The following is a 286,603-nucleotide window of genomic DNA, read 5'->3' as shown; positions in this document are numbered from 1 at the left end:
TCCAAAAGTATGCTCGTCAAACACCTCATTCCAAAATCATGGGCATTAATATGGAGTTGGTCCCCCAACTTCTATAACAGCCTCCACTCTTCTGGGAAGGCTTTCCACTAGATGTTGGAACATTGCTGCTGGGACTTGCTTCCATTCAGCTCCAAGAGCATTAGTGTTGACGGGCATTGATGTTGGGCGATTAGGCCTGGCTCGCAGTCAGCATTCCAATTCATCCCAAAGGTGTTCGATTGGCTTAAGGTCAGGACTCTGGGCAGGCCAGTTAAGTTCTTCCACACCAATCTCGACAAACCATTTCTGTATGGATCCCGCTTGTGCACGGGGGCATTGTCATGCTGTGTACAGGAAAGGACCTTCCTCAAACTGTTGCCAGAAAGTTGGAAGCACATAATCTTCTAGAATGTCATTGTATGCTGTAGCATTAAGATTTCCATCACTGGAACTAAGGGGTCTAGCCCAAACCATGAAAAACAGCCCCAGACCATTATTCCTCCTCCACCAAACTTTACAGTTCACACTATGCATTCGGGCAGATAGCGTTCTCCAGGCATCCGTTTCCACTGCTCCAGAGTCTAATGGCGGCGTAAATTACATCACTCCAGCCGAAGCTTGGCATTACGCATGGTGACCTTAGGCTTGTGTGCTTCTGCTCGGCCATGGAAACCCATTTCATGAAGCTCCCTATGAACAGTTCTTGTGCTGACTTTGTTTCCAGAGGCAGTTTGGAACTCGGTAGTGAGTGTTGCAACCAAGGGCAGACGATTTTTATGCTCTATGCACTTCAGCACTCGGCGGTCCCGTTCTGTGAGCTTGTGTGGCCTTTCACTTCACAGCTGGACTGTTGTTGCTCCTAGACATTTCCACTTAACTATAACCGTACTTACAGTTAACCGTGGCAGATGTAGCAGGGCACAAATTTGACGAACCGACTTGTTGGAGAGGTGGCATCCTATGACGTTGCCACGTTGAAAGTCACTCAGCTCTTCCATAAGGCCATTCTACTGCCAATGTTTGTCTATGGAGATTGCATGGTCGTGTGCTCGATTTTACACACCTGTCAACAACGGGTGTGGCTGAAATAGCTGAATCCACTAATTTGAAGAGGTGTCCACATACATTTGTATATATGGTGTATAAACATCTGACTTGAAGTAAAGATGAAATTCTATATTCATCAATTCCACAAACCTGGGACATTGAATTACACCATATGAACTATTATTATTATTATTATCCAAGCGCGCACAGATTCTTCTACCTTTTCATTTTAGGAATTAGACCAGCAAAAATAACCTAAAATGTAAAACAGCATATTGTGATTTTTGGTGGGTGAGTTACAAACGGAGAAACAACTGGATGCGTACAGTAGTTTTAATATAAAATACTAGGTCAACTCCGGCAGAATGAGAAACAGAAATGCACTCTCAACAAAATTAAAACAAGGAAGCCATGCCTAAACCACGCTTTTTATGTGTATGTACTGGCATGTGCAGTATGTGTAACTGATAGATTCACAAACACACACACACTAACTACATGTTAATGTTTTAAATGTATGTAAATTGTAAAGTATTTTTTCTGTAATATACTTTTCATTAATTGTGAGCAGCACATTTACTACAGCACTCAATCTGAACCCCAGAATAAGGACAGCATTACACAGGTGCGCCCATCATCTCACACCTGTCTGAGTTATTTTTACAGTAACCCTCCTTTTTAATTGCCACATGTAGCAAGTGAAGTGTGTGTGTTGTCCAATCTACATGGTAGTAGGTGAGTCAGACAGACAATATAATTGTCATCAGTGGTGTCGCCTCATTCAGGACAGGTGGGGCAGAGTTACCCGTTTTTTTGTTGTTGTTTTTTTGCATGTTATTTTGGCATTAATTCGTGCCAAATGCAGGTGTTTCAGCCGAGTTCAGTGCTTTCTGTGATGGTGGAGCAGCCAGCAGAAAATACGGAGCGCAGGGGCTGGTAATTTTCTCTAGTTGCGCCGTGATTGGCTCAGTGTTCTGTCACTCATGGGGACACTACGTCACTGCAAAATCTACGGGTAGAGCTCGAAAATTCAAACCCCTTGGGTGCTGCCACAGACTTACATAAAGGAGTGCCCATCCAAGAAGGCTCAAGGTTATTGACCACAAATAAAATGCCAAATAAACGTTATATCTACCGTAGCTTTGATTGGACTGATCATGTCAACATCATACTTTCGAAATATTAGCTAGCAAGCTAGACAAGCAGTCATCCTCATGCATCAAATGAATGAATATGAAGAGAAATTATCGGTGCTCATCGGCCATTGGATATGTTGGAAATCGCAAATTCAACAATGAGTGCTAAGGCGCAACTGTCTTACCCAACCCCTCTACCATTCCCTGTAAGAAGTGAAATTTAATTTTAAACAAAACTAAATTCTCCAACACTATTTAGTGATCCAGTTTTTGCTCAGCTGTTCCTTTACTGCAAACTATCTCCCATCTAAGAAGGTAGAACTACTTCCTTATTGTCACACCCTGATGGGTTTCAACTGTCTTTGTGCTTGTTTCCACCCCCCTCCAGATGTCACCCATCTTCCCCATTATCCCCTGAGCATTTAAACCTGTGTTCTCTGTTTGTCTGTTGCCAGTTCGTCTTGTCTTGTAAGGTCTTACCAGCATGTGGTCCCATTTTCCTGTTTCTCAAGTGTTTGTTGCCTAGTTTTCCTGGTTTTGACCATTCTGCCTGCCCTGACCCGGAGCCTGCCTGCCGTCTTGTACCTGCCTGACTCTGACCTGATTTCGAACCTCTGCCTGTCCTCGACCTGTCCTTTGTTATAGTAAATTATTGAGAATTGTACAATCTGCCTCTGGGTCATATACTGAGTCGTGATACCTACATAACCCCTTGAAGTTTCACTCTGACTTACATAGTTATGTGCTTACCTTACCTCCCTGCGTCTATCAATACTAGTCATGCAGTCTCCTCTCTCTTTAGAAAACATTTAGTTCTGAAGATTTGTATCCACATCCTGGCCAGAACCGCTGCATTCATGCAAGGTTCAGTGTTAGGGAAATACACTATATATACAAAAGTATGTGGACACCCCTTCAAATTAGTGGATTCGGCTATTTCAGCCAAAACCGTTGCTGACAGGTGTATAAAATCTAGCACACAGTCATGCAATCTCTATAGACAAACATTGGCAGTAGAATGACCTTACTGAAGAGCTCAGTGACTTTCAACATGGCACCGTCATAGGATGCCACCTTTACAACAAGTCAGTTCGTCAAATTTGTGCCCTGCTAGAGCTGCCCCGGTCAACTGTAAGTGCGGTTATTGTGTGGAAACATCTAGGAGCAATAGCAGTTCAGCCGCGAAGTGGTAGGCCACACAAGCTCAAAGAATTGGACCACTGAGTGCTGAAACACTTAGAGAGTAAAAATCGTCTGTCCTCGGTTGCAACACTCATTACCGAGTTCCAAACTGCCTCTGGAAGCAACATCAGCACAATAACTGTTTGTCAGGAAGTTCATTAAATGGGTTTCCATGGCAGAGCAGCCGCACACAAGCCTAAGATCACCAAGCGCAATGCCAAGTGTCGGCTGGAGTGGTGTAAACTCGCCGCCATTAGACTCTGGAACAGTGGAAACACGTTCTCTGGAGTGATGAATCACGCTTCACCATCTAGCAGTCCGATGGATTAATCTGGATTTGGCAGATGCCTGGAGAACGCTACCTGCCCGAATGCATAGTGTACTGTAAAGTTTGGTAGAGGAGGAATAATGGTCTGGGGCTGTTTTTCCTGGTTTGGACTAGGCCCCTTAGTTCCAGTGAAGGGAAATCTTAATGCTACAGCATAAAATGGCATTCTAGAAAATTCTGTGCTTCCAACTTTGTGGCAACAGTTTGGGGAAGGCCCTTTCCTGTTTCAGCATGACAATGTCCCTGTGCACAAAGTGAGGTTCATACAGAAATGGTTTGTCAAGATCAGTATGGAAGAACTTGACTGGCTTGCCCAGAGCCCTGACCTCAAACCCATCGAACACCTTTGGGATGAATTGGAACTGCGAGCCAGGCCTAATCACCCAACATCAGTGCCCGACCTTACTAATGTTCTTGTGGTTGAATGTAAGCAAGTTCCTGCAGCAAATGTTCCAAGATCTAGTGGAAAGCCTTCCCAGAGGAGTGGAGGCTGTTATAGCAGCAAAGGGGGGGAACAACTCCATATTTCTGCCCATGATTTTGGAATTAGATTTTCGACGAGCAGGTGTCCACTTACTTTTGGTCATGTAGTGTATGCCTGGGCGTCTTACATCACTCTGTCTGCTGCACTTCCTTCCTATTCATCTCTCTCAGCCAATAGGCTACCAGGTTAGATTTCGTTTTTCATATTCAATTTGTGTAAAACATTGACAACAATTCACTCCTGTCAGCCTAACAAAATGATAATGTGCATAATGATGCCATAAAGCAGGAGCCATAAAAGGGATGATGAGCATATGGAAATGAAAAAAAAACAAACAAAGCCTATATAATGTCCGCATGCTCACCCCTACTGTTAAACATGTCACACCATGGCCACAAGGCTAAGCTGAATGGTGAGCTTTGAAAAACAGCAGGGAGTCTCAGGCTGCAGTTGTAAAGCGACACAAATGCCGTGATTTAGGGCAGCCGTCACGGACACACCCTCTCAATTTCAATTTCTATACAATTTAAGGGCTTTATTGGCATGGGAAAAATATGTTTGCATTGCCAAAGCAAGTGAAATAGATAAACACTTAGTGAAATAAAGAAAAATAAATGTACAGTCAACATTACACTTACAAAAGTTCCAAAATAATAAAGACATTTCAAATGTCATATTATGTTTATATACAGTGTTGTAATGATGTGCAAATAGTTCAAGTACAAAAGGGAAAATAAATCAACATAAATACAGGTTGTATTTACAATGGTGTTTGTTATTCACTGGTTGCCATTTTCTCGTGGCAACAGGTCACACATCTTGCTGCTGTGATGGCACACTGTGGTATTTCACCCATTAGATATGGGAGTTTATATAAATTTGGTCATAATATGGTCATACATTTGGCAGAAGGTTAGGAAGTGCAGCTCAGTTTCCACCTCATTTTTGTGGGCAGTGTGCACATAGCCTGTCTTCTCTTGAGAGCCAGGTCTGCTGTCGGCAGCCTTTCTCAATAGCAAGGCTATGCTCACTGAGTCTGTACATAGTCAAAGATTTCCTTCATTTTTGGTCAGTCACAGTGGTCAGATATTCTGCCACTGTGTACTCTTTGTTTAGGGCCAAATAGCATTCTAGTTTGCTCAGTTTTTTTGTAAATTCTTTCCAATGTGTCAAGTAATTCTCTCTTTTTTCTCACGATTTGGTTGGGTCTAATTGTGTTGCTGTCCTGGAGCTCTGTTTGTGAACAGAGCCCCAGGACCAGCTTACTTAGGGGACTCTTCTCCAGGTGTATTTCTCTGTAGGTGATGGCTTTGTCATGGAAGGTTTGGGAATTGCTTTTAGGTGGTTGTAGAATATAATCTTTCTCTCTCTCTCTCTTTGAGTGTGTGTGTTTCAGCTCTCACCCGAAAACCCAAGATAGGTAATATGGTAGTTGCCTACTGGAGAGTTGCTTTCACTCCTACACTTCCTTCATAGGAGTGCAGGTGAAGGAAAGGAGATAAGGAGAGGAAGCCTCCTTAGAGTCTTGAGATGCACCCTCACTCTCTGAGTAGGTCATGTGACTATGTGCTATGAGAGGTCAGTCCCTCTGCTTAAAGCAGACATTTTTATGGGATTAGCCGGTTTCTACACACACTGACAGCACTACACCCAACGATGGCCACACTGTGACAGACTTGGGACACAATCAGGTAAGGGGAATCTATACTGTATTGTGGACCTTTGAACAATTTGAAAAAACACACAAGAAAGACATATCAGAATGTATATAGGACAGTTGTAAACAAGATTGGAAGAGCACATGTACACAGGCAGGCGGGGAGGATGATGTCTTGATCCCGCCATAGCAACAGGCAGGGATTGGGATGCGCTATAGGTACAAGGTTCAGGTCAAGCAGTGTTGTAACTCCTCCGTAGCATGAGAATAAACTCAGTGATGCAGGTTATACCAGTTAACTAGAGAAGAAGTAGTCATGTCTGACACTTAAGACAATGGGAAGATCTTGAGGTGTTCTAATAATATTGAACAATGGCCAAAAACCTTATAAACAGGCTTAATGGTTGATAAGTAGGAAGATAAATAGAGGAGTTGGTGCCGGTGAAGTGGACTGACCTAGCCCTGTTCCTAAAACCTAATTCCTAGTATTAGTTTTTACACAAGTGACTTTGGCGTGAACTATGAGTAAACAGTGTCACTATCCAGTGTTGGGGAGTAGTGAACTACATGTAGTTCAACTAATAATTGAACTACATTTTGCAGTAGCTTGGTGGTAGTTGAACTAAATTCAGATTCAGTGTTTTCATTAGTTATTTACCTTCTTTTGCCATCTAGTGATGTATCTAGCTACTGGGACAACACGCTATGTTGGCAAAAATAAAATATGCTTAACTAGGCAATAATTACACATTAAGTGGCTAGAAAATAAGACGTTGGGCATTAAGACTGGGAATTAAGATGATTTCAACTGCTCATTATTTGGACAAATTGACAATGATTTTGACATTATTTGGATTTTTTTTTGTGCAAAGGTGCCTTTTCCCTTTTTGTGTTCGAGGTGACAAAATCGGTTGCCATGGCGACCCTGGAGGAAGAGTTGACCTGTTCGTTGTGCCGTGACGTCTTCAGCCAGGCCCAGTCCCTGCTGTGTGGCCACAGCTTCTGCCCGGCCTGCGTACGGGACACCTGGGGGCACAGGAAGGCTGGGGTCAGGGGTCGCTTCACCTGCGCACAGTGCCAGGAGGAACAAGGGGTAGTGGCGTGTGACTGCTGCCCACCTGTGGGGGACAAGGACGAGGCGGGGACCACCGTGGCGGTGAAGACCTGCCTGCGCTGTGAGGTGTCTCTGTGTGCAGAGCACCTGCGGCCCCACCTGGAGCGGCCCGCCTTTAAGACACACCTGCTGGTGGAACCCCTGGGAGATCTGTCTCACCGCAGGTGTCCCGCCCACAAGGAGATGTTCCTCTACTACTGTGCAGACGAGCGGGTGTACGTGTGTTCAGAGTGCCTATTGGAAGGTGGCCATGCACAGCACCGCATTAAAGGACTGAGGAAGGTGGAGGAGGACTTCAAGGTCAGTAAACAACCTGCCGTTCCCTACAGCTGGTGTTATAGTGTGACTATAACAGTTCTAAATCCGTGTTTCCACAGGTCCTCCTCAAGGGCCTTCTCCAGAAAGCAGATGAAAAGCTGAATGAAGGTGAACGGATCCTCCAAGAGTACCAGAACACTGACCTCACTATAACAGTGAGTGACCACACACACATTCTTATAGCAGGTCCATCAATTTCCTGTTCATGCTTATATTAATCGGTCCAAGCTTCTATTCTGCCTGAAAGCTGAGTCCTGTCCTGACCTTAAAAATCTACAGTGATGGTTGTTGCCCCCCTGCAGGACATGTCTGTGGCAAATGACTCCCAAGTGGAACGTATGGGTGTAGATCTGCAGCTGCAGGTGGAGAGGCTAGTGCTGGCCCTGAGGGAGAGCACCTTGAGGGAGAGGCAGAAGGTCATGGAGCGCCTGCAGAACGACTGCAGCAGGGTGAGGGTGGACCTGAGTAAGACCCAGGACATTCACCACTACCTGGCATCCTTGCTGGAGGAGACAGACCCCTTCCTGCTAATCTGGGTGAGATGTTTATTAAGAACCCTTTTACCGGGTACCAAGATGACTAGAGAGAGAAGAGGGTTTGAAGGAGCCAATTGGAATCTGGGGATGATTTGCATACCATGGAAGTAAGAGCAAACAGGTTGGATATTCCGCCAGGGTAGTGGAGTTTACAGCCTACTTTTGGGACAAGTGCCATTGTGTCATTAGTGACCACGCAAGAGTTATGACCATAGTTTTGCAATAAAACAATAGATATCCAACTTCACAGTAACCATTTCAGGCAGTTAATGTCTGTGCGTTAGACACAACCTTTGAGTATCCTCAAACAAACAGAATTGATCAAAGCCATCCTCTCAAATCATTTGATGGCATAGGTCACAATTCTGGTAATCATTCTGAATCTGAACATTCACTTCTGTACTGTACTGCAACGTTTTAACCACCTATTTACTTACAAGACAGCATATGTTGTACACTGCATAGCGGAGGATTTCAACTAATCTGTTTACCTCCCTGTCCATCTGGGGGTGATTCACGGTGTCATTCATGCAGGATTTGTACTGTGGCAATGAATGCTTTCTGCTTTTATTGATTAGCCGTCAATCAATGCCTCTTTTTTTTAAAGATAGTACATTTGAATAACTTTATTAACAGTTTTGTGTTATTGTCTTACAACCATGAATAACGGTGAATTACTGTGCATCTAACGGTGAATTACTGTGCATAACGGTGAATTACTGGACCTCTATACCAGGTGGTGTCAGAGGAAAGCCCTAAAAATTGTTAAAGAGTCCAAACAACCAAGTCATAGACGGTTCTCTCTGCTACTGCACGGTAAGCGATGCCAGAGCACCAAGTCTGGGACCAAAAGGCTTCTTAACAGCTTCCACGTCCAAGTAATAAGACTGCTGAAAAGTTAATCAAATGGCTACCAGGACTATTTGTATTGACCCCCTTCTTTTTTTTCACTGACTCTCTTGCACAAGCTCGATGTACACTTACTGGACTCTAACCACACACACTCACACATACTACACTGACACTCGAAACACACAGACAGACGGACACACACACACGCATATTGGTGACACACACACACACACAGTACATTCGGAAAGTATTCAGAACCCTTGACTTTTTCCACATTTTGTTAGGTTACAGCCTTATTCTAAAATGGATTAAATAGTTTTTCCCCTTCATCAATCTACACATAATACCCCATAATGACAAGCAAAAACAGGTTTTTAGAATTTTTAGCAAATATACATTTGGGTAGAAATCAGGGAACATTTTTAAACAGAAATATAACATTTACTATTCAGACCGTTTCCTCAGAACTATGTTGAAGCACCTTTAGCAGCGATTACAGCCTTGAGTATTCTTGGGTATGACGCTACAAGTTTGGCACAACAGTATTTGGGGAGTTTCTCCCATTCTTCTCTACAGATCCTCTCAAGTTCTGTCAGGTTGGATGGGGAACATCGATGCACAGCTCTTTTCAGGTCTCTCCTGAGATGTTCGATCAGGTTCAAGTCCGGGCTCTGTCTGGGCCACTCAAGGACCTTCTGAGACTTGACCCAAAGCCACTCCTGCGTTGTCTTGGCTGTGTGCTTAGGGTCGTTGTCCTGTTGGAAGGTAAACCTTCACCCCAGTCAAAAGTCCTGAGTGCTCTGGAGCAGGTTTTCATTGTGGATCTCTCTGTACTTTTCTCCATTCATATTTCCCTCAATCCTAACTAGTCTCCCAGTACCTGCCACTGAAAAACATCCCCACAGCATGATGCTGCCACCACCATGCTTCACCGTAGGGATGGTGCCAGGTTTCCTCCAGACGTGACGCTTGGTATTCAGTCCAAAGAGTTCAATCTTGGTTTCATCAGACCAGAGTATCTTGTTTCTCATGGTCTGAGAGTCCTTTAGGTGCCTTTTGACAAACTCCAAGCGGGCTGTCATGTGCCTTTCACTGAGAAGTGGCTTCCGTCTGGCCACTACCATAAGGCCTGATTGGTGGAGTGCTAAAGAGATGGTTGTCCTTCTGGAAGGTTCTCCAGAGAGGAACCATCGTGACCATTGGGTTCTTGGTTGGGTGACCAGCTCTAGGAAGAGTCTTGGTGGTTCCAAACTTCTTCCATTTAAGAATGATGGAGGCCACTGTATTCTTGGGGACCTTCAATGCTGCAGAAATGTTTTGGTATCCTTCCCCAGTTCTGTGCCCTGACACAATCCTGTCTCGGAGCTCTACGGACAATTCCTTCGACCTCATGTCTTGGTTTTTGCTCTGACATGCTCTGTCAACTGTGGACAGGTGTGTGCCTTTCCAAATCATGTCCAATCAACTGAATTTACCACAGATGGACTCCAATCAAGTTGTAGAAACATCTCAAGGATGATCAATGGAAACAGGATGCACCTGAGCTGAATTTCAAGTCTCATAGCAAAGGGTCTGAATACTTATGTAAATATGGTATTTCAGTTTTTTCTTTTTTAAAACAACCTGTTTTTTTTGTCATTATGGGGTATTGTCTGTAGATTAGATTTTTTTTATTTTTTAAATCAATTTTAGAATAAGGCTGTAACATAACAAAATGTGGAAAAAGTCAAGGGGTCTGAATACTTTCCGAATGCACTGTATAATTATTATTACAGTCTTATAACAGTCCTTGGCTCCTTTTCTTTGTTCTGTCCACAGGCATTTCATTCTGATGACTCAAGGTAAATAAGGAATAAGTATTCATTAGTATGATATTGTTTGTTTCTGTTTGTGTATGTACGTATGTTTGAGTATAACATGATTTGTGTCTAACCTGCTGTGCTCTATAACAGGCTGCTTGTGGACCTGAACTGCCCCTTGTTCACCCCTGACCCTGTCAACCTAGACAGGAAGTACATTGTGGAGGACATTGAGAGCAAGCACCGACAGTTTATCACCGAGACGATGCACTGCCTCACCGAACTCAAGAGAGAGCTCTGTGAGTGCACAAGCTGAATCTTCAACCCTGAAATCTGAGATGGGATGAATTCAGGTTTATTCATTCATATTCTCTTTCTCTCTGTGCTTTCTGTCTCTTTCTCTATTTCTATAGTGACAAGTCCGTTGACTCTGGACACTAACTCCGCCCATCCTCTCCTGAGCATTTCTGATGGCCTGCGGTCAGCTATGCGGGTCAAACACCGCCTTCCGTGTGCCACTCACCCCGACCGCTTCGATCACTGGGCTCAAGTCCTGACTGTCCAGACATTCTCCTCTGGAACCCATTACTGGGAGCTGGAGGCAGAAGGCTTCTGGGACATTGCGGTGTCCTACCGGAGCATCGGGCGGAAGGGGAAGGTGGGCAATGCCTTTGGAAATAACAAGGTACATTGTCATCACTCTTCTTCCCCTTGCTCTTCTTCATGTGGTATTTAATAATAGCAAGAACTGTGGTAATAAGACTAACATGACATGTTAGTTGTCATCTATGTAATCTGATCTGGAAGTTGATCAATAACTAGCTTTCCATCCAATTGGCAACCGATTTTCATGCAAATTGTCACATGCTGATCTGTTTCACTTGTCTTTGTGCTTGTCTTAAACTCCTCCAGGTGTCGCTCATCTTCCCCATAATCCTGTGTTCTCTGTTTGTCTGTTGCCAGTTCTTCTTGTCAAGCTTACCAGTGTGTTTTTCCGTGCTCCTGTTTTCTTAGTCCCTGTTTTCTAGCCCTCCCGGTTCCGACCTGTTCTACCTTCCCTGACACTGAGCCCGCCTGCCTGCCCATTCAGCCTGCCCTGACCTCGAGCCTGCCTGCCCCCCTGTACCCTTCGGACTCTGTCCTGGTTAATGAACGTCTGCCTGTCCTCGACCAGCCTATTTCCTGCCCCTTGTATTTTAATAAATATCAGAGACTCGAACCATCTGCCTCCTGTGTCTGCATCTGGGTCTCGCCCTGTGTCGTTATAGTAGGAACTGGCCATGACTAACCCAGCAGACTCGGACCGGCTCTGTAACGCTGTCTCCCTGCAGGGAGGCACCATTGAAAAACATGAGGAGCTACTTCAGAGCCTTATGGAAGGTCTCCATACTCTGTCGGGACGCCATGACCAGGGTTTCAAAATGTTACTAGAGCAATTCCGTGGACCATCTATCAGGCAGCATTCCACAACGGAGACCTCCCAGACGCTCAGTAATTCCCCTGCCAGTGATGATTTTGTACAGCCTACCCGCCTTCCCGAGAACTCAGATTACGTCAAGAACCCCGTAGTGTGGCAGACTACACAGTAGACTTTCACACGTTAGCCGCCGAGAGTGCCTGCAACCCGGAGTCTCTGTTTGATACCTTTCTTCATGGACTATCCAAGGACATTAAAGACAACCTCGCAGCTTGGGAGTTACTCCTGGCCCTCGACTCCCTCGTAGCCTTAACAATAAGGATTGATGGACGTCTATGGGAGCGCAGGAAGGAGAGGTCTGTTTTCAGCCCCACTCGTTCATCCACGGCTGCCTGCTCGCCCCAGAAGAACCCAGGGAGTCCGCGACACCTGCATTTTCGAGAGGATCTGAAGTCACCCGAGTCCCCCTGAGATCATCGAGAACGAGCGACTCGTTTTCTACAGTGCTTACGCAACGAGGCAGATCTAGATTGTCACCTCAGAAATGACTACAGAGGCTTAACTCCAACAGTTGCCTGTATTATGGTGCTACAGGGCATTACAGTACCAATAAAAGACCAGACTCATCAGCTAGGTAAGAGTACCATGGTAGGCCATACGGGGAGGTTTCTAACTCACAATACTCGTACTCTCTTCTGTGAGAGTACTCTCTTCTGTCCTGCTGTGGGGTGACTGGTCTAAATCTCTCCGGGTGCTCATTGACTCTGGAGCTGATGAGTTTTATGAACGCTACTCTGGTATCGGAGCTGGGTATCTCCACACAACCCCTCTCCGTTCCCATGGACGCCAGAGCACTGGACGGAAACACCATAGGCAGGGTCACTCATAGTTCGGTGCCTGTTAACCTGCGTGTGTCCATACAACTTCTTCTCATTGAATCTCTCAATGTTCCTGTTGTTTCAGGATTTTCATGGCTCCAGAGGCAGACTCTCTGGCTGCTGGGAGCAGTTCTTCATCGCCTCTTAGAGAACCAGTTGTTCGTGAAAGCTGAGAAGTACGAATTCAACCGCTCAACTATCTCCTTTCTGGGATACATCATCGCTGAAGGGAGTGTTCAGATGGATCCTGAAAAGGTGAGAGCGGTGGTGGATTGGCCCCAACCCACATCCAGAGTGCAGCTGCAATGTTTCCTGGGATTTGCTCATTTCTACCCTCCCCCTCATTCGGGGCTACAGCAGCCTGGCGGCTCCCCTCTCAGCACTTGCTTCTCCCAAGGTGCTGTTCACATGGTCTCCAGCTATTGACATGGAGTTTCTGGACCTCAAGAGTCGTTTTACTAAAGCACCCTTCTTCATCCATCCAGATCCGTCCCGTCAGTTTGTGCTTGAGGTCGACGCTTCTGACATTGGAGTGGGGGCCGTCCTGTCCCAGCGGTCTGCCCAGGACCAAAAGCTGCATCCCTGTGCCTTCCTGTCCCATCGTCTCAACCCCGCTGAGAGAAACCACGACGTAGAAAATTGAGAACTTCTAGCAGTCAAGATGACGTTAGAGGAGTGGAGGCACTGGCTGGAAGGGGCAAAACACCCATTTTTGGTGTTCACCGATCATAAGAATTTAGAACATCTCCGCACCGCCAAGCGCCTTAATTCTAGGCAGGCCCCTTGGGCCCTGTTATTCACCAAGTTCAACTTCTCCATTGCCCACCGCACAGGGTCCAAGAATGTGAAGCCGGATGCTCTCTCTCGCCTGTATAGTTCCACTGCCACACCATCCGGGGGGGGGGGGGGGGGGGGGGGTTGTCCCTGATTCAGCCCAAGCTCAGGTCCTGGAATGGGCCCACCTGCCATCCCGGCTCCCATCGAACCCTGGCCTTCCTCCACGTCTCAACCTTCGTCGCCGCATGCAAGGTGTGTGCTCAGAATAAGACTGCGTGGGTAGCTCTTGCTGGCCTCCTTCAGCCACTCCCTGTTCCTCATCGCCCCTGGTCCCATATATCCTTGGATTTTGTCACTGGGATTCCGCTGTCTGATGGCAACACCACTATCCTGATAGTAGCGGATAGGTTCTCTAAAGCCGCAAATTTCATCCCTCTCCCCAAGTTATCTCCTGCCAAGTAAACGGCCCAGCTCATGGTGCAGCACGTCTTCCGAATCCATGGACTCCCTGCTGACATTGTCTCTGATCGTGATCCTCAATTCTCATCCCGATTCTGGAAGGTGTTCTGCACCCTTATTGGGTCGTCGGCCCGCCTGTCCTGCGGGTTTCATCAACTTTTATGGGTGGAGTATGCCCGGAACACTCTTCCCTGCTCAGCCACTGGTCTTTCGCCCTTTGGGATATCAGGCCCCGCTCTCCCCAGAGCAAGAAGAAGAGGTCAACATACCCTCAGCCCAGATGTTCGTCCGCCGCTGTTGGAATACCTGGAAGAGAGCTCGGTCTGCTCTTCACAAGGCCACCTCCAGGTATCATCGACATGCCGACCACCACTGGACTCCGGCTCCCCGCTAACGTCTTGGGCAGAAGGGTATGGTTGTCTATGCGGGACCTGCCCCTCCAGGTGGAGTCGCGTAAACTTTCCCGACGTTTTATTGGTCCTTTTCCCATCTCTAAAGTTCTTAGTCCCACTGCTGTTCGTCTTTGGTTGCCCCATACCCTCCGTATACATCCCACTTTCATGTGTCCAGGATTAAGCTCTTGTTTCTCTGTCCTCTGTCTACTGTTTCCAGGTCCACCCCTCCTCCCTGTCTCATCGACGGCCATCCGGCCTCCTGTGTCTGCATGTGGGTCTCGCCATGTGTTGTTATAGCAAATATATAAAGATATGCATAAATAAAATATGCATTTTCCCACCAGTGGTGTGTTTCCACCAAACAGACTTGTTGGGGATAAAAATCAGTGCGTGATGATGTAGTGCACATAAAATGTACTTTTACGTTTATGGTTTCATGAACAGATTAAAAATCTTAAATCAATCGTATTTTAAACTTGTCACAAAAACTGTTGCTTTAAATGTGCCTACTCTGGCACGTCGGCTCCCGAGTGGCGCAAGGCATTGCATCTCAGTGCTAGAGATGTCACTACAGACACCATGGCTCGAATCCAGGCTGCATCACAACCGGACGTGATTGGGAGTCCCATAGGGCGGCGCACAATTGGCCCAGCGTAGTCCGTGTTTGGCCGGTGTAGGCTGTCATTGGAAAATAAGAATTTGTTCTTGACCGACTTGCCTAGTTAAAAAACAAAACAAAAAAAACAGCTTGCAGTGGTGTGCGAGTAGGCTAGTTTACATCATGAGATCATTATGGATAAGAGTGAGAATATTTTTTTGGTCAAACGGCAGTCATGTATCGATCATCATGTTGCCAGAATAAGACCCTCAATATTTATTGGAAAGGAGCATCAACCTCATCCCCATGCACTTTCACCACCCTGTGAAGTTCATCATAATGTATTTAATGTGTAGCCTAATAAACTGCATGGTTTCCCGAGTCGTAGTGGGAGGACCACCACATGATCATAGTGTGACTCTATGTTTACTTCCATATATGATGGTTAGGGGAGAACTGGGATGAACTTTTTTTCTCACAATTTCAAATGATAATTCCTACTTAGCCCTACCAATCAGATGTCCTTGTCATGCACGTTCCTCGTGTCTTGATAGAATAACTGTTTTTATTCTCTTCACAAATAGCAAACTCATCATGCTTATCACCTTTCCATGGCTTGACACCTGTCTCTCCTCTAACTTTCTCCCAGGATAACACCCACAGCTAGCCAGCATGAAACTTGAAACCTATGCTGTCATTTATTGATGCTTGAATTTGATGCTTCATTAAATAGTACTCGCAAAACACCAGTCTCAACGTCAACAGTGAAGAGGCGACTCCGAGATGCTGGCCTTTTGGGCAGAGTTGCAAAGAAAAAGCCATACAGTGCCTTGCGAAAGTATTCGGCCCCCTTGAACTTTGCAACCTTTTGCCACATTTCAGGCTTCAAACATAAAGATATAAAACTGTATTTTTTTGTGAAGAATCAACAACAAGTGGGACACAATCATGAAGTGGAACGACATTTATTGGATATTTCAAACTTTTTTAACAAATCAAAAACTGAAAAATTGGGCGTGCAAAATTATTCAGCCCCCTTAAGTTAATACTTTGTAGCGCCACCTTTTTCTGCGATTACAGCTGTAAGTCGCTTGGGGTTGTAAGTCGCTGTCGCTTGCTCAGTTGTGCACCGGTGCCTCCCACTCCTCTTTCTATTCTGGTTAGAGCCAGTTTGCACTGTTCTGTGAAAGGAGTAGTACACAGCGTTGTACGAGCTCTTCAGTTTCTTGCCAATTTCCCGCATGGAATAGCCTTCATTTCTCAGAACAAGAATAGACTGATGAATTTCAGAAGAAAGTCCTTTGTTTCTGGTCATTTTGAGCCTGTAATCGAATCCACAAATGCTGATGCTCCAGATACTCAAACTGGTCTAAAGGCGGACAGATTTATTTCTTCTTTAATCAGAACAACAGTTTTCATCTGTGCTAACATAATTGCAAAAGGGTTTTCTAATGATCAATTAGACTTTTAAAATTATAAACTTGGATTAGCTAACACAACGTGCCATTGGAACACAGGAGTGATGATTGCTGATAATAATGGGCCTCTGTACGCCTGTGTAGATATTCCATAAAAAAAATAAAACGTTTCCAGCTACAATGGTCATTTACAACATTAACAATGTCTACACTGTATTTCTGATCAATTTGATGTTATTTGAATGGACAACATTTTTTGCTTTTCTTTCAAAAACAAGGACATTTCTAAGTGACCCCAAACTTTTGAACGGTAGTGTATATATATATATATATATATTTTTTATATGGTATAACTTTACTCCAGGGGCGTAGGCACCCCCTGGGGAGCCAGGTCCACCCAATCAGATTTTACTTGTGTTCCAAATGGGACATTATTTGTTGTTTACCTAAACACCGTCAGATAGATTTCATAGGAAGCAGTGCACTGGTTTAGCCAGATTTGATTAAATATAAGAGAACAGATTACCTGGAATGACATTCACTCTCACGGGATGGGTTGCCAAAAATATCTAACTGAAAGCCACACCCCCCAATAAGTCAGGAATATAACTGCATTGAGGCATATGTCACTGTGCTTCTATGGCTATATGCACCATGCAAATTCCTATTTCATTTGTTCATTTAGCAAACAACACAGCTCATAATCCCCCAAAAATGTCTCTCTACCCCATGGTAAAATGTGTAGAATAGCATGAGATTAGCTATAAAACTTCACATTTTTCTACTTGCCCCATGGCAAAACAATTCACCCACATTTCTGCAGGTCCTCCCACCAACAAATTTCAGGCCACTTCTTTAGTCGCATAAAAACTGTGGATAGAGACATCGTTAATTACTTTAATTAGTTTCTTTGAACTTTTATCACGAGAAACAAATCGTGATAAAAAAAAATGAAATGGTTGGTTTTCTATATTCACTGTTAGATGATGTTTTGACTTGCAGATGTCTTGGAGCTTGACACAGCAGCATGATAGAAAGCTAGCCGCCTGGCACAACCGCAGGAAGACACGCATCTCCAGTCGAATGTCGGGCAACCGTGTTGGCGTGGCCCTGGACTATGGCGCAGGCACCATCACCTTCTCCGAGGTGGGGCCATCCAACACCCTGACCCACCTGCACAACTTCACCACCTCCTTCAGCCAGCCCGTGTGCCTGGGCTTTGGCCTCTACAAAGCTGAACTCCATAGCAGAATCTCCATAGTGAGGGTGTGAGAGATCATCAGGAACCAGAGAATTAGAATAGGGTGGGAGCTCAAGGATAGAGACTTTGCGGGAGGTTTCCTTCTGGAACATCTCCCGGGACCTCATGGGGGATTGGACGATGAACAATAGAGCTTGCGTGAGCATGACAAATGGTAAGACTACATTCTTACAGAGCTCAGGACTCAAAGTACTATGAACTATGACTTTGAATCAGTAAGGAATGGATGAGTATGTCCTACTTTTGTCACAGTTTGGGGGAATTTGAAAGACCCAAGCAACTTGGACCCAAGAGAGAGTTTTAATCAAATACATCCAAACTACAGGACAATATTCTAAAGAAAATGTAACATTCAGTGGATAGTTCTAGATTCTTGTGATGTAACATAGCTATGGGGTCCCTTTTCCTTTTCTGAGTTTGTTTAGACTATTTTTTATGCATAAAATAATCAAAATGGGTTCTTTGGGGCACTCATGTACCAAGCTAAATAACCCAAATAGTGTTGAGAAAAAAGAGATGGAAGGTGTGTGGACTGAACCATATTGTAGTATAGATAACAGAATCATCAGACATTAGAATCTTTCTCAAAAGTGAAATTATGTAGGCCATTATATTGAAAGGGATTCGCTGGAAGATGCTCAAGGTAGATTCACATGCTTTAAATCAATGCCATAGTTCGTGTCAGACTAAACAATGTCACAAAATTACCTTCAACATTAAAACATCTCAGATGCAATACTTGCACTGCCACTTTTCATTGTTAGAGAGAAAATGAGTAGGTGGGTGAGTGACAGAGAATTAAAGAGTGTGAGAGAGAGAGAGGGAGAGAGAGAGATTATAACACAGTGGGTCCTCTGGCATGGTCATTTAGATGCCTGTTTCAAAGGGAGGTCTCTGTGATCCTGTAGAATGTGAGAGAACAGAGTAGAAAGTGGTTATGAGGAATATGTGACTATCACTCCATCTCCAAGGAGCAAAATTGTACTTCACCCGATATGGAAAATAAGGACGACACCTTTCAAACTGAAACAGGTGATACCCTCAACTATTTCTTTACGAACTTAAACTTAGACTCTAGGATTGCCTGACAGTACTCAGTGAATAAATGCATAGTCCTGCAAGTTCCTTGTGTTAACATCTTGAATTGTTCAGGAAAACTGCTAATCTTCTGACTGTTGAATATTGGGGACAAACTCTCTAAAAAAAAACAATTTTGGGTTGGTGTGAGAGAGTGCGTCTGTGTGTGTTCGAAGAAAGAGTGTGTGGTGGTTTTATAAGGTGGTTGATAAAACAGTCTTAATCACTAGTGTCATAGAGAATGTGATCATCAGAGAATGGGGTCAGAGTGTCTTTTTTGCACTTGAATTGACGACATGTCGATATTATTGTAGAAGGAAAGTGAGAAAATCCCATAATAAAGAGGGGGTACAGTCTAAAATGTTGTTCTATCTATAATATCAATTGAGGACGAAGTGCTTTCTTCTCCGTGTGATATACAGTAACCATTTATGTAATTGTGAAACGATAAACACCTAAGGAATTTGTATGAAAATACAAGAGGATGATGGAGAAACTACGTGTGAACATGGTGGGTACGAGGAGGGGGGGGGCATGTTATGGAACGTCAGGAGGTAGAGAGTGCGTGTGAAAGACAGATGGTCTCTCAGCAGAGTTGTTCCCCCACTCCCTCTTTCTTTCTCACTCCCTCCTGGATTCTACATCCTCCCCTGACACCGGTCCAGAACGTTACCTCATTCCCCCTCCCCCCCTAACAATATCCTCTTCATCATCCTCTTCATCCTCTTCTATGGTAGCCGAGATTCCTCACTCTACCTTTCTTCATCTATCCCTCCCACTATTTCTCCTTCCTTCTCTCAGGTCCTGTGTGATGATGCAGTAGATTGGAACGCACACAAACGTCTATTTGCCAATGCTATCCTGCCACCTACTGCCACTGTTGCAAACCAGCATAGAATCACAGGAGAGATATCCATGAGAACAGAGTGAGAGAGATAGAGGGAGGGAAGGACAGACAGATAGTGTGGGGTAAATAGGGGGAGAGACTGTATGTTGACTTTGTCGACTTCGTCGACTTCTGCTGAACACTGATAACTCCAAACCCTCCTGGTTGTCAGTCTGTGAGTCCTACCTGTTGACAAACCTCTATATTTATTACTGGGAGACTTCCTACATATCGTCTAGGTGGGATAGGAGACCGCTGTCATAGAACAGGGTGGTGGACCAAGTCCAACCAATTGAGGACACTAATGATCCTGCTGAATATCAGCTACAACATCAATTGTGAGACATTTTAGGACCTGAGTGACCCGAGAGAATATTTAGCGTTTTAAATCTATTTAGTCTGGGCATATTTATCTATGTCTGTAATCTTTCCATACTAGAATTAATAACAGATATACAATCAAAACAAAGACAGTTAAAAGCATGTATCCCAAGGTGGTTCGTTCATCCACCTTAGAGCCCACAGTGTTGCTGGGGCTGCTGCTCTTATGGGGGCCTCTAGGGGCCCAGGCCCAGAATGACACTGAGCCTATAGTCCTGGAAGGAAAGTGTTTGGTGATCTGTGACTCCACTCCCAACTCTGAGCCAGCGGGAAATGCCCTGGGCATGTCAGTACGCTCAGGCACCGGCCGGGTGGCCTTCTCTGCCACCCGCCAGACAAACCACGAGCCCACAGACATGAGCAACCGCACCATGATCATCTATTTCGACCAGGTGAGCAAATTCGAAATGAATATTGACCATATAAAGTAGTACATCAACAGGTGAAGTTGACCAATGATTTCTTATTCATTGATTATCTTTGACTGATTTGTTTCTCTTTGATTGATCATTGATGAATGATTGATTTCTATACCCCATACCTCCCTATCTCTCTTATCCTCCTGTGTTCATTCTCTCCCTTTCTCTTCTTACCTCAGATCCTGGTGAATGTGGGCAATCACTTTGACCAGGAGAGCAGTGTCTTCCTAGCCCCCAGGAGGGGAGTCTACAGCTTCAACTTCCACGTAGTGAAGGCCTACAACAGACAAACTATCCAGGTGAGAGAGACATACTGTACATGCCGTAAACATAGAGCATGTAGCGTAGCACCATGCATGTCCCACAAATAGTTAGTTGTTTGACATTGAGACTAACCGTGTGGTTGTTTCTAGGTTAGTCTGATGTTGAATGGGTGGCCAATGATCTCAGCCTTCGCTGGGGACATGGATGTGACACGGGAGGCAGCCACCAACGCAGGCCTAGTGATCATGGAGAGGGGAGACAAGGCCTACCTCAAACTAGAGAGGGGAAACCTGATGGGTGGCTGGAAGTATTCCACCTTCTCCGGGTTCTTGGTTTTCCCCCTATAGGGAGACAGCCTGCATGATGGAGAGAGGAGGACAGAGGGAAAAGATGGAGAGAAAGAGGAATGGGGAGGGAAAAGGGTGAGACTGAAAAATGTATATAATTTAATGTCTGAGAGAAACAATAAAAGATGAGGGGTGGAGGGAAACACAAAGACAGAATTTGCATGGTAGATATGTGAATTGTCTCATGTGTTCAGCTTGTGTGTAACTTGTCCTTCAGGGTAGAGGAGAGATTATTTTTGTCCAGACACCAGAGTTGATGCGCACTATGGCACAAAAATGGCAATGTGCAATCAATTTGTAGTATCTTTTTCATTTACACTTTTAAACATAACAAGAAAAGTAAATCCTGTAGCCCCTTAAAATATGGCAAGACCTGATTACAACATTTCATTGACTTTTGAATCTCTGGCATTTTTGCCTACCATTCTGGCTAGCCACCCTGGCTTACTGCATTGTTCAACCTGCTTGTCCCATAACTAATTATATTCCCTATTTGCCAGTATGTGTTTTGCAGTGTGCACACCTCTTAGGAAGATTTATATAAACATGTCATATTAAAATTAATATATACATTAACCCTTTGTCTCTTTTTGGTGAGTATTTTCGAAGTCTATAGTGGTACAATGTAAAATTAGATTTGTTTTCTCATTGTTGGTAGTTTCATATTTCGACAATTACCTTAGGCTACAAGGTATCAATATTTTACTCTTGCTTTTCATTGAACCAGTATCATGACAACTGATTGTAAATATAGCTCTCACCACCATAGTTGGCATGGTGGCAGGGCATTGGCAAGGGGGGAGAGCATAAGGATAGTGAATAACGGACACTCCTCACCAGTCGCGCACAAACAGATGGAAGCTTTGGCGAGCACACAGGCACGTCTCTGCCGGACTCCTGTGGATCAAGTGTGGTGTGCTGTCACAACCAGTCAGTCACGCTTCCTTAATTCATGACAGACAGTAAGACACAGAGTTAGAAAAGCTAGAGGGCGCACTTGAAAAAAAAAATAGCTGATTAGCGTGCATATAAAGTCAATTGGGTGGGACTGACCTTTTTCAAGACAATGTGGAAGAGTCTTGCGAAGTAGGCCTATCACCTCCCCTGTAGGTAGTGACACATTGTCATTATATCACCGCCTCTATAGGTAGCAAAAATTTGCATTACAGCTTATGCTTTGCCATTCCCGACGAGAAATTGTTTGTAGAGCAGTGGCGCTTTCGGGATGAAAATGATCAATGACATTGTACTGATACTAGGTCTACATTATATTTCCCTAAAATCAAATATCATCTTTAAATGGTGACATTTGGCTACAGAGGGTAGTGCGTACGGCCCAGTACATCCTTCGGGCTGAGCGTCCTGCCATCCAGGACCTCTATACCAGGCGGTGTCAGAGGAAAGCCCTACAAATTGTTTAAGAGTCCAAACAACCAAGTCATAGACGGTTCTCTCTGCTACTGCACGGTAACATAAAATGTGGAAAAGGTGAAGGGGCCTGCATACTTTCTGAATGCACTGTACATTCACATTCCTTCACACTAGACATATGCTGCTTTTTTGTTGTTGCTATTTGACTATTTTTCCTTTACTTTATTTAGCACATTTTTATTACTGGTTATAAACTCTGCATTGTTGGTTAAGGGCTCATAAGTAAGCAGTTCACGGTAAGGTGTACAGTTGTGGCCAAAAGTTTTGAGAATGACACAAATATTAATTTCCACAAATGTTGCTGCTTCAGTGTGTTTAGATATTTTTGTCAGATGTTACTATGGAATACTGGAGTATAATTACAAGCATTTCATACGTGTCAAAGTCTTTTAATGACAACTACATGAAGTTGATGCAAAGAGTCAATACTTGCAGTGTTGACCCTTCTTTTTCAAGACCTCTGCAATCCGCCCTGGCATGCTGTCAATTAACTTCTGAGCCACACCCTGACTGATGGCAGCCCATTCTTGCATAATCAATGCTTGGATTTGGTCAGAATTTGAGGGTTTTTGTTTGTCCACCCGCCTCTTGATGATTGACCACAAGTTCTCAATGGGATTAAGGTCTGGGGAGTTTCCTGGCCATGGACCCAAAATATTGATGTTTTGTTCCCTGAGCCACTTAGTTATCACTTTTGCCTTATATCAAGGTGCTCCATCATGCTGGAAAAGGCATTGTTCGTCACCAAACTGCTTCTGGATGGTTGGGAGAATTTGTTTGCTGGTTGGGAGGATGTGTTGGTACCATTGTTTATTCATGACTGTGTTCTTAGGCAAAATTGTGAGTGAGCCCACTCCCTTGGCTGAGAAGCAACCGCACACATGAATGGTCTCAGGATGCTATATTGTTGGCATGACACAGGACTGATGGTAGTGCTCACCTTGTCTTCTCCGGACAAGCTTTTTTCCGGATGCCCCAAACAATCGGAAAGGGGATTGATCAGAGAAAATGTCTTTACCCAAGTCCTCAGCAATCCAAATCCTGTACCTTTTGCAGAATATCAGTCTGTCCCTGATGTTTTTCCTGGAGAGAAGTGGCTTCTTTGCTGCCCTTCTTGGCACCAGGCCATCCTCCAAAAGTCTTCGCCTCACTGTGCGTGCAATGCACTCACACTTGCCTGCTGCCATTCCTGAGCAAGCTCTGTACTAGTGGTGCCCCGATCCTGCAGCTGAATCAACTTTAGGAGACGGTCCTGGCGCTTTCTGGACTTTTTTGGGTGCCCTGAAGCCTTCTTCACAACAATTGAACCGCTCTCCTTGAAGTTCTTGATGATCCGATAAATGGTTGATTTAGGTGCAATCTTACTGGCAACAATATCCTTGCCAGTGAAGCCCTTTTTGCGCAAAGCAATGATGACGGCACATGCTTCCTTGCAGGTAACCATGGTTGACAGAGGAAGAACAATAATTCCAAGCACCACCCTCCTTTTGAAGGTTCCAGTCTGTTATTCGAACTCAATCAGCATGACAGAATGATCTCCAGCCTTGTCCTCATCAACACACACACCTCTGTTAACTAGAGAATCACTGACATGGTGTCAGCTGGTCCTTTTGTGGCAGGTTCAGTGGAAATGTTTTTGGGGATTCAGTTCATTTGCATGGCAAAGAGGGACTTTGCAATTAATTGCAATTCATCTGACCACTCTTCATAACATTCTGAAGTATATGCAAATTGCCATCATACAAACTGTGGCAGCAGACTTTGTGAAAATGTATATTTGTGTCATTCTCAAAACTTTTGGCCACAACTGTACACAAGTTGTATTTGGCGCATGTGACAAATAAAAAAAATAATGCTCTTCAGTTACTTAAAAAAAAGTTTCAATGAAACTAAACCAAATCTCTATGATATATGCCTCAAGATCAAAATATCATCTTTATATGGTGACATTTGGTCAAATGATTGCCATTCAGTTCCTTTTAAAATATAATTAGGGACACACTCTATTGGGGGAATAATAAAGGAGCCACATCAATATCTCCTGAGATGTGATCATACCGACTGCAATAAAGACAACCTGGAACATGTCCACAAACACACAGGGGGCTGGGTTACTTGGTTAAAAAGCAACCAATCGTAGTAACGCATTACAAGTAATCCAGATTACGTCGTTACGTAATCAGGCCATTGCAGTGCGTTTTGACCGGGGTGTATTCATTACGTCTTGTAACGGAAACTGTTTACAGTTTAAAATAATTTAACAGCACCAGACTAGACTACATCAGGTGCAAACAGAGCAAGCGGAACAAACGGGGAAGGGCCTACCTGAATCTGTCCAATAGAAAGTCTCGTTTTCGTAAAAAAAAAAAAATCAGTTTGGAGTAAACTGTTTCTGTTGTAACAGACGAAAAGTTTTGCAGCAGAATTGCCGAAATGAATACACCCCTGTTTAAACGCTTGCAGTCTCGTACTAAATACGACACATTGCGCGGATAATTTCTTAAAAATGGATACCGGTGCTCATGCCACATCTTTCCATGTCTGGCAATATAGACAACATTTCATTTTCAAGGAATTAAGAGAAAAAAATATGACCGTCCAGTGTGTTCTATGCAAACCCAAAATCCGCATATTGTCTACCTCCAAGAACTCGACATCAAATCTGAAGAAACATTTAGAGGTGAGTTGAATGCTTTCAATGAACATGTTCTATGGTGGGTTAAAAAAGCAGGTCGGATGTAAAACATGTACCAACTTTATAAACCACCTCCGGCCTAGCTACTAACGTTCTTTCACAATAAAATAATGACGGTCTTACTGTGTTTTGATTGGGTGCCGGTACATTTCATCGAGCCTATACGGACAATTCATTGGTTCCCTCATGCGTCACCATATTCTTACCACACTAGACCTTGCCATAACCATTTTACAGTTCAACGTCAATGGAGTCCCAAGGATAATGTATAGCATGGACCAATCACACAATCAGGCAAAAAAAGTCACTTGGAAATGAAATTCTAACATTTTAATATACATTATATTCAAACATTGCAATGCATGGTAATTTTCACCTACTCGAAAAGGGGGGGTGCACCCTTAATGAAATGTATATCATGGACATATGGGGTACAACTACTGGTGGTCAGTGTAATTGCCCTCTCAGCCTTGTAGTTTTTTGAATGGGCTTCATGTGCCAACAAATTACGAAAATTTTCTTCATAAAAATGATCTCCATAAAAGGTACAATCAGGGCAAGGTGACCGGAAACATGACCGAATACAAACAGTGTAGCTATTCCCTCCGCAAGGCAATCAAATCAAATCAAATCAAATTTTATTTGTCACATACACATGGTTAGCAGATGTTAATGCGAGTGTAGCGAAATGCTTGTGCTTCTAGTTCCGACAATGCAGTAATAACCAACAAGTAATCTAACTAACAATTCCAAAACTACTGTCTTGTACACAGTGTAAGGGGATAAAGAATATGTACATAAGGATATATGAATGAGTGATGGTACAGAGCAGCATAGGCAAGATACAGTAGATGGTATCGAGTACAGTATATACATATGAGATGAGTATGTAAACAAAGTGGCATAGTTAAAGTGGCTAGTGATACATGTATTACATAAGGATACAGTCGATGATATAGAGTACAGTATATACGTATGCATATGAGATGAATAATGTAGGGTAAGTAACATTATATAAGGTAGCATTGTTTAAAGTGGCTAGTGATATATTTACATAATTTCCCATCAATTCCCATTATTAAAGTGGCTGGAGTTGAGTCAGTGTCAGTGTGTTGGCAGCAGCCACTCAATGTTAGTGGTGGCTGTTTAACAGTCTGATGGCCTTGAGATAGAAGCTGTTTTTCAGTCTCTCGGTCCCAGCTTTGATGCACCTGTACTGACCTCGCCTTCTGGATGATAGCGGGGTGAACAGGCAGTGGCTTGGGTGGTTGTTGTCCTTGATGATCTTTATGGCCTTCCTGTGACATCGGGTGGTGTAGGTGTCCTGGAGGGCAGGTAGTTTGCCCCTGGTGATGTGTTGTGCAGACCTCACTACCCTCTGGAGAGCCTTACGGTTGTGGGCGGAGCAGTTGCCGTACCAGGCGGTGATACAGCCCGACAGGATGCTCTCGATTGTGCATCTGTAGAAGTTTGTGAGTGCTTTTGGTGACAAGCCGAATTTCTTCAGCCTCCTGAGGTTGAAGAGGCGCTGCTGCGCCTTCTCCACGATGCTGTCTGTGTCCTGACACCACACTCCGAGGGCCCTCACCTCCTCCCTGTAGGCCGTCTCGTCGTTGTTGGTAATCAAGCCTACCACTGTTGTGTCGTCCGCAAACTTGATGATTGAGTTGGAGGCGTGCGTGGCCACGCAGTCGTGGGTGAATAGGGAGTACAGGAGAGGGCTCAGAACGCACCCTTGTGGGGCCCCAGTGTTGAGGATCAGCGGGGTGGAGATGTTGTTACCTACCCTCACCACCTGGGGGCGGCCCGTCAGGAAGTCCAGTACCCAGTTGCACAGATCAGGGTCGAGACCCAGGGTAGGGTGGAGGTGATATGGTCCTTGACTAGTCTCTCAAAGCACTTCATGATAACGGAAGTCGTTTAGCTCAATTACCTTAGCTTTCTTGGGAACAGGAACAATGGTGGCCCTCTTGAAGCATGTGGGAACAGCAGACTGGGATAGGGATTGATTGAATATGTCCGTAAACACACCAGCCAGCTGGTCTGCGCATGCTCTGAGGGCGCGGCTGGGGATGCCGTCTGGGCCTGCCGTCTGGGCCTGCAGCCTTGCGAGGGTTAACACGTTTAAATGTTTTACTCACCTCGGCTGCAGTGAAGGAGAGTCCGCATGTTTTGGTTGCGGGCCGTGTCAGTGGCACTGTATTGTCCTCAAAGCGGGCAAAAAAATCCTGGTCCGTGACTGGGCTGGTTTTCTTTTTGTAATCTGTGATTGACTGTAGACCCTGCCACATACCTCTTGTGTCTGAGCCGTTGAATTGCGATTCTACTTTGTCTCTATATTGACGCTTAGCTTGTTCATTAGAACGTGCGTTGAAGATGTCGTTCCCATAGCAACGATTAAAACATTCCCTAACCAGAAACCGTGGATTGATGGCAGCATTCGCGTGAAACTGAAAGCGCGAACCACTGCTTTTAATCTTTATGGCCTTCCTGTGACATCGGGTGGTGTAGGTGTCCTGGAGGGCAGGTAGTTTGCCCCCGGTGATGCGTTGTGCAGACCTCACTACCCTCTGGAGAGCCTTACGGTTGAGGGCGGAGCAGTTGCCGTACCAGGCGGTGATACAGCCCGCCAGGATGCTCTCGATTGTGCATCTGTAGAAGTTTGTGAGTGCTTTTGGTGACAAGCCGAATTTCTTCAGCCTCCTGAGGTTGAAGAGGCGCTGCTGCGCCTTCTTCACAATGCTGTCTGTGTGAGTGGACCAATTCAGTTTGTCTGTGATGTGTATGCCGAGGAACTTAAAACTTGCTACCCTCTCCACTACTGTTCCATCGATGTGGAGGGGGTGTTCCCTCTGCTGTTTCCTGAAGTCCACAATCATCTCCTTAGTTTTGTTGACGTTGAGTGTGAGGTTATTTTCCTGACACCACACTCCGAGGGCCCTCACCTCCTCCCTGTAGGCCGTCTCGTCGTTGTTGGTAATCAAGCCTACCACTGTTGTGTCGTCCGCAAACTTGATGATTGAGTTGGAGGCGTGCCACGAGGACAATACAGTGCCACTGACACGGCCCGCAACCAAAACATGCGGACTCTCCTTCACTGCAGCCGAGGTGAGTAAAACATTTAAACGTGTTAACCCTCGCAAGGCTGCAGGCCCAGACGGCAGGCCCAGACGGCATCCCCAGCCGCGCCCTCAGAGCATGCGCAGACCAGCTGGCTGGTGTGTTTACGGACATATTCAATCAATCCCTATCCCAGTCTGCTGTTCCCACATGCTTCAAGAGGGCCACCATTGTTCCTGTTCCCAAGAAAGCTAAGGTAATTGAGCTAAACGACTTCCGTTATCATGAAGTGCTTTGAGAGACTAGTCAAGGACCATATCACCTCCACCCTACCCTGGGTCTCGACCCTGATCTGTGCAACTGGGTACTGGACTTCCTGACGGGCCGCCCCCAGGTGGTGAGGGTAGGTAACAACATCTCCACCCCGCTGATCCTCAACACTGGGGCCCCACAAGGGTGCGTTCTGAGCCCTCTCCTGTACTCCCTATTCACCCACGACTGCGTGGCCACGCACGCCTCCAACTCAATCATCAAGTTTGCGGACGACACAACAGTGGTAGGCTTGATTACCAACAACGACGAGACGGCCTACAGGGAGGAGGTGAGGGCCCTCGGAGTGTGGTGTCACGACACAGACAGCATCGTGGAGAAGGCGCAGCAGCGCCTCTTCAACCTCAGGAGGCTGAAGAAATTCGGCTTGTCACCAAAAGCACTCACAAACTTCTACAGATGCACAATCGAGAGCATCCTGTCGGGCTGTATCACCGCCTGGTACGGCAACTGCTCCGCCCACAACCGTAAGGCTCTCCAGAGGGTAGTGAGGTCTGCACAACGCATCACCAGGGGCAAACTACCTGCCCTCCAGGACACCTACACCACCCGATGTCACAGGAAGGCCATAAAGATCATCAAGGACAACAACCACCCAAGCCACTGCCTGTTCACCCCGCTATCATCCAGAAGGCGAGGTCAGTACAGGTGCATCAAAGCTGGGACCGAGAGACTGAAAAACAGCTTCTATCTCAAGGCCATCAGACTGTTAAACAGCCACCACTAACATTGAGTGGCTGCTGCCAACACACTCAACTCCAGCCACTTTAATAATGGGAATTATATCACTAGTATATCACTAGCCACTTTAAACAATGCTACTTAATATAATGTTTACATACCCTACATTATTCATCTCATATGTCTACGTATATACTGTACTTTATATCATCTACTGCATCTTTATGTAATACATGTATCACTAGCCACTTTAAACTATGCCACTTTGTTTACATACTCATCTCATATGTATATACTGTACTTGATACCATCTACTGCATCTTGCCTATGCCGTTCTGTACCTTCACTCATTCATTTATCTTTATGTACATATTCTTTATCCCTTTACACTTGTGTGTATAAGGTAGTAGTTTTGGAATTGTTAGTTAGATTACTCGTTGGTTATTACTGCATTGTTGGAACTAGAAGCACAAGCATTTCGCTACACTCGCATTAACATCTGCTAACCATGTGTATGTGACAAATAAAATTTGATTTGATTTGAAGTAAATTAATCCACAAATATATCTTAAACGAGCAGTTGCCACATCATTTTTTAGATTTGTGAAATTAATGATATAGATTCTTGGTTCTTGAAGAATATAACTTATAAATGCCTCATGAGCTTAGTTCAAATGTCATACTCCTTCAGAAGCTGAAATATAAGCTTGTTTTACACCAATGTTTGTAATCAAATTAAATGTAAACAAACACTACATAGCCTTAACTACAATGGATGACCAGTCCTCACATTCATAGCTCTGTCTATGAATTTGAGAGTGGTTACATTTCTCCAGCCCTGTCTCTCAGCTTTTTACCGAAACGGGTGGGGAGTTTGCTTTGTTGTAGTTTCAACTGCTGATTGCCGCTTTAAATTCAATTTGATGATATAATCTTGAAGCACATTCAAAAGATTATGCGACAGTATCTGGCTCTGCTACATATGATAATAAATAGGTTGGGTAAATGCTTTGGGGATTTACCTGTCTGTTAAAAAATACAACAGGGATGTTCTGATATACTGTAAATGAAGGTGTATTAATACATTTTCTTTTTGATTTTATTTCAGAGAAAGCATGCAATGATGTATCTGAAGTCGCCTAAAGGTGAGATGGATGGACCTAAGTCTCCTAAGGAGCCACGCTACAAGAAATCCAAGCTGGAAAACCTTGTCAATCAAATGACGTCACAGCCAAAAGTGAACACCCTGGTCTTCAACTTTATGGTGGAAAATGTCCAGTCGCTGTCTGTCTTGGAACAGCCTGCTTTCAGGAAGTTGATTGAGGGCTTAAGTGGAGGGAAGATGTCCATGACCCGAAATACTTTTATCAATGGAATAATGATGGCATACTCCAAAATGAAGGAGGAACTAAAGGAAAAGCTGGACAGTGTACAATCTGTGTGCACTACAGCTGATATCTGGTCAGCTCACAACAGAAGCTACATTGGGATGACATGTCATTGGATTGAGAAGAATGAGCTGGAGAGGAAGTCTGCTGCACTTGCCTGTGCCAGAATACGGGGCGCACACACATTTGAAACAGTTGCAGCCAAAATACACGAGATTCATTTGGCTTACAATATTGAAAACAAACTTCAGGCTACAGTCACTGATAATGGCAGCAACTTTGTCAAAGTCTTCAAAGAGTTTTCAAAGGGGGACAATGAAAACTATGAAGATGACATTGTTGAATTTCAGGACGTGGGCACCATACTTGATGGAGCAGATGAGGCCATGCACCTCTTTCTGCTGCCGCACCAGAGATGTGCATCGCACGCATTGAATCTGATTGCCTCCCACGATCTAGTGCAAGTTCTATCACGGGGAGAAACTGCCCAAGTGTACTGCAGCGCAATGGCCAAATGTTTTGGCATATGGAACAGCGTCCACCAATCCCCATTGGCTATAGCAGCAGTGGAGGACATAGAGAAAATGAAGTTGACTGCTCCTTGTGTGAGTCGCTGGATTTCTGAATACTCTGCAGTGGAAAAGATGGTCTCTCTCCCTGAAACAAAACTAATGGATGTTTGCGACAGCTTTGGGGTCCCAAGACTGCTATCTTATGAGATAGCATTTTTAAAAGAATACATAAATGTCTTCAAGCCACTTGCTTTTGCACTGGAACTCTTCCAAGGAGAGCAAAAATGTTTTCTTGGACTGGTCATACCTACGGTACTCACATTGAAGAAAAAGCTATGTGAGAAGAAAACTCTTGCGCTCTATCTCTTGGAGGCCATCAACCCTGTTCTAGACGCAATAGATTCCCGTTTCAAACAGCTCTTTGCCAGTCTGGATGCAAAAATGGCGACAGCAACCACACCACAATTCCGTTTGTGGTGGCTACCAGAAGCTGAGAGAGAAGACATGCATTTGATGCTGGTGGCTGAGGCAACCCGATTGGAGCCGACTGGTGGTGCGCCAATCAGCAGCGACAACGTGCAGTCAGAAGACGAATTCTTTAGTTTCGGGCCTGGGACTGGCAACAGTGACACAGAAGAGGAAGTCCGGAGGTACCTCGAGGGAACCAGCAAAAGTCTCAGTTGCCTGAAATACTTCCAGAGAGTGAGAAAGCTGTTCCTCAAATTCAATGCCATCCTACCCTCAAGTGTTCTTGTGGAGCGCCTCTTCAGTCATAACGGGAACATTCTCACCCCTAAAAGGAATGGTTTGACTGATGATCAGTTTGAGCAAGTTCTCCTTTTGCGGTACAACAGCAAAATATGCACTCTGGACAAAATATTCCCTGAGTAAAAATGTAAAGGGATTTTTTTCACAGATCATGTATCAGGCAAAGGAGGATGGGGGGGGGGGGGGGGGGGGCTATAGGAGGACGGGCTCATTGTAATGGCTTGAATGGAACCATATCAAACGCATCAAACATGCGCAAACAACGTTTGACTCCGGCTCCATCTATTTAATTCCAGCCATTACAATGAGCCCGGCCCGTCCTCCTATAGCTCCTCCCACCAGCCTCCACTGGTATCAGGGGTGTATTCTTTGTTGTGTTTGTTAAGCTCACATTGAACATGTTGTTTAAAAGTCATCAAAGTCTGTGTGTGCAGAAGTTAAAACATATATTTATGTTAGTCGGCATGACTAAATTTAAGCAATAAGGCCTGGGGGGGTGCGGTTTATGGCCAATATACCACAGCTAAGGGCTGTTCTTAGGGCACGACGCAACACAGAGTGCCTGCGTACAACCCTTAGCCGTGGTATATTGACCATATACCACAAACCCCCGAGTGGAGCCTTATTGCTATTATAAGCTGGTTACCAAATAAATGGTATTTGTCACATGCGCCGAATACAACAGGTCGACCTTACATTGAAATGCTTACTTACAAGCCCTTAACCAACAATGCCATTTGATTAGATGTTCAGGAGTCTTATGGCTTGGGGGTAGAAGCTGTTGAGAAGCCTTTTGGACCTAGACTTGGCGCTCCAGTACCGCTTGCCGTGCGGTAGCAGAGAGAACAGTCTATTACTCGGGTGGCTAGAGTCTTTTTTTAGGGCTTTCCTATGACACCGCCTGGTATAGAGGTCCTGGATGGCAGGAAGCTTGGCCCGGTGATGTAATGGTCAGAGGCCATATACCACAAACCCTGAGGTGCCTTATTGCTATTTTAGACTGGTTACCAATGTAGTAAGAACAGTAAAAATACCTGTGTTATACATTCTGATATACCATGTCTTTTAAAGCTTTATTTATGACGGCCTAGGAACAGTGGGTTAACTGCCTGTTCAGGGGCAGAACGACAGATTCTGGGTAGCTACCCTGGGGTGGCTACCCTGCCACCCCAGGGTAGCCTAGCATTCAAGGCTCTAACCACACAGTTTATAATCAGGACTCAAATCACCCAGTTTATAAATATATTATACCACGGGTATGACAAAAGATTACTTTTTACTCTTCTAGTTACGTTGGTAACCAGTTTATAATAGCAATAAGGCGCCTCGGCGTTTGTCGTATATGTCTGTATTCAGGCACTCTGCGTTGCATCTTGCATAAAAACAGCCCTTAGCTGTGGTATATTGGCCAAATACTACACCCCCTCGGGCATTGCTTAAATATATACTTATTCAAAATATTGAGTTATGTACTAGTTAAATGCAAATGTCTACTTTTTTTTTTTACATAATGCTGCTAGCCTACCTTTTACACGTGATTACATAGAAAATGAGTCTAACGTAAATAAAAATGGAACAGGTTAAAATAATTCTAAATATGCTTCTTTGTGCTTTTATTAAACATGAGGTTCAAGTTTTTATTTTAAAAGAAGTCAAGTAATGTGTATCCAGTAACGGATTTTGTGTGTTCCTACTGTACAGTACATGACATTGGAGACCTCCAAAACAGAGGGACAGGCTCACACTCACAGTTCACCCACACAATCACCTCTAGGCGGCAATGTTGAGTTGTTAAATCTAGTTTGTGTGTGTGTGTGTGTGTGTGTGTGATTATATTTACTTTGTTGTCCAACTATCTTTAAAGTAGGAGGCCTCTTTTAGTAGGTAGTGTGCCAGTTCAGTTTGTGTGTACCCTAAAAATAAACACACACGGCAATACCCAGTGTAAAGTTAAAAAGAGAGCGCCATACACAAACTCTTCTAATTGGGCTAAAGTGAGACGAAGGCCTGAGTCTTTCTGGTATCGACATCATCTCCTCAGGAGGCAGTTACTGGACAACATGGCATTTGAAAGGTAATTGTGAGGTGTCATTTACTCCTATGCTGCCAGTGATTTTGTTAGTGAATCCAGTGCTAATCAAAGATATGATAGGATGAAGGTACCTTATAGAGATGAAGATGATACAATGTTATTAAAACACACTGTATCCATGATAAACATATATATTTTATCTTTATTTAACTAGGCAAGTTAAGAACAAATTCTTATTTTACAATGACGGCCTACCTCGACCAAATCCTAGCCTGGACGACGCTGGGCCAATTACGCACCGCCCTATGGGACTCCCAATCACGGCCGGTTGTGATACAGCCCGGGATCAAACCAGGGTCTGTAGTGTCACCTCTAGCACCGAGATGCAGTACCTTAGACTGCTGCGCCACTCGGGAGCCCCATAAGCCATGGTGCATTTCAGTTTTGAATTAGCCTGTAAAAATGCCTATGAAAATAAAATGAAACGTTTTTTAAAATAAGTATAGCATCTCTGGTCTGGGCATAGCTACACTTTTAAATATGGGTTCAACAATGTGTGAGTGAAATGTCTGAGTCTGAAAATGTAAGACTATGAGGGCACATTGTTTGATGGTTTGCAAAAAAATACCATAGATAGAGAAATTATTTATGGAATATACGACATATCTTAAAATCGTACTCAAGTTTAACATGCAGTAAACTCAGCTGCTGGTTTGACAGCAAAATCCAACGTGTAGGACTGCTGAGCCAAATTGTCCCAACTAGGCCGCATTTATTGTTTTCTCAACCTAACTACGTCCATTACTGTCTTCCGCCCAGGATTTTGTTCATTGGATGATGGACAATCCATTTTAGCCAATGCCTTGTAGGAAGGCTGCCGACTAGTGTACATTCAGACCAATGATAGTCAAGCGGATGGTATTCGAGGGGTACACTTTCACCATTTTCGCTGGCAAGAACGTTAGTTCCTGCTCTTTCCTGGCCGTTTCCTGTAATCGTACAGTGTTGTGAGACGGAGAAAGCCATGTGTGTCGATGCAAAGGTAAATGTAGCACCCCGAAATGATAACTGAGAGAGTCGAGGCAGTGGATTGTTATTAGGCGGTATTTTTTTTAAATGAATAACACGAAGTCCATCCCAAATGCCATTGCGGCCTTACCCGTGTCTGATCGTAGACAGGCTTGTATGGTTATTGTGGCACGTTGCTTTGGTTTGGTCCGGTTTGTTGATGAGATTGAAATAGTGGATGGTATGCAGTAAATTATGAAGATGTTAGTTATTGACTGACATATTGCAGTAGTTATTTATATACCTTTTGAAATAGATTTTAATCCCAAAACCGCCTTATGTGGGTTATGCAATGCCAATAGCCATTCAATGCTAACGTTATCTCTGTAACCGTTTTGCCGAGAACAACACTGTCAGAAACGCCTGATCATGTATAGACAGATGGGTTTCTCCCACTTGCCATTTAAACTATTAATTTCCATACAAATACTGCTTTTAAAATGGTCTATGATAATAATGAAGGCATGTTTGATTCAAGAAAAAACAGAAGCCACAAGTGTTTGTTGTTATAGGTAGCTAGATGGCTAACTAGTTAACCAACTAACTAGCTAGCTAACGTTACTAGCTAGCTACCACATGACAATTCAGACCATTTCACCTCACCAAGAGAGCAGTTTTAGCTTAACCACTTTTTCCTGGTTAAGCTAAGTCTTTATCTTCTCCTTTTCTGCTTCAGCAAAGAGACATCAGCAAATGATCTCGCAGATGGGCATCCATCCCATCATTACACACAGCGCAGAGGAGAGAAATAGGCACTGAAAACAAGGAAGAGGAAAGGGGTGAGGAAGAAGTGGAGAAACAGGGGGACTCTCCTCTTCCCTGAGTGTCTTTCTCTTGTATCTAGCTCATTTTCCCCACCATCTACACCACCACTCCAATATTTGTCATTGGAGGATACACAGACGAAGGCCAAGTCAATTCTCTGCACTGGACTGAAAACAATTTTAGTAAGTGAATTATATGTTATTGATATGTGTACTCAGAATAATATTGATGATCTTGGATTAATTTTAAAATATTTTTTGTTTTTCCAATAGTTTTTTAAGTGCACATTCTGGGCAGTTTTCTGGATTCCCTGTCTTTTCTGACTGAGAGCAAGGCTGTTTTGTTCTCTATATCTTCTGTGGACTGGGCAACATGGCAGACCCCATCATGGACCTCTTTGATGATACGCCGCTGTTCAACATGGATGCTCTGCCAGGCGATGCCTTCACCCAGGGTTCCTCAGACCCTGTGGAGGAGGCTCTGAAGCTGGCTCTGGGGCAGATTGACCCCCCCTATGAACCCACCCCAGCTCTCTGCACACCAGTCGCAGCTCCAATAATCCCAGACCCAGTCCCTGTGCAGCAGCAGGCCTCCGTCCCATTTGCCCTCCCTCAGACTGTTTCAATCGCTTCAACAGTACCTCAGACAACACTCTCTGTAGCCAGTAACACTAGTCGGGCTGCCACAGTCCTGCTGGGCTCACCTCTGACTGTCAATAGCTCTGCTGGCACCACACAACAGATCACAACACAACAATTCACCACACAGCAGCTCACACAGATCGCACAGCAGCTTACTCCTCAGCAGCTAGCTGCCATCACCCAGCAGGCCGGGGGGCAGGGAGGCTCCAAGATCGTCATCCTGAAAGGACCTGGGGGGCATGCACAGGTGCTGCAGACTGTTCCTGGGACAGGCTCTCAAGCGGGGAAGGTCACCTTTGCCAGGGTACTGTCTGGAACCCAACTTAGGCCTGGCATGCAGATACTGTCTGGGGGAACGGTCCTGAACCAAGCGTCTCCTGGGCAGGGACCGGTGAAGGTGGGGACTGGGATACAGAGGCTAGTTCAGTCGCCCAACGGACCCCTGAAACAGGTGCAGTTGATCTCCATGCCCCAGGGCCAGACGCAAACTGTCCAGATGCAAATACCGCAGGCCCAGCTTGCCCAATCGCAGCAAATCCAGCTACAACCCCAGACACAGGTGCAGCTGCAGTCTACCATGCAAACACAGGTTACCGCCACTGCTACAGGCACCACTTCAGTACGACCACAAGGGGTTACCCTCACTACAGTACCACAGCAGGTAAGACTGCCCTTTGACTTTACCATCAGAATGATCAAATGCTATGTTTTGAGTAGTCAGGAATAGAGGTCGGCCGATTATGATTTTTCAACGCCGATACCGATTATCGGAGGACCAAAAAAAGCCGATACTGATTAATCGGTTGATTTTTGTTTACATTTTTTATTTGTAATAATGACAATTACGACAATACTGAATGAACACTTATTTTAACTTAATATAATACATCAATAAAATCAATTTAGCCTCAAGTAAATAATGAAACATGTTCAATTTGGTTTAAATAATGCAAAAACAAAGTGTGGGAGAAGAAAGTAAAAGTGCAATATGTGCCATGTAAGAAAGCTAACATTTAAGTTCCTTGCTCAGAACATGAGAACATATGAAAGCTGGTGGTTCCTTTTAACATGAGTCTTCAATATTCCCAGGTAAGAAGTTTTAGGTTGTAGTTATTATAGGAATTATAGGACTATTTCTCTCTACCATTTGCATTTCATTAACCTTTGACTATTGGGTGTTCTTACAGGCACTTTAGTATTGCCAGTGTAACAGTATAGCTCCCGTCCCTCTCCTCGCTCCTACCTGGGCTCGAACCAGGAACACAACGACAACAGCCACCCTCGAAGCAGCGTTACCCATGCAGAGCAAGGGAAACAACTACTCCAAGTCTCAGAGCGACTGACGATTGAAACGCTATTAGCGTGCACCCTGCTAACTAGCTAGCCATTTCACATCGGTTACACCAGCCTAATATCGGGAGTTGATAGGCATGAAGTCATAAACAGCTGCTGGCAGAACCACAAAAGTGCTGTTTGAATGAGCAGTCAGTCTGCTCTATCAAATCATAGACTTAGTTATAACATGATAACACACAGAAATACGAGCCTTAGGTCATTAATATGGCCGAATCTGGAAACTATCATCTCGAAAACAAGACGTTTATTCTTTCAGTGAAATGCGGAACCGTTCTGTATTTTATCTAACAGGTGGCATCCATAAGTCTAAATATTCCTGTTACATTGCACAACCTTCAATGTTATGTCATAATTACGTACAATTCTGGCAAATTAGGCGGCCCAAACTGTTGCATATACACTGACTCTGCGTGCAATGAATGCAAGAGAAGTGACAATTTCACCTGGTTAATATTGCCTGCTAACCTGGATTTCTTTTAGCTAAATAAGCAGGTTTAAAAATATATACTTCTGTGTATTGATTTTAAGAAAGGCATTGATGTTTATGGTTAGGTACACATTGGAGCAACGATATGCACCGCATTGATTATATGCAACGCAGGACACGCTAGATAAACTAGTAATATCATCAACCATGTGTAGTTAACTAGTGATTATGATTGATTGTTTTTTTATAAGATAAGTTTAATGCTAGCCAGCAACTTACCTTGGCTTCTACTGCATTTGTGTAACAGGCAGGCTCCTCGTGGAGTGCAATGAGAGGCAGGTGGTTAGAGCGTTGGACTAGTTAACTGTAAGGTTGCAAGATTGAATCCCCTGAGCTGTATATATTTTTATATATTTTGTATATATATATATTTTTTCATGGGCCAAATCTGTGTCCAAAAATACCGATATCCGATTCTTATGAAAACTTGAAATCGGCCCTAATTAATCGGCCATTCCAATTAATCGGTCGACCTCTCGTCAGGAATACAGTGACCTGGTCTCCACCTCAGGTCTCAAGATTGTAAATTTGTAATTTAATCAACATCTTCTCATTTCTAATTGATAATTGCTCTCACCTCAGGGTGAAGCTAAGAGGATTACCCTGGTGCTGCAGCAGCCCCATGGTGGCACGACCCAGGGGGGTGCTGTGACGGTGGGTGGGTCGGGTCAGCTGCAGCAGGGCCAGCAGCAGAGGCTGGTGTTGGGTAACCTCCCAGGGAAGCTGGTCCTCCAAGGGGGTCAGCTGGCTGCTCTCACCCAGGCCAGGGCAGGGCAGACGGGGGCGCAGCCTAAAGTACTTACCATCCAGCTGCAAGTGCAGCAGCAACCCAACCAACAGGGGGGACCCAAGGTAAGGAGGAGTGGCCTGAATTAGTCATTACAAAATTATCCTCATTTAACTAATCAGAACTACTGACCTGTTCTATGAAGACTTTGATCTGTAACTTGAACTGTCTCTGTCCTGCAGTTTCAGCTGGTGTCTGGAGGGCAAGGTAGCAGCCCACAGGTGGTTCAGATCTCCCAGGGGCAAGGTGGACAGAGACTGGCCATGCCCCTCAAACTGCTGCTGCAACCACAGGTACACACACACATGCCTCATGTCTCAATATATGTAGTCCTGAATTGCACATCTCACTAGTCAGTGTTTTTTTTATTCTTTTTTTTTCTCACTCTTAACTCGTCCATCTCTTTCCCCAGATGAGCTCCACCTCCACAGCAGGCGGTACCGTCTCCGTAGTGAAGGTCATCAACACCTCGGCTGCTGGCTCTGCCCCTTCCACCACCACCACCATGGCATCAACAGGGATACGGCTAGCCAAGGCCCAGGAGCCTGTACGGCGTGTGGAGACCCTGGGCAAGCAGGAGAAGGCCAACCGCATTGTGGCCGAGGCCATTGCCAGAGCAAAGGCCCGGGGAGAGAGGAACATTCCACGAGTCCTCAACCAGGACGAACTGCCTCCGGGACAGAAGGCTGCTGACAAAGGGGCTGCTGCAACGACCACTGGCACACCTGGAGCCAAGAAGAAGGGGGGAGGAGGCGGGAGTAAGAAGAAAAGCCCACCAGGGGCGGGGGGGAAGGGCATGGCTTGTGCTGAGAAGAAAGGCAAGGCCAAGGCAGCAGGTGGAGCTGCTGTAGGGACACCTGTAGGGGTGGCTGGAACCAGCGGCAGCAAAAACAAAAGCAAGGCAAAGATCAAGTGAGTTTGTTAGGAGCAGTTTTGTCATCTAACTTTGAGCGTTCTATCTATTTTTCGAAACTGATCATCTTTCTCATCCTCTCTCTCTCTCGCCCCAGTACGATCACTCTAGTGGGGGGTAAGAAGAGGAAGAGGAATGCATCCTCAGACCACTCTGATGGGGACTTGAGCCCTGCCTCTCCCTCTAAGGCCCTGGAGGAGGACATGTTAGCAGTGAGACACATCCCTCCTACTGACACACACCTACACACAACACAACCACTTTTCCCCCCCCACACATGCATGACGCTACACTAAACTACAGTATAGTATGATCTCTAAATCTATCACCACTTCGTAAATGCCACTTCAATAAACGCACATCCCTGATTTGACATTTTATGAACATAATACGTTCAGTGTTGTACTGGCTGTTTGTCCTAGACTTCCTGACTGATGTCTTACTTGTTTGCATGTCATCCCCCCCCCCCCCCCCCCCCACCAGAAGAGGCGCTCTAACCGTCAGGTGAAGAGGAAGAAGTACACGGAGGACTTGGACATCAAAATCACTGACGACGAGGATGAGCCGGAGGAGGATGTGGACGTAACCACGACGGCAGCGGTGGCGTCCATTACCGGAGGGGCCGCGGGGCAGCTGATGGGAGAGCAGCTCAAACAGGAGCTGCAGTTGGACGGGGATGGCCTTTCCAGCATGCAGTTCTTTGTGGTGAGTGGGAGATCTAATCAAGTTTGGGCTGTTCTGTTTTGTTTTCTTTATCACATGCAAATGACAGCTGTATAACACACATGTATATGTGTCACAGGAAAACCCCAACGAGGAAGATGCAGCAATTGTCGACAAAGTCTTGTCCATGAGGCTAACTAAGAAGGAGGTGAGTGTGCTTGCTGTGCTATTTATTTATTCTTTTAATTGTTAGTATTTATCGACTTTGCTGATTTTAAGAAGTTGCAAATCATTATGTATCTTTGTTCCTCTCTCCCTATTTTAAAGGTGTCTCCAGGACATTATATAAATGCTGAGGAATTCTTTGTCAAATATAAGAACTAGTAAGTGTCACTCTCTTTCCTTATGTTCATTACACTTTGGTGTGCTAATCCCTTATTACGGTCTATTGACCAAAATACTGGTGTGGGATCCATTAAATTGTTTGGAGTATCCATAGCTTACCCCTCAACCCTCCTGTTCCCGCACTCAGCTCCTATATGCACTGTGAGTGGGCCACTCTGGAGCAGCTGGAGAGAGACAAGAGGATCCACCAGAAGCTGAAGAGATTCAAGATCAAACACGCACAGATGAGACTCCTCTTACAGGAGGTAAGGGAATGCTATGGCCTCTTTCACAGAAAAGTGGTAGCCCTCCGATTTGACAAGTAGATGGGAATGTGTATAGAGATGAACTACAGGGATCATAGTCGGTGTCTCTTTTGTTTCTTCTCCTTTCTGTGCCCCTGTCCCCAGGAGGAGGAGCCCTTCAACCCAGACTATGTGGAGGTGGACCGGATCCTGGATGAATCCAACAGTGTGGACAAGGACAATGGAGAGGTGAGAGAAGTCCCACACCATGCCTCTGAAATCTGTGAGGATGCAGCACTCCTGCCGGACTAAATTCTGATTTCTCAAGGACAAATCTTGAAATCTGTCACCATGAATTTAAACCACGAATTGATCTCGGGATTATTTCTGGGTTGGGGTGGCAGGGTAGCCTAGTGGTTAGAGCGTTGGACTAGTAACCGGAAGGTTGCAAGTTCAAACCCCCCAAGCTGACAAGGTACAAATCTGTCGTTCTGCCCCTGAACAGGCAGTTAACCCACTGTTCCTAGGCCGTCATTGAAAATAAGAATTTGTTCTTAACTGACTTGCCTGGTTAAATAAAGGTAAAATAAAATAAATGTATCTAAAAGTGTATTGTGTCTCCTCAGCCGGTGGTGTATTACTTGGTGAAGTGGTGCTCTCTGCCCTATGAAGACGCCACCTGGGAGCTGAGGGAGGACGTGGATGAGGACAAGGTGGTGGAGTTTAGGAAGATCCAGGACCGCCAACCTCAGCTCAAGAGAACGGTGAGTGTCAGATGCTGTGTGTGGGTATTCACTGGTTGTGTGTGTTTGCCACGTTCCATGTGAGTGCCACTGCTCTAGTCTCCTATGTCATCATTCCTAAACCATTCACTCATCTCATTAGCCCCGACCCCAAGCGGCTGCATGGAAGAAGCTGGAGGAATTCAGAGAGTACAAGAGTGGGAACGTACTTCGAGAATACCAGCTAGAGGGAGTCAACTGGCTGCTCTTCAACTGGTACAACAGGTACTGACTGACATTTCTTTATGTGCTTTTGAATGCATTTCATATCCCATTATTTACATGCATGCATGCATGCATGCATACACACATGCATTCAGTACCAGTCAAAAGTTTGGACACACCTACTTATTCCAGAGTTTTTCTTTATTTTTACTATTTTCTACATTGTAGAATAATAGTAAAGACATCAACTATAAAATAACACGTGGAATCATGTAGTAACCAAAAAAGTGTCAGGCAAATCAAAATATATTTGAGATTCTTCAAAATAGCCACCCTTTGCCTCGATGACCGCTTTGCACACTCTTGGCATTCTCTCAACCAGCTTCATGAGGTAGTCACCTGGAATGCATTTCAATTAACAGGTGTGCCTTGTTAAGTTCATTTGTGGAATTTCTTTCTTTAATGTGTTAGAGACAATCAGTTGTGTTGTGACAAGGTAGGGGTGGTATGCAGAAGATAGCCCTATTTGTTATAAGACCAAGTCCATATTATGGCAAGAACAGCTCAAATAACAAAGAGAAATGACAGTCCGTCATTACGTTAAGACACGAAGGTCAGTCAATGCAGAAAATTTCAAGAACTTTGAACATTTCTTCAAGTGCAGTTGCAAAAACCATCGGGCGCTATGATGAAACTGGCTCTCATGAGGACTGCCACAGGAATGGAAGAGGATATGTTCATTAGTTACAAGCCTCAGAAATTGCAGCCCAAATAAGTGCAAGTAACAGACACATCATCATCAACTGTTCAGAGAAGACTGCGTGAATCAGGCCTTCATGGTCGAATTGCTGCAAAGAAGAAGAGACTTGCTTGTGCCAAGAAACACGAGCAATGGACATTAGACCAGTGGAAATGTGTCCTTTTTGTGGTTCCAACTCATGCTACTCATGAGATGCAGAGTAGGTGAACGGATGATCCCTGCATGGGTAGTTTCTACCGTATTTAAAATTCAAGGCACATTTAACCAGCATGGCTACCACAGCATTCTGCAGCTATACGCCATCCCATCTGGTTTGCGCTATCATTTGTTTTTCAACAGGACAATGACCCAACACACTTCCTGGCTGTGTAAGGGCTATTTGACCAAGAAGGAGAGTGATGGAGTGCTGCATCAGATGACCTGGCCTCCACAATCGCCCAACCTCAACCCAATTTGGGATGAGTTGGACCGCAGTGAAGGAAAAGCAGCCAACAAGCGCTCAGCATATGTGGGAACTCCTTCAGGACTGTTGAGAGAATGCCAAGAGTGTGTAAAGCTGTCATCAAGGCAAAGGGTTACTACTTTGAAAATCATCAAATCTCAAATATATTTTGATGTAACACTTGGTTATTACATGATTCCATATGTGTTATTTCATAGTTTTCATGTCTTCACTAATATTCTACAATGTAAAAATTAAGAAAAACCCTTGAATGAGTAGGTGTCCAAACTTTTGACTGGTCTGCCTACTCAGCAAAAAAAGAAATGTCCCTTTCTCAGGACCCTGTCTTTCAAAGATTTCCCATGCTTGTTAAATGAACCATAAACAATTAATGAACATGCACCTGTGGAACAGTCGTTTTAATAAATAGGGCTAGGCCCCTTTTTTTCCCTAATTTTCTGCCTGAATGATGAGCCCAAAGTAAACTGCCTGTTGCTCAGGCCCTGAAGCCAGGATATGCAAGTAATTGGTACCATTGGAAAGAGAACACTTTTTGAAGTTTGTAGAAATGTTAAAATAATGTAGGAGAATATAACAATACATATGGTAGGAGAAAATCCAAAGAAAAACCAACCAGATTTATTTTATTTTATGGACCATCCTCTTAAAATGGCAAGTATAAGGTCATACTTCAATACTTCAATTGGGTGTCAGCGGTCTATGTTCAAGGTTTCAGGCTTGTAACGTAAAAAAACGAAAAATAAATAACAGTTTAAGTAGAATTACAGTCTTGGATATTCGTGTTTGCGTGCACCATGAAGACAGGACGCACCTGCCCAAAATCGATTTCCTATGTAACATACTACTTTCCATAAGAAATATTATTGTTTGATTACATTTAGGGTATCTGAGGAGTGAATAGAAATGTATTTTGGCTTGTTGAAACAGTTTAGGGGTAGATTTTCAGAATCGATTCTCTGCATGTTGAACGAGTGAATTACTCATGGCATCAACTAAACTGACTTTTGGGATATAAAGAAGGATTTTATCTAACAAAACGACACTACATGTTATAGCTGGGACCCTTTAGATGACAAATCAGAGGAAGATTTAAAAAAAGTGAATATTTAGTCGCTATTTATGAAACCTGTGTCAGTGGAAAAATATTTTGTGGGGCACGTCCTCAAACAATCGCATGGCATGTTTTCGCTGTATTAGCTACTGTAAATCGGACAGTGCGGTTAGATTAACAAGAATTTAAGCTTTCAACCGATATGACACTTGTATGTACCTAAATGTTTCATATCCATAATTTTTATGATTATTTATTTGAATTGTTCGCCCTCCAGTATCACCGGAAGTTGTCCCGCTTGCGGGACGCCTAGCCCTAAAAGGTTTTAAGACACTAACAGCTTATAGATGGTAGGCAATTAAGATCACAGTTATGAAAACGTAGGACACTAAAGAGGCCTTTCTACTGACTCTAAAAAAACACCAAAAGAAAGATGCCCAGGGTCCCTGCTGATCTGTGTGAACTTGCCTTAGGCATGCTGCAAGGAGGCATGAGGACTGCAGATGTGGCCAGGGCAATAAATTGCAATGTCTGTACTGTGAGACGCCTAAGACAGTGCTACAGGGAGACAGGATGGATAGCTGATCGTCCTCGCAGTGGCAGACCACGTGTAACAACACCTGCACAGGATCGGTAGATCTGAACATCACACCTGTGGGACAGCTACAGGCTGGCAACATTAACTGCCCGAGTTACACCAGGAACGCACAATCCCTTTATCAGTGCTCAGACTGTCCGCAATAGGCTGAGAGAGGCTGGACTGAGGGCTTGTAAGCCTGTTGTAAGGCAGGTCCTCACCAGACATCACCGGCAACAACGTCGCCTATGGGCACAAACCGAACGTCGCTGGAACAGACGGGACTGGCAAAAAGTGCTCTTTAGCTGCGAGTCGCGGTTTTGTCTCACCGGGGGTGATGGTCGGATTCGCGATTATCGTCAAAGGAATGAGCATTACACCGAGTCCTGTATTCTGGAGTGGGATCAATTTGGAGGTGGAGGGTCTGTCATGGTCTGAGGCGGTGTTTCACAGCATCATCGGACCGCGCTTGTTGCCAATGCAGTCAATCTCAATGCTGTGCATTACACAGAGTCCTGCGTTTACAGGGAAGACATCCTCCTCCCTCATGTGGTACCCTTCCTGCAGGCTCATCTTGACATGACACTCCAGCATGACAATGCCACCAGCCATACTGCTCGTTCTGTGTGTGATTTCCTGCAAGACAGAAATGTCAGTGTTCTGCCATGGCCAGCGAAGAGCCCGGATCTCAATCCCATTGAGCACGTCTGGGACCTGTTGGATCGGCGGGTGAGGGCTAGGGCCATTTCCCTCCCCAGAAATGTCCGGGAACTTGCAGGTGCCTTGGTGGAAGAGTGAGAACATCTCACAGCAAGAACTGGTGCAGTCCATGAGGAGGAGATGCACTGCAGTACTTAATGCAGCTGGTGGCCACACCAGATACTGACTGTTAATTTAGGTTTTTGACCCCCCCTTTGTTTAGGGACACATTATTCCATTACTGCTCGTCACATGTCTGTGTTACCTGTTCAGTTTGTCTCAGTTGTTGAATCTTATGTTCATACAAATATTTACACATGTTAAGTTTGCTGAAAATGAATGCAGTTGACAGAGGATGTGTCTGTTTTTGCTGTGTGTGCGTGCGTGCACACTTGTATTGCCAATGTATTGACACATCTTCTCGCCCTACAGGCAGAACTGTATCCTGGCTGATGAGATGGGTCTAGGGAAGACCATCCAGTCCATATCTCTGCTGTCTGAGGTGCTTGGTGCCGGGGTCCAAGGCCCCTTCCTGGTCATCGCCCCCCTCTCCACCATCACCAACTGGGAGAGGGAGTTTGCCACCTGGACTGACATGAATGCCATCGTCTACCACGGCAGCCTGGCCAGCAGGCAGATGATCCAGCAGTACGAGATGTACTGCAAGGACGACAAGGTGTGTGTCTGTCTTGCATTCTGTTTGTGGAACAGAAGAATGGATTACAGTGGTTGAGTACTAGTGTTATTCTGCAGTAGGACCTGTTGGAAGACATTGATTCTCTCGTGTTCAGATTATACGATTCTTGGTACATCGTCATCTAGCTCCTCTAACTAGTGTTGTATTACATTTTCTCTGTAGGACCATCTGATCCCAGGGGCATATAAATTTGAAGCCCTGATCACGACTTTTGAGATGATTCTGTCCGACTGCCCTGAGCTGAGGGAGATCTCCTGGCGCTGTGTGATCATTGACGAAGCCCACCGCCTCAAGAACCGCAACTGCAAGCTGCTGGACAGCCTCAAGATGCTGGACCTGGTGAGTGTTCATGAGATAGACTAAGGGCTAGATTCTGTCAGATTCATGCTAGCCGACATCTCCGTAGCGGTTGTTTTGGCGTGTCGGAGGTGGAACTGCAATAGATCTGTCAAATCCACAAGCAGCTCCTTGCGTTACCTTATTGCGAACACTGCTATTGGATGCAACCAAACCACCCCCGACTTAATATCTGACAAATCCCGTGCAGAAGTTAATACAACCGTGTTACAAGTTCAAACACCCAAATGTGTGATGATTTATTGCCTACTACACCTCGATTAGACTGATAGGCTTTAACCCCCCCATCATCCAAATTAACATGACAACATGCGTGAACTTGTGGTTATTTCCGCCAACGATAGAAAGTGTCAACTATCGGCATATTCAACTTTTAGCGCAGTAGGGATAATAAGGAAGGGAGGGGTTGGTGACACAGGAGCAGCCGATTACCGATTTGTCAGCTCTTACCGCAGTTGCACCACCAAAACGGCCGCTATGCAGATTTCCTCCAATGCGGGTTAGCGCTCGATCTGATTTTAAATTGAGGCCTAAGGGACAGGGGGACAAATGTATTACTTGTGATGTGACAACGTTGGTCTTTTGTGGAAGCGACAGAATGACTCCCTCTCCTGTTTTGCCACTCACCCCTTCTTCATTTCTCTCTCCTCCATTCCACTCTGTTCCTGTCCTCCCTGGTTCTCAGGAGCATAAGGTGCTTCTGACAGGCACTCCCCTCCAGAACACAGTGGAGGAGCTCTTCAGTCTGCTGCACTTTCTTGAGCCAGCTCAGTTCTCCTCGGAGTCCGAGTTCTTACGTGACTTTGGAGACCTCAAAACCGAGGAGCAGGTCCAGAAGCTCCAAGCTATTCTGAAGCCTATGATGCTGCGCAGACTCAAAGAGGATGTGGAGAAGAACTTGGCGCCAAAACAGGAGACCATCATTGAGGTAAGAGTTTATGCATAATGTTGCACCATTTAACCAAGGTGACCTTGTATATGAGCATTATATTCTTTTTTCGGAATGGACCATAACCATCAAGCTCAATACAACCGATCTACACAGGTGGAGCTGACAGATGTGCAGAAGAAATACTACCGGGCCATCCTAGAGAGGAACTTTAGTTTCCTCAGCATGGGGGCAACCAGCAACAGCAACGTCCCCAATCTGCTCAACACCATGATGGAGCTGCGCAAGTGCTGCAACCACCCCTACCTCATCACAGGTACCTCACACCCAACACTACACTACACGTCAATACCCTTCCTCCTTCAAAAACACAACCCCAATAGCATATCCTCTTAATGCAGCTAGCCTGCTATCACCTGCGACTTACCACAGGTTCTGTTGAACTAACATCAGTACAACCCATCATGGAAAACTCCTGTCTTCATAGCATTCCCAGGATGTTAATATAATAACCCCCGTCCTCTCTTCTGTCCAGGGGCGGAGGAGTCTATTGTGGCTGAGCTGAGGGAGGTGTACGACCCCATGGTGCCAGACTTCCACCTGCAGGCCCTGGTGAGATCTGCAGGCAAGCTGGTCCTGCTGGACAAACTGCTGCCTCGCCTGAAGGCCGGGGGACACAAGGTGCTCATCTTCTCCCAGATGGTGCGCTGCCTGGACATCCTGGAGGACTACCTCATCAACAAGAGGTATAGTCGGGTTAGCTGACAACGTCAAGAAAACGATGCCCGCAATTCAATGGGGCAGATACAGTGGGGAGAACAAGTATTTGATACACTGCCAATTTTGCAGGTTTTCCTACTTACAAAGCATGTAGAGGTCTGCAATTATTATCATAGTTACACTTCAACTATGAGAGACGGAATCTAAAACAAAAATCCAGAAAATCACATTGTATGATTTTTAAGTAATTAATTTGCATTTTATTGCATGACATAAGTATTTGATACATCAGAAAAGCAGAACTTAATATTTGGTACAGAAACCTTTGTTTAAAATTACAGAGATCATACGTTTACTGTAGTTCCTGACCAGGTTTGCACACACTGCAGCAGGGATTTTGGCCCACTCCTCCATACAGACCTTCTCCAGATCCTTCAGGTTTCAGGGCTGTCACTGGGCAATACGGACTTTCAGCTCCCTCCAAAGATTTTCTATTGGGTTCAGGTCTGGAGACTGGCTAGGCCACTCCAGGACCTTGAGATGCTTCTTACAGAGCCACTCCTTAGTTTCCCTGGCTGTGTGTTTCGGTTCGTTATCATGCTGGAAGACCCAGCCACGACCCATCTTCAATGCTGTTACTGAGGGAAGGAGGTTGTTGGCCAAGATCTCGTGATACATGGCCCATCCATCCTCCCCTCAATACGGTGCAGTCGTCCTGTCCCCTTTGCAGAAAAGCATCCCCAAATAATAATGTTTCCACCTCCATGCTTCAGGGTTGGGATGGTGTTATTGGGGTTGCACTCATACTTCTTCTTCTTCCAAACATGGCGAGTGCAGTTTAGACCAGATAGCTCTATTTTTGTCTCATGAGACCACATGACCTTCTCCCATTCCTCCTCTGGATCATCCAGATTGTCATTGGCAAACTTCAGACGGGCCTGGACATGCGCTGGCTTGAGTAGGGGGGATCTTGCGAGATCTGCAAGATTTTAATCCATGACTACGTAGTGTTTTACTAATGGTTTGCTTTGAGACTGTGGTCCCAGCTCTCTTCAGGTCATTGACCAGGTCCTGCCGTGTAGTTCTGGGCTGATCCCTCACCTTCCTCATGATCATTGATGCCCCACGAAGTGAGATCTTGCATGGAGCCGCAAATCGAGGGTGATTGACCTTCATCTTGAACTTCTTCCATTTTCTAATAATTGCGCCAAAAGTTGTTGCCTTCTCACCAAGCTGCTTGCCTATTGTCCTGTAGCCCATCCCAGCCTTGTGCAGTTCTACAATTTTATCCCTGGTGTCCTTACACCCTCTCTGGTCTCGGCCATTGTGGAGAGGTTGGAGTCTGTTTGATTGAGTGTGTGGACAGGTGTCTTTTATACAGGTAACAAGTTCAAGCAGGTGCAGTTAATACAGGTAATGAGTGGAGAACAGGAGGGCTTCTTAAAGAAAAACTAACAGGTCTGTGAGAGCCAGAATTCTTACTGGTTGGTAGGTGATCAAATACTTGTGTCATGCAATAAAATGCAAATTAATTACTTAAAAATCATACAATGTGATTTTCTGGATTTTTGTTTTAGATTCCGTCTCTCACAGTTGAAGTTGTACCTATGATAAAAAGTACAGACCTCTACATGCTTTGTAAGTAGGAAAACCTGCAAAATCGGCAGTGTATCAAATACTTGTTCTCCCCACTGTATGTTTGTGTTGTGATTCTGGCTAGCCAGATAGCTAGCAACAATGATGAGGAGCTGCCATGTTGTGAATCATAAGTGGCTCGTTTCAGCTAGTTTTTTAGGTTGTTCTTGATACCTTGTCTTGTTTTGACTGATGTTTATGCTAATAGGGCTAGAATTCACTAGCTAGCTAACCAACTGTAATGATGTGTTTGAGACAAATATGCAAATGTATTTCATATCAAATTGTATTCATCACATGCGTTGAATACAACAGGTGTAGACATTTACATTTTAGTAATTTAGCAGACGCTCTTATCCAGAGCGACTTAGTTAGTGCATTCATCTTAAGATGGTTAGGTGGGACAACTGGGAAATGCTTACTTATGAGGCCTTAAACAACAATGCAGTTTAAAAAATATATATAATTAAGTAAAATGTGCTAAATAAACGAAAGGAAAAATGGTAACACAAATAACGAGGCTATATACAAGGGGTACTGGTACAGAGTCAATATGCAGTGAACGGGATATACGATGTAATATGTACACGTAGGTAGGGGTAAAGTGATAATAAACAGAGTAACAGCAGTGTGTGTGAAGGATTGTGTGTGTGGTGTCAATGTAGTGTGTGTGAGTGTACATCGAGTCAGTGCAAAAAAATATATAAATAGAATACAAGTAGTGTGGGTAGTCATTTGGTTAACTGTTCAGCAGTCATGGCTTGGGGGTGGAAGCTGTTTAGGATCCTTTTGCTCTCAGACTTGGCGCTCCGGTACTACTTGCCATGCGGTAGCAGAGAACAGTATGACTTGGGTGGCTGGAGTCTTTGACCATTTTTATGGCCTTCCTCTGACACCGCCTGGTATAGAGGTCCTGGATGGAAGGAAGCTTGGCCCCAGTGATGTACTGGGCCGTACGCACTACCCTCTAGCGCCTTGCAGGTCAGATGCCGAGCAGTTGCCATACCAGGCTGTGACACAACCAGGATGCTCTCGATTATGCAGCTGTTGAACTTTTTGAGGAAATTAGGTCCCATGCTTTTCAGCCGTCTGAGGAGGAAGAAGCATTGTCGTGCCCTCTTCACAACTGTGTTGGTGTGTTTGGACCCTGAAAGGTTATTAGTGATGTGGATTCCAACGAACTTGACGCTCTCGACCCGCTCCACTACAGCCCTATTGATGTGAATGGGGTGTGTGCTCAGCCCTCATTTTCCTCTAGTCTACGATCCGTTCTTCCGTCTTGTTGAGGGAGAGGTTATTGTCCTGGCACCACACGGCCAGGTCTCTGACCTCTTCCCTATAGGCTGTCTCATCATCGTTGGTGATCAGGCCTACTACGGTCTTGTCGTCAACAAACTTAATGAGGGTGTTGGAGTCGTGCATGGCCACGCAGTCGTGGGTGTACAGGGAGTACAGGAGGGGACTAAGCACACACCCCTGAGGGGACCCCGTGTTGAGGGTCAGCGTGACTGATATCTATACCCTCCACCTGGGGGCTGCCTGTCAGGAAGTCCAGGATCCAGTTGCAGAGGGAGGTGTTCAGTCCCAGGGTCCTTTAGCATAGTGATGACCTTGGAGGGCCGCTATGGTGTTGAACGCTGAGCTGTCGTCAATGAACAGCATTCTCACGTAGGTGTTCCTTTTCTCTAGGTGGGAAAGGGCAGTGTGGAGTGCAATAGAGTGTGTCATCTGTAGATTTGGAGTGGGTCCAGGGTATCTGGGATGATGTTGATGTGAGCCATGACTAGCCTTTTCAAGGCATTTCATGGCAGCAGATGTGCGTACTACGTCAATTAGCCAGGTTACCTTGACGTTCTTGGGAACAGGGACTATGGTTGTCTGTAGGGTTGAGCGATGTCTGGAATGACACATCGTCCCATCGACCTGTCCAAACATTGTTGGTATACTATTGTATCGTCTTTATTTATCCGGGGCTGGGGGAAGCGCTCGTTCCGTTGCCTAGCAACACATTAAGCAAGCTGTAATGCAGCCTGTCATACAAACCACCCAAAAAAATGTAGATTAAAAATAAATAAAAAAGTCTAATCATTAGACTACGACGTGGAAATCATCATACCAATAGTGTATTTTCTTGTATGCAAATAAATAAATATACTGAACAAAAATATAAATTCAACATGTAAAGTATTTCCTGAGCTGAAATAAAGGACCTAAAATGTTTTCCATATGCACAAAAAGCTTATTTCTCCTATGCCAAGATAATCCATCCACCTGCCAGGTGTGACATATCAAGAATCTGATTAAATGACATAATCATTACACAGATGCACCTTGTGCTGGGGACAATGAAAGGTCACACAACACAATGCCACAGATGCCTCAAGTTTTGAGAGAGCATGCAATTGGCCTGCTAATTGCAGGTATGTCCACCAGAGCCGTTTCCAGATAATTTAATGTTAATTTCTATACCATCTGCCGCCTCCAATTTGGCAGCACCTCCAACCAGCCTCACAACCGCAGACCACGTGCAACCACGCCAGCACCGGACCTCCCCATCCAGCTTCTAAACCTGAGAGATCATCTGAGACGAGCTACCCGGACAGCTGATGAAACTGAAGAGTATTTCTGTCTGTAATTAAGCCCTTTTGTGGGGAAAAAAATGTATTCTGATAGGCCCAGCCAAACTCCCCAGGGGGTGGGACTAGCTCCCAAGTGGGTGGGCTTATGGCTACACCCCTGCCTAGTCATGTGAAATCCATAGATTAGGGCCTAATTAATTTTTTGTTCAGTATAAATAAATATAAGCCAATTTATATGGTGATATGTGGCACCGATAACTTTGAATGGTGATTTGGAACCAAACGTTGTAGGCCTACAGTGTGATACGAGACCCTTTTCAAAGGTGATTTTCAGACCATTTCACTGGGCAGTCTTCTTGGGAGAGTTAAGCAAACGGTCATTCTCAGTGCACAACACTAGGCCAGCGCAGAGCTCACGTCCAACCTACCTTAAGATGTTATCAGAGGAGATGATGACCCACTGGCATGGTGGAGAGGGAATGAGGGTCGCTTTCCGCTCTTGGCCAACGTCGCCCTCAGATGCAGCTGTGCAAAAGGCGTTCCGTCTGTACGTGTTTTCAGTAGGCCTATAGCAGGCAATATTGTTACCTTAGGGAGGTTCATATAATGAAAAATAAAAATAGTCCAAATTTGTTTTTTCATCGCTCTTTTTAGTTGTTTAATTTTCAAAGCCTGTATTCACAGATGCGTCTTAATTTGATATAAATGTAGGCTAGAATATTCAGTGGTGTTCCTTACATTTATTTGCACTGTAATTTATTTGGTTAATTTCTTGTTTATTTTATTTTATTTTTCTCCCGCTTATCGAAAGTGCTGCTGTGGGAGCTTATGTTATGCCCGTTGTGCAATTCAAGGATATGAATATACACTTCCACGATAATATAAATGTCTGTTTAAAAGTTAAACTTGTACAAGTAACCTTTTACTGCAAATTTTATTGACTGTAGCCTAGTGTAGTAGCCTATATTATGGTCTCTGGTTTACAGGGATTTTCTGACAGCACACTTTATTTATCCTAAAACTTTGGTTAGGTGGAGGCCAGAAACTTAAGGTTTGTTTAAACTTCCCATTAAATTATTCTATCTTGCATTTGTTGGTTCTCTTTATTATTATAATATCATTTTTTGGGGGCTATTCACAAACAAGTTTCTGAGAGAGAACTCTGTTACTGGCCTGGATTCATTTGAAAGTTGATCATGAAAGATCTGCTTAGGCAAATAAGAATAGGTCGGACATTTGGTGTGACACCTGGCTGTGAGCTGCACTGTTGTGAGCTTCCCGACTCCGGCGGTGCAAGTCATGTTCAAATAGGTTATATCGTCTATAAAAAAAATAAATGTATACCAACTATCGTTTGTCACGTCACCACATTGTTGCCATCAACGATGTCTGTCAAACATAGTTGATTTACTACTATATCGTCCAACCCTTGTGGTCTGCTTGAAACATGTAGGTATCACAGAATGGGTCAGGGAGAGGTTGAAAATGTCAGTGAAGACACTTGCCAGCTGGTCAGCGCATGCTCTGAGTAGACATCCTGTTTATCCATCTGGCCCTGCAGACTTGAATGTTAACCGGTTTTAAAGGTCTTACTCATATCGGCTACGGAGAGCGGGATCACAGTTGTCCGCAACAGCTGGTGCTCTTATGCATGGTTCAGTCTTGCTTCCCTTGAAGTGAACATAGAAGGCATTTAGCTCATCTGGTAGGCTCACATCACTGTGCAGCTTGTGGCTGGGCTTCACTTTGTAATCCGTGATAGTTTGCCAGCCCTGGCACATCCGGCGAGCCTACGAGTCGGTGTAGTAGGATTCGATCTTAGTCCTGTATTTATGTTTTTAATAAATATTGGAGATGTAAACTATTTTTCATGTTGTCAACAATCTAAGCCAACCCTGTCTGTTTTTCCCCATAGTTGTGCATGTCAGTTTTGTTGCTTAACAACCAACCCCTCTATGGAGCTGTAGATAGACTACCTCATCAACAAGAGAGATGGGCATGTTGATTTTAAAAACTAGATTTTGTTATGAAGAGTAATCTAGATGAGTAAGAGGTTGCCTTTATCATTGTTCTGCCCAGATACCTGTACGAGCGTATTGATGGCAGAGTGAGAGGGAACCTGCGTCAGGCAGCCATTGATCGCTTCAGCAAACCAGACTCGGACCGTTTCGTCTTCCTGTTGTGTACCCGGGCTGGAGGCCTGGGCATCAACCTGACTGCTGCTGACACCTGCGTCATCTTTGACTCAGACTGGAACCCTCAGAATGATCTGCAGGTGATGTCTGACCTTTTGATCTCAGGCTCCCTCTTTTGTCTGGGTTCTTCTTCTAATGTTTCATCCTAATTCCCTTACCACGCTGTACAAATAGCATCTGATTGTACTAACCCTGCCTTCTCTCAACAGGCTCAGGCGCGGTGTCACCGTATCGGCCAGTCCAAGGCGGTGAAGGTGTACCGTCTGATCACCAGGAACTCCTATGAGAGGGAGATGTTGGACAAGGCTAGCCTCAAACTGGGTCTGGACCGGGCTGTACTGCAGAGCATGAGTGGCAACAAGGAGAGCAACGTCAACGGAGTAAGGAGGCCCAAAATATTATTTACTTACGTACTATATTAATTTTAAGCCTGCGGTTTGTTTGGATGCCAACCATCTGGTTAATATCTCTTCTTCCAACCGCTTCTCAGCAAATCCAGCAGTTCTCTAAGAAGGAGATCGAGGACCTCCTGAGGAAGGGGGCGTACGCTGCCATCATGGACGAGGAGGACGAGGGCTCCAAGTTCTGCGAGGAGGACATTGACCAGATTCTCCAGAGGAGAGCAACCACCATCACCATTGAGAGCGAGGGCAAGGGCTCCACCTTCTCCAAGGCCAGCTTTGTGGCCACTGAGAACAGGACCGACATCGCCCTGGACGACCCCGAGTTCTGGCAGAAGTGGGCCAAGAGGGCAGACATTGACTTTGATTCCATGAATAGGAAGGTAATGTGAAGGGCTCCATTCTGTGTGCGCACTACCTTTCTCAATGTGTTTTGTGAAAAGTTAATTTTTCTCCCATCCTCCCTGTAGAACACTCTGGTGATTGACACACCCAGAGTAAGGAAGCAGACCCGTCAGTTCGCTACCCTGAGGGGCGAGGGCGGGGAGATCTCTGACCCCGACAGCGACGACGAGTACCCGCCCGCCAATTCCCGGCAGTCCCGGTCCTCAAGGCGCTCCGAGCGCCACACCGGAAATGGCTATGGCCGCACCGATTGCTTCCGTGTGGAGAAACACCTTCTTGTTTACGGGTAGGTGGACCTGACTAAGGCCTAGAGGTTTTTTTCTGGACAGGTGTAGTTACAATACACGTGAGAGTAAAGTTATGACTGGATTTTCTACCAAAGCAAGCTCCACGCTAGAGGAGGTCTCCCGAGGTCTCCTTTCTCACTCTGCCACCTCCTGTGCTTGTCCAGGTGGGGGCGCTGGCGGGACATCCTGTCTCATGCACGCTGTAAGCGGCGCCTCGGGGAGCGTGACGTGGAGACCATCTGCAGGGTCATCCTTGTCTTCTGCCTGCTGCATTACCGTGGCGACGAGAACATCAAGAGTTTCATCTGGGAGCTCATCACCCCCCCAGAGAATGGCCGGGAACCACACACACTCCTCAACCACTCTGGTATGTATGACCGTTATAGAACCACACACTCTTCAACCACTCTGAATGTGTCTTACAACCTCCATCCACCCATTGTCTAAATGTTTCTTGCTCTGTTTTGGGTAACTGTTTACATGTTTGTGTTGATGTATTTTCTCTGTCTTTAGCGTTGCCTTCCAGGGTTGTGAGTCAAATGTGCCAATGTGTTTCTAGGTCTGTCCATCCCTGTTCCTCGGGGCAGGAAGGGGAAGAGGGTGAAGGCCCAGAGCTCATTTGACGTTCAGAAGGTGGAGTGGATCCGCAAGTACAACCCCGACTCCCTGCTTCTGGACGACAGCTACCGCAAACATCTCAAGCACCAGTGCAACAAGTCCGTGTGTTTTCACCCTAGAGAGTACTGAAGTGTTTGTGCACAGTATCAGAGCATTAACCCTTTCCTTGTCTTCAGGGTGTTGCTGAGAGTGCGTATGCTGTACTACCTGAGACAGGAAGTCATTGGAGAACACGCCGATTCTGTGCTGAGAGGAGCCGATGCCAGGTATCACCCTATTAAAATGACTCATTACTTGCTACATGCATATCTACACACACACACACACACACACACACACACACACACACACACACATACTGAATCTGTCTGTGTCCTCGTAGGGATATTGACATCTGGATGCCTGAGATGGAGCAGCAGGAGGTGCCATCAGGCTGGTGGGATACAGAGGCAGACCGCTCCCTCCTCGTCGGTGTCTTCAAACACGGTCTGCGTTTTCAATGTCAAAGTCTTTAGGCGTTTTGTTTACTTGTCAGAAGACCTTGTGTTTATCAGTAGGAACGTGGTGCTAGGTGTTTGTAGTAACTCCTGTCTTGTTGCTCCAGGGTATGAGATGTACACCACCATGCGCGCTGACGACTGTCTCTGTTTCCTGGAGAGAGCTGGTCGCCCTGACGACCAGGCCATTGATGCGGAGCAGCACTCTGCAGACGCAGAGCTGGGAGACGGGTGAGCTACGCAAGCTAACCTTATTAGCACTTCGCTGAACAACCCGCTAACTTTATATCACTAAACTCTTTAGAGCTGGCCTCACCCCCATTAACTTGACAAATTGGTGGCTGAGACTTTGTTTTTGCCCCCCCCCCCCCCCCCCCCCCCCCCCCCCAGAGGAGACGATGACAAGTATTCTGAAGACCCAGAGTTCAAGCCTGCGTCAAGGCACACCAAAGACCTGTACGAGGAGGTGTGAATCCGTACTTAATATTCTCGTAGATTGATTTTGGTTAGAAAATATTGCTTTTATGTTCATGACAATCCCTCTCCCCCAGGCTGACTCCATGAACATGGGTGACGATATCTGTGTCGATGACAAGCCGGGGCCTGTTAAAACCAAGGGACCGCCTTCTGGCCTGTCAGGAGCCTGTGAGTGGCCGACCAGCTCGTCACTTACCGCGCGGCTCCGGCGTCTGATCACCGCATACCAGCGCAGCTACAAGAGAGAGCAGCTGAAGGTGGAGGCAGCAGAGAAGGGCGACCGCAAGCGCAGGAGGTGTGAGCAGGCCAGTAAGCTGAAGGAGATTGCACGCCAGGAACGCCAACAGAGGTACCAACTACTACCCTCAACTATTAACTCTGCAAGCATATGTGTCCTGAATCTGAGGTACAGTTGTTGTGTTTGTTTAATGTGTCCGTATGCTGTAACCTTACACAATCATCTGGTATAAGACTCGGAGTGGGTTTTAAGTGTTCCACTATTTTAACCATCTGTCTTGTGTGTCTTGACTTTCTCTCCTAGGTGGACCCGTAGAGAGGAGTGTGATTTCTACCGTGTGGTGTCCACGTTTGGTGTCGAGAGGATAAAAGAGCCAACTGCCCAAGAGGGGGAGGATGCTAAACTGGAATGGGCCCGCTTCCGGACCTTCGCCCGTCTGGACAAGAAGACGGACGAGAGTCTGAGTCGCTACTTCCGCTGTTTCATGGCCATGTGCCGGAGGGTGTGCAACCTGCGGCCCGCCCGCGGAGAAGGTCAGAACCGCATCACAGCATTATTAAATACAGGATATTGAGAAGTGTAATCCCTTGACGTGGTCAAATATAATAGAGCATGGTGTTGGATATGTGGGTTTATTTGGAGAGACACCGATCCCTAACCCTCTCTCCCTCCCCAGACCCGTCAGATTTGGGGCAGTCTATGGCCCCCATCACCGAGGAGCGGGCATCTCGCACCCTGTACCGCATCAGTCTACTGCGCCGTCTTCGTGAGCGTGTCCTGCCCCACCCCTCCATGGAGGAGAGCCTGCTGCTGGCCCCACTCAGCTCCGAGCTTCCTGTCTGGTGGAGCACTCCGGCCCACGACCGGGAACTCATGCTGGGCGCCGCCCTCCACGGTGTCAGCCGCACCGAGCTTTCAGTCTTCTCCGACCCGCAGTTCTCCTTCAGTCAAGCCCGCCACGACTACCTCGAGATCCAGCAGAACCAGCCCGCCCCTGCCAGTCCCCTCCGCCAACCACAGGCAGAGGAGGGCTCCGCCGTCAAGGAGGAGGAGGGACTGAACAGGGAGTCCGGCCTCCTTGGAGCTTCTGAGGCTCTCGGCCACTCTGATACACAGACCACACCCCTCTCTCGCCCTGATGGGAAGGAACGTGACCGCACCGGCTTGGGATGGAAGAAGAGCAGGGGGAGGGGCCCGAGAAGCGGAGGAAGGAAAGGCGGAGGAAGTGGAGAAGGAGGGATGTCTGATTTGGATTCAGACTCTGATTCAGGCTCGTCTACCTCTTCCCGGCGATCAGAAAGCTCTGACGACAGTGTGGACAGCGACGCAGAGAGGGAGAGAGGTGAGTAATGGCTAAGAGGAATCTAGAAGAGTGTGAGGATTGTGAGGATTGAGTTAAGACAACACGGGTAGAACACACTTTTTGTATATATATTTATTTCCTGTTTTCAGCTGCTCTGAAGATGGAGGAAGATGGAGAGAACAGCTTGCTCTCAATGACTCTATCTCAAGATGGCGTGCCACCGGAGTCCCTCACTGACCCCTTCAGGGTTGACTGGCCCAAGGTATGTAGGGGAGGTGTACTGTCTGCAATTATAGAGTGGTGGTTCCCAACCAAGGGTACTAGGACCCCTGGGAATACTTGGCCTTTCCACAGGGGGTACGTGAGAAGATTCATAAGACCATAGGCTTACTGGTAAAATGCACATGAAGGGGTACTTCAGGGGTACTCCGGGCAGAGCAGAATTCAGTTGGAGGTACAGTAACCGAAACAGGTTGGAAACCACTGCTATAGAGTATGGATGGGTCCAGATTCAGTATGTGTATGATGATCTGGTTCAACAAACAGTATTGTGTTTGTGTAAAAGCTTACACATTAGTACTTCAAATACAGTCATAACAGGACGTTGAATAATAAACTGTACAGTAAAAGGTTTGGTTTGTTGTGTCGGTGGAGTGATTGACTGGTTGCTCCCTCAGGACCGTGTGTTGATAAACCGTCTGGACAGCCTCTGTACACTAGTGCTGTCTGGGCAGTGGCCAACAGGGCGGCGCTACGCCTCTGACGCCCAGCTCAATCCAGGCTCTGACGACCTAGGGGCAGGGGATGAGCTCAGCTTTGCACGGCTCATGCGGAAAGGCAACAGCACACCCGGTGGAGAAGGAGCAGATGGAGAGGAATCTGAGTTCACGGTCAAACTCCTCAAGGTGAGATGAGAGGAACATGGAAAAGAGGGGTTGAATCAATTCTGGTCCTGGGCTTTTGTTCTAGCCCAGTAATAACAGCTGATTCAGCTTTTTAAGCCATTGAAGTGAATTGGGAGAAAGCATGGGTGACTGAGGTACAGATGGGATGACTAAATTGTTGTCTGTCCTCTTTCTCCATCCCCCTTTTCTTTTACTGTCCAACTCTCTTAGGAGGAGGGGCTGAAGCTGACCTTCTCTAAGCATGCCTTGATGTCCAACGGGTCAGGGGGAGAGGGGAGCGGGCGCAGGAAGCGTAGGGACCAAGAAGTACGCATATAGACTGAGTATACAAAACATTAGGAACACCTTCTTAATATTGAGCTGCACACATGCACATTCCATGTCTCAAGGCTTTAAAAATCCTTCTTTAACCTGTCTCCTCCCCTTCATCTACACTGATTTTGAAATGTATTTAACAAGTGACATCAATAAGGGATCGTAGCTTTCACCTGGTCAGTCTGTCAAGAAAGAGCAGGTGTTTTGTATACTCAGTGTATACAATACTTGTCCACATTCTCATGCAGTCAGTGGTTAAGACGGCTCATAATACACAGATACTTGTCTGAGAACAGTAGACAACAATAAGTAACAAGCTACATACTCAAATGTTCATTCAATGTCTGCATTCATCAAGCCTCGCTCACTCTCACTTCCCCCTAGTTGTCAGATCCAGACGGAGCGGTCCCGGTGGTCAATGCCATGACGGGCACAGTGCTGAGTGGGGAGCGGGCCCCTCGACGCAGGGACATGCCCAACTGGCTGAAGGAGAACCCAGAATATGAGGTGGAGGGAGACATGCTGGAGGTACATTATATCTAGAAGACTATGGCTGGGGCTCAAACGAGACTCGGGATAAAAGTAGTGCACTGTGAGAAATGCAGAATAATTTGAGATTTCCACTGCGGCTGTAGTGACTCTGTCTTCTGCGAACCCCTAGCTCCTTGTGAACAGAAGCAAGAGGAAGAAGAAGAGGACGGAGAAGGCAGTAGCGCTGTCGGGCAGTGAGAAGATTAACATAATTGATATGAGGACAGGAAAGAAGGTGAGAAATGGCAAAGGATGAGTGCAGGGGGTTCCTCTCAAATAAATATTGATTTGGGGATGCTGGTTGACGGAGGGTTCATTTTTATTTATTTTATTTTCTTGCTCAGGTTGGGGCTGCGCATGGACCTATGCTGCAGGATCTGAGGGAGTTTCTGGAGGAGAATCCTGACACTGCAGTTGCACCAGAATGGGCTGAGACTGCCCGGTGCTCTGTGAGTACCCTTTATTAACAGGGGGATAGGGTCAATTTCAGATAGTAAAATATTTTTATACAATTGAAATTGGACGTTTACATATACTTAGGTTGGAGTCATTAAATCTCGTCTTACAACCACTCTACAATTTTCTTGTTGACAATCTATAGTTTTGGTAAGTCTGTTAGAACATCTACTTTGTGCATGACACAAGTAATTTTTACAACAATTGTTTACAGATGGATTATTTCACAATTCTAGTGGGTTAGAAGTTGACATACAGTAAGTTGACTGTGCCTTTAAACAGCATACTTCCAGAGAATTATGTCATGGATTTAGAAGCTTCTGATAGGCTAATAGACATAATTTGAGTCAATTGGAGGTATACCTGTGGATGTATTTCAAGGCCTACCTTCAAACTCAGTGTGTCTTTGCTTGACATCATGGGAAAATCAAAAGAAATCAGCCAAGACTTCAGAAAATAAATTGTAGGCCTCCACATGACTGGTTCATCCTTGGGAGCAATTTCCAAATGCCTGAAGGTACCACGTCCGTCTGTACAAACAATAGTACGCAAGTATAAACACCGCGCAGCCGTCATAACGCTCAGGAAGGAGACATGTTCTGTCTCCTAGAGATAAACGTACTTGTGTGAAAAGTGCAAATCAATCCCAGAACAGCAGCAAAGGACGTTGTGAAGATGCTGGAGGAAACGGGTACAAAAGTATCTATATCCACACAAAAAACGAGTCCTATATCGACATAACCTGAAAGGCTGCACAGCAAGGAAGAAGTCACTGCTTCAAAACCGCCATAAAAAAGCCAGACTACGGTTTGCAACTGCACATGGGGACAAAGATTGTACTTTTTGGAGAAATGTCCTCTGGTCTGATGAAACAAAAATAGAACTGTTTGGCCATAATGACCATCGTTATGTTTGGAGGGAAAAGGGGGAGGCTTGCAAGCTGAAGAACACCATCCTAACCGTGAAGCACGGGGGTGGCAGCATCATGTTGTGGGGGTGCTTTGCTGCAGGAGGGACTGGTGCACTTCACAAAATAGATGGCATCATGAGGTAGGAAAACTATGTGGATATATTGACGCAACATCAAGACATCAGTCAGGAAGTTAAAGCTTGGTGGCAAATGGGTCTTCCAAATGGACAATGACCCCAAGTATACTTCCAAAGTTGTGGCAAAATGGATTAAGGACAACAAAGTCAAGGTACTGTAGTGACCATCACAAAGCCCTGACCTCAATCCTATAGAGAATTTGTGGGCAGAACTGAAAAAGCGTATGCGAACAAGGAGGCCTACAAACCCGACTCGGTTACACCAGCTCTGTCAGGAGGAATGGGCCAAAATCTACCCAACTTATTGTGGAAGGCTACCCTTATTGTGGAATGCTACCCAAGTTAAACAATTTAAAGGCTATGCTACCAAATATTAATTGAGTATGTAAACTTCTGACCCACTGGGTATGTGATGAAAGAAATAAAAGCTGAAATAATTCTCTACTACTATTCTGACATTTCACATTTTTAATATAAAGTGGTGATCCTTACTGACCTAAGACCGGGACTTTTAGTAAGGATTAAATGTCAGGAATTGTGAAACTGAGTTTAAATGTATTTGGCTAAGGTGTATGTAAACTTCCGACTTCAACTGTAGATCTTCTTCTTCCAGGGCTTTCTGCCAGACAGCCTCTTCCACCGGCTTCTCTCCGCACACTCTGTCATTCCCAAGAGAGACCGTCACCACAGCCACCACCACGCTCCCCAGCCTGACCCGCTGGAGGACCCACTCCTGGGCGGAGGTGAAGAAGAGACCCTGGTCTCAGACGGGGCCTACATGATGGAGGACGAAGACTTGGAGGATTCTTCTTTCCTGACTCAAGCCTTTGATGTTAAGATGGAAGGCGGCGATAGCTTGTCACAAGGCGGATACGAGAGTTCTGACAGGGAGGCCCTTTTGGACGACGTCATCATGCCGCAGAAGGACTCGGACTCTTCCTCCAGCTCAGAGGATTGACCAAGCCCGTCTTGTCTAATATAGTCCCCGAAAAATCATGTTGTTTTTCCTATTCATGCTATTCCTCATTTTATTTTTTATCATGATCTATATTAAATTATGGATTCATTTGTTTTTTTTTTGTTCTTTTTACTCATTTTATTTTATGTAGATTTTTGGAAAGGAGCAGGTTTGCACCCAACTCTTTCCATTCATGATATTCCTCCTCCCTCCATGACCATCCACTTGGCAGCCTGAACCCCAACAAAGTGACTCCATGCCCAACTCTGTTTCTCCATGCCCAACCACTGCTCTCCTTTTCGCTCAACCACCCCTCAAACCCATCCCATTCCCAGCCTCATCTTTAAGGGGAGCCCTGCTGTATTAGGAGCCTTTTTTATCCAAGAACCTCCAAGCTGGTCCTCCAGTTTAACTGGACGAGAGGACACATGTACTGAGCAGACCAGAACTTTTGCTCCCATGATGCCTGAGTCTGATGTCATAGGACCTTTCTGCGCCCTGTTGAGTCAGTGAACAAGAAGGGGTCCAATATGTGGATGTACATTTTTCTGAAAGGATGTGGTAACTGTAAGGGGGGGGGGGTTACTGGTATATTAGTTACTGATCCAGTGCTAAAAAGATGGGTGTATTGTACAATGTAGAGCAGGTCAGTTGTGTGCTATGGTGCAAAGATGACTGCAATGAGTTATTATTATTGTTTTATGACCTGACTGTATCTGTGATATGAATTACAGCAATCTACAGTGAAAGCAGCTGAGTCCTCTGGTCCTTGCGTATTTTCTTGACCGCATGTGTTTTGAGTTTTTTTTTCTTCTTCTGCCGTTTACACTTACAGTACCAGTCAAAAGTTTGGACACACCTACTCATTACAGGGCTTTTCTTTATTTTGACTATTTTCTACATTGTAGAATAATGGTGAAGACATCTAAACTATGTAACAACATGGAACCGTGTAGTAACCAAAAAAGTGTAAAATAAATCCAAATTATATTTGCGATTCTTCAAAGTAGCCACCCTTTTGCCTTGACAGCTTTGCACACGCTTGGCATTCTCTCAACCAGCTTCATGAGGTAGTCACCTGGAATGCATTTCAATTAACAGGTGTGCCTTGTTAAGAAGATGGCCCTATTTGGTATAAGACCAAGTCCATATAATGGCAAGAACAGCTCAAATAAGCAAAGATAAATGACAGTCCATCATTACTTTAAGACATGGCAAGGTCAGTGCATGTGGATAATTTCAAGAACTTTCAAAGTTTCATCAAGTGCAGTAGCAAAAACCATCAAGCGCTATGATGAAACGGGTTCTCCTGAGGACCACCACAGGAAAGGAAGACCCAGAGTTACCTCTGCTGCAGAGGATAAGTTCATTAGAGTTACCAGCTTCAGAAATCAGCAATTACCTGCACCTCAGATTGCAGGACAAACAAATGTTTCACAGAGATCAAGTCACAGACGCAGCTCAACATCAACTGTTCAGAGAAGACTGTGTGAAACAGGCCTTAATGGTCGAATTGCTGCAAAGAAACCACTACTAAATGACACCAATAAGAAGAGACTTGCATGGGCCAAGAAACACAAGCAGTGGACATTAGACCAGTGGAAATCTGTCCTTTGGTCTGATGAGTCTAAATTTGAGATTTTTGGTTCCAACCACTATGCCTTTGTGAGACGCAGAGTAGGTGAATGGATTACCTCTGCGTGTGTGTGGTGACACTGTCAGTGATTTCTTTAGAATTCAAGGCCCACTTAAACAGCATGGCTACCACAGCATACAGCAGCGATATGCCATCCCATCTGGTTTGCGTTTTAGTGGAACTATCATTTGCTTTTCAACAGGACATTGACCCAAAACAAACCTCCAGGCTGTGCAAGGGCTATTTGACCCAGGAGAGTGATGGAGTGCTGCATCAGATGGCCTGGCCTCCACAAGCACCCGACCTCAACCCAATTGAGATGGTTTGGGATGAGTTGGACCGCAGAGTGAAAGAAAAGCAGCCAAAAAGTGCTCTAAGCAAAGGGTGGCTACTTTGAAGAATCGAAATCTAAAAAAACATTTTGATTTAACACTTTTGTTGTTTACATGATTTCATAGTTTTGTCTTCTATTATTCTACAATGTAGAAAGCAGTTAAAATAAAAACCTTGAATTAGTAGGTGTCCAAACGTTTGACTGGTACTGTATGTACTCAGAAGGTGATTTGGGAAAGTCCATTGTAAACGGCAGAACCCCATTGCCCAATATCGCGGTTGTTCATGGCAGTGAGGGCACACCAACAGTACAAGTATACTGGAAGTTCGTTACACGTGGAAATTTGCTCCCGCATAAATAAGAGTGTTTGTTGTAACTATCAATTTAAATGTAGTCACTGGAGACCAGTCTAATGGGAAGGATGGAATCTGGTCTACCATCTTATATGGTACCTTCACTTGAGTGTTTGATGGATACTTCCAAGGTGAGAAAAAAACAAACTTGTAGAGATCTTTAGCGTGAGCGCGCGACCATGTTCCTTAAGTTTTACCTCTAACGAAAATGGAGGTTGTACACGCTGAAGGTAAGCATTTCCTGCGTATCTGCGTTTTTTTTCTTCAATATTTATTTCCCTGGATGTGAACTGTTTAATTACACTCGAATGCCATTAATTGCGTAATTCTGTCCGCTTTTCATTCCAAATGGCACTAACTAACCCATTCTGATTGCATAGTACTGTCCGCTTTTCATTACAAATGGCTGTAACAAACCCATTATTTCAATCTTAGAAGGTGAACCTTCTGGGCCAGCCCACCAGCTCGGCCCATCCGGCTCGGTTTCCCCCCGACGACAAGTTCTCTCGGCACGGAGTGCCACTGAAGAAACGCTTCGGGCTCCTCATTCAGCAACCAAGACCCGTGCTCTAGTAGTCTAGCAAAAACAGTATTAGCTGACTGTATACACACATCCATTTCTTTGAGGTATATTGGGTTATGTGATCAAACGTCATCTGATCTGACATTACTTTTTGTATTACTTTGATTTGCACTGTATAGTTGAGAATGAGGGAATAAAGCATGTTTTTGTTAAACAACCTTTCACTGTTCTGTTTGACTCATTTGAATTAGTATGTGAAAACTGTTGTAAATACCATTCTTATGGCACGATTTGTCATACTTGTTTAAATTAAGTTTATCATCGGTACCAAGAAGTCTAAGAATGCGCTACAGGGTGACGTCATTTCCCCAGAATAAATCCAAGGAAACCCGGAAGCCAAGTATCGAAAAGAGGAAACACAATATAGAATTAGGAAAGCAGCGGACCGATGTAGTGAGGATGGAGGTAAGATATAGTTTACGAATATTTCGTTATTGAAGATAGGGTATGATTGTTAGCTACATCTACTGAACGCCTTCATCTTTTTTGCCATCTTGCCACTTGAACTAGCTTTTGGATTTATCTCCCAAAATTGCCACGATTGTGTTAACTTCACCAACAGCCACGACCGTCACTGGCTGTTATTTGTTTAGCTAATAAACCCTACATATCACACCACTTTTTTACTATGACAATATTTAATTAACTTGTATAAGTAGCTAGTTTTTCAATGTAAACAAAGAGGCTCTCTCGCTGGACTCAACTCCTTTGCTTTGTCATGCAACTCCTACCCGAGCTGATCTCACACAGACACACACTTAGATCGAAGAACACGTAATAACGACCTATTTTAATGGACACCGTTACAAGTTAGGATGATCAGATCGTCTTGAAACATATATTTAGTCTTATGTCCATCACAATAAAGAGTGTTGGATTGGCATTGAGGAAGTTTCCTCCGTTCTCACATCAATCCATTCCTTAAAATTCCACGAGGGGGAGTGTACACTTCGAGAAGTCTTTGGGCATAATTCAAAATTGACCCATATCCCAATTTCCTATACATTTTGGATAGGTCTGAGCAGAGTTGTATTACTATGTTGTCCAGTAAGGTTAAATAAATGGAGATATTCTAGAGATATTTCCATTGAAATGTTCTTTAGTCCTGCGTACGCGATCGATTATGTTTACTCGATTAGACAGACTTGTTCGACTACTATAATAATTGACTAGATCACAACGTCGAGCCTGGTCGAGTTGGCTGAATATGGACCTGAGTTAGCCCGAGCAACGTAATTTTGACAAATTGCCTGATAGCTAGCTAAATATCTTACGGTCAGATTTCGGTTCTTATGGGGAACAAAGATCTTTCCAATAATTTGTAAGAAAATAAATAACAGCAAACGTGAGCTATATCCGAATGCTTCATTGGAAGCTGGCGTTAGCATTGTTGGCTAGCCTGCTAGCTGGCTAGCTAACGTTAGCGAATTGAGTTTCCTTTGATGAGCTACAAGTATCTATCTGAGAATGCTGAACAAATCAGTTATTTGCAATTTAATTTTGTGAACTGAGGTTACTTAGCTAACATTAGTTGGACGTGCTACCTTTATTTATGTACTGCTAGCGGTTATAGCTAGCACACCAGTTGAAAACGTGTGTCGATTGATTCGTCTTGTCTGGCATGATGGTGATCTCTAGCTAGCTACATTAGCTGCAGAGCTCGCCAATCTTGGTTGATTCGAAGTTAAGTCGCACTATTTTGATTGGTCTGTCACGATGGATCTTAACTTTTACTCTGAACTTTCTGATGGCACTGGTCAGAATGTCGACCCGGAGTTCTTGGAAGCACAGGCTTATAATGGATACGACCCAATTAACAAGGTATGGGGCCTATTTCTAAACAAGGGGGGAAAGAGTATTCACACGAAATGAAAATAACCTATGTTGTGTATGCGTCCGCAGGCGAGTCAAGTGACTGTCCCAATTGAGCCTGATATGTTGGGACTGAATGGAGCTGTGATCAACTGTACTGAGAAAACAAGTACTAAATCCCATTTCTGTTTTGCAGTTTCCAGGGGGCAGTGATAATTACCTTACCATATCTGGGGCAGGTCATCCTTTTCTATCCTCTGAGGTGGGTATCATGATCCTAGAAGCCTGCACAGTTTCCATACTACATATTATTGACATTGTGCAGTGTATTTACACTTAACATGTTCATGCAATGTATCTTTCCCATTAACAGTTGTCCTTCTCCTTCTCTCTGTTTAGCAGACATTCCATACCCCCAGTCTTGGTGATGAGGTGTTTGAGATACCTCCAATCTCCCTGGACCCGGACACGGCACTCAGTGTGGGGGACGTGGTTTCCCATTTTGGGGAACTCTCAGGTGGAGCAGGGGGCCTCGCGGGTGCTGGAAGCCTGGTGAGGAATGCTGTGGTGGGGGGCAATGACCCCTCCTTTGCCTCCACCTATGTGAACACAACCTCTCAGGGCCTGGAGCACCTAAGCTTGGGGGTGATGAGCCAGCCTGGAGGGGGGGCCCTGCTCAGTTCAACACTAGGGGTGGTAAGTAGTGTACTTTATGAATAGCTTTGTGCATCAAGAACGTGTTTTTCTCAAATGCTAATGCTTTGTTAAGATGCTTTTTGTTAAGCGCTAATGCTAAGTAAACGCTCCTGGCCTTGTCACTCTAGGAACTTGGCCACTCCATTGGCTCCCATTTCAGCAGCTCCTCTCCAATGACCATTGATGTCCCACTTGGTGACATGAATCATGGCCTATTGGGACACAATCAGCTAACCACTATTGACCAATCAGATCTGAGCGCCCAGCTCGGGCTTGGCCTTCATGGCGGGAACATTCTGTCTCGTTCCAAATCACCTGACCAGCTGTCTGCCACGCCCTCTCCAGCGGGCTCCCTCCAGGATGATGACATGGATGACTTCAGGGTGAGTGTCTGTTTGTATGTTTGTTTATACAGTGCCTTGCAAAAGTATTCAGACCCCTTGGATTTCTTCACATTTTGTGTTACAAAAGTCATGTTTGTCAACAATCTACACACAATACTCTCTAAGTGGGACAAAAATTCTAACATTATTAAAAGATGAATACAAGTAAAATATAGTCGTTGCATAAGTATTCAGCTCCCTGAGTCCATACATGTTAGAAACACCTTTGGCAGCCATTACAGCTGGGAGTCTTCTTGAGTAAGTCTCTAAGAGCTTTGCACACCTGGATTGTGCAATATTTGCCGATTTTTATTATTTTCAAAATTCTTCAAGCTTTGTCAAGATGTTAGGGATCATGGTTAGACGGCAATTTCCAAGTCTTGCCATAGGATTTCAAGCAGATTTAAGTCAAAATTGTAACTTGGAACATCCACTGTTTTCTTGATAAGCAACTCCAGTGTAGACTTGTGCTGTAGGTTATTGTCCTGCTGAAAGGTTAGTTCCTCTCCCAGTGTCGGGTGTAAAAGCAGACTGAAGCAGGTTTTCGCCTATGCTTAGCCCTATCCTGTTTATTTTTATCCTGAAAAACTCCCCCAGTATTTGCCGATGTCAAGCATACCCATACCATGTTGCAGCCACCACTAAGCTTGAAAATAAGGAGGCAGTTAATCAGTGTTGTGTTGCATTTCCCCCAACCTAGAGCTTTGCATTTAGGCCAAAAAGTGTGTTCCTTTGCCATGTTCTTTTACAGTATTACTTTAGTGCCTTGTTGCATACAAGATGCATGTTTTGGAATATTTTGTACATTTGTGTTCTTCTTTTCACTCTGTCATTTAGGTCATTATTGTGGAGTCACTGCAATGTTGTTGATCCATCCCCAGTTCTCTCCCATCACAGCCATTGAACTCTGTAGCTGTTTTGAAATCACCAATGGCCTCATGGTAACACCCCTGAGCAGTTTCATTCCTGTCCTGCAGCTCAGTTCAGAAGGACGACTGTACCTTTGAGGTGTCTGGGTGGTTAAATACACAGTGCACAACATAGTTATTAACTAGACCATGTTTTAAGATGGATATTCAAGGTCTGATAGGTAATTACCAATCAGTGCCCTTTTCTTCTGGGGCTTTTCGAAAAGCTCCCTGGTATTTGTAGTTGAGTCTGTGCTTGAGGGATGTAGATTGTGTATGTATGGGGGACAGAGGGAAGGTTTAGTTATTTAAACATATCAACCCCTATTCATTTCACACAGTCAAATTGGACTCCTGAACTAATTTAGGCTTGCCTTAACAAAGGGGCTGAATACTTATGCAATGACTATATATTTGAGTTGTAAATCTTTGGTCATTTTCGTAATCGTCACTACATGACACAGTCAAAAGTCATAAGTACATATAAGCCCTACCCATTTCCACAATTTATCTTCTTAAAATTGTATTTTAAACCAAACCCTAACTAATGAAGTTTGATGCATTGGACCACCAAAATTAGGTGTAATGTGACTAACGTGACTTCACTTTAGAGCGTATGCCATCTTTCAGCACGAAATGTCACGCTGTATGAAGCACATGTTTATATCATATTTGACAGTGGGTTATGTCACAATTTACATGGGTGATTATGTCACAGTTGTGCCACATTTATGAACCCTTTATAAAGCATGACAAACGGTTATAGATTCTTTGTAACACATGTATGTAGCTCTTATGAAGGCTTTATGAAGCCTTTTATAAGCTAAGCGTAATTTAAACGGTACTTAATTGGGTCACTCATTTCTTTTAATACATTTTTCTTCCACTTTACCATTAGTATTTTTTTGCTTAATTTTTTTAAACCATTAAATACATTTTAATCCCAGTTTAACACACGCTTTGGAAGAAATTCAAGGGGTCTGAATAATTTTGGCAAGGTGCGTCTTACTAAATCTGCTGATCTAGCCTTGTATCTTTCCCCGTCTCTCTCTGTCCACTGGTCCCGCTGTCACCCTGAAGAGTGTGCTGGTCGACTCTCCGATGTCCCTGTCTGTCTCCCCTGCGGTACTCTCCCACCTCTCCACCATGCCAGCCTCTTCCCCCATGCTCTCCTCCTCAGTCTCCCCTGCCTTGGTGAGGCGCGGCGGGGGCAAGCCGGCCATGGTGGCCGCTACGGCAGGGCCTGGAGGAGGGAAGAAGGGGAAGAAGAAGAAAGACCCCAACGAGCCCCAGAAACCCGTCTCTGCCTACGCCCTCTTCTTCAGGGACACTCAGGCTGCCATCAAGGGCCAGAACCCCAACGCCACATTTGGAGAGGTGTCCACGATAGTAGCCTCCATGTGGGACAGTCTTGGGGAAGAGCAGAAACAGGTATACAGTACATACACTTTGACTAATACGCATGTAGGTAACAGCCAAAATAAAGGAAACACTTGCGTAAATGAGGGATACAAAAAGATTAAAAAGCATCCCTCCAAAAGAGTTCCAAACACTTGTAGAATCTATGCCAGGGCGCATTGAAGCTGTTCTGGTGGCTTGTGGTGGCCCAACACTCTATTAAGATACTTTATGTAGGTGTTTCCTTTATTTTGTCAGTTAACTGTACATTTACAAAATTTAAAGGACATTTGTGGTAAAAAAATAAATAAAAAAATGTAGCCTTTACTCACGTCTTATGTAATTATACCCTGTCACTATTAGGTGTATAAGAGAAAGACGGAAGCAGCGAAAAAGGAGTACCTGAAGGCACTAGCAGCTTACAGAGCCAACCAGCTCTCACAGGTGAGAAACTCTTGGCCTGTCTTTGCTTGGAAACCGGGACTGTAGTGCTGACAATATTTTACTGTAAATGTCTAGAAGCTATTGTTACCTCTTCAATAAATGTGCTCATTTCCCCAGCCCTCCATTGACGTGATGGACACAGCTTCTTCACCATCACCTCCTCCAATACCTGAGCCAGTGCCTTTGGCCCCCCTGGCTCCCGCCCGCCCCCCCCGTCTCCCCCAACACATCGCAGACCAGAATACCATCACCAACATCTGCGCCTCCAACATTATTCTGGACGTCCCCCAAGTCACCACGCGTTCCCGCACAGGAGCTTGCAAGCCCCCCACCCTGGGCCCCACAGTCACCCCGACCCTGACCCCCACCATCACCAAGATCATCATTTCCAAACAGATGCTCCAGGCCGGGGCTAAGCTCCATCAGATACCCAACTCCATGGTGACGGTGCTCCCTGGCGGCGTGCGCACCCTGCTGCCCTCAGCCCCACGCCAGCCCCCACCTCTGCTGCAGATGCAGCATGCCCCTCCTCCCCCGCGGCTCCAGCAGATGGTACACTCCCCAGCCCCGCCTCCCCTACAGGCCAAGCCCCGAGGAGGGAATGCCGGGCCGGGGCTTCCTGTGTCCATCACTGCCACACCTCCCCCTCCACTACAGATCAAGATAGTCCCGGCCTCTTTGCAGGCAGACTCATCCTTGCCTATTATTGTTACAACAACAGCAACCGCCCACTCAATTGGTGTCACCACTTCCGCTGTGCCTGCATCAGCATACTCTACCCCTACAGTGGCTCTGCAGTTGGCGAAGTCCACTGACTTGACGACGAGTGCGGATGAGGATTTGGTTACGGAAGAGTTCACTTCGGGAGAGGTTAGCTGTGGTTTCTGATCCAATGTTAAATATAATATTCCTCTCGGCTTCTTGCTCAACTTTCACCTCTTTTTCTTCAGATGGAAATGGAGTTCAATGTGTCTCCACGTGCCACTGACGCTACTTCTGGCCCCCTGACTCTCTGTGTACGAGTAGGATGCACCAACCCTGCAATAGAGAGCACGGACTGGGACAAAGAGTACTGCAGCAGTGAATGTGTCGCCACTCACTGCAGGTTTGTGGGTTTGGATATCAACGTATTTGTGTTCCTTTCTCTCTGTGAGAAAAGTTTGTCGTTTTTTGGGAAGTTTAAGTAGAAGTTGTGTTGGAATAGAAAAAGGGGTTTGATTGATTATGTTGACTTAAAAATTAAAAAGACAAGTCTTTTTTCCCCTTTCTCTCCTTCAGGGATATCTTCATGGCCTGGTGCTCCATCAGGAATCACAACACCATGGTTGTCAAGTAAAGACCGGCCACACCCAGACAAGGGGAGAATTGTGATTTGCGTCTTGTTGGGTCAGGGGTGATAACAGGCCTAAGGTAGACTGAGTGGGATGAGAGGAAGAAATGGCGTTTGGAGAAGAGTGCCATGTGCCACCAAGCGATCCAGTGGAAGGAAATGATCAACGTAACACATGGGATTCATTTAGAGATGGACAGTGGCCGAGATGATAAAACGTGCGAGGACAGGGCGTGAAGTATATCTTTTTTTGTGTGTTGTATTGTTTGGACGTGCATACTTTTTCAACGGGTCCATTCACAATGATGGTGTTATGAGAGGATGTATACCATATGAAGGAACCTGAAATCATAGTGGTGTTCTAAAGGGCTCTATTCCAGAGGGTACATTGGATCATAGTGCTGTCACATGTTGACATACACTACATTACCAAAAGTATGTGGACACCTGCTCATCGAACCTCTCATTCCAAAATCATAGGCATTTATATGGAGTTGGTCCTCCTTTTTGCTGCAATAACAGCCTTCACTATTCTGGGAATGTTTTCCATTAGATGTTTGAACGTTGTTGCAGGGACGAGCTTCCATTCAGCCACAAAAGCATTCGTGAAGTCGGGCACTGATGTTTGGCGATTAGGCCTGGCTCGCAGTCGGCGTTCCAATTCATCCCAAAGGTGTTCGATGGAGTTGAGATCAGGGCTCTGTGCACTTAAGCATATGTCTGTTCCGTTCTGTGAGCTCGTGTGGCCTACCACTTCACGTCTTAGCCGTTGTTGCTCCTAGACCATTTCCACTTCACAATAACAGCACTTCCATTTGACCAGGGCAGCTCTAGCAGGGGTGAAATTTCACAACCTGACTTGTTGGGAAGGTGGCATCTAATGACAGTGCCACGTTGAAAATCACGGAGCTCAGTAAGGCCAACCTACTGCCAATGTTTGTCTATGAAGATTACATGACTGTGTGCTCGATTTTATACACCGGTCAGCAACGGTGTGGCTGAAATTGCCGAATACACTAATTTGAAGGGGTGTCCACATACTTTTATTTTTGAAGTCAGTTTTGACAGCCAAAAGCTTCATGAAGGTTTCCATCTTTATTCTTATCTATTTGGATAAATATTTGATACCCACCTTTCTTTTGTTGGTTGCCTTTAGGTTCTCGGGAAAAAATTCTCAGCGTCTCTTTAAGTAACTGTCAGGAAATAGTGAAAATATCAGATTGAGGAAAGTGGTGTATCATGCTAGGCTCTTCGTTTCTGTTCACATATAGTTTAGTGGGCTCTAGAGACTTTCTTACTTTTCATTATTGTAAAATAAAAGTCCACTGTGTCTAGTCCGGTGTGAATAAATGACTGTAGAAATCAAGGTCAATTTGACTTTTATGTTATTCCATTATTTTTAAATAAAAGAGCAATGAAGATAAAGAGCTCAAACTCTGGTGTCTCATTTACTGTGAGTAGCGGTGAATGTTTGTGCTAAAAGGGATGGCTGTGACAGACCAACAGTAATTAATGAGCCTCTCACTTAATTTACTTAATACATCCTTTACAATAAACAAAAATATTCTCCACTCATACAGGCGTAATAAAGGCCTATTTTTTTTAATTGGGTTGCTACTTCCCATGGGTATGCACACAGGAAACCGCGCAGGTCCTAGTCATTTCCTGTTTGGACTACTGCAACTCGCTGTTGTCTGGGCTCCACACTTGTGCCATCAAACCCCTGCAATTTTTAAAGAATGCCCAGCACACCTGGTGTTCAACCTTCCTAAATTCTCCCATGTCAATCCGCTCCTCCGCACACTCCACTGGCTTCCAGTTGATGCATCTACTACAAAGAGCAGCAAGGGGAACTGCCCTTCCCTACCTTCAGGCAATGCTCAAACCCTACACCCCTGAGTACTTAGTTTTGACACCTCGGGTCTGCTGCTATCCCTCTTGTCCCAGTCGAAGCCCTTTTCTGTTCTGTCACCCCAATGGTGGAACAAGCTTCCCTCTGACGCTACGACAGCAGAGTCCCTGCCCATGTTCCGAAAACATCTGAAACCCTACCTCTTCAAAGAGTATCTTAATTAAAACACCCCCAAAAAGTACATTAGGCAAGGTTTTTATTTTAACTTCACTTGACTTCAATCTGTAAAGCTAAAGAGTTACAGATTCCGTGATAGACATGTAAAGGTCATTTCAGATTGAACTGACAAATGGCACGTTTATCTTGAATGGGGTCTCCGCTAAAGCGGAAATTTGCCTTTAAACTGCAATCAAGCTGTAAAGCTGAACTTCCGCCATGCGGATTGAATAGAGCCATTTCTTTTTTTACTACTAGCACAGACTTCGCTGAAAGCTACTTTGAGAGAAAAAATGTACCTACTATGACTGATGTGGTAGTCCCACCTAGCTATCCTAAGATGAATACACTAACTAAGTCGCTGTGGATAAGAGCGTCTGCTAAAAGACTAATGTAAAAAAAATATATTTAAAAAATACGTTGATGGACACATCAGGTAAAACAATCATTTAAACTTTTATTTAATCAAGATGCAATAGAATCTTGTCAACATTATTTGTATAATAGAAACCTGAGACAACGGGAGTTGTAGTAAAACATTTACATATTTGTTTCAGCAGAGACAATACTTGGTTATTCTCTACAGTCCAGTGCTTTGTGATGAGTGTGCTGTGGAGGGCCACTACTGGGTCTTTATAATGGCGACTCTACTGGGAGGATCTACGCGGTACAGGCCAAATCCCAGGCACACAGGCTGACTGAGCTGAGCATTGAACTGGTGCAGCTTGGTCAGGTTGATATTCACCTCAAAAAAAGTGATGGTTCCCTTCGCAAAGTCTACCACCACTGTCACTCTGTTGCCTTTCAATGAATTGGCGATTTCCCTCTTCATCTTGTTGTGGTAGGCAAACAGATTTCCCTTTGCATTGTGTGTGATGCTCCAGGATTCCTTGTTGAGGCCAAAAACAGGGCCCTCAGTCCCCTTGCGCTTAATGCTCTGGTAGGACACAGCGATGTCCCAGTAGCCCTTGGCCTCCACCTCCCAGTAATGTCTCCCAGAGTAGTAGCACTGGGTGGTGAGAACCTGGGGGGCTTTGTCAAAGCGGGAGGGGTGGCTGGGGAGGGACAGTTTGTCCTCCACTCTCTCCACAGACTGGAGATCAAGGGACACTTTGAGAAAAGGGCTGGCCGAGTCTACGTCCAGAGTCAGCGCACCTAAGAAAGACAAATGGGGACACAGATCAGTGACACACACACACATACAAACAAGCACATCAGATCAGTGATAGACTGACGCACACACACACTATAGACCCACTGTATCACTGCTTACGTTGGGCTTCTCTGGTGTCTGCATTTCTGTAGCCCTTTGGTGGATTGTCAACTATGAATTCTGTAAACAAATACATCACATTGCTTATTACCACAGCAACAAAGATGTATTGCCATACTTATTTCTACAGTACAGGAATCTTCAAGTTTGATCATCCACAAAGAACAAAAGTTATTTATTTGCTTCTCACCCGCCACGAAGAAGTAGACATTGTGCAGCTATACTTATTTCTACAGTACAGGAATCTTCAAGTTTGATCATCCGCAAAGAACAAAAGTTATTTATTTGCTTCTCACCTGCCACGGAGGAGTAGACATTGTGCAAGAGAGTCTCCTGTTTCTTCAGTGTGTCTGTGAGGTTTTGATTTTCCAGAGAGGAACTATATGCTGTGATGGAGACAAAATGTTCATCACACACACACACACACACACACACACACCATTATGCCTGTGCCCAGGAAGGCAAAGGTAACTGCTTAATGACTATCGCCCCGCAGCACTCACCTCTGTCATCATGAAGTGCTTTGAGAGGCCAGTCAATGATCATATCACCTCTACCTTACCTGACACCCTAGACCCACTTCAGTTTGCTTACCGCCCCAATAGATCCACAGACGGTGCAATCGCCATCACTCTGCACAATGCCCTATCCCATCTGGACAAGAGGAATACCCATGTAAGAATGCTGTTCATTGACTATAGCTCAGCATTCAATACCATAGTACCCTCCAAGCTCATCATTAAACTCAAGACTCTGGGACTGAACCCCGCCCTGTGCAACTGGATCCTGGACTTCCTGACGGGCCGCCCCCAGGTGGTGAAGGTAGGAAACATCACCCCCACTCCGCTGATCCTCAACACTGGGGCCCCACAAGGGTGCGTGCTCAGCCCCCTCCTGTAGTCCCTGTTCACCCATGACTACGTGGCCAAGCACGCCTCCAACTCAATCATCAAGTTTGCAGACGACACAACGGTAGTAGGCTTGATTAACAACGATGACGAGACAACCTACAAGGAGGAGGTGTGAGCTCTGGGAGAGTAGTGCTCAACGTCAACAAAACAAAAAGGAGATGATCGTGGACTTCAAGAAACAGCAGAGGGTGCACCCCCCTATCTACATTGAAGGGACCGCAGTGGAGAAGGTGGAAAGCTTCAAGTTCCTTGAGGCACACATCACTGACAAACTGAAATGGATCACCCACACAGACGGTGTGGTGAAGAAGGTGCAACAAAGCCTCTTCAACCTCAGGAGGCTAAATAAATGTGGCTTGTCACCTAAAACCCTCACAAATGTTTACAGATGCACAATTGAAAGTGGGTGGTGCGGTCTGCCCAACGCATTACCGGGGTCAAACTACCCAACCTGCAGGACACCTACAGCACCCGATGTCACAGGAAGGCCAAAAAGATCAACAAGGACATCAACCACCCGAGCCACTGCCTGTTCACCCCACTATCATCCAGAAGGCGAGGTCAGTACAGGTGCATCAAAGTTGGGACAGAGAGACTGAAAAACAGCTTCTATCTCAAGGCCATCAGACTGTTAAACATCCATCACTAGTACATTAGAGGCTGCTGCCTATAGGCATAGACTAGGAATTACTGGCCACTTTAAGGTATGGAACACTAGTCACTTTAGTAATGTTTACATATGTGGCATTACTCATTTCATGTCTATATACTGTTTTCTATACTATTATACGGTATCTCATTCACTTAATAATGCTTACATATCTTACATTACTCATCTCATATGTATATACTGTTTTTTCTGTACTATTCTACTGTATCTTTGTCCGTTCCATTCTGACATCGCTCGTCCATATGCATATAGTCTTAATTCATTCCTACTTAGATTTGTGTGTATTGGGTATATGTGGTGTACTTTGTTAGATATTACTTGTTAGATATTACTGCACTGTCGGAGCTAGAAGCACAAGCATTTCGCTATAACCGCAATAACATCTGCTAATCACATGTATGTGACCCATAGAATTTGATTTGATACACCCACACATACACCTTGCTGAAGTCCAAGTGTATGCAGGTCAATGGTTGACAATGTTATTTGGGGCAAGTAAGAGAGTAAATGACTCATTTAATACTATATAAAAGAAATCCAAGTCGTGACTGACTGCGTCATTATCAGATCTACTCACCATAATAAAGGACAATGAACCAGAGGCACAGCAACACCACAGTTACACTGTTAATGCGGGAGTCTTTGGAATTAGAGTTCTGCCTCTGTGCACAGAGAAATAAAACTATGAATCTCACAACAAATCAAAAAAACAATCAAAGCATTACAGTAGAGTGCACAAACGCAGGACTAACTTCGTTTTTGAAGTCTTCTTTCAACTTGCTGACAGAGTCCTTGCATTCCTGTAGCTTTCCCTCTAGCACCTGGAACTGCTGCTCCATAAATGCCTGAAACCCATTTACACACATACTCACAGCTGTACACCGAGTATACAAAACATTAAGAACACCTGCTCTGTTCCATGGCAGACTGACCGGGTGAAAGCTATGATCCCTTATTGATGTAATTTGTTAAATCCACTTCAATCAGGGGAGGAGACAAGGTTAAAGGATTTCTAAGTCTTGATACAATTGAGACATGGATTGTGAATGTCAGAGGGTGAAGTGGCAAGACAAATAATTGAAGTGCCTTTGAACGGGGAATGGTAGTGGGTGCCAGGCGCACCGGCTTTTATTAAGAACTGCAACGCTGCTGGGTTTTCCACACAACAATTTCCCGTGTGTATCAAGAATGGTCCACCACCCAAAGGACATCCAGCCAACTTGACACAACTGTAGGAGGCATTGGAGTCAACATGGGCCAGCATCCCTGTGGAACGCTTTCGACACCTTTTAGAGTTCATGCCCCGACGAATTGAGGCTGTTCTGAGGGTAAATGTTCTTAATGTTTGGTATACTCCGTGTATATGTACTTGTGCTTAAATAGTGCTATTATACCGATGTGTTTGTTTGTCTGCGATATTATACATTACAATATTGTGCCAATCATTCTGCATGGGCAGTGTCTCTGGGTGGTGTGTGTATCATTCTGTGTTTTATGGTTTATTTATTTGTGTCTTTTAAGCACATGAACAAACAAATTTCCCCCTGGTGGGATAATAAAGTCGATATAGTTTGGGTTTGAGAGACAATTTTTTGGGGATTAAGACCGGAAGAACCTCACTTCATTCTCAAACCTGGGATTTCTACAGTGCTTGCCTGGAAGTGTACTATGTGTATGAGAAACTCTCTGCCCCCCAAATCCTACCCCGCCACACCACACCCCATTTACTCTGGTTGAAGGAGGGTAAGAGAAAATAAATCAAGAATGTAAAACTAGCATTGTACATATTTCTCCTATGGCTATCCTTAAGAAGTGAGGGGAAAAACTCACAGTCAGTTTTCTCCCCAGAACGTTGGTGGTGTCAGCAGTGAGGTTCATCTGCTTCTTGTCCATGGCACAGATATTACAGATGTAGGTTTTCGACATGGAGCAGTAGTACCTCAGCACCTCATCGTCATGCTCAGGGCACCTCCTCCTGCTCAGGTCCCCCAGGGGTTTGACCAGAGGGTGTCCCATGTAGGCAGGGAGTTGCAGGTGATCCTGGACATGCTCCTGACACAGTGACACCTCACACTTCAGACACGTCTTCACTGCCAGGCTCTGTTTCTCTGGACAGCAGTCACAATACGCACTCTCTGTCTTCTTAGCCTTCAATTAAATCAGAAAATCAATCAGTTAATCCTGGTTCATTTATAAGTCAGCAAAGCCAATCTAGTGACAGGTAGCAGGGCCAGAGTTATGAGCCCGCCCTACCGTACTTCCTTGCCCTCCCAAATGAGATATTGAAATATTTATCAATTATTTGACTGAGAGACGCATCAATCTCAGTTCAAGCATCCAAGCAAGCGAAGCAGCGTCCCTCTGTCTCAGTATGTGTAGACCATGTATGTGATGCTGTCTGGATCAAAAGAGTATGGCACGTCATGCGATTTCTGTCCAAACAGCATCAGATACATGGGCTACATATAGAGGGGCGCTGTTTCTCTCGCTCAAATGCTTTCTCCGGTGATATAGTTTCAGCAGAGAGGAAGAGGCGAAGCGAGAGGGCTCACAAAACCTGTCCAGTATAAGCCTAATGTGTTTCAACGGGAATAATATGCAGACCTAAGCTTGTTGCCCGTCTTCCCGCCTTTGGGACAAAGACTCCCATTGTTAGGGCGGAGACATGAGCATCTCGGTTTTGAGTCCCATCTGTTTAGGAAAGGGAAGGGGGGATACCTAATCAGTTGTACAACTGAATGCCTTCAACTGAAATGTGTCTTCCGCATTTAACCCAACCCCTCTGAATCAGAGAGGTGCGGGGGGCTGACTTAATCAACATCCACATCTTCGGCGCCCGGGGAACAGTGGGTTAATCGCCTTGCTCAAGGGCAGAACAACAGATTTTTACCTTGTCCTTTCGGTTTAGCTAAAATAAAAATGTATACAATAATTCCAAAAAAGGTTGTGCCTGTTTTGCATGTTATTTTGGCGTTAATGTGTGTCACATATCAGTTTCTAATCACATTTATTGAGTTAATAAAGCTGCAGGTGTTGCAGCCTAGCTCAGTGCTGTCTGTGGTGGAGGGGCAGCCAGCGGAAAATACAGAGCGTAGAGGTTGGTAATCTTCTCTAATTACGTCCGGGATTGGCTCAGTGTTCTGTCACTCATGGGGACAATACGTCACTGCAAAAACTACAGGGAGAGCTAGAAAGTTCAAGCCTACTTGGGTGCTGTCATAGATTTACATTAGAAGTGTCCATACAAGAAGGCTCAAGGTCATTGGCCACAGATAAAATGACAAATCAAGTTATATCTAACGTAACTTTGATTTGACTGATCATGTCAACATCATACTTTCAAAATCTTAACTAGCACGCAGTCATCAGGAATCACGTCGACAATCTACTGGCAAATCCATTTCAGTCCTTGTCATATGAAGAGAAATTAGAGACAAAAGGTATCAGTGCTCATCGGCCATTGGACATAAATATTACACAACAAGTTTGAAATCGCAGTGGTTTGAGTGGTTTGGAAGGAATCAGTGGCTAACTACAAGCGTTGCAAAGCAATCACTATTTTGCTTCCTCTGCCTGCTATTCAGTGGAGAGGGTGTGTGGTCCAAGTCTGGGTTTAAGGGTCTATTTTCCAGAAAAGGTTGAATACATTGGCCATGCTGTCAATCCAGCATGACTTCTGCAGCGTTCAAAACAACTGGAACCTCAGAACTGGGAAATCTCAGAGTTCAGTGAGTTAAAGACAACTGGGAACTCTGAAAAAAACGAGCTCTGTCTAGGAAAATACATTTTGAACGGTCATCCAACTCAGAATTCCAAGTCGGGAACTCTGGCCTCTTTTTGAAGCGCTGACCTTAAGATCACTGACGTCATGATTCGACCTTGTTTTTATCCGAGTTACCAGTTTTCTTTAAAGCACCATCAATACAGAGAATGCCAGAGTTCCATGACAAAATTTGCCCACAAAAAGGACAGCCGCCATGCCTTCCTGTTCAAGTGAGCACAGCACAACCGTGAGTATAAAACCATGTGACTCACCCTAATAATTTGGGCACTTTCCCCCTTATAATTTAGCCTACTGTTCTGACTTGCTGGTGCACATGTAGCCTATAGCCTGTTTTAGAGAAATGCCATCATTGAATATTGTAAGATATGCCCCCTCTATTTATCCTACGGTTCTGACTTGTACAGGGAGAATACTGTAAGCAAGGCCCATGGATTCTGAATTCTGTCGCTGTACATTTCAAAAGTGCTCAACACAAGTTATATTGACTACGCCGGTCTTAGCTCGCTCATTAATGTCTTAATCGAAGTTACAGATAGCTTCTTATCCGCTCAACATTCCCTTATGCCACAGTTTTTACATCTCAATTGTCAGTAGAAACCACATTTGTTTAAGCAAGTCAGCCATATCAGCTATGTTTTTTTAAAGGCAGTAAACAAGGCTGAATTAACTGTTTCGCTGCCAGACAAGGTTCTGCTGATAGCCAGGTGTAGAAGGGGTAAGGATTTACTCCATGATGCTGAAAATAAATCTCTGCTGTTGGCACAGCTTTATGTAGGCCCTAACAGTTTGAAGGCACCATTTGTCACCGTTATAATGCAATTAATGCATTATTTAGCGTTGTTTATTGGCTTTGCTGGCCTGTATATAAACAAAATATATGTTGAGTTTGCCCCGCCAAGAATTACATGCTAAAATTGCCACGGGTCTTAACTCACCACTGTTTTCTTTGCCTCGCACAAGTCAACAAAGCTTTTTTTTTAAATAATTTAATTTATTTTACAGCTATTGGGAATGATTGTTCCTCATTATTTGAAAATCATTCCAACACTCCCGGCCTCAATAATCACCAAGCCAGTGTGTGAAAGAGCAAAATAACTGGTGATCCCATATATCCAGTGGAAATGTCATAAAAACAGCTTTCTGTCCCAAGCTCACCAGAAGGGGATACAGGGAAGTAGTTTAAAGAGAATACCGAGTAGAACGTCATTAGATATAGTCTCAAATATGTGTTTCTTTTTTTAAGACCAACGGGGCTGGATTTAGTTTCTCTAGCTGGCCCACACTCCATTGCAGTAGGTGGCGGTAATGCACCACAACGTTGGATGCCAACCCCGATAAACCCCACCGAAGAAGCAGCTCACTGGCGAAGGAAAATTTGAGCTCCCGGAATAGGCGAGTGGATCCACTGTTCCAAATTCGTTCGTTACAGCTTCCGGTCTGACCACGTGAAAACTTCACTAGCAAAAACACAAGTCAAGACAGATAGAAAGGGAGGCAGACAGGCGGAGAAGAGAGATGAATGTGATTGAAACAACCGGAATTTTCATCAGGATATTTTCAACTGTTTTTATGTATTTTAATTAGTTGATAATGGAAGTTCTCTCTTGAGTTCTATGCTCTCACTTATTTAGCCGCCAATGGATCACAGTGTATCAATGTGTCAGAGGCTAGTGCTCTCACCATAGTTGAATTTGAACTTTTAGATGTCATTTGTATGATTCACCACGTGACAATGATTTTGAGAGGAAAGGAAACTTCCACGAAAATGTGCATATCAGTAGAAATGGTAGGATAAATGGTAAGCTTCCCAAAACTTGAAACACATGAACTGCCTATGGTCTTTACTATTACACCCATTTAAAAAATCGTTCACAAATAGCTGGCCAGCCTAGCCTATGGAAATCAAATGTCTGCCCGGCGTAGTGATTCATAATGGCCTCGGGTCTGACAGCTCGATAGAGACACAAATTATGATAAATGGAACAGAAGTCTTGGCAAAAGTAATAAACCAGATCTGTGAACAAATTGAGAGGAGCACCTTTACGTTTTCTCTGAAGTCCTCTGCGATGTTAGCCAGGGTATAGCTCTTCTGGACGTCAATCGTGGATCCAAAGTAGGCCCTGCAGTCTGGGCAGCGGAAGGGCATGTTTGAACCGAAGTCTATTATGCCCTCCAGACACACCATACAGTAGCTGTGCCCACAGGACAGCTGGTGCGGGTCTTTAAATATGTCATGGCACACTGGGCATGTCAGCAACACCTCAAGCTGGGTTTTGCTTGACAGAGGAATGGTACAGTCTTCGTCCATCTTGCTCCCTTTCCTGCTGTTCAAAGATTGGAGTATAAGGTTAAAAGGAAATGAAGTATCCCGACTGCTGTAGGTGGTGCTCCAAAATGTCCGTTTCAAATAGTAGCCAGCTGCTGAAGTGAATGGCATGTTAGCGTAGTAGGCAATTAGACATGGGAAGGTCTGTGCACTGCCGCTAAATCACACAAAATGCAATAATTTACCTGTAAAGTCAGCTTTCGGTCCTTGCCTGTGTGTACTTCACTGTATAGTGCAAACATTCAAAAGTGAAAGCAAGGCTCCCTGTGTATACTTCCTTTGGAGGCGGGGCTAGACTCAACTGTCATTGGAGCCACTTCACAACAGGGAAGTAGTCTGCAGTTATATCTTTTGAGCTACTTTTTAAATAATGAGCTTTAATAAGCTATAAAATAAACTACTGTAACATACATCAACGTTTGTAACAAAAGAGACGAGATTCACACAACCAGACACTTCTGATGTGTCAATTTTTATAAGGCATTAGTGAAATCAATAATACAAGTGGTGTTTTTTATTGCCAGACAAAAGGGCCAACCACAGTACATACCATAAAACAGACCTTTTCACACAAACGCAGGGAATTACAGTGCATTAGGAAAGTTCAGACCCCTGGACTTTTTCCACATGTTATGTTACAGCCTTATTCTAAAATGGATGAACATTCTCCACCCCCCCCCCCCGAAACAATTTTGGATTATAATTAAAAGCCATGTAGTCATATTTGTTATATCTTCAACAAATCACAAGTCAGAGACATCAGCTTCAATCAAAAAATGATATGAAATAACTTCTCTCTACAGATAATTCAAATGTGTATTTGCAAAATTAAAGGCTGCATCATACTTCCCATTCTTTTAATTTTAAACTAAGTCATGTGTCTTTAGATACTTTTTCCTGTGTAGATGTCAGGGAAGTTTAAGGATGGTGTTTTCCTGACAAAAACAGCATTATGAACAAAGATAAGGAGAGACAGTTGCTGCATTACTATAGTATTTGGCATAATGGTTCAAGATAAAAGTATAAAACAAACATGCAAATTTAAGCCTACCTTTACAACTACTTACAAACCAAAATACACAAAGGAACAATCTGTTTGTATTTACTACAAAGTGAAAAGATGTATCATGAAAACAGATTGTCTGAGAAAGACCTCACACTAAGCTCAGCCCTGGCCAATGTACAACGCTATGTATTCTTCAAAGAGACATGCAACAGTTCCATGTCCATAGTGTTTTGGCCAAAGAAATACAGTGTAAAGACCTAGGGCCAGTTTTCCAGATCCAGATTAAAGCCTAGTCCAGCATGCTCAATACAAAATCTCCATTGCAATAACTTTTTGGTTTAGGACTAGGCATAATCGGTGCATGGAAAAACATTATGGCTATTAATAACATCAGTGTCCACTAAAGCTTTACTCAGATTATCATTCTGGACAATCCAAACCTACGCAGGATGGTTGACTGCCTCATTTCAGATCTTTCCACCCTCCCCATCTTCCGTCATAATGGTTATTTACAATCATAGTATCGTTCAAAAACAACCAATGCTGAACGATAGGTTATAAATGAGGAATGGACATTTAGTAGTTTCAGTTAGAGGTAGATAAGCTTTGTAATGCGGCTTACACAACCAGCCGATAAAGGCTGCTAGGTGCTAATGCTTAGGAACAGCTCTCTTTGTCGGAAAGTGAGCTACTTCGCTGTCACTCCCAAGTGATCAACGCTGTGTTCCTCAAGGTTCCTGAGGATTCTGAAGCTCTTGGAGCAGAAGGAGCAGGTGAAAGGTCTCTCACCTGTGTGAAAGCGCAGGTGAGCCTTCAGATTGTCCCTAAGCCGGAAGCTTTTCCCACACTGGAGGCAGCTGTGAGGCTTGTCCCCCGTGTGGAACCTCTCATGCCTGCGGAGGCTTTTCCGCAGGGCGAACATCTTTGAGCACTGGTAGCATGAATAGGGCTTCTCCCCGTTGTGGAAGCGCTCGTGCCTCCTCAAGATCTTCCTGCGTTTGAAACTCTTCCCGCAGATCTTGCAACCGTAGGAGTGGCTCGGGGAGAGGACGCTTTGAAGCCGCCAGACATCGTTCCCACACTGAGTGAAGCAGCAAAGGCGCCGGCCTGTGTGGAGGCCCTGGTGGGTCTTGAGGTCCTTGGGCATGGGGAACCTCTTGCTGTTGTGACAGTAGCTCCCATTAGCCTTCTTCCCTCCAGGCACCAAAAGCAGGTTCACCAGCAGCACCGAGCAGGCCCTCGTCAATTTGTGCTCCAGGGAGGTCTGGTCCAGCTTGAAATCCACCTTCTTCTTCATCATCATCATCTGGTCCAGCTTGAAGTCCACCTTTTTATTCTTCACCGCAGAGGGAGGGTCCAATGCACCCATAGATGTCAACTTTCTCTTAGCCTGTTCAGGAGCCAAAGCACCATCTGAGGTGGACGGGCTATAGGCTGTCTCCTTTGCGGTGCTGACACTGGCCTGCTGGGGCTCCACCTGGATAGGCTTTTCTTTACAATTTGCCTGTGGTGTTGAATACTGCTCTTCTGCCTTTGGGACCATTTGGCAGATGACTTTAGTCACCCATTCTGTGTTCATTCCATTCTCTGATTCTGTCTTGAGGGGCTGGAGTTTCTGCTTAGTTAAGGAGCTTTGAACAGTACCAGAAAGGTGGTTTGGATACTTAGGGGCTAGAGGACAGAAAATTAAATAGTTGTTAGATGGTAACCTCAACCCTTTATATACAAAGTCTTTCTAACAAACATATGTATGTATCTATAGCTTCACCGCCACCTAGAATTAATGTGCTTACTGGAATAGATAACTTGTTCTCCTTCTGGCTCAGTGGTTGTTGGGGATTCTGGTTCCAGACTGCTCCCCTTCACCATCTCCACATCCTGGCAGATGGATGACAAGCCAAAAAATATAACTACTTAGCTCTTGTAATACAGGTGTCAGCAACTCAAATTAGCCTACACTACAGGTCAAAACGCCATGGGTTATTTTAACAGACACCAAATACATCTTATGGTTCACAAATCACATTAACATCAAACACTGACTCACTGACCTTGTGTTCTAGAACATAGCACTTTAGGTCAGCAGGCTGATTAGCCTCCAGCAGGGTGATATGATGTGCAGGACCCTCCTCACTGCTCACCTTTGAGAAGGAGCACTGTTTTGGGGCTAGAGGGAATGGAAGGGGGGAGAGAAAAGCACACAAACATTCCATTGGTTTGATCAGCACTGACATGCATAACAATGTGGAGGTTAAATAAATCACTAATTGTGCATAACTTTGTTCTTTTTTGCTTCAAATGTTGTTTGCTGACAAATTGTCAGTCATCTATATTTTGCAGTATCCCAATTCCTTCCAACATGTCATAAAAAAAACTGCATTTCAGTCACATTCAGCGAGAATGATAAGACTGAGTCATCACGCAAACTAAACCGTGTTTATTTATCCATATGTGACACAATTTTACATATGGCTCCCCCGAGAACATGATTGTACTACTTGCTAGTTGCAACAAAGTATCCAGCAGCAAGATCCGTTTCATGAGATTGTAAACTGTTTCACTGGGATCTTAACAGCAACAACGTTACAGTGATGAAGAAACACTTTCATATACCAGTTAACTCCTCATCCACTTGAACTCCGATACTGCGAAGACATTTCTTGCCTGACTTTTTGACAGAGTCCACCGTTTGCAGGATTTCATTTTGCTCTGTCTGCCCTTCAATGAGAACGGTGGTTCCTTTAGCAAGGAATTGACACTCGAACAGTTTCGTTATTTCCACGACGGCCACCTTTGTAAGTGAATCCAAAACAGACACAATCTGGGTTTGAAAATTCACGTCGACGGACACAGACATGCTGACAGCTGTTAATGAGCGCACAGTTAAGAAAATGTTGAAGCCAAAAAGCTTGTCACGAAAGTGAACTGTGTTTATATCAACCACATGGTAGGAGAAGCTGGGGGCGTGTCTCTGACGTTCCATCACCAAGTTCGCTCAGCGTCTCGCGCCAAATTCACTTTATTTCCGGGAAAACGTGGTGCGTAATATGGTCATATGTCATCATGTCATATAAAATAAAATAATTCTAACAGTGAGACATATTGCTTTGATCTTTTATCGTTTTATGGTACAGTTTCAATGCATGACAAATAATAGAAATGACGGTTTATTCTCTCTGTCACTCTCGCACACAAGAGCACACATGCGCACAAGAATCCAGAACACCAGTCATTTTTGTATCTTTTTCCAAGCTGTCATTTATTTTAAGACTTTACAGTATGTTTAAGTTTTCTTGTTTAAAAAAATAGAATACTGTTGTTGTTATATTTCTTTATCAGTAGAAAACATCCATGTGATTTACAGCACTTTTCAGTGCACAAGAAGAAAAAAAGCTAACCGCCCTTTTCAAGTAAAGTTACAATAATTTAACTGAGTAGGCTGGTATGACCTTTGACCTGCAGGAAAAGCCGGCTTGCACCCTTGGATTTTACAAGTTGGGAGAGGGGCGAACATTTATTCCAGAGAAATAAAACAAAAATAAAATACATCCAAACAACAAGTTTACAGATGGCCTTAGACTTAAAATGCATTAACAGAGTTAACCCTTCTATTTGTCTGAAATATAAAATCAGAAGCATTAGGTGTTTTTAGGGTAAGTGCTAGTGAATATCCAATAATTCAGTTGTGAAAATATTATTTTCTAAATCAATGTTTTATGTTTTCCCTTTTCATATTGTACTGATGGCAAAGTTACAGGTGTGAATAAAAAATTGACTGGGACTTTGAGAAAGTACTGTATTTTATGAATTCAAAGCAAATGGAGTTTAGGATAGCTTGGGAAATGGAACAATCTTTTTGAAAGATGCTCTGAGTGAGGATGTTGAAAACATGAAGATGTCCATAAGAGCTGACAGATTTAACCTAATGACTTATTTCAACAGAGAACAAGGAAGATTTGAGGAAGGTGATGATGTTGATTGGCCAGATTATGTTATATTGGCCAGATTTATACATTGATGACATCAACAATTTACTCATCATCATCATCATCATCGTCATCGTCGTCATCCTCGTCGTCGTCATCATCATCATCGTCATCATCGTCGTCGTCATCGTCGTCGTCATCATCATCGTCATCATCATCATCATCGTCATCATCATCATCATCATCGTCGTCATCATCATCTGGATCAATTTCATCGGACAGAACATCTTCGATCCATTCCTCAAGCTCATCTGCGCTTGGCAGGTCGTCATCATCGTCGATTTCCATCCATACACTGTCAGCCTATAGAGAGAGACACAAAGTAATTCCGTTCCAAAAATAGACTATTGGATTTTTTTTAAAGCTAGTGGAACCACATGGCTCCTCGTACATGACAATTTGGATCATAACAGGAACGTTACTCACATCTTCAACATCCACAACACCAATCTGGGGAGAGCCCAGGTCAATTCCAAAAGTCTTCTCCCAGTATGGGACAAGCTTAAAGAGGGAGGAAAATATTTCAGGAAGAAAGCAACAGCAATTAGAATCTCATATCTTTGGATAGATGGATCTTATTGTATTGATAAGTGACCAACCATGACCATGATCTTACCAGGGGGAAATCATCTGGGTCAATCCAGACAATGCTGAGGTTGGGATTATCATTGTGCTCCTCTGCTACTTCCTTCAGGATTTCCAGAAACTCAAAACCGTCTGGGAAGTCAAAGGTCAAGGGTTAAATGCACATTAAGCCTTGTGAAACCCCTCTTGCTGAAAATGGTTCATTCCTCCCCTACCCAGTCCTATTGACTCATTAGTTGCTCCTTTGGTTCTGTACCTGGGTCATCCTCCTCTGCGAAAGCAATGATGTGCTCGCCATCGATGTCGTCCTCCTAAGAAAAGTATGCAAAGGGAGATGGGGAATATAGAATGCATCGAGCTGAATCCACCGAGCTGTCTGTTGAAACTACTAGCACACAGCTCGGACACCCATGCATACCCCCACAAGACATGCACACCCCACAAAACAGAGGTCTCTTCACAATCCCCAAGTCCAGAAAATACTTTGGGAGGTGCACAGTACTACATACAGCCATGACTACATGGAACTCTATTCCACATCAGATTACTGATGAAAGCAGTATAATCAGATTTAAAAATCAAGATTAAAAATATACCTTATGGAACAGCGGGAACTGTGAAGAGACAAACACGAAGGTACAGACACACGCATACGCACCCAAGCGCTAGCACACGCACTTTACACACACATACAGTACATTGTAATATTGTTGTATGGTGGTATTATACTATTTGTATTGTAGATATGTAGTGGTGTAATAATGTTATATGATGTACTGATTTATATGTAATGTAAGTACCTTAATATGTTTGGACCCCAGGAAGAATAGCTGCTGCCTTGGCAGCAGCTAATGAGGATCATATGCATATATGCATATAGACTACCCACTGGCCACAGATGGCAACAACACTGATTCAACCTGTTTGTGCCCAGTGAGTACCTACAAGTATATTTCCATCAGTATCTGCACATTTAGGCCACATAAATACTTAGCTTAGCTTATCAATTACAATTGGGGAGGTATGCTTCCATTTTGTTTTGTAGGGTGATTTTTATGGGAATAGTTTGTATAGCTTACCCAGATCTCATACATGTTATCTGGTTCCATCTTCCTCATGGTTGGTCTGCAAAGAAATAGGATGCAATGTATTTTTTTATTGTTCATTGAGGAAGTTAACACTTTTGAAATTTGGGATTCTATTACTTAGCATATTTTCTAAGTTTTCCTTTTCTGCAATGTACATGATTTCCAGTGCTCTATTTGTGACACACAAGTTGTGAATGGGTTGGTGGTCGCTAGACTTGTTGCTGAATGTTATGGATTATTCTCCTATCGTTTGGTAATGATTGACGCCAGAGCTACTGAAGGTACAAGGACCGAGGACACACTGTGATTCTGTAGCAGCTGGCAAAGTCACTGTCTTTTGTTTTGACTTCGTTCAAACCTCTCGGGTTGATGTTTAGATAACATTTAGTATTGTCTCCAAGAGGCCCGTTAGACATTTGTCCTGGAGGTGTCTCTCAGTTGCAACTGTTGATCTTGATTGATATTATCAACGACTGCTCGCCTTTTGGTTCACCTAAAAATTCCCTTTACACCTAGTTATAGGACCTGGGGTTTTTACTGGTCAAATCACACACGCCAGGACAAAATGCTTGGCTCTCCTCATCATACACTATATATTCAAAAGGAAGTGGACACCCCTTCAAATGAGTGGATTCGGCAATTTCAGCCACACCCGTTGCTGACAGATGAACAAAATCGAGTACACAGCCATGCAATGTCTGATGGACTAATCTGGGTTTGGCGGATGCCAGGAGAACGCTACCTGCCCCAATGCATAGTTCCAACTGTATAATTTGGTGGAGGAATAATGGTCTGGGGCTGTTTTTTATTGTTCGGACTAGGCCCCTTAGTTGCAGTGAAGGGAAATCTTTACGATACAGCATACAATGACATTCTAGATCATTCTGTGTTTCCAACTTTGTGGCAAAAGTTTGGGGAAGGCGTTTTCCTGTTTCAGCATGACAATGCCCCAATGCACAAAGCGAGGTCCATACAGAAATGGTTTGTCGAGATCAGTGTGGAAGAACTTGACTGGCCTGCACAGAGCCCTGACCGCAACTCCTTCCAACACCTTTGGGATGTATCGGAAAGCCGACTACGAGCCAGGCCTAATCGACCAACATCAGTGCCCAACCTCACTAATGCTCTTGCGGCAGAATGGAAGCAAGTCCCTGCAGCAATGTTCCAACATCTAGTGGAAAGCCTTCCCAGAAGAGTGGAGGCTGTTATAGCAGCAAAGGGGGGGGACCAACTCCATATGAATGCCCATGATTCTGGAATGAGATGTTTGACGAGCAGGTGTCCACACACATCTGGTCAAGTAGTGTATATTGTGCCATTCTGGCCACCGTGTTCATGAATCCCACCTGTCGTGATCCTCAATGTATGCAACAAGTTCCTCCTCTGTGTAGGGTTTTCCAGGGATGACTATGGGTTCATCTATGAAGGGCTCATAGAAGTCCACTTCATTCACCTTCAGGCCCAGATCTTTGGCAACCTGGAACACAGAGGATTGGTCAGAAAGAGCAATGGGTTACTTTTTGAGTGGAGTGCAGCTCCGTTGTAATTTTTAGGATGTAGTTGTTAGTGGGTAAGGTTGTTCACCTTGGGAGTGAATGTAGCAAAGAACTTGATGTGTGGATGGAACTCCTCAGCCGCGTCCACATAGGCCAAATAATCTGAAATGTTACAGGCACCTGTTAAGACCCTATTCAATATCTTGATAATTCCAATATTTAGTTGACAAATACATTGTTTTATCCATAAAATATTATACACATGAGCAGACTTATACCGTACAGTAAAAACATGTGCGAAATTACAATGTCAAAGGAATAGATTATAGATTCTTACGTTCGGACTTTTCACTCTTAAAGTAGCCCACCAGTTTGATGTCCTCCTCATTGTTGTGGAAACCTTTAACTTCTCCATCTTTCTCAATGATCTCAACGGGGTCTTCAAGAACCTAGAACAGAGTAAAAGGGAGATATAAGGTGGAGGGAGATAATGGTGAGGGGAAAGAGAAATAAACAGTACAGGATATATCAGAAGTGGACAAATAGTCGGTTTCTACAAGTTGCAGCTAGGTAAAAGAGGGCATCACTGGGTGACATTATTCTCACGTACATCAAATATGAACTCCACAATTGTGTCTGCAGCAAGCTCCCCATCGTACTCAATGATCTCGTCCTCGGTGAAGATATAGATGCTGTCAACCTCCTCCAGTCCTGAGGAGAAAACAGAAGTTCAACTCAGGGGTTACATATACCCTTAAATCCACTAGAGGTCAGGCTTTCTTATGGGCTGCCTTAGCACAGTGACACAAGGGGTGCATCTCAAGGGGTGCATCTCAATAGTCTTGTGGCTTAAATTTGTTGTTTCCTTTCCTTCATCATCACGGAGATGAAATCATTAAAAAGGTGATGTCTCGGTGGGTGATAGACGTCCACCATCCACCATCTCTTAAAGTATGTTTCCTGATCGGTGCAGATGAAGGAGGCAAGACGCAGAGAGGAATCCACTTATGACTATTGAGATGCATCCAGTGAGACAGGTCAGGTAGTTTAGTTTATTAGGTAGTTTTGTCCACCTGGTCAGTGGTGATGCTTAGATGGATCGTGTTGAAAGATGGTAACATTTCATCATAACTGACCTCAGAACTTGAAATGGTCAAACGAATCTTGAATAAAGGTAATAGTGTCCATTTCAGTGTGTATTTACCTAGTTTCTTAGCAACAATACTGCCCTTCTTTTCATCAACAAGGCAGAATCCAATTTCCTCATCGTCAAGGTCGTCAAGGACCTGAGCTGCAAGCTGTGAAATAAGATAATATGTCATATAACTGAAGACACACAGTGGCACCCTTAAGCCTGAGCAGGAATATCTTCTGTGTCATGTGTGGACAACTTATAAGGACTTATGGGGAGTTTGTTTTCAATGATTATTTATCAGTGTTCTGTAAGGACATATATATATGCGTTCACTTCCACGCCCTCAGTTTTGTGGGTTTGCTGGAGGGATAGGTGTTGTACTCAGTTTACTGTGTACACACTAAAGTAAACAAAAATGTTGCTGTCTTCTCTTATGTCTTGTCTTATTTCACACATATTTCCCTCCAGTTCCACCACCATAAAAGCCTGGGACTCAGAGCGCTGTCCGTGCACTTTCTAAATCTGTGTGAAACTTGACCGTTATGTCTGACAACCAGTTCAACCAATGATGTTGCCACATCTGTGGCATGCATACAGAGGGGGCGGGATAACAGTTCTGCAGACTGTGTTGGGGTAACTTGGTGTTCGGATAGCAACAGGTGCAACCCTGCTTTCACAGATCTCTCCTCACACTTCATAAAGGAGGTGCAGGCACCCACACACACACACACACACACACACACACACACACACACACACACACACACACACACACACACACACACACACACACACACACACACACACACACACACATATTATGTACCTGTTTTGATATTATATTAAAGATATTATGTGTCTTTAGTTCTGAGTAAATAGAAAACAGTGGCCCGAATATCAGAGCTGAATTATTATACAGTGTTATAATAGTATAATAGCAGACTGTCCCGGGAAAGTTGACTTTCAGTATCCACACTATTTACTTCTCAGATTAAAAGGTTTTACCCTGTAGACACGTCCCACTGGGCACAAACTGGTTGAATCAACGTTGTTCCTATGTCATTTCAACAACATGAACATATCTTATGACGTTGAATCAACGTGGAAAAGTCATCAACCTTTCACCCAACCGTTGACCTAAATCCAATGACATGGTTCGATTTTTGTTGTTGATTTCACATTAGTTGACCACTCAAATCAAAATTAAATCAAAACTAGACATTGAACTGACGTCTCTGCCCAGTGGGTTATCTGTCCATATTTGTCATGGGGAGGGGTATTCAAATGAAGAGGTCCTAAGGGGGTCAGGCCCTAGATATGCCTGATAAACAGATTGAGGGCTAAACTCAGCTAATGGCTTTTAGCCAAACAGATTACTACAGCTATATAAGGTTGCTGTGTGGGGCCATGAGTTGACAAGAGGACAGATTTCTTGCCTGACTGCAAGGGGAGAGTTCGCTTTATGACAAATCAGGGAAGGGGTCTAAAAGAGCTGACATGCTCTCTCTCCTCTTCTATTCCCGTTGACTGACCTAGAGTACACCCTCTCTCTCAGCAATAGACCAAAACAGAGTGCACAGCACATTAGTTTCACAGAATGTCATGACACTACTATCTAGCCTACAACACCCATAGAGGGGAATCAGGGCAAAAGATCCCAGGCCCAGCTAACAATGTTCTATCTACCCTATACATATAAAAGATACACAGCATACTAGTGCTCAAACCAACAGCAATCCGAGTTGACTCTAGATGCTCCAGATTGAGTAAGTACTCTGTAAGAAGCAACACAGCAGTATACAGTACATTTGGAAAGTATTCAGATCCCTTGACCTTTTCCACATTTTGTTACTTTACAGCCTTATTCTAAAATTGATTAAATTGCTTTTTTCCCTCATCAATCTAGACACAATACCCCATGATGGGAAAGCAAAAACAGGATTAGGAATGTTTGCAAATGTATTAAAAGAACAACTGAAATATCACATTCACATAAGTATTCAGACCCTTTACTCAGTACTTCGTTGGCAGCGATTACAGCTTCGAGTCTTCTTGGGTATGATGCTACAAGCTTGGCACACCTGTATTTGTGGAGTTTCTCCCATTCATCTGCAGATCTCCTCAAGCTCTGTCAGGTTGGATGGGGTGCGCCACTGCACAACTATTTTCAAGTCTCTACAGAGATGTTCGATCGGGTTCAAGTCCGGGCTCTGGCTGGGCCACACAAAGACATTCAGAGACTTGTCCCAAATAAAGTCCTGCGTTGTCTTGGCTGTGTGCTTAGTGTAGTTGTCCTGTTTGAAGGTGAACCTTTGCCCCAGTTTGAGGTCATGAGTGCTCTGGAGCAGGTTTTCATCAAGGAGCTCTTTGTATTTGGCTCCGTGCATCTTTCTCTCGATCCTAAATAGTCTCCCAGTCCCTGCCGCGGAAAAACATCCCCACAGCATGATGCTGACACCACCTGCTTCAACGTAGGGATGGTGCCAGGTTTCCTCCAGACGTGACACTTGGCATTCAGGCCAAAGAGATCAATCTTGGTTACATCAGACAAGAGAATCTTGTTTCTCATGGTCTGAGAGTCCTTTAGGTACCTTTTGGCAAAGTCAAAGCGGGTTGTTGTGTGCCTTTTACTGAGGATTGGCTTCCGTCTGGCCACTCTAACATAGAGGCCTGATTGGTGGAATGCTGCAGAGATGGTTATCCTTCTGGAAGGTTCTCCCATCTCCACAGAGGAACTCTGGAGCTCTGTCAGAGTGACCATCAGGTTCTTGGTCACCTCCCTGACCAAGGCCCTTCGCCCCCGAATGCTCAGTTTGGCTGGGTGGCCAGCTCTAGGAAGAGTCTTGGTGGTTCCAAACTTCTTCCATTTAAGAATGATGGAGGCCATTGTGTTCTTGGGGACCTTCAATGCTGCAGACATTTTTTGGTACACTTCCCCAGATCTGTGCCTCGACACAATCCGGTCTCGGGCTTTATGGATAATTCCTTCGACCTCATGGCTTGATTTTTGCTCTGACATGCACTGTCAACTGTGGGACCAAATATAGAGAGGTGTGTGCTTTTCCAAATCATGTCCAAGCAATTGAATTTACCACAGGTGGACTCCAATCAAGTTGTAGAAACATCTCAAGGATGATCAATGGAAACAGGATGCACCTGAGCTCAATTTTGAGTCTCATAGCAAAGGGTCTGAATACTTATGTAAAAACCTGTTTTCACTTTGTCAATTTCCGGTATTTAATCTATTTTAGAATAAGGCTGTAACGTAAGAAAATGTGCAAAAAGGGAAGGGGTCTGAATACTCAGAACGCACTGTAGGACGAACAAACAGCCACAACAGCAGCACTGGATAAATATAGACCCAAAGCCACACCGACCCAGGACTATTTTGGCAAGGTGCTGGTGACGCTCAAGTCTCTAGGATCTGCTGACAGTTACAGTACTGCATCTGTCAGTCAGCCAGCCCAGTTAGCCGACACCGCAGTACTGAGGCCAAATCCTGCTATACTGCCCCCAACCTTGGGCTAGGCCTCAATGTCTATAACATAAAGAGGAAAGGGGGGGTGAACACGCATTCTCAGATGATGATTAACATATCATTAATCAAAACACCCTGATGAGTAGGCATATGTCTCACACGCACACGCACCTGCGTACATGCAAATACACACACCCACACATGCACGTGTTCGTTCCCTGAAGTGTTTGTTTCCAACTGTGGCACCTTGTCATGGCACCATTTCCAAAAGGTGTTTTATATCTCCATCAGACTTTGCTCTATTTGTTGACTATTCAATCTCCTGTTGATTAAATGAGTCCAAGGAAAACAAAACCATACAACTCCTTAAGAGGCAACAGTCTCAAAATAGATTCTCCACCATCAGAGCTGTGTTGTGTTTCTCTTTCGGGAATGATGGGAGTTGTAGTCCAAAGTAGTCAAATTGCAGTCCTATAAAGCCGGTCCAGTCCTGGCAGAGCTGGATTTGAGAGGATTAGCTCATTGGCCAGCATGACAAAAGAAAACGGCAGCCTCTACGGTAGGCCCTGTATGTCAGAAGTCCTAAGAGATACACTTCTTTAAGAATTGTACTGATTGCCACCAGTCAATATTTTATTTATATTTTGTTTATTTAACCTTTATTTAACTAGGCAAGTCAGTTAAGAACAAATTCTTATTTACAATGGCAGCCTACCCCAGCCAAATCCTAACCCGGACGACGCTGGGCCAATTGTACACAGCCCTATGGGACTCTCAATCACAGCCGGGTGTGATACAGCCTGGAATCGAACCAGGGTGTAGTGAATTCTCTATCATTGAGATGCAGTAACTTAGACCGTTGCGCCACACGGGAGCGCCATAACAGCCTTTTCTTCTCAGTTTCACACCATCCAGGGGGCCTATGGGTCTCACTGCTGAATGAGGTAATGTTTCATGCCTTACATTCTTGACATCCGTATTGCTCAGATTAAGATTACTCCAACCTAAATTTGACTTTGCTTTTAACCCAACCCCTCTGAAAGTGGACAGAACATTAGGAACACCTTCCTACTATTGAGTTCCACCCTATTTTGCTCTCAGAACAGCCTCAACTTGTCATGGCATAGACTCAACAAGGTGCCGAAAGCGTTCCACAGGGATGCTGGCCCATATTGACTCCAATGCTTCCCACAGTTGTGTCAAGTTGGCTGGATGTCCTTTGGGTGGTGGACCATTCTTGATACACACAGAAAACTGTTGAGTGCGAAAACCCCAGTAGCGTTGCAGTTCTTGACACGCTCAAACCGGTGCGCCTGGCACCTACTACCATACCCCATTCAAAGGCACTTAAATATTTTGTCTTGGCCATTCACCCTGCAAATGGCAAGCTTATACAATCAATGTCTCAATTGTCTCAAGGCCTAAAATTCCTTCTTTAACCGGTCTCCTCCCCTTTAACTGCACTTGATTGCGTTCAACAGTCTATGTCATGGAAAATGCCAGTGTTCCTAATGTTTTGTACACACATATACATAGACACTGTACATATACAGGTTTTGGAGAGGGGGGGGGGGGGGGGTGCCACACTGGGCTTCCAGGGAGCTGTTGTTGTGGGTGGTTGGGTCAAGGTTTTGATACCAGCAACCCTACGGTTGCCAACTCACTTCGTGACAGATTTTTCCCATCGGGAAATGGCAACCCTTCAGTTGCTGGTTCGCCTCTAACCGCTAGACTACCTGCCACCCACAGACATGAGGGAATGTTTTATTTATTTTACTAGGCAAGTTAGTTAAGAACAAATTCTTATTTTCAATGAAGGCCTAGGAACAGTGGGTTAACTGCTGTGCTCAGGGGCAGAACAACAGATTTTCACATTGTCAGTTCAGGGATTCGATCTTGCAACCTTTCGGTTACTTGTCCAACGCTCTAACCACTAGGCTACCCTGCCGCCCCAGGGTATATGATATATGTATATGTAGTGAGGGGCGTACTTCAAAGGACATGGTCACATAAGGAGACACAGACTCCCGCTCCCACACACACACACACACACACACACACACACACACACACACACACACACACACACACACACACATGCACACACACAGTCATACACACATATCAACATAGAAATATGCCCATGTACACACATCTGGGTCAACTCAACGTACCAATATGTACAAAATATTCAGTCATGCACATTTCTGATAGATGTCAGATCAGCTGATGACTTGAGGTCCTGCTACTTCTGTCCGTGTCATGTTTGAGACATAGACAGTTTGACCATTCCTCAAAGACATGCCCATCCCTACCATTATCCCATTTCATCTAAGACCACAAAACCATGAGTCAGTCTTAAAACAATACATCTCAGGGACATTTCCAGCAACCAACAGACTCCTGGCTAGAGGGCCACATGTAACAAATTTGTCCACTTTGGGGGGGACAAAGTTTAATGATGATTTTCATTATTAAGGTCCATGTCTGTTGGTTATATTTTGGTATGACAGCCATGTGTTGGAGGTAGCTAAATGTGGTTATCACTGCATTATATGTTATGACCCTTATGCGGTTAGTTGGGCCAACAGGATTGAGGGTATGAAATGTCATTTTGTATTATCAGGGAACAATCTTCTCAATCCAAGGCAATTGACATAAGGTATGAAACAATTGGAATGGTAATGACATACCTATGGGCCCACCTGGGGCAGGGGTGGGGTCAAATGTCATACATGTATTCATTTTGGGGAATTTCGAGCCAGAATGGACAGTATTGGGATTTGCTCTATTATCACATGGTACCCTAGATGATGAACTACACCAAATTACACACAGAACAAGGAGAGCCATTTATTTATTTTTAAGGTTTATAGAGACGTCATAGATTTTGTCAATGATCAGTCCCAGGAGCCTATTTTCAAGATGGCCGCCATTAATTTCAATGGAAAGGAACTGCATTTTGGGGTGGCAGGTAGCCTAGTGGTTGCTGAATCTAATCCCCGAGCTGACAAGGTAAAAATATGTTGTTCTGCCCCTGAACAAGGCAGTTAACCCACTGTTCCCCGATAGGCCGTCATCGTAAAATAAGAGTTTGTTCTGTACTGACTTGCCTAGTTAATAAAAGGTAACATTTTGCATGGCCATAACTTAATGATTGATGTAATAAGACCAATAATGGCTTAAAATGTGTGTAACAATGAGGATGTCCCAAGTATGTCAGTTAAATGTATTTAGCAAATTATTACCAGAATAGTGATAAAAACATGCCAAAAAACCTGTCAGAATTGCAGAGTTTTGTATCTGCATAAAGTACATTAGATTAAAACACTTAGAAAATGTTCTAGAAGCATTCACTGATGTCTAATAATTAAAACAATACGCAATATGATTCTATAAATTGTGCTAACATCAAGAAATATGAAGTGAAACCTACCCCGTACATTGCACCCTGATATGCATCACGTCCAGCAAAGACATACAGCTAACCCATTTTCACAAAATGTGCACCAAACAATACATAAAGCTAGGAAAAGTCTAAACAATGATGCCTAGCTATTGCTAATTTAACCATAGGGTACACATTTTCCAATATGGCCGCCAACTAGCTCCATTGGTTTAAATTAGATTGGTCTGTCATTGCCACAATTCTTTCAATAATAGGTGGAATATGGTTAATGATAATAAAAAGTATATTATAGATATGCAGATAACATGTATATTGTAGTATAGGGTCTACTGAAATATACATTATTAGTGGCTGCTAAGGGTTGTCGAGGGTATCAGCAATGGCCCAATTGCTAAAAAGCTGGACTTTTTCTAATTTCTAGTAAATTTATCAACCAGCCACTGAACTAATGGCTCCAAAATGATTAGCTAACATAAAGTAAGCTCCAAAAAGTATTATTTTGTGCCCAATAAAAATGAATGGTAAATAATGTATTGTGTCATTTTGGAATCACTTTAATTGTAAATAAGAATAGAATGTGTTTGTAAACACTTCTACATTCATGTGGATGCTAATCTGATTACGGATAATGGTAAATGAATTGTGAATAATGATGAGAGAGAAAGTTACAGATGCACAAATATCATACATTACTTACCATTCATTTCTATTGGGCATAAAATAATCTGAAACACAACTGAAACAAACAGCAAAAGCACCCTACAAATGTGTAAACTTGATTTAGTGATTGTGTGTTATGAATATGGGGCCAAATACTTAACTTTTTACTACTTTAAAAAATATATAAGGGAATTTGTCCCAATACTTTTGGTCCTCTAAAATGTGGAGACAATGTACAGAAAGTTCTGTAATTTCTAAACGGTTCCACTGACATGGATGAAAATACCCTCAAAATAAAGCTGACAGTCTGCACTTTAACCTCATAGTCATTGTGTCATTTCAAATCTAAAGTGCTGGAGTACAGAGCCAAAAAAATGAGCTCACTGTATTTCATTAAATAACTTGTAAAGTTGAAGGTCAAAGAGCATAATTTTAAAATCTTGATGGTCAGGGACAGAAAAGATTCTAATCACCAATGCTCCTTTTTTAGAGATGATTGTGTTTACCTAAATATTTGTGTTAACTTGCTGGGACAACTCAGCAAATGACAGTGCACGCCTTTTATTTTAGCTGAGTAATGCTGAGTACTATTACAGGTGGCAACTATAAAACCAATACGCTACTAGATTTTGATCTGTCATACTTTGTAACATTGTTTCAATGATGTGCCAGTTTAGGTAAATCATTAGATCTGTTAGCAAAAATGAACCAAATTCCATTTAAGATGAGATCCACCCAATAGAATGTCATGTCGTTTTCAATAAGCATGTGAATATTCCTTTATCAGCAACAATATACAAGTGTGAAAAACTAAAAAATATACTATTTTGGAGTGGCTATCATATAAAAATTTGATTATGGGCTTGTGGAGAACAATTTAATACCATCAAACCTTTGCCACCCCAAAGTGGATGAATGTTTCTGCAGGCCCATGGACTATATCTCGTCTGCCTCTACCCATCTACCTTGATGACTAATTCAGCATCTAAACAGCCTTTAAAATGTAATTAACTTTGTCCAATTCAATTTAATAGTCTGACCCTTGCAACTGTTGCTTCTGATCTCTTGCCTTGAACATCTTAATTTCAATCATCATCTTTGTTGTGAAAATTGTCGCAAAGGTCACATTTGAGTTGTTATGCCCTTAACAACAACACTTAGTTAGTTACCTGTCAATGCTGTCTGTATCCACCTAGCCCTTATTACACACTTCTTTCACAGTCCATAATGTCTCAACGCATTGATCAATTATAGCAGAGATGGTGCATCCCTACCCAGGCACTGTGTCCCACTTCTACCTCCCAGTTACCCCTTCCCTTCCCTCTCCTCACCATCCCCCACCCAGTTGCCCGAGTCCTCCCAAACACCTGACCCAGTCTTCCCAGCCCTCTGACCCAGTCCTTCCAGCCCCTGATCCAATCCTCCCAGCCCCCTGACCCTGTTTTCCCAGCCCCCTGGCCCTGTTTTCCCAGCCCTCTGACCAAGTCCTCCCAGCCCCTGATCCAGTCCTCCCAGTCCCCTGACCCTGTTATCCCAGTCCCCTGACCAAGTCCTCCCAGCCCCCTGACCAAGTCCTCCCAGCCCTCTGACCAAGCCCTCCCAGCCCCCTGATCAGGTTCTCCCAGTCCCCTGACCCACCTCTAGGGCCAGCTCCTCGATCTCAAACTGTTTCTGGGAAACGGTGTCTGTTCCGGGATGCTCATGGTAGTACAGAACCATCACATCATACTTCTTCATCTCAGACTTGTAGTTCTTGGCAGTCAGCTCGATGACCCGGTCCGTGCCATCGTACTCAGGGAAGTCCAAACCCTCCTCACCCCATGACGGTCCCCCGCAAGACAGAAGGACTGCCACAACCACCCAGCTCCAATTCATGTTTCCTTACTTATTTGGGAATTAATATAGTTTCAATGAGTTAAAAAAAAGAATAAATAAATAAATAATTTGATAAAAATGAGGAAGGACGTCCAATCCCCACCACCCAGAACAGAGCAAGACCAACTCCTGAGCCCCCCTTATTAAACCCCCTGACACAGGGAGCTGGAGACAGGGCAGAGTGAGCGAGAGGGGGTGGGCTTAATTCTGGATGTAGGTGTGTGTGTGTGTGTGTGTGTGTGTGTGTGTGTGTGTGTGTGTGTGTGTGTGTGTGTGTGTGTGTGTGTGTGAAATAAGGTGGGAGGGGATTAGAGCGGCTGCTGAGGTGACAGGGCTGACGAGAGTAAGGGACCGATCCTACATGCGTGCATGAGTGTGTGTGTGCGTGTGCCTGCATCTGCGTGTTTGTGTGGCAGGTTAAAAGTAGGTGGCATAAGAGAGGAGGAACAGCCCCCCCCCCCCCCTTCTTCAATAAAGAAGAGGATTGTGAAAGATGGAGCGTTTGAAATAGAAAGAAGTGATTGAATGACAGTCCACTACCTAGAGGGAGACAAATGAAGAGAGACTAGGAATGATGGGCAGGGGGATGGTCAGAGATAGTCCTGGAGATCAGAGACACTTTTCCCATATTTAGTTAAGATGGGCTCCGATCCTGGCTAAAAATAATAGATGTAGGACGATGAGGGACATGTTGGCAGGGGTGCTGGTATCCAGTTTGCTTCTCTTGGCACTGGCCCGGCACTACAATGTGGCACTAGGATACACAGGGACAGGGGTTTAGAGGTAAGGGTGACGCTTCTGGTTTGGTGTCACTAGACATAAAATACGTAGGTCAGTTAGCCTGCCCTGGGGGCTAATCAGTCTTGACTCCGTGATAACCAACAGATAGTTTTACTATGGTAAAAGCATTTTTATTTTGTCTGTGCTCTGTGAATTTGTCGACTTGCAAGTGTCTGTCTGTGTGTGTGTGTGTGTTGCCTGTGAGATAAGTTTACAAATTGAAAGGGGAGAGGTGAGTTATAAATACAAGTATGCTACATGATCTCATACTAACTCCCCCTTCCTTAGGTATTCAGTGGCTAGCAGTGCTAATTCCTATTTAGTCACCTCCGGCCCTTGTGGAGAGGGATATGAGGGGGAACGGAATGTAGAAATGGGGAATGTGTACTGTAAGGGGACAGGGAGACAGGAGGAGTGTTGACTGGGATGCCAAGCATATCTGGTTGACTGTAGAAAATGAAGGCCGTTTGCTTAACCCATGGCCTGTTACACTTCGTTTGTTACTGTATCTGAGAGAAATAAAGGGAAAGGAGTGTTTTTTGGGGGGGAGGTCCTTTGAAAACTCACACAATATGGCTTTTGTAAGCCTTGTGTATTTCAAACAACTGTGTATCCTAATGTGTCCTCATTGGTGTTAGTTGTAGAGGAGAAAAACACAACATTTCAGCAGCTACATGATCCTTCTGTGATATCCACTGTGATTGATGTAAATTCATGCTACTGAAATGCATTGCCCACGTCTAGGCAACAGCAGCCTCTAGTGGCATGATATGACATGGCAGAAAATATGTGCAGTAATTTGGAGCCAAGCAGTCTCCCATAGTCTCGAAGTCTTGCTGACTTCAGAGCCTGGAAAGGCTCCTTGATGTTGTAGGCACAAAGCGTTGATAATAAACGGGGCTGTTCTTTTTTTACTGATTGGTTCTCCTCTGTGTCTTTCTCACTCAAACACCCACACGGACAAGCACACACAGCCTCTGGAATCCTCCGCTTTCAACACAACTGATGTTTTTTCAAATCCAAACAACGAGTTCTCAACCCCCTGAAAAAAAATAAACGTTTGAGATAACCAATCAAAGTTGAGTAAATGTTTACGCAAATATTGCACCAACATTTTTTATTTGACTTTTTATTAACAAATATCAACAAACAAAAGAGGAATAGTCACATGCAAACAAGCATACAAACAAACGATTTACATTGCCAGGCATCCTAAACAAACAAATCATATTCATTAATAATACAACAAGTTTTAATTGCCTTTTTGTTTTTCATTTTAGTTAAAGTAGTGCCATATTGTTTAAACTAATTTATAAAGTGAAAAAAAGTTAGGTTTTGAATTAGACCATTTGCATTTGTGAATATGAAATTTACCTAGTATTATTAGCAGTTGAATTAAATATACTACATTTATCTATGTCAGAATTTCTGAAAATATTGCACCAACAAACTGACTCTTGTCCAGACCAATGTGTCATAGCTCTCCTTCGCTCTGTACCACGAGAGTCGCGTCAACCAGGCAGTCTCCCATGGTTGCTCATCTTCTTCAGCCAGTGAACTGTTGTTTCCAAATGCATTTACAATTCAATCAGACACAATTTGATTGCGTTGATATCTTGACTTGATATAATGTGTGAGACCTACGCAGTTTAAATGTAACCAATATAAACTCAAGACTTGAATTAATTGTAATAACTTTTTATTTTGGTCAGCAACTAATATAGAACACCACTGGTCAATGTAAATGGATTTTGGGACAAAAAAATCCCTATTAAAACAACTACCAGAAATACACTTGACTCTCAAGGAAAGTGAGTTCAGTGATAAAGTAGTAAATAATAGTGAATTGTGAAAAAGCAGTAAAAACTCAAGTCATGTGCATTATTCAATCACCCTCCATTTAACCCTAATCTTTAACCAGCATCTCAGCATGGGGAACTGAATCACTATTATTTGGTCATGATGATAAACCTGAAATGTAATTCCTACCATTTAATCCTGACCCTCTCATTCCCTTTCAGTCTTTCTGTTTCTCATTAACATACCATTTTCTCCTACATAAAGCTTTCTCTACTACTTTTTGATTTGGAAATGTCTGAATTTGTTCTGTATGGCCAGGGAAGCAACCTTAGTTTCAGAGGCCTCCCGATCGATGTCAATCTCCTCTTGAGTTAAATAAAATGGAAATATGAATTCAGCTTTATGCCACATCTTTTTTAAGTGTGGATCAAATCAAACCTTTTTGCTTATCTGAATTTACGGGTTTTACGCACCAACCAAAATTCTGGGAGAGCGCGAAGGTCCCCTTTTGATTAAATATTGATTTCAAGTATCATTTGTACATTACTATAGAAAAAATGTAGGGATTCGTTACATTTGACCGTGTAAAACCTATCAGTACTAGTTATTTATCTGGGAGCGAGTCGGATATATACACACTGAACAAAAAATATAAATGCAACAATTAAAAAAAATGTGCTAAAATAAAATACATGTTTTCACTTTTTGGGGTAATGTGTGTAGATGGGTGAGAATATTTTTTTTGAATTTAGGCTGTAACACAAAATGTGGAATAAATTAAAGGGTAAGAATATTTTCTGAAGGCACTGTAACTATATAACTATAACTATGTTCTGATTAATTAAGAAAGCTTAACTTAGTTATGTGTTTTTGGTTGTTGAGTCAATTAGACCATGCCCATTTCAAGTGTTTCCTTGTAAAACATAAAAAGGTATTTCAGAATATTTAGACAAGTTAGCTGACTAACTCATTGATTCTGCTTTATAGGAAACCCCTCTGCTCGACCTCCTGATCGCTAAAGGTTATTAATAATATCAGCTATTATGCGCATCATGATGCCATGTTTATGGACTACAGGTGGGAAACCATTTTCAATTAACTTATTGTTATGTGTAGGACACATATGATCGATTACAGAAAGTACATTGTATAAATAGTTAAAATATTTAGATTAGATGAAACGGTGCATTGCACTGTATAATAAGAACGGTGCATTGTTGTACACACAAACTTCCGGTGAAAAAAAGTCCTTCGCCGGAAAAGGAATGATGAAAAAAAACAAGCTGAACGTCAAAACATAAACAGAGCAAACACGCGTCGTCTTTAATTTGACTGTCTCTTTATACACACATTCCTCATGTCGTGTGTTTTTCCAAGATTTTCTACCCAATATGCTATAGCTAGCTAAGTAATAGCTTGAAGACAATACATTACACCGAAGATTAGGACTAAACGACGTTGGGCCTACGACTAGAGGTAACATTAGCTAGCTAGCATGTTTATATGTGGTAACTACCGTGAAATTGGTCAAGTCCTGCACAACATTTAACTAAATGTACCAACATGTGTAGATTAGCGTTTCAAATCAACCAACAGAATACTTCGTGCTAATACTTAGCTAGCTATCTCTGGTTCATTTGAAGTAACATGGCCTGTCAGCTGTTTTGTTAAATGTCAGTGTTGCTGCAGCAAGTAGCTAAGATTAATTTGATAGTTACTGTTAGTTAGCTTACTCCGTCTGATTAATCAGGCTGTAATACATAATTCATTGGTATGTATGTATGTACAGCCTGAAACGAATGACTGCAACATCGTGTAAATAAATGTTCCTTACAAGCCAGAATGTTTTATAAAATTGCATTTTAACGTACTCTACCGTTTGTCAGTGGTGTTAGTCCTTCAGATGGTAGATATGTTTTAAACAATATATCGACAGGAAAGCAATGATTACCCCACTTTTTAGAGCGCCAGTACTGAAGTTTACATTTCTATCACTTGGCACATGCGCAAAACCATCTAAACGACTGTTCAAACGACTTCAAGGCAGCGTTCAGTACATTTAAAACGCAATAGAACGTTCAATTAATGGAAACGATGTAGTTGAAAAACGGTGAGGGGTTGGGTTGTAGATTCAAAATGCACCGCTAACCTTTTAAAACGTCACTCATTGCTTCAAGCCACAGCCTTTTAGTTCAATAACTACAATAACGTTTTTGGAAAAGGTGCCATTCAGTACAAACTGTTCAGCAACGTAGCAAACGTTCAAGCGGGGGGAACAATCCATACAGTTACTTATCGGGATATTATTTTTCGGGGATGTATCTTCTTGACAATATTGTTTTGCTCAAATTGGCTGTACCTGCACCAATCATCATCATCAGTCTTTTCTCCATCTTCTTTTTAAATAGGGAGCCAATTTGTTTTTAGCACTTATTTCGACTGACCAAAACTTGTTTTCTCATGGCTCTTTCTTGTCCCTCTGCAGCAGACATAAGGCAAGCAATGTGTTTGGAACAACTAGTTGCAATAACAATCACATTGAGTCGCAATACATATATAATCATGAGAATCGCAATATATATATATATAGTATCACGATAATATCATATCGTGAGGTCCCTGGAAATTCCCAGCCCTAGTGCACGTGCCTTTGGTCATGAGCAAACATGTGCACGTGATGCATACATACTAACTGAAGTCAGCAGGTATTTACATGGTTTTGTGCATGTGATAGAAATGGGTCAACAATAATTTCTTGTGGATATTTTGTGTCAAATTATGTGCATCTGAAGGGTAAACTGCACAGATAACCGGTAGAGTACATTCAAATGTAATTGTATTCAACATTCTGACTTGTAAGGAACATTTACACGATTTTGCAGGCAGTTCCAGGCTGTATATACCAAATAATTGTCTATTACAGCCTAGCTTACTCCTAGTGGACTAAACCACTCCATGGTGAGGGAAGTTTCTGATGAACCACCAGCAAAATGGAGCAGAGACCAGACTTTGTGGAATTTAGCTCAGACTACAACGATTTGCCCCAGATCAATACTTCAAAACATTTAAATTATGAAACGCAAACCGTGTACCTATGTTTGTCCTCTGTAGTTGCGTGCCTTTGCAAATGAGCAGGTGCTAATTTAGTCTCAAATAGGAAACAGTGGGCCATTTTCATTAACGTTTTATTGTAAAAGTATGGATTTCATCTAACACAGACTACAGAGGACAAACATAGGTACAAGGTTAGCGTTAAGTAGTGATCATGGGCGAATCAATGTTGTCTGAGCTAGATTACACAAAGCCTGGTCTCTGCTCTAGTCCGTTGGTGGATTTCATCAGAAAATTCCTTCACTGTGGAGTGGCGTTAAATCAGCTAGCTTACTCCAAGCTACTGGCTGCAAAGTTAGATACACATGAAACTAACTGCCAGTCTATAGGTAAATGCACACTTGATTTCATTAATGGAAAACTTCACTCTAAATCTATCTTTTGATATTTGTTTAATTAGTCCATTGTTGATATAGTCCCAAAATGTTTTCCATGTCAGCAATCAAGTCTTCAAGATAAATAACTTTCAAAGTACAGAAATACAGCCGGTATAATGCATTTTGCTGTCTGTATTTTGAAACGGAAATATATCTTAACTTGATTGCTGACATGTAAAACATTTTCAGACTATATCAACAATGGAAACAAATACCAAAATAGTTTTTGGGTGGAATTTTCCTTTAAGGCCTAGTTGCTGATGTGTTTAGCTAGCTAGTTTGCAAGATTTCAATCATATGATAGCTTAATTTGTTCATTAGTCGCCTTAGCTAGCTGACAAAACTGGCTAGCTGTCTTGAGTGATGTCTTGCTACATTGCTATAACTTAGAAGGTCAAGTCAGTTGTTTGGACATATTGCGATTATTGACAATCAATATAATTAGGTGTCTTCAAAAGCAGCCAACAATGTAATTCACTTGACCCTGTCTCTCTGTTCATTCCAGGCTCTCCTCCTGTCCACAGGAAGAAAGAAACAGGATGGCAGAGGCAGATGGTAAATCCAGTGTGCTTAACGGTGAGGGATCACACAGGCCTCACTGTTGCATAGTTTTCCATAAGCGCTGGCTGTCGGCTAAACAGCCGGTAACAGAATCATTGTCAGTCGGCTACTTTTTCCACTTTATTAACTAGGCATCATTTCATAAAATTGTTTCAATTCGCCAGTCAGAAAAGTCTTCCGCTAGAATAAACTATATACATATATTACTGATCTATAGATAGGTCAGTCACAAAGCGAGCGACGACAAGGAAACACTGCTGGTTTGTCAGTCTGCTGTCTGTCCCGCCTCTCGGTATCAGTGTTATTTTCGTACGCTGTGGTTGGCTGTAGTCAAATGTATTTTCACAGAGGGAGCGCATGAGTCTCCTGTGAGTGAATTTACACGTCCCGTGTAATGTAAGTGGTAATGATGAGTTGAAATCCACTTAATTATTGTTTTGTGGCAGATTCATATAGCCTTCCACTGAGTCGGGGCCCATAGGCTATTTACTGTGCTTTGAGTGTCGAACTGACTGAATAAAGTCACTCTTAAATCCCTTTGCTATTCATAAATCATACAATGTGTTCATGTCCATGGTATCACATCAGGACAAGTAAACCAAAGATCTTGTTTGTATTTTCCTGGGATTCGAAGCCCATGTTGAGACTTGCCAGTGACCTCTAAAGTGACTTGTCAGTGTAGCCTAGTTATGGGTTGGGTTGTTCGCAAACGAATGGCTCTTTTAAAAATAAAAATGTTTAGGTCAACAGAACAAACCCGAATTGCGTCAGTGAGAAGGTTGTTCATTTGGCTCCTTAATTTGCATACTGGTAGGCTACTACTGCTTTTTGGCAATTATCTGCAGATAAGTTATGAAAAAATGTGATGAAGATGTTGAAACCTCACTGCAGGAACCATAGGTAGTGGAGAGGCAGCCTCATTCAGTGTTTTTCATTAGAGCCAGCCGTCGGTTAACCACGCGGAGTTGTGGTGCACAGCCTATTTACTGTGCTTTGATTGACAACTGAAGAGCAAGTTTTGACTAGTTTTATGAAAAGTGTCGAACTGACTGAAAATTGATCTCCTATATCCCTTTGCCATTCATAAATCATGCAACATGGTTATATGTCCATGCTAACCCATCGGGACAAGCAAACCAAAATATTAACTTTGTATAGCTCCACATTGACATGATTGGTTGACAGTGGGTGGGGGCGGTACATCCTGTATAAACACAAACTCACTTCCTTGTCAACAGCTCTGCACTGCTCCGTGAAGCGCAAGAAGTAAACTCAGGAAAAAAATAAACGTCCTTTCACTGTCAACTGCGTTTATTATCAGCAAACTTAACATGTGTAAATATTTTTATGAACATAGCAAGAGTCAACAACTGAGACATAAACTGTAGAAGTTCCACAGACGTGACCTGAGCCAGGGGGGGGGTCAAAATCAAAAGTAACAGTCAGTATCTGGTGTGGCCACCAGCTGCATTAAGTACTGCAGTGCATCTCCTCCTCATATACTGCACCAGATTTGCCAGTTCTTGCTGTGAGATGTTACCCCATTCTTCCACCAAGGCGCCTGCAAGTTCCCAGACATTTCTGAGGGGAATGGCCCAAGCCCTCACCCTCCGATCCAACAGGTCCTAGACGTGCTCAATGGGATTGAGATCCGGGCTCTTTGCTGGCCATGGCAGAGCACTGACATTCCTGTCTTGCAGGAAATCACGCACAAAATGAGCATTATGGCTGGTGGCATTGTCATGCAGGACGGTCATGTCAGGATGAGCATGCCGGAAGGGTACCACATGAGGGAGGAGGATGTCTTCCCTGTAACGCACAGCGTTGAGTTTGCCTGCAATGACAACAAGCTCAGTTCGACGATGCTGTGACACACTGCCCAAGAACATGACGGACCCTCCACCTTGATCCCGCTCCAGAGTACAGGCCTCAGTGTTTGGCTAATTTCTTCGATGATAAACGCGAATCCGACCATAACACCTGGTGAGACAAAATTAAAAATCCTACAATGTGATTTTTCTGCAATGACAACAAGCTCAGTCCGACGATGCTGTGACACACTGCCCAAGAACAGTCCCTGGTTCGAATACAGGCTCTATCACATCCGACCATGATTGGGAGTGCCATAGGGCGGTGCACAATTGGCCCTGCGTCATCCGGGGTAGGCCGTCATTGTAAATAATAATTTGTTCTTACCTGACTTGCCTAGTTAAATAAAGGTTCCATTCAAAAAACAACTGGCGACAACCGTAGTGCCATCAATAGGAGGGAAACAGTGGTTGGTGCTGAAAATATAGCAAACTTGTTATGTAAGTGTTGCACACCAACAGATTGAGAACCTACACCAGTTGAGTAATTCATTTCAACAATAATCTTCATTTTAATTTGACTTTACAAACAACAAGAGGGCTTAATTGGAGTCTACTCGGAGCCTAGACCTATATAAAGTATCTTCACTGGCTGAGGTAGGCTATGATGCTTAACAGCCTAATAGAAGTAGGATTTTTTTATTAGGCCTACTTAATTGCAACTGGTCAAAAATGTAGAATCCTACATAAACAATAATTTAAAGAAAAAAAGTCTGCACGTCCGAATGTGCAATGTAGCTAATAATGAAAAGCGCACATTTAGAGTTTGGGATTTACAAAAGTAATTGGAAAGGTAGATACAAATTATTTGTGACATTGTGGTTGCAATAAAGAATGTAAACAAGATGCTGTGTTTTTATTTACAGTTGTGATGGACAACTGGAGGCATTTTGAAAACACTTGGTTTTCAAACACTTGTTTTTCACAAGTGTACTGTAGTACTCTAGCAGGTGTTGCCCATCATGCAAATGTTTATTATTAGCAGGGCAATATACGTTTTATATCCTGGCTACTGTTGTGAAAATCATTTCACTTGCAATGTATTCAATGCGTAATTAAGTACTCTAAAGTGTTATATTTCTAACTCAAAACAGCAGTACAGTATTTCTTCATCGACATCTTTATGCTTTCGTTAATTAAATAACGAGAAAAAATGCATTCAAATGCAGATGTTTATTGAAACAATATTTTAGTCACACTTCAACCCAGATTCACGGCCACAGGTAAAACCTTTTTTGAGATGGTCAATGCATTTGTTGCATTGTATTGTCAATTTTTCTAGACAAAACATCTTGATGGCCTTGACCAGTTCATCTTTGCTTGTCGGCTTGGCAAAGTTACGGATGAATGTTTTCAGTTGATGCCAAACAAGTTTGATCGGGTTTAAATCAGGAGACCTACATGTAGAGATGAGAAAAAATATTTGTAGATATACTGTAGGCCTACCGAAGGTGTTGTTTGTCATTTAATTTAATTTAACCTTTATTTTACTACATAAAGGTCTACTTACTCTGCTGACGTCTTGACCCAATTTATGTCCTCGTTTGCAACGCAAACCCGGGCCGGCAGTGTGTTTTGGGTCATTGTCTGCATTTGGAGAAGGAAAAAAATACATTTTGCCTAACAGCCAACATTAGGTACAATAATAGAAATATACATGTAAATGGGCCTAAACGTAACAAAATATCGCTATAATCCTACCTTGATAGAAACTATGTGGTCCCAGAAACACCTCTGACATAGGGTCCAGCATATCTCTTGATGATTTCTTCCTCAAAGAAATCTTGAGCCATGATACCTGAAAAAGGAGGCAAGAGTAAATTATTGTGGAACACATAACAGTCCGTGAGGTGTAGGCTACAATATTTTATGCACCTTTTGCTTTGTAAATTGCCAAACTTACCATCAAAAATCAAATATGGGACTGGTCCCTGGCGAGAAATTTCCCCCCCACACATGGAGTGTGAGCGGATGCTTGGGACTCGGCTTGCTTGATCTTCTTCCTTTTTTTTTCTGTAGCAATTTTGAGCAAATTGCTCAATGTCCACGGTTGATTCGTCGGTGAAGATGATGTCGTTGAATGTCTAAAATCCAACAAATTTGTGGAGTACCACATTAAACCGATGGTTGAGAATCTCCCATCTTATGTCGAAGACACTAGTCACATGATCTCATTGATAGAGGGCTTAGGAAGGATACCAGGGGGCACCCTGCTGGCCACTTGATGTGGATAGCTTGTACACTAACATCCTACACACTTGTGGCTTGCAGGCGCTACAACACTTCCTTCAGCAGAGAGACTCTACCCTTGCTCCATCCAATGATTGCATCTTACAACTTACTGAACTGGTATTATCCCATAACTACTTTGTCTTTGAGTCAGACTTTTTCCTTCAAATTCGGGGTGTAGCCATGGGCTCCCCTTTTCCCCCAACTATTCAAACCTGTATGTGGGACAATTTGAAGAAGCATTCCTTTTTAAAACAGAGACATGCCCCTTACTTTCTAAAATACTTGTCTTTTTGCTCTGGGAAGGAAGTCAGCGGGAACTAAATGAATTCCAAACTCTACTAAACGAGAGCTCTAAATACCTCAAATTAACCATGCAGACTGATGAGAGAGAAATAAACTACCTGGACTTATGGATCATCAAAGATAATGATGCATTAAACACTCGTACACAAAGCCCACAGATCGCAATACCTTGCTATGTGCGGATAGTATGCATCCCCTTCCCCTCAAGAATGGTCTACCATATAGCCAGTTATGCAGGGTTAAACAAATCTGTGGCCACCAGTCCGATTGTGACAGCAATGCTATAAAAAAAAAAGAGGCACAAGGACAAAACCCTTGATGCTGCAATGATGAAAATATATCAAAAAGAGTGGAATTACTAAACTCAACCAAAGAAGAAAAACAACGCAACCGTCTCATGCACTAAGTACACCAAGGGTTCGGAGAAAATGAAAGCAATCCTGAAAAAGCAGTGGCATATTCTGCAATAAGACAAAAAAATTGCACACCCCTTCAAGGAACCCCCAATGGTAGTCTATAAGCGTGGTCACAATACTGGAAATAGTTTGGTGAGATCTGACATGCCCACTGAGACACTCTTGACACCTATCCCAAATGGGAACTACAAATGTGGCTCATGCGCACAGAGCGATAGCACTATCAATCAAATGTATTTATTTATAAATCCTTTCTTACATCAGCTGATGTCACAAAGTGCTGTACAGAAACCCAGCCTAAAACCCCAAACAGCAAGCAATGCAGGTGTAGAAGCACGGTGGCTAGGAAAAACTCCCCAGAAAGGCCAGAACCTAGGAAAAAACCTAGAGAGGAACCAGGCTATGAGGGGTGGCCAGTCCTCTTCTGGCTGTGCCGGGTGGAGATTATAACAGAACATGACCAAGATGTTCAAATATTCATAGATGACCAGCAGGGTCAAATAATAATAATCACAGTGGTTGTCGAGGGTGCAACAGATCAGCACCTCAGCAGTAAATGTCAGTTGGCTTTTCATAGCCAATCATTCAGAGTATCTCTACCACTGAAAACAGCAGGTCTGGGACAGGTAGCACGTCCGGTGAACAGGTCAGGGTTCCATAGCCGCAGGCAGAACAGTTGAAACTGGAGCAGCAGCACGGCCAGGTGGACTGGGCTCAGCAAGGAGTCATCAGGCCAGGTGGTCATGAGGCATGGTCCTGAGAGAGAGGGAGAAAGAGAGAGAGAGAGCATACTTAAATTCACACAGGACACCGGATAAGACAGGAGAAATACTCCAGATATAACAAACTGACCCTAGCCCACCGACACAAACTACTGCAGCATAAATACTGGAGGCTGAGACAGGAGGGGTCAGGAGACACTGTGGCCCTGTCTGACAATACCCCCAGACAGGGCCAAACAGGCAGGATATGTCTTTCTTCAGACAACCACATACAGGTCGAAAGATCACTGTTAGGGGTATCATCTCATGCAAGACCAAGGGAGTAATCTATCATCACCTGTTCATGTGGAAAAGCCTATGTAGGACAAACGAAAAGACAATTAAAACAACGCAGCTCAATCAGGTGTAAGAACATTGACTATCCAGTAGCAGCTCACTTTGTTGAAGCTAACCATTCCATCTCCTCCCTCAAACACACAGGCGTTGAGCATGTTCCCCTACCAAGCAGAGGAGGTAACATCGAGATCCTACTACTACAAAGGGAGACTTACTGGATATCCTATCCTAAAACTATTGACCCCTAGTGGTCTGAATATTGACTTTGATCTCAGGCCCTTCTTATGAACACATTTTTTTCTACTAAAATACTTTTACAGCTAATTAGTGTACACCTAATATGTTCCCTCTGTTAATGATGTTCATTATATGTATTGTTGAACCAAAATATTACATGTAACAAAAATTCAATACAAAATTATGTGAAATTGAATGAAACAATAATGTATGTTGATGCTAATATGATGTACAATATTCTATTATGTTTCTATGTAACAATAGCATAATATATTTAATGTCATATACTATTTTTAAACAGTTTCACAAATTAATTTGAATTAACTTAATCATTATGACACACCCCTCACTGGTTACACTAATTGCACTGTGGTTCTACATAACCTGGTTCAAGTATTCATGACATTACCCTGAGGAAGGCACAGTGATGCCAAAACGTTGGTAAATACCCATTAAATTGCTGGGAGATTACACATGGAGTGTGCGACTTTCTTTATTTTGATTAGTTTATAGTCATTGAATGTCTCGCCAGCTTTGATCCATGCCTAGGCCTGCAGGACGCGAAGTTCTTTGTCAGATTATTCATTGGGTCGAAACTACACAACATGGCTATTAGAAAGGCTATATTATGGCCTTTATAAATATTATTTTGGCCTTTATTCAGATTACAGTTGCTCACTTTTTTTAAATGAAATAATCTCCAAAATAGTGTTTATTTATTTATATATATATATATATATATATATGCCTTCCCGCTGTGGATGTCTATTTCAGCACCGTTTCGCGCTGCTCTGAGACAAGCATGTTTACTATGATTACTTGTCAGACTGCACAGTAGCCTAATAAACAAATGCAGGTGGCCTATATCTTAAATGCTTTCAATGCTTTATTATCCAAATTATAAAAGCATATACTGTACAGTACTGTATTTCTTCATCTTTATGCTTTCGTCAATAAAATAATGATAAAAATACTCTTTCAAAATGCAGATGTTGATTTTAGTTATGGATCCATAACAAATTACTATGCTAATAAATATCATTGATTTACAGAAATATTGGAACAAATTTGTCTAATGAAGGCAAACAATTTAGAATCCTCCAATCCTCTTGTGCTGTAGCCTACTCCCGACCATCGTGTTGTACAGCGCCATGTTTTCCATTCCATCCTAAAGGAAACCCAGAGGGTTTTGTTTTCTCTAAATAGAGAGACCATAATATTAATAACATTTATTAAGCCAAATTTCTTAAAATCTTTTGTTATTACAAAAAAGGTTTGAAATTCTCTAGTAATGCCAGTATGGGAGACTATCAAATGCTTCTCAAAGATGCCCTCTGGTGGTCAAACTAGCACTAACTTGCATTAACGTAAAAAATGGCTGACAATTAAATAACGTGCTATAGAATGCTGCAGCAGCCTGCAAGGTGTGTGGCAGTATGACGCAACTTTTAAAGGAGGAACCACTGTATAGCTCACTACTGACCATTCCCCACGTTCTCTGTTAGGAATATTTTTTCATTATTCACTTTAAAGCGTGTTAGTTTCGGTGGGAAACCTCTGTGTGGACAAAGCACATTCTTCTGTGAAATTTGGAGAGTGATGTTCTCTCTCCTTGATTTACAACAGGGTGTGAGGTGTCAACCCCCCACCAGCTCCCTCCACTTTTCTGTGGGTGAGAGAGGGTCTGGTTACTGTCTGATCTGAATTTTTCAGATCCTCACAGGACAGTCATGACAGTATTTAGTCATTTCGCTGTGTACTAGAGGCCACCAAAGTAGAGCTCTTTCAGCAAAATTATGTAGAACCCTGTAGATGTTTTATTTGGCTGGCTACTCTAGGCCTACTGATTTGAGTAAAGTGTTGATAATGGAGTAGTCAACTGCTGCTTTCTGTGTAGCAAAGCCCATGTTTAACACCTGCCTCATTCTTCCATCCTACCTGTAGGTTTATTCATGGGTGCCTGACTTTGTGTAAAAGTGGTGGTGCACAAACCATTTTCCTGCAATTCTATATTGTTTCGCAACAGGGAATCCATGTTTAGTTGACAGAACATAGCCCGTTTTCTTAGGTTTATGCCACAATAAACTAAATTGAAAGAGTAAACAAGATTTAGTCTTTGCCACAATAAATACAATTGAAAGGGTAGACTAGATTTGTTTTTCTGACTAGATTACTAATCTACCACCTTCCACCCACAGTGATTGATTGACCGGTCTAAAACCCTACCAACTGTAAATATGACTTGAATCTCAAGAGAAGAGCACTTTTTTTTTTTTTACATTAAATCTGTCTTACTTAGAAAATAGTCCTGATCATATATACTGAACAAAAATATAAACGCAACACCCCATCTTTCATGACCTGAAATAAAAGATAGCAGAAATGTTCCATACGCACACATTTGTTTACATCCCTGTAAGTGAGCATTTCTCCTTTGCCAAGATATGCCACACCTGTCAGGTGGATCGATTTATCTAGAAGCTGATTAAACAGCTTGATCATTACACAGGTGCGCCTTGTGCTGTGGACAATAAAAGGACACTCTAAAACGTGCAGTTTTGTCACACTACACAATTTGAGAATTGAGAATTTGGCAATACGGCCTACCGGCCTAACAATCGCTGACCATTTATAAACACACCAGTCCAGGACCTCCACATCTGGCTTCTTTACCTGCGGGATCGTCTGAGACCAGCCACACGGACAGCTGATGAAATGGAGGAGTATTTCTGTCTGTAATTAAGCCCTTTTGTGGGGGAAAACTAATTCTGACTGGCCGGGCCTGGCTCCCCAGTGGGTGGGCCTATGCCCTCCCAGGCACACCTTTTTCTACTCTATTGATTATCAGATACTTCAGTTGTAACTGGCTCTGTTGCGATTTCCAACTTACAGTTGATAGACAACTTAGAAACTGCTAAACTATTTTTTTAAAATAAATACAACAAAATAGGCCTAATTTAAAAGAACAATGATGAAGGAAATGAAAAATGCTGTGCAGAGCATGCCCAGAGCTCCTGGCTGAGCAGTACCGGAGCGAAAGAGAAGGCAGACGCTCGGCCCGCTCCACTCCATTCACATCCTCTGGCCCAAGCCCGGAATTCCCTTGCTGGCTACTTTTTCTATTTGGCTGGCTACTCCATGTTCTGCTTTTGGCTGACTGGAAATACTAACTCCACCAGAACCTGCTACGTAAAACTAATGTGGGCATCTCTGTACGTTTTGTTTTTCAGATGGGTCTGAGGAGCCAGATCCAGGAGAAGACCAGCGAAGGGAGGGAGATGCTTCCGCAGCCACAGAGGGACACTCTGGCTCTCAAGCAGGTAGTAGGAGAGGACTATAGCAAATAGCTGTCATAGTTCAACATCTAGCCACGACACAGGACACCATGACTTTGACATTATACACTTAATATTTGTTTTTACAATGGATGAGTTTCCTCAACACTTCTTGACAGTAACTATTTTTACTCGCTTGCTCTCTTGCCCAAATGCTTCCCTTAGCTCCCAGAGAGGCAGGAGACGAGGCTAAGAATAAGCCAATGCCAGATGCTAAGGTTACAAGGGTGCCTGGAGAGGAGGAGGAGGACACAGACAGCATGGACGGCAGTGGCCTCTACTCGCTGACCGAGGAAGGGGAGCGAGAGAGCGAGGGAGGTAGAAGAGAGAGAGTGAATGAGAGGGATGCAGGAAAGCGGGCCGCCAGAAAGAGGAACCGCCCGAGTGGTGGCACCGCCCACCACTCCTCCAGCTCTGACGAGGATGACGATGATGAGGAAGAGGAGGAAGATCAAGAGGAGGAAGAGGACGAGCAGGCCATGGACTCGTGGTTGGGGGCGGAGCTGCGTGACCTCAGCAGGCCGTCATGGCGGGCGGTGCCCTCCCTGAAGTCGAGGGAGATTGGCCGGGGCTCGCACCAGTTTGTGAGGCGTGTGTGTGGTGCACGAGGCTTGGTCCAGAGGCTGGAGCTCCAGGGGCGCCTGGAGAGACACACTGGCTGTGTGAACACCCTGCACTTCAACCCCTCAGGCACACGCCTGGCCTCCGGCAGTGATGACCTGCGGGTGGTAGTGTGGGACTGGGCACGTCGCCGTGCTGAGCTCGAGTTTGACAGCGGGCATAAGAGCAACGTCTTTCAGGTTAGGGGAGAGGACAATCAGGCTAGAATAGGATGGGATAGTAGAAAAGTGCAACATTTCTTGTGTTGTTGACAGACAGCCATTTAACAAGTCATTGTAAAATGAGAAAGGTAAGCTATAAATGTGGTAGGGGACTTTTGAGAGATGTTGAAATGTACCTTTTTTCCTCCCCAGGCAAAGTTCCTGCCACACAGTGGAGACTCCACCCTGGCCATGTGTGCCCGGGATGGTCAGATCAGAGTGGCTGAGCTCTCTGCCACTCAGCGCTGCAAGAACACCAAGAGAGTGGCTCAGCATAAAGGGGCAGCACACAAGGTATGGAGACCATGTGTATACCTCAGGAGTGTGGTTGTATTCGTGATAATGAGTTTCAACATTTGTCCAAGAAGCCAGACTTCAGATTGCGGCTCAAATGAAACCCTATTCTACATATATTACATAACTTTCGACCACCAGAACCCTACAAGGAGTGTATAAAACATTACTAAGAACACCTTTCTAATATAGAGTTGTTCCCACCCTTGCCCTCAGAACAGCCTCAATTCGTCAGGACATGGACTCAAAAGGTGTCAAAAGCATTCCACAGGGATGCCGGCCCATGTTGACTCCAATGCTTTCCACAGTTGTGTCAAGTTGGCTGGATGTCCTTTGGGTGGTAGAACATTCTTGATACACACTTGAAACTGTTGAGCTCGAAAAACCCAGCAGCGTTGCAGTTCTTGACACAAACCGGTGCGCCTGGCACCTACTACCATAGCTTGTTCAAAGGCACATCTTTTGTCTTGCCCATTCACCCTCTGAATGGCACACATACACAATCAATTTCTCAATTGTTTCAAGGCTTAAAAATCCTTCTTTAACCTGTCTCCTCCCTTCATCTATACTGATTGAAGTGGATTTAACAAGTGACATCAAAAGGGATCATAGCTTTCACCTGGATTCACCTGGTCAGTCTATGTCATGGAAAGAGCAGGTATTCTTAATGTTTTGTACACTCAGTGTATGGCAGCTTTGGTCAAAAGTAGGGCACAATGTGGGGAACTGGTTGTCATTTGAGATGCAGTAGTTCTAAGCCTTTTTAAGCGGAGACCTGAGGTGATTTAAGTGTGTTGTGTTTATTCTGTCTGTGTGTCAGCTGGCCCTGGAGCCAGACTCTCCCTGCTCCTTCCTGTCGGCTGGGGAGGACGCCATAGTGTTTGCCATCGACCTGCGCCTCGACCGGCCTGCCAAGTGGGTGATAACGCCTTAATGCAAGATCACTTGGACATTACTGTACTAAGGTCATTCGTTTTCCCTGACCATGTCACCAGACCAGGAATAACTCCAGGCCCAATGTATAACATAACAGCCGTTTAACCCACTTTGTTTTACTCTTTTCCTTTTCTTTCAGTAAACTGGTGGTGGTGAAGGAGGGGGATAAGAAAGTGGGGTTGTACACCATATTTGTGAACCCTGTCAACACACACCACTTTGCTGTGGGTGGGAGAGATCAGTATGTTAGGTGAGACTCAAATCCCTTTTATATGTGTATCGTAAAGCAGAGAAAGTGCATTCTTTGGATTCTGCACATTCTTACTATGTTCTCTCTCTTACCTCTCCTCATCTTCAACCTTTTTAGGATATATGACCAGAGGAAGATTAATGAGAATGAAAATAATGGCGTACTGAAGAAGTTCTGTCCATCTCACCTGGTATCCAGCGAGTCCAAAACGAACATTACCTGCTTAGTGTACAGTCATGATGGCACAGGTAAAGCACATGACTCAAACACATTTTTATTCACAAGTCTGAGGTCCTCTGACTCTTGCTGTTATGACTGTCCTCATGTCTGTTCTCCCCATCAGTGACCATGTCTCTCTCGGTCTGTCTGTTCAGAGCTCCTGACTAGTTACAACGATGAGGATATCTACTTGTTTGACTCCAGCCACAGTGACGGTGCAGACTACCGCAGGAGATACAAGGGCCATCGCAACAACGCTACGGGTACTGGGGGACAAAGGGGGAAGGAATGATTATGAACTAGTCAATTATAAGTAAAGAAAACAGCAACACATACACCGGATAGGTACATTGAAATGTGTTATTTTTACAGGTCAGCCATTGTAGTACCGGGCCCCTGGTGCAAATTAGATATATGTGCCTCGCTCTAGGGCACATTGACAGATTTGTCATCTTGTCGGCTCTGGTATTCGCACCAGCGACCTTTTGCTTACTGGCCCAACGCTCTAACCTCTGGACCTCTCTATTTCTCCGTTTCACAGTGAAAGGGGTGAACTTCTATGGCCCTAGCAGTGAGTTTGTGATCAGTGGCAGTGACTGTGGACACATCTACCTGTGGGACAAGGTCTCTGCCCGCATTGTCCAGTTCATGGAGGGAGACCGAGGAGGAGTGGTGAGAGAGGGAAGGAGGGATGGTGGGTGGGTGGGAAGCTGTGTGCGGTGCTTGAAGAAGCTGGCGAGCGCAAGCAACACTCTCAACAAAATTGTACCAGGTCAGTTTCACTCATTCATCTCAATCTGTCACTTCACACTTTGTCTCATCCTCTGTTCCCAGGTCAACTGCCTGGAGCCCCACCCTCACCTCCCAGGTCTGGCCACCAGTGGTCTGGATCATGACGTTAAACTGTGGTCCCCCACTGCCGAGAATCTCACAGGGCTCAAGGGCCTCAAAGACGTACGGTTCATACCAATCTATCCACACAAACCACAACATATCACCAATATCCCAAACATTCCCACGACGAACAGGCCCCCATTACCATCGACAGGGCTGTAGTGGAGCGGGTCGAGAGTTTCAAGTTCCTTGGTGTTCACATCACCAATGAACTATCATGGTCCAAACATACCAAGACAGTCGTGAAGAGGGCATGACAAAACCTTTTCCCCCTCAGGAGACTTAAAAGATTTGGCATGGGTCCCCAGATCCTCAAAAGGTTCTACAGCTGCACCATCGAGAGCATCCTGACCGGTTGCATCACCGACCTGGTATGGCAACTGCTCGGCATCTGACCGCAAGGCGCTACAGAGGGTAGTACGAACGGCCCAGTACATCACTGGGGCCAAGCTTCCTGCCATCCAAGACCTATATAATAGGCAGTGTCAGAGGAAAGCCCATAAAATTGTCAGAGACTCCAGTCACCCAAATCATTGACTGTTTTCTCTGCTACCGCACAGCAAGCGGTACTGAATCGCCAAGTCTAGGACCAAAAGGCTCCTCAACAGCTTTTACCCCCAAGCCATAAGACTGCTGAACTATTAATAAAATCGCCACCATACAATTTACATTGACCCCCCCTCCCTTTTGTACACTGCTGCTACGCTCTGTTTGTTATCTATGCATAGTCAATTTTCCCCCACCTACATGTACAGATTACCTCAATTAGTCTGTACACTGACTCGGTACTGGTGCCCCCAGTATATAGCCTCGTTATTCTTATTGTGTTACTTTTTATTACTTTTTACTTTATTTGGTAAATAATTTCTTAACTCTTCTTGAACTGCACTGTTGGTTAAGAGCTTGTAAGTAAGCATTTCACGGTAAAGTCAACACTTGTTGTATTCGGCGCATGTGACAAAGTTTGATTTGAATACTGCATACCAAAGCTGTGAGTTTTGATGTGACTGTTGTTGTGGTCGTTCAGGTGATGAAGAAGAACAAGCGTGAGCGTGATGAGGACAGTGTTCGCCATGGAGACCAGTACGACACACAGCTCCTGTGGTTCCTCATGAGGCACATGAGAAACAGACGGCCCCAGAGGGTAAGTTGAACACACCACAACCCACTCACCATGTGTAATCTCTATTCCAGTAATCAAATCACTACACCCCGCTCTCTCCCTTTCCCTCTCTTTTATTTTCCAGACACGTCGCGAGGGTGCAGAGGGAGACACTGATGAATCGTGGAGCTCTCCAGATTCCTCTGATGAAGAGGACGGAGGGCCAGACCACGTCCAGTGCATGTCCTCTTGAGCCAAAGAGACATGTGAGAGTACACACACACACACACTCTTTATTGCCCTAGAATTTATCCACATAGGCAGGCACTATCGACACACATGAACACTGAGAGACCATAAGTAACAGTAAAGGTATTCACATATACAGCATACACACACAGGCAGACATAAGTACATACACACAGCTGAGGGGTAGGGAGGGTGACTCGTATAAACCAAGACACAAAATCGAATTTCTTATCCAACAGGGACTGAATTGTAGACATTTTTGTTCATACAGTCTGCTGATGCAAATAGTCTCAACCCTGATTTTGTTCTGATCTGTATTAGAGGGAGGCTGATGAATGCTCACATCCCTAGACAACCACTTGGACTCGTACACCCATACATGTGCTCTGCCAAGCCCCTAAGAACTTACCCACTTCAACAACACACACATTTCACAATTTGCTAACATCAGAGCACACATTTACCCCACTCTCCTTAACAACTCCTCACCCTCGTACTTTTCTGTTGGTGATGGCAGAAATGGAGGGATGGGAAAAGCACCTTCTAACCTCTGATCATCCCCCAAATGTGATTCACTCCATAGATTTGAAACCCGAGCCCCTTACACTTTCTACACCCTCTTCTTCTTAAAGTTAGTTTCAGAACATCAGCACGTGGCCAATCAGTTTAGCCTCCAGATGGCTTATACCAGGTGACTTCTTCCCTTCCACTCTGCTGTGTTGCTTTTCGTCTCCCTCAGCCCAACCCCCACCACGCTACTGAGTGCACTTTAATCAGGGATATTTGGTGTGAGTTTCTTAGACAAAGTGTTCGTTTGGCGGCCAACCATGCAATGTTATGAAACATTGGCTACATTGGCCCCCGGAACAACCTCAGTGACGTCAAGGTGTACTTTCTTTCTCTGAGAGTACATTTGACTCTAGTTGTTTAGTTTGGGATTTGCACTTAGCGGGAATGTCTGAAACAGCTCCGGCTGGAGCAAGGAGAAAGAAAGATTCCTCCCCCATCCTTCTCCTTTACACTCCTCCTGGACGAGCACCCTGACCTCAGCCCCTCCCTCCCTAAGCCATCCTCTCTTCCGTTGAGAGTACATTTCGCTGAGACGGTGAGCTGGAGGGCTACTGAGGACCACCTGGATGGTCTCATTGCAAAATGCATACAGTATATACATCCAAAAGGTTTCTCACTTTTCTGTTTGAGGAACCCTGATGATGAGGCCCTAAGCCTCGGGTCCTGCTACCTACATCCCACGGCTCATGCCAGCCGTCAGCCTCTGCCAGAGATCAGACTCCATAAAGAAGGACCGAGGTTTGATCAGGCTCTGGAGATCAGATGTAGAGACTGCTGTTTGGCTCTCTTTTTGACCTGTGTGGGCTTTCAGAAGCCATTATTCTCTATATCTGGGCCCATCTGCCCATTCAGGCCTCTGGGTCTGTGTTATAGCATTCAGGCCAGGGGGACAGAAGAAGGGAGGATTGATCTGCTTGCCATTTTTTTTTTTTTTTTGTGGCAGCGATAAAGTCCAGCTTTTTTCTCATTTTGTATGAGAATTATAAAAGTTAGATCAATTGATATGTACATATATTAAAACTGTAAAGAAATCATCTTTAGCAAATTATGTTTGACTTAAGAAATAATTGGTCAAAATATTTGATTGGTATCGATGCAGAGGTTTATATTATATATGAGGACAAAGTACTTTTAAAATGAAGAGACAAAGATGACGTAATTTGTTTTTTCTTTTTTTGTAAATTATCTCCCCAATTGTTACATTAGCCTATATCGGCAGGATTCAGTTGAACCGTGAATTGAGTTTGGTTCCTTTTCATTTTCAATTTTCTCCCTTCAAGATCTTGACCTATTTTTCTTTGTTCTTGTATGCATCTTTTAGGCTTTTGATCAATGATTTATTCCACTGCTGCCTAATATTGTGTTCTACTGGTGCAGTTGGAAACATGTACAATTTGTGCAATAAACAGAAGACCGTGTCCCTTGTGTTATTTTGACATTGGTTGTTTCAGGCATCAGAGGGTTATTCCAGAAAGCCAGATTAGTGAGTTAGCGAGATCTGTCAAACCAGAATTTGAGCATACTCAGAATGTCCTGTTTCCAGAAAGAGAGCTTGACGTATAGCCTGATCAGAATCCATAGCAACAAATGCTCTGTAGCAAACATGCTACCTATTAGGTTAACTTGATCTTAGCCTGGCCTGGTGAATAAAGACGGGGCTCTCGGCCAATCAGATTCTTGTCCGTCCCTATGGACTGTCCATTTGCGGAAAATCCAAATTACATCGGAGCCTGCATTGTCCCCAATGCATTACAAAGGGAATGAATTATTGGACCTTGAGTAGATCCTTTAGATCAGTGGCTCTCAACCAGGGGTGCTAGGACCCCTGGGTGTTCTTGAAAAGACTCATGATACTATAGGTTGGGAACCACTACGTTAGATCATTCAGAAGGTTTTCTTCAGGAACGTTGTATTTTTTTCCGCAGAATCAATCATATCTGGCCAACATACTCAACCAGTAGCACTGTAACCCAAAGCAGTTTTGCTTTGACTGCAACGCAAACTGTATTGCTTAGCGATTAAAAAATAAAATATCCACTGGAAGTTTCCTGTACAATGTGGGTAATGCGGAACGATTTGGCAAGGCAACTGTGTAGAGCCGTAAGAAGTCTGCCTCGCATTGAAGAGATGTTCCTGTAGTGGCTTCCTATCCTCTTTACCATAGCCACTGCCCAAGCCTGAAGCGGGGTTGTTTGGTACGCATACAGTCCACACAAGGTTTCCAAATGGCCAAACATTCAATGACATCCAGGGATATGGTGCAACAAAAATGTTTATTCTTATATCAAACAAATAAATAATTCTCCAACTTAAATCAGATATTACTTGACATGGAAAATACATAATATGACCTGTTTGTAATGTCTGTATGGTCAAAAAACTATACCGCTCCCGCATCTAGCAAGGACTCCCTCCTCCGAAGGCCCAACTTCCTGCCTTTATCCTAACACACTTACCACAATACAATGAATGGGCAAGAGGGGGGGGCAAAAACTGAGTTACACTAACAAATGAATATATCTCAATCAGGAAAATATAAATCATAACGGTACGTACCTAATATTTCATCATGTACATTAATATTTACTATATTTACATAAATGTACATGGAGCTCCGTATGTTCAGTCTTTTATACAAATATGTCCAAATCGGCATTAACATACCGGCCCCTAAATGTTGACTGCACTGAATGCACAACAATTACTTAATATTCAAACGTAGAGCCAATACACAAAACATTCTATACCAGAGCACTATTACAGTTCATAGCTATATACAAATATACAAGGTGGCATATAGGAAAATAGTCCATAGATCTCAGTGAGTTGAAGTGTAAAGGTGTTCAACTTCCAAAAATGTCAAGAGTTTGACGTCCAAAAATGTATGACTACGACATCAAAGGATGTAAGACTACGACATCAACAAATCAGAGATGCACGTGATTCTAAGATGGAGCACTGTGTGTGTGTGTTTGTGTGTGTCACTCCGTCGCCTCAAGGAGCAGACAGTTTATTGATAGGTCTCTGTAAGATATCGGTCTTAGTCTTAACCATGACTCTCCGGACAAGACCCTTGACCCCTGGCAAAGCCTCCACCACACGCCCCATTAGCCAAGAGTTCCTTGGGGCGGTGTCATCGACGATGACCACAAGGTCACCAGGACTGAAGTTTTTCTTAGTTTTGTTCCACTTGTTCCGCTCCTGCATAAGTGGAAGATACTCCCTGATCCATCTCTTCCAGAAGAGGTCAGTGATATATTGTACTTGCTTCCATCTCCTTGTGAGTATAGGTCGCTTCTCTGGAATAGTCCTGGTGGCAGGACTGGCTTAGCTTTCAGATGAAGCAGATGGTTCGGAGTCAGGGGTTCTAGATCATTAGGGTCATTTGTTACAGTAGTGATTGGTCTGCCGTTCACAATTGCCTTCACACAAGGCTGTCTGCAAATCCTCATCATCCAGTACTTGCTCTTTAAGGACTGAATAGAGGATATTTTTCACCAGTTGGATCAACCTCTCCCATACCCCCCCATGGTGGGCTCCAGAGGGAGGATTGAATGACCATGTCACTCCTTCCTTCAGTAATTCATTTTAAATCTTGTTGTGATCCAGCTCTTTCAGAGCTTCTCCTAGCTCTCTGTGTGTTCCAACAAAGTTGGTGCCATTGTCTGTTCTGATACTTGTTACTGGGCCCCTTCGACAGGGGCAGGGCATTGATGCAGGAATCAGCATCCAGATAACTAGCAACTTCTAGATGGGCAGCTCGACTCACAAGGCAAGTAAAGATCACACCATACCGCTTCACATGAACGCGGCCTCGCTTCACCTCTATGTGGCCGAAGTAATCTATGTCCACATGGGTGAAAGGCGGCAAATCAGATGACATGTCTTTGTTGCATTTCCTGGTCATCAGAATTGCAGGTACAGTAGGCTCCGGTCAGTTGACTGCCAGTGATGCTTTGCTAATCTCAAATTGATAAGACTAGACAACATGATGAATAGCCTAATGTATCTCGCAGATTCCAAGCGTCATTGGTTCTATAGATGGGACATATCCTCAGTCAAAGACCCTCTGGACCAGATGAAGGAGACTACGTGACTAGAACATCTTTTCACAGCATAAACGGGTAGCTATTGAATAGTGTAGCCTACATCTTCACCAAACCAAGTCATTCAACTCAATGATCTTCCTTACTTTTTTTGTCAGATCTGCGACTCCCATGGGGTTACAACTGAACATAGTACACATTGTTTCCCCTGTTGTTATGAAAATTATTATTCATCCTACATAGGCTATGGAATGGGCATGCCATTGCAACTGTGACATGCTACTACAACTTACACACAGTATTTATCCAGAGCCTTGACATGTAATATCACCAGTGTTGAAATAACACTTCTCTATAAATTGAAAGCTTTATTGCTAATCAGCCATGTGTGTAAGCTAGGCCTATTAGGTATTAAGTTTACTCTGTCATTTTCTGCCAGGCTCCCTCTGGCTTTTGCGGCAGGGGATGAATTACTTTTTTTTGGTAAATATGTGAACATATTTGTTGTGTGTTACAATTGTTTCTTGTTCTGTGCTATGCCTGTTTTGACTCCATATCTATCATCTACCTTTTTGAATGTTGCATGCAATCTGAGATTCGCTTAGCCTAATTACTTTAAACGAGAAGCAGACGTTCTGGAACCAAGAAATTCCAGACTCCCTTATCTGGTTAAGGAAAGCCGGATATGTTCAGGGAATCCTGAATTTGTTAAACCATCTTTCAGGAATACCCCCCAGGTTGAGCTTACTCTTTTAAAGCAAGGTCAACAAAGGTGTTCTCGTTTGACCCACACATTGGTCAAACATTTTGTCTAAAATGTACTAGAATTGAAGTCTTCAGCCACCAGAGATGCAAAACATTTGTTTTATTACAACTCATTTAAAAATAAGAGAAATTCACCAACAAATCATTACGTTTCACATGGTTGAACAGTGGCTTTTGTATAAACTTGTCCGAGGTCTGGGGACAAAACAACAATGTATATCCCAGGTGGTCTCTGTGTCCTTTAGCCATCTTCTGTCATTTATTGAGCGGACGAGGAGTTTGCTAATGCACAAAATGATCTAGCTACTAGGCTAGAGGCTACCCACATAATAGCTCAAACATACTCCACACACACTATTGAAAACCACTTTCTCTTTTTTTTTATCAGCAAGATAAAGACATGAATAAAGACAAGAATTCAATCAATTATTAAGCCCTTTTTACATCAACAGTTGTTAGTGGTTGCAGGTTTACCTGCCTCATCTGAAGCCTCTTATTTTAGGGTGCTGCTATAGGAAATGTATTTTCTTGGTGACCTAAATATTGACTGGTTATCATCTAGATGTCCTCTCAAGGGGAAGCTTCTTAATGTGACTAATACCTGTAACATAACCCAGGTTATCACTCAACCAACTAGTTTATACCATAGTGTCGGATCTGTGACACATCCACTTCTATTGATTGCGTCTTCACCAATGATGCAGAGCTTTGCTCCAAAGCAATATCAGCTCCCACTGGCTGTAGCAGTGACCCTTACATTGTGGCAATAACAAGGAAAGCCAACGTTCCAAAGGTAGGGCCTAAAGTTATCTATAAGATATCAAATTTCTCAGGACTCTTTTGTTGAAGATGTAAAAACATTTATGTTGGTCTGATGTGTATAAGGAGGAGAATCCAGTTGCAGCACTTGGAGTATTTGTACAATTATTCTTGGCAATTGTTGACAAACATGCACCTGTTAAGAAACTGTGAGAACTGTTAGATCCCCCTGGACCGATGATGAATTGAAAATGTGTATGGTTCAAAGAAGTGATGCAAAGGAGGTGACCAACCAGTCAGGCTGCTCAGCTGATTGGTTGACACATTGTAAATTGAGACATTTTGTACAAATAAATTATATTACCAAAATAAATGGCATAAAAAACAAGGGGGGAAACTAGAATATCTTAAATGATATTATGGGCAGAAAACCCAATTCATCTCCATCGTTCATTGAAGTTGCTGGGTAATTTTTAACAAAACCTTTTGATATGGCCAATCATTTCAATGGCTATTTCACCTGTAAAGTAGACAAAGAAGTAAAATGACAACATTGAACAGTGAACCATCATATTTGTGTATTATTGTATGTATCTAATAATGAAAGAGAAGGATTGCCGTTTTGAATTTGGTCAAGATTGTGTGGAAGAGGTGGGAAAACGGTTGTTGTCCATCAATAATGATAAGCCACCAGGTATAGACAACCTTACTGCACTGACTCAGATGACTGTCAATCATATGTATATACTGTATTCTATACCATCTATTGCAGCTTGCCTATACTGCATGGCCATCGCTCATCCATATATGTATATGTACATATTCTTATTCATCCCTTTACATTTATGTGTATAAGGTAGTCGTTGTGAATTTGTTAGATTACTTGTTAGATATTACTGCACTGTCGGAACTAGAAGCACAAGCATTTCGCTACACTCACATTAACATCTGCTAACCATGTGTATGTGACCAATAAAATGTGATTTGATTTGACACACACACAAGCAAAGAAATACACTACTAAGACACTCCTCTCTGCACCATACCGAGCAGCACCTAACACTTACACTTACCCTACACGAAACCGGGTTCGTATCCAAATCCCAACCCTCGCCTCCCCATACACTGATACATCCCACTCTTTCCCTTCTTTGAGCCCACCCCTCTTTTTATTCATGTCTCGTCAAGTATGGTGTTTTGTTTTGAGTCCTGTTCTGTTATTTTTCTTTTTCATTTATTTAATTGTTAAAAGACTTTGGGTCCTTGAAAAGCACTACATAAGTCCCATGTATTATTATTATTATTATTATTATTATTATTAGATAAACTTATTATAGTCTTAATTTTACTGCAATGTCAATTACATTTTGTGTGATAAAGAAACATCTGAGGATTTCAGAAATGTGTTGGGCTATTATGTTGGATAAGATTTCTGAACAGGTTACAAGAAGACAGAAATGAAAAATATGTCCCACTTTGTTCCGAATTCACTGAAATAACCGTACTAATAACAGTAATAAGAACATTTTTACAAGATATAGTACAACAAGAAGCAAGCAAAGAAAAAGCCTGCCGAACCTGAGGGAGTGAATGTTATTTATAATAAGGGTTACATGGAGAAAGTCTGACCTCTGAAATGAAAATGGATGGCCCTTCAGCAAATGTGTTTTCCCTAAACCGTCCCTGAATGCTTGAAAAAAAACAAGTGACCCTCCCCTATACCCAAAATAATGATTCAAATATAAAATAGCAGAGAACATTTCTACCATTTACCCTCACTTCTTGGACAGACCAGAGCCTTAGAACTGCAGTTTTAGAAACTGTTCTTTGTCCTGTAAGCATTGCATTGTATTGTATTTTACTAGGCAAGTCAGTTAAGAACAAATTCTTATTTTCAATGACGGCCTAGGAACAGTGGGTTAACTGCCTGTTCAGGGGCAGAACGACAGACCTTGTCAGCTCAGGGGTTTGAACTTGCAACCTTCCAGTTACTAGTCCAACGCTCTAACCACTAGGCTACCCTGCCGCCCCAATTTGCAGGTCTGAGAAAAAAAACTAGCCTTTTAGAAACATTTCATGCAATTGCATTTGATTGTACCTTTTTTTGAATCTTTTTTTTATGCCATACAAATGACAGAAATGACAGGCTAAGAATGGACAGAGATAGGTCTGAGTTCATCTTATCATTTTTCTCCAACGCAAAATCAGTGTCTTGTTTGCAAATGATTACATCTGAGATGTCATTAGGAATCTGAGCATAGTACTGTCAAAAGTTAGGCCTACTGATGCAAAAATATTTAAGCTGGAAAGGATCTGCCCCTTTTTTTCCAAATCTAACTGCCTGTAGCTCAGGCCCTGAAGCAAGGATATGCATATTATTGATACCATTTGAAAGGAAAAACTTTTGAAGTTTGTCTAAATGTGAAAGGAATGTAGGAGAATATAACATATTAGATCTGGTAAAAGATAATACAAAGAAAAAAACAACTTAAAAGAATAATAATTGTACCATCTTTGAAATGCAAGAGAAAAGGCATAATGAATTATTCTAGCGCAGACGCAATTTAGACTTTGGCCGCTAGATGGCAGCACTGTAAATGCAAAGTTTTAGAGTGATCCAGTGAAATCTTGCATATCTATTCAAAATGTTGTATCAGGACCAAATGTGCCTAATTGGTTTATTCATACATTTTCAAGTTCATAATTGTGCACTCTCCTCAAACAATAGCATGGTATTCTTTCACTCTAATAGCTACTGTAAATTAGACAGTGCAGTTCGATTAAGAAGAATTTAAGCTTTCTGCCCATATCAGAAATATATCTATGTCCTGTGAATTATTTTTGTTTCTTACAACTCATGCTAATCACATTAGCCTACGTTAGCTCAACCATCCCGCAGACGGGACACCAATCCTGAAGAAGTTCTGCTGGCTACTTCTGTGGCTTAACCCAACACGAGAAGGTCACAATTGTTTTCCTAAAAGCTGTCTGGGTTTAAACATCTTCTATTGTACAGAAAGTGAATATCTTAATCAATTGATAGTGACAGAATTAGATTACTTCCCATGCAAGTCAATGTTTTGTCTCCTCTGCTGTAGAAAGTTGTAGCTCAGCCTCTGAATGTAAAAGAAACTAACAATGATATCATCATATGCATCGGAGTCACGTCTTTCCCAGGTATTTTACAGCTTGTTTCTAACAAAGCATTGTAGACCAAAGTGCTGTTATATAATTGGATCAGTTTTATTGTAAGCTAACAAAGGGTAGGTCTGTGCTTTTTGCCATTTTCTAAAGTAGGCCTATGGCATACCCTCTCATACTCCCTCAATTTGAGTCTTGGTTTTTAACTTAACAGCCCTTCACTGACACGGAGATAGACTATTTTACGGTGGGTGGAGGAATGCAGGCTGCTATATCAAATCTATGGATATAGCAGCCTATAGCCTAATTGTATCTGTCAAATAGGTAGGCCTACCTCTTATTTCTTAAATAGGAAGAAACAAGCTCCAACACAAAGCCCTCTTGTTGTTAGTAAGTCTCTAAAATAAGAGGGTTTAAATTAATTATGCCTACTGCAATTTGCCTACTTTCAGCACCGTGAGTTGTCCATTTCCGATTGATTGTGCCCAGCTGCTGCTTCAAGTTTCAGCACCACAATGTAAGTTACTCGAATCTGGCTTATTGTGAGGTCAATAACTCTGATAAAAAAAGGCCTACATCATGAGCAACATAAACATATTCCTCATCTTCACACTCTCCTTCTCAAATTGAACAGAACATAGGTTATAAGCTAGTCTGCATAAATGTTTTGGACAAGGCCTAATCAAAAACAATTTTTGGAAGAAGCCTTTGACTCCTCTTGAACTGCCACCGTAGGCCTACACAGCACAGCCATTGGTTAGGCAGTGCACATCAAAAAAATTGATCAGCAAGAGCAGAGCAGGCCGGGGCTCAGGGTTGGAATATCCATCCCTTACTGTGGTATGCATAGTTCAGTACAAATATGCTGCAAAATACTAAACCCTCCCCTTGACTGAAATTGAAAAAGCATGACCCTCCCCCATTTCCCTCTGGGTAAATATTGCAGGGGAAATATTTGGAGTGTTTATCTGTCCAGATAAAAAAATATATATAAAAAACAATTAAGTACCCCCACTTCTAAAACCAAAGTTGCACCCCTGAACTATTGTGTAAATGTAATCTCTCCCCCAGCAAGGAGATTCCACTCAAGGGATAGTATATTTATTAGAATTTATTTCCCAATTAATTTGGTTATGAGAATGTTGGGTTTCCCAAGATGTTCGGTGCTTACTTCTCAAACCGGCTAGCTAGCTAAATAGACGGCTCTGCAGTGCATCGCCAATCACAACACTGGACTGGCCAATGGCAGGAATTTGTACGTTCGTCCATCACTCCACTGAACGTGACCCATTAGGTGTCAAGACTAGAGAGAAAGCAATTTGAGAAATTGAAGCGAAAACTTGCCAATGGCAAGTGACTTGCTGGTGGACAATTAAATGCGTCCAAATGATTTTTTTAAATGTTTTTTATCTGTGACAATGATGTTCTGCTCGCTTAAAGTTACACAAGATCTCAAGTTTAATTATAGCGCTCTCGACTGCCATGTGCACTCGTGGGACCCGTCCTCTGCTCGCTCGACCACATTTCTTCTCTCTCGACTCAGTTTGCTCGTGCACTGATGTTTCATTTTGCTAACGTGCACCATCTCGTGCATGTTCGACTTTTGAATTGGATTTGCACCCATACTGGGCCGCCAGACACGTGTGGTGAGGTGGCATTTGCCACAGCACTGGTGATTTAGTTTAATAAAATATATCATGCAATGCTTTCAAAAGAGGGACTCAACGTCGACAGTGAATTTGTGACTCCGGGATGATGGGCTTCTAGGCAGGGTTGTAAAGAAAAAGCCATATCTCAGACTGGCCAATAAAAAGAAAAGATTAAGATGGGCAAAAGAACAGACACTGGACAGAGGAGCTCTGCTTAGAAGGCCAGCATCCCAGAGTCGCCTCTTCACTGTTGACGTTGAGACTGGTGTTTTGTGGGTCTATTTAATGAAGCTGCCAGTTGAGGACTTGTGAGGCATCTGTTTCTCAAACTAGACACTAATGTACTCCGGGGCCTCCCACTCCTCTTTCTATTCTGGTTAGCACCAGTTTGCGCTGTTCTGTGCAATGTATTCAGCATTGTACGAGATCTTCAGTTTCTTGGCAATTTCTCGCATGGAATAGCCTTCATTTCTCAGAACAAGGATAGACTGACGAGTTTCAGAAGAAAGTCTTTGTTTCTAGCCATTTTGAGCCTGTAATCCAACCCACAAGTGCTGATGCTCCAGATACTCAACTAGTCTGAAGAATGCCAGTTGTATAGCTTCTTTAATCAGAACAACAGTTTTCAGCTGTGCTAACATAATTGCATAAGGTTTTTCTAATGGTCAATTTGCCTATTAAAATGGTAAACTTGGATTAGCTAACAACGTGCTATTGGAACACAGGAGTGATGGTTGCTGATAATGTGGCCTTTGTACGCCTATAGATATTCCATTAAAAATCAGCCGTTTCCAGCTACAATAGTCATTTACAATGTTAATGTCTACACTGTATTTCTGATCAATTTGATGTTATTTTAATGGAGAAAAAATGTGCTCTCGTTTAAAAAATAAGGGAATTTTTTAGTGACCCCAAACTTTAGAACGATAGTGGAAACATATCTAACTCATCATATGAGCTAAACTGCGTGGGCATCTACTACCTTAACTCGACAGCTAAGCTGTCAAATAAAAGGAAAATGAGGCAATGTATAGCCTATGAATATCTGCACCTAGTAAACATGACAAACCATAACCTAAGCTCAACAGATATAAACACAAATTACTCTAGCCTTCATTTTGGTGGCTAGTTAGCAGGTTGTCTGTATTACTAGCTAGTGAAAGTGACAGCTGAAGTTGACGCTTAGTGAGCGCTGCCGTGGCGGAGGTCTTTGTGGGCTATACTCAGCCTTGTCTCAGGATGGTAAGTTGGTGGTTGAAGATATCCCTCTAGTGGTGTGGGGGCTGTGCTTTGGCAAAGTGGGTGGGGTTATATCCTTCCTGTTTGGCCCTGTCCGGGGGTGTCCTCGGATGGGGCCACAGTGTCTCCTGACCCATCCTGTCTCAGCCTCCAGTATTTATGCTGCAGTAGTTTATGTGTCGGGGGGCAAGGGTCAGTTTGTTATATCTGGAGTACTTCTCCTGTCCTATTCGGTGTCAGGTGTGAATCTAAGTGTGCGTTCTCTAATTCTCTCCTTCTCTCTTTCTTTCTCTCTCTCGGAGGACCTGAGCCCTAGGACCATGCCCCAGGAATACCTGACATGATGACTCCTTGCTGTCCCCAGTCCACCTGACTGTGCTGCTGCTCCAGTTTCAACTGTTCTGCCTTATTATTATTCGACCATGCTGGTCATTTATGAACATTTGAACATCTTGGCCATGTTCTGTTATAATCTCCACCCGGCACAGCCAGAAGAGGACTGGCCACCCCACATAGCCTGGTTCCTCTCTAGGTTTCTTCCTAGGTTTTGGCCTTTCTAGGGAGTTTTTCCTAGCCACCGTGCTTCTACACCTGCATTGCTTGCTGTTTGGGGTTTTAGGCTGGGTTTCTGTACAGCACTTTGAGATATCAGCTGATGTACGAAGGGCTATATAAATAAATTTGATTTGATTTGATTTTCCTTCACTCTGCGGCCCAACTCATCCCAAACCATCTCAATTGGGTTGAGGTCAATATCTGATGCAGCACTCCATCCCTCTCCTTCAGCCTGGAGGTGTGTTTTGGGTCAATGTCCTGTTTGAAAAACAAATAATAGTCCCACTAAGTGCAAACCAGATGGGATGGTGTATCGCTGCAGAATGCTGTGGTAGCCATGCTGGTTAACTGTGCCTTGAATTCTAAATAAATCACTGACAGTGTCACCAGCAAAGCAGCCCCACACCATCACACCGTCTCCTCCTCCATGCTTCACGGTGGGAACCACACGTGGAGATCATCCGTTCACCTATTCTGCATCTCACAAAGACAAGGCGGTTGCAACCAAAAATCTCAAATTTGGACTACTCTGGACCAGAGAACAGTTTTCCACCGGTCTAATGTCCATTGCTCGTGTTTCTTGGCCCAAGCAAGTCTCTTATTATTATTAGTGTCCTTTAGTAGTGGTTTCTTTGCAGCATTTAGACCAAGAAGGCCTGATTCACGCAGTCTCCTCTGAACAGTTGATGATGAAAATGTGTCTGTTACTTGAACTCAGTGAAGCATTTATTTTGGCTTCAATCAGAGGTGCTGTTAACTCTAATGAACTTATCCTCTGCAGCAGAAGTAACTCTGGGTCTTCCTTTCCTGTGGCAGTTCTTGTGAGAGCCAGTTTCATCATAGAACTTGGTGTTTTTTGCGAAAGCACTTGAAGAAACTTTAAAAGTTTGTTTAATTTTCTGGATTGACTGACTTTCATGTCTTAAAGTAATGATGGACTGTCGTTTCCCTTTGTTTAGTTGAGCTGTTCTTGCCATAATATGGACTTGGTCATTTACCAAATAGGGTCATCTACTGTATACTACCCCTACCTTGTCACAACACAACTGATTGGTTGAAACGCATTCAGAAGGAAAGAAATTACACAAATGAACTTTTAACAAGGAACATGCATTTCAGGGGACTACATCATGAAGCTGATTGAGAGAATGCCAAAAGTGTGCAAAGCTGTCATCAAGGCAAAGGCCTTTTTTGGTTAGTACATGATTCCATGTGTTATTTCATAGTTTTGATGTCTTCACTATTATTCTACAATGTAGAATATAGTAAAAAATAAAGAAAAACCCATGAATGAGTAGGTGTGTCCAAACTTTTGACTGGTACTGTATATACAGTGCATTTGGAAAGTATTCAGACCCCTTCCCCTTTTCCACATTTTGTTACATTACAGCCTTATTCTAAAATGAAATGAATAAATTTTCTTCCTAATGGGCCTCCCGGGTGGCGCAGTGGTTAAGGGCGCTGTACTGCAGCGCCAGCTGTGCCATCAGAGTCCTGGGTTCGCGCCCAGGCTCTGTCGTAACCGGCCGCGACCGGGAGGTCCGTGGGGCGACGCACAATTGGCCTAGCGTCGCCCGGGTTAGGGAGGGCTTGGTCGGTAGGGGTGTCCTTGTCTCATCGCGCACCAGCGACTCCTGTGGCGGGCTGGGCGCAGTGTACGCTAGCCAAGGTGGCCAGGTGCACGGTGTTTCCTCCGGCGCATTGGTGCGGCTGGCTTCCGGGTTGGATGTGCGCTGTGTTAAAGAAGCAGCGGCTTGGTTGGTTGTGTATCGGAGGACGCATTACTTTCAACCTTCGTCTCTCCCGAGCCCGTACGGGAGTTGTAGCGATGAGACAAGATAGTAGCTACTACAACAATTGGATACTACGAAATTGGAGAGAAAAAGGGGTAAAATTCACAAAAAATAAAAATAAATAAATAAATTCTTCCTAATACCAAAACAGGTTTTTCGAAATAATAAACTGAAATATCACATTTACATAAGTATTCAGACTCAGTACTTTGTTGAAGGAAATGTCCACCAGTGCTGTTGCCAGAGAATTTAATGTTAATTTCTCTATCATAATGACGTTTCAGAGATTTTGGCAGACCACGTGTAAGCACTCCAGCCCAAGATCTCCACACCCAGCTTCTTCACATGTGGGATTGTCTTAGACCAGCCACCCAGACAGCTGATGAAACTGTGGGATTGCACAAACTGTCAGAAACTGTCTCAGGGAAGCTCATTTATAGGCTGTTAACCTGACTGCAGTTCGGCATCGTAACTGACTACAGTGGGCAAATGCTCACCTTTGATTGTCACTGGCATGCTGGAGAATTGTGGTCTTCACAGATGAATCACAGTTTCAACTGTACCAGGCATATGGCAAACAGCCTGTATGGCATTGTTTGTTGATGTAAACTTTGTGAACAGAGTGCCCCATGGTGGCAGTGGTGTTGTGATATGGGCAGGCAGAAGCTATGGACAACAAACACGATTGCATTTTATCAATGGAAATTTGAATGTACAGAGATACTGTGACAAGATCACCTCATTTTTCAGCCCTATGTCGCAAGGATCTGTACACAATTCCTGGGAGCTGAACATGTCCTTGTTCTTCCATGGGCTGCATACTCATCAGACATGTGAGCATGTTTGGGATGCTATGGATCGATGTGTATGACAGCATGTTCCAGTTCCCTCCAATATCCATCAACTTTGCACAGCTATTGAAGAGGAGTGGGACAACATTCCACAGGCCACAATCAACTGCTTGGTCAACTCTATGTGAAGGAGATATGTTTTTTATTGTATATTATTTCACCTTTATTTAACTAGGTAGGCTAGTTGAGAACAAGTTCTCCTTTGCAACTGCAACCTGGCCAAGTTTGACACATACAACAACAGAGTTACACATGGAATAAACACACATACAATCAATAATACAATAGAAAAATGTATATACAGCATGTGCAAATGAGGTAGGATAAGAGAGGCAATAAATAGGCCATGGTGGCGAAGTAATTACAATATAGCAATTAAACACTGGAATGGTAGAATGTGCAGAAGATGAATGTGCAAGTAGAGATACTGGGGTGCAAAGGAGCAAGATAAATAAATACAGTATGGGGATGAGATAGATTGGATGGGCTATTTACAGATGAGCTATGTACAAAAATGTTGTACTGCATGAGGCAAATGGTGGTCGAACCGGACTGGTTTTCTGATCCACACCCCTACTTTTTTTAAGGTATCTGTGACCAACAGATGCATATCTGTATTCCTAGTCTTGTAAAATCCATGAATTAGGGCTTAATTAATTTATTTCAATTGACTGATTTCGTTAAATAAACCTTAACGCAGTAAAATCTTGATATTTTTGTATGTGGCGTTTATAGTTCAGTGTATTATTATTATTATTAATGTAATCTTTATTTAATTAGGCAAGTAAGTTCTGAAATTCTTATTTACAATGACGCCCTACACCGGCTAAACCCACACGACGCCGGGCCAATTGTGCGCTGCCCTGTTGGACTCCCAATCACAGCCGGCTGTGACACAGTCTGGAATCAAACCAGGGTGTCGGTAGTGACGCCTCAAGCACCGAGATGCAGAGCCTTAGACCGCTGCGCCACTCATGAACCCTATTATAAACAAATGTTTTGTGTGTGTGCGTCGTGAGAAATTCTTTGGAAAGAAATTGCGTCCCCCAAATTGGAATACCACTGCTGTTGGGAGAGGTCTCGCGATTTGAACACAAGCTTGACCCTGATCAACACGACCTATCAGCTGCAAGGTTATAACAAAAAAAAGCAGGTGACAGACATTGTAATCAACCACTGACAGGAACGGCTTGGGTTTTATAACGAGCAGCCAATCAGATTTGATAGGTGTCTACTAAAGCGGATTTAGTCAGATAGCGAGAGGCTTAAATCCGCCCGATAAGTAGACCAAGTGGTGTCCCCCCCACGTCCCCTTTTTTCTCTGGAGGACTATGAGAAGAGTGTCGAATTTGGTCAACTAAACATGGAATTGAATTCGCTACGTGAGGCTTATTTGATCGATTACTCGTTTCGTAATGTTTATGTTGTTACACATTCTGATATAGGTGGGTCCACGTGGCATTCCAGTAACTTTGAGAAAAACGATTTTATTTCAGAGTTGTGTCCGTCGTTCTCACGCGAATCTGCCCTCTCATTGGCTAGAATGTTCCCACCTGATCGCGCCTCCATTCTACCTTTGCGGACATGTAATTCCATTGTTAGAGCGGTCAGTCGACTATCTTGTCAATATAGATAATATTTGATTTAATACATGTCTTGACTCCCTCCCCTTTATGTGCTGCGCCATTTCGTGCAGGGTGTAACCAGTTTCTTATAGCTACAAGAAGAGTACTATATTGACATTTTGCTGAAATAAGTCATTTTAACCTTTAAGCTCCTGGTGAGTATTTTGATTCAAGACTGTTTTGAATTTTTTTTCTCTGACTGCAATATCTTTGGAATTTAAATTTTTTAACGCCATTTATTTTTCTATTTGAGCGAGCGGTTAGCTAGCTAACTATTAGTTAGCTCATCATGGTTCCATCACAGAGTTTCTAAACATACTGATGTACTTACTGACTTTGGTTCCATTAGCGTTTTAGCAAGCTAGCTAGCTAGCTAGTTGGCCCGGCAAAATGCTGGCTAGAAGAATCCTTAACATTTTTTGCTAGCTTTTTTGCCATCTCTTTTGTTGTCTTGCAAATTGAGTTCATGATTGTGTAAGCCGAGCTAGTTACATTTTTATGACTATCTGCGAATAACGCGCTCTGTCTGGACAATAACACGCTGCACTACAGCCGTTTTGCAGCTAACGTTAGTTTGGCTGGTTAACTTTAGCTTGCAGCATAGCCAACTAGTTAACCTTGTGGAATCTGTTTTTAACGCTAACATTTTTTTTACTAGCAATCTTCCCTGTTGAACCTTGATTTTGGCCGGTGGTGGTTTTTACATTTTTGTGATTGATTAGCTGGTTTTGGAGTCCTTGGATATCCACAGAAAGACTGATACAGGAACGCTATTTTTGCGGGAATTATTTTTTTCTGCAAGAAATGCTGGTTGGCCACCTTTCTCTGGACACGTTTTTCACATAGTTACGTCATTTATTTACTTCGATAATATTAACAATGTGGCAGAAAACACAGACATTTGTACTTTGTTACCACTAATTAAACGGTACTTTATGAATAATGCAGTTATGTACTCTGTCCTTACTCAGTCTCACTTTGCTAGACCCTAAACCAAGGTATAGCTAGCTAGATCACAGCTTTTATATTAATGTTGTATTAGTGTGCAGATTGTGAGTTTACTTAGACCTTCCTGGCTAGGGGTGTGTTTTTCAAACTGTTCCAGATGGAATAGTATTTATTTTAATATACCTGATTTGATCAAGTTGCATCGTAGACTAAAAAATAGTGCTTACAGGTATCGGTAGGTGCAGCTCAAACGACATTGACAGTCCACTCTCCATTTTGATAATAGCTAGTACAGTAGTTACATTTACTTTGGAAGTGGTGCTTTCCCTCAGGCCCCTCCCTGCCAGAGACCTCGGCATTGATTGATCAGGTTGTTGGTGTGTTTAATTACTGTGACAAGTGAGAAAAAGTTCCACTTTAAATCTTTGTCATACTAATTGTTATTATTTGAAACGGTATTTGTCGTTAAGCTAGAAGTGTCATTCGAACTTTAAAATGTGCATAGAGGTCAGGACCATTGTGCTTTGTAGACAACTTTTTTCATATCTTTTTTATAGTTTTATTAATTACTTGTGTGCTTTGGGCAGGATTGAAATGAACCCAACTTTCATTTACCTTGTGAAATACTTTGGTACAAAACTCTGTTTTGGATGAGACTTTACTTTTTGACCAATTATCCTATTTACACGTAGTCAATTTGTAGTGTTTCTGACTCTTATCTATTCCTCGTATGCTGTTATCTAAATGAGAGGTTTTGGGAGCAATTGCTCTATGCTTTTTGTCCAATTTTTAAAGGGATTTAATTCTTCAACATTCTAACATGATGACTAAACCGTCTGTGTGTGCATGTTGATTTGTCTCCCCCTAGACACATTCATGGACATTTAGTTAGCTTGCTGTTGTGTTCTAATTTGTCCTGGGAGATAAACATTGGGTTGTTTTACCTGCACATTAGGGAGGCACCGATATATTTTCTTTTTTTACTGATATCCAATATTTTCCTTGACAAAAAAAACAATACCGATTTATTGAAAATGTAGTTGGTTGAAACGTTCTGATCAAAAAGTTGTTTTGTTGGCATTTACGCATGTCCCCATTACCAGTAAAACAATCAACCTATTTAATACAATGACTTGCTGTTTCATTGTTCATTTGATCAGTCGCAACCAGGATTTCAAACAGTAAAGTTTCAGGTTTGTCCTCGGTGTCACTGTGTCCGTTTCTATCTTGTCCAGCTGTGTAACATTTCATGTAAACCCTGTTTCTTGCATTGAGGTAGCGGTCCTTGTACCTAGCATCAAGCATGGTGGCGACACCGTAAAGAGGCTGAGAGAATGCCACGGAATCGCTTGTTCACAGCCTCTGGTAGAGTACTTTTGCAATTTGTGAAAACTGGCAGTTTTGAGCAGGCATTTCAATACCATGACAGAGGGTATCACATCTGCTGCATACGCAGTTGTTCGAATGGAGCTAGCGTGTTCATAGCAGCAGCGGTATGAGAATCAGCACATTCTTGAGCATGCAATACAGCTTTCCTCAGTACGAAATCCTCGTCGACCTACTATGCTGTCAGGCTCAGCATGTTCACGGGGATGACATCGCTGGTCCAGATGTCAGTCATGAAGCTAATAGCGGTGACACCCATAGCAAGTAGCTCATGGATGTGCTTTCCAAAAATACTGTGAAACTCTGGTTGAGCAACATCTGAAAAATAGCGCCTACTTGGTAGTGTGTACTGGGCTCGAGGTGCTTGACCAGTCAGCGAAAGCCAACATCACCCACGACAGAGAACGGTTGATTGTCAAGGGCAATGAATTCCATTATATTGGCACTAATGGATTTCGCCTTTTGAGTTGTCTCGCTGAAATGTTCTTACTCTTTCAAATGATTGCTCGACTTGAACTTGTTTAGTTGTTGGAAGTGTGCGCTTAGTATTTTTATGCTTTTGTTCTGTGTAGGGCTGTATTTTTCGTGGCGTCATTACATCTACTTACATTACATAGGTATGAACGTCAGCTTTGACATCGGTTTTGCACATCTGCGTTAAACTAGACAGGGCCGATGTTGGCATTTTTAGCTAATATTGGCCGATTCCGATATGCTTACCGATATATTGTGCATCCCTACTGCATATGGTATTTTTTTTGCTGAGTCTTTGTAGAATTTAACTAATTTTCAGTCACACGGTGTTCTCTACTCAAACGATTAATCCACAGATAAAATGGGAAACCTCTAGTTTAGTTGTTAGTTTCCTTGATTAATCTCTCCTCGTTCATTATTCTGTAGATTTTATATGGCTGTTGGCAACAAACTTTAAAGTATATTACCGCCAGCCACCGAGTGGCGCGTGGACCTCGTTAATCTTTCTATCACTCACGTGGGTAGCCTATATGCTCAAAAACCAATGAGTAGATGGAAGAGGCGGAACTTGCAGCGCACTAGCGCCTGGCTACACAGACGGCTGCAAGCATTTTGGATTAAATTATTGAATAACGTGAATTTATTTTGCAAGCTATAACACAACGCAGGTGGTCTGGTAAGCATGTAACGCTCCCCATTGTTAGTCACATGATTTCCAACATTCCATTCAGGGTTGGAAATGAACATCTGCTGAATGCTGGTAGATTGTCACTGGCAGGTAAGAATGTATATTTCACCAGCCACGTTGGCAGGTGGTCATAGAGCATTTTGGAAAAGTTTTAATCCAAAACCCACATGTAGAAGTTGGTTGAAATTGACAAAGGCTTATAAAGTGTGACTTTCTCCTCGTTTCATGGCCAGTTACATAGTTTAGTTTGCGTACTTGGTTGTTTTTCAATGTTAGTTTGAGTTTGCTGCAACTGTCTTCATCTAGGAAGATGTCAGTCAGAGATTTACCATGGTAACGCCCTGTCCCTTAAAGGGCAAGCTGAAAATGTTTCTCAACTAATGTTTGTGCTTGATTGAGCATGCATCACTCCTAAAAACGTGTATTCATTGTTCTCCTAGATTTAATTATGTGTCTACATTTCAACTTAGGAGCACCTCATGTACTCCTTGTAAAAAATGTCAGCGTAGAGCCCCAAACTATAATAATAAGCTGTATCACTCAGCTTTTTGGCAGGGCAGGCTTGATGTTAGTACATTGGTTAGAAGACGCAGGTCAAAAAAAAAAATGAAATTAAGCAATGTCCCCTTTTATTTTTTATTTAACTATGCAAGTCAGTTAAGAACAAATTCTTATTTTCAATGACGGCCTAGTTCTAATCCTGTTCTGCCTGTTCAGGGGCAGAACGACAGATTTGTACCTTGTCAGCTTGAGGGTTTGAACTTGCAACCTTCCAGTTACTAGTCCAACGCTCTAACCACTAGGCTACCCTGCCGCCCCATTACTTATTACTAGTAGTACATTTCTTGTTTTTGAAACATTAGAAAGCGTGCTCATTTCTTGTGTTCAATTATTGAGAAAATAATATTTTGTCTAATTAAAAAAATAAAAATCTACCTGCCACAGTGGCTGGTGGACCTAAGTTAATTTCCCACCCTGATTCCATTCACTGTGAACAATGCAACTTTTGACACATCTATTTTGACAACTTTCCCAACAAGTTCAACAAAGTTAGTGTGTGGTATCTTCCTCCACTCTGCCATTCAAATCTGGAATCCGAACAACTTTTACAGATCTAGAGGTACACACGTTTTCAGTGTTCAAAAGGTCATGAATAATCCTGGGAAAGTCATGGAATTTTTAAATTGTGTTTTCCATGCCTGGAAAAGTTTTGGAAAATGCTAAAATCCTAACAGTTCAGGAGAAGTTATCAATTTTAATTTATGTTCATGTAATTTAGGCATAGTTTTAAGATATTGTATCAATTAAATAAAAATCTACGTATCAGCCAGGATCAGAATGACACTTTATCGCATCTGTTTATGCATATCACCTGCATGCGTGCGAGACGAGTAGGCCGTTGCTCAAGGAGACAGAGACAATCGGAAATAACAGCACCAGGTAGACCTATATAGCCTATACAATAGGATAGAGAACAGACTAACTAGGTAGCCAATTCAAAGATATATTGTACCCTGTAGTTAACTGTTTAGCTATTATTAGCATGTATTTATGTTTTTGTCATGTCCCCAAAACTTTCCACTGACACTCATGAATAAGGCCATACAATGTTGATTAATTTGAACCAGTGTTTCCCAACCCTGGTCTTCGAATACCCCAACAGTACACATGTTTGTTGTAGCCCAGGACAGACACAACTCATTGATTAGATGACGAGTTGAATCAGGTGTGCTTGTCCAGGGTTACAATGAAATGTGTACTGTTGGGGGCACTCCAGGACCAGGGTTGGGGAAACACTGATTTAAAAAATATTTTTGACAAAACAAATTATTCACTTCGCCATTGTATTAGTTGGGATTTGGTTCAATCGTGATGAATTGTAATGTGAAACAAAATAATAATTTGTAAATTGCGACCAGTAATTTTAGGAAAAAAGATCACATGTAGCCTTTTGGATTATGTGGCTTCAAAACTTGTTATAGATACTTCCAGTTGATTTGGGCATCCAATGTATTGGACATTGCAACTCAATAGATGCTTCTCAGTCTGCAAAGTAAACACTTCAAAAGTAGCTAAAATTGACTAAACTAGAATATACATTTCCTGTACATTTGTGGGCTTGCTTCAGCTGAATAAAAAGATTTGAGGCCTACCGCAGCCATTTGATCTTTGATATGAAATTAGTGAAGTACCAAGATGGAATTTGTCCGATTCCAATATTTTCCTTGTCAAAAAAAAGTTCCAGATATTTTAACATTTTAGCGGCATTCTAGTACAGTTAAATAGTTAGACCACTGCGTCCATGTGTGTTAAGGCACTAAAGCTCGGTGCCAGATGCATCCACTACAGACCCTGGTTCAAATCCAGGCTGTATCACATCCGTCTGTGATTGGAAGTCCCATAGGGCGGTGCATAATTGGCCCAACGTTGGCCAGGGTAGGCTGTCATTATAAATAAGTATTTGTTCTTCACTGACTTGCCTAGGTTACACACACCACACTGACCCAATAGTTATTTTGTTGGCATTTACATATGTCCTCATTTTACCAGTAAAACATAATCAAAACCCATTTATTTTGCTTGCTGTGCTGTTTCGTTGTTCAGTCATTTCATTCTCAACCAGGATTTTATCATACAGTACATGTCAAGCAGTGAAGTTTCAGTTCTGTCTGTCCGTCTCCTCTCTTCCTCTGTGCGCACTGTCACTGTGTCCGTTTCCATCTTGTCCAGCTGTGTATGTAGCATTTCACGTAAACCCTGTTGCTTGTCTGCATCAACGTAGCGGTCGTACAGAGCATCGAGCATGGTGGCGACACAGTAAAGCGAGTGCCACCGCCTCGCTTGTTTACAGCCTGTGTGGACAGTTTTGTTGAGCAGGCGTTTCAATGCTTTAACAAAGGGTAGTTGATGATCTTATTTCTCGAGTCAGTTGTTCGAATGGAGCTAGCGTGTTCATATTCTCAATTGCCATTGAATTGGCAGCAGCGGTATGTCAACCAGCACATTCATGAGCATGCAATATGACTTTCCTCAGTACGAAATTACGACGACCCACTGTGCTGTCACTCAGCATGCTCAGGGGGCTGATATAGCTGGTCCAAATGTCAGTCGTGAAGCTAATAGTAGTGGCGTGATTACTGTGTAACTCCGGCAGGGCAACATCTGAAAAATGGCGCACTTGGTAACGTTAGTGTGTACCGGTGCTCGACCAGTCGGCGAAAGCCAACATCACCCACGACAGAGAACGGTTGATTGTCAAGGGCAATGAATTCCATTATCTTGGCATTAATGGATTTCGCCTTTGAGTTGTCTCGCTGAAATGTTCTTACTCTTTCAAATGACTGCTTGACTTGTTGACTGCTCGATCCACACAGCAGACATTGTGGGCTAGGTTAGGAATGCTGTGTTGCACGTGTAGGGCTACATTTTAAGTGGTGTCATTACGTTTTTATATGTATATGCACATCGGTTTTGCACATCGGCGTTAAACTAGACATCGGGCCGATACCGACGTTGCTTTTTAACGTTACCAAGTACGCTATTTTTCAGATGTTGCCCTACCGGAGTTACACAGTAATAGCGACGCTGCTATTAGCTTCACGGCTGACATTTGGACCAGCTATATCAGCCCCCTGAGCATGCTGAGTCTGACAGCACAGTGGGTCATCAAGGATTTCGTGCTGAGGAATGCCATATTGCATGCTAAAGAATGTGCGAACAACTGATTCGAGAAAGATCAACTGTGCTTGCAGCAGATGTGATACCCTCTCATGGCATTGAAATGCCTGCTCAACAAAACTGTCCACACAGGCTGTAAACAAGCGATTCGGTGGCATTCTCGCTTTACTGTGTCGCCACCATTCTCAATGCTCTGTACAAGGACCCCTACGTCGATGCAGACAAGCAACAGGGTTTACGTGAAATGTTACATACACAGCTGGACAAGTTGAAAACGGACACAGTGAGAGTGCGCACCGAGTAAGAGGCCACGGACCGACAGTTGAAGCTTCACTGCTTGACATGTACTGTATGATGAAATCCTGGTTGAGAATGAAACGACTGAACAAATGAACGACACAGCAAGTAAGTGAAATGGGTTTAGATTTTTTTTGCTAGTAATGGGTACATATGTAAATGCCAACAAAATAACTTTTTGGTGTGTGTAACCTTTATTTAACTAGGCAAGTCGGTGAAGAACAAATTCTTATGACGGTTTACCCTGGCTAAACGCTGTGCAAATTGTGCGCCACCCAATCCCAATTATGGGACTCCCAACCACGGCCGGATGTGATACACACTGGATTCAAACCGGGGACTGTAGTGATGCCTGCTATGTGTGTGTACTATTTAACTGTTCTAGAATGCTTAAAATGCTGCTAAAATTGTATCACTCAATTTATTTTTTGGCAAGGAAGATATCGGCCAAAAATGTAATATCGGTGCATCACGAGTCTATGCTACATCAAAACTATGAAATAACATATATGGAATCATGTAGTAACCAATAAAGTCTCTATCAAATCAAAAATATATTTTGTATTTGATATTATTCAAAGTAGCCACCTTTTGCCTTGACAGCTTTGCACACTCTTGGCATTCTCTCAACCAACTTCACCAGGAATTCTTGTGTATGCTTCTCCTTCACTCTGCGGTCCAACTCATGCTTCTCCTTCACTCTGCGGTCCAACTCATCCCAAACCATCTCAATTGGGTTGAGGTCGGGTGATTGTGGAGGCCATGTCCTCTGATGCAGCAGCTCTCCTTGGTCAAATAGACTTTACACACAGCCTGTTGGCCTATACCACCCCTGCCTTGTCACAACACAACTGATTGGCTCAAATGCATTAAGAAGGAAAGAAATTCCACAAATTAACTTAACAAGGGACACCTGTTAATTTAAATGTATTCCAAGTGACTACCTCATGAAGCTGGCTGAGAGTGCCAAGTGTGTGCAAAGCTGTCAAGGCAAAGGGTGGCTACTTTGAAGAATCTCGAATATAATATATATATTTTTAAACCATTTTTGGTTACTGCTATGTTATTTCATAGTTTTGATGTCTTCACTATTTTACAATGTAGAAAATAGTAAAAATAAAGAAACCCTTGAATGATTAGGTGTCAAATTTTGACTGGCACTGTACTTACATGGACGTTTGGTTAACTCATGGAGAAGTCATGGGAAAAGTCATTAAATTCCATTTGTCAAAATGTGTATGAGCCTTGTTTTATTAACCGCATGAAATCTTTTTTTACCACATTCCCAACAAGTTAGATGACAACTTGGGTATGAAATCTTAGTCTGCTTTTCAAATATGAACCTCTTCCACTACCACAAACAATTTAAGTGCTAAAGCAAAGCCCCAACCTGTTTCACTTCATGTGAAATTATCATCCTAATTTAGGGCCAGGAATTGCTGGGTACCTCACGATATTATCACGATACTTGGGTGCCGATACAATATGTGTTGCTATTTGATACTGTGATTTTATTGCGATTCAATGTGCCAAACATTTTGCTCACCGTATGTCTGCTGCAGAGAGATGAGAATGAGTTTTAATATTCCTATATGTAACTCAATTTTCCCCTCCCCCATCTACTACTAATAATAATCATGCCTAGTACAGGGCAATTTCACAATAAGAGTGATGCTGAGACTAAGATTTCACTTTAAAATGTAGGCCAAACAAAAACCAATGATATCAAAAAGTTAACAAACCATAACTCTATGCACAATGACTACTTTTAACAATTTCCACAATTGTATAAAAACACGTTTACTTCAGGAACGGTGCCAATGCAAAGTTTGGTAACATAATTATGGTTTGTGCCGTGATTCTTTTACCAAACTTTGCATCTGCTCTCAAGTAAATGTGTTTGTAAAATGTTGAAGTTGTCCTTGGCGTTGTTTGTCTGACTTTGCAATCAGTGGTTTTAGTTCTGTTCACTTTAAAATGTATGCCAATCTGAGTCTCCACGTCACTGTTACCCTTGAATTACCCTACACAGTCTTATTTTCACTTGTATCCTATCAAGTTTTATTTGTCACGTGCTGAACAGGTAGATCTTACTGTGAAATGCTTAAAAGCTCTTAACCAGCAATGCATTTAAAAAAATATTTACTAAACCTAAGGTACATTTTTTTTTAAATGTTTTAAAAAAAATAAAATACTAAAATAACAAGGCTATATACAGGGGATACTAGAACCGAGTCAATGTGTGTGTGTGTGGGGGGGGGGGGGGGGGTGTAGGTGTACTTGTAGGTAGGGGTAGAGTGCATAGATAACAACAAACCAGTGAGATACAGCAGTGTAAAAACAAGGAGGGGGGGGGACATACCTGCTCTGACAAATTTTATAATTGTCCACTTGGGTTGCTTGAAACAAGGGAGTCGGGACCTTCAGCTCTACAGTACTAACGCCAAGTCCCTGAAGTGCACACCACCCCACACAGTGCTGCTGAAGGCCCATAAGCAGCTTGAGTGTTCTGGTGGCCCCTGCATAGAACATTCCCTGTTGGGGAAATCCTCAAAAGTAGGCATAGGCCCGCTTGTCCTCTCTTACGTTCAGACTATTTAGCTTCTCAGTGTGTTCATGCAACATAACGTCCCAATGTTATTTCCCTGTGTGCATCACACATGACTGCCCATCTAGTACATTTTATGACTCAGCTATTACCACATTACCTCCTATTGCTTATTCCCTTAATTGCAATTAGAGCTAAGCATGTCTAGGCCCACTGTCTGTCGCAGGAACTTAGTCTTGCAATGGATGCCTGACCTGTAATAAAATTTAAACAATCTATCAACATATTGCTGCTGTTGCATAATCTGTCATTAAAAGTACTTGATGTATATTGCATCTCCTAAACAAATTGATAGGCTAGGCAGTTGCGCATCAATAGCAGAAAGTGTCCCCTGAATGTGCTCCTCTATAGGATTGCCCTGAACCCTGTTTTTCTCTGCATTTGGCTCATAATTGAATTATGTACAAAACCCAACCAGGTAAGACTGTAATAACCCTGTACATACAATGTCACTGAGGTGTGTTCTCTGTCGCCCGCCTCAGTATAAGTCGTGGGGCGAAGTTCTGCGTTCTGAGAGGGTGCTGATGAAGTTGTAGTTTTTGCTGAGAGCACCCAAGACACCTGCCCGCACACATTGGCCCTGCGCTCAGTGTCAGAACTGACTGACAGACAGACGATCGCCCTGCACACAGACGCTATGGAGTGAGTGATTGGTTATTTAACCCCCAACGGTTGTTAACGTCTCCTTTTTTGACACTCAGGTTGTATGCAGTGCCAGTGAGATCTCACTCCCTAACGTCCGATTGTGCCCAAACTCCTTTGCTCAGCTTTCCTTAAATTACCATATGTGCCACTAGTATTATAAGCACCTAATTTGTACACACTTTCCCGACCATATGCTTACAGTGCTAAATAGTAGCCCATAGCGTGACATTCTCAATGTTCAAGCATTTATCCATTTACTACTTTGAGACACTTGTTGACTATGGCCCTAGATGTGCAATTCAGGCAATATGATACAAACCCTGCAACAACCTGCTACAGGTGGATTGGAATACACACATTGCCCCCTTCCACACTGCTGTTGTCTGAAGTCATGGACACCCGTGTGCATCCGTTTCTTCCTGGACATGTGAATTGTATTAAGCTATTGAATGAGTTTTGGTTTGTGTATGAAGTGGGGTGTGCAGCTTCTGTATGTCTGCATAAATACGACGTTATGGTATTTTTCACATATGGTAATAGAAGTTGTCTGATTGCTTATTGTGCTTATCCTGGATCTTTTTTTACAGCAGGACCTCCTGGATTTGTGTCATATGCACAACACTAGACATACGTACCATATATGTACTACCAATATTAAAGGGATACTCCGGGATTTTGGCAATGAGGCCCTTTATGTACTTCCCCAGAATCAGATTAACTTGTGGATACCATTGTTATGTCTCTGTGTGCAGTATGAAGGAAGTTCGAGGTAGTTTTCCGAACCAATGCTAACTAGTGTTAGCATAATGACTGGAAGTCCGTCGGTATCTACTATACATACTATCAGAATGCGCAATGACAAAGTCTATGGGTAACGTTAGTTAGCATTGGCTCGCAAAACTACCTTGAACTTCCTTCATGCTGGACACTGAGACAGCAATGGTATCCACAAATGAACCTGACTATGGGGAAGTAGATAGAGGGTCTCATTGCCAAAATCCAAAGTATCCCTTTAAGGCTAATGGTTGTTACATTATGAACACATGGGACATCAAAGACGGATTTTAATATACGCCACAAACACATTTGTGCAAGCTACATGGCTAGAGCATGAGATGCTTAAACTATTTTACATATTTTGGTGATACTGTTGATATAATATTACACTGAACAAGGTCAACCGTGTTCATTCTGAACATTCCTTGACACTCGTGTTGTTTGTATATAAAGATGGTTGAGTAGTTTTATCTTGTATTGACAGTTAATAATTGGTTTCACCCGTCTCCCCTCCTCCGCCAGTCTGTCCCCCACCACCAGCAGCCTGATGGCCAGCAACGTGACCAACAAGACGGACCCGCGCTCGCTGAACTCGCGGGTCTTTATCGGGAACCTCAACACGCTCCTGGTCACCAAGGCAGACGTGGAGGCAATCTTCAGCAAGTACGGCAAGATCGTGGGCTGTTCTGTGCACAAGGGCTTTGCCTTCGTCCAGTTCGCCAACGAGAGATGTGCCCGGGCCGCTGTAGGGGCCGAGGATGGACGCATGATCGTGGGACAGGTGCTGGGTAAGGACTAAAGCCAGCCTGGGGCTGGTGAGCAATGCCTCAAACTCACGGTTCTATGGGTATTGTGCAAAACTGACCTGACCATACCCGACCTGCTTGTGGAGAATAATAGTTTTTTTTTAAAGGTGCCTCTAATAGACTGAATATGAATAAAGATTGTATTTCCAACTGCCAACTAAGACTATCTCTCTCTTCCTCAGACATTAACTTGGCTGGAGAACCCAAACCCCACAGGTCAAAGACCGCAAAGCGCTCGGCGGGAGAAATGTACAGGTCTGATTCAATGTAAAGAATCCCATTTTTAAATATCTAATATTTTGAACCTCCTCTGGGTCTCCAAATCTTACTCTGATAATTCCTCTTCTCCACTGCATACGTGTATCTTATTTTGACAGCTCTTTTTCTTCTCCCCACAGTAGTTCCACGTTTGATCTGGACTATGACTTCCAGAGAGATTACTATGACCGGTGAGTCCAGTGCTTTGTCTGTTCCCACATCCTATGTTTTAGCTCTATTTTACCTATACTGAACAACAATATAAATGCAACAATTTTACAAATTTTACTAACAGAGTTACTGTTGGGGCTGTTTTCGGTGCGTATTACCGCCCCACACACGAGTCATGAAGGCAGTCAAATTCCATGTGACCATTTAGTCACGGTAATTAGGCTTCTCCAAGCTCTGATGCTGGTCATTAGTAGCCTACCAAACTTGCTAACTTCCGGGTACTCAGCGCTCTGTCCCTCTAATCACTCTGACATCAATACAAATGTATTCAAAAATCTAATCAAACACTTTATGAGAGCCCATGAGCTCATATTGCGCAACATTTCAATAGGCTATGCAATTGTCTGAAAACGGAGTGATGGCCTCTACTAAAAATAGGAGGATCAGCTTTCTATAGGCTAGGCCTATTATATTTATTTCTCAACTTTCCTAATATTAAGCACGTTGCATGAAAATTAACCACGGGGAAAAACGTCCTCCATTCGCTATTTAAGTGCATAGATTACATGTATTTTGTTCCCGCTGACCCTGTTTCGATACAGGTGCATGATAATGGTCCATTCTAAATCAAAACAAGTTTCACACATATTATTTAGTGTATGTAAAGACCAGATTCAATCAAGAATAGTCTGATAGATGACAATATAAGCCTATCACTTGTGAATGATGCCCAGCATAAAAAACAATGCCCTTTTTTGAGACCTTTTTCGATTCATAGTCCCAAACCTCATGTAACCTTTCACATAGCCATATGTTTCAATAAGGTTTGTATCACAACTAAAGTGGCAAAATAACTTAAAATTAAGCACATTAATCCGCTTTACAAGGGGTGTAGAGCCTAACTGGCATACATATGCAGCGTGTGAATTTCAAGTTTGGGGAAGATCATTTTCACCATAAAAATACACTTTTGATAATGGTGTTTTCCGCTAATGGAATATGCGCGCATATAGCCTTCTACCGTGTGTGCATTGCTGCACTTATAATGTGAAAAAATAGCCTAATAGTTTATCAGCATTTTAAGCTAAACGTTCTGATCTGTTGCATCAGCCATATTGTGTAAAAAATGTTTTGATGGTCATGGTTGTATTAATTTGGGATCTATTGCATCCCACAACTGTCCCAGACTATTTTTGGAATATTTATTTCTCACACCGAATAGAATAGGTCAACCTATGTACTATGCAGGATAGTAGATTGACATAGGCTAGTGCTTTTGCTGTTCGTTAGACCTACTCATCTTGTTGGCTGACAAAGTAAATGTGGACAGTTCTTCCAATATCTTCAATATGCACGTCGGAACGGGATAAGGACGCGCGCAGTTGATGACTTTTCCTAGAGTGACCAACATTAGAAAAAGTGAAACATCGCCTTTGTTCATATTTCCATGAAGGCTGTACACCACCAGGGTATAAAGATTGTCTTCGGGTCAATTTTGACCCGGCAGTTATAAAATTATTTCTACACCACAAAGACACACACACACACACACACACACACACACAGAGAGAAATTGAGATTGTGTGCTACTGATTGAACTCAGCTAGTAGCTCCTGAAGAGGAAGATCACCATGGTTGGCACAGTTAGAAAGAACAAGCCTGAGCTCCCTCCTGCACTCCTCGCAACAAGGGGGAGAGAGGCCTTCTCATCAGTTTGCCTTCACCCCCACCACCACTCTAGTTTCTTACCTCCCAAAGAGGAACAAGAATGTGGTCCTCCTGAGCACACTGCACAAAACGGCTGAGATCAGTGATCGTGAGGACAGGAAGCCAGCCATTATCCTGGACTACAACCACAACAAAGGAGGTGTGGACAACCTGGATAACGTGATTGGAACTTATGAGGATGGCTGGCTCCTGGTCATCTTCCATAACATCATTGATGTGTCCTCATACAATGCCTTCGTGATATGGAACAAGATCAACCCTAACTGGATGCGGAACAAGAGGAGGGTGTTCCTGGAGCAGCTGGGAAAGGCACTTGTAACCCCACACATTCAAAGAAGGGAGTGCCTGCCCCGCACAGCAGCCTCTGCAGCACTTGTGAAAGCTGTTCAGCTGCAGCTGGGGCAGGCAAGAGGAGGAGATGCCAATTCTTCCCCCCCAAAGAAGGACTGTAAAATAAATACTATGTGCTGCACATGTTAGAAATACATCTGCAAAGACCATGCACACACTTGCATATTGTCCTACATGTGCTGATTAGAGTTTATTGATTTTTGTTTTGTTTCTTATTTTAATCATATTTATTGTTCATACACCATGTGGGTGGGGGCAATGGATTTTAGTTTTTTTTTAATGGGAGAAGACTAGTATTTTGTAGTTGAGCTCCTCATTGTACAGTATATAAGAATATATCACTATGTTGCAAAAAAAGTTAGACTGTTTCCCTTCAATAAAATGCATTCTAAACTACTTTCTGCAAATTTCTACTACTTTCTTAGGCTATACAAGTGCTATCTCTTGCTAAAATATTATTGTTTACACCTATGCAGTAATAATAATAATTGACAGGTGTGTTGTAATAAAAATGAGTGGTGTCCACTGATTAAATGCAGTCTTTCTGCATTGTGCAGAGGGAAAACCCCAAATATTCACAAAGTTTGATGAATGACGGGTTGTTTCTTGATGCAAAATAGATTTGGGGTTTAAAATTCAATGAAGCTGCTTTTATTTTAGGGGTTGAGTGAAATACACAGAATGTTAAGACAGAATGTTAAGACTACACAAGGGTTAAAAATCTAAACATATAGCCCAATGTTTGTAGAACAACTAAAGTTACATTAATAACTCTAAATTAAGCATAAAGGAATAGCTATAACTTCTCAACATAGAAGAGACGCATGTGTGCACTCCCTCATTGTTTGGAGAAAATATCCTTTCTATTTCATTCAGCTTTGTTCAATTGTATTCTTCATACTATAAAATAATGCCATGCTAAATTAACTAGTGTAGCCCACAGCCATTTGGCATAGCCAGATCAGGACCTAACATACTCTGTGTTGTCATTATGTTCTTCTGAAATAGACTACACTTTCTTCATATCTTTCTTCTTTAGACCGGTCTAAAATAAATAATGGATTTATTGTGAAGGTGTATGCTATAAATGTAGATGTTCCAAAGGTCCGCATCATTGGCTTGTCGGCTATGTGTGGAGGCCAGGAAATGCTAAATGTGTTTATGCTAATTAACGGTCAGTTACCGTGAGACTGACCAGTTATTTGCTTGACAATCACCAGCTGACGAAATGTGACCACCGCAGTCCTAGTTACAGTTCATATATTGAAATAAATAAATTAGGCCCTAATCTATGGATTTCACTTGACTGGGAATACAGATATCTGTTGGTCAGAGATTCCTTAAAATGGGCCTCACAATCCCGTCACAGTATTTCTGTACATTCAAATTGTTATCAATAAAATGCAATTGTTTTCATTGTCAGTAGCTTATGCCTGCCCATACCATATCTCCACCGCCACCATGGGACACTGTTCACAACATTGACATCAGCAAACCGCTCGCCCACACGACGCCATGCACATTGTCTGCGGTTGTAAGGCTGGTTGGACACAACGTCTAAAACGACTTTGGACATGGCTTATGGTAGAGAAAATAACATTACATTCTAGCAACAGCTCTGGTGGACATTCCTGCAGTCAGTCATGCTCCCTCAACTTGAGACATCTGTGGCATTGTGTCGTGTGACAACTGCACATTTTAGTGGATTTGTATTGTTCCCAGCACAAGGTGCACCTGTGTAACAATGCTGTGTAATCAGCTTTTTGATATGCCACAGCTGTCAGGTGGGTGGATTATATCGTCAAAGGAGAAATTCTCACCAAACAGGGATGTAAACAAATTTGTGCACAAGATGAGAGAATTAAGCATTTTATGCATATGGAAAATTTCTGGGATATATTTCAGCTCATGAAATATGGGTCCAACACGTTGCATTTGTATATTTTTGTTCAGTGTAGATAACTCAATATCCAAGAGGAATTAGTGTAAAGGCAGTAGTCTGTTCATTCATTACTTGCTCTTCTATTCTCAGAGTGTACTCGTACCCATCCCGTGTGCCCCCTCCTCCTCCACCCTTGTCCCGAGCAGTGATCCCGTCCAAGCGCCCGCGGGTCAGCATGACTGGAGGGGGCAGCCGCCGCAGCAAGGCCAGTTTCTCCTCTTCCTCCAAGAGCAGCCAGAGGGCATCCTCAAGAACAAGTCAGTGCCCAGCCCCCTCTGCTCTAGCCACTCAACTAGCACAGTAAACTTGCACATTGCCCAGTGGACTTTTTGTAGCACCTTCATGCAGTACCTGCTGTCAATGCTCACCAGGGACTAAAATTAACACCTGCCAAATGCGAGTAGATTTTGCCATTGGCGGGTAAAGATGTCTATTTCACCTGGCGGGTGGTCAAGAGCTCCACAGTGTGAGCATTTCACTTTCATTTGCAAATAGAAAGTCAAGTATGATCCCATTTATAGTACAATAAATGCTGCAGTAACTGTTATAAAGTATTTCTGCCATTTTTGCTTCATAGCTGGTAAATTAATCGCACAAAGTCAAAGCTCTACGAATCCTATAATAGCCTATTCCACCTCGCGCTGCATCACTGCCTGGCTGGAGGCTGTGTGCATTTGAAGAGCTGAGTGACAGATTCATTTTTTAGAAGCTCTGCGCATAGGCATAAGTTGGTCTAATTTATTTGAAACCAGTCTACTGAGGTGAGACCTTGTCCTTGTTTCTTGGCTATTTACATTGTTTTGTTCACAAGATAGGTTGTTATTCTTTCTTTTATTTATTTATTTATTTTTAAATTTAAAAAAAAAAATTTTACCCCTTTTTCTCCCCAATTTCGTAGTATCCAATTGTTGTAGTAGCTACTATCTTGTCTCATCGCTACAACTCCCGTACGGGCTCGGGAGAGACGAAGGTTGAAAGTCATGCGTCCTCCGATACACAACCAACCAAGCCGCTGCTTCTTTAACACAGCGCACATCCAACCCGGAAGCCAGCCGCACCAATGCGCCGGAGGAAACACTGTGCACCTGGCCACCTTGGCTAGCGTACACTGCGCCCAGCCCGCCACATGAGTCGCTGGTGCGCGATGAGACAAGGACACCCCTACCGACCAAGCCCTCCCTAACCCGGGCGACGCTAGGCCAATTGTGCGTCGCCCCACGGACCTCCCGGTCGCGGCCGGTTACGACAGAGCCTGGGCGCGAACCCAGGACTCTGATGGCACAGCTGGCGCTGTATAGGTTGTTATTCTATGTTTGGGTTTCAACTGCTAGGGAAGAGAAGACCACGCTTATACTAGTCAGACTCAATCTCACATGCACAAACATGACAAGTCGTGTTACCACGGTAACCTCCCGTCCTTAAAAGGGGCATCTGAAATGTTTTGTCTCATCTGTGATATTTTGGTTAAGACTCAGGTCACACACTGAAATGAAATTAAACAATAACCCATTACTTCTTACTAGTAATACATTTATTGTTTTAGGAACAATACATGTTTTTTTTTTGTATTTTAGAGAGAAAAGAAGTTGTGGCTGGTGGACCGAAAAATATATTTTTTATGCCCTGATGCTCACGGTGCAGGGCTTGAGGTTAATCGCATGTTTCTAATGAAGGTTACTCTCGCTGCACCGCATACAGAGCTTCATAAGGTATTGGGGTCAATCTCTTAAACCTTTATCAGTCTCTTTTTTTTTTCTCTCTCTATCTCTTTCTCTCAGTGAAAACAGATGACCTGCAGACCATCAAGAAGGAGCTGACAATGATTAAACACAAAGTAAACTACCTGCTTGAGAGTCTAGACCGCATGGAGAAAGACCACAGCAAGAAGTCAGGTAGGGTGTAGGAGTGTCACCTTAACCATGTGATCAATGCTTTTATAAAAAAAAAGTCACACTATGCTCCCAAACATTTAATGGGTATAGCATACAATGCCTCCTTCAGGGTTACATGGTAGATGTTTGAACCAGGTTACGTGGACAGTCAACTTTTATAACATAAAAAAAAAAAAAAAAAATGAATGAGCTGGTGTGTACTCTGTATGTATACCGGCAATCTCAGCATTCCTATGACTTGTATGTACAGATAAGTGATTTCATTTTTCAACCTTTGACGACTTTTTCTCTGGCTTGTTTGACCCGGATCGCGCTCTTTCTGCGAGCAGATGAGAAGGGTGCAAAGCCTGAGCCTGGACAGGTGTCCTCACAGCAGCACTGCAGCATCAAGAAGGAGGAGAGCATCAAGAGGGAGAGGGAGGATCTCAACGACTCGGAGGAGGGGGATCTGCTGGAAGAGGAGGAGGTGAGATGGAAGAAACGAGGGAGGGGAAGAGGAGAAAACATATTGATGAATGGCAGTATGTTGAAGTGTGTTTAACACTGATCAAAAATGTAAACACAACATGCAACAGCTTTTAAAGATTTTACTGTGCTATAGTACATATAAGGAAATCAGTATATTGCAATAAATTAATTTGGCCCTAATCTATGGATTTCACATGACTGTTGGTCACAGATACATTAATAAAAGGTAGGGGCGTGGATCAGGAAACCAGTCAGTATCTGGTGTGACCAATATTAGCCTCATGCACCGCGACATCTCACTTGCATAGTTGATCAGGCTGTTGATTTTGGCCGGTGGAATGTTGTCCCACTCCTCTTCAATGGCTGTGCGAAGTCGCTGGATATTGGCGGGAACTGGAACACAGTCATACACATCGATCGCAAACATGCTCAATGGGTGACATGTCTGAGTATGCAGGCCATGGAAGAACTGAGACATTTTCAGCTTCCGGGGGGAATTGTGTACAGGTCCTTGCGACATGTGGCTGTGCATTATCATGCTGAAACATGAGGTGATGGGGACGGATGAATGGCACGACAATGGCCCTCAGGATCTCGTCACTGTATCTCTGTGCATTCAAATTGCCATTGATAAAATGCAGTTGTGTTTATTGTCAGTATCTTATGCCTCCCCAAACCATAACACCACCGGCACCAATGGGGCACTCTGTTCACAACGTTGACATCAGCAAACTGCTTGCCCACATGACGCCATCTGCCCCGGTGCAGTTGAAACTGGGATTAATCTGTGAAGAGTACACTTGTCCAGTGGCCATCGAAGGTGAGCATTTGCCCACTGAAGTCGTTTACGACCCCCGATCTGCAGTCAGGTCAAGACCCTGGTGAGGACAACGAGCACGCAGATGAGTTTCCCTTAGATGGTTTCTGACAGTTTGTGCAGAAATATTTTGGTTGTGCAAACCCAGTGTCATCAGCTGTCCGGGTGGTTGGTCTCAGACTATCCCACAGGTGAAGAAGCCAGATGTGGAGGTCCTGGGCTGGCTTGGTTACAGATGGTCTGTGGTTGTGAGGCCTGTTGGACGTACTGCCAAATTCTCTGAAACGACATTGAAAGGCAGCTTATGGCAGAGAAATTAACATTCAGTTCTCTGACAACAGCTCTGATGGATATTCCTGCAGTCAGCATGCCAATTGCATGCTCCCTCAACTTGAGACATCTGTGGCATTGCGTTGTGACAAAACGGCACGTTTTAGTGTTGTTTTATTGTCCCCAGGACAAGGTGCACCTTTGTAATAATCATGCTGTTTTAATCATCTTACCTGTCAGGTGGATGGATTATCTTGGCAAAGGAGAAATGCTCACTAACAGGGACGTAAACCAATTTGCACACAATCTGAGAGAAAACGCGAATGGAAAATTTCTGGTATATTTTATTTCAGCTCATGAAACATGGGACCAACACTATACATGTTGCATTTTATATTTGTTCAGTGTAATTTGAGTATTATTTATACTCACAGCACCTAATATGCTCTCGCAGGTGAAGAGTCAACAAAGAGAGGAGGAGGATGATGATGAGGAGGAAGAGGAAGGAGAGCATGTGGATGGAGACGACGATGGTGACAGTGTCAACGGAGATGAGGACTCTTAGACCACACGCAGACTGATGCACACTTGTACAGACAACGCATCCACATGGCTTCCAGTGGCTCCTCCGACTCCTATTTTAATACCCACACTACTCCGAAACGTGAGAGAACGTCAATGCACACACTCCGAGAACACCTGCCCCCACTACCACCCTTCCATTGTCCCACAGGTCTTTTTATTTTTCTTGATGCAATTTAGTTCATCCCTGTTTCATCCCACTCCTATCATTGTGTTATTCATTTAGCATTGTCTTGCAGCCAGGTACATTGAAACGAGATGTAGATAGTGAGCGTTATGAAGTGATTTGTTGTGCTGCTGTTGCTCTTTTGACCAGCAGAGAGCAGAAATGGCTGTTCTCTGACCTGAGCCACAAGTCAAACCACCACATTGGCTTTACTAGCATTGGTAATCAAGCAATGACAACAACTTTAAAGATTGAGTGAACGTTTGAAGAAAAAATTGTCCACTTGAGTTTGTATGTTCCTGATTTTCATGTCATTACTCTTTTATACTACTCGGTCTAAGTTGTACTATAATAATAAATTGCTATTAAATACTCAAATTAATTAGTGCTTCTTTATTTCATTGAAACAGGTTTTCAGATGCACACCTAATTTATCAGGTGTTATTGTGTTTGGGTGAAGATAGCACAACAATAAATAACTGGCGTGTTCTGTGGATCACCAGAGGGCACCGTGTTTGGATATCAGATCACTTCAAACAGTCTCTTCTCATATCCTTTATCATGGTTCCACTTCAAGAACCTCCCAACCAGGCATGCAAACAGATGATGCGTTGGTGTTCATATAGGTAGTAGGTACACTAGGGCTGTCCCCATTGCGGAAGCCTAGACTAAAAGCCAATTTATGCTTGATCCGAAAATGTGGTTGGAGTCTCCATATGAAGTGGCGATTTTCGCATGTAAATCTTGGTGGGGCAAGCGTGGTGGGGGATTACGCAGAGAAGTAGGCCTATAGGCTACCAGGCCTGCACGCAAATGTAGGCATATACAGTACCTTCCTGAAGTATTCAGACCTCTTCACTTTTTCCACATTTTAAATTTTAAGTTACAGCCTTATTCTAAAATGTATTAAATTGTTTGCCCCCCTCAATCTACACACATTACCCCATAATGACAAGGCATAAACAGTTTTTCAGAATTGTTTGCTAATTTATTAGAAATTCAACTATCACATTTACATAAGTATTCAGACCCCTTGACTCAGTACTTTGTTGAAGCAGATTCGGCAGCAATTACAGCCTCGAATCTTCTTGGGTATGACCCCACAAGCTTGGCACACCTGTATTTGGGGAGATTATTCTCTGCAGATTCTCTCAAGCTCTGCCAGGTTGGATGGGGAGTGTTACTGCACAGCTATTTTCAGGTCTGTCCAGAGATGTTCGATCGGGTTCAAGTCCGGGCTCTGGCTGGGCGACTCCAAGGACATTCAGAGACTTGTCCCGAAGCCACTCTTGCGTTGTCTTGGCTGTGTGCTTAGGGTCGTTGACGTATTGGAAGATGAACACTGCTTCTTATCCCTTGTGCAAATAGCCTACAGCTGTGTCTGACCTGAGTTCACTGGCGCAGGAAACCCAGAATATTGGAGGCCCAGAATTTGATTTGATACATTTGTTGAGTTTCGGGCAGACCCAAGTTAATACTTGATACAATGTTTCAAGTTTGTTGCAGCCAATATGATTTATATATTTATTTTCATCAGGATATTTTCTACCTGCACAGGATGCAATGTTTTTATTTGTTGGCCTTATGTAGGCTATTTTTTTTACATAGTTGACAATGGCGATAGAAGTTACTTTTTAGGTTTATAATTTTAATTTGGATTGAATTTTGATGAATCACATCACACTGATTGGGATAAACAGCATTAGGCTGTTATAAATTAAATTAAACTATTCCATGAAAATGTGCACATGAAAACCATAACTGGCACACAGATCGGTAGAAATGGTAAGATGCATTTGAATTCCACATGAGAAAAGTTGCAGACTCTTGTAGCCTATTACCTACAACTTCAGGAGAGTAATGGTATTATCTGCAAAAGCCAGCAGGAGCGGGAAGAGAATGGTTGGTTAAGGTTAAGTTTTTCTTCTTCTGGTTATCTTGATCTCTGGCTCCCTCTTGAGTCATTTGTGTCCTATTTCATCAAACTGTAACGTTAAAGCATCAGACAAGCTCAATGCATATAGTTGATTGTACAAACATTTGGTCAAAAGAAGACTATTTTCGGTCGACCAAGATTAGTCCAGGACAGCCCTAGAAACAACAATGTCCCAGTGATGTGTATACCTGTCCGTTTAGGCTGGCTGAATCCAGGGGATGGTGGTCACTAGATTGGGCTGGTGAAGACACTAATTCATGATACAGAGACGTGTTGTATATTTGTGTATGTAAACTTGTGTGTGACCTGACAAAAGCTAAAGATGGGTTCCCCTTGAAGGCTGATAGAATTATGTCCTGTCCAGCTGGTCTGGAATCAGCTCAAGTGTCTGCCACTATAAAGATATAACACAGAGACAGACACACAACTGATAACTGAACTATACCTCATAATAATGTGTCATGACATCATGTGTTGCCATGCACACAGTATTGTGATAATCACATTCCATGTTAGGCTAAATTTTCACCAGATTAGTTCTTCCGCTCACTCACTCACACACTCATTCACACAAAAAAGGATGGCTTCAACTTAACATGTTTAGGAAATATCATTCAGTGGGTTAACATTAGCCCTTTTGTTAGCTCTATAGCTAGCTGGTTAGCTAGAAAAGCGAAGTTAACCAGACGGGCCACTTCGCAACTCCATGATTTACGATAAAGTTGAGTTTAGTGAGCGAGAGCTACCGAGGTAGCCACAATGGAGCTATTTTCTATTTAACACAACAGTAGAAAATGCAATGGAAACACATTGAACTTTAGATTTTTATTCAGTACATGAAAACGTAAGCAAAAAAAAGTACATTTCGTCTGCACTACATCATCACGCACTGATTTTTATCCACAACAAGTCCATTTGGTAGAAACGCCACTGGTGGGCAAATGCACATATTTTCTTTATACTGATTTTTGAATGAAAATCTGTTGCCAATTGGTTGGAAACCAAGCTAGTGAGGGCATTCTAACATAACGTGCATAAAAAAACACGCTGGGGACCGTTAAAGATATTTGGAACTCACCCATGAAAAGGTTAATTCAACTGCTGAAACACTGGTCAGTGTTCTTTCAACGGGATTTTCAGTAACCTACGTTCATTTTAAGCCATCCCTTTTAAATACTGTGTACCTTTTTTAAAATTCAAATTCTGTCAACAGACTGACTAGAATACATTGAGAATGGGTTCAGAATATAGAGATCAATAAAAGAAAGCCATCTAACTATATGCATATTCGTCTCCGTTTCAGCACCAACTGGTATATTTAGAAATACTCTGATTATTTAAACACATTTTAGGGTTAAGAAAGTATGTATGAATCATAAAATAAAATAAACAGGTTTGTAGAACATTTACGCACAGAATGCATTTATGAATAAAAAATACACCCTGAAAGTTGTCATATTCAATCCATGAAATATTGTAAGGTGGAGAAAAGTGCACAATAGGAATGAACAATAATGATATCTATCCTATTCCTCACTAATCATGGAACTGTGTGACCGGTCCAGTAGTCGTGAACCGTGTGCCAGGCTCCAGGTTTAACCTGATACGTGTGGTCTGAGTTCCATAATGATTAAAATAGGCTACATGTTCCAAATTATTGCACAACATTAGCCTAATATGAACCACTAACGCTAGCGACCCTCGGGAACAACTCCACAGACGTGACAGAGGAAAGACACGTAAACGGAATGGAATGATGCAAAATGTAAGCTACAAATTGAAGAAAACTAACATTAAAGTGACAGTTGTAAATGTATGTGGGTATTACTGATGGTGGTTCCCAATAGTGGATCATATTTAACATGATACAAATGGTAAAATAATACGTATAAATGCCCGTGCATACCATTAAAACATTCGAAAGCGCATGCATCAAATCGTCAGGTTCAGCTCTACAGAAACCTATAGCTTGGCTCTCCAAATTTCATCTACGCAAATTATGATGGCGCACAATTCAAATTCAGAATAACGGTACAGCTGTTTACAGCCTACTTCACTTTGGAAAAGGTGCCGCAATACATGTCATGTTGATATGATTTTCAGTTTTCTTCCATATGACTGGTTTCACGTTCTTCTCCAGGGATCATAACGATGAATGATCTAAAACAATTGCTATGTGTATTTGCAATCCCTTTCTCCAAACGGGTTACTCACTTATATAGCTCTTATCAATGTATGTATATATATATAAAAATAAAGTAGATGCTTTTCCCACTTGAAACCGGCAGGTTCGTTCCAACCTTATTCATAATTTCCTTTGCATAAAGGTGGTGGAATTATGAGGGAATTAAGGCAAAATCAGAATATGGAGGATCTATAAACACACCTCTGCCACACCTCCATTTTATTAGATCTCCACCCCGAACAAATAGCGGGTGAATAGCATGCTTTTCTCTTGCTTAAGTTTAGGTCAGAATACGCATAGAGAGAAAAGTGCATAAAAAAAAGTAATTACGTTCCATTTATGTGTGCTTATTTCAGGTCAGAATCGGCCCAATGAGCAGCAGCCATTGCTCTATAAAGTGCTTTGAGTCAGTGCGACTCTTCCTATGGAGTTGACATCTGTATGAATTGCTACCAGCTTTTGGACAGCGATTTGTTCATATAATGTTGGTTAACCGAGAACTAAAGTCCCCAGCATTTGGTCAGGTGCTCGATTAAATTCTAGGTCCATACATGAGATGCTAGAATGAGGAGCGGAACAAGGAGCTCCACCCTATTTGAAAGTTATGGCCGAATGTCCACTTCACTTCCGAAATTCTAAACATGCTAACACCTGCGAAATTGTGACTTGTCCAAATAACCAGTGACAAAAAAAACCAAAACCGGAACTTCTGCTGCTTGTTATTCCATACATCCCATCCCTTCCAGACAATTGTTGATGTATGTCTGTCCACGAGAAATTAATTTTCATACAACAATCTTTACAGTTTAAAAAATCTCTTTGTCATGAAAAATATGTATAAAAAGGCACATTTGAGTTCCATTGCTCTATCAAATATTTAAAACACAATGACTGTCTTTGTCTCAATTTGTCTCCAAGTAAATAATATAAAACCAAACACTAGGTTAATCCTCTTTAGAATACTTCTTTAAGTACTCAGTTAATAATGCATCAGATGTAAAATTGGCAGATGTCTTTGGAGCGTGGATGAGCGCCTTGGCGGAGAGGCTTCTGCTCAGCATCACCATCTCCCCTTTTCCTTTCAACATCACCCTCCTTCCTGTCCCTTTTACTCTGATGAACCTCCTCATCTTCATTTCTGATGCCTCCCTCCCTACCACTTTCAAATTTTCTTTGCATTTTCTCAATCTTACTCCCACGCTTTTCCTCAGCTCTTTCCCTCTTACACCCCAACTCCCTGTCTTTGTTTTCCCTCCTGGACATTCTCTCCATCACTCCTTCCTCCTTAGAGGTCCCTTTAGCTGTCCCTCTCTCAACCCCACTCGTTCTTTTCACCTCAGATTCCTCTTTTGTCTTCCCCCTCTCTGAGTCTCCCTTTAAGTCAACACTGTGCTTATCTTGACTTCCCCTATCCATCTCAGCTCTCCAGTTCCTAACCCCCCTCTCTACCCCACCCCTTTCAGTCTTACTCGTTCTCTCCATCTCACCCGTTTCAGTTATGCTCCCACACTTCAGATCTTTACTGCGTCTTCTCCCTGGAGCAATCGCTGGTATTTCATCTCTACTGCCTCTCTCCCTTGGGCTCCTCTTCGGGATTTGCTCATTGTCAGTCTTGCTGCTATGTCTGCTTGCGTTTCCTCTTTCTGAAGTTTCCCTCACCCTCATCTTAGTCTCCCATCCAGCTACTTTTTGTTCCTTCAATCTTTCACTCTTCCCCCTTTCAGACTCTACATTTTCATTTGAAATCCCTTTGTTTGTATCAGCCAGCTCATTTTTCTTGCCTCTACCTCTTTGTTTTTCAGTCTCTCTTGCCTTTTCTTCACCCTCCTCATTCGTACTGCCTCTATCATTTCCTTTCTCTTTTTTGCCCTCAACATTTCCTTTTTCATTGGTGTTTCTACTCTCCATTCCTTTATCTTTCTTTTTCCCTTTCTCTGACCCTTTTTTATTCTGAACGCTGCTAGTATCACCTTTCACACTACCACTAGTGTCTCCCCTCTCAGTCATCCGCTCTTTCTCCATCTCCACTTTCTCAGTCTCACCCAACTCGATTGTTTTACTTTTAGGTCTCGCCTTCTTTCCCTCCTCTTTATTACTATCCTTCTTTGTACTATTCTTCTCCTCCTTCATTTCCCTTTCCTCACTCTTAGCTGCCTCCTCCTTGCTTTTATTCCATTTCTGTTCCTCCTGGACCTTCTTGTCCAACTTCTCCTCTAACTGGTCCAGCTCTTGCTCCAGCTGAGCGAGTTTAACTGGGTCTGACTCCAGGTCATCATCCACTTCCACCTCCACTTCCTCCTCCTCCTCGTACTCTTCCAGCTCGATCCCATCCATGGTTTTCTGCAGCTGGGTTTTCACCTTGTTCAGCTCCAGTAGCCCGTCCTGCAGGTCCTTGCACATCTCTCGGATCTCGGAGGCGAACTTTGTCTTGGCGCCCTTGCGCAGCTCATGGGAATCCTTGGCGAGGAAGAAGACGTCAAGTGCGAGGAAGAGAGCGGACATGACGCCCGTGGTAACGCTGATGGCCTTAACTGCTTTGGCGGCCCCCCCTGCCACGCCTAGAACCTGCACGGTGCTGATGAGCTTGTCTGTGTTGATCATCAGTTTCTTTCCGGCCCGCCCCCCCTCCTTCATCACGTGCTTAATGTTGTGGTTCAGAGCCTTCTTGGTTGCACTCTCAGTGTACTTTTCAAAGTTCCCCTCTTGCAGAGCTTCCATACCTTCCTGCAGACACACAGAGAGAAAGGACACGTGAGGGACAGAGGGGGAGGAGTGTGTATGTGTATACAGGATGTGAATATGCATGCGTGTGCCCGTTAGTGAGTAAGCGAGAGAGAAAGAACAGTAACCCACCTGTACAAACTCCATACACTCCCTGATGTCCTTGATCTCCTCCTGGTAGCCCTGAATCATCTTCTCCACTTTCTTACAGTCCATGTTGGAGTGCACTGTATCAGTGATGTTGGCCGTTGCCGAGGCGATGCTTCCAGCGGTCGCCACGGAGATGCCTACAGCGGTGACGATGATGGAGGCTCCGAAGGTGAAGGGGGCAAGGATGAGGCCGGTGATGGTGGCCACACTGCCACACACGCTGGCCACGCCACCCCCTACAGCGGCCGTCACCGTCCTCTTGTGGAACTGGTCGGCAGCGTCAGCCTGGGCCAGCAGCTCCAGGATACGGCCCTGCAGTGACGCTCCCCGCTGGTTGAAGAGACGCACAAACAGCCGAGCCGCCATGAACACACGGTCAGCCACCTGCTCCACCGCCCTGAGGGAGGGAAAGAGGGAGGGACAGAGGCGTTTTAAAATGAACTTTCCATGTCAACAGAAGATGGACAATAACGTTTTGAACTTGAACGTAAGGCACAGAGATGAATGACTCACATATCTGCTTCATCCTCTTGGAAATGGGATGTTTCATTCCATTGCTCCCAACCTGGTAACCCACAACACAAGAGTCGTCACACTTCAACACATTCATTCACCAGCACATAAATATTCCCTCAGCCACTTAAATGCACGCAGACATACAGAAATAGTTTTAGGTGGAAACACACCTTCGACTGATCTCCACCAGTCCAACAGGCCGTCACTCTCCTGAAAAAGAAACAACAATGAGAAAACATGTCAGAGTCATCTCCAAATCAGAGAGTGTGAATGAGTGACAGATACCGAGAGACAGACAGACACACAGATACCTCTTCAGACTCCAAAAGGTTGACTCCATCAGTGGGGTATGCTGCCATTTCCACAGGCTGGATCTCCACTGTGTTCTCCTGGAACAGACAGACACACATCAGACCACTGGACACAGGCAACATATAAAGCACCAGTGTGCATGATACACATGTTCTATAGCTGACCTGCAGTGGGGCCAGCCCTTGCAGCTCCACAGCCTCCTCAATGATAGGCTCCTTATCAGAGTCCTGAGGGAGAAATCAGAAAACCACAGCAAGTATTTTACTACTACTGTATTACAAACTATTTTACATAGAGGGGCATTAAGTGATGGACTGAGTTGGAGGGGTTGAGGAATGTAAGAAGAAATAGCAATACCCGAGCAGCAGTACGTTTTGGAATCGTCGGGAGAGTTCTTTTCACTTGGAATGACACAACCTGAGAAGCAAATTTGATTTAATATTCAACATGAAAATAACAAAATCATTCATAGTACATAACAAAAGTATGGCCTCAAAACCAACTGGGACCAGACAAGTAATTGTATTGAGTAGCGACGTGAGTGAAATCTCTGAAATCTTAGGTCAATCATGGGTCGATTCACCTAAATAACTGATCACTCACCCATCTCTTCTTCTTGATTGTTCTCCGGCGCTTCAGCTGACTACCTCTCACAGGTGGCTCTGTGTCCATACTGTCCTAATAGAGAGAGAAAGATAGGACGTGTAAACATGACATGTTGTGTCCATTGTTTTCTGTTCTGGGTGTAAACTGCATAGTAACATGTATCAGTTGTGTACATTGTTTTCTGTTCTGGGTGTAAACTGCATAGTAACATGTATCAGTTGTGTACATTGTTTTCTGTTCTGGGTGTAAACTGCATAGTAACATGTATCAGTTGTGTACATTGTTTTCTGTTCTGGGTGTAAACTGCATAGTAACATGTATCAGTTGTGTACATTGTTTTCTGTTCTGGGTGTAAACTGCATAGTAACATGTATCAGTTGTGTACATTGTTTTCTGTTCTGGGTGTAATCTGCATAGTAACATGTATCAGTTGTGTACATTGTTTTCTGTTCTGGGTGTAAACTGCATAGTAACATGTATCAGTTGTGTACATTGTTTTCTGTTCTGGGTGTAAACTGCATAGTAACATGTATCAGTTGTGTACATTGTTTTCTGTTCTGGGTGTAAACTGCATAGTAACATGTATCAGTTGTGTACATTGTTTTCTGTTCTGGGTGTAAACTGCATAGTAACATGTATCAGTTGTGTACATTGTTTTCTGTTCTGGGTGTAAACTGCATAGTAACATGTATCAGTTGTGTACATTGTTTTCTGTTCTGGGTGTAAACTGCATAGTAACATGTATCAGTTGGCTACAGTTGCTAATGCTACATGCTAATGCTCATGTTACATGACTGTCATTACCTGTTGCTCTAAAGGCTTTGGAGTTCTCCTGAAGATTCCTGCAAACCCTCCTTTTTTCTCCTGTGTCAAAAATACATACTCAGTAAACATACAAGGCACATTGGTGGGTTAACAAAGTGATGATAAAGGCAAGTGTAGGTAAAATAAGGTGCAAGACTCACTTTGCTGGTGGTTGTAGTGTCGGAAAAACTACCATTGCTGGCTGAGAGTTCTCTTTGTGCAGAGAGATTTTCCTACAACAAAAATAGTCATTTTCTAAAACATAATTATATGAAATCAAATGTATTTATACGTAAATGTAAGTATACAAAATCTTACCTTAATTGTGGTGAAGTCTGAGAGGCTGTCATTGCTGGCAGAGAGTTCCCTGTACTCAGTAAGAGGGTCCTGACATATTTAGAGCACAGGGTTACTATAAACATTTGTTTGATTGTACATTGATACTGTTACAAAGAACACCAGAGAGTGACAACTTTACTACCTTATCAACAGTGAAGCGTGGGGATGGCTTTGGCGATGGTCTTGGAGACCTTTTGAAAATCCCAGTGAGTCCCAAAATCCCAGTTTTTTCCTACATCAGATACAGAGGGAGTTAATAAACTAACACTAACCGTCACTAGAAGTTCCAGACAACAGAGACAACCCTTTCAGGGTAGATTACCTTGCTTTCTGAGAGGTTGTCATTACAGTCTGTTCCCAAATCTGAATCCTGAATTCAAAACAAAAGCACATTAAGCCTTCAATGTGAATGAAGCAGCGATATCTTGAAGCAGAGACCTCTTTCTCCCCTCTCTCTTCAGGTGACATCCTGCGACTAGTGAGGTCTGGCCGCCCAACAACCTGCCCGCTCGACCCCATCCCCTCTCCAGACCATCTCTGGAGACCTTCTCACTTCCCTCATCAACTCATCCCTGACGACTGGCTGTCCCCCCTCTGACTTCAAAATGGCCAGAGTTTCCCCCTCCTCAAGAAACCAACACTCCCGACTCATCTTTCTTTTCTTTCCAAAAACACTTGTGTGCTGCCTCTGATTAACTTTCTCGTTATCTCTCTCAGAATGATCTTCTTGACCCTAACCAGTCGGGCTTCAAGACAGGTCACTTCCGAGACTCTTCTCTGTGTCAAAGAGGCACTGCCAAAGCTGACTCTCTCTCCCAATGTGTAACAACAATGCCTGCCATGGACATTTCCCAGTTGCTTTAAATGTAAAAAAAAAAAATTATAGTTTAAGAAAACGTTTAAAGCCTCAATGGATTTGATGATCCAACTTTCAAAACCAGTCCTTTTTGGTTAGCCATAGCAGTGCAGCTTTGTTTTAGATATTTTTGGGGGTTCCAGGGTCAACATGAGTATGAGAATACATTTTACTCATCAAGACACGGTATATACAAACACCAGGTTTCCCTTCCATATTGAAATCAAGAATAAATCAGATAATAAAGAAATAAACCAGCTTTCTGCTGTGCAATGTCACATCCCTATCAATGTCACATCCCTATCAATGTCACATCCCTATCAATGTCACATCCCTATCAATGTCACATCCCTATCAATGTCACATCCCTATCAATGTCACATCCCTATCAATGACGAGTAGGGTGGGGTGATTTCTTTTGTAGATTTTCTCAATTGAAAATAAATATATAAAGGTTGTTCTGGAAGTATTTTTAGGGGTTGATTATTAGGTCGCATAAACATTGAGTGCTTTCCCTCCTCAATTTTGGCTTTCAAATGTGTTTTCTAAAACAAAGTGCATTCGGAAAGTATTCAGACCCCTTCACCTTTTCCACATTTTGTTATGTTAACAGTCTTATAAAATGTATAAAATCGTTTTTTTCCCCCCTCATCAATCTACACATAATACCCCATAATGACAAAGCAGAAACAGGTTTTTAGATTTTTTTTTAGTAAATGTGTGTATATATATATATATATATAAACGTATCACATTTACTTAAGTATTCAGACCCTTTACTCAGTAGTTTGTTGAAGCACCTTTGGCAGCGATTACAGCCTTTTACAGCCTCGAGTCGTCTTCAATATGACACTACAAGCTTGTCACACCTGTATTTGGGGAGTTTCTCCCATTCTTCTCAGCAGATACTCTCAAGCTCTGTCAGGTTGGATGGGGAGCGTCGCTGCACAGCTATTTTCAGGTCTCTCCAGAGAAGTTTGATCGGGTTCAAGCCCGGCTCTGGCTGGGCCACCCAAGGACATTCAGAGACTTGTCCTGAAGCCACTCCTGCATCGTCTTGGCTGGGTGCTTAGGGTCGTTGTCCTGTTGGAAGGTGAACCTTCGCCCCCAGTCTTAGGTCCTGAGCGCGCTGGAGCAGGTTTTCATCAAGGATCTCTCTGTACTTTGCTTCATTCATCTTTCCCTTGATCTTGACTGGCCAGGTGATGAACGGTGCCTGGTCTCCTCCAGACGTGACACTTGGCATTCAGGCCAAACAATTCAATCTTGGTGCATTCATATCCCCTAAATCTGTTTTATTTGCAAATATTTCTAAAAACCTCTTCATGATGTCATTATGGGGTATTGTGGGTAGATTGAGGATCTTTTTTTTTTTCATCCATTTTAGAATATTGTTGTTAACGTAACAAAATGTGGAAAAAGTGAAGGGGTCTGAATACTTTCCGAATGCACTGTAAATAATGAGGATAGGTTGCTGCTGCTGGTCAGAGTCTGTCTGCCTTTGACTGGTGAGGGAACGGTGTTCTCAAGCCTACTGCCTGAGGTTCAGAGAAACAGGCCTTTTCTAATTATGTAGCCTACTAGAAACCAGTTGTTTCAAAGTTTGTAATACTACCAAAGTTGTCTTTGAACTCACCAAATTGAGCCCAATATGACCATTACCAATTATCACTAGTTTTGAGAAACAGTTCACACTTGAGATACACATCTCATCACCTTGCAATAGAAACGTTCTCCATTTGAAAAACATAATTTTCTATATACTTTATGTGAATTTACCATGTTAAATATGACTGTACTTAGAAGTTATTGCTTCATTTTCCTTTCAAGCGTTACTCAACTTTTTTCCCCTTCACAAACCATGGCCTCTGAGGACCGGGCCAAACCAAAAGCATAATAAAATTAGGAATTGAGTAGTACTGTGCAGTGTAAAGCCACAGAAAGTCAGTAGCTTTTGTGGGAAATCACCGCCTGGTACGGCAACTGCACCGCCCACAACCGAAGGGCTCTCCAGAGGATGGTGTGGTCTGCCCAATGCATCACCGGGGGCAAACTACCTGCCCTCCAGGACATCTACAGCACCCGATGTCACAGGAAGGCCAAGAAGATCATCAAGAACATCAACCACCCAAGCCACGGCCTGTTTACCCCGCTGCCATCCAGAGGGCGAGGTCAATAAAGGTGCCTCTGACATTGCTCAATCTAATATTTATATATTTCTTAATTCCATTCTTTTACTTTTAGATTTGTGTGTATAGTTGTGAATTGTTAGATACTAGTGCACTGTTGGAGCTAGGAACACAAGCATTTCGCTACACCCGCAATAACATTAGCTAAATATGTGTATGTGACCAATATAATTTGATTTGATGAGGAAACAATGTGCTGGACCATGTGTACACAAACATCTGCGATGCATACAAAACCGTCCCCCAGACCCACTTCGGCCAATCAGATCACGTCTCTCTGTTCCTACAAGCAGAAACTCAAGAGGGAGCCACTAACACAGAGAATAGTGAGGGCCTGGACAGAAGAGGCAGACTCAATGCTGCAGGAGTGTTTTGAGAATACTGATTGGAATATGTTCAAAGATTCATCCAACCAGAACTCATCCATCAACACTGACAAATATACATAGTCAGTCACAGGCTTCATTAGGTAATGTGTTGAGGATGTTGTACCCACAAAAACAATCCGGACATGCCCCAACAAAAATTCCTGGCCATGTCCTCAGAAGCCCCATTTATACCTGGTTCTAACATACGTCCTTTGTTCTGATCTTCTCCACATTTAGATTGTGCCCACATTTTAGGGCAAGTGTAGACGATAAAAAGACTCATTGTGATCAGATCTTTCTACCCACCTCCAGAGGTAGTCAGACACGCATTCTATTTGGATATCTTAGAAGTATAGGCAGGTCTGGACAGTGAAACTATTTAAATCCTCATTATCCCGCCCTCTAAAATCATGGACAGGTGATGCCATTGACTTAAAGCATCAATGTCTTAAAATAAATATTATTTTGAAAGAATATCTGTCAAACAATTGGCATATAGGCAGGGACCAGTATATTTGGTCACAATAATGACACTGTGGACAGATAAAATACATATTGTACTGACGTGTAAATGCGATGTGCACTATCAGAATGTGGATAAAATGAGGACAAAGGCAGCATGTTAGCACCAGGTATAAATGAGGCTAGTGTGTTCGCTGATCAGACCTCTACAACCTGTCCTTGTCCCAGGCTATAGTCCCCACTTGCTTCAAGGATACCCTCATCATTCCAGCGACCAAGAAAACCAAGGACACATTGTAGGGCAGCATCCAAAGTGACTCTTCTTATCAACTGTATGCAATCATTTCCTGTGTTGTCTTAGGAATTCAGCATTCTCTGTATTATCTCTCCCAACCCTCCGTTGTGTCACCTCTGAGATACAGACATTACATCATGTAGGTCTGATATCTGATTGGAGATGAACTTTACAGTAATTCTATTGGTCAACAACTCCGTTTTTGAATCTAAATAACTTAGATGCTTATAAAATGTTCCTTTTTTTAAAATCCTGAACTGCTGTGGTGAGACTCACTATTTTTTCTCTCTTCCCCCCTTGGACTTTTGGGGCATGGCCGTTCAGGTTATGATTTCTCTCTCTCTCTGACCATGCTTAGAATAATGCCTAGTAATGCTTGTTAATGTCTTGTAACTTAAGCTACAATACACTTGTATTTAGAATTCTGTTCTCAGACGTTTCTTCATTGCGTATTGCTGTAACTCAACCATTGTCTCTTGCATATTGCTAATCTTTATGCAGTCAGATAAACATTTGAATGGGCCAATTACTTATTATTACGAGTCGCATGTGATGTATGTCATATACTGTATATTCAAATATCAAATATTACCGCCCACTACAGTAAATGGTGGCCCAGGAGTCAGATAAACATTTTAATAGTATAATTGCGTAGTCATATTACGAGTCGATTGTGAGGTATTTATAATATCATATAGACACGTGAAATATTACTGCCCACTACAACATGCCCAAATGACTGTCGCCCCGTCGCACTCACCCCTGTCACCATGAAGTGCTTTGAGACGCTGGTCATTGCCCACATCAATGCCAACCACACTGGATCCACTCCAATTTCCCTACCGCTCCAACAGAGCCACGGAAGATGACATTTCCATCGCCATTCACACAACCCTAACACATCTGGACAAGAGGAACACCTCTGTGAGAATGCTGTTCATTGACTACAGTTCAGCATTTGACACTATTGTTCCGTCCAAACTCAGAGCTCTGGTTCTGGACACCATCCTCTGCAACTGGATCCTCTACTCCCTGACAGGCAGACCACAGGCTGTGAGGATCGGCAACAACATATTCTTCACACTGACTCTTAACACAGGGGCCCCCCAGTGGTGTGTCCTCAGCCCTTGTTTTTACACGACACCAACTCCATCATCAAGTTTTCTGACGACACCACCGTTGTAGACCTGATAACCAAAAACCATGAGTCAGTCTATAGGGAGGAGGTAGGTGAACTGGCATTGTGGTGCCAGGACAACAACCTCTCCCTCAATGTCAGCAAAACAAAGGAGTTGAAGCAGAGGAGGGGGAACACGCCCCGATCCACATCAACGGGACTGCAGTAGAGAGAGTAAGCAGTTTAAGATCCTCTGCGTTCACATCACCGAGGACTTGACATGGATCAACAACACCACCACACTTGTCAAGAGGGTGCGAGAAACGTGTCTACTTCCTAAGGAGGCTGAATAAATTTGGCATGCCACCCCGGGTCCTCCCAAATAGTACCGCTGCACCATCGAGAGCGTCCTGACCGGTTGCATCATGGCCTGGTACTCCATCCACGACCGCAAGGCCCTACCGCAAGGCCCTGTTGAAGACGGCCCAGTACATCACTGGGACTGTGCTCCCATCCATCCAGGACATCTACTTGAAATGGTGCCTGAGGAAGTCCCGCAGCCATGAGCTGTTCACTCGAGCAGACGGTATCGGAGCATGAGGTCTGGTACCAACAGGCTCAGAAACTGTTTCTATCTACAAGCCATCAGACTGTTGAATACTTCAAAATGACTGATCACCTGTACTGACTCTCCGCACACAAGCACTCACTCACGCACACATATACATTCATGCTACACACACACATCACAACTGCTGCTACCAGACTCTTATTTACTATTGCTAATATTGCACAATTTAAACACTTGCCCCCCAATCCCCCCGTTCCCTGATACATGTGTAAATATTGTACTATAAATTGTGCATCCCTGTATTATACATATGCTAAAATGTTTATTATGATCTACTGAACCATTTACTTCATGTTCATAATCGTACGTTTTATTATTTTTTATTGTTGTAGCCTTGTCGAGAAGGAACCTGCAAGTACCATGTGTATCCTATTTGGGGAGTTTCTCCCATTCTTCTCTGCAGAGCTCCCGAGTGGGAGTCCCACTGCATCTCAGTGCTACAGGCGTCACTACAGACCTGATTCAATTCCAAATTAAGGCTAAATAAATCAATAAAATATCTCTCAAGCTCTGTCAGGTTGGATGGGGAGTGTTGCTGCACAGCTAGGGTAGGGTTCAAGTCCGGGCTCTGGCTGGGTCACTCAAGGGCATTCAGAGACTTGTCCCGAAGCCACTCCTGCTTTGTCTTGGCTGTGTGCTTAAAGTCGTTGTCCTGTTGGAAGGTGAACCTTCGCCACCAGTCTGAGGTCCTGAGAGCTCTGGAGCAGGTTTCTATCAAGGATCTCTCTGTACTTTGCACCATTCATCTTTGCCTCGATACTGACTAGTCTTCCAGTCCCTGCCACTGAAAAACATCCCCACGGCAAGATTTTGCCACCACCATGCTTCACTGTAGGGATGCTGCCAGGTTTCCTCCAGACGTGACGCTTGGCATTCAGGCCAAAAAGTTAAATCTTGTTTCATCAAACCAGAGAATCTTGTTTTTCATGGTCTGAGATACCTTTTTGTATTTTTGGTAAACTCGAAGCGGGCTGTCATGTGCCTTTTACTGAGGAGTGGCTTCCGTCTGGATACTCTACCGTAAAGGCGTGATTGGTGGAGTGCTGCAGAGATGGTTGACCTTCTGGAAGGTTCTCCCATCTCCACATAGGAACTCTGTAGCTCTGTCTGAGTGACCATCGGGTTCTTGGTCACCTCCCTGACCAAGGTCCTTCTCCCCCGATTGCTCAGTTTGGCCGGGTGACCAGCTCTAGGAAGCGTCTTGGTGGTTCCAAAATTGATCAATTTTTAAGAATGATGGAGGCTACTGTGTTCTTGAGGACCTTCAATGCTGCAGAAATGTTTTGGTAATCTTCCCCAAATCTGTGCCTCGACACAATCCTGTCTCGGGGCTCTACGGATAATTCCTTCGACCTCATGGCTTGGTTTTTGCTCTGACATGCACTGTCAACTGTGGGACCTTATATAGACAGGTGTGTGCCTTTCCAAATCATGTCCAGTCATTTGAATTTACCACAGGTGGACTCCAATCAAGTTGTAGAAACATCTCAAGGATGATCAATGGAAACAGGATGCACCTGAGCTCAATTTTGAGTCTCATAGCAAAGGGTCTGAATACTTATGTAAATAAGGTATTTCTGTTTTTTATTTTGAATACATTTGCAAAAATGTCAAACGCCTGTTTTCGCTTTGTCATTACGGGGTATTGTGTGTAAATTGATGACGATTAATTTTTAAAGAATCTATTTTAGAATAAGGCTGTAACGTAACAAAATGTGGAAAAGGGGAAGGGGTCTGAATACTTTCCTGAATGCACTGTATATACCATAGAGACTGAATAGAAATGATTCTTAGGACTAACATGTTTACCTCTTCTGGTTGCGAGGCTTCAGCTGTTTTAGGAGCCTTTTTGAACATTCCACTAAATATACCTTTACCCTGAAACACACAGACGCAGTTTAGAAAGAGCAACTGAAATCATGTCACCTGGAGATCAAGCTAGCGGAGTTCAGTCTCACCTTAGGGTTGCTGTTGTCAAAGAGACTGTCATTACTGGCTGAGAGCTCACTGTGTAATGACCGTTTGTCCTATGAGACAATCGAGTGTTACTATGACACTCACCAAAAGTTATAAATATGACCGACTAGTCATGGTCAAATTAAGACCTAAGACCTAACCAGTTACCTCTTCTGGTTGACAGCCTTCATCGGCAGGTTTAGGTGATTTTCGGAACATTCCACTGAATTTACCTCTCTCCTGAAACACACAAGTGATAGTAGTAATATCCTGCTCCAGGTATCTGGACATCTATTCACCTCAATAGTGTTGTTGTCAGAGAGACTGTCATTACTGGCTGAGAGCTCACTTGGTAATGACCGCTTGTCCTATGAGGCAATTAAGTGTTACTAGAATAATTAACGACGGTTAATAATAATAGACTTATAAATATCATGAGTCCACGTCAAATTAAGAGCCAATATCTCTAGATACCTCTTCTTGTTGAGAGCCTTCATCGGCAGGAATAGGAGATTTCTTGAACATTACACTGAATAAACTTCCTTTCTCCTGAAATACAAAAAGACAGTTTAAATGAGATTTTGTTTGTTTTACTGTGTTGACATATAATGTTATCTGGATACATAGTGTTTGTCTGAAGATAACACTCCACCAAACCTCCTCACCGTGGTGTTGTTGGTATCAGAAAGGCTGTTGTTGCTGACTGAGAGCTCACTGCATGTTGCAAGATTGTCCTGGAACAGAACACAGTTCTGTAGTTAGAAAATGAACAAACTCTTACAGTAAGTAACTGAAGCAAACAGACATGTTTGATCTCACCTGCGCAGGTGTTTCATCTCCAGATGATTTGGGGGTCTTTTTAAGGATTCCACTGAATAGCCCCTTTTTTCCCTGATAGAAGAAGACAGTGTCATTTGAATTCCCATTTGAATAAGTGGTTTTCTCAAATTCTAAATGCAGTAACTCTGCCTCACCTTAGGGTTGCTGTTGTCAGCCAGACTGTCATTGCTGGCTGAGAGATCACCCTGTAATGACCCCTTGTCCTGAGACATGACGGGGAAGAGTTACTTAAACAACAGTGCTCCAATTTAAGATACCCCTTCTAGTTTAGTTAATTTGTTTTGTACACACATTGTTGTTTTGGACTCACAAGTGTGTTGTAATGTGAGCAGACTCCGCTTACGTAACTAGCTACCAGTAGTGTGTACGCATAGATTAAGCTGAACAAATAGAAAATGTAAGACTGGTCCAAGCCAAACACTTGACTTCGCTATATTACCTCAGGTTGAGAAGCATCAGCAGCAGGCTTGGGGGATTTTATGAACATTCCACTGAATATGCCTCCTTTCTCCTGGAACCCAATCGTTTCCAATAAACAATGGAAGCTATTTGTGAAGAACACTTCAGCAGATGTGAAGAACTGTCAAACCTTACTCACTTTACTGTTGTTTTTAGAAAGACTGTCATTGCTGCCTGAATGTTCACCGTGTAATGCCTGGTTGAGAAACAGATCAAGATATATCTGTTCAGCCAGTGAGAATGCATAATAACATTTGCTATGGGGTACATTTTCGATACAAGTCAGCATATTTACAAGTAGGTCGGAAATAATATTTTGAGTCACGTGTTGATCTCCAGAACGCTCACCTCTGCAAGTGTGCCCTCTCGAGGAGCTTTGGGGGATTTTTTGAGGATTCCACTGAAAAGTCCTCCTTTTGCCTAATGGCATCAGAACATAATCAGGTTGTCAACTCTTTCTATGATAATCTCCGTAATACTTTAGTCATAACCCTCTTACTGAGCACATGAATAGTACTCAACTCTGCCTCACCTTAGGGTTGTTGGTGTCAGAGAGACTGTCATTGCTGGCTGAGAGCTCACTGTGTAGCGACTGCTGGTCCTGTATGACAATGACAGGCAACACAAAGAGGAAATTATGTTATGCTCTGATGAAGGTGATCCATGCAGAAACGTAAGCCTATTGTTTGTTTGTCCCGGCAATTAATCTATCAGATTTATGCAAAAACTGAGTGATCATTTTTCTTTATTGTCTTGGATAGTCACCAGTTGACGTGTCCCGGGGTAAGGAATGTTTTGGGGATTTTCAAGTCCTTCAGTTGAGCACCTGATTCCCTTTTTTTGTTTAAGCTGGGCTGAAGAGAGTTTGGGTATACTTTTTTTCATCAAATTATGTTACCTGCACAGTGACAATACGTGAACAAATGAATTATTAATCTATTTGCTTGATATTAAATCAAATTTAATGGCAACATAAATTTGCCATTAAGAGTTTAAGTGTTGTGATTGCAGATTTGTCAATAGAACAGAAATCTTATACATCATATTTACAACAGGTAAATAGTATACCGTATTACTTTACCTCTTCTGTTTGAGGTGGTTCTTCCACAGGTTTGGTAGACTTCTTGAACATTCCACTGAAGATGCCTCCCTTCTCCTGAAACACACAGAGGGACCGTTTACACAGAACACCACCATGAAGTTATCAGCGGGATCAAATTAGCTTGAGTTTAACTTCCTTAAACCAGCTTACTTTGATGTTGTTGTTGTCAGAGAGACTGTTGTTGCTGGCTAAAAGCTCACTGTGAACTGAGAGATTGTCCTGGAACAGAAAATGTTTATTCCAGTACAAAAAAAGATTAGTGCACAATTGGGCATCTACATATGCTACACACGTGTGTAGGTGTCCCTTCTCCAGCAGTTTTTTTTTTTTTTTGGGGGGGGGGTTCTTTGGATTCCACTGAACAACACCCCCCCCCCTTCTCCAGAACAATAAAGGAGATACATGAATACAGTTAGACTTATTTGCATATTTCAGGATGAGAAAATAACCAGGCTTGAATCTTTTTTGTTTGTTTGTATCATCCTATCATGATACATACAGGAGTGCTTTCAGCTGTCTGTTCTTGTTTGTCATTGGGATCACTACTTACTGTACTGACCTAGGACCAATGAAAACAATGACACCTTGTAAGCGCTTCCAAATCATAGTTGTAGTAGAGCACCCAAACAGCAAAGTTAACAACAGATAAACAAGAGTAGAAAATAAGAAAATGTTACCGTCAGTGAAGGAGAAGAGAGTTTGTCTTTAGTTGCTTTCTGGAACATTCCTCTCATCAGTCCTCCTTTGTCCTGAAAGAGTGATACTTATTGAAAACCGCCCACTATTTAATAACAAACTTTGTCTCTCATTGTCTCTCTAATGCAATCGCATATGTTTAGTAGTCTATAGATATCGCTCTCCTCTCCCACACACACTTGTTTGGCCTGACTCAGCCCCTTCTTGGTGTTCTCAGAGGTCTGCTCCTTTTCTGGGGTGGGCTCTTCAGGCGTCTCATTATCTGACATGTAGCTCTGAGAGAGAAGAGAAACTATAAGATCAATCATAAGGAAAACATAGGTGATTGGTGTGCCAACTAACTGACAGGTGTCCACTCACTGTAAAGGTAGGGGTTGGCTCTTTTTGTAATTTCTGAAACATTCCACCAAGGCCCCCAAATTTGTCCTAAAAAAAATATCCATGATAAAGAGAGTGAAGCATTTGTAATTCAACCTTTATTTATACAGAATATTCTAATTGAGATCAAATGTATTTTATAATAGAGACCTGTAAAAAACATGGTTTTATACTATGACACATTTCTCTTCAATGAAACCAGAAGCACCGAACATACCTGCTTGAAGTCGGTCTCATCTTCTCGGGGATCAGAGGCCTTAATCGGTGAAATGTCCATTTCTGTTGAGCCCTGATGAAGAGACAGTGGTTTGAGACTAAAGGCCTGAGAAGGTTCAAACTAAGGCAGAGGAACATGACATGTCATTGTCAAAATCTGTGTGTGTGCATGTACCTTTATGTGCTCTGCCTGTGTCCTCTTGCGACTGCCGTTTCTGGCCATAACATTTGGTTCCTGATATTACCCGCGTACCCACGCGGAAAAATATACAATTTTAATGAGATATGAAACATTGAGATTTACTGGCCATGTCTCTCTATGGAACATCTCTGCCAGTACAAGTTTATGCCAGCAGTGTGTAAGGGATGCAGTAGTGTGGTGGTTATGGTGGGAGCTGATAGGCCTACCTTTGCAGTGGGTCTAACTCTGGATGGAACCACTGGAGTTCTGGCTTGTTTCCCTCTAGTCTCTGTCTGGATCAAGTTCCTGTTGGCCTGACGGACAAAAATAGTCTGTTCTTATATTTTCAGCTGAATTGTATACCCGATCCAACTGATTTGAACACTCATAGACAAATTATTTTTCTCATCATTCCTGATGAGGAAAATCTTTGTCAGGTCAAAAACGTTATATCTTTGCTAAATGAAATATAATATATATATGAAATATAACCAGGAGGTAGACACATCCCACATAAATCAATGTCTGAATTCAAGCAGTGGCAGTCGGTGCCTTAAGATGAGGGAGGATGATTATTTTTTATATTACAGCATATTCGATGACTGTCATTCATATTCCAGTCACCCAGCTCAATGTAACATGGATATGTTTAGGCTACTTACTAGTGATGCACCATTATGACATTTTTGGCTGATACTGATATCCGATATTTTCCTTGCCAAAAAAAACGATACAAATAACTGATATAAAACACAATTGTGGCCTTTTAAGCATTCTAGTACAGTTAAATAGTTAACACACACACACACACATGGACGCAGAAGTCTAAGGCACTGCATCTAAGCGCAAGAGGCGTCACTAGAGTCTCTGGTTCGAATCCAGGCTGTATCACATCCAGCCGTGATAGGGAGTCCCATAGGGCGGCGCACAATTGGCCCAACGTCGTCCGGGTTTGGCCGGGGCAGGCCGTCATTGTAAATAAGAATTTGTTCTTAATTAAGTAAATTAACTGACTTCCTAGTTAAATAAACGTTACACACACGCACACCACACTGACCAAACAATTATTTTGAAGGCATTTACGTGTGTCCCCATTGCCAGTAAAACATAATCAAAACCTATTTATTTCACTTACTTACCGTTTCCTTGTTCATTTGTTCAGTTTCATTCTCAACCACGATTTCTATGGTATGCCGTTTGGGTCTTTGCGTGTCAAAAAATATACTATTTAACACTATTTGACTTGTCAAATAAATGTGTTGACCAATCAGGACCTGAATATGAACGTACGTCACATAATAATGTAACGCGTTCATACATTTTTACGTGGTTACTACACATTGATTACACTATCACTCGTATTTCATATGTCACGATTCATCTATACGTATGCTATGATGCTGGTAAAGTTGTCTCGCACACTTACAGTGCTGGTCATAAAAAAAAGTTAGCTAGCTCATGGATGCAAACAATGTTCTCCCCCAAAAAACATAGCAAAGCGACATAATCTGTTTCAGTAGTTATAGCTAGGTGTCATCATCTAAAATAACCCTAATTTATACGACAGTTCATATTTTATTAATGGTGGTCGGACCCATCTATGTGAGACTAGCCACAAAAAGGATTGGCCACAAGTGGGCTTTGCGGTTAGCCTTGAAAATAAAAGTATTGCATAATTCTACTATATGTATTCGTTTGCATCACTGCCAATGACATACTTTTATTTTGAAGGCAAACTGCAAATTCCACTAGTGTGCCTAATCCTTATTATGGCTTGCTTCACAACACATAACCCAGTCCGGTTGAGCCTCAACTAGCTAGATTAAGCTAGTTGGCTGCTTATAACGTAGCTTTGGGCAACAGGGTTAATTAGCTGGCTAGTTATTTTCGTGAACTGAAGTTCAATTTCAATAGGCGAACAACAAGTGGCAACCTAGCTAATACGTACTCACAAATAATCCTAAATCATTGCTAAGAATAATGAAAATGACTGCAGTTTCTGGTCATTCTCTTCATGCTGGTTGTATTGGTGCTAGCTAGGTACCAAGCTAAAGCTAGCTACCCCAGAAGTTGCGGTCGTGGCCGGTGTTTGCTGACTTTTATGTACAGCTTTGACAGTGCTTCTGTATCTTTTTTGACACACTAAGACCCAATCTGCGTTCCAAATGAAGCTATTAGCAGTGATGCTAATTACTGTGTAACTCCGGTTGGGCAACATCGGAAAAATAGCGCACCTGGTTGTGTTAACCGGTGCTCGACCAGTCTGCGAAAGCCAACATAACCCACAACAGAGAAAGGTTGATTGTCAAGGGCAATGAATTCCATTATCTTGGCTTTAATGGATTTCGCCTTTGAGTTGTCTCGCTGAAACATTGTTGCTTTTTCAAATGACAGCTTGAATTGTTGATTGCTTGATCCACACAGCAGACATTGTGGGCTAGGTTAGGAATGCTGTGTTGCACATATAGCTCAAAATGTTACGTGCAGTCATTAGGCATGTTATATAGGTATGTATGTCAGCTTTGACATGGTTTTGCACATCGGGCGTTAAGCTAGACATTGGCCGATACCGATGTTGGCGTTTTTAGCTAATATCGTCCGATTCTGATGTGCTCACCGATATATCGTACATCCCTACTACTTACTATACGATACTCGAACTTGACCTATACCCATCATGAGGTTGCTACAACCTAGCCTATGAATGAACGTTTGCAACATAGGTGCACAGGTCAAGAGAAATTTGAGTAATCAATGTGACAGACATTGTGCAAAGCGGTATTGAATGTGTCAATTTTGCCTGCATCTAGATGATCTAGGGCGTAATCATTAGTCCAACAGTAGCAAAAGATTTTCTACTGGACACATTCAGGTACGTTTATCCCCTTTCTTTCATTTTTCAACAGAATCGGAGGAATGAATACACCCTGATCACATGCAAAATCAGTTCACTTTCATAGCAGCCAGATCGTTGTATAATTCCTTCTCGCATCTATGCGCTCTCCTCAACTTTTTCCTTCGCTTGTGGAGTTCAGTGCACAAAACATCAGCTGTCTGTGACCAAGTGGAAAACCCTTTCTATGCCAAACCGTCATATGATAAACACTAAACGCTACATACAGCCTATATCGTTGTCATTGTCATTAGCTAATTTTAAGTCAACAACATAGCTAATAATAATAATAATAATAGCTAATAATAATGGGTTAATAAACCAGCTACAATCAGGCAGTACAGTGTACAGTTAGCAAGTAGTTTAGCAGTTACACTGGCGGGCTCTGGTGGCAATAAATTAATGAAACCAAAAGCTTACCTTGACTTGGAAGAGTTCCAGTGTTGGATAGCCATAGCAAGCTAGATAAATAGCATCTCTCTGTTTAGAACCGGGTTTTTGAGTAGTCTAAACTAGCTAGCTAACGTTAGCTGCATTTGATAGCTAAATAAGAGAAAGTGAGGGTGGAAAAAAATATTAAAATATTGCTTCTTTATTTTTGAAGAAATACATTTGTTCAAAACTGTTCAACTATTGTCTTTCTTTTTGAGTCAACTACTCACCACATTTTATGCACTGCAGCGCTAGCTAGCTTTAGCTTATGCTTTTAGTACTAGATCCTGTCATTGGGTGGACAACATGTCAGTTCATGCTGCAAGAGCTCTGATAGGTTGGAGGACTTAATTCAAATGTAAATATATGGAAGGGGTGAGAACCACGAGCCTCCTTGGTTTTGTATTGAAGTCAATGTACCCAGAGGAGGACAAAAACTAGCTGTCCTCCGCCTACACCATGGTGCTACCCTACAGCAGGGTTTCTCAAACAGAACAGAAGTTTCAAACATGACAATACATAACTCAGGAGGAAGGTGAGTCCTCTGTAATCTAAAGCTTTTAAATATTATAGTATACCTCCTTTGCAGGCTTCGGTGGAGGTAAAGGCTGTGGAGAGAGGGACGTAACGAGAGAGGAGATAAGAGTTAGTGTATTCAACTATGCGGTATTGACAGTAGGCCTATGTTCAGCTTAATGTTCTTTCTTGGTTTATTCATCTGAAATTGTGTTTATAGAATGATGTCTTCAGTGTTTGTTTTGTCTCGTAATGTATTCAAGTAGAGTTTTGATGTGGTGGTTTGTGTTATAGGGTCAGATAGGTTATTTTAATCTTGTTTTTTTTAAGTAGAAGTGTTTTAGAAGTGTTGTATAAGAGATAAGTTGTTTTCCTGTAGTAGTATGCTCTTACCTGTTTCTGTTGATTTCTTTTCACATCTGGCTTCAACGTGCACTGTTCCATCCTGCCTCTGGGAAACCACAGTGATATGCTTGTAAAATCGTACAGGGCAAGCAGCAAAAAGGAAAGGGATGGGAATAGGGCTTGCTTAAGACGTTCAGATCTCACAACAGACAACTAAACCAAGATCATTATCTTGTCGGTCAATCCGAAAACAGTGTCTACAAATGCTAATTTAGTTCAGAGGAAACCCACGGAGACCACTTCTTCCCTAACAGTAGCAGAAGTTTTAAAATATCAGTGACTATTGAAACTATACAAAATACAGACTGTGGCTGCACAAAGTGGTATAACGTCTCGATATGGAGACAATTCCAAGAGAGATCATGCTGTGAACCCCAATTCTGTCTCCTACTGTTTATGAAACGCAACATGTAAAGTGTTAGTCCCATGTTTCGTGATCTGAAATAAAATATTCCTTACATTTTCCATATGCACAAAAAGATTAATTCTCTCAAAACTTTGGTACACATTTGTTTATATCCCTGTTAGTGAGTATTTCTCCTTTGTCAAAATAATTCATCTACCTGACAGGTGTGGCATATCAAGAAGCTGATTAAACATACTTATCATCACAAGGGTGCACATTGTGTTGGGGACAATAAAAGGACACTCTAAAATGTGCAGTTTTGTGCCACAGATGTCTCAAGTTTTGAGGGAAAGTACAATTGGCATGCTGACTGCAGGAATGTCCACCAGAGCTGTTGTCAGATAATGGAATGTTAATTTCTCTACCATAAGCCACCTCCAACGTCATTTTAGAGGATTTGGCAGTATATCCAACTGGCCTCACAAGCTCAGACCATGTGTAACCACGCCAGCCTAGGACCTCCACATCCGGCTTCTTCACCTGCGGGATTGTCTGAAGAAAAACTAGTTCTGATTGTCTGGGCCTGGCTCCCTAGTGGGTGTGGGTGGGCCTGGCTCCTGAGTAGGTGGGCCTATGACCCCCCCATGACTGTGCCCCTGCCCAGTCATGTGACATCCATAAATTAGGGCCTAATTAATTTGTTTCCATTGACTGATTTCCTTCTATGAACTGTAACTCAGTAAAATCTTTGAAATTGTTACATGTTGCATTTATATTTTTGTTCAGTGTGTCTATATATACAGTATCAGCCATTTGTTAATTGAAATGCATTCCTGGTGACTACCTCATGAAGCTGGTTGAGAGAATGCCAAGAGTGTGCAAAGCTGTCATCAAGGCAATGGGTGGCTACTTTGAATAATCTCAAATATAAAATATATTTGTATTTGGTTTAACACTTTTTTGATTACTACATGATTCCACATGTGTTATTTCAAAGTTTTGATGTCTTCACTATTATTCTACAATGTAGAAAATAGTAAAAATAAAGTTTGTGGTCACTTAGAAATGTCCTTGTTTTCCATGAAAACATGCATGAAATTAGTTGCAAAATGAATAGGAAATATAGTCAAGACGTTGACAAGGTTATAAATAATGATTTTTAATTGAAATAATGATTGTGTCCTTCAAACTTTGCTTTAGTCAAGGAATCCTCCATTTGCAGCAATTACAGCCTTGCTGACCTTTGGCATTCTAGTTGTCAATTTGTTGAAGTAATCTGAAGAGATTTCTCCCCACGCTTCCTGAAGCACCTCCCACAAACTGGATTGGCTTGATGGGCACTTCTTACGTACCATACGGTCAAGCTGCTCCCACAACAGCTCAATAAGGTTGAGATCCGGTGACTGTGCTGGCCACCCCATCCATTATAGACAGAATACCAGCTGTCTGCTTCTTTCCTAAATAGTTATTGCATAGTTTGGAGCTGTGCTTTGGGTCATTGTCCTGTTGTAGGATAAAATTGGCTCCAATTAAGTAACGTCGACTGTATGGCATGGCATTGCAAAATGGAGTGATAGCCTTCCTTCTTCAAGAGCCCTTTTACCCTGTACAAATCTCCCACTTTACCACCACCAAAGCACCCCCAGACCATCACATTGACCCCACCATGCTTGACAAATGGCATCAAGCACTCTTCCAGCATATTTTCCTTTTTTCTGCGTCTCACAAATGTTCTCTGTGATCCAAACACCTCAAACTTAGATTTGTCTGTCAATAACACTTTTTTCCAATCTTCCTCTGTCCAGTGTATGTTCTTTTGCCAATCTTAATCTTTTATTTTTATTGGCCAGTCTGAGATATGGCTTTTTTTTTTGCAACTCTGCCTAGAAGGCCAACATTTCGGAGTAACCTCTTCACTGTTGATGTTGAGACTGGTGTTTTGCAGGTATTTAATGAAGCTGTCATGACGTTGAGGACTTGAGGCATCTGTTTCCTTAACTAGACACTCATGTACTTGTCCTCTTGCTCAGTTATGCACCAGGGCCCACCACTCCTCTTTCTATTCTGGTTAGAGCCAGTTTGCGCTGTTCTGTGAAGGGAGTAGTACACAGCGTTGTACGAGATGTTCAGTTTCTTGGCAATTTCTCGCATTAAATAGCCTTCATTTCTCAGAACAAGAATAGACTGACGAGTATCAGAAGAAAGTTCTTTGTTTCTGGCCATTTTGAGCCTGTTATCAAACCCACAAATGCTGATGCTCCAGATACTCAACCAGTCTAAAGAAGGCCAGTTGTATTGCTTCTTTAATCAGAACAACAGTTTCCAGCTGTGCTAACATTATTGCAAAAGGTTTTTCTAATGATCAATTAGCTTTTTAAAATGATAAACTTGGTTAGCTATGATTAGCTAACACAACATGCCATTGGAACACAGGATTGATGGTTGCTTGCTCTGTACGCCTATGTATCAGCCGTTTCCAGAAAAATAGTCATTTACAACATTAATAATGTCTACATTATATTTCTGATCAATTTTATGTTATTTTAATGGACAAAAAAGTTTTTAAAAAAAAATGTTTTAATGACATTTCTAAGTGACCCCAAACTTTTGAACAGTAATATATATATATATATACAGTGCCTTGCGAAAGTATTCGGCCCCCTTGAACTTTGCGACCTTTTGCCACATTTCAGGCTTCAAACATAAAGATATAAAACTTTTTTTGTGAAGAATCAACAACAAGTGGGACACAATCATGAAGTGGAACGACATTTATTGGATATTTAAAACTTTTTTAACAAATCAAAAACTGAAAAATTGGGCGTGCAAAATTATTCAGCACCCTTAAGTTAATACTTTGCTGCGATTACAGCTGTAAGTCGCTTGGGGTATGTCTCTATCAGTTTTGCACATCGAGAGACTGAAATATTTTCCCATTCCTCCTTGCAAAACAGCTCGAGCTCAGTGAGGTTGGATGGAGAGCATTTGTGAACAGCAGTTTTCAGTTCTTTCCACAGATTCTCGATTGGATTCAGGTCTGGACTTTGACTTGGCCATTCTAACACCTGGATATGTTTATTTTTGAACCATTCCATTGTAGATTTTGCTTTATGTTTTGGATCATTGTCTTTTTGGAAGACAAATCTCCGTCCCAGTCTCAGGTCTTTTGCAGACTCCATCAGGTTTTCTTCCAGAATGGTCCTGTATTTGGCTCCATCCATCTTCCCATCAATTTTAACCATCTTCCCTGTCCCTGCTGAAGAAAAGCAGGCCCAAACCATGATGCTGCCACCACCATGTTTGACAGTGGGGATGGTGTGTTCAGCTGTGTTGCTTTTATGCCAAACATAACGTTTTGCATTGTTGCCAAATAGTTCAATTTTGGTTTCATCTGACCAGAGCACCTTCTTCCACATGTTTGGTGTGTCTCCCAGGTGGCTTGTGGCAAACTTTAAACGACACTTTTTATGGATATCTTTAAGAAATGGCTTTCTTCTTGCCACTCTTCCATAAAGGCCAGATTTGTGCAATATACGACTGATTGTTGTCCTATGGACAGAGTCTCCCACCTCAGCTGTAGATCTCTGCAGTTCATCCAGAGTGATCATGGGCCTCGTGGCTGCATCTCTGATCAGTCTTCTCCTTGTATGAGCTAAAAGTTTAGAGGGACGGCCAGGTCTTGGTAGATTTGCAGTGGTCTGATACTCCTTCCATTTCAATATTATCGCTTGCACAGTGCCCCTTGGGATGTTTAAAGCTTGGGAAATCTTTTTGTATCCAAATCCGGCTTTAAACTTCTTCACAACAGTATCTCGGACCTGCCAGGTGTGTTCTTTGTTCTTCATGATGCTCTCTGCGCTTTTAACGGACCTCTGAGACTATTACAGTGCAGGTGCATTTATACGGAGACTTGATTACACACAGGTGGATTGTATTTATCATCATTAGTCATTTAGGTCAACATTGGATCATTCAGAGATCCTCACTGAACTTCTGGAGAGAGTTTGCTGCACTGAAAGTAAAGGGGCTGAATAATTTTGCACGCCCAATTTTTCAGTTTTTGATTTGTTAAAAAAGTTTGAAATATCCAATAAATGTCGTTCCACTTCATGATTGTGTCCCACTTGTTGTTGATTCTTCACAAAAAAATACAGTTTTATATCTTTATGTTTGAAGCCTGAAATGTGGCAAATGGTCGCAAAGTTCAAGGGGGCCGAATACTTTCGCAAGACACTGTGTATATATATATATATATATATATATATATATATATATATATATATATCAGTGAGAGGCAACTCCTAGAATTTCAGCATCACTCATCTTTTTCATACCAACAGCACCTGCCTGCCAGCCAGACACATCTGTATTGTGTTAAGTCATTCCAACCCACAGCAACAAGCAACACATTCTTATAATAAAACACCTTGTCAAATAGCCTAATCTTGCTTTGAAAAACAAGCCAGTCCTTTGCATAAAACTATAGAGTATTTGCAGTTGTTGAAAATATACTAAATTGTCATACTTAAATAAAAGTAAACATATCTTAATAGAAAATGACTCAAGTAGAAGTGAGTCTGCCAATATAATACAAGCCTACTTGAGTAAAAATATCTGGTTTTAAATGTACTTAAGTACATTGGTCGAAAAAATACTAAATTCTCACACTTGAGTAAAAGTTCCAAGTTAAAGTAAATGCTGTACATCACATTACTTATATTAATTAAGCAAACCAGCCAGCATGAATTCATTTTTCTTTTTTTACAGACAGACGGAGGGGCAAACTTTAACACTCAGCCATAATTTACAAACTCAGTATTTGTGTTTAATGATTCCGCCATATCAGAGGCAGTGGGGATGACAACACATTATCTTGGTCTGAGCATTCAAAATGTAACATGTAGGTTTGGGTGTCTGGGAAACGGTATTGGAGTAAAATGTATATATTTAGGAATGTAGTGGAGTAAAAGTAAACTTTGTACAAAATATAAATAGTAAAGTACAGTTACCCCAAAAAACTACTTAAGTAGTACTTTAAGGTATTTATACTTAAGTACTTTACACCACTGCACACTTGATTATTTTAGAAGTGACTTACAGACAGGAAAGGGTCCCTATCCAGTGAAGAGGGATCCCAGTCCAAAACTTGTCAAAACGCTTTCTTTGTTGTTCCTCTCTTTTGATGAGGGTGTGAGACACGAAACTCACCTTTTTGTCTTTCTTACCTCAGTGCCTTGCGGTCCCAATTCACCTGGGAATGGGTTGGGCTGGCTGCTGCAACCTGAAGTCAGGCGTAGACGTAACGTAGTAAACGTAAATCTGTAACCCTCCATTTAGTATTATGCATTGCGTTTCATATGGTGGCTATTAATTTGTGGAAGTCCATCAACCATGTCATATGATATATTACCAATTACAATTCATATAATATGATACAAATTACAATTCATATAATATTTTACGAATTACAATTCATATAATATGTTATGAATTGCAATTCATTCAATATGTTATGAATTTGCATTATGATACACAGGAGGCTGGTGAAACCTTCATTTGGGAGGACGGGCTAGTGGTTGTGGAATAAGTGGAATGGTATCAAATACATCAAACATATGGGTTCCATGTGTTTGATGCCATTCTATTTGCTCCATTCCAGAGATTATTATGAGCCATCCTCCCCTCAGCCAAATTCTCTAAAACGACATTGGAGGCCATTTATGGTAGGGAAATGAACAAACAATTTTCTGGCAACAGCTCTGGTGGACATTCCTGCAGTCAGCATGCCAATTGCACGCTGCCTCAAAACTTGAGACATCTGCGACATTGTGTTGTGTGACAAAACTGCACAAGGTGCACCTGTGTAATGATCATGCTGTTTAATCAGATTATTTATATGCCACACCTGTCAGGTGGAAGGATTATCTTGGCAAAGGGAAAATGTTCACTAACAGGGATGTGTGTATGGAAAATATCTGGGCTCTTTTATTTCAGCTCATGAGACTTTACATGTTGCGTTTTTATTTTTGTTCAGCATATTTATCACTGTTGTGCTGTTGCTGTCAATATTCTATTCCTTTGCACTGTTATGTCCATGTTATTACATGTATAGTTATTCTGTTGTATTTACTGCATCCATATATATTCATTATCTCCCATTCTCTGTACCTTTCAGACCATTTCCATGTCCATACCCCTGTTTGGCAATAACGTGTGAGGTTGCCTTATTCCTCTGACTGGTTTTCAGTGGGTCACAGACAAGTAAAATAGGAGAGTATTCCTTCACTGTAACCATACCAAACGTAACATATACTAATTAGTGTCAGATTTACATTTACTATGTTACGGGTAGTCTATGAGACCAGGCTGGGGAATGGGGCGTGGTTACCTGGTCACCTGTGGACCAGTGTAACAGAGGAGCTAGGTTTCCTATGTGACTGACTCATAACTGTAGTTTCACGGTCTGTCATCTAAACAATGGATTGTGTCTCAAAAATACATTGGCAATAAGAAAGGTCTTATCAGGAATAAATAAATATATGAGATTTTAATAGACAAGATTAAACGCTCAAGTGTAAATGAACAGCAGTTGAAACATCCTCCTCACATTTTTTGCATGATTCAAAGGCTGGGCATAGTTGCTACCAAGATGAGAGACCATCTGGGAAAATGTAAATCAAATGCTAGTATTGTTGACAAACCAGTGAACCCATACATTGCCTTGGCTTTTTCCACATTTTGTTATCTTACATCCTTAGTCTAAAATGGATTAAAAATAAAAGTCCTCAGCAATCTACAGACTATACCACATAATGATGAAGCGAATACAGGTTTTTAGAAATTGTTGCAAATTTATAAAAGATAAAAAACTGAAATACCTTATTTACATATGTATTCAGACCCTTTGCTATGATACTAGAAATTTAGCTCAGGTGCATCCTGTTTCCATTGATCATCCTTGAGATGTTTCTTCAACTTGATTGGAGTCCACCTGTGGTAAATTCACTTGATTGGACATGATTTGGAAAGGCACACACACCTGTCTTTATAAAGTCCCACAGGAATTGTCCGTAGAGCTGCGAGACAGGATTGTGTCGAGGCACAGATCTGGAGAAGGGTACCAAAACATTTCTGCAGCATTGAAGGTCCTCAAGAACATAGTGGCCTCCATCATTCTTAAATGGAAAAGGTTTGGAACCACCAAGTCTCTTCCTAGAGCTGGCCGCACGGCCAAACTAAGAAATCGGGGGAGAAGAGCCTTGGTCAGGGAGGTGACACTGACAGAGCTCTAGCATTCCTCTGTAGAGATGGGAGAACCTTCCAGAAGGACAACCATCTCCGCAGCACTCCACCAATCAGGCCTCAGTAAAAGGCGTACGACAGCCATCTTGGAGTTTGTCAAAAAGGCACCTAAAGACTCTCAAACCATGAGAAACAAGATTCTCTGGTCTGATGAAACCAACATTGAACTCTTTGGCCTGAATGTCAAGCATCACGTCTGGGGGAAACCTGGTACCACACCTACGGTGAAGCATGGTGGTGGCAGCATCATGCTGTGGGTGATGTTTTTCAACGGCAGGGACGGGGAAGACTCGTCAGGATCGAGGCAAAGATGAATGAAGCAAAGTACAGAGAGATCCTTGATGGGAACCTACTCCAGGGTGCTCAGGACCTCAGACTGGGGCGAAGGTTCACCCTAAGCCCCCAGCTAAGACAACGCAGGATTGGCTTCGGGACAAGTCTCTGAATGTCCTTGAATTGCCCAGCCAGAGCCCGGACTTGAACCCGATCTAACATCTCTGGAGAGACCTGAAAATAGCTGTGCAGCAATGCTCCCCATCCAACCTGACAGAACTTGAGAGGATCTGAGAGAAGAATGGGAGAAACTCGCCAAATACAGGTGTGCCAAGCTTGTAGCATCATAGCCAAGATTCTAGGCTGTAATAGCTGCCAAAGGTGCTTTTTGAATACTTATTTAAATGTGATATTTCAACAACAAAAATATTTCTAAAAACCTGTTTTTGCTGTCATTATGGGGTATTGTGTGTGTATTGATGAAGAAAAACGATTTTATAAATTTTAGAATAAGACTGTAATCTAACAAAATGTGGAAAAAGTCAAGGCATCTGAATACTTTCCCGAAGGCACTGTAGTCCAGTAGTGTCCAGGTCAGTGGTGATGAGGATGCTGCCATAGAAACTTTGCTGTACTTATGATCCTATGTTCTGTTAAACATAGGTCTGTGGACTAGAGGTCAACCGATTATGATTTTAATGACGATACCGATAATTGGAGGGCCAAAAAAAGCAGATACCGATTAATCTGTCATATATAAATATATATAAATATATATATATATAAATATATATATATATAAATATATATATATATATATATATACATACAGTGGGGCAAACAAGTATTTAGTTAGCCACCAATTGTGCAAGTTCTCCCACTTAAAAAGATGAGAGGCCTGTAATTTTCATCATAGGTACACTTCAACTATGACAGACAAAACCCAGAAAATCACATTGTAGGATTTTTAATGAATTTATTTGCAAATTATGGGGGAAAATAAGTATTTGGTCACCTACAAACAAGCAAGATGTCTGGCTCTCACAGACCTGTAACTTCTTCTTTAAGAGGCTCCTCTGTCCTCCACTCGTTACCTGTATTAATGGCACCTGTTTGAACTTATTATCAATATAAAAGACACCTGTCCACAACCTCAAACAGTCACACTCCAAACTCCACTATGGCCAAGACCAAAGAGCTGTCAAAGGACACCAGAAACAAAATTGTAGACCTGCACCAGGCTGGGAAGACTGAATCTGCAATAGGTAAGCAGCTTGGTTTGAAGAAATCAACTGTGGGAGCAAATATTAGGAAATGGAAGACATACAAGACCACTGATAATCTCCCTCGATCTGGGGCTCCACGCAAGATCTCACCCCGTGGGGTCAAAATGATCACAAGAACGGTGAGCAAAAATCCCAGAACCACACGGGGGGACCTAGTGAATGACCTGCAGAGAGCTGGGACCAAAGTAACAAAGCCTACCATCAGTAACACACTACGCCGCCAGGGAATCGAATCCTGCAGTGCCATACGTGTCCCCCTGCTTAAGCCAGTACATGTCCAGGCCCGTCTGAAGTTTGCTAGAGAGCATTTGGATGATCCAGAAGAAGAATGGGAGAATGTCATATGGTCAGATGAAACCAAAATATAACTTTTTGGTAAAAATTCTAATCATGTTTGGAGGACAAAGAATGCTGAGTTGTATCCAAAGAACACCATACCTACTGTGAAGCATGGGGGTGGAAACATCATGCTTTGGGGCTGTTTTTCTGCAAAGGGACCAGGACGGCTGATCCGTGTAAAGGAAAGAATGAATGGGGCCATGTATCGTGAGATTTTGAGTGAAAACCTCCTTGCATCAGCAAGGGCATTGAAGATGAAACGTGCCTGGGTCTTTCTGCATGACAATGATCCCAAACACACCGCCCGGGCAACGAAGGAGTGGCTTCGTAAGAAGCATTTCAAGGTCCTGAAGTGGCCTAGCCAGTCTCCAGATCTCAACCCCATAGAAAATCTTTGGAGGGAGTTGAAAGTCTGTGTTGCCCAGCAACAGCCCCAAAACATCACTGCTCTAGAGGAGATCTGCATGGAGGAATGGGCCAAAATACCAGCAACAGTGTGTGAAAACCTTGTGAAGACTTACAGAACATTTGACCTCTGTCATTGCCAACAAAGGGTATATAACAAAGTATTGAGATAAACTTTTGTTATTGACCAAATACTTATTTTCCACCATAATTTGCAAATAAATTCATTAAAAATCCTACAATGTGATTTTCTGGATTTTTTTTCCCTCATTTTGTCTGTCATAGTTGAAGTGTACCTATGATGAAAATTACAGGCCTCTCATCTTTTTAAGTGGGAGAACTTGCACAATTGGTGGCTGACTAAATACTTTTTTGCCCCTCTGTATATATTTGTAATAATGAAAATTACAACAAAACTGAATGAACATTGAATACATTTTTTTTTAAACTTAATATAATACATTAATAAATCTATTTAGTCTCAAATAAATAATGAAACATGCTCAATTTGATTTAAATAGTGCAAAAGCACAGTGATGGAGAAGTAAGTAAAAGTGCAATATGTGTCATGTAAAAAAGCTAACGTTTAAGTTCCTTGCACAGAACATATGAGAGCTGGTGGTTCAATATTCCCAGTTCTTCAATATTCTCAGTTAAGACATTTTAGGTTTTAGTTATAATAGGAATTATGACTTGTCGACTATTTCTCTCTATACCATTTGTATTTCATACACCTTTGACTTTTGGATGTTCTAATAGGCACTTTAGTATTGCCAGCCTAATCTCAGGAGTTGATAGGCTTGAAGTCATAAACAGCGCTGTGACATTGCTAAGAGCTGCTTGCAAATGCAGTTAAGTTTGAATGAATGCCTACGAGCCTGCTGCTGCCTACCACCGCTCAGTCAGACTGCTCTATCAAATATCAAATCATAGACTTAATTATAATATAATAAACACAGAAATACGAGCCTTTGGTCAGTAATATGGTCAAATCTGGAAACTATCATTTCGAAAAAGCAAAACGTTTATTCTTTCAGTGAAATACGGAACCTTTCTGTATTTTAAGTCTAAATACTGCTGTTATATTGCACAACCTTCAATGTTACAGTTGAAGTCGGAAGTTTACATACACCTCAGCCAAATACATTTACATAACTCAGTTTTTCACAATTCCTGACATGTAATCCTAGTAAAAATTCCCTGTTTGTGGTCAGTTAGGATCACCACTTTATTTTAAGAAGTTGAAATGTCAGTATAATAGTTGAGAGAATTATTTATTTCAGCTTTTATTTCTTTCATCACATTCCCACTGGGTCAGAAGTTTACATACACTCAATTAGTATTTAGTAGCATTGCCTTTAAATAGTTTAACTTGGGTCAAACGTTTCGAGTAGCCTTCCACACGCTTTCCACAATAAGTTGGGTGAATTTTGTTCCATTCCCCCTGACAGAGCTGGTGTAACTGAGTCAGGTTTGTAGGCCTCCTTGCTCACACATGCTTTTTCAGCTCTGCCCACCCATTTTCTATAGGATTGAGGTCGGGGCTTTGTGATGGCCACTCCAATACCTTGACTTTGTTGTCCTAAGCAATTTTGCCACAACTTTGGATGTATGCTTGGGGTCATTGTCCATTTGGAAGACCCATTTGCGACTAAGTTTTAACTTTCTGACTTTCTGAGGTCTTGAAATGTTGCTTCAATATATCCACATCATTTTCCTACCTCATGATGCCATCTACTTTGTGACGTGCACCAGTCCCTCCTGCAGCAAAGCACCCCAACAACATGATACTGCCACCCCCTTGCTTCATGGTTGGGATGGTGTTCTTCGGCTTGCAAGCCTCCCCCATTTTCCTTCAAACATAACGATGGTCATTATGACCAAACAGTTCTATATTTGTTTCATCAGACCAGAGGACATTTCTCCAAAAAGTACGATCTTTGTCCCCATGTGCAGTTGCAAACCATAGTCTGGCTTTTTTATGGCGGTTTTGGAGCAGTGGCTTCTTCCTTGCTGAGTGGCCTTTCAGGTTATGTTGATATAGGACTCTTTTTACTGTGGATATAGATACTTTTGTACCGGTTTCCTCCAGCATCTTCACAAGGTCCTTTGTTATTGTTCTGTGATTGATTTGCACTTTTCGCACCGAAGTCTAGGAGACAGAACGCATCTCCTTCCTGAGCAGTATGACGGCTGCGTGGTCCCATGGTGTTTATACTTGCGTACTATTGTTTGTACAGATGAACGTGGTACCTTCAGGCGTTTGGAAATTGCTCCCAAGGATGAACCAGACTTGTTAGAGAAATTAGAGCTGGTGAATGAAATTAGAGCTAGTAAATGAAAACAACATTGCCTTTGCCCCTTCCCTGCAGCCACTAAATCAATTGCTTACCTTTGCCTTTCAAGTGCTGCGCATACAGGGTAGCCTAGTGGTTAGAGCGTTGTACTAGTAACCAGAAGGTTGCAAGTTCAAACCCCCGAGCTGACAAGTTACAAATCTGTCGTTCTGCCCCTGAACAGGCAGTTAACCCACTGTTCCTAGGCCGTCATTGAAAATAAGAATTTGTTCTTAAATTAACTGACTTGCCAGATTAAATAAAGAAAATATAAAGCCTACCACCTTGCCACAGCAAACATTACTATGGAGGTCAATTTGACAAATGAGCTCAGCTATTTGTCAAACAAATACAATATCAAAGGCCTATTGACACAGCAGGAAGAAGGAAATGTCTGCAACCCTGTTGATGGAATTCAAAGAACTGTATGTTAACATACATTTCAAAATTTATTGGCAACTTATTACATTTCATATCTTTAAATAAATACAAAAGAACTACTAAAGTTGACCAATGAAAACTTACAACCAAAAAATATTTAGAATTGAAGCTAGAATCCTTATATGAAACAATAACAAATTGGCCACCCTGCCAAGCTGAGAGATGAGCCTGGACATATGTAACCACTCTCAAATTCATAGACGGAGCTAAAGATGCAAGGACTGACCATCCATGACATCAAAATTACAGTTTTAACCCGAGACAGGGAAATAGAATAATCCTAAAGTGCTTGAAAGGCATCATATAAATGAGGAAGGCACTCAACAGTAATAGAACATACAATCCTAATCTAAAATACAAATTAGACTTAATAAAAAACGGAATGTTTCAATATGAACTAATATTCCCCTACCAACCTAAAAATAAAAAACAAAGCAATGTAACAAGCAATAGTCTTAGGAATCAAATAGTGACTAAACCCATACCCTTCATACTGTAAATACATAGCCTATGAATAATCTAAACCATCAAAATACGTATTTGGCTGAACTTGAAAATATTATGTTTAGCTTTTACATTTGGCTCTAAGGAAAAGACTGTTAGCATGATCTCTTCAATAATGTGCCTGAGAATGTATTTTTAACATTTTGTAACCTCATTTCATAATTTGCATCTCTGAACAGTTTCCTGCCTCCACGAACAAATTGCTTTAGCTCACAACCCTTACTTTTCATAAAGTACTGTAGATAATGTTGTCAAGACAGGCTCATTGCACACATCTACAATTACAAAATGTGGACATGGGCTTGTCGTACAACATACAATTTCCCCAGATATTACAGAGAGTTCTAATAATAATTCTTCACCCTAGCCAGTGGTGACTGGTGATGTCATCTTTTCACCTGCCTATGCGCAGTCTATGTCATCAAATAGAGACATATGAATCATATCCTCAGAGTTCCGGCTTCGAGTCGTTTTTAATGCTGACAGGATAGTTTGTGTAGTTGTAGAGATGGGTTGGAATGAAGTACAGTTTAGGCTTTGCTGGTCTTATGGCTGTTATCTGCAGTATTGCTGTTATCAACAATGCTTTTGCTGTCAGAAGTTTTATAATTGTCTGTGTCGTCATCACTGTCCAGCTTTTTCCGATTATTGGTACTGTCTGGGGTGTTGGTGCCATTGGTGTTGTCTGGATCTGTGGACTGCAGCTCAACCCGTATGCTATTAAGCTCCACCAGTCCATCATGCAGCTGGGTCGCCACCTCCCTGATCTTGGCAGCAAACTCAGACTTGGCTCCCTTCTTCAGCTCCTTGGAGTCCTTGGCCACAAAGTAGATGTCCATGCCCACAAAGAGGCCGGTGAGCACTCCGGTGGCCATGCTGGCAATCTGGACAGCTCTGGCCGCGGTGCTGCCAGCCACGTTGGCTATCTGCACCACACGCATGATCTCGTTGGCGTTGATGAGGATGGCCTTCCCAGCCATGGCACCATCCTCATAGATGTTGTTGAGGCCCGGGAAGTCACGGTTGTACGCATGCTTCTTCATCTTCAGCAGATCGAACCTGCGCAGGCTCTCTATCCCTTGCTTGATGAACAGCATGCACTTGTTGATGTCGGTCATCTTCTTCTGGTAGTCCGTCACGATGGCCTCCACCTTCTTACGGTCCATGGAGTTGTTGACCGTGTTGGAGAGTCCAGCTCCGGCTGAGGTCAGGCCGCCCGCTGTGGCCACGCTCAGTCCCACCGCTGTGATGATCAGGGAGGTTCCCATGGTGACAGGGGCCAGTGCGAGGCCTACAATTGTACACACGCCTCCTACAGCACTGGTGGAGCCGCCAGTGATTTGGGCGATCTTGGTCTTCTTGTTGAAGCAGTCGAGGGCATCTGCGATGCTGTTCAGGTCAATGACGTGCTGCCACAGGCTCTCTGCACGCTCTGAGAACAGCTTGTTGAACACACGGATACCTTTCCGCACCTTCTCAGCAGTCACTGCAAACGCCCTGGAAAACGAGTTCATATAACCATCATCAATGCTTACTACCGTGTGAATTACCTGTTTACCCAGGGGCTTTATAACAAGGCTCTTCTGTATGTGTGTGTGCCTGTACACAAAGTGAGACCCAACTATAGCATCACTTACTTGGCCTCCTCTTTTTCAGTCAAGTCATCCTCTTGAGGCATGTCTTCCCACTCTGTAGCAAAATAAAAATTGCATAATTTGGATGAAGTGTGTGTGTGTGTGTGTGTGTGTGTGTGTGTGTGTGTGTGTATGCGTGTTGGACTCACGCTCCACTGTGCCCCACCAGTCCATCAGGCCATCCATATCCTGCTGAGAGACATTTCTCCAAGTCAGCTTTGAATCGCCACTTTAGAAACTCCATACTTTTCAATCAAAAATCCATTTCAATCAAATGCAAAACTCGATGGCAGTTAGCAGTCCGTGAGAGGAAACCAAGTTTGAAAAGTCATCTTAAAGAGTACAAATTGACATTATTTAGCATTGTTTACAGCAACCAACCTGCTCCTCTGGCTCTGCCGGATTAACACGGAATTCCTCCAATTGGTCGAATAAAGATTTATTTCCACCGTCATTCTGAGATAGGAAGGGGGGGGGGGGGGTGAATACATGCTGTTATGTACTGTAGGTCTGTCTATACATTTAACACAGTAGAGAAACAGAATATGTATTGGCAAAACAATGTTTGTCATGCCATGGTAGCAACATTGTACTGAGGGATACAGGAGATCACATTCACAGGCCGAAAATGAAAATAGAAAATGTGTGGACAATTTCAGATTACAGACAGAAAGAGGGAAATGGTGCATACAAGCTCTGCTGTTTTGCAGAAGTGGGACATTAAAATCTTCCTAGGTTCAAAGAACAAGGAAGCAAGGGAACAAGTTTGGACACATAGCAATCTAATCTAATCCGCAGTGGAAAGGAATTGGCACAGCAATCTGGGAGTGGTGGTGTGGGTGGCAGTTAGGTAGGTAGAGAAAGAAAGAAAAAGAACAAGAGAGAAAAAAACACCACTTGAACATAATGTTCTTAGTTAGGAGTCAAAGGGCTAGAAAAAGAACTGAGTCATCTAATGACATCTAAGCCAATGTGACGGCCATTTTGCAATCCTGGACAACTTTTCAGTCTGCCAGCCGTGACAGTCAAGCCTTCAAATACAAAAACAAAACCTAGGTATCCATTATAACGGTACCGGTATGTGGAAGAACAGTGTTAGAAGGAGGATCATGGAGTAGAGTTACCTCTTTTGAGTCACTGCCTGTAGCTCCCGGCTGGGTTTCAACCTTCTTCGGCATGGCTTTACCCTGAAACAGACACTGTTAAAAGGTGGAATCCCTAGCAGTTAAACTGCCACATACATTTGCTATATTACAACAACAAAGACGTTACCTCAAACAACAAACTTTTATTTTTTTTCCTCGGACATCATTGCACGTGCGATACAACAGCAGAGAATGTAGTAGATGTTTTACAATGATGCTGGATGCTCATTTCCTCAAAACAAAAACTATAAGAAATGCACTTAGGGGCAAGTGGCACTGTTTCAAATGTAATCAAATATAAAAACTTTTACTCTACAGTATTATACAGTTTTCCCACAACGCAACCATAACATATAGTGCCTTCGGAAAGTATACATACCCCTTCACTTTTCTCACATTTTGTTACGTTACAGCCTTATTCTAAAATTGATTCAATTGTTTTTTCCCCTCATCAATCCACACACAATACCCTATAATGACAAAGCAAAAAACGGTTTTTAGACATTTTTGCTAATTTATTAAAACGTACATAAGTATATTCAGAACCTTTACTCAGTACTTTGATGAAGCACCTTATGCAGCGTTTACAGCCTCGACTCCTCTTGGGTATGATACTACAGACTTGGCACACCTGTATTTGGGGAGTTTCTCCCATTTCTCTCTGCATATCCTCTCAAGCTCTGTCAGGTTGGATGCTGCACAGCTATTTTCAGGACTCTCCAGCGATGTTCGATCAGGTTTAAGTCCAGGCTCTGGCTGGGCCAATCAAGGACATTCAGAGACTTGTCCCAAAGCCACTCCTGCATTGTCTTGGCTGTGTGCTTTTAAGGTTATTGTCCTGTTGGAAGGTGAACCTTCGCCCCAGTCTGAGGTCCTGAGAGCTCTGGAGCAGGTTTCTATCAAGGATCTCTCTGTACTTTGCACCATTCATCTTTGCCTCGATACTGACTAGTCTTCCAGTCCCTGCCACTGAAAAACATCCCCACAGCAAGATTTTGCCACCACCATGCTTCACTGTAGGGATGCTGCCAGGTTTCCTCCAGACGTGAGGCTTGGCATTCAGGCCAAAAAGTTAAATCTTGTTTCATCAAATCAGAGAATCTTGTCTCTCGTGGTCTGAGAGTTTTTAGTTGCCTTTTGGTAAGCTCCAAGCGGGCTGTCATGTGCCTTTTACCGAGAAGTGGCTTCCGTCTGGCCACTCTACCATAAAATACCTGATTGGTAGAGTGCTGCAGAGATGGTTGTCCTTCTGGAAGGTTCTCTAATCTCCACAGAGGAACTCTAGAGCTCTGTCAGAGTGACCATCAGGTTCTTGGTCACCTCCCTGACCAAGGCCCTTCTCCCCCGATTGCTCAGTTTGGCCGGGCTGCCAGCTCTAGTAAGAGTCTTGGTGGTTCCAAACTTCTTCCAATTAAGAATGATGGAGGCCACTGTGTTCTTGGGGACATTCAATGCTGCAGAAATGTTTTGGTACCCTTCTCCAGATCTGTGCCTCGACACAATCCTGTCTCGCAGCTCTACGGACAATTCCTTCGACCTCATGGCTTGGTTTTTTGCACTGACATGCACTGTTACCAGTGGGACCTTATATAGACAGGTGTGTTTCTTTCCAAATCATGTCCAATCAATATAATTTACCACAGGTGGACTCCAATCAAGTTGTAAAAACATCTCAAGGATGATCAATGTAAACAGGATGCACCGGAGCTCAATTTCAAGTCTCAAAGGAAATGGTCTGAATACTTATGTAAATAAGGTTTATATGTTTTTCATTTCTAATACATTTGCAAACATTTCTAAAAACCTGTTTTCACTTTGTCATTATGCGGTAGTGTGTAGATTGCTGAGGATTTTTTAAAATATTTAATCCATTTTAGAATAAGGCTGTAACATTAAAAAAGTAAAGGGGTTTGAATACTTTCCGAAGGCACTGTACATATTTTAAACCCAGACACAAACTATGGTTAACACCTGGAGGAAGAGAAATGTAGTGTACACAATATGATGGGAGCTCATTTACATGTTACCTTGCCTCCTGCACCGCGTGGCATGAACGGATTGTGTCGCCTAGGTTTTTTCATCTTGGCCTAAGAACAATAGAATAAAACATTATACATGAATTCAAAGGGAAAGTAAAGGGAAGTGAGAAACATTGTGAGAAAATCTGGAAAATACCAGCATTTTGTAATGGAATAATAACAAACTAAATTAAAGCGAAACCCTGATATTTGCAAGATTGCATGGCCACAGTAAGGAACACTGGTCTAGTGGAAGCTGTGCTATCCGTAGGGTTAACCAACACCTCTCCATCCTTGTCTTCTCCCTCCTCCTTTTCCCCAGTGAGGAGAGATTCACCGTCTTTAAGATCATCAGATTGGTTCTGAAATAACCAACAAACAAATGTCATTCCGATAGATTGTCAGGCAAAATCATATTACAGAAAATATGACAGAGTAAGAGTGTGTGTGTGTGTGTGAGTCTCTGTGTGTGCTTCACTTGTGGGCTTGTATTACCATCTTCGTGGGTACCGGAAATTCCCACAAAGATAGTAAAACAAGAGTTTCTCCCTTGTGGGGACATTTCCCAGGTTTCCACAAGGACAAAATCTATTTTAGGCTTAGGGGTTAGGTTTAGGGTTAGTGTAGAATAGTGGACCCAGAGTAGCCAAGGGAGGTGATAGGTGGGAATGAGGAGGAGCCATGGTGGTAGAAAAATAGCACTTGATTTATTGCAGATGTAGGATTTTAGGAAACATGGCTTGACAAACAGTTGTCCATAGCAGCAACATTCAGGATATGAAAACTCAGGAAAATGACAGATGACGGCGAGTCTAAAGCTCAGCCCCTCAATAGGGTTCCTACTGCAGCAAAAACGAGGCCTAAATGCTAAACGGCATAACTAGGGATTTACCCCATTTCTAGCTCTAAACAGAGCCTACCAGAGTCTACCAGAACAGCTAAACTCAACTGACTGTACACACAGGACGCAACAAACAAACTGCTATGGAGCATATTGTAAAATGGTGTTACACTCCAAGTTGATAAGAAAAGGACAGCATTTACACATTAGCACAAATGCCCATAATGATTAACCAATGCGAATGTACTGTACATTCAATTAGTTGAATGTTACTTTGTTAATTAGACCGGGAAATACTATGGAAAACACGATTTAAGTTAATTGCATTAATTCGTTTAAATTACCATATTTGGTCAACTACACTTTAGTTTCAAAGACAGAGCTACATTAAATATAATATGATTAAAACTACTATTCAGGGAGACTGAAAGCATGGGTGAACTAAGCACTCAACTGGAGCAATCAACTCATTAAAAAACAATTAAGGTGAGGCACACCTAAACTGGTGGATAACTACAGTATGCATGGCAATGGACTAGTGCACTTTATCCAAACCACACATGTATACACTTAAGCATTTGAGATAATATAAGCTTCATCACAATTTTAAAATGGTGATGAGGCCAGTGAAAGGCAGCCTCACAGTTAGTTAGGGTTAGCGGTTAAGGTTAGGTTTAGGGGTTAAGGAAAATAGGATTTTGAATGGAAATAAATTGTAGGTTCCCACAAGGGTAGTTGTGTGTGTGTGTGTGTACCTGATTGTCTTTTTGATTTTTTTGCTGACCAAGTCTGGTTGGTATGTTAATCTCCTGGAATCAGAAGACAAAATCCTCCTATACTGCTGCATTTAGACAGGCAACCCAATTCTGATCTATTTTTGACCAATCACATCAGATCTTTTCACATCAGACCTACTTCAGATCTGAATGGTCAAAAGACCAATGGCAATTAGTGAAAATATCAGAATTGGGCTGTCTGTCTAAACGCAGCTTATGAGCCACCATTACACAGGTCAACTGATAGATACAGATAATTTAGATATAAATATCAATTGTGATCAGTCAGAATTCTCCTAGCCTACCTCTTCTGTAGGTATGGGAGGAACCTCAGGAGTTTCAGCAGTTTTCTCTGTCCTCTCTCTCGGGATCATATTCCTGTTAGCCTGAATTAGCAAGAAGGACAAATATAGTCACTAACCTGTGCATTAATTTACAGAGATACGGGTATGCTACATACAGATGTTATTACACATACATCAACAAATTAACATGACTGGTGTAAACCGCACCTGATTGTCGCCCATCTCTCTCTTCTTCAGTCGGTCATGTAAGGCTGTACCCTTCATCTCCTGTTGAGGAGAAGTGACAGACAACCTTAGCAGAGAAGTTATAAAATTAGACATAAGGTGAGGAGGAGCAGTTTGATCTGTTTGCCTACCTCTTCAGTGGGTCTAGGAGCAACTGCTGGCATTTCAGTTCCTTCCTTCCTATCTCTCTGGATAAGATTGCTTTTGACCTGACAAGGACACACACAGTCACTCACTGTTCTGGTCCTGTTTTTTTTGTGGGAGTTGGAGAGAAGCAAAGGCTGCTGGGAATGTGTGTGTCTTATAAATGATGTAACAAACTCAGTTCTTTATTTTTATTTGAATGTTTATGTTGCCATATTAAAAATATACTCTATCAAAGGTAAGTAACAGTATATATATTCAGCATTGAGATACCATATTGTAGAATTGAAGAGTACTGAAAGACATTCTACTAAAATGCTTACATCTTTGGCATTGGAATGTTTATCAGATGACATTAGTTTGTCCCTTGATCTTGATGTGTCTTCAGTGTTCTTATCCTGCGATTGAAGGAATGTTATCAATCTCATCATAAATACCATTACTTGAAGCATAAAGAAGAATGAAAGCCTACTTGGTCATACAGTCTAGTAATTTTTATACAGTAATGGATTACCTGAGTTGAGGAGTTAAATGGATTCCTGAACATCTTCCCCATTATGCCACCCTAAAACAAAACAAGATTGAATAGCCATCAAACAGGCAAAGATCGAATTGTACTACACCGGCTCCGACGCTCGTCGGATGTGGCAGGGCTTGCAAACCATTACGGACTACAAAGGGAAGCACAGCTGTCCTTTCCCACCTGGACAAAAGGAACACCTATGTGAGAATGCTATTCATTGACTACAGCTCTGCGTTCAACACCATAGTGCCCTCAAAGCTCATCAATAAGCTAAGGACCCTGGGACTAAACACCTCCCTCTGCAACTGGATCCTGGACATCCTGACAGACCGCCCCCAGGTGGTAAGGGTCGGTAACAACACATCCGCCACGCTGATCCTCAACACAGGGGCCCCTCAGGGATGAATGCTCAGTCCCCTCCTGTACTCCCTGTTCACTCATGACTGTATGCCCAGGCATGACTCCAACACCATCATTAAGTTTGCCGATGACGCAACAGTGGTAGGCCAGATCACCGACAACGACGCAACAGCCTATAGGGAGGAAGTCAGAGACCTGGGCGTGTGGTGCCAGGACAACAACCTCTCCCTCAACATGATCAAGACAAAGGAGATGATTGTAGATTACAGGAAAAGGAGGACAGAGCACGCCCCCATTCTCATTGACAGGGCTGTAGTGGAGCAGGTTGAGAGCTGTGTCCACATCACCAACAAACTAACATGGTCCAAGCACACCAAGACAGTCGTGAAGAGGGCATGACAAAACATAACCTTTCAGGAGACTGAAAAGATTTGGCATGGGTTCTCAGATCCTCAAAAGGTTCTATAGCTGCACCATCGAGGGCATCCTGACTAGAGGTCGACCGAGGTCGATGATTTTTCAACGCCGCCGATACCGATTATTGGAGGACCAAAAAAGCCGATACCTATTAAATCGGTCAATTTTTTTTTGTTTTTTTTGTAATAATGACAATTACAACAATACTGAATGAACACTTATTTTAACCTAATATAATACATCAATAAAATCAATTTAGCCTCAAAGAAATAATGAAACATGTTCAATTTGGTTTAAATAATGCAAAAACAAAGTGTTGGAGAAGAAAGTAAAAGTGCAATATGTGCCATGTAAGAAAGCTAACGTTTAAGTTCCTTGCTCAGAACATATGAAAGCTGGTGGTTCCTTTTAACATGAGTGTTCAATATTCCCAGGTAAGAAGTTTTAGGTTGTAGTTATTATAGGAATTATAGGACTATTTCTCTCTATACCATTTGTATTTCATCAACCTTTGACTATTGGATGTTCTTATAGGCACTTTAGTATTGCCAGTGTAACAGTATAGCTTCCGTCCCTCTCCTCGCTCCTCCCTGGGCTCGAACCAGCAACACAACGACAACAGCCACCCTCGAAGCAGCGTTACCCATGCAGAGCAAGGGAAACAACCACTCCAAGGCTCAGAGCAAGCGAGTGACGTTTGAAACGCTATTAGCGCGAGCTAACTAGCCAACCATTTCACTTCGGTTGATATGCTTGAAATCATAAACAGTGCAATGCTTGACGCACAACGAAGAGCTGCTGGCAAAATGCACGAAAGTGCTGTTTGAATGAATGTTTACGCGCCTGCTTCTGCCTACCACAGCTCAGTCAGATACTTAGATACGTGTATGCTCAGTCAGAAAACCTGTCGTTCTGCCCTTGAACGAGGCAGTTAACCCACCGTTCCTAGGCCGACATTGAAAATAAGAATTTGTTCTTAACTGACTTGCATAGTTAAATAAAGATTAAATAAAGGTGTAAAAAAATATAAAATATTGGCAAAAATCGGTCATTCCGATGAATCGGTCGACCTCTAATCCTGACTGGTTGCATCACTGCCTGGTATGGCAACTGCTCAGCCTCTGACAGCAAGGCACTACAGAGGGTAGTGCGAACGGCCCAGTACATCACTGGGGCCAGGATTCCTGCCTTCCAGGACCTCTATAACAGGTGGTATCAGAGGAAGGCCCTAAAAATGGTCAAAGACTCCCGCCACCCTAGTCATAGACCGTTCTCTCTGCTACCGCACGGCAAGTGGTACCGGAGCGCCATGTCTAGGTCCAAGAGGCTTCTAAATAGCTTCTACCCCCAAGCCATAAGACCCCTGAACATCTAATCAAATGGCTACCCAGACTATTTGCATTGCCCCCCCTCTCCCCCTCTTTTACACCACTGTTACTCTCTGTTGTTATCATCTATGCATAGTCCCTTTAATAACTCTACATGTACATATAACCTCAACTAACCGGTGCCCCCGCACATTGACTCTGTACCGGTATCCCCCTGTATATATTCTCGCTATTGTTATTTTACTGCTGCTCTTTAATTACTTGATACTTTTATTTCTTATTCTTATCTGTATTTTTTTAACTGCATTGTTGGTTAGGGGCTCGTAAGTAAGCATTTCACTGTAACCTGTTATATTTGGAGCATGTGACTAATAAAATTTGATTTGATATAAACACGTATATCCTTCCCGCAAATCTGCATGGGTCTCTAAGTAAATAAGGTACATCAATAATATTTATAAATGATAAAGAAAGGTACATTACATGACAAAAAGTATGTGGACACCTGCTCGTCAAACATCTCATTTCAAATCATGGCCATTAATATGGAATTGGTCCCCCTTTGCTGCTATAACAGCGTCAACACTTCTGTGTGGGGACTTTCTTCCATTCAAGAGCATTAGTGAGGTCAAGTACTGATGTTGGGCAATTAGGCCTGGCTCGCAGTCGGCAACCATTTCTGTATGTACCTCGCTTTGTGCACGGGGCATTGTCATGCTGAAACAGGAAAGGGCCTTCCACAAACTGTTGCCACAAAGTTGGAAGCACAGAATCATCTACAATGTCATTGTATTCTGTAGCGTTAAGATTTCCCTTCAGTGGAACTAAGGTGCCTAGCCTGAACGATGAAAAACAGCCCCAGACCATTATTCCTCATCCACCAAACTTTACAGTTGCACTATGCATTCGGTCAGGTAGAGTTCTCCTGGCATCCGCCAAACCCAGATTAGTCCGTTGAACTGCCAGATGGTGAAGCGTGATTCGTCACTCCAGTTCCACTGCAGCAGAGTCCAATTGCGGCGAGCTTTACACTACTCCAGCTGACGCTTGGCATTGCGCATGGTGATCTTAGGCTTGTGTGTGGCTGCTCGTCCATGGAAACCCATTTCATGAAGCTCCCGACAAACATTTATTGTGCTCACGTTGCTTCCAGAGACAGTTTGGATCTTGGTAGTGAGTGTTGCAACTGACAACAGCGCTAGGCACTTCAGCACTTGGCTGTCCCATTCTGTGAGCTTGTGTGGCCTACCACTTCGTGGCTGAGCAGTTGTTGCTCCTAAACGTTTCCACTTCACAATAACAGCACTTACAGTTGACCGGGGCAACTCTAGCATGGCAGAAATTTGAGGAACTGACTTGTTGGAAAGCTGGCCTCCTATGACGGTGCCACGTTGAAAGTCACTGAACTCTTCAGTAAGGCCATTTTACTGCCAATGTTTGTCTTTGGAGATTGCATGGCAGTGTGTTTGATTTTATGTACCTGTCAGCAACGCGTGTGGCTGAAATAGTCGAATCGACCATTTTAAAAGGGATGTCCACATACTTTTGTATATATAGTGTATGTAAGGACTGGTGTAGGTTGGTGGGCAGGTTATTTCTGATAAACTTTCATTGCTGGCTGAGAAATCATTGTTTGTAGAACGTTCGCCCTGACACACGCAGAGAGAGAACAAGTACCTTAGACTTGACCTGCACACTAAGGTTGTTATATGAAAAATAAATACTAAGTACGTTTTGAGAACTGAAGTTCCCAATTGAAGTATAAAGAGTACCAAAAATAGTACAAAAATAAACCCCACCAAAATCCTCACCTGCTTGGCTTCAAAGTGTTTGTCAGAAAAGGTGAGTTTCTCCCTGGAGCCTGATAGGTCTTCATCCCTTTCCTTATCCTGCAATAAAGTATAAAATGTCATCACTCATCAACATCAAAAGCATCTAGAGGAGTTAAAGCCTACTGGATGATTTTGTTTAGTTGTCCTTTTTATATAGTAGGGTGTCCAATCAAAACTGTATATTTTGACCAATGTGTAGATAATCCTCTAAGAAAACCAATGGTACAAACCTCATGTCGTTATCATAATTCGTTCAAAAGCTATTAGAGTTTTTACCCTTGTAGGATGGTCAAAATTAGGGTGACTAACTCAATGGAGGACAGAAAAAAAACAGGTCAAAAATAAGGAACATTTCACAGCTTTATGTCAGCTAAAGTTAAAACCCCAAAGCAGTTTTTGACATTTTATTTTTAAATAAAAAGTATTCAGAAAGTATTTAGACCCCTTCACCTTTTCCCATAACGACAAAGCAAAAACAGGTTTTTAGAAATGTTTGTAACATTTATTTTTAAAAATAAACAGAAATATGTGATAGTTAAATTTGCTAAAATTGATTAAAAAAACGTTTTTTTCTTCGTCATCATGGGCAGATTGATGAGGGAAAACATATTTGATCAAGGCTGTAATGAAACAAAATGTGGAAAAATTGAAGGGGTCTGAATACTTTCAGAATGCTTTGTATGTCTAATAAAATCCCCGTATGTGTTTATTTAATGAAAATAATTCCAAAATATATTTGCAATATTTTATTTCCCTGAGCCTCCTTTGGCCCTAGAAATGCTCAGTTTTGATCGTGTGGGCATCAGGAAACAAATTTGAAGATATTTACATACACAGCCCTGATAGGATGGTCTAGAGCCACCCCCTTACCCAGATGAACAGTCATTGGTTTATTATAATCAGATCACATTACTTTCCAATTGAACTCGTAATCTGTCTTCTTGAATCCGCAGGGCATAAAACAATATAGAGATATCAATTTTGAGACATGACATGTGGTATTTTCATATTTTAGTATACGCTTTTCATAGTAATGTTAAATTAATATGAAAAGCTTCTCACAAAAACAAGTGTATCTCAGTGAAATGTCAACGGAGCACTGAGCATACCCCAAGCGTTTTATTTTCAAATGCTTTTACATTTAATTCAGTTAGTGTCAAGCTAATTTAGCTTTTTGTGACCCGCTGAATGTTTTTTTTAAAGACAACCCCCACAACATGTAATATCCTCAAAAGTTGTTGCGAGAAAGCTGCACCGCTCTGTCAACAGAGCTCGGTGCTTATTATCTGATGTAGTACATTACGAAATCCGAATTTGTTGATATAATGTTCATCAAATGTTAGTGAAAGACCCCAATGAACAATTCTAACATGAATCATCATATTTGTCTTGGTTAAATGTATTTTCTAACATAAGGAAGTAAAGTTTCATCAAAGCTCGTTTTCACCGACTCTGGATAGAGTGGGTGGATACCCTACATATAGTAGGACTAACTGAGTCAAATAATTATACAGAGAATTAGTACAGGTACAAGCAAATAGTATAAATCAACGTGAAGCAGAAATCATAAAAGTAAAATGAGGACTATGCTAAGTTTATGGGTAAGACTCGCCTTCGAGGTCTTTTCCGAGAGACTGGCAGTGCTGGCTGAGAGATCACTGTGAGTAGATAGGTCATCCAGATTACCCTAAAAGACACAAAGATGACAATATGCATTTTAGGTTTACCTGTGACTATCAATGTTGCCACGTGAAAAACTACTATACCGTTACAAGGTTGTTTACTGTTTCTGTTAGGTAAACTATACCTCTGAAGAGACAACACACTCACCTGAGAATGTGTCCTAGCCCCCAGGTGCTTGGGGGATTTTCTAAACATTCCACTGAACACTCCCCCCTTCTCCTGTAAAATAAGGGCAGGTCAGTGGTGATCCTACTGTATGCCATTGGAAATAGTCAAATGAGGAATCTGTTAACTGAAGACTAACCTTAGTGTTGATGTTGACAATGAGACTGTCATCGCTGCCTCGCCTGGATGAAAGCTCACTGTCTGTTGACAAATAATCCTGAGACACAGTAAACAGTACATGTGTTCTAAAAATACATATACTTGTGCATAAAAACATTTTTCATCCAATATCCTCCAATTACTGAAACATATCAGTTAAGATAATATACACTGAGTATACAAAACATTAAGGACACCTTCTCTTTCCATGACACAGACTGACCAGGTGAATCCAGGTGAAAGCTACAGTATGATCCCTTATTGATGTCACTTGTTAAATCCACTTCAAATCAGTGTAGCTGAAGGGGAGGAGACAGGTTAAAGAAGGATTTTTAAGCCTTGAGACATGGACACACACCTGAGCATGTGTTACATCTTGGGAAGGCTTGGGAGACTTCTTTAAAATTCCTTTGAACATCCCTCCTTTCTCCTGAAAAAAAAGTAGGAGGCAAATTTATAATTTTGCCCATTGATCAATGAGCAGTGATGAAAGTCTCCCCCAGCCTCACACTTACCTTAGTGTTGTTGTCGAGGCTGACATTGCTGGCGGAGAGCTCAGTGTTTACAGACAAATTATCCTATCAATAGGATGTATGTTAAGTCAATTCAGTCAGACTTCATCAAATCAAGATGTTGTAATAGTTTAATATATTGACATCATTATCACCTGCACAGGTACTGAGTGTTCTGCTGGTTTAGAGGATCTTTTGAACATCCCACTGAATTTTCCTCCTTTTTCCTGGAAAAGAGTGGGGTAAGAGTAGAAATCAATGACTGTATATATGAATGGACAAAGCCATCGATCACGTGACACCATTCATTCCTATTTAAAGACTCAATGGCTGCAGTCCAAACAAGTTAATTTTACCCCCTCAGCCGTCGCCCTAGCCACTTTCCCTTGGGGAAATCCCCTTCGAAACTGGATGCAGTTTGATTGCCAACTTAATTAAGTGGAGGTCCAATTCACAAACATCGCCCCCTCGAGTTAGAGAGTGAAGAACTAACTTGATAACTTGTTTGATAACTTTGATAACAAGACCCACATTTTAATGCAAACTGTAGTCGTGTCAAACTCTGGTGGCCACGAAATGTCAAATGTAATCAACACGGCTGCATTTTCAGCATGTGAGACATAATTATGACGCTAGCTTGCTAAAGAAAATATATAGATGACATTGATTTTAGAGTTGGCAAATGAGAATGACACTCAAATTGGCTTAGTCTCATAGGAAGGAGCGTATACAACATATTTTGTGTAATTCTGAAATGTATTGGAATAAATGACCAAAACTATAAAACTAGCTAGCCAGCTATGGGTAACTGTAGCTACCTAGATGACAGGAGTGATAGCTAGCTACGTTAGCTTGCTAGGTACATTAATAGCTTTAGGTTGCTTCTCCGATCATCACTCTCCCTCGCTTGAGCAAGGGACATTTGAAGTACACTCGGATGTGACGATGTAAAACGGCATTCAAGGGCCGGGGGCTGTCTACTTTGCGTTTGGACTGCAGCCAATAGCGCATTGAAGACAAATTAAGTCAGTTAAGATTGCGTCTCATGGAGACATAACATGTTTCGTTTGAGCTACACCAGAAAGGGACGTTGCAAACTAGTTCAGTGCTGCACCCTCTCATTGAATAACTGAAGTTGAAGGCCGACTGAGGTACTGCAGGCTGCCCTTAGCAACTAAATTATCCTTATAACTTCATCTGTGTGCAATTTTTAAAGAATCTGTTCAAGAAAATACATCTGGTGTATTACAAGAAACTATTGGTATCATGATTGTCTTTGAATATATATATATTTTACACGAAGATTGACCACGAAGATTGCACTTTTTCCATTCACTATAATGGGGATCCTGTTTTCCACTAAAGATACCTGCAGTACCGCTCAACAACCGTAACTTCAAAGACAGGGTCAGTAGTTCTCCCCTGGTAGAAATATATATTGTGTCACCATTTTTTAGGAAATCATGATGAAAGTGGACATTTTGGGTCCTTTTTAGACCTATACATGCCTCCTGTAAGACCCTATGGTCTGTGAACCGTACATGATACAGACAACATCTTGGTGTCATTATACTCCTTATAGTGGGCTCTAACATATGGAGTAGGTCTTGATTCAGACTTTTTTTTCCACATTCATTTATTCAACATTCAAAATATTAATATCTCAAATGTACAACTTCTTTGTGTTCATTTCAAGACATTGTTTGGAACAATATACTCTACAAGTACATCAAATGTCCAGAGTTGGCTCTAGGCTAATTTTGAAGGTATGATACATTTTATGAGCACCACCAACACAGTGAATGGGAAAATGGATTCAAAGGGAACTCCTTCCGCTGGTGATTGGCTGAATGTGCAATCCTAAAGGAGGGTTGTGATTGTTAAAATAGAGCCCTATAAGTCATTAACCAAACCTAACGCAATGGTAAATCTAAGCACTGGTGGTAGCGCTATAGGTCCAGGTGTGTCAGAAATATTTTTGCTGATTTCACATCCATTATTATGAGCGCAATAGCTGGCGGTGGCGCAAAAGCGCTGGGTTTTGATGAATAAACAAGTTGTAGGTGTGAGGAGGACTTGGCCACTCACTGGCCAATCAAGGCTTTCCATGGCTTAATAATGCATGTTTTTGTCTCAAGTTCTGTAGGTCTTTGCATTGTCATCAACTCCAATTTGGCTGGGGGCACAGAATATTCTCATCCTAGTCCATTGTGGATTGATACTACACTCTGTTAAATTGCATAGGCTAAAGTAAAGAGTGATAGCAAATGCAAAAAATAAAAACATGCAGTGTTTGCTCAATATGTTTGAAGTGTTGACAGTCAACAGTGTTGTAATAGTTTTTTTTCAAGTTAAATGGAAAATAAGCAATTGTTACAGGAAAATAACTTCAATGTTTCCAAATACCAGTGTCACCAGATGATCTCATATCTCGTGGGCATATAGTCTACATCAGGAGTGTCAAACTAGTTCCATGGAGGGCCTAGTGTCTGCAGGTTTTTGCTTTTCCTTTCAATTAAGCCCTAGACAATGAGGTGAGGGGAGTTCCTTAGTAATTAGTGACCTTAATTCATCAATCAAGTACAAGGGAGGAGCGAAAACCCACAGACACACCTTGGTGGAATGAGTTTGACACGTGTGGCCTACATGGAAGTTTTTACACACATCCAAAATAATAACAGGAGCTGGCTACAATAACGTAATAGCCTACATGGATAAAAAGGGGATGTTTGGCTGCTGCCGAACTTGAACTTTTAATAAAGCTTTGGTAATTAAGATTTACTTCAAAGTGGTATCATGAGCTAAACACTTTATGGCCTATAGTTTTGACTACTTGGCAAATGGATTGGGCATGACCAAAAAAACTGCCTTCATTGAGAGGAGGGGAAGCTACGCTTGGCTTTTAATGAAATGAAACAAAAAATGGTGAAAAAAAAACATTTGTTTTCAATTTTTACAGGCACAAAAAAGCACATCTCTTGTTCCATGTGCATATGGGCACTGTGCGTCACGGTTGGAAAGGTTGCGCTTCCGTTGTCAAAATCCATGCCATAATCAACCACGTTACTGCTAAAACCAGCTTTAGGTTGGTTTTTAAATATCCCCACCAATGAATACTGAAATTGGAACTTTGGCACACGGTTTTAAGGACACAGCTCAGATATTTCCACCCCTCTCACCTTAGCGCAAGCGAGCTTATATAAAACAGGTACATTATCAATCCTGGCGCTAGGGTTTGAAAATATACTGAACAAAAATATAAAACGCAACATACAATATTTTCAAAGATTTGACCGAATACAGATATGCATCTGTTGTTCACAGATATAGTACCTTCAAAAAAAAGTGGTGGCGTGGATCAGAAAACCAGTCAGTATCTGGTGTGACCACCATTTGCATCATGCATCACGACACATCTCCTTTGCATAAAGTTGATCAGGTTGTTATTTGTGGCCTGTGGAATGTTGTCCCACTCCTCTTCAATGGCTGTGCAAAGTTGCTGGCGGGAACTGGAACACGCTGTCGTACACGTCGATGCAGATCATCCCAAACATGCTCAATGACATGGGCCTCTCGTCACGGTATCTTTGTGCATTCAAATTGCCATCGATAAAATGCAATTGTGTTCATTGTCTGTAGCTTATGCCCATTCTGTACCATGACCCAACCGCCAAACATGGGGCACTCTGTTCACAACGTGGACATCAGCGAACAGCTCCCCCGACACAACACCATACAGGTGGGTCTGCGGTTGTGAGGCTGGTTGGACATACTGCCAAATTCTCTAAAATTACATTGGAAGCGGCTTATGATAGAGAAATTAACATCAAATTCTCTGGCAACAGCTCTGCTGGACATTGCACGCTCCCTCAAAACTTGAGACATCTGTGGCATTGTGTTGTGTGACAAAACTGCACATTTTAGAGAAGCCTTTTATTGTCCCCAGCACAAGGTGCACCTGTGTAATGATCTTGCTGTTTAACTTCTTATGGCTGGGGGGCAGTATTGAGTAGCTTGGATGAATAAGTTGTCCAAAGTAAACGACCTGCTCCTCAGTCTCAGTTGCTAATATATGCACATTATTATTAGTATTGAATAGGAAACACTCTAACGTTTCTAAAACTGTTTGAATGATGTCTGTGAGTATAACAGAACTCATATAGCAGGCAAAATCCTAAGGAGAAATCAAAACAAGAAGTGAGAAATCTGAGCTTAGTATGTATTCACCAGAGTCCAAAATGAAATCCCCTTGAGATATTAATGATGTTGCACTGCCTAGGGGTTCCACTAGATGTCAACCATCAATAGAAATTTGAAAGAGACTTCTACCTTGTTGTGGGACTGAATGAGAGCAGAATCTAATCAGGTGACTGGCAGTCAGCCATTTTCTGATCACGCTTATTCCTCATGGAACCCACTTGCGTTCCATTGCTCATGAAGACACAAAGGAATACTCCGGTTGGAACTTTATTGAAGCCATATGTTAAAAACATCCTAATGATTGATTCTGTACTTAGTTTGAAATGTTTCTTCAACCTGTAATATAACTTTTAAAAGTTTTTGTCCGATGTAACGCTGACCAGAATGAGCGTTTGGATATGTATACCAAACGCGCTAACAAAAGAAGGTATTTGGACATAAATAACGGATATTATCGAACAAAACAAACATTTATTGTGGACCTGGGATTCCTGGAGTGCTTTCTGATGTAGATCAAAGGTAAGGGAATATTTATCACGTCATTTCTTGTTTATGTTGGCGCCATCATTGCGGCTATTGTGATTTTTACTTCTGAGCGCCGTCTCAGATTATTGCATGGGTTTCTTTTTCCGTAAAGTTTTTTTGAAATCTGACACAGCAGTTGCATCAAGGAGAGGTATATCTATAATTCCATGTGTATAATTTATATTATCTACATTTATGATGAGTATTTCTGTTTGATGTGGCTATGCAAAATCACTGGATGTTTTTGGAACTAGTGAATGTAACGCGCCAATGTAAACTCATATTTTGATAAATATTAACTTTATCAAACAAAACATACATGTATTGTGTAACATGAAGTCCTATGAGTGTCATCTGATGAAGATGATCAAAGGTTAGTGATTAATTTTCTCTATTTGTGGTTTTTATGACTGTCTGGAAAATCTTTTGCTGGAAAAATTGCTGTGTTTTTCTGTGGCTATGTGGTGACCTAACAATAGTTTGTGGTGCTTTTGCTGTAAAGCATATTTGAAATCGGACACTGGTGGGATTAACAACGAGATTAGCTTTAAAATGGTAGGAGATACATGTATGTTTGAGGAATTTTAATTGAGATTTTTGATGTTTTGAAATTGGCGCCCTGCACTTTCACTGGCTGTTGACATATCGCTCCCGTTAACAGGATTGCAGCCATAAGAAGTTTAATCAGCTTCTTGATATGCCACACCTGTTAGGTGGATGGATTATCTCGGCAAAGGAGAAATGCTCACTAACAGGGATGTAAACACATTTGAGAGAAATAAGCTTGGAACATTTCTGGGATCTTTTATTTCAGCTCATGAAACATGGGACCAACACTTTACATGTTGCATTTATATTTTTGTTCAGTGTAGAAGAACAACTGCTGTAACAGGTCGAAATTGCAAACAAGCATGCATTTGATAATTGTGCTCACTTACGCCAGCCGAAAATAGAGCCCATTATGTCCATTTCTGTGTACAGTGTCTTCAGAAAGTATTTACACCCTTCAACATTTTCCACGTTACAGCCTGAATGTAACATTGATTACATTTAGATGTGTCACTGATCTACACACACACACACACACACACACAATACAGTTTTGAAATGAATAAAAAAGTGAATCTATAATGTCTTCAGTCAATAAGTATTCAACCCCTTTGTTATGGTGAGCCTAAATAAGTTCAGCACTAAAAATATACTTAACAAATCGCACAATAAGTTGTATGGACTCATTTCCTGTTCAATAATAAGGGTTAACATGATTTTTGAAAAACTACCCCATCTTTGTACCCCACACATACACTGATCTGTAAGGTTCCTCAATCTAGAAGTGAATTTCAAGCACAGATTCAACCACAAAGACCAGAGGTGTTTCAATACCTTGCAAAGAAGGGCATCTTTTGGTATGTGTAAAAAAATACATAAATAAAAAGCAGACACCACCTTTCAGCATGGTGAAGTTATTAATTAGGCTATTGGATGGTGTATCAATACACCCAGTCACTACAAAGATACAGGTGTCCTTCCTAACTCAGTTGCTGGATAGGAAGCAAACTGCTCAGGGATTTCACCATGAGGCCAACGGGGATTTTAAAACAGTTACAGAGTTTAATGGTTGTGATATGAGAGAACAGAAGATGGATCAACAACATTGTAGTTACTCTACAATATTAACCTAAATGAAAGAGTGACAAGAAGGAAGCATGCAGAATAAAAACTATTGCAAAACATGCATCTTATTTGCAACAAGGCACTTAAGTAATACTGCAAAAAAGGTGGCAAATAAATGAGCCTTTTATCCTGAATACAATACTGAGTACACTCTTCATATTTGAAGCATGGTGGTGGCTGCATCATGTTATGGGTATGCTTGTCATCAGCAAGGACTAGGGAGTTTTTTAGGGTGGGGAAATAAACCGAATAAAGCTATACGCTCAGAGGAAAACCTAGTTCAGTCTGCTTTCCAACAGACACTGGGAGACTAATTCAACTTTCAGAAGGACAAAAACCTAAAACACAACGCCAAATCTACACTGGATTTGCGTACCAAGATGACATTGAATGTTCCTGAGTGGTTTAGTTAGTTTTAACTTAAATCAGATTGAAACTCTATGGCAAGACATGAGAATGGCTGTCTAGCAATGAGCAACAATCAACGTGATAGAGCTTGAAGAATATTTTTTTTTTTAAAGGGCAAATATTGTACAATCCAGGTGTGCAAAGCTCATAGACTTACCCAAAAAGACTCAGTTGTAATAGAAAGGTGCTTCTAAGTATTGACTCAGGGGTGTAAATAGTTATGTAAGTTAGATATTTTTGTATGAATACTTTCTGAAGGCACTGTATAAAATGGGTCATATCATTAAAAATACCAAAGCCCCCACACTGAAAATTTGACATGTTTGAAGAGTATATTGTCAAACAATATGTCTAAAGGGGTGCTTTTGAGATACTAATACAGTATTAATATTCTTTATGTTGAATAAATGAAGGTATGAAAAAGGAAAAGCACGTCAAACATCCTTCCTCCCAATGAAGTTACTATGTGAGAATGCTGATGAAGGCTGCCACCGAAACGAGGTCCATTTGTCCTGCAAAAAAATAAATATATACAGTACATTAAAACGTAAAGAATATTTCAGTGAGTGTGGGTTTTTCCTTTCTTCAAGTACTATGTGATGATTGTTCTGGCAATCTGTGATAGGAAAAATATTCAGGCTACGCTGGTGTGGAATTTTTAATAGTGGTATTAAAGACCAATCTATTACACTTTTTCCCCTACAGTAACTGTCCTTCCAGATTTCTATGAAATATGACCAATAATTCATTACAATTAAAGAGAAAGTTTTCCTTCCAACTTTTTTTAATTGGGTATGTTGAATAGCAGCTTTTGTGTGTTGGAATGGTGTGGGCGTACCCCAACAACTGTCATACCTTCTCCCACTCCCTGGCACTCGAGGGCGCTAGACGGTCCATCATTACCATACACACACCTGTCACCATCGTTACATGCATCAGCGCTTCATTGGACTCACCTGGACTCCATCACTTTATTGACTGCCTCCTCTATATCTGTCTATTCCTCAGTTTGATCCCCGTGTCAGCATTAATGTCGTTATATTTCCCTTGTCCAGACGCTCTCCGTGGTTTGTTTCCTATCTGTTTTTTCATTAAATCTTCACTCCCTGTACTTGCTTCTCGTCTTCCAGCGTCTGTCCTTACAACGACAGTAGATCACTGATTGGCCAGTTCATGACATCATCCTCTGAGGCAAAAGCAATCATTTTCTCAACGGTCTGTTTGAGATACAAATTTGAGGTGGGGTTGAATTTTTTTTTATTGTATTTTTTTATGCTTTTTTCTTTATCATTTTTTTTCGATAAACTTCAACAACTGAACTAAGAACGTCTCCTTTTACCTTTTTAAGTCTAGTTTTTTTATTTTCTAGTCTTTGAACTCAGTCTCTTAACTGAGCGCTCTTTTGTTTCTGTTTATTTACAGGTCAAGTTTTTTTAGGAACCATACGGATCCTTTCAGGGTACCTGCGCTCTGCAGGCTTTCGTGGCAATCTTTGAGTTCACTGGAGCTGGTAAGTTTCCAGTTTCCAGTGCTGGTTGAGCAACTTGACTTGGGCTGAGGTTGCTGTGTGGGAACATTGGTGAGTGGTCAGGACTGGAGCGGTCTGTTGGGCAGAGCCGGGCGGCCCTATACGCAAGTTGTGTAGGGCCCTGCAAATTACGCAAGGGCCCCGTCTCCCCTTCGTGTCAATGTTTACAACTTCGATGAGAGGATGAGGCAGAACTATCCTTCTGGTCACGAAAAGAGAAAACCACAGTGAATTGTGGGAAGAGCAATCAGACGGTCAACGATCCTGTGGCCAAAGTGGAGGCACAAGCACTTGCAGAGGAAGTTGGGTTCTACCGCTACTTGATTTTCTGTGTCGTATGGGGTGTGATACTGACAATTACAAACAACGTGAACAAGCTCCTCTAATCCACCTCAATGCAGTTGGATATCGCAGTGAATTTAATCTCAAATGCAAAGGCCTCCCTCTGTACATAACTGGACAACAGCCAAAAGTATTTATGAAGAAAGGAATGTGGAGGCTGTTCTGAAAGAGAAGAGATTGAGAAACAGCCAGAGGAATTTCAGCTATGAGGCTCCTGATGAACCAGTGACAGACGCACTGAAAAACGTTTGGAGTCAACTACTTCAACATTGTGGTCAACTCTTGGATGAGAGATTTGAAACACTCAACCAGGTGAAAACCAAATATGGAGTGCTGCTGAACTTCAGCACTGCTTCTCAAATGTCCAGTGAATCTTTAAAGGGTCACTGCATGGAAGTTGTAAACACTGACCTAGGGACCTCTGAGGTACCGGAAAAAGGAGATCACCTTGTCATCGCATTTGCATAGTGGCATAGAGCAGTAGTCACACATGGATACCATTTTTAGTGGCCTAGAGTCTGAGGAAAAATGTGGCCTTTCATAAACGCATTTCATGCAATTCTACATGACTGGAGACTTTGGCATAATCTTTTTAATCTCCGACTTCCAACGTCAGTGCGTTCAAGACAACTGGGAAGTCGGGAAGAAAAAATTAGCTCCAACTGGGAAAATTAGTTTTGAACGGTCATCCAACTCGGAATTCGAAATGACAGGCTACTTTGACATTGACAAACTGAGATCAATGAAAACAGCCTCGTCTTAAATCCATCAATTGCCTAGGCGTATGGAGACATATTGTAGGCTACACTATGAGGAGGAAATGTGTCTTAAGCTTTTCAGTTTCACTGACTCACCGCAGCTCACTGGCTGGTGATGGACTATGCACTAGATCCTATTGAATAAGTTTAATTGGTTATGTTAGAGGTGTAGTCGAATAGATATAGGATATGTAAGTTTGGCCTTCCACAAGACAGAGATCGGGAATGATGTGGCTATTGCACATCAAACAATAAACATAATATGAACCAGAGTTGACATTCCATGATTTGGAGATGGGGGAAATTAAATTGAAAGAAACGTTTGTCGGGAGGTTGGGATACGTAACTGGGCTATTAGGCACACAAAGCCACCTTAGTATCGAATGGCCGTGCAATTTTGATTGACAGCAGCCGGGCTGGAATACTGATTTTCGTTTTTTTCATTCCTGTTGATATTGCCTAAAGTTTAAAATTATTCTGACAATTGCTATAGAATCGCTGGAATTTACTGATATAAGTTCATAAAGGAACTTACTGAATTGTTTCTAGAAAGTATTTAAATAAGCCACCGAGCTTAGTACAGACTTTGTTTGACAGACGCTAAAAGCTACACACTGATTTTTGGGTTTTTCTATTCTATCCATATTTCCTAAAGATATATAATTATTCTGACAATTGCCAACTCTTAGTTGTCTAGAAATTCTATCTATATTTCCTAAAGAGCTAGAATTACTCTGAAAATTGTTATAGAACCGCATATATTCACTGATATATTGTTCCAAAAGGAAATCGCCGAATCATTTTTAGAAAATACCTAAACGAATCGCTGAACAAATTCAAATAAAATACGGGAGAAACAGACACGTGGCGGGCGTCACATACTGATAACCCCCTTGGTATGCGAGGGTGGGGGTAGAAGAGATAAGCCATTGCCAGTACAGCAGTATATCTAAGCATACAACGATAGAAATAAACACCACATAGTAAGGATTGAATATACCTAAATAACGCATTATACACATTATCAGACGAACTAGATAAAATGTCTGCAGCTACCACGCCCAAACTAAAATTCAATGAATATTTAGATCAGAGTATGATTGATAGAGCGGGAGGTAAAGAACAGTATGGGAAAGTGGAGAAAGTGTGGAAAGGATTACGGATAAGATGGACACAAGCAGGTTATTTTAGCGGAGGACCACCTACAGGGGGGAAACTCCAAGATATGCAGACAGAATTAGAGGACGCAGTAGAGCATGCAAAAGCGAGTGAGGCGGAGAGAAACAAGATACACAGGTTCAAAAAAGTAGGTACAAGAGAGAGAGAGAGAGCGGAGGGGGAGCTCAAGATAGGTACATGGGCCATACAGGAGAGTAGGAGGGTGCTACCCAAAAACACACCAGACATGATGTGCGTGGCTATTGTGGCGTCGGGGGATGTTAAAGCTCCGCCTGAGAACTTGCCCACGGCTCCCCCTGTGGCCGTTTCTCCCTCACTATATCCACAATTGACAATGGAGGCAGTTCAGCCCCAGCCATACTCAAAGGGACAAAATCACCGGAGCCCGTCACACAACCCATTCCTGCCCAGGGCACCTCCCACAATACAGGCTCCAGTTCTGAGAATAGACCAAGGGGAGTTAAAAAGGGAAATTACCCTGGGGATAACGGCTGGCCATATGGTATGTGAACAGTTCGAAACTGGGATTCCAGGAGCAGGAGACCTCCCCCAGGAACGGAGGCCGCAATGCTCCTCTGTGAACTCTCTCACCTCTGAAACCAGAGGACACCTACAAACAAGATTAGATTCAAACCACTTCTATCAGACGGATAGGGAGGACTGTCATCAGAACATGGATATCGAAAACGAAGAAGAAATTGACATGGTGCTCACCCCAGCTCCGATGGGAGCTCCAAACGTGACTAAGATGCAGGAGCTGCTGAAATCATCAATAGCTCGAGCTAAGGAACTCAGGGAGCTAATAGCTAACCAAGATAACAACAGAGAGGGAGCCTACCGTGTGGAAGGCATAATGAGAGGAACAGTAACCAAAGTTACCGAATCAATGGGGTCCGAAACACTCCGTCGGTCCTCCAGAATTGCTGATAGAAGAGAGCGAGAGCAGGAGATGGCAGGACAGTACCCCCTGCGACCGACACCAGGTGATGCACACGCTGTGGAGTACCAGCCCTGGAAAATGACTGATTTAACAACACTGATGGGACAGATGCCTAGCCTACATGGAGGAGCTTCAGCGTGGCTACTTCAACTACAGACACTTACGTCAGGCCTGCAACTCTGCCTAGGAGACATGAAAGCACTTCTAGCAAGAGCCACCGACCACGGAACCATGGAGGCCCTCATGACAGCAGCTGACCTTGGATGGCGGGCCCCAACACTGCCCATAGACCACTTCCGTACCAGATTATGGGAAGTTCTACGGAGAGCATACCCTACAGAAAGAAACCATGCCACCTTATCCTCCTTTACAATCAACCCAGGTGAGCAACCTGCAGCATACCTGGACAGGGCTAAGACCACATGGAGATCGGTCCACGAAGAACCATTCGATCACACTGATACCACACTCAGCATGTGGAAGGAAATGGTGGTCAACGGGTGTCCCGGAGATGTTAAAACCAAACTCAGAGGAACGGTAGGGTTGATTGCACTTCCTCTGACCCAATTCAACACTCATGTGCACCACCATGTGACCCAGCACAACAAGGAAAGAGGGGGTGCTGAGAGCCAGGTGCTGTCCCTCCAGGTACAACTCCTGAAACTCCAATTGAAGGAAGCACAACAAGGAGAAAAACCTAAGAAACAGATGGTGGCGGAAGAAACGAAGGAGACAGGCACCAAAACAGACATCTCTCAAATAGTGGCCCAGACTATCTCCCAGATGATTCAACAGCAGGCCGGTCCTCAACCAGCCAACCCGGGGCCTTGGTATCCCCCGCAACCACAATTTGCATACCAGCCGCAATGGATACCAGGCCATCCAAAAAGAGGGGTTTGTTTCAACTGTAGAACTCCAGGGCACTACTCACGAGAGTGTCCATACCCACTCACACCACAACAACACCAGTGGAACTCTACGAGAGGTCCATATGGGAAGGAAAGGGGTGGAAATAGACCTCAACAGTACGAACATCAGCAACCAGGACCCACACCCATGCATCAGCAACCCGCATACAACCAACCGCAGTTCCAGGGAATGACTGGGAACACCATCCCCTGGTCATAAAAATGCCCACCACCCACGGCAGAAGAAGGAAACAGCAACTCCCAGACGGTTCACATGTCACCCTTCAATCAGCCATCAACCCTCAACCAGCATCGGCCAAATTAGCTGGAATCATCGGATTGACGCAGGTCCTCATCAGAGGAAAAGGAAAGACTGAATATCTATACAGACTCAGCCCATGCCCATGAAGCAGGCCACACTGATGGACCCAGAACTTTTATGAGAAACACATGGCCCCACACACGAAGGCAAACTAAAGACCCTCCAAAAAGGCCTCGCACATCTGGTGGCACCCTCACATAAAAAATATGACTGACTTATTTTATGACGATGATTTATTTTGTGACGAATGCAATGGTTGTGACAGACACAACCCAAAGACACCATATCAAACACCAATGGGCTCATACGTAATACCTAATGCATGTTTTCAGGATATTAGTATAGACTACACCGACATGGGCCCCGAAAATTTATCTAAAGGCAAACTCTATCTCCTAGTCATAGTAGATAGGTTCTCCAAATGGGTAGAGGCAATAATAACAAAAGGGGAGGATGCTAGGTCAGTCTTTAAGTGGCTACAAACCAAACTAATACCCAGGTATGGCATCCCAAGACAAATCAAATTTGACAAATGGCTCACATTTAACAAACACCTGAGACAGATGGAAGAAAGATTTGGCATAACCCACAGATTTGGATCTAAGTACAGGCCCCAATCCCAAAATCTGGTGGAACGTCAAACCAAAAGCTAAGATAGCTAAAGTATGTGCCTCATGGGATAATGACTGGTAGAGTCATGCATGGTCCACCAAGGGAGGGAGGTCATATGCCCGCCCTTGATGTACAACAAATTGTAATGTCTAATTATGTGAAAAAACTGACGGTTCTCTCTGCAGCACTCTCTACCCAGGTTCACAAGGTCCAGGAGGGGGAGCTGCCGGGGGACACGCCACTACTGAAGGTAAAGGTTGGTGACGGGGTGTGGGTTACAGTCCACAAGAGAAAGTGGCTGGAACCCAGGTGGACTGGACCGTACGAAGTGAAGGAGGTTACTTCACACTCAGTCCAGGTCAAAGGTAAATCAGGCACACCTTGGCACCGCCTTACACATTGCACCCCAGCCCCAATTCCTTCTAGAACACTGACTGAAGTCAGAGCTGATTTGAGCGGCCTAAATTCGATTCCAAATGAAGACACTCCTTCCTCAGGTGATGCGGCATCAAACTCCGCCTCCCCTGAGAAGGGAACCTCGCCCAGTTAGAGGGAAATTTCTCCCTCTCTGGGTGAGGCTGGGGATAACTTTCACTGAACAACTATTTCACCCTGCCACATCACATACACCAACCCCTACACCTCTCGTTTTACTTTGTAAAACAAAAAGCCTATTTAGAAGTTGATCAAATATTTTGGTATATGCTATTCTGAATTATTTAATTTATTTCTGAACAGACATCAGTAACTCTATCAGGGGTGCTGCGGACCCCCCTCCTCCCGAACCCTTTGCGCAGCTATGATTCTATAAGGAAATAAATTATGAAGTGCAATGCTGGAGAGAGGAGAGTTTCAGGCTAATTCATGTCTATCGGGAGAGAGATCATAGAATGTGAATCTCGTTCCAGGTCTGTGAGAGACAGGCCTGCTTCTCACATGGCCACGTGTTGGTGTCTAACATAGGCTACAATGTTGCGCAAACTTTAAGCCCTGGCCAACCCGAATCAACACAACAATATCAGAAAAAGAGAGAAAAAAAAATCATGCCTTGAGAGGTACCGGCTCTGGCCAAATAGTTCCTGAAATGTAACAGTCCAAAAAGGAGAGGTGGATCCAGCGCTCGATGTTGCAGGTCTACTAACCACTGGTCCTGGCAACCATCACGCACACCTGCTCCCAATTGTTATGCACACCTGGACTCATCATCACCTTGATTACTCTCCCTTTATTTAGCCCTCAGTAATCAGGCAGTTTTGGTCACATTCAGTACACCTGCCTTATTCTTATCATTAAACTCACCTTCTGCACCTGCTTCCTGACTCCCAGCGTATATGTTACACAAATTAAGTACTGGCTGTTTGAGGCGGGATGGTAGGTGGGAAGAAGGGTCTGCTTGATGCCATTGTTTTTCAGGAATTGTTTCAAATCGGAAGATACCAGCTGGGGTCCATTGTCAGATTATTTTTTTTGCACGATCTGTAGGCTGCGAACAGCCTTTGTAGCTTTTTGATGAGGTTTGCTGATGTCACGTGAATAACTTCCAAACACTTTGAATAGCTGTTGATGATCTCTAAAAAAGGTTCTGCTTGTCCTTTTCAGTGAAACAAATGTGAATTCTCTAAGGGTGAAGTGGTGCGACAGCCGGCATCTTCTGTACTGTTTGGCAGATTTGGCAACTCTGCACTTCCTTCCGAATGTCACTGTCCAACTCTGGCCATCAGATGTAGCTACGGGCTAAGGCCTTCATACGACAGATGCCAGGATGTTTAGACAGCTCGTGTCTTCTCACGAAGTATGGTTTCACCTGTCACGTAGCATGGCCACCCATTTACTGTGAGCCACACTGCTGAGTACAGGATCTTTTCTTGTACTTTGCAAAAATTGGCAGCTCATCCACATGTGGGAAGCTGTGATGTCTGTCTTCTCTTGGTAGTCCTGACAACACGTCCGTGTTACTGTGAACAGATGACTTTCTGTATTCGATGTCGTCGTTCGACATGAGTGAGTGCCATCTTTGCATTCTCAATGCTGCTAAGGTTAGAACAGCAGACTTGCGTCCCAAGATAGCCAGAAGAGGCTTTTGGTCTGTAATCAACATGAACTTTTGTCCGTATAGATACTTATGTAATTTCTTGACTCCGAAGATTGGCAGGGCCTCTTTTTCAATCTGGGCCTAGTTCTTCTCTGTGTCCAATAGTGTCAGCAAAGCAAACGCAATGGGGTTTTATTCTCAGTTGTCCATGATGTGGGAGATCACAGTGCCCACACCGTACAGTGATTCCTTGTAGGTCCATGACCAACTAAAAAAAGGTAAGTAGCACTTGAGACACCGTGGCTAAGGTGACGATACTTGCACAGCCCAAGGTGAGTGTTGATTGTCAGGTTTTTCTCAGAATCTGCATCCAACTGGTAGGCGTGCAAGGGATCCAACTTGCTGACTGATGTACATCCAGCAGGTTGAGCGATTAAGTCATCACTGTGCTTGGTAAGGGATAAGCCTCTTTCACACTCTGGTTGATGGTGGCTTTATAATCGTTACACTCTTTAGAACGAATTTGGTGATCTTTGTTTCCTCGAGCATATCCAACTCGTTGTCCACAGCTTCCTTCAATGCGTATGACACTGTTCTTGCCTTCTGGAAAATGGACTGAGTGTCAGGGTGTGTTATCATTACTTTGAAATCTTTGCTGCTGGGTGATACTGAAACATACATTTGAATTAATTCGATATGTTCCAAACACCTGTACCGCAAGAATTGAAGTTTCATTTTTATGTGTGTTTGTCTTTTTGGTCTCGTCTCTTTCGCCCCTTTTTGTGCTGTGGGATCTGTGCACCTTCCCACTCACACACAGACACCAAGCCCCACCCCCTGCCACTCACAACAACAAAGATGAAAGACTATCCTGTCTGACAACGAGCAGTTTCAACTCGCTATTTGCATTTGAGGGTTGGTGTGACAATTGGTTATATGGACACCGAAACATATTGGCATTATTTTACTGTAATAAAGGGGAACTTAACCTTAACGATACCCTTTTTATGTCTCAACTCCCAACATTTTTAACAGAGCAGACATGATTGTGGAAAATGAATGCTCAGTTTCTGTTGCGTGTGGCAATGCGGTTCCATGTACCTCTAGCAGTATTTTAGCCACAGACTTATGTGCTAGCTGTCTAGTATGTGTTTTATAAATGTGCAATTGTATAAGGAATTGGCAACTCATTCTTAATCTGATAAATAAGCATATTCTTATCCAGGCAGGGCACTAAACAGGCTGTTCAAACTACTCTAGTCTATGTTGTTCAAACTTACACTACCTCCAATGGGGAAAAATGGCATTACAAAGAGACATTCCTTGTATGGAAAGGACTTGGATATGCAGTTAGACACAAGGGCCACTGTCTCTCGGGTCTCAGAAGTGTGTTACCAGGATGCTCTGTATCACCTCCCGTTAATGAATACGCAGTTACAAGTGATTACCTACTCAGTTGAGAAAATCCCTTCGCTAGGGTAAGTATATACATCAACACCATCATTCCAGAAACCCTAATCCCACCCCAATTTGCATACCAGATCCACAGATTATGCAATCTCTATTGCACTCCACATTACCCTTTCCCACCTGGATAAAAGGAGCACCTACGTGAGAATGTTGTTCATTGACTACAGCTCAGTATTCAAGACCATAGTGACCTCAAAGCTCATCATTAAACTAAGGAGCTTGGGACTAAACAACTCTCTCTGCAGCTGGATCCTGGACTTCCTGACGGGCCGCCCTCAGGTGGTGAGGGTAGGTAGCAACACATCTGCCACGCTGATCCTCAAAACGGAGGCGCTTTAAGGGTGCGTGCTTAGTCCCCTCCTATACTCCCAGTTCACCCACGACTGCGAGGCCAAGCACGACTCCAACACCATTCTTAAGTTTGCCGTTGACACAATGGTGGTAGGCCTGATCATCGACAACGATGAGACAGCCTATAGGGAGGAGGTCAGAGACCTGGCAGAGTGGTGCCAGGACAACAACTTCTCCCTCAACGTGATCAAGACAAAGGAGATGATCATGGACTACAGGAGAAGGCGGGCCTAGCACGGCCCCCATTCACATCGATGGGGCTGTAGTGGAGCAGGTTGAGAGCTTCATATTCCTTGGTGTCCACACAAACTATCATGGTCCAAACACACCGAGACAGTCGTGAAGAGGGCACAACACTGCCCATTCCCCCTTGGAGGCTGAAAGGATTTGGCATAGGTCCTCAGATCCACAAAAGGGTCTACAGCTGCACTGCCTGGTATGGCAACTGCTCGGCATCCGATCACAATGCTCTACAGAGGGTAGTGCGTATAGCCCAGTACATCACTGGGGCTAAGCTTCCTGCCATCCGGGACCTCTATACCAGGCGGTGTCAGAGGAGGGCCCTAAAAATGGTCAGACTCCAGCCACCCTAATCATAGACTGTTCTCTCTGCTACCGCACGGCAAGCAGTGCCGGAGCACAAAGTCTAGGTCAAAAAGGCTCCATAACAGCTTTTACCCCCAAGCCGTAGCATTTCTGAACAGTTCATCAAATGGCTACCTGGACTATTTGTATTGACACCCCCCTTTTTTTTTTTACGCTACTGCTACTCGCTGTTTATTATCTATGCATAGTCACTTTACCCCTACCTACATGTCCCACCGCACATTGACTTGGTACCAGTACCCCCTGTATATAGCCTCGTTATTCTTATTTTATTGTGGGACTTTTGTGCTATACTTTAGTTTATTCAGTAAATATTTTCTTAACCCTTATTTTTCTTAACTGCATTGTTGGTTAATGGCTTGTAAAGTAAGCATTTCACGCTAAAGGTTGTATTTGGCGCATGTGACAAATACAATTTTATTTGATAATGGTATTCGGCCCGAGTCCACTTCAGCTTATCCAGGCAGATTAATTTATTCAGGAGTAGGGCCATTTGAGGTTTTTACTCACCAGGTGATGAAATATATATGTAACGGATGTGAAACGGCTAGCTTAGTTAGCAGTGTGCGCTAAATAGCGTTTCAATCGGTAAAGTCACTTGCTCTGAGAACTTGAAGTAGTAGTTCCCCTTGCTCTGCAAGGGCCGCGGCTTTTGTGGAGCGATGGGTAACGATGCTTCGAGGGTGACTGTTGATGTGTGCAGAGGGTCCCTGGTTCGCGCCCGGGTATGGGCGAGGGGACGGTTTAAAATTATACTGTTACATATACACTGCTCAAAAAAATAAAGGGAACACTTATACAACACAATGTAACTCCAAGTCAATCACACTTTTGTGAAATCAAACTGTCCACTTAGGAAGCAACACTGATTGACAATAAATTTCACATGCTATTGTGCAAATGGAGTAGACAACAGGTGGAAATTATAGGCAATTGGCAAGACACCCCCAATAAAGGAGTGGTTCTGCAGGTGATAACCACAGACCACTTCTCAGTTCCTATGCTTCCTGGCTGATGTTTTGGTCACTTTTGAATGCTGGCGGTGCTTTCACTCTAGTGGTAGCATGAGACGGAGTCTACAACCCACACAAGTGGCTCAGGTAGTGCAGCTCATCCAGGATGGCACATCAATGCGAGCTGTGGCAAGAAGGTTTGTCTGTCAGCGTAGTGTCCAGAGCATGGAGGCGCTACCAAGAGACAGGCCAGTACATCAGGAGACGTGGAGGAGGCCGTAGGAGGGCAACAACCCAGCAGCAGGACCGCTACCTCCGCCTTTGTGCAAGGAGGAGCAGGAGGAGCACTGCCAGAGCCCTGCAAAATGACCTGCAGCAGGCCACAAATGTGCATGTGTCTGCTCAAACGGTCAGAAACAGACTCCATGAGGGTGGTATGAGGGCCCGACATCCACAGGTGGGGGTTGTGCTTACAGCCCAACACCGTGCAGGACGTTTGGCATTTGCCGGAGAACACCAAGATTGGCAAATTCGCCACTGGCGCCCTGTGCTCTTCACAGATGAAAGCAGGTTCACACTGAGCACGTGACAGACGTGACAGAGTCTGGAGATGACGTCGAGAACGTTCTGCTGCCTGCAACATCCTCCAGCATGACCGATTTGGCGGTGGGTCAGTCATGGTGTGGGGTGGCATTTCTTTGGGGGGCCGCACAGCCCTCCATGTGCTCGCCAGAGGTAGCCTGACTGCCATTAGGTACCGAGATGAGATCCTCAGACCCCTTGTGAGACCATATGCTGTTGCGGTTGGCCCTGGGTTCCTCCTAATGCAAGACAATGCTAGACCTCATGTGGCTGGAGAGTGTCAGCAGTTCCTGCAAGAGGAAGGCATTGATGCTATGGACTGGCCCGCCCGTTCCCCAGAGATGAATCCAATTGAGCACATCTGGGACATCATGTCTCGCTCCATCCACCAACGCCACGTTGCACCAAAGACTGTCCAGGAGTTGGCGGATGCTTTAGTCCAGGTCTGGGAGGAGATCCCTCAGGAGACCATCCGCCACCTCATCAGGAGCATGCCCAGGCGTTGTAGGGAGGTCATACAGGCACATGGAGGCCACACACACTACTGAGCCTCATTTTGACTTGTTTTAAGGACATTACATCAAAGTTAAATCAGCCTGTAGTGTGGTTTCCCACTTTAATTTTGAGTGTGACTCCAAATCCAGACCTCCATGGGTTGATACATTTGATTTGAATTGATAATTGTGTGATTTTGTTGTCAGCACATTCAACTATGTAAAGAAAAAAGTATTTCATTCATTCAGATCTAGGATGTGTTATTTTAGTGTTCCCTTTATTTTTTTGAGCAGTGTATATTTTTTTTAATCAAAGAAATGTGATATTTCACCTCCAATTCAGCGAATTTGATAGGTAAAATAAAAGCAAACATTTGTGACAGTCTCTGGTCCTATAGCTATCAGAGATGGTCCCTAATTTAGAGAATCTCTGATACTTTTGCTTTTACTACAGGCTATGACAGTGTTTTTTGTAGTTTGCAGTCCATCCCATTTGAAAGTGCACATTCACTTCCATAAAATTTGTTCTAGGTACCAGCATGTAAGATTATTTTTTTTCAACCTTTATTTAACTAGGCAAGTCAGTTAAGAACAAATTCTTATTTTCAATGACAGCCTTGGAACAGTGGGTTTAACTGCCTGTTCAGGGGCAGAACGACAGATTTGTACCTTGTCAACTCGGGGATTTGAACTTGCAACCTCTGCCGCCCCATGTACAATAATACAGGATACCCTTACAAAAAATGATTTGCCGTAAAACTGCAGTACAATTAAATAATGGTGGTTTAATTAATGATATCTGATAGCTTACTGTGTGTTGGCTTCTAATGGTAATATTTTGTCAGTGTTAGCTAATTGCACTGTTTATTGTGCTGCATGTTTCTTCTGTTCCACTGAATGCTGTTTGGATGTTCTAATACGACTAACTACATTTTTCAGAATTGAACAAATAACACTTAGGTCTGTCTTTTGTCTTTCAATATCCTACTACAATCCACCAGGATTTTCACAACCCTATTTTTAATCACATTCCCATAAATAATCAGTCAAATTATTGCACCTGAATTTGACCCTGAAAATATGACTATATTTTCCCTTAACGCTTTTAAGCAATTAACATAATACGTGCAGTCATTTAATTTGAATTTTAGTGGCTAAATAAGGAGGTATGCATATCAGGCTAGATCACATCCAGCCTTGATTGGGAGTCCCATAGGGCGGCGCACAATTGGCCCAGCGTCGTCCAGGTTTGGCCGGGGTAGGCCGTCATTGTAAATAAGAAAATCAGTTCCTGATGATTACAGAATAGGATACCGTTTTCCTATCCCTGCTCCCCCTCAACACTCATTCCAACGTTACTTTTTTTGCAGGAATCTTCTAGCTTGGATGCCAGGATGGAGGAGGGAACATAGGGAAGGAGTACAGAAGTTATCCAGCCGGCTGACTAAGAAATGTAAATAGCATATGTTTTGCTCTCTCTATGTCTCTGTCGATCTCTCTCTCTCTCTCTCTCTCTATGTCTCTGTCTGCCAGACTGCTGAGGGGCAACATAGTCAATGAACTTGCTAGGCTAAGTCTAACTTAGTGAAGGCCTTAGGTAATGGTTAATCGTGATTCCTCTCGGTCTTTGCAGTTCCTGAAACATGTCAATGACCTAATGCATGGCCCACTCCGTTACCAGTGACCTATTCTGCCACATCCTAGGGAAAGGAGAGAGCAGCACCACTACTCCTTAAATCCAGTCATTGACAGTGAGTTTTTTTGTGCAAAATGTACTTTTTTTTCCCTGTTTGATACTATGATCTTCAATGTGTATAGATTCCTACTAACCAGCTTTGTACAAACTACAGTAGGGTTGTACTAGCTATGCTGATGATCATTAACATTTTCTCTGCATCAGGTCTCACTGAGACTGGATTTCCCAAGAGACATGCTATTCAGCTGCCCATGATTGTTTGATCTAACACAAAAAAATAAAGATGCTAGCTAGAACCTAAAAGGGTTCATCAGCTGTCCCCGTAGGAGAACCCTTTGAATAACCCTTTTTGGTTCCAGGTAGTACTCTTTTGGGTTCCATGTAGAACCCTTTCCACAAAGTTCAACATGGAACCCAAAAGGGTTCTACCTGGAACAAAAAAAGTTATATGCGGAACCAAAAAGGGTTCTCCTATGGGGACAGCCAAAGAACTCTTTTGGAACCCTTTTTTCTAAGAGTGTAGTGTAAGTAGATCCAACTTAAATTAGCACTGCTTCTAATAATATAAGTCTGTGTAAAGCAAATAAAATCCTATTTTAACTCGCCTTTTTTTTTTAGGTGCAAAACCCTTGTGTCCTGATTCAACAGACACCTCCCTTGGTGAGTCATGTAAAGTTTCTCCCATTTTTCTCTTGCCTATTCTCCCTGACAATGTTTGTTGCAGGAATGATTTGACAGTCACATAGCTTTTGAAAAATATTGTATTTTATTGCCTCTTTACCTTTATTCTTCCGGTCCTTTATCTACTTCTCCAGAGTCAGACTAGCGATAGCTTAATGACTGGATGTCTATGGATATCTGCTTGCATTGCGGTAACGCTAATTAACATTGGCTCAGGAAACTAGTTCGTAACATGCTTCATACTGGACACAGAGACAAGTGGTATCCAATAGTTAATTTAACTCTGGGGAAGTAGATAACGGGCCTCATTGCCAAAATCCTGAATTATCCGTTTAAGACTGCCAAGCTGTCCTCAATTTGGGGAACCTCTGTCCCGGACCATGTCCTCAGGAATACGGAGTGGTGCATTTAGAAAAAGTTGTTTGAATATTACAACATGTATTAACATTAAGCAAAACTTTAAAATGTAGAGATAGTTCAAAATTATAATTATCCAACTACTATCTAATATTGATATCCTCATTCTTAAAATGTTTCAGATTGATGACCAATGAATTCATGTCCCACTTCAATATGAAGGGACAGAGGAGCAAACATGCCTTCGCTACCACTCGTGTGTGTGCTCCATTGCAGTTGGTAAGTAAATGTAAGCAGTTGAGACATTTGACATAGACAATGAGAATTTCTTTGTAGATTCTGACTTTTTAAAGATATTATACTCTGCGTTACTGTTGTGTCCTGCATGCCCACAATATGCCATTCGTTAACTTATATTCTTCGCTTTGTATGCTGAAGTGTCATGAAAAGCCAGAAAATGTAGGAGGTTAATGAGTTGCGGGCCCTCTGGAAAGTCCTAAAATATGCCCCTAACCACCGTGGTGGAGGAGGATGCAAAGTCTGCATAAAAAAGTTATAACTTAGTGATAACTGCCACAAGCTTCTTCAACTAGTACCATGGAAATACTTTAGCAGAGTCCAAAAAATGTCTTCAGGATGATACAGTTGTAATGCACAACTCTTCAAGAGGGAAACCACGCTCCAGATCACCTTCTGTGCTCAGAAGTCCTTGATGAGGATCTATCCCATCACACCACTCTTATCAATCAAATAAAACAGCCTTTATATACTCTGTGTTCCAGTATTTCTATGCATGTGGGTGAATTATGAAACAATTACTGTATGCAGATGTGCCATAAATTGTGATATAGATTTGTTTTTGCCATTGCTTGATCTATTTTAAATGTAAGAATGTTGGAGATTTCAACTTTAATTGGTGACTATGGAAACAAATACAAATGTAATGAATGAATTGTGTTTTCAATATCCAACTATCCTCTGCAATACTTTTTACAGTAGGTAATAAACTGTAGACAGGTGGTCATTACCAGGTTATGAGGTCTTAACTATGACCAGTAGCCGACATAATATTACTGTCAGAATTATGACCAGCTGATCAGATAGGTCACAAATAATTAAGACCAACTGTAAAAAAAAATAAAAAAAAATAAGTATATATATATATATATATATATATATATATATATATATATATATATATATATATATATATATATATATATATATATATATATATATTTTTTTTTTTTATTTATTTTTTTATTTATTTTTTTTTTCAACCAGTTTGCGACAAGAATATTATGTCATTCAGTCAGGTTTTACCAACTGGGAAGGGTAGGCTACACTCCTTAACAGTACATTCTTGGGCTAGGTAGCCTATATGCATTCATTCACAGATTTATAAAATTACACAATGATTGGTCCTTGCTCTTGGATTAAAGAAAACATATATGTAGTCTACTCAGATTAGAACAGAACTATGCTATTCAACAGTGCAAAGCTCACCATAACTTCTCCCTCACACTCCAAATCCACCATAGCATCATATCGCCCTTTCAGATCCTGTCAAAACAAATGTTAGCCTAACATTGGTTATCTCCCATAATAACTCGAGCAATTTACCATCCGTTTACAATTTAAAACATTGTATTTCCCCCAACAAATAATACATCTCGGCAACACCACTTAAATGTATAACCATAATAGTTCCAATATTCAAAATGACACGAGTCGCTTCAAGTGAGAGCAGCGCTCCGCCGCTTACCATTAGGACTGCCTGCAGTGGTTGTTTGTCTGTGAACTAATGGCAATATACGATTTGCTCGCTTAGCTGGTGGTTGCTGAAAGGCAGGGTGTGCCGAATAGTTTCTTTGTCTGGACTTGATTGTTTGAAAAGTCTAAACGGATCCTTGAGACGTTCAAGCACTGACGTTATCACTATGGCCAGTAGACTACAAAATATAGCACTTAATATAGTGGTCAGAATTATGACCAGCTGGTCGTATGGTGGTCAGAAAAATACACTAAATATACAAAAGTATGTGGAAACCCTATTTCAGCCAGACCTGTTGCTGACAGGTATATAAAATTGAGCACACAGCCATGCAATCTCCATTGGCAGTAGAATGGCCTTACTGAAGAGCTCAGTGACTTTCAATGTGGCATCGTCATAGGATGCCACCTTTCCAACATGTCAGTTTGTCAATTGTCTGCCCTGCTAGAGCTGCCCCGATCAAATGTAAATGCTGTTATTGTGAAGGAGCAACAACGGCTCAGGCGAGAAGTGGTAGACCACAAAAGCACACAGAATGGGACATCCGAGTCCTGAAGCGCATAGTGCGTAACAATCACCTGTCCTCAATTGCAACACTCACTGAGTTCCATATTGTCTCTGGAAACAAAGTCCGTACAAGAACAGTTCGTTGAGCTTCTTGAAATGGGTTTCTATGGCCGAGCATCCGCACACAAGCCTAAGATCACAATATGCAATGCTAAGCGTCGGCTGGAGTGGAAACGCGTTCTCTGGAGTGATGAAACAAGATTCAACATCTGTCAGTCCGAAGGTCAAATCTGTGTTTGGCGGATGCCAGGAGAACTCTACCTTCCCCAATGCATAGTGCCAAATGTAAAGTTTGAGGGAGGAGGAATAATGGGTTGGGGCTGTTTTTCATGGTTCAGGCTAGGCCCCTTAGTTCCAGTGAAGGGAAATCGTAATGCTACAGCATACAATAACATTGTGCCCGACCTCACCAATGCTCTTGTGGCTGAATGGAAGCAAGTCCCCACAGCAATGTTCCAACATCTAGTGAAAAGCCTTCCCAAAAGGGTGGACCAACTACATATTAATGGCCATGATTTTGGAATGAGATGTTTGAAAAGCACGTGTCCACATACATTTGGTAATGTAGTGTAAATCATATTCTGGTCAGTAAATTTTGGGGTGGATGTTCGAGCTAATACTTCATGATTCAAATCAGGTTTTGCCCACTGGGAAGGGTGGGCTACACTCCTTAACAGTACATTCTTGCGCTAGGTAGCCTATGTGTATTCTTTCACAGAGGACTTATACAATTACACAGAGGGATTGGTCCTGTGTCTTGGATTAAAGAAAACATATGTAGGCTACTCAGATTAGAATAGAATGATGCTATTCAACAGTGCAAGTCTAACCATAACTTCTCCCTCACACTCCAAATCCAGCATGTCATCATATCGCCCTTTCCGATCCCGTCAAAACAAATGTTAACCAATGTTAGGCAATCTCCCATAATAATGCATTAGCAATTTACCATCAGTTTACAATTTACAGTATTGTATTTCCCCCAGTCAATAATGCATCTCGGCTGACACAACAGATCAAAATATCCCTTAAAATTATAACCAAAATAGTTCCAATATTTACAACTTCATGAATCCCTTCAGGCCATGGCCACGGGAAGTAGGGGTGCTGAGGGTGCTTATAAAAAAATATTATTTTTGGGGGGGAAATATTTTCCAAAACTAGTGCACTTTGCCTTTACTAGTATTAGTGAACGATAGACATCTGTAGCCCTGGCAAAAAAAAAACATTTTCACATCTCAGCTTTGGCAAAAAAGGTAGTTGTATAATTAAGAACAGTATCTTGCACGATTCAATAGTTGGAATTGTAAGAGTTGTTGCCTTGTCCCTTTCTCTGCAATTGTCATTCTAAGGACAGCTTTTTTTCCATCTACGTAACATTGCAAAAATCTGAAACTTTCTGTTCTAAAATGATGCAGAAAAGTGAATCCATGCTTTTTTCACTTCTAGATTAGACTACTGCAATGCTCTACTTTCCGACTACCCGGATAAAGCACTAAATAAACTTCAGCTGCTAGAATTTTTTTAATATATATATATATTTTTTTTTTACATTTGATCTTTATTTAACTAGGCAAGTCAGTTAAGAACAAATTCTTATTTTCAATGACAGCCTAAGAATAGTGGGTTAACTGCCTTGTTCAGGGGCAGAACAGCTTTTTTACCTTGTCAGCTCTGGAATTCGATCTTGCAACCTTTTGGTTACTAGTCCAACGCTCTAACCACCAGGCTACCTGCCACCTCAAGAATCTTGACTAGAACAAAAACAATTGATCATATTACTCCAGTGCTAGCCCCTCTACACTGGCTTCCAGGGCTAGGGCTGATTTCAAGGTTTTACTGCTAACCTACAAAGCATTACATGGGCTTGCTCCTACCTATCTCTCCGATTTAGTCCTGCTGTACATACCTACACTATGGTCACAAGACGCAGGCCTCCTTATTGTCCCTAGAATTTCTAAGCAAACAGCTGGAGTCAGGGCTTTCTCCTATAGAGCAACATTTTTTATGGAATGGTCTGCCTACCCATGTGAGAGACGCAGACTCGGTCTCGACCTTTAAAACCTCTACAGGATCGGTGAACCTCCACCGGGACGGTTGCGCTAACGTAAGCTAACGTGATTAGCATGACGTTGTAAGTAACAAGAACATTTCCCAGGACATACATTAGACAATTCTTATATGGGCAGAAAGCTTCAATTATTGTTAATCTAAATGCACTGTACAATTTACAAAGCTATGCCATGCTATTGTTTGAAGGGAGTGCACAACAACAAAAAACGTATCACGGCAATTGGTTTGATATATTCACCTCTGAAGGTATATAATGTACTTACATTCAGTAATATTGCTCTGATTTGTCATCTTGAGGGTCCCAGAAATAAAATGTAGCATAGTTTTCTTTGATAAAATAAATGTTTGTATTCAAATGTAGGAACTGGGTTCTACAGTTTGAACCCCCTGCTGTGGGGTTATATCCTGTCTGGTTGGCCCTGTCTGGGGGTATTGTTGGATGGGGCATCAGTGTCTCCCGACCGTCCTGTCTCAGCCTCCAGTATTTATGCTGCAATAGTTTGTGTCGGGGGCTAGGGTAAGTCTGTTATATCTGGAGTATTTATCCTGTCTTATCCTGTGTGAATTTAAGTATGCACCCTCTAATTCCCTCCCTCTCCCTCCCCTCGCGGAGGACCTGAGCCCTGGGAACATGCCTCAGGACTACCTGGCCTGATGACTCCTTGCTGTCCCCAGTCCACCTGGTCGTGCTGCTGCTTCAGTTTCAACTGTTCTGCCTGCGGCTATGGAACCCTGACCAGTTCACCGGACGTGCTACCTTGTACTAGACTGGCTATTTTCGACTCTCTCTCTCTCTACCGCACCTGCTGTCTCTAACTCTGAATGCTCGGCTATGAAAAGCCAACTGACATTTACTACTGAGGTGCTGACCTGTTGCACCCTCTACAACCACAGTGATTATTATTATTTGACCCTGCTGGTCATCTATGAACATTTGAACATCTTGGGCATGTACTGTTATAATCTCCACCCACCACAGCAAGAAGAGGACTGGATACCCCTCAAAGCATGGTTCCTCTCTAGATTTCTTCCTAGGTTCCTGCCTTTCTAGGGAGTTATTCCTAACCACCGTGCGTCTACATCTACAGTGCTTGCGGTTTGTGGTTTTAGGCTGGGTTTCTGTAAAGCACTTTGTGACATCGGCTGATGTAAAAAAGGGCTTCATAAATACATTTGATTGATTCTAATGGAATCCAGAAAGAACAAAACACGGTCCTCAAACATTTAGGCTACATCAAAAAGTGCAAAGTTAGTTTCTGTTTATGTAATGTGGTGCAGTTGGTAGAGCATGGTGTTTGTAATGCTAGGGTTGTGGGTTCAAGTCCCATGGGGTACCAGTTTGAAATAGTATGATAATGTATGCACTCACTAATGTAAGTTGCTGTGGGTAAGAGCGTCTACAAAAAAATAATGAATAGACCATTTCAGCTCTCACATAGAAATAAAGTGCATTTGCAAAGTATTTAAACAAACTGGACAGAGCCCGTTTATCAGATTCACTTTTTTGTACAGATAATGATTAGACTCAAGTTACAAATGCTGGTAAACATTTAAATACATTTAGTTAAAATTTGTTCACAAAAGTAGTGCACTGAGCCTTTACTAGTCCTCACCAATATTTACATCTTCAGCATGGGCTTTTTATTTCTCACCCCTCAAAAAATTAATTCGCAACACCCCCACCCCAAACTACTTCCCACGGTGATGCTTTCCACCCTCTTACCATTAGGATTGCCTGTGGTATTTGTTTGTCTGTGAACTTGTGGCAATATATAATTTGCCCACCTAGCCTTTACCGATTGTAAAATAAGTTGCTGTGGTTGTTGAAAGGGGGGTTGTGCCGAATAGTTTTTTTTGTGTCTGGATTTGATTCTTTGAAACTGAATCCTTGGGACTTTCCAGACTCTGACATCACCCAATTGAAGTTGACATTTAAAACGGCTAAGGTTGGGTTTAGGTTAGGGTAGTGGTTAGAGTTTAGTGTAGGGACGTCCCAGGGATCCCGGATTGCACGAACCATTGATTATTTGAGCGAGGCTGTAAAAAGTAACCTACTTCCCTGTCCTCCCTTTGTTGACTCTTTCTCTCGAAGAACATAAGAAAGAGTCCAAACGAGTAAGGTGGGTTCCTCTTACCTCACAAGAACGGTTGGCTGAAATAGGGTGCAGCTGTCACCTGCAAACTGAAGTTGGCATTTATCAATGAACTGCTGACAAGAATAATTGGCAGGCAGCATTCTAAGCCTACTTCATTTGAGTCATTTCCATACACGTACACTGGGGAAATGTCAACTCTTGGCTCATCTCCTTGGCTCCTTCCTTCCCTTCACCTGCAAAGATCTGAAAACCCTGGACAGGTGAAAGCAATATGGTGGATACTGGGATTTTGGTTTCACCTGTTCAGTTATTTCAAATCAGTGTAGATTGTTGAAGTGGAAAGGAAGCTGTATTTAGATCCAACCCTGGCTACGTAAAGATGTGCATCTCGTCAATAGAGGGCGTCAAAGTTAACATATAATACATAGGTCACAATAAAAGAGTTGTCTCTCTTAAGAAAGAGAGTAAGAAAATGACAAAAGAATGTGATAGAACTAGGCCTGCCCTATGTTTCCATGGGCTGGCTTTGATATGTTTCAGGGGTTTAAATTGAAACGGGCCCCAGCTGCCCAGGTGGCCGCCACTGACTGATTTTTAACGCATATGTTAAATCTAGATTCCTTAATTGCTACATCAATGTTTTGATGTCGGGAAACGTTACACAGCGATGTTGGTCCATGCTGACGTCATGGCATCACGCAGTTGCTGCAGATTGGACGGCGGTACATTCATGCTGTGAACAGCCTGTTCCATCTCTCAATAGATTCTCTAATGGCTTGAGGTCTGGGGACTGCGCAGGCCACTCAAGGAAACGGATCTCACTGTCATGTTCCAGGTGATGTTTTTCCACTTCTCAATTGCCCAGTGTTGGTGATCACGTGCCCACTGGAACAGCTTCTTCTTGTTTTTAGCTGATAGGAGTGGAACTCGTTGTGGTCGTCTGTTGCAATAGCCCATCCGTGACAAGGATCAAAGAGTTGTGCGTTTCGAGATGCTGTGCTGTTTGTGGCCCACCTGTTTGGCAAGAATCATGCAACCTTTCTCCTTCGACCCCTCTCATCAACTAGTTGTTTTCGCCCACAGGAAAATTAGAAATAGAGAGGGTGTAAAATTTAAAAAAAATCTACTGTCCAGTCATCAGACCAGTGATATTTTAAGGTAGGGGAGAAGGGTGTGCTTAAAAGTATTCAAACGGGGCCTGCCATACAGTAAATGTCATTCTAAAAACACAAACTGAACTCTGGCCTGCCGAGCATTAGCATTTTACATTCAGCGGGCGTTGAGACAATGGCAGAAGTGGATATGGAGCTTAAATCTGATGGCGGTGGAAATAAGGATGAATAGACTTTTGTCCAAAATAATAGAAAAAAACTAAATAGATGTGGGTGAGAACGTCTAGTGTTGATAATATCCCATTGTACAGTATCAAGTAGCCTATGTTTCCAAACCCACGTCGCCAAACCCACTGACTCCAGGTCATCTACAAGTCTCTGCTAGGTAAAGCCCCGCCTTATCTCAGCTCACTGGTCACCATAGCAGCACCCACCCGTAGCACGCACTCCAGCAGGTATATCTCACTGGTCACCCCCAAAGCCAATTCTTCCTTTGGCCGCCTCTCCTTCCAGTTCTCTGCTGCCAATGACTGGAACGAACTGCAAAAATCACTAAAGCTGGAGACTCTTACCTCCCTCACTAGTTTTAAGCACCAGCTGTCAGAGCAACTCACAGATCACTGCACATACAGTGGGGCAAAAAAGTATTTAGTCAGCCACCAATTGTGCAAGGTCTCCCGCTTAAAAAGATGAGATGCCTGTAATTTTCAACTATGACAGACAAAATGCGAGAAAAAAAAATCCAGAAAATCACATTGTAGGATTTTTTATGAATTTATTTGCAAATTATGGTGGAAAATAAGTATTTGGTCACCTACAAACAAGCAAGATTTCTGGCTCTCACAGACCTGTAACTTCTTTAAGAGGCTCCTCTGTCCTCCACTCGTTACCTGTATTAATGGCAAATGTTTGAACTTGTTATCAATATAAAAGACACCTGTCCACAACCTCAAACAGTCACAGTCCAAACTCCACTATGGCCAAGACCAAAGAGCTGTCAAAGGACACCAGAAACAAAATTGTAGACCTGCACCAGGCTGGGAAGACTGAATCTGCAATAGGTAAGCAGCTTGGTTTGAAGAAATCAACTGTGGGAGCAATTATTAGGAAATGGAAGACATACAAGACCACTGATAATCTCCCTCGATCTGGGGCTCCACGCAAGATCTCACCTCGTGGGGTCAAAATGATCACAAGAACGGTGAGCAAAAATCCCAGAACCACACGGGGGGGGGACCTAGTGAATGACCTGCAGAGAGCTGGGACCAAAGTAACAAAAGCCTACCATCAGTAACACACTACGCCGCCAGGGACTTTTGGGCTGTTTTTCTGCAAAGGGACCAGGACGACTGATCCGTCCGTGTAAAGGAAAGAATGAATGGGGCCATGTATCGTGATATTTTGAGTGAAAACCTCCTTCCATCAGCAAGGGCATTGAAGATGAAACGTGGCTGGATCTTTCAGCATGACAATGATCCCAAACACACTGCCTGGGCAACGAAGGAGTGGCTTCGTAAGAAGCATTTCAAGGTCCTGGAGTGGCCTAGCCAGTCTCCAGATCTCAACCCCATAGAAAATCTTTGGAGGGAGTTGAAAGTCCATGTTGCCCAGCAACAGCCCCAAAACATCACTACTCTAGAGGAGCTCTGCATGGACGAATGGGCCAAAATACCAGCAACAGTGTGTGAAAACCTTGTGAATACTTACAGAAAACATTTGACCTCTCATTGCCAAATTGTTATTGACCAAATACTTATTTTCCACCATAATTTGCAAATAAATTCATTAAAAATCCTACAATGTGATTTTCTGGATTTTTTTCTTCTCATTTTGTCTGTCATAGTTGAAGTGTACCTATGATGAAAATTGCAGGCCTCTCATCTTTTTAAGTGGGAGAACTTGCACAATTGGTGGCTGACTAAATACTTTTTTTGCCCCACTGTAGCTCATATGTAAATAGCCCATCCAATCTACCTCATCCCCATAATGTATTTATTTATCTTGCTCCTTTGCACCCCAGTATCTCTACTTGCACATTCTACCATTCCAATGTTTAATTGCTATATTGTAATTACTTCACCACTGTGGCCTATTTATTGCCTTACCTCTCTTATCCTACCTCATTTGCACATGCTGTATATAGATTTTACTGTACTGTTGATCGTATGTTTATTCCATGTGTAACTGTGTTGTATGGCTTTGCTTTATCTTGGCCAGGTCGCAGTTGCAAATGAGAACTTGTTCTTAACTAGCCTACCTGGTTAAATAAAGGTGAAATAAATTGAAACAATTCAGGGAATATTGGTGATGATAGCTACCGAGGTAACGACAGATTCAGGTTGGATATTCAACGGATATTCGCCTGTAGTTTTCCTTACGTCCACCAACAGCAGTTAGGGACCGTCAACATAGTTACAAATCAAAATGTTCACATTTTAATAGCTCTTTAACCAATACTCCTAAAACTTTCAAAACTGGTTCTAGCTAACCCGATGACATAGACACACATTGCACACACTTTTTATACCCACACACCTCCAACAAGGTTCATAATGTCCACTCAGTGGACCTACACATTGTACACCCTTTTGTTTGTCCATTTGCATCTCATGAGATTTTAAAATATTTTTTTCAAGATTCAAATTTCAAATCTAATTTCAATAGATTTTACATACATTTTCACTCACATTTAAATAGCTCCTTGGTCATGTGACCTACTGACTGTAACGCTTCTGCTCTTCGTCTGTGGAGGAGTAGGAAGGATTGGCCCAATATGCAACGTGGTAAGTGTCCATGTTAATTTATTAGAACTGAACACACAAAATAACAAAGTGAATGAAAGAAACGAAACAGTCCTGTCAGGTGCAACAACACACTAAACAGAAAACAACTACTCACAAACAAGAGTGGGAAAACAGGCTACCTAAGTATGGTTCTCAATCAGAGAACGATTGACAGCTGCCTCTGATTGGGAACCATACCAAGCCAAACACATAGAAATATAAACACAAGAACAAAACAGAATGCCCACCCCAACTCACACCCTGACCAACCTAAAATAGAGACATACAAAAGGGACTACGGTCAGGACGTGACACTGACCTCAACCAAGGTTCAGAATGTCCACTGACTGCCCTTCTATATTGCACACCATTTTGCTTGTCCCTTTGCATATCAGGTGATTTTACATGAATTTTTCAAAATTGTAAATTTCAATAGCTCCTTGGTCATGTAACCTACTGACCTCAAACAAGGTTCAGAATGTCCACTCAGTGGGCCTAAACATTGCACAACCTTTATTTTGTCCATTTTCATCTCACATGATTTTTCTGTAATTTTGAAAACTTTTGAATTTCAATATATCCTTGGTCATGTGACCTGCTGACCTAAAACAAGGTTCAGAATTTACTCTCATTGTTCCTGCACATTGCACACCCTTTAGTTTGTCCATTTTCATCTCACACATGTTTACATGAATTTTTCAAACATTTTAATTTCAATAGCTCCCTGGTCATGTGACCTACTTGACTCAAACAAGGTTCAAAATCTACTCAGTGGGCCTACACATTGCACGCCCTTTAGTTTGTCCATTTCCATCTCACACTAGAGGCCTGGAATCACCAGGTCAATGGGGGCATTCCTGGAGGTCAGGAAGGCCCCAGGGAGAAGACCCAAGTGAATAGGTGTGTGAGTGACACTGTCCTTCAGGGAATCAGAGCAGGCAATTAATGTAAAATCATGTGAGATGAAAATGGATAAACAAAAGGGTGTGCCATGTAGAAGGCTAGTCAGTGGATATTCTGAAAGTAGTTTGAGGGATGTAAGGTCACATGACCCAGGGAACTATTGAAATTAAACATGTTAAAAAAAATATGTACAACCGTGTGAGATGAAAATGGACAAACTAAAGGGTGTGCAATATAAAAGGGTAGTCCGTGGACATTCTGAACCTTGGTTGGGGACAGTAGGTCACACGACCAAGGAGCTATTGAAATTAGAAAGTTGACAAATGAATGTAAAAATGTGTGAGATGATAATGGACAAACTAAAGGGTGTGTAATGTGTAGGCCCACTGAATGTACATTCTGAACCTTGTTTGAAGTCAGTAGGTCACATGACTAAGGAGCTATTTAAATGGTACATTTTGAAAAAAATCATGTAAAATTGAGTGATATGAAAATGGACAAACTAAAGGGTGTGCAATACAGAAGGGTAGTCAGTGGACATTCTGAACCTTGGTTGAGGTCATTAGTTCACATGACCAAGGAGCTATTGAAATTCGAATTCAAAAAAAGTTTGTACTTTGTTTACGCTCCCTAACTAATTCAACTAGGAATATCAAATCAAAGTTTATTTGTCACGTGCGCCGAATACAACAGGTGTTGTAAGTAAGAATTTCACTGTAAGGTGAATACAAGTGCAAAAAAAGTATACGGTGAACGATAGGTAAGTAAAGAAATAAAACAAAGGCCTCCTGGGTTGCGCAGTGGTTAAGGGCACTGTACTGCAGCACCAGCTGTGTCACCAGAGACTCTGGGTTCGCGCCCAGGCTCTGTCGTAACCGGCTGCGACCGGGAGGTCCGGGGTTAGGGAGGGTTTGGCCGGTAGGGATATCCTTGTCTCATCGCGCACCAGCGACTCCTGTGGCGGGCCGGGAGCAGTGCACGCTAGCCAAGGTTGCCAGGTGCAAGCTGTTTCCTCCGACACATTGGTGCGGCTGGCTTGGGTTGGATGCGCGCTGTGTTAAGAAGCAGTGCGGCTTGTTTGGGTTGTGTATCGGAGGATGCACGACTTTCAACCTTTCAACCTCCGAGCCCGTACGGGAGTTGTAGCGATGAGACAAGATAGTAGCTACTAACAATTGGATACCACGAAATTGGGGAGAAAAAGGAGGTAAAATTCACACACACAAAAAAAAAGACAGGCTATGTACAGTAGCGAGGCTATAAAAGTAGCGAGGCTACATACAGACACCGGTTAGTCAGGCTGATTGAGGTAGTATGTACATGTAGATATGGTTAAAGTGACTACGCATATATGATTAACAGAGAGTATCAGTAGTGTAAAAGAGGGGTTGGCAGGGGGTGGGTGGCAGGACACGATGCATATAGCCCGGTTGGCCAATGTGCGGGAGCACTGGTTGGTCGGCCCAATTAAGGTAGTATGTACATGAATGTATAGTTAAAGTGACTATGCATATTTGATAAACAGACATAGGCATTGTTGTGCCCTCTTCACAACTGTCTTGGTGTGTTTGGACCATTCTCATTTGTTGTTCAAGGAACTTGAAGCTCTCAACCTGCTCCACTATAGCCCTGTCGATGAGCCCTGTCGATGAGAATGGGGGCGTGCTTGGTCCTCCTTTTCCTGTAGTCCACAATCATAGTCTTGGTTACATTGTTATTCTTGCACCAGCCAGCCAGGTATCTGACCTCCTCCCTATAGGCTGTCTTGTCATTGTCGGCGATCAGGACTACCACTGTTGTGTCGTCTGCAAACTTAATGATGGTGTTGGAGTCATGCCTGGCCATGCAGTCATGGCTGAACAGGGAGTACAGGAGGGGACTGAGCACGCACCCCTGAGGAGCTCCAGTGTTGAGGATCAGCGTGGCAGATGTGTTGCTACCTACCCTCACCACCTGGGGGCGGCCCATCAGGAGATCCAGTTGCAGAGGGAGGCGTTTAGTCCCAGGATCCTGATCAGTGCTTAGTGATGAGCTTTGAGGGTACTATGGTGTTAAACGCTGAGCTGTAGTCAATGAATAGCATTCTCAAATAAGTGTTCCTTTTGTCCAGGTGGGAAAGGGCAGTGTGGAGTGCAATAGAGATGGCATCACATGTGGATCTGTTTGGGCGGTATGCAAATGGGAGTGGGTCTAGGGTTCCTGGGATAATGGTGTTGATGTGAGCCATGACCAGCCTTTCAAAGCACTTCATGGCTACGGACGTGAGTGCTACGGGTCTGTGGTCATTTAGGCAGGTTGTCTTTGTGTTCTTGGGCACAGGGACTATGGTGATCTGCTTGAAACATGTTGGTATTACAGACTCAGTCAGGGACATGTTGAAAATGTCAGTGAAGACACCTGCCAGTTGGTCAGCAAAATACAAAATTTTCACGTGTTTATTAGCTTTGGAAAGCGAATTAATGTCCAAACCGTGAAAATAAGACCTGTGCAATGTGTGCAATTTTTCCAACATCATGACACTTATTTGGAGTCTGTGGCTCAAGTGGTTTGAAAGCGTGAATATCAGTTGAATATCCAACTTGAAACTGTCTTTACCTTGGTATGAAAGCTTTGGGTAAAGTACCATCGGTGAAGATCAAGAGAAGTGCGCATGTTTTGATTTATTGTGTTTGTGCTGATCAGAAGGAATGTGTGTTGGGCCTCACTCAAGTTGATGATTATCCTGGGTCGTGCATTGAGCTACGGAGCAGGGCACATGTCAAAAGAGTAATTTCTGGAGTGCCGGAAGAAGTTGATATTGATATACTAAAGAATATTTTTGGAGTGGTTGATGTTCGTATGATAAATCATATGGTTATCGGCTTTTATAGCAATGGTGATTGAACATTTTTTTTTTAAATAGATTGACATCATTGATGTTCCCCTTTGGGATTAAAATACACCTGAGGAGCTATATGGAGTATTGGCTCATGCAGTGCCACACTCTCAGGCCCCAGAGCCTGAGCAGGGGATTTAAAGTTTTGAATTGTCTGAAGGAGTGGGAATATATATTATTTATTTTTGTAAATTATTTTGTAGTTTGTGTGGATTAATTAAAATGTTATCTTTCCCATAATGGAATGTACTTTTATTTTGTGAATTTCTTCACAACCATCCAGTTGGTGGCGACGATACACCTTTTTGCGCGTAGTTCGCAATTAAACCCAAAGAAGAAGAAGATGAAACTGAATTCACTTCCGCTGGTAACCAAAAGCAGTCAGACGTGAGGGATGTCAAAGAAAATTAAATGTGGAGAGAAGAGACGATTCAGAAACAGGAAAAGGACCGTTTGACAATACTCTATTTATAGAACGAAGATAATTTAAGAGATCGTGGTAAGAATTTAAATAGACATTTAGCTAAATCTCCTGTTTTGTGGGTAAAAAACGAAAGAGATGGGGACAAGAGCTAGTCGTTTACAAGAGGACCCAGTGTCTTCGGCTTTCGTCAAAGATGGCATAAAGCGGGATTCCTATCGACGACCCCGCTGCAATAGGCCCGCCAGTCTTAAAATAGACTTTTCGGGGAGTTTTGACGATTCGGAGACCAACCGTAGCCGATTGGAGGAGGGCAGCGATTCGGACATAGGGCAACAGGCGAGCGCCGTTGGAAGCCCCGCCGACCACAACAGCCACCCATCCATCAGCCAGTCATCACCAGCGGAAGACAACAGCGAATGCAAGCGTGAGGAAGACGGCAATAGCAGTCCCGAGGGTGCTGTCAACGGGGAACCTCTGCCTGGAGAGGAGACAGGCCGCGTGTCTCACCGCACTTTCTCTGAACGTTTACCCGGCAATCGACACTCTAACTGGCGCAACGTCAGCGCAAGATCCGCACGAATGAGAGGCATCAATCAACGCCCGGCGTCGGAGGCTTGGATTGGCCTCTACCGTGTCAACAACCGACATGGTGACAACCCTTTTTGTGTTTATGTATTGCTTTAATAAGTTGCAGTTGCTATTCACTTTTGGCAGATTTAAATCCTGTACACGGCATCATTTAGACAGTCAGTCAGTGTGAACAAAAACACAAATGTACCCTAGGTAGCAACGTTAATTGGCTTGGGCGCAAACATCTGTTAATATGTGAGACGTGACACAAATTGGTCAGACTTACTACTGAAACGGCATTATTGGAGGGGTGATTTTCTCTCGTGCATACAGGCTACTTGACTTACAGCTGAACCCATTGTATTAAATTGTGATAATCAGGCTGCTGCGTCGTTCCATCTCAAAAAGCACAAGAAAGGGAATTGACTCCCACCATCTCAGATTGTGCTGAAATGTTTTCTGTAGTTAGAGACAGAGGATGGGATGCTTGGGATGCCCCTACGTAATGGAAGTTGACATTTTAAATGGTTATGGTAAGGGTTATGCTTAAGGTTTGGGCAGGGGTTAATGTTATAGTTTATGCTAGTGACGTCCCAGTAAAAGTTTGCTAATAGTTTTTATTAGAAGTATGAATTTCAGCACCCTGCAGAAGGACCACTGTTGTACAGGACAAACATTTTCAGAATTGCCATTTTTACAAGAATCGACTGATGGTGACTCAATGTTTGACCAAGCAAAAACAGGTTGACATTTTTGCAAATGTAAAAAAATATATTTAAAAAAAAACAATAGCACATTTCCATAAGTATTCAGACCCTAACGCTATAAGCTTGGCACGCCTGTATTTGGCGAGTTTCTTGCATTCCTCTCTGCAGTTCCTCTCAAGTTCCTCTCAAGCTCTGTCAGGTTGGATGCACAGCTATTTTCAGGTCTCTCCAGCGGTGTTCGATTGGGTTCAAGTCCGGGCTCTGGCTGGGCCACTCAAGGGCATTCAGAGACTAGTTCTGAAGCCACTCCTGCGTTGTCTTGGCTGTTTGCTTAGGGTCGTTGTCCTGTTGGAAGGTGAACATTCGCCCCAGTCTGAGGTCCTGAGCGCACTGGAGTAGGTTCCTATCAAGAATCTCTCTGTACTTTTCTCCGTTCATCTTTCCCTCAATCCTGACTAGTCTCCCTGCCTCTGAAAAACATCCCCACAGCATGATGCTGCCACCACCATGCTTCACCGTAGGGAAGGTACCAGGTTTCCTCCAGACGTGACGCTTGGCATTCAGGCCAAAGAGTTCAATCTTGATTCATCAGACCAGAGAATCTTGTTTCTCATGGTCTGTGAGTCCTTTAGCCCGCTTGGAGTTTGCCAAAATGTCGCTATCATGGGCCTTTTGCTGAGGAATGGCTTCCGTCTGGCCACTCTACCATAAATTGGTGGAGTGCTGCAGAAATGGTTGTCCTCCTCCCGGGTGGCGCAGTGGTTAAGGGCGCTGTACTGCAGCGCCAGCTGTGCCATCAGAGTCCCTGGGTTTGCGCCCAGGCTCTGTCGTAACCGGCCGCGACCGGGAGGTCCGTGGGGCGACGCACAATTGGCCTAGCGTCGTCCGGGTTAGGGAGGGCTTGGTCGGTAGGGATGTCCTTGTCTCATCGCGCACCAGCGACTCCTGTGGCGGGCCAGGCGCAGTGCGCGCTAACCAAGGTTGCCAGGTGCACGGTGTAGCCTCCGACACATTGGTGCGGCTGGCTTCCGGGTTAGATGCGCGCTGTGTTAAGAAGCAGTGCGGCTGGTTAGGTTGTGTATCGGAGGACGCATGACTTTCAACCTTCGTCTCTCCCGAGCCTGTATGGGAGTTGTAGCGATGAGACAAGATAGTAGCTACTACAACAATTGGATACCACGAAATTGGGGAGAAAAAGGGGTAAAAAAATAAAGAAAAAAATAAATGGTTGTCCTTCTGGGAGGTTCTCCCATCTCCACAGAGGAACTCTGGAGCTCTGTCAGAGTGATCATCTGGTTCATGGTCACCTCCTTGATCAAGGCCCTTCTCCCCGATTTCTCAGTTTGGCCAGGCGGCCAGCTGTAGGAGTCTTGTTGGTTCTAAACTTCTTCCTTTTAAGAATGATGGGGGCCACTGTTCTTGGAGACCTTCAATGATGCAGACATTTTTTGGTAACCTTCCCTAGATCTGGGACTCAACACAATCCTGTCTCGGAACTCTACGGACAATTTCTTCGACCTCATGGCTTGGTCTTTGCTCTGACATGCACTGTCAACTGTGGGACCTTATATAGACAGGTGTTTCTTTCAAGTCATTGGACATTATTTGGAATTTACCACAGATGGACTCCAATCAAGTGGTAGAAACATTTTCAAGGATGATCAATGGAAACAGTATGCACCTGAGCTCAATATCGAGTCTCATAGCAAATGGCCTGAATACTTATGTAAATAAGGTATTTCAGTTTTTTATTTTTAAGACATTTACTAAACTTTTTTTTGCTTTGTCATTATGGGGTATTGTGTAGATTGTTGAGAGGGGAAAAAACTATTTAATCAATTTTAGAACAAGGCTGTAACGTAACAAAATGTGGAAAAAGTCAAGTGGTCTGAATACTTTCCAATTGCGCTGTATGAGATCATCACATTACATTTTGCTCTTAAACACTGAGGCTTGGTGATTATCGAGGGGCAGATTGTTGGAAACATTTTTCAAATAACCTCCAGTGAAGAACCATAGTATTAATAGCTTTATATTGTCGTTCGCAATGGATGTAAAAAATGCTTTGACTTTCCCACTTTCCTCAGGCGCCCACACTCCCTCAACATTAACAGGACAGAGAAACTAGACACATGCTCATTGCTCACATGGACCACTCCAAACAAAAGACAATGAAAAAAATTGACAACTCGTCAATTATGGTTATGAAATCAACCAAAACTTGCTTCAGGTTGTGTAGCAGGTTGTGAACTCTACAAACAACATTTCCACTCTGAGAATGAGATTGGTAAATGACTGTAATTTATACATGCAGGAACAGAAATTGATGTAACCAAATTACAGGGATTAACTGTACATGTACTACTGGTGGCATGTAATGGGGAATTTATAAAAAAAAAAAAAAAAAGCTTTCCTTATAGTCATAGGCCTACAAAACAATCCACAGCTATTTTTTTTAAAGAAGCTTTCACATATGGCCAGGTCCTGACTGACAAGGAAGAATCTCAGTGTAGGCCTACATTATTAATCAGACAGATGGACAGAAGTGGTTGTATGTCAGTGAGACCCCTACCCAAACCAAGCTTTGGATTTATTTTCCCACGCGCCATTAATCCAGCCCCCAAGCAAGTCTAGGAAATGGGTCAAAGTAATCACATGGGCACAGCTGACAGCAGGGCCAGGGAGGGAGGGGATATGGAAGCCAACTGGGCACACTCTTTCCCCATGTCGTCCCACCCCTGAGGCTGGACTCCTCTAGTTATGCATGTTGTTCTGGTGGAATGATGATGACTGGAAAACTAATCATGAGTTGAGTTGACCTGACTTCATCATTGTCAGGATGGTACTCGGATCACACAAATGTCAACATCTACTAAAGACCCATGATTGACAAGTTGATTTGATCTTCTCCCCGCCTTTGTTTGTCTAATGTTTCGTTGTTAATCATGTGCATGTTTTTTGCCATCTCATCCCCAGATATCCGCTGTCCGTTCTGCTCCAAGCCTTTCTCGGGGGGCAAGATTGAGAATCACCTGTTGAGCTGCCTCACATCTCCATCTCTCCCTTACAACAGTGAGTATGAGTGCACCAAAAAACTCAGAGCAGAGGCCTGTTTCATTTGTTACAAACAAAAGAGGCTCTTTACATTCACCCAGAGAAAGGGTTGACATTGTATGGTAAACAGTGGTGTTATAGTGGTGGCAGGTAGCCTAGCGGTTAGAGCGTTGAGCCAGTAACCGTAATGTTGCTAGTTCAAATCTCCGAGCCGACAAGGTGAAAAATCTGTCTGTGCTCTTGAGCAAGGCACTTAATCATATTTGCTCCAGGGTTACCTTTGAATGGCAGACCCTGGCCGTGACCCCGTTCTCAGAGGGATATGGAAAAAACACATTTCCAAATCACACACATTAATACACACTTGTACATGTTTGAAATAGGACAAATGTAAGCACCCACCAAATAATAATATTTACAGTCTATTACACAAACAGTAGCATATATGAAAGTTCAGGCATAATGTGTGTTGAAAGTATGTATGTTAAAAGCCCCTTCCCTGCCCCCTGGGTTTGTGAGGATACTTTAACGTCTAACTGTGATGTATGTGTTGTGTTCTCAGCGGACGTGCTCAGTAAGGACAGCGGTGAGTGCTCCATCTGTCTGGAGGAGCTGCAGCAAGGAGAGACCATTGCCCGGCTGGCCTGCCTATGTGTCTACCACAAGGGGTAATAGCACTAGGCCTTTTCACACGCATTGTTTTTAACCTCGACCTCTGGCTATCTTAGCCCCAGGCTATGGCTGACCCTGGGCTAGCTTATCCTGTTCACCAAGCCTTTGTTAACATGGGCTAAGCTCGAGCTCAGGGCTAAGGACTCACACTTCTCAAAGCCCTGGGCCAGTGGTTCCTAAACTTAAATATCTATATTTTTTAAGGAGCTCAGTCAGGCTTACTCTTGAAAGTTGTAATATTACAATGCACAAGGTGCAATTTTCGGATCGGCACTTTTCCTCTTGTAATTGCAGACCTAAGAAAGAGCTATTCATAACTTGGCAGAAATGTCTAGATCAACTAGCTCATTTCAGCTAATGTTATTTAGCTAGGTTTTTTTTAGGCCATTGATTTTGTTGTTGTTTGAGTCACTCAGATATCACATGAACACACAAGACATGGCAAAAAGTTGTAGAATAGCAGGAAATAAGCTCGTAAACCTGCAAAATGTTCTCTTCGCCAACAAGAAGGGTGTGAACAGTTTGTCATGGACGGTGCTTGTGCCCATCTCAGCCATTTGACCAATGATATAAGCAATAAGGCCCTTATTAACACATCCTCTCCAGTTGTGCTCACTTCACCAGTTCATGACATGCCCGGCCCAGCATGCATTTTTAGGCTCCACGTCTTTTGCTATAGCCATATTAAGGCCTAATGTATTTATTTAAATTGACTGATTTCCTTATCAGTAGTTCCCAAACTTTTTATAGTCCTGTACCCCTTCAAACATTCAACCTCCAGCTGCGTACCCCCTCTCTATCAACCAGGGTCAGTCAGCGCACTCTGAAATGTTGTTTTTTGCCATCATTGTAAGCCTGCCACATACAATAAATTGTTTTGTCACAACCAGGCTCGTGGGAAGTGACAGAGCTCTTATTAATAATCAATAATTGTGCTCTTTATTTAACCATTCTACACATAAAACCTTATTTTTTTTAATCGAAAATTGTGAATAACTCACCACGGGTTAATGAGAAGGGTGTGCTTGAAAGGATTCACATAACTCTGCAATGTTGGGTTGTATTGGAGAGAGTCTGTCTTAAATCATTTTCCACACACAGTTTGCCTGTATTTAGTTTTCATACTAGTGAGGGCCGAAAATCCACTCTCACATAGGTACGTGGTTGCAAAGGGCATCAGTGTCTTAACAGCGTGATTTGCCAAGGCAAATTTGCCAAATCTATTTATTTTCGTTCATGATCTGAAATGTATTTTAATATTCAGCAAAGATATACTGTTGAAATAGACAAAGCTCTGAGCGCAGCCCAATCCAGAAATCTGGCAGTGGCATCTGATTTAAATGACATTTTCACAGAACCGCTTGTTGCAATTTCGATGAGTCTCTTGTTCAGATATCTGTACGTGGACTGGAGGCAGGGCATGAAAGGGATAACTAATCCAGTTTTGTGTCATCCATTTCGGGAAAGTACCCGCGTAATTGCTCACACAACTCACTCGGGGTGCTTCGCTATATCACATTTTACATTTTTTAAACCTTTATTTAACTAGGAAAGTCATGTAAGAAAAAAATCTTATTTGCAACGATGGTCTACCGGGAAACAGTGGGTTTAACTGCCTTGTTCAGGGGCAGAACGACAGATTTTTACCATGTCAGCTTGGGGATTCGATGGTTTGCCATTGTCCGTAAGCTTGAGTTCATTTGCACACAAAAAAATCAAGAAGACCTGTATATTGTACTTGATAATGCAGACAGAGGAGAGCTCCAACTTCTTAATCATAGCCTCAGTTTTGTCCCGCACATTGAATATAGTTGCGGAGGGTCCCTGTAATCCTAGATTCAGATCATTCAGCCGAGCGAATAATTTTTTTTTTTTACTTGCCCCTCAGAACACTTCATGATGGCAGAAGTGAGTGCTACGGGGCGATAGTGATTTTGTTCAGTTACCTTCGCTTTCTTGGGTGCAGGAACAAAGCTGGACATTTTGAAGCAAGTGGGGACAGCAGACTGGGATAGGAAGATATTGAATATGTCCGTGAACACTCCAGCCAGCTGGTCTGCACATGCTCTGAGGACGTGGCTAGGAATGCATTCTGGGCCAGCAGCCTTGCGATGGTTAACATGCTTAAATGTCTTACTCGTGTTGGCCAGGGAGAACGAGAGCTCAGTCCTTGGGAAGCGGCCCGTGTTTGCGGCACGGCGTTATCCTCAAAGTGGTCGAAGAACATGTTTAGCTGTCCAGGAGCAAGACGTCGGTATCAGCGACGTGGCTGGTTTTCCCTTTATAATCCGTGATTGTCTGGAGTCCCTGCCACATGCATCTCGTGTCTGAGCCGCTGAATTGTGACTCCATTTTGTTTCTGTACTGACGTTTTGCCTTTTTGATTGCCTTACATAATTGGACTGTTTCTATTCGACCATATTCCCAGTCACCTTGCTGTGGTTAAATGCAGTGGTTCGTGCTTTTAGTTTTATCCACGTTTTTGGGTTTGGATAGGTTTTAATCATCACAGTGCGAACAGCATCCCCTATACACTTCACCATGTCAGGGTATGTGTCAATGTTATTCTCAGAGGCAACCCGTAACATACCCCAGTCCGCGTAATCAAGACAATCTTGAAGCATGGATTCCGTGCTTCTACACCTGCATTGCTTGCTGTTTGGGGTTTTAGGCTGGGTTTCTGTACAGCACTTTGAGATATCAGCTGATGTACGAAGGGCTATATAAATAAATTTGATTTGATTTGATTCTGATTGGTCAGACCAGCGTTGAGTAGACCTTAGCACGGTACTTCCTGTTTGCGTTTCTACCTATAGGAAGGAGGTGCAGAATGGAGTTGTGATCTGATTTGCCAAAGGGAGGGTGGGGGAGGGCCTTGTAGCCATTCCGGAAGGGAGTGTAACAATGGTTGAGAGTTTTTGAAGCTTGAGTACTGCAGGCAATGTGTTAACTTCGGTAGAGTTTTCCTCAGATTTGCTTTATTAAAGTACCCAGCTACAATAAATGCTGCCTCGGGATATGCGGTGTAGTTCCCTGAGAGCCTTCGCGGTATCGGCTTGAGGGGGAATATATACGGCTGTGACGATGACCGAAGACAATTCTCTCGGGCGGTAATGCGGTTGACATTTGATTGAGGTATTCTAGGTTGGGTGAACAAACGTGCACATGCTAGCAGAAAGGAACGAGGTGGGTAGCTGGCAAAGTATGTCCTTTTAGCAAAATAAACAAACCAAAAATCTGATCTCTTAAAAGTTTAGTTCATTTTCGTTCTATTATCTATCATTGATTTTGGCCCAATAGGCCGGACATTAGTGTTGCACGGTATATCTGTACTATGGTAATATCATCGTACCAAAACCTATCATGATACCAACATTTTTAGAATACCGTAGTACCGTTTTCATATGGTAGGGGTGAAAAAGTCGGTAGTATCAATCTAAATATTCTGCTTGCGCCTGTGATGAAATGTTTATGAAGTCAGTTTTGTTTATACATTTATGCACCAGTCACTTGCCTCTTGTATGTGCAGGTCCAATAATATCCACTATACTTTCATGCCAGCCGCATCCCAGAGACCCTACCAGCCCTCACTCACCTGCTTCTCACCTTCTCTTCACTCGTGTCTATTCCATCAGTTTTTTTCAAATCGAAGTTTGCCCTGATGGCGAGCGGGATGCAGACCCAGACACTGATGAGTGTTCTGTCAGAGTTGTACATTTGTTACATTCGAGCAGAGAGCAATGTTGATACATTGTTTCTTCGCCTGTTATAACCAAGAGCACAGACCAGTCTGAGTAGACTTTGCAAATTCACCGTCATGCAGCCTCCTGGTAACTTGACAGTAGGTTTAGGCTAATTAGATTGGCACAGGAAGAAAGGAGAAGGGTCTACTGCAGCGAAAAGGAACCACAGCAGAGCAAGTGTTTATTGCGCTGTCCGTGCTGAAGCTGCAACATTTCAGCCATTTCGTTTTTTTACTTGTTTCTGACTGAAAAGTTTTGTTACCAAAATCCTTAATTTGGAAAAACATTCCCTCAACCCTTGCTCTCTTTACGTGAAACATGTAAGCATCGCATGCATGTGACCAATAGGGCTTGACCTATAGGCTATCATAATTACAACAATACATTTGTTATAGCAAACTCTAAACACAGTAACACATGGCAGCAAAATGTATGTGGAGGAAGTGAAAAAGAAACTCGGAAACAGGCAAATGGTTACTGGTTGCTCAGGAGGGAAAGAGGAAGTCAGGTCTGTGGAAGACATTTGGCATTTGAAAAAGGAAGGTATAGGAGCATGAGTATTGTGAGTATTGTTTGTGAGTATTGTGTGTATTTTTTCGGACCATTTGAAACCGTGTAAACAACAAAATAAACAAGTGTCTTTTCTAACGGGGGAAAAATATCTATAAAGCCTTTATTACAGCAGACCTAAAAACAATTGCATGCGTTCGTGAATTGCAGTTTATGTATCATTTAGGCTAATTATTCATAGCGCCCTTTGTTTCATTTTAAAACTAAAATGCTTGATTTGCATTTCAAAGCATGAATGTCTTGTATGCTGTGTGATGGCATGGACGAATGAATGATTGATTGATACAGTAGCCTGTATATTGAAATGTAGGTTTAAGTAAGTTGTGGTTTTAAGATCAAACAGTACCCTCTCTTAGGCCTACAGCTCGATGGTGGTTATACAAGGCTACTATACAAAGCCTACCAATGATAACGACTACTTATTACTATAATGGTAATCATAATAATTGTAATAATAACAATAAGGAGATCAAGAAAAAGGAGGGTATAGGAGCGAGTGCTGCGTGCATATGTGTAACAAACAGGTGCTGTTAGATTACAATATTATTGTTCTGCCTGTTTGGAACAGTGTAAACAATACATTTATAAGTAATACCAGTCTGTTTTATCAAAATAAAATGATTAAGCAACCGAATCTGTGAAATTGCTTTTTCCAAAATTTTGCCGTTGCATTTATTTTTTGGAACCTTTATTTAACTAGGCAAGTCAGTTAAGAACCAATCCTAATTTGCAATGACTGCCTACCAAGCATGAGGCTTGGTGCTCACAGAATCAGTAGGGTATTAAACAAACAGGCAACAGAAGCAATATCTGTCTTATTTCTGTAGATATATATGGATGATTTATAAAGTCAAGCACATTTAGCAGTTAGGCTATTGATTATAAACCTAATTAAGTTGTGGTTTCCTGTCTCCTCAATATTCAATTAAGCTAAGGCAAGGACTTTTTCCTTGTCTCTGCTGCTGCCTCCACCGCATTGTTCTCAATCCCAATATGCTGGTTAACTTTGCTATTTTGCACATAGCAACATAGGGGAAGGCGCCAATTCTACTGCACACTGAATATTGTTTCAGAACCACGAACAGCAAACTTATCCAATGCGGGAGAAAGCGCATTTGTTATAAAATATTAAATCTTAGTGTTGCACCGTTATTTTTCCATAATATAACCATATACAATTTCAGTATCACATGTCTTAGTGATGGACTGTGCCATCCCCGTGGCCTCCGCAATGGATTAGTCCACTGAGACAGGCGCGAATCAGACAGTCTTGTGAACCATAGTATAAATGTAATTGTCAAAATTGCGTGCAGAACGAATCACAAGCATATGCAAAGTAAGTGAAAGTGCAGCTTTTGTGATTGGACAGTGAAGATTCTATGCATTGTTCTTGACCCTGTTTCACGCTGGCTATTTTGGCACCATGTTTCTCCGTAAAGCCAGAGCAGGGCCAGCTAGCTCTGGGCTATGGTGTTGGTGCCAGCCCCCGGCTAAAATCTCCCTTAGCCCATCTTTACAAGAAAATATTGCAGTTTTGAAACTGCAGTAAAAGTGCAGTAACTGCAGCTGATTGTGGTATTTTGGACGCAGTATTGCAAAAAATAGCTGCAGTCACACTGCAAAATTACATTTTTTTTTCTTCTCTTGGATGTGGTATTTGCAGCGTAATGCAGTTATACTGCACTCTGACTGCAATATTTTTTCATACGGGCAGAGTTTAGGAGGCTAGTCCTGAGAGGCGAAAGTCGTCTCCGGTACGCGTCCTCTATTAATTTGAATGTGTTGACAGAAATTTGAGAAATTGCTTGAGCTGCTCTGACATTCAAAAAGTATGAAAGCCTATGGTACAATATTCTAGGTACGAGTACATGTTTTGGACTACGATAAACTCTTTAGCCCCGGGCTGAGGTGCAGTGTGAACGTGCCTACTGAGGATTTAATACACACCTACTGTGGATTTAGTGCACACCTACTGTGGATTTAGTGCCTTAAGAAAATATCCATACCCCTTGACTTATTTCACATTTTGTTTTGTTAGTGTGAATTCAAAATGGATTACATATATCTTATTTTTGAATCAGTCGACCACAATACACCATAATGACAAAGTGAAAACATGTTGTTAGTCATTTTTGCCAATGTATATAAAATAAAATAAATCTCAGTTATCTCCACCCCTGAGTCAATACATGTTAGAATAACTTTTGGCAGCAATTTACAGCTGTGAGTCTTTCTGGGTAAGTCTCTTAAGAGCTTTGCACACCTGGATTGTGCAACATTTGCACATGTATTATTATTATTATTTTTTTTAATCTTCAAGCTCTGTCAAGTTGGTTGTTGATCATTGCTAGACAGCCATTTTCATGTCTTGCCATAGATTTGCAAGCCTATTTAAGTGAAAACTGTAACTAGGCCACTCATGAACATTCAGTGATAAGCTTACTCCAGTGTATATTTGGCCTTGTGTTTTTTGTCCTGCTGAAATGTAAATTTGTCTGTTGGAAAGCAGACTGAACCAGGTTTTCCTCTAGGATTTTGCCCGCGCTTAGCTCTATTCCGTTTCTCATTGTCCTAAAAAAAAAGCTCCCTAGTCCTTGCCGATGACGAGCATACTCATAACATGATGCAGCCACTACTATGCTTAAAAATATGAAGTACTCAGTGACGTGTTGGATTTGTCCCAAACATAACGCTTTGTATTCAGGACAAAAGGTACATTTCTTTGCTACCTTTTTTGCAGTATTACTTTAGTGCCTTATTAGAAACATTGTTTGAATCTGTACAGATTTCCTTTTTTTTGTCATTTAGGTTAGTATTGTTGATCCATTATCAGTTTTCTCCTATCACAGCCATTAAACTCTGTAATTGTTTTATAGTCACCATTGGCCTCATGGTGAAATCCCCTGAGCGGTTTCCTTCCTCTCCAGCAACTGAGTTAGGAAGGACGCCTGTATCTTTGTGGGTGTATTGATACACCATCCAAAGTGTAAATAATAACTTCACCATGCTCAAAGGGGTATTCAACGTCTGTTTTTTTTTGTTGTTGCCATTTACCAATAGGCGCCCCTGGTCTTTGTGGTTGAACATGTTTGAAATTCACTGCTTGAGTGAGGGACCTTACAGTTACCTGTATGTTTGGGGTACAGAGATGAGGTAGTCATTCAAAAATCATGTTAAACACTTATTGCACAGTGAGTCCATGCAACTTATTCTGTGACTTGTTAAGCAAATGTATACTCCTGAACTTATTTAGGCTCACCATAACAAAGGGGTTGAATACTTATTGACTGAAGACATTTCAGCTTTTCATTTTTAAATAATTTGAAAACATTTCTAAAAACATAATTCCACTTTGACATTATGGGTTATTGTGTATAGGCCAGTGACACAAAATCTCAAAATGTGGAAAAAGTCAAGGAGTGGTGAATAGTTTCTGAAAGCACTGTACATGTGGCCCAGGAGGCAAAGGGGGAACAAAGCACAGATCTGTGCAAAGAGTTGTGATGCAATCATGAGTTGCATTCTTTGGAACTCTCATTTAGTAATATGCCTTCCGTTCTATGTGAAATTACATGGTTATTTTGTCACTGCTTACTGCGAAAATAAATCTTGTAATGTTTTTCTCCCACAAGTCAATAATTTAAGAATTGAGAACGTTGTTCATTGACTACTGCTCAGCGTTCAACACCATAGTACCCTCCAAGCTCATCACTAAGCTCAGGACCCTGGGACTGAACACTTCCCTCTGCAACTGGATCCTGGACTTCCTGGTGCGCTGCCCCCAGGTGATGGGTAGGGGGTAGGCAACAACACATCCGCCACGCTGACTCTCAATACGGGGGCACCTCAGGGTGCATGCTTATTTCCCCCCCCCCCCTGTACTCCCTGTTCACCCATGACTGCATGGCCACACACGACTCCAACACCCTCATTAAGTTTGTTGACGACAAGACTGTGGTAGGCCTGATCACCAACGATGATGAGACGGCCTATAGGGAAGAGGTCATGATCTGGCAGTGTGGTGCCAGAAAATGTTCTGAAGTGTCAAATGTTGGTTGTTCATATGTTGGTTGTCCATGTCTATATTCTTCACTTCTGTCTCTTTTAAGAAAAAAAGTATTTATGTTTCTGCACATAATAATGTGCACACTTATAAAGCAACTCCCTGTTTGCGTGTCGGCAGGATCAACTAGGGAATTATCGTGTAATGTGAGCACCCACGACCTGGGGTTGAGAATGGACAGAATTAAAGATTTTGGGACAAGGAAATCAGAAACTGTGAGCATGCCAAGTTAAGATTTTAGAAGTTGTATAGTGTATGCCCAGCATAAGGAATTAAACATGGTCCACCCACACCAGCACAGTTGTGAAGAGGCTGAAAAGATTTGTCAAGGGCCCTCAGATCATCAAAAGGTTATACAGCTGCACAGTTAATAGCATCTTGACTGACTGCATCTCTGCTTGGTGGCAACTGCTTGGCATCTGACCACAGAGCGCTAGAGGGTAGTACTTACGACACAGTACATCACTGGGGCTGAGCTCCCTACAATCCAGTCTATACCAGGCGGTGTCAGAGGAAGATCCTAAAATGTATCAAATACTCCAACCACCCAAGTTATAGATAGTTTTCTCTGCCACTGCACGGAAAGTGGTACCGATGCACCAAGTCAGGAACCAACAGGACCCTGAACAGCTTCTACCCCCAAGCCATAAGTCTGCTAAATAGTTAGTCCGAGTAGCTATTTGGTTATCTGCATTGACCCCCTTTGCTCTAACTCTTAAATCTTCACATATGCTGCTGCTACTACTAATTATCTATCCTGTTTCCTGTCACTTTGCCCATGCTGTTTAATCAGCCACTTGATATGCCACACCTGTCAGGTGGATGGATTATCTTGGCAAAGGAGAAATGCTCACTAATTATTGCAGAAAATATGAGAGAAATAACCTTTTTGTGCGTATGGAACATTTCTGGCATCTCTTATTTCAGCTCATGAAACATGGCACCAACACCTTACATGTTGCGTTTGTTTTTTATTCAGTATACAGTACCCCATGCATATACGGAGTATACAAAACATTAAGAACATGACAGACTGACCTGGTGAATCCAGGTGAAAACTATGATCCCTTATTGACGTCACTTGTTAAATCCACTTCAATCAGTGTATATGAAGGGCAGGAGACAGCTTAAAGAAGGATTTTTAAGCCTTGGGACAATTGAGACGTGGATTGTGTGTGTGTGTGTGTGTGTGTGTCATTCAGAGGGTGAATGGGCACGGCGCAAAATATTTTAAGTGTCAAGAACTTCAACGCTGCTGGGTTTTTCACGCTCAACAGTTTCCCGTGTGTACATGGGCCAGCATCCCTGTGGAACACTTTATTCACGTTTTAGCGTCCATGTCAGACGACTTGAGGCTGTTCTGAGGGCAAAAAGGGGGAGGGGGGTGCAACTCAATATTAGGAAGGTGTTCCTAATGTTTTGTATACTCCATGTATAGCCACGGTATCATTTATTCCTCTTTTTATTTTTCTATTTTTCCTCTCTGCATTGTTGGAAAGGGCCCATAAGTAAGCGTTTCACATTTTTATTTGATTTTTTTTTAAGAACACTTGTGGGAGCGTCAAGCAGTGAACGGCTATAACCTTATTTTCTTTACCAGAATGACCTAACCTTATCGCAAGTCATTCACCTCTGTTTGACTAAGAGGTATTTTAAGGTGTGAACCTCCTTTTGAAAGAAATACAGTAACCACAAGTGTTTCTAATCCGGCTGTCTCACAGTGAGTCAGTCTGCTGCCTGCACCATGGTCCGAGGTAAGTCCCACCCTGGGACCGCAGATGGGATTGAATTAGGTAACTTAAACTGCTGTAATACATATGTTCTGCATGGTCCAGAATAAGTGATAATCAAAAGGGAAAACAGCCATTCCATTTCTGTATGTCTCATTACATGTCTTTGTCTCTCTCTTTCTCTGTCCAGCTGTATAGACTCCTGGTCCAAGGTGAAGCCATGCTGTCCCGAACACCCTTTTGATTGACTCATGGGTCACATGTCCTGCTCAGGGACACACCTGACTCGGGTACGTACGTGTTCATGACTCCATTTATTCCAACACCATGATGTCACACTAGCCAACAGGGTAGACGTTAGTGTGGACAAAATATTATGTGAAATAGGAAGGGTTACATTACAAGTGTTACAAGTGTGAGAAAAGTATAAATATTTTATGTACTTTTTTTCCCCCACAGGAGACTGCAATGTTTCTATAATTGCAGCAAATATATTACGGCAATGGAAAATACCAGAGGCAAGCCTCCTAATTTTACTGACCCAGACACAGCCCCACAAGGATGTTTACTAATTTTGACCCAGACACAGCCCCACAAGGATGTCAATGAAAAATACCAGAGGCAAGCCTCCTAATTTTACAGACCCAGACACAGCCCCACAAGGATGTCAATGAAAAATACCAGAGGCAAGCCTCCTAATTTTACAGACCCAGACACAGCCCCACAAGGATGTCAATGAAAAATACCAGAGGCAAGCCTCCTAATTTTACAGACCCAGACACAGCCCCACAAGGATGTCAATGAAAAATACCAGAGGCAAGCCTCCTAATTTTACAGACCCAGACACAGCCCCACAAGGATGCGACCGCAGACCACTTTTTTTTCTCTTCGACCTGGTTCAGTCCATTTGAGCTGGTTCAGTCCATTTGAGCTGGTTCAGTCCATTTGACCTGGTTCAGTCCATTTGAGCTGGTTCAGTCCATTTGACCTGGTTCAGTCCATTTGACCTGGTTCAGTCCATTTGAGCTGGTTCAGTCCGTTTGAGCTCAACTCAGACCACTATAACTACCGCTGGAATAGACAGCCACCTCCCCTCTGTGAACATAGCCCAAACTATAAACTGCTGCACTCCAGAAAAACGGTAAATCGATATATTATCATACCAGGTTGACAGTCCCGTGAAAGTCCTTTTTAACTCTAGGAGGCGAGGAAAATGTGTGTTTCTGTTGTTCCATGCATTCCTCTTCCCCTAATGTGGACTTTTCCATATGGGATAGGTCATCTTTTATGATGCAGCAAAACAATATTGGGCAGAGATTCACGTTCCAGTGAATAAATGTTTCTGTCCATAAAAAAAACAACCCAGCTCTGAAAATGTTAACTGTTCATTCTTAAATATTGCAATGCATTGTTTTTTTATAGCCCGATGTTGGAAAGCAGGGCTTTATTTTGTGGATGGGGTTGCTGTAGTGATTGTAGGTGGTTTTCTATTGTCGCCATGATACATTTCAGGAGAGGGATGGTGGGTGTGTGTTGATTGTAGAGTTAAAAGCGGATGATGTTGGTTGGTGCTGAACCCACTGTGTTAGCCTTTTACCGCAGCTACAGTAGGTGGTTGGCATTTCCCAGGCCATAGTACTGGTGTTATGCCCATACTGAGCACTTTTTACCCCAAGGCTGAACTTTCTTCTTAGATATGGTGTGCTTGATTGAACCACAGTTGCTAATTTAGTAACAACAGTAGTGTGTGTGTGTGTGGACGAATGGGGACAGTCAATGTCCTGGATGACAGCGCCCGACTCTGGACAGCAGAGGCGAACTGCAGACTTCTCACTGGCTGTGTAAATGAGAGGTGTGTGTGTGTGTGTTCTTAGTGCCCTTATACCCTCTGGGTGAGATTGTTTTAACCCTAGCGTTGTTACATGTCATTTCAGCAAGCCATGACACCCACCATCTCAGATTGTTCTGAAATAGTTTCTGTAGTTAGTAACAGATAAGAGTTCGTGACACTACTTGTCTGTCACAGAGAACTGATACTACAGTGCCTTCGGAAAGTATTCAGACCCCTTGACTTTTTCCACGTTTTTGTTTGGTTACAGCCTTATTCTAAAATGGATTACATTTTTAATAATCCTCATAAATCTACACACAATACCCTTTAATGAAATAGCGAAAACAGTATTATTTATTTTTTTAATTGCGAAAGAAAATTTGTCAACTGATAACTTACATAAGTATTCAGACCCTTTGCTATAAGACTTGAAATTGAGCTCCGGTGCATCCTGTTTCCATTGATCATCATTGATGATCACCTTCCAACAGGACAATGACCCTAAGCACATAGCCAAGACAATACAGGAGTTGTTTCTGGACAAGTCTCTGAATATCCTTGAGTGGCCCAGCCAGAGCCTGGACTTGAACCCGATCGACCATCTCTGGAGAGATCTGAAAATCATCTGCAGAGAAGAATGAGAGAAGCTTCCCAAATACAGGTGTGCCAAGCTTGTAGTGTCATACCCAAGAAGACTTGAGGCTGTAATCACTGCTAAAGGTGCTTCAACAAAGTATTGAGTAAATGGTCTGAATACTTGTGTAAGTGGAATATTTCTGTTTTTTGTTAGAAATTAACAAATGTCAACCACAAAAAAAATGTTTTCTTTGTCGTTATGGGGTATTGTGTGTAGATTGAGGGGGGAAATGTTTAATCAATTTTAGAATAAGGCTGTAACCTAACAAAATGTGGAAAAAGTCAAGGGGTCTGAATACTTTCCAAAGGCACTGTATATACTTGTTGGGTTGGGACTGGTGTGGGGGGTCAGTGCCTGGCTTTTGACCATTCCTCATGTCTAAATCATTGTTTGAAGAAAGTGTGGCCCAATTCAGATGTTAGGTACGACCAGGTAAAATCTGGTCGTTCCATAGTGCTACTTTTTTCCTAAGGTGGAACGACCATAGTGCTACTTTGTTCCTAAAGCAGTGTGATTAAAAACCATACTGCTACGATGACTTGGCCCTCCTCTCAGTGAGACCAACCCGTCCTGTCGTGTTGAAGGCATGTGGTGGTGTGTCCCCCTGCCTCTCGCTCTGTCTGGGGTGTAGTCCGGAATATTGGACCAGGCCCTGTGCACTTGTCTGGCCATCTGGCTGTGTTCATGTCAATGTGAGGGGTGATGTATTTTAGGGCATGATTACGCCATGAGGCATCTGCCTCGCCTATCCCATGATTCCCATCGCTGGAGGCAATGAACATCTGATGGGGGGATTTGTTGTATTAAGCCACCACCCTTCCCCATAAGAGGATTTTTAGACATTGTATTATTACCATATGTGTTAAACAAGCTACCGTTGGCTGCCTTTGCCTGGTGAGAGGTTTGTGTCTGTCCAGGCTCCTATGGTGTAGTCTAGTCTGGGGATCAGTGGTGACGCTACAGTGAGTTTATCAAAGCACAGGCGGACAGCTGTAGACCAGCATGAAGATCAGTCCTGTTCAGCATTCCTATTGGATGATCTCCCGGAGTTGTTGCACCACATCCTGCACTCGCTGAGGTGCTACGATGTGTCGTGCCCTGGCAGCTCTGTGCATGTTACTCTTTCCACTTCAAAAAAGAAACTATTACGCCAAAAGTATGTATGTCTGTGTAACTGAAACAGTGGGAAGGGATGTGTGTGGAAAAAGAGGAATTGATCATAAGCCCTAAATGTACTTTTTTTGTGTGGTGAATATGATGAATAATTATGTTGTGTACTTTGAGGGGGGGGGTTGTCAGTAAAAATCTGGACAATCTGAAGCCCCAAATGTTACATTACTATTCTCCCTTTTTACTGTGTGGTGCAATACCTCAATTTTTACAAATACAAAAGCATAGCTATTCTCCAGGGATGATATTTTCTATGTATTGCATTCTTGGCGTTTAATCACAGGGTTCTGTTCCTCCTAGACGCTGAGCTTTGTGACGGTTATGCTGATATATTCAATGAGAATGTTTGTCACCACAGCGATATCTGCATCCCAAGATATGGACAATCTGCCTTCTCTTTGGTATAATAGAACAATTACGTTTATTTATTAAAGTGTAAATATGTATTGCAATTCAAACTGGCTTGGTCTTTGTCTGTTCATTTGACTGTTTCTAAGCTCCAATCTTTTGTATGTCTCAAAGTTGGTTTTATATGTATTTTTTACAATAAATATGCTTTTGAGCCCTGTTTTGTTGTCCTTGTTTAGGTGTTTGAGTACTGTTAATAACTGTTTTATGGCATGTTTATTAAAGGTCTTTGCCAAATAGGCAGTGCTGACTGCTGTGACAGATTCACAGTTATCTACTGTAAATGACTAGCATGCATTGAAAACTAGCATACCTTTAAAAAAAACAAAAATTCAACCATGTGAAATGATATATTCCTTCCTGCATTCATTGGATTTAAAAAATATGGTACTGGTTACTCAATCCTTTAAAGACGTCTTCTGGTGATAAAAAAAATTAAAATAAAATGTTCTTGGTGAGAAGCGATATCCCAAGTATAAAACAGTAAAGCCCACACAAAGGGTAAAACAATGTTTTACAGTTTTGTGACTGACTAGCTAGTTGACTGCTGTGACTGACTAGCTAGTTGACTGCTGTGACTGACTAGCTAGTTGACTGCTGTGACTGACTAGCTAGTTGACTGCTGTGACTGGCTAGCTAGTTGACTGCTGTGACTGACTAGCTAGTTGACTGCTGTGACTGACTAGCTAGTTGACTGCTGTGACTGACTAGCTAGTTGACTGCTGTGACTGACTAGCTAGTTGACTGCTGTGACTGACTAGCTAGTTGACTGCTGTGACTGACTAGCTAGTTGACTGCTGTGACTGACTAGCTAGTTGACTGCTGTGACTAGCTCGCTAGTTGACTGCTGTGAGCTGACTGCTGTGCTCTAGCTAGTTGACTGCTGTGACTAGCTCGCTAGTTGACTGCTGTGACTAGCTCGCTAGTTGACTGCTGTGACTGACTAGCTAGTTGACTGCTGTGACTAGCTCGCTAGTTGACTGCTGTGACTAGCTCGCTAGTTGACTGCTGTGACTAGCTCGCTAGTTGACTGCTGTGACTAGCTCGCTAGTTGACTGCTGTGACTGACTCGCTAGTTGACTGCTGTGACTGCTGTGACTGACTAGCTAGTTGCTCGACTGACTAGCTGAGCTTGACTGACTCGCTGCTGTGACTAGCTCGCTAGTTGACTGCTGTGACTGCTGTGACTGGCTCGCTAGTTGACTGCTGTGACTGGCTCGCTAGTTGACTGCTGTGACTGGCTCGCTAGTTGACTGCTGTGACTAGCTCGCTAGTTGACTGCTGTGACTAGCTCGCTAGTTGACTGCTGTGACTAGCTCGCTAGTTGACTGCTGTGACTAGCTCGCTAGTTGACTGCTGTGACTGACTGCTGTGACTAGCTAGTTGACTGCTGTGACTAGCTCGCTGACTGCTGTGAGCTCGCTAGTTGACTGCTGTGACTAGCTCGCTAGTTGACTGCTGTGACTAGCTCGCTAGTTGACTGCTGTGACTGACTCGCTAGTTGACTGCTGTGACTGACTAGCTAGTTGACTGCTGTGACTGACTAGCTAGTTGACTGCTGTGACTAGCTCGCTAGTTGACTGCTGTGACTGACTAGCTAGTTGACTGCTGTGACTAAGCTCGCTAGTTGACTGCTGTGACTAAGCTCGCTAGTTGACTGCTGTGACTAGCCAAAAAGGACTCGTTTTGAAAGTTGGATCATCTTATCCTTTGAGGCTTTAACTGTGTTCTTACCCTATGATTTTGAGCATTCAAAGCAACTGGGGAACATCCATGGCATGTATTGTTGTCACCTTAGCTTGCTACATTACTTCTGATAGGAACCCTGAGCACCACCACCACCAGTCAGCCTACCCCACTGCACACACTCATCGTTATTATGACAACAAGCGTAGGCTTGTCAGTAAATGAATGCTGTCTGAATACACACAAATTCTATTTGGTCACTTGTAACTTGCTGTTTGGACAGTCAGCAGTCCAAAATAGATTTGAAAAACGACATTGATTTGAGCATTAAGGCCTGCAGGGTGAACAAGGCCTTAGTTCACCATCACTGTCAGTGACATTTCAGTTCTGGAAATAACCCAAACGGGCACAAGTTGCTAAAGGTGAAGGTAGAAGTTCCAGTTTCTCAGTCTGAGTCAAACAGCAAAGTGCCAGTCTGTGTGTAGGCTAGCCGCTAGATCATCGCTCCACTACACAGGAAGTGCAGTGCGGTAATTGAGGTTCAGCACAAGTGAAACCCAGGTATAAAGAAGGTAAGTGCTCAGTTAGTCATCTCCCAATTGGTCCACTACTTCAATGACGGAACTAAGATGACATAATTTTGGGGTTGTCAAAAATCTCCAGTTCGTAGAGGATGATGTGCCAGTTTGGACAAAATAATGAAATAAATTGGACAACACAAACATATGATCTAATTGTGTATGAATGCTATAGTAAAATAATGGATTTAATCTTTTTGGGGTCAGTTTTCCAGTTGTAATGTGTAAAGAATGTAATACAAATTATATTTTATGGAGAAAAAATATATATTTTAAGGAAAGATATTTATGTTTTTGAATTCAGTTTATCCCAGTGGTTTGACCTACTGATTCCTGTTATTGAGAACTGTAGTTACTGAGAAATATCTCCATTCACACACATCTATAGACAAAACAATGTGTCAGTGAGAACACTAATACAAAACATTCCTTGGTGATATTAACATACACGGTATGCTGAATTGGTCATAAATGCAAGGATGTTGTTGTTGCATTGTTCTGACATGTAACTGTTACATTACTTTATGAAGGTTTACTCAATTCCAGGTTCCTCATGTGGACAGTGGAATCCCCCAGGCTAGTATCTCACATCTCTTTTCTCACAGGCCTTTTGATATCATCTAAGCCCTCTATATTTTCCTCCAAACATCAGTATCTTCCAACCCACTCCTCTTCACACTACGCTCTCGCTCAGAATGATAGCTACACAGAACTACCCCACATCCACAGAGGCTCAGTATGCCCTACTCTACCCCCCAGTCCTGTACCCATTACAGGCATGGGTAGACTTCGGACCCCTCCCACCTAGAGAGTGTAACCATGTGGGAGAGCCAGGTAACTATCTATCCCGTCCTGCAATAGCAAGGAAAGAGGGGAATCTATCATGCTGGTGGATTATTCAGGTCTTTCCTCGTATTACTGCCAATTACAATAAAATGTTAATGCAAAATTGAACATTTCTGCTGGAATAATGTATGTCCGTTGAATTCACTTGTTGGGTTACATGACCACTGAAAAGTCTGCAATGTCACTACAATATTCCAGTGTTGTCATGGCCAATAATATGAGACTGTTGTTCTGTCACTCACAAAGGATCCTCTCCACCAGAGAGTGACAGACGCCATCCTATTGGTGTCATCTTTTGATCACGAGACAACATCAGAAAGGTTTGTACTGATATGTCAGAGAGATTTGGTCTTGGAGCCCTAAGTTTCTTGGTATCCTCCCAAGTATACCTGCCAAGGGGCTAATGGTAACCCTGTCTTTCTACCTGGTGTTCAGTATAGTGACCCTGCAGTTGCTGGTGACCTTCAGCATTGTTCTGTACACTTTCTCCAGTATGGTGAGGGCAGTGGTGCAGAGCAACATATGGACAATTTTTATATTATTTATCCATTTTCCTTCTCTGCATTGTTGGGAAGGACCTGTGTAAGTAAGCATTGTACTGTCACACCAGTTGTTTACGAAGCATGTGACAAATAACATTTGATTTACCTCAGCTCCTCCATCCTGTTTGCTTCAGTGGCCATCTGCCTCATCTGCTGCAGCTCATATAGCAGTAGCCATCCCTGGACTCTGGTGGGTCACACGCACTCACAAACACATAAACACAACCCCATCAAAACTAGCTAGACCAGCGACTGACCAACTGGCCCATGCAAAGTCACTAAGTAAATACTGAAGTGTGGGTTAGACTGAATTGAGCTCTAGATTTATCTGTTCACTTATAAACTATACAATTGTTTTTTAGATGTGTTCACAAACATTATTTAAAAAGTGAAGTTACCGGTGATGGTTATAAATGTATCTTACTGTATTCACAGTTCCCTATTGGTTAATGCCAAATACATTCTCCTAGAACTTAATGCCAAATACATTCTCCTAGAACTTAGTTGCATGACTAATGAGAACAACCGTCTTTGATCTTGCTTTGATTCTATCACCACTGTGACACAATGATAACGTGAGATTTGGGATTGAGTGAGTGGTATTTGAAGTGTTATGGTGTGTGTACTGCCTCTAGTCAGTGGTCGCTCTCAGCCTTTCCTACATGGTCGGCACTGTGGCCTCATTCGACAACACTGCTGTAGTCATCGCCATGGGAGCAACAGTGGTCATCTCCTTCACCATCGTCATCATCTTCTTCTCAGCCCAGGTCTGACTGTCTTTTCAAATCACTAAAAACATGGTATTATGCTTAATTCCAAATCGACCATACCACATCAGTTTGTGGTCAGGTGACCAAGCTTATTGGACAACAAATACCATATTGCCCAGGGTCGCTTTGGAATTCAGAAATAAAAGTGAATCACTCTACTCTCTTTGGTCTGCAGACTCAAGTGGACTTCACGTTTTGCAATGGCATCCTGCTGGTGCTGGCAGTGGACCTTCTCATGTTCAGCTTCTTCTGCTGTTTCTACCACTCCCATGTACTGCAGATAGTCTATGGATCTCTGGGAGCCCTGCTCTTCTCACTGACACAGAACTCACTCAATGTTATATCTCCTTTTATTAGGCCCTTTCTGTTTATGCAGCCTTGTAGCCAGAATGAATACCCCCATCTATTGCACCCTAAACCCTTTCTTTCCTCCGACACCTTTTCCCTCCTGGTGATTGACTGCCAGCTGGCAATGGGCAGGCAGAAGTATGCCCTGGATCCAGAGGAGTATGTATTTGCTGCCCTGATCCTGTCCATCATAAACATATTCCTCTACCTGCTCATCCTAATGGGAAGCTCTGGCAAATAATTAACTCATGGATGATTGACATACTGTACCATGACACTCATTTCTAGCTACAGCTTTTAGCTCTCCAAACACGCATACAAAATCCCTGAACATGTTCACAATGAACACAGTTAATTTATTTTTTACATATTTGTCGAGCTCGTACAGAATTACTTTGTCGTGTATTTGTTATCAATAAAGTCAGTTTTGTGTTTAAGATGTGGTCATTGATACACGAATAGCAATAGCTTATGTAAAAACAACCTTAATTTCATTTTTTTTTTACATTAGAAAGACACATTATGGGTGACATTTGACAACATAAAAAAGCTGTATGCTGATATCAGAACAAGCTGTATCCAATCAAGTTGTAGAAACATCTCAAGGACGATCAATGGGAACAGGATGCCCCTGAGTTCAATTTCGAGTCTCAATACTGAATACTTATGTAAATACGGTATTTATGTTTTTTTTTTTTTTATACATTTGAAAACATTTCTACACACCTGTTTTTGCTTTGTCATTATTGGGTGTTGTGTGTAGATTGATGAGGAAAATAAATAATCTAATTCATTTTAGAATAAGGCTGTAATTTAACAACATTTTGAAAAAGTCAAGGTGTCTGAATACTTTCCGAATGCACTGTATATACAGTACACACAGTACCAGTCAAAAGTTTGGACACCTACTCATTCAAGGGTTTTTCTTAATTTTTAGTCACCCTTTGAGTAGTCAACTTTGATTTGATTACAGCTTTGCACACTCTTGGCATTCTCTCAACCAGCTTCATCTGGAATGCTTTTCCAACAGTCTTGAAGGAGTTCCCACATGCTGAGCACTTGTTGGCTGCTTTTCCTTCACTCTGCGGTCCAACTCATCCCAAACCATCTCAATTGGGTTGAGGTCAGGTGATTGTGGAGGCCAGGTAATCTGGAATAGCTTTCATTTCTCAGAACAAGAATGGACTGACAAGTTTCAGAAGAAAGTCTTTGTTTCTGGCCATTTTGAGCCTGTAATCGAACCCACAAAGGCTGATGCTTCAGATGAAATTGGATGGCGAGCAATTCAAATAAATAATCATAAAAATTATGGTTATTAAACATCTAGGTACATACAAGTGTCTTATATCGTTTAAAAGCTTAAATTCTTGTTAATCTAACTGCATAGGCTTTACAGCGAATGCAATTGTTTGAGGACGGCGCCCCACATCAAAATATTTTTCAACCAGCACAGGCTTTGTAAAATCACAAATAGCAATTAAATATTCACTTACTTCTTGAAAATATTCCTCTGATTTGCAATCCCAAGGGTCCCAGCTACAAAATGCATGGTCGTGTTGTTTGATAAAATCCTTCTTTATATCCCAAAACGTCTGTTTAGTTGGCGCCATCAATTTGAGTAATCCACTCGTTTAACATGCAGAGAAAGGAATTCAAAAAGCTACCGCTAAACGTTGTTAAAACAAGTCAAAATCTAGTCCCGAGACTTCAATTACAGCTCTTATTAATATTATTGAATTATTCAGCGAATTCTCAGGCTACAAGATTAACCTAACTAAGTCAGAGGCTATGCCACTTGGTAGCCTGCACTCTGTACCTAATACTTCTCCCCCCTTCCCTTTTAAATGGTCTCCCTCAGGTTTCATGTATCTGGGTAAATTTGTAACTCCTAAATTCCAGCAAATGTACAAAGCCAATTTTGTTCCCTTGTTTGATACAATAAGACAGGATCTGGAGCGCTGGAACTCTCTCCCGATTTCTTGGTTGGGTAGAATATCCCTCTTGAAAATGAACATTTTACCCAGACTACTTTACCCAATCCAAATGATCCCAGTATTACTCTCCAATAAGGTAATAAAGGATGTAAATGGATGGCTAAGTTCCTTTATATGGAGTAAACGCAAGCCAAGACTTAAGATGGCAATATTGCAGCTGCCAAGTTCTATGGGCGGCTTGGACCTGCCCAATATCAGGTTCTATCAATGGTGTGCCCACCTTTGTTATATTTCTGACTGGATCACAAATGATGACTCCTCTATTTGGTTAAACATTGAAACTTCTCTTTCAAAATACCCCTTACAGGATCTTTTATTTTTCAGAAGTTTCAAGTCTGTAGAAGATCACTGCAATAATCCCGTTACACTTAACACACTCAAAGTATGGAGGTCAGTTCAACGCTTCCTGGGAAGGTCCAAACTAACCTCTGCTCTTACCCCAATTCTTAACAATCCAGATTTCAGTCCAGGATTGCTGGATGCCGGCTTTAACTTTTGGCTTAATAAGGGCATACGCAGGCTAAATTACTTATTTGTTGATAAGATTTTGTTGTCATTTGAGCAGATGGTCGAGAAATATCGACTCCCAAAGCAGGACTTTTTCCGCTTCCTACAAGTAAGACATTATATCCTGAAGAGCACCACCTTAATTGGTAACCCTAATGTGTCTGTCATTGAAAGAATGCTTTTTTTTCCCACAAAGGAAAATGTCTGTAAGTCTGTTTTATGATACTTTAAGGTCCCTTTCTGCTGTCAACACACAGAGGGTGAAACAAGTGTGGGAGAAAGAATTGTCTGTTACTATTGACGAAGAGATGTGGGAGGACATTTGGAGATATGCAAAAACAATATCTATATGTAATCGTACTAGAGCAATCCAATTAAGAATAATACACAGATTGCATATATCCCCAAATCGCAGACATGCTTTTAGCCCCACTTCCTCTTCCCCTCAGTGTCTTAAATGCAAAACTGATACAGGCACTCTAACACATTGTTTATGGTCATGTACCAAAATACAAAGATACTGGTCTGGTGTTCTGCAAGAAATTGAAAAGATCCTAGGGGTTGATCTAGAATTGGACCCAGTTTCTTTACTGTTAGGTCTCCCTAGTAGGCAGGTTACTTCTGTGGGTAAAAGGAGGCTTTACAACATCCTTACCTTCGCAGCGAGGAAAAACATCCTTTTACAGTGGATTAGTGATAAGGTTCCTTCTATTAAAGAATGGCATAAGATACTATTTGAATGGGTGCCTCTGGAATATCTGACATGTACATTGCATTCTAAAACAGATCAGTTCTACAAAGTATGGGAACCTTATCTAAATTACCTAGAACCTGAGGTATCAGCTATTATGCTGCAAGGATTCTCGTAGAATGACGGGGATGTATGTATTTCAGAACTACACTGTACGTTCCATGTGTGGAACCTAACCTCTTGGTTTAAACTGAGCTTTTTTGTTTAATTTCTGTTTGTAAGTTTGTTTAAAATGTATGTATTGAGAGACGCAATGATGGTGATGGGGTGAGAGAAGCACCGAGCGGGAAGAGGAAAATGGTGTACGTATGTATGGGCGTGTGTGTGTGCGTACGCGTATATGTGTGTATAATTTTGCACGCCCAATTTTTCAGTTTTTGATTTGTTAAAAAAGTTTGAAATATCCACTAAATGTCGTTCCACTTCATGATTGTGTCCCACTTGTTGTTGATTCTTCACAAAAAAATACAGTTTTATATCTTTATGTTTGAAGCCTGAAATGTGGCAAAAGGTCGCAAAGTTCAAGGGGGCCGAATACTTTCGCAAGGCACTGTATATGTATGGGTGTGTGTGTATGTATGTATGTATATGTGTGTATGTGTATATATGTATATATATATATATATACGCGTAGATATGTGTAAGTGGGTGCTGTTTTTCTTCTTTTTTTCTGTGTGCTTTGTCTCTGTTGTTGTATCTCTTATATGGGTGAAAATTGTGAAATTCCAATAAAAATACTGTTAAAAAAGAAAATAAAAAAAAGTCAAAATACATTTCTACGTAATCATCAGGTACCCTAAAATGTAATTAATCTATAATATTTCATAAGTAAAGAAGTAGGTTCAATAGGAAAGTAAAATTTGCAGGTCTGTGTCCTCTTTGGCGCGCGGGGACAGACTGATTTCCAACTCTGACTCCCAGTACCAAAACTCAAAATTCTTCCTCTTTTGGGAATAAACAGGCTTGAAACCTTGAACGAAGACTGTTGACATCTATAGGAAGCCATAGGAATTGCAATCTGGGAGCTGGAATTGCATATGACCCATAGCTTTCCATTATAAAAGCATGGGGTCTCAAAAAAAACTATTTTCTTTTGATTTTTTCCTCCCATAACAATTGTGTTATAGTCTCATACATTATTTTAACATTTCTACAAACGTCAACGTGTTTTCTATACAATGGTACCAATTATATGCATATCCTGGCTTCTGGGCCTGAGTAACAGGCAGTTTACTTTGGGGAAGTCAGTCAGGCGGAAATTGGGAAAAAAAGGACCCTATCCCATAACAAGTTTTAATCAGGACAACAGTTTTCAGGTGTGCTAACATAATTGCATAAGGGTTTTCTAATGATCAATTGGCCTTTTAAAATGACATACTTGTATTAGCTAAAACAACATGCCATTGGAACACAGGAGTGATGGTTACTGTTAATGGGCCTCTGTACCCCTAGGCAGATATTCCATAAAGAATCTGCCATTTAGTCATTTACAACATTAACCATGTCTAAACTGTATTTCTGATCAATTTGATGTAATTTTAAAGGACAAAAAAATGCTTTTCTTTCAAATACAAGGAAATTTCTAAGTGATCACAAACGTTTGAACGGTAGTGTATATATATCTACAATATATACAGTTGAAGTCTGCATACTCTTAAGTTGGAGTCATTAGAACTCGTTTTTCAACCACCACAAATTTCTTGTTAACAAACTACAGTTTTGGAAAGTCGGTTAGGACATCTACTTGGTGCATGACACAAGTCATTTTTCCAACAATTGTTTACAGACATACTATTTAACTTAGAATTCACTGTATCACAATTCCAGTGGGTCAGAAGTTTACATACACTAAGTTAACTCTGCCTTTAAACAGCTTGGAAAATTCCAGAAAATTATGTCATGGCTTTAGAAGCTTCTGATAAGCTAATTGACATAATTTTAGTTAATTGGAGGTGTACCTGTGGATGTATTTCAAGGCCTTTCTTCAAACTCTGTGCCTCTTTGCTTGACATCATGGGAAAATCAAAAGAAATCAGCCAAGACCTCAGAAAAAAAATGTAGACCTCCACAAGTCTGGTTCATCCTTGGGAGCAATTTCCAAATGCCTGAAGGTACCACGGTCATCTGTACAAACAATTGTACGCAAGTATAAACACCATGGGACCACGCAGCCGTCATACCGCTCAGGAAGAGACACGTTCTGTCTCCTAGAGATGAAGGTATTTTGGTGCGAAATGTGCAAATCAATCCCAGAACAACAGCAAATGACCTTGTGAAGATGCTGGAGGAAACAGGAACAAAATTATCTATATCCACAGTAAAAATGAGTCCTATATCGACATACCTGAAAGGCCGCTCAGCAAGGAAGATGCCACTGCTTCAAAGCCACCATAAAAAAGCCAGACTACGATTTGCAACTGCACATAGGGACAAAGATCTTACTTTTTGGAGAAATGTCCTCTGGTTTGATGAAACAAAAATAAAACAGTTTGGCCATAATGACCATCGTTATGTTTGGAGGAAAAAGGGGGAGGCTTGCAAGCCGAAGAACACCATTCCTACCTTGAAGCACAGGGGTGGCAGCATCATGTTGTGGGGGTGCTTTGCTGCAGGAGGGACTGGTGCACTTCACAAAATCGATGGCATCACGAGGTAGGAAAATGATGTGGATATATTGAGAAACATCTCAAGCCATCAGTCAGCAGGAAGTTAAAGCTTGGTCGCAAATGGGTCTTCCAAATGTACAATGACCCCAAGCATACATCCAAAGTTGTGGCAAAATTACTTAAGGACAACAAAGTCAAGGTATTGGAGTGGCCATGACAAAGCCCTGACCTCAATCATATAGAACATTTGTGGGCAGAACTGAAAAAGCGTGTGCGAGCAAGGAGGCCTTCAATCCTGACTCAGTTACACCAGCTCTGTCAAGAGGAAAGGGCCAAAATTCATCCAACGTATTGTGGTAATCTTGTGGAAGGCTACCCAAAACGTTTGACCCTAGTTAAACAATTTAAAGGCAATGCTACCAAATACTTTTGAGTGCATGTAAACTTCTGACCCACTGGGAATGTGATGAAAGAAATGAAAGCTGAAATAAATCGTTCTCTCTTCTTTTTTTCTGACATTTCACATTCTCAAAATAAAGTGGTGATCCTACCTGACCTAAGACAGGGAATATTTATGAGTACTAAATGTCAGGAATTGTGAAAAACGGAGTTTAAATGTATTTGGCTAAGGTGTACATAAACTTCCGACTTCAACTGTATATATATTTTTATTTAGCTAAAAATGTGGGGCTCAAAACAGGCACCCTGAATTATGGGTTGCCACTGATACAAATATATGTTGTCATAACACAATTGATTGGATCAAACGCATTTAGAAGGAAAGAAATCCCACAAATTAACTGTTAATTGACATGCATTCCAGGTGACTACCTCATGAAGCTGGTTGAGAGAATGCGAAGAGTGTGCAAAGCTGTCATCAAAGCAAAGGGTGGCTACTTTTGAAGATTCTCAAATATAAAATATATTTAAATTTGTTTAACACTGTTTTGCTTACTTCATGATTCCATATGTCCTATTTCATAGTTTTGATGTCTTCAATATTATTCTACAATGTTGAAAATAGTAAAAAATAAAGAAAAACCCTTGAATGAGTAGGTGACTGGTTCTGTATATCCAGTTCATTCGAAAAGTATTCAGACCCCTTGACTTTTTTCACGTTTTGTTACGTTAAAGCCTTATTCTAAAAATTATTCAATTGTAGTCCCCCCCCATCAATCTACAAACAATACCCTATAATGACAAAGCAAAAACTGTTCAACATTTTTGCTAACTGATTTTAAATAAAAAACGGAAATATTCAATTTAAATAAGTATTCAGACCCTTTACTCAGTATTTTGTTGAAGTGCCTTTGGCAGCGATTACAGCATTGAGTCTTCTCAGGTATGATGCCACAAGCTTGGCACACCTGAATTTTGGGAGTTCCTCTCCTTCTTCTCTGCGGATCCTCTCGAGCTCTGTGAGGTTGGATGGGTAGTATCACTGCACAGCTATTTTCAGGTCTCTCCAGAGATGTTCGACCGGGATCAAGTCCAGACTCTGGCTGTCCCAAAGCCACTCCTGCGTTGTCTTGACGGTGGGCTTAGGGTCGTTGTCCTGTTGTAAGGTGAAACTTTGCCCCAGTCTAAGGTCCAGAGCGCTCTGGAACAGGTTTTCATCAAGGATCTCTCTGTACTTTGCTCCTTTCCCTTGATCCTGACTATTCTCCCAGTCCCTGCTGCTGAAAATCATTCCCACAGCATGATGCTGCCACCACCATGCTTCACTGTAGGAATGGTGCCAGGTTTCCTCCAGACGTGACGCTTGGCATTCAGTCCAAAGAGTTCAATCTTGGTTTCATCAGACCAGAGAACCTTGTTTCTCATGGTCTGAGAGTCCTCAAGGTGCCTTTTGGCAAACTCCAAGCGGGATAATCCTGCCTAACGGGCGGGCGGGTCGGCCTTGGGAAGGAGTGCTCAGTGCTGATGACCACGCCCACTGTATGTGCTTCCGGTGATGAGTTGGGCAGACCGCACCACCCTCTGGAGAGCCTTACCATTGCGGACGGTGCAGTTACTGTTCCAGGCCGTGATACAGCCCGACAGGGTACTCTCAATGGTGCATCTGTAAAAGTTGTTGAGGGTCTCAGGGGCCCTCCGCCACTGCTGTGATGCCCACCAGACCATCCAGTGAGGCTCCCAGGATCCCAGACCCTGTGACCTAAACCTCTGACTCCTGCACATCCATCCCGGTAGCCATTTTGAATGCCTTGATGCCCTCATCTTCGTTATCTGCGCCCCACTTTACGGACAACACCCTTTTTAGCAGCAACGGAGTTATACGCTTGGCCCTAACCACTGCTCCATAATTGTTGGCTGTCAACCTCAATCTCGTCATGGTGTGCCAGTTGGGGTTTGTGCGCTGTCCAACTGTTGCCTGCCATATAGCCTCCTTCTGCTCCACCGACAGCACCATGCCAGCCAGGATGCCTGCATGCCCCAGGTGCCCTTGTTTCTTAACAATGTTTGGTACAGACAGGGATTACAGGGAGGGTAGCAGTTGTTCTGGCTCAGGTTCAATGAGACATACCATCCCACTGAACGTGCCCCGGAGACAGATCCTTAGACACTGAAGATTTTTCTCTCTGGGCTCATCGGGACAGGTCCTCCACTGACTAAACCTGGTTGGGCAAGGCTGGCTTCCTCCACTCACATTCCACATCCGTATTGCTGATATTGTGAACAACCAAAATAGGCTGCATGGCTACACTTCTGAGCTCCACGGAGGCATTCGCATGTGGTAGAGAGAATCTGCCAACAGGAAGGATGTTAAGTGCCACATGCCTTTCAATGCATGACTTTGAACACCTTCAAATGCATTTGTTGTAAGAAACATGCTATATAAATACAGTTTGATTTGACTGATGACATTACAGCTGTAGAATGTTTAATCAACTGTCATTTTCAAATGAGGAAAACTTGACATACAGTGCCTTGCGAAAGTATTCGGCCCCCTTGAACTTTGCGACCTTTTGCCACATTTCAGGCTTCAAACATAAAGATATAAAACTGTATTTGTTTGTGAAGAATCAACAACAAGTGGGACACAATCATGAAGTGGAACGACATTTATTGGGTATTTCAAACTTTTTTAACAAATCAAAAACTGAAAAATTGTGCGTGCAAAATTATTCAGCCCCCTTAAGTTAATACTTTGTAGCGCCACCTTTTGCTGCGATTACAGCTGTAAGTCGCTTGGGGTATGTCTCTATCAGTTTTGCACATCGAGAGATTGAAATTTTTTCCCATTCCTCCTTGCAAAACAGCTCGAGCTCAGTGAGGTTGGATGGAGAGCATTTGTGAACAGCAGTTTTCAGTTCTTTCCACAGATTCTCGATTGGATTCAGGTCTGGACTTTGACTTGGCCATTCTAACACCTGGATATGTTTATTTTTGAACCATTCCATTGTAGATTTTGCTTTATGTTTTGGATCATTGTCTTGTTGGAAGTCAAATCTCCGTCCCAGTCTCAGGTCTTTTGCAGACTCCATCAGGTTTTCTTCCAGAATGGTCCTGTATTTGGCTCCATCCATCTTCCCATCAATTTTAACCATCTTCCCTGTCCCTGCTGAAGAAAAGCAGGCCCAAACCATGATGCTGCCACCACCATGTTTGACAGTGGGGATGGTGTGTTCAGGGTGATGAGCTGTGTTGCTTTTACGCCAAACATAACATTTTGCATTGTTGCCAAAAAGTTCAATTTTGGTTTCATCTGACCAGAGCACCTTCTTCCACATGTTTGGTGTGTCTCCCAGGTGGCATGTGGCAAACTTTAAACAACACTTTTTATAGATATCTTTAAGAAATGGCTTTCTTCTTGCCACTCTTCCATAAAGGCCAGATTTGTGCAATATACGACTGATTGTTGTCCTATGGACAGAGTCTCCCACCTCAGCTGTAGATCTCTGCAGTTCATCCAGAGTGATCATGGGCCTCGTGGCTGCATCTCTGATCAGTCTTCTCCTTGTATGAGCTGAAAGTTTAGAGGGATGGCCAGGTCTTGGTAGATTTGCAGTGGTCTGATACTCCTTCCATTTCAATATTATCGCTTGCACAGTGCTCCTTGGGATGTTTAAAGCTTGGGAAATATTTTTGTATCCAAATCCGGCTTTAAACTTCTTCACAACAGTATCTCGGACCTGCCTGGTGTGTTCCTTGTTCTTCATGATGCTCTCTGCGCTTTTAACGGACCTCTGAGACTATCACAGTGCAGGTGCATTTATACGGAGACTTGATTACACACAGGTGGATTGTATTTATCATCATTAGTCATTTAGGTCAACATTGGATCATTCAGAGATCCTCACTGAACTTCTGGAGAGAGTTTGCTGCACTGAAAGTAAAGGGGCTGAATAATTTTGCACGCCCAATTTTTCAGTTTTTGATTTGTTAAAAAAGTTTGAAATATCCAATAAATGTCGTTCCACTTCATGATTGTGTCCCACTTGTTGTTGATTCTTCACAAAAAAATACAGTTTTATATCTTTATGTTTGAAGCCTGAATTGTGGCAAAAGTTTGCAAAGTTCAAGGGGGCCGAATACTTTCGCAAGGCACTGTATGTCAAGTGATAAAATCCTATGTTATCAATTTAAAGTTTATGGAAAAACTGCAGTTTTCCTCATGTGAAAATTACAGTGTTCTAGTGGAAAGGATCCTATAAATCAAGACTGTGTGAATGCATGTACCACTCTGAACAAATACATACTGTGCCTTTGAAGATTTGTATCTGGTCATGAAACTACAATGCAGGCTGGATGTCTAAACAAAGTTAATACTGACTGTTAATAGATTTTTAGATTAATTCTCATCAATGACAACATTCTCGTACTGAGTTGTCACTCATCTAAGTCTGGTATCCGGGGTGATCTGGTTAAAGATTTTAAAATGGATTAAGTGGCTCTTTCCTTGTAGAATGTTGACAGCAGTATAGAACACGTTGTATTGCTAAGATGCTTAACTTAATAGCTACACTCACCAACACAGGAATTCACTTTATCCCTCATGCTCGCCCTGACCAGACCGGTAAGTTGCCCCTCAATATAGCTGCACTTCTCCACATGGCCAGACTTATAGGGGTCT

The 286,603-nt window shown here is 42.7% G+C and overlaps 13 protein-coding genes and 1 long non-coding RNA gene across 39 annotated transcripts; 8 read left to right on the top strand and 6 right to left on the bottom strand.

The window, feature by feature from the left end:
- Positions 1 to 5,661: 5,661 nt before the first annotated feature.
- On the top strand, positions 5,662 to 13,630 carry LOC139376255 (E3 ubiquitin-protein ligase TRIM11-like). The gene is made up of 7 exons (XM_071118597.1): positions 5,662 to 5,868; positions 6,707 to 7,248; positions 7,326 to 7,421; positions 7,569 to 7,802; positions 10,473 to 10,495; positions 10,607 to 10,752; positions 10,867 to 13,630. The coding sequence occupies exons 2-7, from the start codon at positions 6,751 to 6,753 to the stop codon at positions 11,187 to 11,189; spliced, it is 1,320 nt and encodes a 439-aa protein (XP_070974698.1). The 5' UTR covers positions 5,662 to 5,868; positions 6,707 to 6,750; the 3' UTR covers positions 11,190 to 13,630.
- A 4,038-nt stretch (positions 13,631 to 17,668) lies between these two features.
- Positions 17,669 to 21,570, top strand: LOC139376256 (cerebellin-1-like). Its single transcript, XM_071118599.1, has 4 exons — positions 17,669 to 18,688; positions 19,535 to 20,392; positions 20,599 to 20,718; positions 20,833 to 21,570. The coding sequence occupies exons 2-4, from the start codon at positions 20,102 to 20,104 to the stop codon at positions 21,028 to 21,030; spliced, it is 609 nt and encodes a 202-aa protein (XP_070974700.1). The 5' UTR covers positions 17,669 to 18,688; positions 19,535 to 20,101; the 3' UTR covers positions 21,031 to 21,570.
- Positions 20,608 to 21,970, bottom strand: LOC139376257 (uncharacterized). Its single transcript, XR_011627897.1, has 3 exons — positions 21,868 to 21,970; positions 20,816 to 21,039; positions 20,608 to 20,696 (listed from the first exon to the last, which is right to left on the bottom strand). It is a non-coding gene; the product is annotated as an uncharacterized lncRNA (long non-coding RNA).
- Positions 21,971 to 34,874: 12,904 nt separating this feature from the next.
- On the top strand, positions 34,875 to 63,997 carry LOC139376254 (chromodomain-helicase-DNA-binding protein 8-like). The gene is made up of 39 exons (XM_071118596.1): positions 34,875 to 34,969; positions 35,672 to 35,942; positions 36,033 to 37,062; positions 38,827 to 39,096; positions 39,214 to 39,324; positions 39,444 to 39,943; positions 40,042 to 40,156; positions 40,428 to 40,649; positions 40,747 to 40,815; positions 40,935 to 40,990; positions 41,140 to 41,257; positions 41,402 to 41,485; positions 41,863 to 42,000; positions 42,122 to 42,243; positions 46,166 to 46,409; positions 46,593 to 46,769; positions 47,473 to 47,715; positions 47,833 to 47,992; positions 48,212 to 48,422; positions 54,690 to 54,885; positions 55,015 to 55,185; positions 55,296 to 55,589; positions 55,677 to 55,897; positions 56,063 to 56,265; positions 56,458 to 56,614; positions 56,693 to 56,782; positions 56,899 to 57,002; positions 57,121 to 57,244; positions 57,404 to 57,479; positions 57,565 to 57,839; positions 58,032 to 58,261; positions 58,405 to 59,070; positions 59,181 to 59,293; positions 59,709 to 59,936; positions 60,147 to 60,242; positions 60,636 to 60,779; positions 60,913 to 61,017; positions 61,127 to 61,231; positions 62,899 to 63,997. The coding sequence occupies exons 3-39, from the start codon at positions 36,133 to 36,135 to the stop codon at positions 63,241 to 63,243; spliced, it is 7,713 nt and encodes a 2,570-aa protein (XP_070974697.1). The 5' UTR covers positions 34,875 to 34,969; positions 35,672 to 35,942; positions 36,033 to 36,132; the 3' UTR covers positions 63,244 to 63,997.
- Positions 63,998 to 66,455: 2,458 nt separating this feature from the next.
- Positions 66,456 to 74,554, top strand: LOC139376252 (TOX high mobility group box family member 4-A-like). 8 transcript variants are annotated; one of them, XM_071118595.1, is made up of 9 exons: positions 66,456 to 66,554; positions 68,158 to 68,223; positions 68,364 to 68,657; positions 68,786 to 69,040; positions 71,029 to 71,379; positions 71,710 to 71,790; positions 71,908 to 72,660; positions 72,741 to 72,895; positions 73,069 to 74,554. In XM_071118595.1, the coding sequence occupies exons 1-9, from the start codon at positions 66,549 to 66,551 to the stop codon at positions 73,124 to 73,126; spliced, it is 2,019 nt and encodes a 672-aa protein (XP_070974696.1). In that variant the 5' UTR covers positions 66,456 to 66,548; the 3' UTR covers positions 73,127 to 74,554. The 8 variants fall into 8 exon arrangements, with proteins under 8 accessions (XP_070974696.1, XP_070974695.1, XP_070974694.1 ...); XM_071118594.1 differs by having other exon boundaries at positions 66,477 to 66,554; positions 68,361 to 68,657; XM_071118593.1 differs by having other exon boundaries at positions 66,480 to 66,554; positions 70,975 to 71,379; positions 73,069 to 74,547.
- A 1,071-nt stretch (positions 74,555 to 75,625) lies between these two features.
- Positions 75,626 to 84,451, bottom strand: LOC139376251 (E3 ubiquitin-protein ligase Midline-1-like). 5 transcript variants are annotated; one of them, XM_071118583.1, is made up of 8 exons: positions 84,338 to 84,451; positions 83,865 to 84,147; positions 79,873 to 80,190; positions 78,795 to 78,887; positions 78,620 to 78,704; positions 76,758 to 76,847; positions 76,462 to 76,521; positions 75,626 to 76,343 (listed from the first exon to the last, which is right to left on the bottom strand). In XM_071118583.1, exons 2-8 carry the CDS (start codon positions 84,132 to 84,134, stop codon positions 75,811 to 75,813), a joined length of 1,449 nt encoding a protein of 482 aa, XP_070974684.1. In that variant the 5' UTR covers positions 84,135 to 84,147; positions 84,338 to 84,451; the 3' UTR covers positions 75,626 to 75,810. The 5 variants fall into 5 exon arrangements, with proteins under 5 accessions (XP_070974684.1, XP_070974683.1, XP_070974688.1 ...); XM_071118582.1 differs by having other exon boundaries at positions 83,865 to 84,150; positions 84,338 to 84,424; XM_071118587.1 differs by having other exon boundaries at positions 83,871 to 84,147; positions 84,338 to 84,411.
- A 140-nt stretch (positions 84,452 to 84,591) lies between these two features.
- LOC139376248 (uncharacterized) lies at positions 84,592 to 88,207 on the bottom strand. Its single transcript, XM_071118580.1, has 4 exons — positions 87,772 to 88,207; positions 87,210 to 87,325; positions 86,952 to 87,036; positions 84,592 to 86,829 (listed from the first exon to the last, which is right to left on the bottom strand). The coding sequence occupies exons 1-4, from the start codon at positions 88,139 to 88,141 to the stop codon at positions 85,847 to 85,849; spliced, it is 1,554 nt and encodes a 517-aa protein (XP_070974681.1). The 5' UTR covers positions 88,142 to 88,207; the 3' UTR covers positions 84,592 to 85,846.
- A 183-nt stretch (positions 88,208 to 88,390) lies between these two features.
- Positions 88,391 to 103,281, bottom strand: LOC139376250 (calsequestrin-1-like). The gene is made up of 11 exons (XM_071118581.1): positions 102,634 to 103,281; positions 93,518 to 93,611; positions 92,924 to 93,024; positions 92,651 to 92,762; positions 92,402 to 92,475; positions 92,164 to 92,294; positions 90,809 to 90,854; positions 89,986 to 90,040; positions 89,761 to 89,861; positions 89,571 to 89,645; positions 88,391 to 89,447 (listed from the first exon to the last, which is right to left on the bottom strand). The coding sequence occupies exons 1-11, from the start codon at positions 102,868 to 102,870 to the stop codon at positions 89,190 to 89,192; spliced, it is 1,284 nt and encodes a 427-aa protein (XP_070974682.1). The 5' UTR covers positions 102,871 to 103,281; the 3' UTR covers positions 88,391 to 89,189.
- Positions 103,282 to 106,683: 3,402 nt separating this feature from the next.
- LOC139376247 (DDB1- and CUL4-associated factor 8-like) lies at positions 106,684 to 125,701 on the top strand. 4 transcript variants are annotated; one of them, XM_071118576.1, is made up of 14 exons: positions 106,690 to 106,926; positions 109,444 to 109,514; positions 118,844 to 118,933; positions 119,114 to 119,748; positions 119,923 to 120,063; positions 120,884 to 120,978; positions 121,139 to 121,249; positions 121,367 to 121,497; positions 121,624 to 121,731; positions 122,010 to 122,140; positions 122,303 to 122,422; positions 122,671 to 122,733; positions 123,390 to 123,506; positions 123,610 to 125,701. In XM_071118576.1, the coding sequence occupies exons 2-14, from the start codon at positions 109,478 to 109,480 to the stop codon at positions 123,715 to 123,717; spliced, it is 1,887 nt and encodes a 628-aa protein (XP_070974677.1). In that variant the 5' UTR covers positions 106,690 to 106,926; positions 109,444 to 109,477; the 3' UTR covers positions 123,718 to 125,701. The 4 variants fall into 4 exon arrangements, with proteins under 4 accessions (XP_070974679.1, XP_070974677.1, XP_070974680.1 ...); XM_071118577.1 differs by having other exon boundaries at positions 106,707 to 106,926; positions 109,444 to 109,493; XM_071118578.1 differs by lacking the exon at positions 122,671 to 122,733 and having other exon boundaries at positions 106,684 to 106,926.
- A 14,653-nt stretch (positions 125,702 to 140,354) lies between these two features.
- LOC139376246 (heterogeneous nuclear ribonucleoprotein C-like) lies at positions 140,355 to 162,040 on the top strand. 7 transcript variants are annotated; one of them, XM_071118572.1, is made up of 9 exons: positions 140,355 to 140,526; positions 151,268 to 151,427; positions 152,730 to 152,995; positions 153,196 to 153,280; positions 153,412 to 153,462; positions 157,554 to 157,720; positions 159,242 to 159,355; positions 159,685 to 159,821; positions 161,365 to 162,036. In XM_071118572.1, the coding sequence occupies exons 2-9, from the start codon at positions 151,423 to 151,425 to the stop codon at positions 161,473 to 161,475; spliced, it is 936 nt and encodes a 311-aa protein (XP_070974673.1). In that variant the 5' UTR covers positions 140,355 to 140,526; positions 151,268 to 151,422; the 3' UTR covers positions 161,476 to 162,036. The 7 variants fall into 7 exon arrangements, with proteins under 7 accessions (XP_070974673.1, XP_070974674.1, XP_070974669.1 ...); XM_071118573.1 differs by having other exon boundaries at positions 140,386 to 140,463; positions 161,365 to 161,709; XM_071118568.1 differs by lacking the exon at positions 140,355 to 140,526 and adding an exon at positions 140,638 to 140,861 and having other exon boundaries at positions 161,365 to 162,040.
- A 3,816-nt stretch (positions 162,041 to 165,856) lies between these two features.
- Positions 165,857 to 192,736, bottom strand: LOC139376243 (uncharacterized). Of its 5 annotated transcripts, none has more exons than XM_071118562.1 (35): positions 192,664 to 192,736; positions 187,208 to 187,265; positions 186,877 to 186,906; positions 183,201 to 183,287; positions 182,968 to 183,027; positions 182,794 to 182,865; positions 182,559 to 182,624; positions 182,378 to 182,473; positions 182,180 to 182,251; positions 181,653 to 181,721; positions 181,482 to 181,556; positions 180,933 to 181,001; positions 180,749 to 180,820; positions 180,540 to 180,596; positions 180,381 to 180,452; positions 180,076 to 180,144; positions 179,921 to 179,992; positions 179,767 to 179,835; positions 179,576 to 179,650; positions 179,270 to 179,341; positions 179,104 to 179,172; positions 178,955 to 179,023; positions 171,550 to 171,597; positions 171,370 to 171,459; positions 171,207 to 171,275; positions 171,050 to 171,121; positions 170,889 to 170,948; positions 170,082 to 170,156; positions 169,836 to 169,895; positions 169,643 to 169,705; positions 169,478 to 169,555; positions 169,337 to 169,376; positions 169,164 to 169,215; positions 168,633 to 169,047; positions 165,857 to 168,503 (listed from the first exon to the last, which is right to left on the bottom strand). In XM_071118562.1, exons 2-35 carry the CDS (start codon positions 187,256 to 187,258, stop codon positions 166,770 to 166,772), a joined length of 4,299 nt encoding a protein of 1,432 aa, XP_070974663.1. In that variant the 5' UTR covers positions 187,259 to 187,265; positions 192,664 to 192,736; the 3' UTR covers positions 165,857 to 166,769. The 5 variants fall into 5 exon arrangements, with proteins under 5 accessions (XP_070974663.1, XP_070974664.1, XP_070974665.1 ...); XM_071118563.1 differs by having other exon boundaries at positions 187,208 to 187,286; positions 192,664 to 192,732; XM_071118564.1 differs by lacking the exons at positions 186,877 to 186,906; positions 187,208 to 187,265; positions 192,664 to 192,736 and adding an exon at positions 184,113 to 184,583.
- A 7,175-nt stretch (positions 192,737 to 199,911) lies between these two features.
- Positions 199,912 to 238,923, bottom strand: LOC139376245 (uncharacterized). Its single transcript, XM_071118567.1, has 21 exons — positions 238,902 to 238,923; positions 238,643 to 238,699; positions 214,674 to 214,745; positions 214,522 to 214,584; positions 214,365 to 214,436; positions 213,987 to 214,064; positions 213,830 to 213,901; positions 213,612 to 213,686; positions 211,979 to 212,056; positions 208,054 to 208,104; positions 207,863 to 207,937; positions 207,527 to 207,604; positions 207,378 to 207,437; positions 207,171 to 207,251; positions 205,533 to 205,610; positions 205,258 to 205,317; positions 203,210 to 203,272; positions 202,467 to 202,541; positions 202,235 to 202,277; positions 202,089 to 202,140; positions 199,912 to 201,948 (listed from the first exon to the last, which is right to left on the bottom strand). Exons 1-21 carry the CDS (start codon positions 238,902 to 238,904, stop codon positions 200,982 to 200,984), a joined length of 2,253 nt encoding a protein of 750 aa, XP_070974668.1. The 5' UTR covers positions 238,905 to 238,923; the 3' UTR covers positions 199,912 to 200,981.
- Positions 238,924 to 251,676: 12,753 nt separating this feature from the next.
- On the top strand, positions 251,677 to 271,064 carry LOC139376242 (E3 ubiquitin-protein ligase ZNRF1-like). Of its 2 annotated transcripts, none has more exons than XM_071118560.1 (5): positions 251,677 to 252,392; positions 255,997 to 256,092; positions 256,637 to 256,742; positions 267,043 to 267,142; positions 267,312 to 271,064. In XM_071118560.1, the coding sequence occupies exons 1-4, from the start codon at positions 251,879 to 251,881 to the stop codon at positions 267,098 to 267,100; spliced, it is 774 nt and encodes a 257-aa protein (XP_070974661.1). In that variant the 5' UTR covers positions 251,677 to 251,878; the 3' UTR covers positions 267,101 to 267,142; positions 267,312 to 271,064. The 2 variants fall into 2 exon arrangements, with proteins under 2 accessions (XP_070974661.1, XP_070974662.1); XM_071118561.1 differs by having other exon boundaries at positions 251,683 to 252,392; positions 270,791 to 271,052.
- A 3,347-nt stretch (positions 271,065 to 274,411) lies between these two features.
- On the top strand, positions 274,412 to 275,909 carry LOC139377056 (protein lifeguard 1-like). The gene is made up of 5 exons (XM_071120107.1): positions 274,412 to 274,536; positions 274,653 to 274,744; positions 275,190 to 275,317; positions 275,496 to 275,638; positions 275,765 to 275,909. The coding sequence occupies exons 1-5, from the start codon at positions 274,412 to 274,414 to the stop codon at positions 275,907 to 275,909; spliced, it is 633 nt and encodes a 210-aa protein (XP_070976208.1).
- The last annotated feature ends 10,694 nt before the right edge of the window (positions 275,910 to 286,603 follow it).

This window comes from Oncorhynchus clarkii, chromosome 20 (assembly GCF_045791955.1).
Source record: "Oncorhynchus clarkii lewisi isolate Uvic-CL-2024 chromosome 20, UVic_Ocla_1.0, whole genome shotgun sequence".
NCBI classification, from domain to species: domain Eukaryota; kingdom Metazoa; phylum Chordata; class Actinopteri; order Salmoniformes; family Salmonidae; genus Oncorhynchus; species Oncorhynchus clarkii.
This window is presented reverse-complemented; position numbering and strand designations above follow the sequence as displayed.

What these genes read in the sequence shown, in the direction of transcription:
- LOC139376255 (XM_071118597.1), top strand. Translation starts at nt 6,751, where the DNA reads ATGGCGACCCTGGAGGAAGAGTTGACCTGTTCGTTGTGCCGTGACGTC. An exon ending in TTTCATTCTGATGACTCAAG is followed by an intron (nt 10,496 to 10,606) that starts GTAAATAAGGAA and finishes GCTCTATAACAG; the next exon opens with GCTGCTTGTGGACCTGAACT. An exon ending in CGAACTCAAGAGAGAGCTCT is followed by an intron (nt 10,753 to 10,866) that starts GTGAGTGCACAA and finishes CTATTTCTATAG; the next exon opens with TGACAAGTCCGTTGACTCTG.
- LOC139376246 (XM_071118568.1), top strand. An exon ending in GATCGTGGGACAGGTGCTGG is followed by an intron (nt 152,996 to 153,195) that starts GTAAGGACTAAA and finishes TCTCTTCCTCAG; the next exon opens with ACATTAACTTGGCTGGAGAA. An exon ending in AGACCACAGCAAGAAGTCAG is followed by an intron (nt 159,356 to 159,684) that starts GTAGGGTGTAGG and finishes TTCTGCGAGCAG; the next exon opens with ATGAGAAGGGTGCAAAGCCT.
- LOC139376242 (XM_071118560.1), top strand. Translation starts at nt 251,879, where the DNA reads ATGGGGACAAGAGCTAGTCGTTTACAAGAGGACCCAGTGTCTTCGGCT. An exon ending in TCCATCTCTCCCTTACAACA is followed by an intron (nt 256,093 to 256,636) that starts GTGAGTATGAGT and finishes TTGTGTTCTCAG; the next exon opens with CGGACGTGCTCAGTAAGGAC. An exon ending in CTATGTGTCTACCACAAGGG is followed by an intron (nt 256,743 to 267,042) that starts GTAATAGCACTA and finishes TTCTCTGTCCAG; the next exon opens with CTGTATAGACTCCTGGTCCA.
- LOC139376252 (XM_071118588.1), top strand. Translation starts at nt 67,866, where the DNA reads ATGGATCTTAACTTTTACTCTGAACTTTCTGATGGCACTGGTCAGAAT. An exon ending in ATCCTTTTCTATCCTCTGAG is followed by an intron (nt 68,224 to 68,360) that starts GTGGGTATCATG and finishes CTCTCTGTTTAG; the next exon opens with CAGACATTCCATACCCCCAG. An exon ending in ATGACATGGATGACTTCAGG is followed by an intron (nt 69,041 to 70,974) that starts GTGAGTGTCTGT and finishes CTGCTGATCTAG; the next exon opens with CCTTGTATCTTTCCCCGTCT.
- LOC139377056 (XM_071120107.1), top strand. Translation starts at nt 274,412, where the DNA reads ATGGTAACCCTGTCTTTCTACCTGGTGTTCAGTATAGTGACCCTGCAG. An exon ending in GTGCAGAGCAACATATGGAC is followed by an intron (nt 274,537 to 274,652) that starts AATTTTTATATT and finishes ATAACATTTGAT; the next exon opens with TTACCTCAGCTCCTCCATCC. An exon ending in TCATCTTCTTCTCAGCCCAG is followed by an intron (nt 275,318 to 275,495) that starts GTCTGACTGTCT and finishes TTTGGTCTGCAG; the next exon opens with ACTCAAGTGGACTTCACGTT.
- LOC139376247 (XM_071118576.1), top strand. Translation starts at nt 109,478, where the DNA reads ATGGCAGAGGCAGATGGTAAATCCAGTGTGCTTAACG. An exon ending in TAAATCCAGTGTGCTTAACG is followed by an intron (nt 109,515 to 118,843) that starts GTGAGGGATCAC and finishes TTTGTTTTTCAG; the next exon opens with ATGGGTCTGAGGAGCCAGAT. An exon ending in GTACAGTCATGATGGCACAG is followed by an intron (nt 121,498 to 121,623) that starts GTAAAGCACATG and finishes CTGTCTGTTCAG; the next exon opens with AGCTCCTGACTAGTTACAAC.
- LOC139376251 (XM_071118583.1), bottom strand. Translation starts at nt 84,134, where the DNA reads ATGGACGAAGACTGTACCATTCCTCTGTCAAGCAAAACCCAGCTTGAG. An exon ending in ACTTCAGAGAAAACGTAAAG is followed by an intron (nt 80,191 to 83,864) that starts GTGCTCCTCTCA and finishes ATTTAATTGAAG; the next exon opens with GCTAAGAAGACAGAGAGTGC. An exon ending in AAGAAGACTTCAAAAACGAA is followed by an intron (nt 78,705 to 78,794) that starts GTTAGTCCTGCG and finishes CTCTGTGCACAG; the next exon opens with AGGCAGAACTCTAATTCCAA.
- LOC139376250 (XM_071118581.1), bottom strand. Translation starts at nt 102,870, where the DNA reads ATGAATTGGAGCTGGGTGGTTGTGGCAGTCCTTCTGTCTTGCGGGGGA. An exon ending in TTGTGGAGTTCATATTTGAT is followed by an intron (nt 92,763 to 92,923) that starts GTACGTGAGAAT and finishes ACTCTGTTCTAG; the next exon opens with GTTCTTGAAGACCCCGTTGA. An exon ending in ATAACATGTATGAGATCTGG is followed by an intron (nt 90,041 to 90,808) that starts GTAAGCTATACA and finishes TACTTTTCTTAG; the next exon opens with GAGGACGACATCGATGGCGA.
- LOC139376245 (XM_071118567.1), bottom strand. An exon ending in GCCTCGACAACAACACTAAG is followed by an intron (nt 214,437 to 214,521) that starts GTAAGTGTGAGG and finishes CTTTTTTTTCAG; the next exon opens with GAGAAAGGAGGGATGTTCAA. An exon ending in CTCCTAGACCCACTGAAGAG is followed by an intron (nt 207,438 to 207,526) that starts GTAGGCAAACAG and finishes TCTCCTCAACAG; the next exon opens with GAGATGAAGGGTACAGCCTT.
- LOC139376256 (XM_071118599.1), top strand. Translation starts at nt 20,102, where the DNA reads ATGTATCCCAAGGTGGTTCGTTCATCCACCTTAGAGCCCACAGTGTTG. An exon ending in TGATCATCTATTTCGACCAG is followed by an intron (nt 20,393 to 20,598) that starts GTGAGCAAATTC and finishes TTCTTACCTCAG; the next exon opens with ATCCTGGTGAATGTGGGCAA. An exon ending in ACAACAGACAAACTATCCAG is followed by an intron (nt 20,719 to 20,832) that starts GTGAGAGAGACA and finishes GGTTGTTTCTAG; the next exon opens with GTTAGTCTGATGTTGAATGG.
- LOC139376248 (XM_071118580.1), bottom strand. Translation starts at nt 88,141, where the DNA reads ATGGAACGTCAGAGACACGCCCCCAGCTTCTCCTACCATGTGGTTGAT. An exon ending in AGTGGATGAGGAGTTAACTG is followed by an intron (nt 87,326 to 87,771) that starts GTATATGAAAGT and finishes CATTCCCTCTAG; the next exon opens with CCCCAAAACAGTGCTCCTTC. An exon ending in AGAACAAGTTATCTATTCCA is followed by an intron (nt 86,830 to 86,951) that starts GTAAGCACATTA and finishes TCTGTCCTCTAG; the next exon opens with CCCCTAAGTATCCAAACCAC.
- LOC139376243 (XM_071118564.1), bottom strand. Translation starts at nt 184,289, where the DNA reads ATGAACGCGTTACATTATTATGTGACGTACGTTCATATTCAGGTCCTG. An exon ending in CAAAGCCTTTAGAGCAACAG is followed by an intron (nt 170,157 to 170,888) that starts GTAATGACAGTC and finishes TCTCTCTATTAG; the next exon opens with GACAGTATGGACACAGAGCC. An exon ending in ACCTTTTGGAGTCTGAAGAG is followed by an intron (nt 169,377 to 169,477) that starts GTATCTGTGTGT and finishes TTTCTTTTTCAG; the next exon opens with GAGAGTGACGGCCTGTTGGA.
- LOC139376254 (XM_071118596.1), top strand. Translation starts at nt 36,133, where the DNA reads ATGGCAGACCCCATCATGGACCTCTTTGATGATACGCCGCTGTTCAAC. An exon ending in AACCTCAGCTCAAGAGAACG is followed by an intron (nt 42,001 to 42,121) that starts GTGAGTGTCAGA and finishes TCATCTCATTAG; the next exon opens with CCCCGACCCCAAGCGGCTGC. An exon ending in CTGAGAGGAGCCGATGCCAG is followed by an intron (nt 56,783 to 56,898) that starts GTATCACCCTAT and finishes GTGTCCTCGTAG; the next exon opens with GGATATTGACATCTGGATGC.